The sequence below is a fragment of the Delphinapterus leucas genome, chromosome 6, assembly GCF_059928025.1.
Source record: "Delphinapterus leucas isolate spDelLeu-1000000601 "Yukka" chromosome 6, BTC_Dleu_Yukka2, whole genome shotgun sequence".
NCBI classification, from domain to species: domain Eukaryota; kingdom Metazoa; phylum Chordata; class Mammalia; order Artiodactyla; family Monodontidae; genus Delphinapterus; species Delphinapterus leucas.
Genome location: NC_143134.1, coordinates 120,392,785 through 120,681,142, shown reverse-complemented (window position 1 = coordinate 120,681,142; position 288,358 = coordinate 120,392,785). Strand labels below are relative to the sequence as shown.

Genomic DNA, 288,358 nt, shown 5'->3' with positions numbered 1-288,358 from the left:
ACCAACTGCTGCTCCTGAGTAGACTCCAGAGTCTCTGGGCTTCCTCAGCCTGGGAGATGGGGGTGCAGAGGAGCATCGGCTTCCCTCTCGCAGTGGGGCTGGTCACTACCCTGACCCTGCCAGCTTAGATCTCGGGGGACATCACCCTGCAGGGCACCTACTGTGCGCCAGCACCCAGGGATGCAAATGGCGACAAAACCACTGGGTCCTGCCTTTGGAGTGTGGCAGTTCTAATAGATTATCCATGTCGCAAGTGTCAAGCTGCCTGTGCAGCCCACAGAGGTTTACTAAGCACCTACTATGTGTTAGACACTGTCAGGCGGAGTCAGGGAGGCGGTGGAGTCTGGGGAAGTGTGAGCATTTATGTGTACGTATGTTCGTGTGTGTGTGTCTGGGCACACATGTACATGAGCCCGTGTGTAGGTCCAGTGTAAGTGTGCCAGCCTGGCCATGTTGCCAAAAAACACTGGACAGACTAAAATAACTGCAGAGGCGGGCTTCCCTGGTGGCGCAGTGGTTGAGAGTCCGCCTGCCGATGCAGGGGACGCGGGTTCGTGCCCCCGTCCGGGAAGATCCCACATGCCGCGGAGCGGCTGGACCCGTGAGCCATGGCCTCTGAGCCTGCGCGTCCGGAGCCTGTGCTCCGCAACGGGAGAGGCCACAGCAGTGAGAGGCCAGCGTACCGCAAAAAAAAAAAACAACAAAAAAAACTGCAGAGGCAAATCCTAGTTATCAGGATAGGAGACAAGGAAAGGTCAAACCATGAGCACCAAGAAAAATAAGACCCAGGCTCGTGAGGACCCAGACCCCGACTCCCTCCTGCCTGAGTCCCAGTTTCCTCACCCCTCGGGCGGGGATAATGATAGCACCTACTTCCTGGGGTTTGGGGAGGATTCACGGAGAAACGCACGTAAAAATCCTCCAACACTGGCAGTAGTAAGTGCCTGATCAGTGTTGGTTCTGGGTGAGGGACCCCCTCCTTCCAGCGATGAGGGGGGTCCAGAGCCCTTTGGGAGCCTGTGGCCCAGCAGAGGGCACTGCTCTGTGTCAGAAGAAAATGGGGTTCGTCAAGTCTGGGAAATACATGGGGATACAAGCCCCAGCTCTCCTCCCGTGGATCCCTTCTCACAAATCCGCCCTTGGGAGGTTGCTTCTCCACCTGCATCCCACCCAGCTCTCAGCATGGGGGTGGGAGGCCGGAGATCTGGGGAGTTGAGGAAGGAGTCGCAACCACCCCTGCAGGATCTGGATCCTGCCCACCCCCAGGTGTGTGAGCAGCTAAGGGGGCTGGGGGATGGGGGGAAGGTGCGCCCCAGCGGGGGGCCGGGGGAGGGACACACTGCCAACGGGGAGGAAGCAGCCCTCCCACCTCCTGCAGACCCCTCCCACCCCAACTCCTCACCTAGAGGAAAACATTTTTCTTTCTTGCCAGGCAGGTGATCTGGGTGCAGCAAAGGCAGCCTTCCTCTCAGACGTGTGCTGATCGCAAAAACAGTTCACCCAGTTATAGAAATACCTGTCCTCTCCCTCTCGCTCCTCCTGGGGAGCTGACAGAGAGGGAGTGGCCTTCTGAGCATCCCAGCCCCACTCAGGTCCCCATCATGTGCCAACTTGCCAAGTCCCCAGCAGTCGATCGCCTGCATGGGCAGGCTGAAAGCAAGAGGCCCTGTAACCAAAGGCAGCTGGAAATCCTGAAAGACAACCCACAGTGAGAGAGAGAAACAAATAAACAGAAAGGCATTCCCTCCGACTCCCTCTTTCCTGGTCACACACACACTGACACGAGCCGTGTTGCAGGCAACAATTCCCTTGTTAAATTGTCCACCGCGTGGAGGCCGCCTTGGCATGCAAATTTCTCTGCCATCAACCCCTGAATTCTAAGAGCCCTGCGACCTTGGCCCCTGGTCTGGGTCCTGCCAAACGGGGCCGCAGGGGCGCTGCTCCTAACCAGCCATGTCTGGGCGGGCTTTCAGGCACTGATGCTGGGAGACAGCATCTCTCTTTCTTAAACCTCTTGGTCAGTCTTTTCTGCCCAAAGGAGGGCGTCAGGATGGGGGCTCTCTAGACAGCTGTGGGTACCCTTGCTCTTCAAGTTTGACTCTCCATCTTGGGAACCCGCTTCGATTTCTCACTTAACGGCACTTGGCCTAATGGATGGAGACAGCTGGCAGCTGACACTGCTCCCTCCCTCCATTGACTTTGCCGGCTGTCACCCGTGACCTCTAGGATGGCCACGCTTAACCCTTGCTGCCCCCATTCCCAGAGAGGTTCCTCAGCTCCGCAGGGCCGTCATGAGGCTTTGTCTTCACGCGGGGATGCTCCTCAGATCCTCTGCATCCTGGTCCCACCCCACTCATTTTCCACCATCGGTCGGGAAGTGCAGAGCGCGCAGGGCTGGGAAGGTTAGCCACCTGCTCTCCTGACCCACCATCCATCTGATGGTCGGAAGGACATGGCTTCTAACATCCCAACCCATGGAGGATGCCCAGAAGTTTTTTTTTCTTTTTAATCTGGGAAAACAAAAGCTCTGTATCAGATTTCCTTTCATCTTGACCCTGCTAATTCCCAAAACCGAATTTGCTGACAGGGCAGTCCTGTGGCTTGTCAAGACTCACCCCTTTCCTGGCCACTGCCCTGCGTCTCAGCAGGGACCCTTCTGCAGAGTTCTGACCACCAAGCAACTTTGGCTGCTGTGGAAGTGTCTACGGGGGCCTACAAGGTCCTGAGCCAGGCGTCCGTGGGGTGGGTGCTGAGCAAGCAGTGGTGCACCCCCATCGCCACACCAGGCACAGTGCAGACCCCGTGTGAGGGGCTTTGGCTGCATTTGCAGAAAGTGGTACTCACGAGCAGGGTTTGGAGATAATAATGGTACCCACCTCACAGGGCTATTGTGAGGATTTCAGCGTGAAGCCACAGGGGGAGCACTTTTCCACCTGCTGGATGGGAGGCTGCCGGATTCATAAATTGTTGGATAAAGCCTATTAGATCTTCAAATAAGAATTTTTTTAAAAAAATAATGAAATCATGGTTGTGGGGAGCTCAGAGGGGTGTGGTGAACCCCGAGTGTGACCAGGCTGCCAGGAATCAGTTGACACTTGACCCTAGAGGCCCTCCCTTCCCCTAGAGCAGCCCTTTGATCCTCCAGGGACAGGAGGCACTCGCCCTGCCTCAGAGGGGAGATGCCACCTTTGGCTTTGAACTCATGAGACAGCTAAGCTAGGGGGACGCCAGAAGCCAGAGGGAGTATAATTTCAAGTCAAATTGGGTGATGTACTCCCATGCCCCAATCCAGCTGAGTTCATCCTCTGAGGCCAGCTTAAATCACGGTCTACAGCAAAGCTGGAGGCACGACCCCCTGTCTTCCAAGCTCCTCCCCTTTACCCCCCAGGCCCACTGTTGGTCCTTAGGTTAACAGCCACTGCTGCTGGCCAGAGTCGGGAGCCTGCTGGGGTTTCTTAAAGAAATCTCCAGTGACTGATAACAGACCATGTGCCAGACCCTGCGGGAGGTGCTCTTATCTGCCTCCACCTTCCATATGGGGAAATTGAGACTCAGAGAGGTAAACATCTTGCTCCAATGGTGCACTGGGACTCAAACCCAGACCCGCCTGACCCCACAGTCAGTGCCCTTGACTGGGCACTGGGGAGATTCTCTCTGCAGTTCTGTCCCCCAGGAACTTTTGGGGACCCTGACTGAGCCCCGGGTCCCCCTCTCTAGGCCTCAGGATCTTCACTGTCAAGTGACGGGGGTTGAGCTGGTGATGCCCTAGGGTCCTTCCAGCCCTAACATTTTCAGATGAACCGCCAGCCTCCCTACTCAGGAGTCTGAGCTCTCCCACTACAAATGTTTCCCTGAACGATCAACAGAGTGACAAGTCCCTAAGGAGAGGGGAGACATACGTCAGGAGCGGGCTTGTTAGAAGCCTGACTTAACACGCCTCGTGCACGCACAGGTGAGACCCAAGCATGGCCACGGGGGATGCAGAGGTGGCGGCAGGTAAAGGGGCCTGAGATGACTCCAGAAATGCCTTTATAGCACACGGCGTGGAGGCCTGCTTTTGCAGCTAAAGGGCCAACACGTGCTCGGCAACTACTGTGTACCTGCGGGGTACACAGACCCTCTTAGCATGAGGCATCCCCACGCAGGGCCTGCTTCTGTTCAACTGGGTGCCGATTGTTGAAATATTGAAATGTTTCGTGCATTTACCAGTCCTGAGCCCTGGAGGAACTCCCACCACCCGCTTCCCGGCCCACCCAGGACCCTTCCTTGGAACCCTCTAGACACCCTCCCCCCCCACACACAACGCAGCAGCTACCTGCATTCCTGCGCGCACCTGGCACCTGCATTGATTGGCTCACAGGTGGTCTATTATTCTCATGATCACTGCTGATCACACACGTCCCCACATACACACAGAGCCCAGAGTTTGGGGTGCCGTGGTTCTCCCCAGTCCCCCAGGGTCCTTTAGGGGTGGCAGCCCTCAGGGTCCAGCTCATTGGATTGGCCACTTTGGGGTCTCCCCACAGCGGGGCAGGAAGGTGATTTCTGGTCCCATGGATGCCTTGGAGCGCAGCACCCACCCACAGAGTTGCGGTGGCCTCTCAGAGCCTGTGTTCTCCTGTCACCAAAAACTTCTCCCCAGCCAAGCCCACCCACCACTCCGCATTTTAGAACCAGAGCAAACACGGGCTTCTGCTTATAGAGGAAGGAGTGTCCCTCTGGCTGCCCTGTGTGCTCTCTCTCAGGTAGACTCCAGGATGGAGAAGTGTAGGGGGGCAGAGAGAAGGGGCCAATTCCAGTGGGCAATGTTGACCATCTGGAGGGCTGTGTTGAGCGAGATCCCAGGGCATCAGGACACAGTGGTGTGACTGATCAGTTATGGCTGCCTGGTGATGGTTTTGTCATGTCTGTCTGGGAGAGGGGTCAGGCAGGGCGGACCTCACGCAGTTCTCCTTTTTCATCCCCTGAGTGTGGGGATGAGCCTTTGTCCCCCCACCATGGAGAGCTCAGAACTGTACCAGACACAAATAGATGCTTGGGAAATGCTTCTAATTGAGGGCGATTTTAAACATGAACCGAGCAAATTGCATTTATTGAACACGTATTAGGTGCAATTGGACGATAAAGTAGGGAAAGGAACTAGTGGTGATGCTCTGGGAAATTTGGGGGTCAGTTTATTTACCCATCCAGCCATCCATCCATTCACTCCACAGTTGTTTGTTGAGTGCCTACTGTATGCTGAGCTCTGTATGGGGGCTGGAGATACAGACCAGCATCTGCTCTAGGAAACTTCCAGCCAGGTATGGGGAGAGACAAGTTGAGGACAGGTTGTGTATGAGGTGCCACGGGCAGCAGGGTGGGTAGATACAACTCTGTTGCTCTCATCCCTGGCCGAGTCGCCCTCCAGGGACGAGCCAGGGTTATTTATATCCTGCTGAGTCAGGGGGCTCTTGAGTTTCAGCATCACGAGATGTTAGATGTTCTTGACTCCAGACTTCCCTCTCCCTCCCTCCTCTTTCCCCCCTGCCCTTCCTCAAGAAGACTCTACCTACCTGGGGCTGTCCAGAAGGAAGCAGGTGCTGATGGGAAGAGGTCTTAAAGGGATAAGACCTTGGGAGCGAACAAGCTTAAGTCCCCATTCTGCCATCCATTATCTTCCTTGTGAGAAACATCACCTCTCTGAGTCCCCTCATCTCTGAACAGGAGAAAAGTATAGCAACTAGGCAGCATTAAAAGGGCTGTTATGCCAAGGGCTGACCCCTAGCAGGTGTTAAGAAGTGATGGCTGTTCATCCAAGTACCCTCTGAGGCTGTTCCATGTGTCTTGTCTGGGGAATGACCTTGGACGTGTTGGGAGGCGGATACAGGACGATGATGGGGCATCCAGGGCCCCGCAGCTCCCGCTAGAGCCTTCGCTTCCACTCCTAGGGAGCCTTCCCACACTGTATAGTTACTGGTCCCCCTCCCCCCACACCCCCACTGGACTACAAGCTGCACTTGGGAATGCTTTCCCGGCCCAGTGCGTAGCGCAGAGTAGGTGCTCAATAAACGTTTGCTGCCTCAATAAATGAGTAGCAAGTGAGAAGTGTGATGACTCCTGTGCACGCGGGTGAAGCTGAGTAATTCGTCGATTGATAGGATCAGTATAGTTGCTAATTGGAATATTTAAAATGAAATTTCCTTCTAGTTCTTGCTAGCGCACACACTTGCTTCCTCTCCCTCCCTCTCTCTCCTCTCCCGCACCCCCAGCCCATCTTTCTCCCTGCCACTTTCTCTCTCTCTCCCCCAAATAGAATTGCCTCAACTGTCAGCTCTCGCCATGTATACTTGGAGGCGATCACAACTCTGAAAGGTCTTCTCAGCATTCTGAGAAGAGGTGGAGAGGTCTATGTGTGTATTACTTGGCATCACTACTAATCAAAACAGTGCATCTCCCACCCTGTCTGGAATTCCCACGGCAGATCAAGGGGCGCCAAGAACTCCTGCCACGGAGAAGAGGAAATGCGGCCACACTTGGCCCATGTCGGGTAGTCTCCCCCCCCCCCCACGCCCCGCCCCATCCCCGCCCCACTGGCCTGGGTTTTCTTCATCCTGTGTCCCCGGCCGTCCTCGTCCTCGTGATTTCCTGTGCACGAGAGGAGGAGGAAGAAAGAAAAGCAATCAGAGACCGAGGGCCAGCTGGTGCACGGCAGGAGGGATTGACACCACCAAGCCGACCCTGCTGGCTCCATGAGCACCCAAGAGATATGACCCTCCACTTGACCTCAGCGAACTTATGTTTTAGTTGGGGAGGTGAAAAAGAACAGTTTGAGGATGCCTCCGATCAGTCAGTGCTTAAGATCTCCCAAGACCTTCAGAAGACAGTTTAATTCCCGACACCTATCGGTCACCCCCATGCCCCTTTCTTCCCCCGTTTACTCCACACCTGGCTACACTCAGCTTCTCATTGTCTAGAAGGTAAGGCTTAAAAACGACACTTAGAGGTTAGCCCGGCTCACCTCCACCATCCCCTCCTTGCCTCAGTCAGGGAGAGCCAGGCTGTTTCCCCGACATACCTGAGATGTTCCCTGCCCAGGTCTGTCTTCCATTGGGAACAAAATAGTAGGCACTTAAATGGGTTTGAGCCCAAGCCTGGGCCCTCTGCCTTCCTAGGTGTCCAGCAAGTCCCACGTGGCTTCAGGGCCTGGCACCGAGGCTCGGCCTTTGGCCTGGAAACTAATGTCAGCTCCTGACCTGGAGGTCCCTGGACTGCTCCTCTGGGGAGATGGCAGTGTGGCGATGACACTAAGACACTGCAGGTGACTGGCTTGGAATCTCAGCCCCTCCCCTCAGTAGATGCGTGATTTTGGACCTCAGTCTCCTTATCTGCACAATGGGAATAGGAATAGCCCCTCCCACACAGGAATTAGAAAGATTAGAAGTGATCACGCGCAAAGCACACCTTAAAACCACACGCATTGTGAGCGCTCAGCAAACACTGACCATGAGTATTATGGTCACGATCTGACTTAACGTCGGAGCTGTTCGGACATACGGCCCACGTCCTGGACTAGGCTGTGAAGCGCTTGAAGACAGAGACCACTCATCTGAGTCCTTTATTCCGTCCCCTACCTCCCCACCCTCACAGCCCCACCAGCTTTGTCAAGGGAGGGAGGAGGGAGTGGTAATAGAAAGAAAAAGTGATGCTATTACCAGCTCCCATCGCCAAGCAGCTGGTTGGTGCCAGGGGCTGTGCTTTATAACCATCACCCTGATACCCACTGCCTTGTGCTGTAACCGTCTGTTCCTCCTTGTTTACAAAGGAGAAAACCGAGGTTCAGAGTAGTTAAGTCACTGGCCCAAGGTCACCCAGCTTGTGGGAAGTGGACTCCAGGACAACTGATTCCGAAGCCAGGGCTAGAGGCCACAGTGCACAGTGTGACTGGAGAGGAGCGCTCACGTGTATACACACCAAGCCAAACACTACGGAGGTCCCCAGCGTGTCTTTCTCGTTAGAGACTTTAAAAAAATGTTTTTATTAAAAAAAATTTTTTTTTAATTTGATTGAGGTGTAGCTGATGTACAATGCTGTGTTAATTTCTGCTGTACAGCCATGTGATTCCGTTACACATATGTGTACGTTCTTTTTCATACTCTTTTCCATGATGGTTTATGACAGGATATTGAATGTAGTTTCCTGTGCTCTACAATAGGATCATCTTGTTTATCCATCCTGTACGTAATAGTTGGCATCTGTTAATCCCGCACTCCCAATCCTTCCCTCCCCTACCCCCGCCCCTTGGCAACCACAAGTCTGTCCTCTATGGTAAGAGACTTTTTAAACCAAGTTTTAGCAGGAGCTAAGGGTGGCGGAGGAGCAGTCTGGGGACGGCTGTCCTGTTGAGAAAGAGGAGTCGATGTTTGGCTTGTTGGACCAATCCCATTCTACTCACTGCTTGTATGCCATTTTCACACAGGGTGGGAAAAATAACCATCTCATCCCCGCCTCCTGTCCCAGAAGGGGTGGCTTGTAAACATATGGAGAGTGGGGAAGATAAAGCCCTGAGAGCCTTGACTCAAACTGTCATTCGTGCGCCAGTTTTCCATGAGGACTGAAATGAAGATCCGCGGTGAAACACACAGAGAGAAATGAAATTTGGATAAAGGGAAAAACAACCCAGAGCGGCTTCTGCTCCCGGTAATGCCTGCTCCCTGGGTATAAGGCTGCATTCCATGGCAACAGCATTCGCACTTCACTGAAAGAAAAGCTCCTACCAGCTGGACCCATTATTAAAGTGGGGCCCCAGGATTAACATATTTGTGTGATGACAAAGCGAACCAGCTGAACAGCTTCAGGAGACGCTGGAGCCCCAGGGACAGGAGAGTGGGCAGCCTTGCTTGGCCAGATCCCAGAGCCTCTCTGGCCATTCCACCCAACGCTCCTGAGGGCCCCTGGGCTACGATGCAGAACAGTGGGGGCCTTTTAGACCTAAAAGCAAGTCGAGCCTAGTGGTTATGGATGGGGCAGTGGGGACAAAAAGAACTGAGTTTGAATCCCAGCTCATCTAAGACCTTGCTGTTTGACCTGGAATGAGCCCATTCCCTTCTCTGTGATTCAATTTTCACATCTACAAAATGGGTGTAACAACACATCCCACCAAGGATTCTGTACTGATCCAATGAGGAAACACATGCAAAGCACTTAGCAAGCCACCAATAAAAACCTACTTTCTAGTGAATTCTTCTAGAGAACTACAGTTAACTTTTCAGGAATGGACCTGTTGGGGAGAGCGAGGATTCTTTAAACATTTGATGCTTTGTGAAAAAATTTTGCACGAGCCAGTTGCTTAATAAATTCATAAAGCCACGTCTCTATGTGTGTGTGTGTGATGTGCGTGTCTGTGTGAGTGTGTGTGATGTGTGTGTCTGCGTGAGTGTGTGTGTGTGTGTGTGTGGCAGTCATCATGTGGATGAAGGAGAGCAAGCCTGAGCCAGACTGATGGGGTTTGAATCCTGCCTCATTTACTGAGTGACCTTGGACGAGTCGCGTCACCTCTGATCTCAGTTTTCTCTCCTCTCTAGAACGGCGATCACACACCTACATCGTAGAGTTGTTTAAAATGACACAGGCACACGGGAATTCCCTGGCGGTCCCGTGGTTAGGACCCCACGCTCTCACTGCCGAGGGCCCGGGTTCAATCCCTGGTCGGAGAACAAAAATCCTGCAAGCCGCGTGGCCAAAAAAATAATAATAATTATTATAAAATAAATAGATAAAATGACACGGGCACGTGAAGGACCTAATTAACATCGGTCAGCCTCTTGAAGAACAAAAAAAACGGCTACGGCTAAGTGCAAAGTTGGATCATAGAAGAGGAAAAAGACATTAGTGGAAAAACAGGTGAAATCCAAAGTCTGACACTCAGTTAACAATGCTGGGCCAGGAGCTTCCCTGGTGGTGCAGTGGTTAAGGACCCGCCTGCCAGCGCAGGGGACACGGGTTTGAGCCCTGGTCCGGAAAGATCCCACATGCCGCAGAGCAACTAAGCCCGTGTGCCACAACTACTGAACCCACATGCCACAACTACTGAAGCCAATGCGCCTAGAGCCCATGCTCTGCAACAAGATAAGCCACTGCAATGAGAAGCGTGCGCACCACAATGAAGAGTAGCCCCTGCTCGCCACAACTAGAGAAAGCCTGCGTGCAGCAACCAAGACCCAACGCAGCCAAAAATAAATTAATTAAATTTTTAAAAATATATTAAAAAAATAGTGCTGTGCCAATGTTAATTTCTTAGTATTGATAAATGTATCTTGGTTATATGAGCTGATAACATGATGGGAAACTAGGTGGAGGGCATAGAGAACGCTCTGTACTATCTTTGCAACTTTTCTGTAAATCTAAATATTTTCCTCAAAAAATATTATATATATATATATATATTTTTTTCTTTTTTTAAGGGCAGAGGAACTGGTCTAAAGGGACCGAAAGATTAGACAGAACAACTTGATGTGGTGTGGATCCTTGGACTGGATCCTGGGTCAAGGGAAAAAATAAAATTGCTGAAAATAACAGTATTGGGAAAATTAGCAAAATGTGCACCTGGGCTGTATATAGGGAAGGAGTATTCTATCAATATTAAACTCCTGAATCTGATCACCATCCTGAGGCTGTATAAAGAGAGTGTCCCTCAGAAGGAAGATGGGTGGTTGCCCGGGACGGGGGAAGAGGGTTGAGAGCAATTGCTTATTGGTTATAGAGTTTTATCTTGGAAGGATGGAAATGTTCTAGAACTAGGTAGAGGCGGTGGTTTCTCAGCATTGGTAATGTACTAAATGCCACCGAATTGTTCTCTTTAAAATGGTTAATTTTACGTTATATGAATTTGACCTCCATAAATTTTAAAATATGTAAAAAAAAAAAAAAAAGAAAGAAAGAAAGAGAAATGTCCCTGTTCTTAGGATACACAAGCTTCACACAGTTGCTGGTGAAGGGGTGTGATGTCCGCAACTTCATCTCAAATGATTCAGCAAAGCACCAACAATAGCGGCTATGAGGATCATGTATGTTCACGTGGGGAGAGAGAGAAAGCCATAAAGCACACGTGGCAAAAAGTTAACAGTTGGTGAACTTAGGCAAAGGGTATACAGGGATTAATTTTACTATTCTTGTGTAGGTTTGAAATATTTTCAAATTCAAAAGCAAAATACAGCAACAACCGCATTTAATTATAAAGAACCTAGCACTTGCTACCTATAGGAAGCTCACTCAATAACAGAGTTATTACTACATCTGCACACAGCATTAGAATCTTATCTGAATAGTTATTATTTATTTTCACAGTAACATCTTGAACTCCCCTCTGAGTGGAGATCTGAGCTGCGCCCTGGCAGAGGCAGGGTGAACCTGGCAGTGCCCGCCTCGGTTGCTCGGGGTGAAGGCCACGCCCGGGGACTGTGGCCAGGTGAGAGCAGATTCTGTCTCCCATGCCCAGTTGCTGGCCGGGTACCTGCACACAGGAGATGCCTACCAGAAAGCTTGAGGAGGAATACTACACAAACGAATCAGCAGATCCAGGAGCTTAATATTGTAGGGGCCACAGAGAGGCCCGAGAGCTTAAGTGTTGAGGGGGATTGGGGGCGGTCCTTCGCAGCCATTGGCATTGGAGAAGCAGCCACTCGGGAGAGTTTAATGGCAGCGGAGGCCCTGGGAGACATAGCCGTGGGGTCCCAGATTGGTCACTATTTGGGACAATACCCAACCAACCACAGACCGGGCCCTGGGTAAGTAGGGTAGGGTGGGGCAGGGGAGGGAGGTGGGAATGGGAGTGGGTCACATGCATCACTGCTGCTGGTCCTCTTGCACCCCACCCACACCGGAGTCTCCAAGCCCCCTGTGTGAACCATAGCAATCAGGTTAGGAGCGCATAATCGGATAATTCAATTGCTTTCCAGGGAGAGCTGCTGTTTAATTAAAGAGGACTGAAGACAGACCAGTAGGCTGGGGAAGCCTGGCCTGATCATCTAGAGAGAGTGCAGCCATCTGACAAGGCGCGGAGTGTGCCGCCGACCTGTGCCACCAGAGGCTGCCAGGGGCAGCATGTGGCGCTCCAGGCAAGGGAGGTGTGGAGAGCGCCAGCTTGCCGCCAGAGAAGGGCAGGGGGCAGGGCACATGACAGCAAATCAGAAGGAGATCCCGCTGGGCTAGGTTTCAAACACATTTGCATTTAAACAAACACCATATCCCATAGTCTGCTGGTTTCTAGCTGTGAGACTTCAGGAAGTTCCTTAACCTCTCTGAGCCTCAGTTTCCTGATCAAGGACACAAGGTGAGGAATGTACCCGTGGGGTGAAGTGAGGGATTCTTGTAACATGTGATGCTTTGTAGAAACTTTTTATATTAGCCAATTACTAAACATGACCATGAAGCTGTGTAGGTGCAGGTGTGTGTATGCGTGTGCGTGTGTGTATGTGCAGGTCTGCGTGTGGGGAAGGGGGGCGAGTGCCTGTTCTTTGGGACATACTGATTAAGTTGCTCTTAACTAGCTGTGGGGTAAGGCTGCCGTCATGCTTGCCTCCCAGGTGTGTGAGGGTTAAGTAAAGCCCTCAGAACAGGCCCGGGTGCGTGCCCAGTGCCCAATAAATGTCAATTCTATCGAAAGGGGAAAAAAAAGTGATTAACACGTCTTGGACCTGGAGAAAAAAAATGCCTGCTAAATTCCTGCCATAAATACATTTATTAAGAAATGTAAGCCTAAGAAACCCACCCAAGATGCATAAAGATGCTTAAATGCTCTCCGCCCCTCCCCTTGATCATTTCCAAAGATAGCTGGGGATTTTGCTGATAATGAATTAGGGCCAAGTAACCAGTGATGATGTTATATCATTATCATTCAGAAAGTGTTTATGGAGCACCTGCTGTATGCGGGGTCCATGCTCCACCAGTGAGCACGGTGGGCAGGCTCCCCACGCTGGGGAGTTTTCAGTGGGGTCGAGGCCATGCCTTTGGCCTCAGAAGTAGGGGGCCCTAAGTGGCAGGTGGATGGTCGCTACGCCACAAGGGCAGGAAACAGGCACCAAGTGCCAGGAGTGGTTTGCTCCCACCGGGACAGGCAAAATGACCAGTAAGACTGAGTTCTCACCACTTCCTCCCCCAGTTTCTTGCTGTCCCCCAAGTCTTCCTCAAACAGCAGAGCCGCTGCTCCCCCCGTGACCAGGCCCTGGGTCGGAGCCCTGGCGTCAGGGTTAATATTTTTAATTGGAGGCTTCTCAGGCTGTGGTCCGGTGTCCCCCAGCTGAAGCTGCCATGGAGCGGATGGGCTCCAGAGGAGGCCGCCCCACAGGGCATTTCACTCTGCCCTCCCGTGAATGATTTCCTTTCATTTCCTCTACTGAAGCGGCCCTTTTCATTCCGTCTGTGTCATCTCTCTGCTGCCCTCTGATTAGGGAAAGCTTAGCCTTCTCCCCCAGCGCCAGACCTTGCCCTCCCCTTCCCAGAAACCACCATGGTGCTTAACTACAAAATAAAACTGTAAAAAGGCCCATATTCCCTGCTTCCTGGGCGGGGTAGGGGGCGGGGGACAGCACTTGCTGAGTTGCCCGCATGGGTGGCTGGGGGTGGGGAAAATAATGGTGACAGTCCCTGAATGAGTGAGTGGTAGGAACTCTGTCCTGGTGCGCCCCCCTCCCCAGAGGGGATGAGCTGGGGGAAGAACCTAAGCTTTGGAGAGTCTGGGTAAGGAACAAGACCGCATTGCAGGAGGGGAAGACATAAAGAGTAAGTGCCTGTATATGAAGTATTTTTAAGGGTCATTAATATTAATAGCATCGTTCCAAATAGAATAATGAGCAGGATTCTGATCATTTTTAATGGCAGCTTTGCTCCCATTTTCATACTACATTTTTAATCAACAAGTCTCCCAAGGGGCCACTGGGAATAGTAACTGGAGGTGGCAGCTCCCCTCCCCACAAGGAGCCCCACTCCAGCCTGCAGTCTGGTAATTGCTCCCAGGTCAGACAACCCACGAGGCTGCCACAAAAGACCTGGCAATTGCAGAGATGATGGTCACGTATTCATTCAACAAACATTTTAGGAATACCTACTATGCACCCAGTACTTTAATAGGCTCTGAGGATGCAATGACGATCAGAGCCATCACAGAGCCACATTCCCAGACAGCTGCTCCAGCAATAACCACCGTGTGCAGAAGGGCTTGCCTGGAGATGGCCAGGTGGTATAGGAGGCCACCAGCCAGCCCAAGTGCAGCAGGGTGGCTTCCTGGAGGAAGTGGCATGAAACTGAGCCCTGCCGTGTGGGTAGGAGTCAATAGAGAGGGGAGGGGGATGGACAGGCCTGTGCAAGGGCAGAAAGAGAGAAGCGAACAGGTTTGAGAATTGCAGATCACTGTAGCACAGAGCAGGAGCACATGAGTTGCAATGCCCACCTTCACAGCAGCACAATTTACAACCAGCAAAACGTGGAAGCGACCCAAGTGTCCGTCAATGGATGATGGATAAACAAAAGGGGGTCGATCTCTACCATGGAATATTATTCGGCTGCAAAGATGAATAAAGTACTGATACATAGCACAACACAGATGAACCTCAGAATCGTTATGCTAAGTGCAAGGAGCCACAGAGGCAAAAGGCCACATCCTGTCTGATCCCATTTATATGCAGTGTCCAGAACAGGCAAATCCGCAGAGACAAAGCAGATGGGGGCTGCTGGGGGCTGGGGGAGGAGAAGTTGGGAATGACTGCTAACGGGGACGGGGTTTCACCTGGGGGCGATGAAAACGCTTTGGAACTAGACAGGGGAGATGGTCTCACAACGCCGTGAAGGTGCTGAATGCCGTTGAACTGTTCACTTTAAAATGGTTAATTTATGTTATGTGAATTTCACCTCAGGAAACAAACAAAAGAAGAGGCTAGCAAAGAAAAAGCGTGTGTGAGCAGCCAGGCAAGAAGACACGAGCTGTGCGCTGCCTCCTTCAGGTGGCCCTTGGTCCCCTGCCCCGGCATTTCTAATCATAGCCCCTCCCCATCCCTCTCTAAGAGGGATCTTACTATACAGCACAGAGAACTATATTCAGTATCTTGTAATAACCTATAATTGAAAAGAATCTGAAAAAGAATATATATATATGTATAACTGAATCATTTTGCTGTAACCTGAATCTAACACAACACTGTATAGTCAACTATACTTCAATTAAAAAAGGAAATAAAAGTGCCCGAATCTAATGCATTATCCTTTTTTCCATGATCTCTCTGTCTCACCTTGACATGGTGTTTTGTATTTGCTATTGAAGTCATTCTCAATTTAAAAAATAAATTAAAATTTTAATAGCACAAGAAAAAAAGAGAGAAATGGCTCTAAACCTGGCATGGATACCAGTCAAGTTCTCAGATTTTGCAAGAAATTTTCTAGAAACTATTGTGATGCCTGGCTAGCTACCCCATTATTGAGGATCCAATGAGTTAATGTACAGAAAAGGGCTTCAAAGTGCCTGGCACAGAGCAAGGGTCAAATTTTGCACCAACTAAAAAGGACCGAGCACTTTCTCTAGCTCAGACGGGTGGCCAGACTCTGCCTGTATTATGCTGTTTAACCTCCCACCAGCCCATCAGGCACTATTATTACCCTCCATTTACAGGTAAGGAAATCAATGGCCCAGAGATGTTAAGTCATTTGCCCAAAATCACACAGTGAAGAGGTAGAGAAACCAGACCTGGAATTCAGGCCTGTCCAGCTCCAAAGTCTATGCTCTTAGTCATTATGGTCTGTTGCTTCCTAATTTATAAACTATTTTTAAAAACACGAAGGAATTCACTTGCGGTCCAGCGGTTAGGACTCCACGCTTCCACTGCAGGGGGCATGGGTTCAATCCCTGGTCGGTCAACTAAGATCCCACATGCCGCATGGCGTAGCCAAAACAAAACAAATAAAAAACAACAAACAAACAAACACAATCTCTTCGCTGACCCCGCTCCGCCCCCTTTGCCATGTCTTTGTGACACTTTTCTCCCGGCTTCAAAAGCCTCGACTGTCGTCCTTTTTATCCCCATTGCCTCACCATCCAGAGGACGTGGACGAGAGCAGGACTGGGGTCCCAGTCTCCGAGCTGCGTGTTTATGGCCCGTCTCGGTGTCCCCGTGTGGATGCCTAAGTCCAGCCTTCAGACAGTCGTCTTCCCTTCCGGGCCTCGGGGGGATGTTCTGGCATCCGTGGAAGCAGCCCTGGGGCCAGTACCATGTTAGAGATGACCATCTTTCCCTCTTTATTGATGGCCTGAGGAGGGGGCTATTGGAAACCTAAACCGAGGGCAGTTGATCTCCTAACTTGTGTATCCATTGGCCATCAGGAGCACATGCCCCCAGCAAAAGCACGTTCTCATCCCAGAAGAGCCAGGATTTCAGCTTCCTTTGTGTGCCAGGAACCGGGCACCCACCCAGGAGCTGTTTCTTTCTTTCTTTCTTTTTGTTTTACATCTTTATTGGAGTATAATTGCTTTACAATGGTGTGTTAGTTTCTGCTTTATAACAAATTGAATCAGCTATACGTATACATATGACCCAGGAGCCGTTTCTGCACTGTTCCTCAGGCTGCGTCTTCCCGCGAGGCTGCTGTGAGTGCTCGTGACAACCGGGTACAAATTGGCAGGATTCAGAGCACCAAGGAGTGGACACGCAGTCCCCTCACGCCACAGGCAGGTAACAGAGGCAGACATCGCAATTGTAGAAATAAAAGATGTTGCCCTTCTTTTCCCCTTTGGTAACCGTAAGCTTGTTTTCTATGTCTGTGAGTTTCTGTTCTGTAAAAGAAAGGGGGTGGGGAGGGTTAAATTAGGAGTTGGGGATTAGCAGATACAAACAATTGATACTATATATAAAATAGATAAACAACAAGGTCCTACCGTATAGCACAGGGGACTATATACAATACATTGTAATAGCAAACCTAAAATGGCAAAGAATCTGAAAAAGAATATACATATACATTATATATATAATATATAGATATCGGAATCATTTTGCTATACATCAGAAACTAACACAACATTGTAAACACCTATACTTCAACGGAAAAAAAAAAAAGGATGCTGCCATGTGTGAAAAAGACTTGATTCATTTTACCAGTGACGTCCCCGGGTCCACTAGCCGTTTTCAGCACCTTTTTGCAGCTCATCAGAGGGCAATTGACAGGCTTCGGGCCTCACATCGATCTGAAATATAAATACTAAAAAGAGGAGGGCGAGGTGACATTTTTATTGAGTTGACTGTAAAGGAAGTCAGGGGAACCAAAGGCTGATGGGTAACGAAACGGTACCAAGCTGCCATAAGTTTGAATTCCATAGCAACAGACCGACCTGAAAGCCACCGTCATTACCCAAAGATGAGGAAACCCAGGAGTGAGGTGGGAGAACATTCACAAGTGACATTTGGGGGTTCTTTGGCAAGAACAAGAAGGCAGGCTCCGGTGCTGTGGGAAGTCCACCCACACACGCTTGCAGGGACCTAGGAGGGAGGAAAGAGGCCGCAGGGCCTTTCCTGGGGGGCGAGGCTCCGGGAGAGGGCCCGGAGGACTTGAGCCAACACGGCAGCCACCAAATAGTCAGCAGTCGCAGACAGGGAGCTCAGAAATCAGCCGTCCTTCTTGACAGGCAGGGGCTCAGGGCCCCCAGGCCCCCAGCCCGCCATCATCGTCGGAGAAGAAGGCCCAGCGTAAAGGGGGAAGGAGCAGGGGACGCGGGCGGTGAGCGCAGAAGAATCCCACTAAGGAGTGAGGCTAATCAATGCTGACTGCAACCAGGAAGGTTTAAAAGCCTCTCCACCAAGACTGCTCCCCCATCAGCGGGGAACAAGTGGCAGGAGAGCTGTTTGGACCCTTCTCTGGGAAGGAACACCGTCTCCAGCAGGGAGGAGAGCCTGGGAGCGGGCGAGTCACAGCCTGTGGGGTGGGCTGAGGTGGTGAGCCAGCTGCCCCTGGGGGATCTGGGGACACCAGAGCATCTGTGGGAGCCCGTCCTGGGATCTTCACATCCCAGCGCTGGAAGGGACCTCGGAGATATCCCCAGGGCCCTTCCCTTCCATTTCACAGATGAGGGCACTGAGATCCATGAGGGAAAGGATTTGCCCGAGGTCACGTGGCTATAAGGTTCCAGGCCTCTGCCTCCTGGCACAGGTGACTTCCCCTTCCAGGTCCATTAACATGACCTTCCCTCTCACTTTTCTATATTATCACTAGTGGTGCCTGCAATCTTACAAGCTAGTACTAACTGACGAAAACTACCACTAACTGGGCACTTGCTCTGCCTGGGCAGCGTGCTTATTGTGTTATGTGGATTGTGAGCTGATGTGAAGGCACTGAGGACTGAACCTTCCAAACACGATGGACTTGGTCCCATTATCATCCCTTTCCAGAGAGGTGGAAACAGACCCGGAGGTCTCAGGACTGGCCCAGGGCCTCGCTACCTGGGGGCCATGCTCCATCCCCCAGGACTCCAGAGCCGGGCTTCTTGGGAGTCAACATTCAGTTGAGATGTGACCCAGCAGGAGAGGGGGTGGTCCCTCTCCGATTCTTCCTGTGACCTCAGGGTTCTGCGGGTCGGTTAGTTCAGCCACCCCCCAGTTTAGCTGCCTTTCCTGGTGCTGCTACCAGGGCCGAGCTGGATCAGCAGGCTGGGGGTGAGGACAGCTGATGGAGGCCGGCTTGCCCCTGAGTGGGCTCCTGGAGTTGGCAGAGGAGAGGGGCACTCTCACCAGCCCCCACCATCTCTTTCTGGTCAGAACCGCACCAGGGTCAAGGCCACTAGGAAAGGAGGCAAATAAGATCTGTACCAGAGCTGACACATAGGATGACTGTCCCCGGGCTTTTGTGTCCCATTGGATGAGATGGTCTCCAAAGTTCTCCCAGCTGTGTCATCCTACGTTTCAGCCACAGTTATTGACATCACCGTGAGAACCACGACCATTAACGGAGGGCTCCCTGTGGGCTGGGCACTGGGTGAAGAAGACGGGTATTAGCTCACCGAATGCTCTCTACCTCCCTAAGAGGTAAGTTCCATTATCATTCCCATTTTACACGGTATCAGACAGAGTTAAAGAGGAGCTCAGCGTTCCACACGAGTAAGTGGCAGGACCCAGATCTGTGTGACCCTGGGGACGTGATGATTGATGCGGCCACTCAAGGAATTCTCTGCTCTCAATATCACTAGGCGAGAATAGGTGTGGGTACCAGTGATTCCTCAAAAACTTAAACATGGAATTACCATATGACCCAGCAATTCCACTCCTAGGTGTAGACCCAAAGGAATTGAAAACAGATACAAAAACAAGTACACGTACACAGCAGCACTATTCACAATAACCAAAAGGTGGAAATAGCCCAAACGTCCATCAACGGACAATAAACAGTTAAACAAATGTGATCTATCCAACCAACGGAATATTATTTAGCCATAAAAAGAAACAAGGTACTGGTAACATGCTACAACATGGATGAACTTTGAAAACATATGCTAAGTGAAAAAGGCCAGCCACCAAATGACAAATATTGTATGATTCCACTTTTATGAGATAGCCAGAGGAGACAGGTTCATAGACACAGGACACAGATTGGAAGTTGCCAGGGGCTGGGGGAGGGACTGCGTAATGGGTGAGGGGTTCTACTTTGGGGTGATGGAATTGTTTTAGAACAAGATAGGGTGGTCATTGCATAACATCGTGAATCTACTAAATGCCAGTGAATGAAATTTGAAATGGTTAATTTTATGTTACATGGATTTCGCCGCAATAAAAATAGTTTTGAATAAAGAATAGGTGTGGGTTTTGTTGTGTTGAGTTGCCCCAGTAATGATGAGGGGAGATGGGAAAGTGAAGATTAAAGGTCTAAATGAGAGGCTCGAGGGAGCCGATGGTTGAGAGGTCCTTTGACTTCACCTCTTTTCTGTCCCCTACTTCCTGGATGTGTGTGGCTCAGTGAGGGCCACAGGGCATCTGTATCTGCAATGGGCGGGGAGAGGGCCTGAACCCACAGCCTGAGACTGTTCACACAAGCCAGAGGAACATATCATTACACTAAACAAAATGTGGAGAAGGGGACAACCGGCTCTTCAGGCCTTGGAGAGAACAACACGTGTGTCTTCTCATTACATCATGTGAAACCACGTGCTGCCGGATGCAACTCTATGAGACATCGGGCTGGGGGCGGGGGTCGATCTGGTCTGACCCTATCTCAATCCTGTCTCCAAATCATTTCCCCAGAATCAAAGTGGTTTTACAACTTGTTCTCGAGGAGGAAAAACAAAGCTCTGATTTGTCGTGTTGGCCAATTTCCATCGTGTAAATACTCCCACAGTGGCTGGTTTCACACTGCCAACGTGATGCTGTTGACCATGGGGTCAGGAAGAGATGCTGGGCGGCCATCCTTATGCAGTATTTCCACCACACACACAATAGATGTAAATACGATCGAGGGCACAGGCAATTGAAAACTGTGTTAAAAAATCAGGAAGGGATGAGTTTTGGGTACTTATTACCTTTGCTTTTAATATTATTTATTGAATTATAAGTTTATGTAATTCTTTTTTTTTTTTTTTTTTTTGCGGTACGCGGGCCTCTCACTGTTGTGGCCTCTCCCGTTGCGGAGCACAGGCTCCGGACGCGCAGGCTCAGCGGCCACGGCTCACGGGCCCAGCCGCTCCGCAGCATGTGGGATCTCCCCGGACCGGGGCACGAACCCGTGTGCCCTGCATCGGCAGGCGGACTCTCAAACACAGTGCCACCAGGGAAGCCCTGTAATTCTATTTTTAATAATGGCTGTGTTTAGCAACCAGCTCACAAAATTCCTGAAAATTGAATAATCAGCCCTGGTGATTGACCTGCAACTCCAGTGCAGTGCTGACCCCATCCTTGTCCTCTGACACTCCTCCTCTCCCTGCTTCATGATTTCTTCAATCCTTTTATCATGGAGTAAAATCTTTCCTTTCACAAGAAGAACTCAGGTTTAAGGTTTAGGTTTAGCTCACAGCCCTAGAAGGAAAGCAATGCAGATTATTCTCCCAAAGCAGACTTGATTCATGAGGTTGACAAAGGGTGGATGCTATGGAGTAGCAGAGGGGGTCCTAGTGGTGGGGAGGGAGGGGGCATGGAGTAAAGGTGGGGGGCGCCCAAGCTGCCGACATAAAAATCCTCTTCCTCTGGGTCCATCCATGTTGCTGCAAATGGCATTATTTCATTCTTTTTTATGGCTGAGTAATATTCCATTGTATATATGGACCACATCTTTATCCGTTCCTCTGTTGATGGACGTTTAGGTTGCTTACTGAGTGAGGTAAGTCAGACAGAGAAAGACAAATATCATATGACGTCACTTATATGTGGAATCTAAACAAATGATGCAAATGAACCTATTTACAGAACAGAAACAGTGTCACAGATGTAGAAAACAATCCTATGGTTACCAGGGGAGAAGGAGGGGAGGGATAAATTGGGAGATTGGGATTGACATATATGAACTACTGCTTATAAAATAGATAACTAATAAGAACCTGCTGTATAGCACAGGGAGATCTACTCAATGCTCTGTAATGACCTATATGGGAAAAGGATCTAAAAAAGAGTGGATATATGTATATGTATAAACTGTATAAATAAACAGTTTATAAACCGTATGTATAAACTGTCAGTTTCTGTATAAGTAGAAACTGACACAACATTGTCAATCAACTATACACTCCAACAAAAAAGAAAAGCAGCCTCTTCCTCACAATCCCAGCTCCAATCAGCCATAGCCATGGGACACCTGGAACCAAGATTCCTGCCAACAGACCTCTGATTGCCCTGCTATACTTCCAGCCCAAATTACCAACTGCATCCTTGACCCATGTTTTCTGACTCTGTGTAACAAAACTATTCCATACCTTGGTGGCTTAAACATCATGAACACGGGACTGTAGTCTCTCACAGCTGGGACCTGACTGGGCTCAGCTATGCAGTTCCTGCTTGGGGTCCCAGACAGGGTTGCAGTTAGACAGTGGCTGGAGCTGGAATCTTCCAGAGGCTCGCCCACTCACACGTCTGTCTCAAACAGCTGGGGTAGCTGGGGGACCTGTCCCTCTGCACGCCTGACATTGGCCTCTTCAGCATGGCAGCGTCAGAATCATCCAATTTCTTACAGGGCAGTTCAGGGCAGAGAGAGACAGATATATTACATATATTACATATATTTGCTTGTGCTTGCATATAGAACCCAGAGGATGAATAAGAAGGTCATAAAATGCTTGCCAACAGTGGAGGGGAGGTAGGGGGAGGATGGTGGGGAAGAGCCAGACTGCTCAGTGTACAACTTCTTGCATAGTTTTGATTTGGGGGCCATGTCATTACCTGCTATTGCAAAGATCAGGCAGGAGGGCAGGTGCGTTGTCAGGTTCCTGGGCTGTGAGCAGAGCTCCCCTTCCTTACGCACGTAAGCCCTGGCTACTTCCCTCACCTCTCTAAGCCTCTGCCTTCACCTGAGAACGAGGACAGCCCTCCTCACTTCCAGGGCTGCTGGGAAGGAAGGTTGAGCGTCCAAAGGCATTTTGCACAGAGCCTGGCACAAATGTTCGCGCACTCAGCCTTCTGCTCCTAAATCTCGGCCACTCAGGGCTGGAATCCGGGTTTCTGAAGAGTTTGTGGCCAGCTGGCTAAAGGAAATACAGTGTATGAAATTATCTGTTTTTAATGTTTTTTCATCTTTATTACTGCAATGCTTTATTTTATTTTTTGGCCGTGCCACACAGCATGTGGGATCTTAGTTCCCTGACCAGGGGTTGCACCCGTGCCCCCTGTATTGGAAGCACAGAGCCTTAACCACTGAACTGCCAGGGAAGTCTCTATGGCTTTATTAACCATACCCATCTCTAGCCTGACCTTTTTCTAGCACTTTCCCCATTCATAAGATCTTTCCCAGACTTCTCCTCTGCTCTTGAAGTAACCTAAATATCCCCACTTCTAGGTCGGGAAGCTGAGAAGTTCCCATCTCCTGCTTCCTTTGCTCCACCCCAGCCTTGCCTCACGTGGGAAGCCAGGCCCCAACTTACGCCAGGGTTCAGGAGTGGCCGTCCTACCGGCAGAGTTCTGCTCTGTGCTGAGTCGGCCTGGAGGGAAATGCCGAGAGACCAGGAGGCCTCAGGAAAGGCTGGGCCCAGGGTAGGGCGCCACGGGCAGTGCAGGGGCCGTGGGACTCGTGACTGACCGCAGCAGCGGGCACCCCTGTACCACAGAGCTCCATGCGCTCAGGCTGGATGGGCAGGGCGGTGGGACTTGGAGTCACGGGGCCCTGGGTTGGGTCCCCGTTCTGCCACTTACTAGTGACCTTAGCCAAGTCACTGAAATTGCTTGAACTGTGTTTCACTAGCAAAGCGTGGGTGAGAAAAAACACCTCACAGCCCTTTGGAAAGAACTCCCCGCAGATAATTCATGCAAAGCACTCCGAGTACTGCCTGGCCCGAAACTGGTAAGCGGTTCTTATTTCCTACTCTCTGTCATCCATGTTCTATAAGAAGTGACACAATATACCTACATTTTATTTAAACTGCCTACAAGGGGACCACCAAGCAGATGGTTTAAATTAATATATGAATTAACACATTAACAACTGACATTTAGATTCTCTGTGCCTCGTTCTCTTCATTTATAAAATGGGGATATGACCCACCTCCTAGGTTGGTATGAGGATTCAATGAGATAAGGCGTGTGTGTGTGTGAGGTACATTATGAAACCAGCAAATGTCAGCTGTTAATTATTATTATTATTAGTTAGTGAGGCAGCTAGCCTGACTCCGTTTTTCCAAACGCTGTTTTGGGCCAGGTGGACCACATCAGCCCACGCGTTGGCATCATACAGGCACAGCCATGGGGAGGATGAATCCTGCTTCCTTAGGTGGACACAAAGAAGGAGTGGTGAGACACCTGGATACAATTCCAGTCTTGGTCAGACAGAGTTAAATTTAGACCCAGAGAGATGATGGATCAGTGAGTCTTTTTGTTTGTTTGTTTGCTATAAATTTATTTATTTATCTTTGGCTGCGTTGGGTCTTTGTTGCTGCACACGGGCTTTCTCTAGTTGTGGTGAGCGGGGGCTACTCTTTGTTGCGGTGCGCGGGCTTCTCATTGCGGTGGCTTCTCTTGTCGCGGAGCACGGGCTCTAGGCACGTGGCCTTCAGTAGTTGTGGCACGTGGGCTCAGTAGTTGTGGCTCGCGGGCTCTAGAGCACAGGCTCTGTAGTTGCGGCTCACGGGCTTAGTTGCTCCGCGGCATGTGGGATCTTCCCGGACCAGGGATCGAACCCATGTCCCCTGTATTGGCAGGCGGATTCTTAATCACTGTGCCACCAGGGAAGTCCGATCAGTGAGTTTTTACTGAGGACCATCACGAGATGAATGTCACAGGGGAGCTCGAAAGAAAAGTGGCTTCCCTGCCCCTGGGGTTTCCTCCTTCCCCTACCCCATAGACCCCTTACTCCAAACTCAGCCACCTGTCATTTCTGGTACCTGAGCCACAAGTTCCCACCTCTCTGCCTGTGCTTGGGCTGTTCTCCCCACCTCCGCACTACTCCTGACCCCTGCCCAGAATGCCCTTCCTTCCCTTCCTCCTGATCTGCATATTTAAATTCTATGCAAAATAAAAGACCCAGATCAAAAGGGTGACAGCCACCAAGTCCCATCCCCTGTTGCTGAGGCCTCTGAGGTCCTGCATTAGGTCCAGGACCCACAGCTGGCAGAGGCAATGGAGATGGTTCAACTAGCCGTGGCGGGGCTGGGGTGGGTTCAAGCAATGCCTGGGGCAGAGCCTGATGCAGAGAGAGGTGTTTGCACAGATTTCATAAACTCCCAAGTTGCACTCTTCTCCCAAGTCTTCTTTCAACCCATAACCACTATATTACTCAGGGCTCCTTTTATAAAAAAAAAAAAAACAGCTTTATTGAGATATAATTAACATACTATACAATTCATCCACTTAAATTATACAATTCAATGACTTCTTAGTGTATTCACAAGTTGTTCATCTATCAGCACAGTCAATTGTAGAACATTTTCATTGTCTTAAAAAGAAATCCTTCTCCCCTTAGCTGTCACCATCCCTCCCCAGTCACCTCCCCCAGTCTCCCCGACCCCCAGCCTCCGCCCTAGGTAGCAACTAATCTACTTTCTGTCTCTAGAGATTTGCCTATTCCGGACATTTCCTATAAATGGAATCCTACAATATGTGAGGTTTTTGGCGGCTGGCTTCTTTCACTTAGCATAGTGTTTTCCAGGTCCATCCCTGTGGTGGCATGTATCAGTATTTCGCTCCTTTTCATTGCCTAAAAACATTCTACTGAACAGACATAGAGCACATTCTGTTGATCCACTCAATAGCCTATGGACCTTTGGGTTGTTTCCACCTTTTGACTATTATGAATAATACTGCTGTGAACATGCACGTACATGTTTTTGTGTGGACACGTTTTCATCTCTCTTGGATATATACCTGGGAGGGGGATTGTTAGATCAAATGGTAGCTCTATGTTTCACCTTTTGGGGATCTGCCAGACTGTTTTCCAGAGTGGCCGCACAATTTTATATTCCTGCCGGCCATGTGTGAGTGTTCTGACTTCTCCACATCCTTGTCAACACTTGCTATTTTCTGTCTTTTTGATTCTAGCCATCCTAGTGGGTGTAAAGTATCTCACTGGGGTTCTGATTTGCAATGCCCTGATGACTAATAATGTCAAGCACCTTTTCATGTGCTTCATTAGTCAGGGCTCTCTTGGAGGTAAATGAGAGAAATGTACCCAAAACCATCTTAAGCACAAAGGCATGCATTGCTTTAGGTCGGCAGTCAACAAAAATAGAGGGGTTGGTGGAAGGGTTCCCTAGATCCAGGGACTTGAACGGAATCAAGGATTTCTATTTCTGTCTCTCTGTCTCCCATCTCAACTCTTCTCTGTGGATGAACACCATCCTCTCAGAAAGAGCAGCTATAGGGCAGCCACAGCCTTATAATTCCTTACCAAGGAATTGTAGGAAAATGAGGACTTTCCCCCCTAGATTCAGTATGAAAACTTTCAGGGAAGGACTTCTATTGGTCTGGCTTGAGTCGCATGACCACTCATGGACCAATCATTATAGTTCCCTGAAGGAAAGGGAGTTTTTGACACCAGGGGAATGGGAGGAGGGGTCTCTTTAGTACAACCCCCCACACCTGTGATGGGAGGGGAGGGAAAGGAGGAGAAAATGACCACAAGAGAGAAGCAGTGCTCTCCAGCTTCCCAGAGCAGTCCTGCCTGCCCCAGCCTCCATTCCTTCTCCCAGCACCACTCTGGGGGCAGTTTTCAGGGCCTTATCTCCCATAACAACTCAAACAGAGCCAGGTTCCCTAAACTCCAAGCATTCTGCCACGGTACACGCTCCTTCTCTCAAAGCAAGGCTCACAGGGCTTCCCTGGTGGCGCAGTGGTCGAGAGTCTGCCTGCCGATGCAGGGGACATGGGTTTGTGCCCAAAATCTAAAATTTGAATCATCTAATGTTTAACCTAATAATATGTGCTTTAAATAGAAACTTTATATCACAATGCCAAGTGGGAAATCAGTACAACTGGCTGCAAACATAAGGTAACTATAAAAATAAATACGACGAAAACCCAACCAGGCTGTCAATTTCAGGAGGTACTGTTCCCACCGTAGGCCGGGGAGCCTGGGGACAGGTCTCCGTGTTAAGGAGGGAGATTAGCCGGTATTAGGGAGGCGTGAAAGATTCAGGAGCCCCAGAGTCACAGACTTCCCTTTAAGCAACGTGAAGTTTGAAAAAGAACTGGAAAGAGAGTAATTCTCACTGTGATTTAACATCACTCAACATCATGCTCAATTCCACTGAGGCTCTTCCACTCACCACCGGGGCCGTGCGCCCCCAGATTTCACAAATCCAAATCATCAGGTTTGCTATACCATCCATCCGCCCTTTGCCCTCGATCCCTGGCTGGGGGGCGGGGGTGGGAGTGGGGCAGTGTCTAACTGACTCCAAGGTCTAAGCTAAAGTCTTCTCATAAGTGTTCTAGGAAGGTCAGCGATGCAGGACAGGCTGGACTGTGTTTCCCGTCTCAGAGATTCCATTCAGCCGAGGAACGGAGGTTATTACAGGTCCCCCTCCCCGACAGCTCCCTAGAAAGCTCTGATGCTCCATCAGCCAGGCTGATAAATTGGTAGCGTTAGTATTTTGATAACTTGAAGCCCCAAAGCCACTCGCCGGCAGAGACAACCCCACCCTAGGGCTAAGTTATTAATACAATGACGATGTGATTGGAGAAGCTAGAATGAGCACTCTGTGAGCCTTGCTTTGAGAGAAGGAGCGTGTACGGTGGCAGATCTTCAGCGAGGCAGCGGGGCAGGCTGCCTGTCATTGTTTTCGTTAATTGCGAAGACATCAGCTCTCTGTTGCTGCTTTCTATTTCACATTTCAGGGACAGGGGGGTCTCTGGCAGGGGGTGGAGGAAATCCTCGTGTTCAGAAAGAAACTCACGTCAGCTTTGAGAACAAGAAACAGGGGAGGGGCAACTCTTCATGATCGGCCGGGTTTATTTTGGGGGCTTGTGGAGAGAAGGGTAGACTGTTGAGATCTGCTCTTTGAAACGAAGTTAGCCGATTGCTGAAATCACTAGCAGTAGAATTCTGTCTGAATCGCCGGCTTTGAAGGACTCAGAAATCGCTCCTTTTCCCGCTTTCTTTCCCTGCCAGGACTTGGCGCGCTCTCAAGTCCACCGGCAGGTGAGTTTGGAATTGAGATGGTGCCGAGTGCAAACAGCTATTTTGCTCCCAGGCATCCAAACAGGAAGACCTTCATTCCGACATCGGATGGCACGTGGAGTCACTTTCTGGACGCAGACAGGCTTTTTCCCTCAGGAAACCAAACATTGAGTTTCCTGATATGAGATCTTAGTGGTCAGGGGAGAGGGAATGGGGAGCAAGTAGGGGCAGCCGCCCTAAATAATGGATTTCTAATGGACTTAGAAAAGCTTTGTTGTGTCTCTGGTGGTCTCCTGAAACCATACCATCTGCTGGGGGCTGGCCATGGAAAAGGGAAGAGTGGCGGGACGGCGCGTCTACTAATATAAGAGGAGGGAGATGAGATACAGCCCCCAGTGCCCCAACAGCTGCCACGCTGACCTTGTTTCGACAGAAAGCTGAAATTAACAAGGACTGAAGACTGCTGGGAGTTAAGAGAGACTTGGTAACAGTAAAGAATTAAGCATTGTAAGCCCTGATCAATATTGAGATGACGCCCATAGCAGCTCGTGTCTCTTTTGCCGCTCTCTTGTGATAGGCCCAAATCCTTTACGGAGGATTTCCACTTTTCCCTCCAAATCCCTTTGTGGAGGGGCGGCAGGGGAGGGAGGGGCGAGAGGGGCAAGGTGAGGTCCTTCTCCCCTGTCTTAAGGTTGAGTGAATGGAACCCTGCAGTGCTGCATGTGGACAAGCTACACACATTCTGAGAGGTACTTCTGGGAAGGAGGGGCCCAGGCTCTCTCCTCACCTGGTTCCCTCTGGGTAAACAAATGCCCCGTCAGCACATCAGGGCAGAGCATCCGAGGGCCCTGGAGGAATTACCTAACCTACTTAGTATTTTGGGAACATTATACAGGATAAACCTGAGACCAGAAATGCAAGATGATCTGAATGTGGTACAAATATCTCAGAAAAGACAGGGAAGTTGTTCTCAAATCACTCACCCAAACTTGGGACGCAACCATAAGGCCACCTCCCCGCAGGGCTCAGAACGAACTGCTCCCTTTTCCCACTTAGTCGAATGTTTCGTACCGCCCCCCCATCCCCACACCCGATCAACCTGTTACTAGAGCCGATCAATTTGATAGTTTCCCCAGGCGACGACCTGCTGTCGGGCAGAGAGAACAGGTCATCTGCCTGGTGAGGGACAGACTGAGCTGAGCCCCGCCAGGCACACGACACAGCTCTCTCCACGGAGCCCCGGCCAAGCACCAGACACCGCTGTCCCTTAGCTTCACATGCACAGTGACCCTTGAGATGAGAGTTGTCAACCCAGGTCCCTGGCGAGGAGACTTGGGCTCAAAAGTTGAAGCCTTTGCTCCAAATGGAGGCAGAACTCTCATACGGATCGTGTAAGATTGAGCCGTTCCGTCTTGGCTGGGTGTCACACGTCAGGCCTTGCTTCCCTCTCACCCCAGCGATCCGTTGAGCCTTAAACACAGAGGAGTTTAGGGCTGGTGGAGCCACATTTTCAGCCATCTTTTCTTGTAGCCACCCACCACCCACTCTGGGCCTTCTCAGCTTCTCTAACGCTGGCTGGGATTTCCTTATACTTCTGGTCCTCTTGTTCTCTCTTTTTTTTAAAATAAAATTTTAATTTATTAATTTATTTATTTTGACCGCGTTGGGTCTTCGTTGATGCGCACAGGCTTTCTCTAGTTGCAGCGAGCAGGGGCTATTCTTTGTTGCGGTGCATGACCTTCTCATTGCGGTGGCTTCTCTTGTTGCGGAGCACAGGCTCTAGGCGCACAGGCTTCAGTAGTTGTGGCACATGGGCTCAGTAGTTGTGGCTCGCGGGCTCTAGAGCACAGGCTCAGTAGTTGTGGCACATGCACTTAGTTGCTCTGAGGCATGTGGGATCTTCCTGGACCAGGGCTCGAACCTGTGTGCCCTGCATTGGCAGGCAGATTCTTAACCACTGCACCACCAGGGAAGTGTGTCTCTTGTTCTCTTTTGTTTGTGCTTCCCTTCCCTTCAGGGCCCTTCCCAGACATAGCACATTTGGGTTAATAGATGTTTACTATAGATTTGTATAAATATATTTTGTAATTGTTGCTAAGCTGAATAATATTGGGTTGGCCAAAAGGTTCGTTCAGGTTTTTCCATAAGATGTTATGGAAAAACCTGAATGAACCTTTTGGCCGATGCAATGTATATATTTTTTTCATCTGCAGAGGAACAATTTGCCATACAAAAGAATCCCAGGACTTCCCTGATGGCGCAGTGGTTAAGACTCTTCCTGCCAATGCATGGGACACAGGTTCGAGCCCTGGTCCGGGAAGATCCCACATGCCGCGGAGCAACTTAGCCCGTGCGCCACAACTACTGAGCCCGCGTGCTGCAACTACTGAAGCCCACGCGCCTAGAGCCCGTGTTCCGCAGCAAGAGAAGCCACCGCAATGAGAAGCCCTCGCACCGCAACGAAGAGCAGCCCCTGCTTGCTGCAACTAGAGGAAGCCCGTGCGCATCAACGAAGCCCCAACGCAGCCAAAAATAAAAAATAAATTAAAATAAATAAATTAATTAATTTTAGAAAAGGGTGTGTTGTAGATTAAGAGTCTTAAGAGGCATGTCCACCAAATACATCATGTGGTCCTTATTTGGGTCCTGATTCATATGAACCAACTGTAAAAACACATTTTTTAGACATCAAGGGGAAAAATTGAACAAGGAAACCAAGTATTAGATGGTATGTCATAAGGAATTATCCTTTTTTGAAATATGCTTCATATATTTATGGTTTATTGAAATTAAATTCACATCCAAATTTATTACATTTTATGTTGCATATCGAATTTTACAAATACCTACATGAACATACCTGCACAAGCTATTTTTTAAAAATTAAAAATTTTTTATTTTGTATTGGAGTATAGTTGAATTGTGTTGGATATGATAATGGTATTATGGTTATTTTTCTTTTTAAGTCCTTATTGGTTAGAGGTATATTCTGAAGTCATTACTGATGTTAATGATATGATGTCTGAGATTTGCTTTAAAGTGCCCTCCCCCCCCCCAAAAGAAAAAGCAAAAAGGAGAGGCAAGGAGATGGGAAAAGAATGGTAAAATGGGGACGTCCCGGGTGGTGCTAGTGGTTAAGAATCTGCCTGCCAATGCAGGGAACACGGGTTCAAGACCTGGTCCGGGAAGATCCCACATGCCGCATAGCAACTAAGGCCATGCGCCACAACTACTGAGCCTGGGCTCTAGAGCCCACGAGCCACAACTACTGAGCCTGCGTGCTGCAACTACTGAAGCCCGGGAGCCTAGAGCCCATGCTCCGCAACAAGAGAAGCCACTACAGTGAGAAGCCTGCGCACCGCAACGCAGAGCAGCTCCCACTCGCTGCCACTAGAGAAAGCCCACGCGCAGCAACAAAGACCCAACGCAGCCATAAATAAATAAATAAATTTATTAAAGAAAAAAAGAACGGTAAAATGTTGTAACTGTTGAAACTGAATGATGAGTGCCTGTGGACTCATACTTGTTCTGCATTTCGTGCATGTTTAAATTTCCCATAATAAAAAGTTAAGGTTTGGGGCTTCCCTGGTGGCGCAGTGGTTGAGAGTCCGCCTGCCGATGCAGGGGACACGGGTTCGTGCCCCGGTCCGTCAAGATCCCACATGCCGCGGAGCGGCTGGGCCCGTGAGCCATGGCCGCTGAGCCTGTGCGTCCGGAGCCTGTGCTCCGCAACGGGAGAGGCCACAACAGTGAGAGGCCCGTGTACCGCAAAAAACAAAACAAAACAAAACAAAAAAAGTTAAGGTTTAAAAACACATGCCACACTCAAGTATTTTTAAATGCAGCCTGTACCTGATCGTATGCTGCTTTCATCAGAACCCAAGCCTGTTCACGGCTTTCTGTGTGGTGGGTACATGTGTATATGAATGTTCTCTCTGCTCAGTTGAACTGTAAGATTCTTGAGGACAAAGGCCACTTCTTCCACGTTATCTCATCCCAGCACAGTGGAAGTCAGAATCCAGTAGGTATTTAATACAAGGTCTCGGCTGGTTGACCAGGTGATAGAGAGATTTGTGGAAACTCAGCTAGTGTCCCAAAGACCATGGGTTCCCTGGCAATGTTTCTACTGAAAACAAGCAGGTCCTCGAGCTAAATCATCCTTCTGCTGGCACCACATATACAGGGGGTAGCTATCAGATTCAATTTTAGTGAAATGTTTACCATAATATGTTATGAGACTTTCCTTACGAAATAAATTCAACACAGGATGGAGAAGAACATTACTATGCGCACGGACAAACCAAAGATAAATGACAGAGCACAGCTTTGCTGAAGGTGTGTGGAATTGCTGTTTGTTTCGCTGTTCTTAAACATCTTCAATAATGACCTGGAAAATGGAGTAAACAGCATGCTAATGAAATTTGCAGAAGGTCCTTAATTGAGAGGTGCTACTATCACCCAGAAGGGCAGAGAAGTGATGCAGATGCCTCAAAGGGGGTTAAAGATATCAATGGAAAATAACAAAATAAGATTTGGCTCAGAGGGAGAAAGACAAATTCAATTGTGAGGAAAGTCTAAAACGGGATATTCCCTGGAGAGAAGAACAATGCAGAAATAATGCTGGAAGAGGTTCAGGCAGAGAGCAACCTTAGCTGAAGTGCAAAGTGGGGGAAAATGGTCAAGATTAGGAAGGACATTCCAAAGAAGATATGCATGCTGTTAGTGGGATCCTCATGCCCCCTGCTCCCCCAGAGTTTCATAGACTCCAAAGACTCCATCCTGGGCCACACAGGTCATTCAGACTCCAGAACCTCTGCTTAGGAAAGTGTCCTTACAGGGCAGTAGGGAATTTCCTTTATGAGGTCATCCTGATTCCATGGAAACCAGATATACATTTCCCAGAAGCTTCATCCTCTGGGAGGGCACTGTGGACCAGGAAAGTCTGGCCCCTGGAAGGCCAGTGGAGTAAGGCCAGTCAGGCTGACCCAGCAGACAGCCCTGTGTGGTTTTCTGGATGAAAGAAAAAATTACAGCTTCTGGAAGCTGGAAATGTTTCCCAGAGACCTGGAAATCAAGGAGGTTGATGCACTGCGGAAGGCATCTTACCCAGCTTGGAGATGTTAGTACCATTTCTGCTCAATGGAGATATTAAATTCATTTGCTCAACAAATATTTTGTGGGCATCCACTACAGTGCCGGCATCCAAACGGACATGGGCCCTGTCTTCCCAGAACTTAGACTCTAGTGAACATAATACTGGTGCTTCAGTGACCACCTGCCTCTAAAGGAATCGAGAAGAGGGTGGTGTTGTGATTATATTCTTTTCTAGGAAGATATCCTCCAGATGATTGCACAAATCCTCCCACCCCTCCCCCCTCCAAAAAAAATAGGAAAAAAAAAAAAAACTCCAGGAGATCAGCAGGTGACAAGCAGTGATTAAAGAGTTGGGGAGAGGGACCTGGAAAGATGAAGATGAATAACAAGAACCAGAAGGTAAGATGTAGATCATTGTCAAGTTCTGATACACTGACGCTAGGACAATATTTTTCAAGTGTTGGCTCCCGGGCTGATGGCTGTTTGGGTCTCAAGTCTGCAATTCAATGACAAGGACAATCAGACAATAACTTCAATTTAACTGGTTAATTTTGAGTTAACAGACCTTTGAAATGAGCAGATTAGGTTTCAAGTTCAAGCTTCACCTCTTACTAGCTGTGTGACCTTAGGCAAATCGCCTAACCTCTCTGAAACTCAGTTTTCTACTCTGTAAAGTGGGACTAGCAACAGCACCTACCTGTTGGGAGCTGATGTGAGGCTTAAATGAAACAATTTGTTTAAAGTGCTCAGTGCTGGGCCTGACCCTTGGTAAGAATTCAGTAAATGTAACTCTTACGACCTTGTCACTATGCACAAGACAATTGGCAACACTGGCATTTTATGAGCAGCTTGAGGTAGCATCTTGGCTGGTTGTTTATACTTTGTGTCTGTCTGGGGTCATGACAACACACTCTCATTCTCCCAGGTGTGTAATATTGGTGAGGCATATATATTGGACTATAATATGTTTTTCTGCGTGGCACTTTTTTCCCCCCAGTCTTCCCTTTGGTAAAGTTATTTTCCACACTTTTCATTTATTATTCACCAAACATTTATTGAGCACCTTCTCTGTGCCAGGCTCCAATACAAAGATGAATAAGCCCCATCCTTGTGCCCAGGATGCTCCCAGCGCAGAAGAGACAACGCTACAAACTGCTATGCCTATTTCCTTGCTCCCCAGAGATAGCTCTTTGCCCTTTCTTCTCCCATCTTTGGAATTCGAGCCTCTTCATGCTTTATTGCCACTCTTCTGACTTCCAATCTCAAATGTCATCAAGATTGAAGTGATGGGCTTTGAGTTAGAAAGACCTGGATTTGAAACCCAGCTCTGCCTCTAGTTTGCTGTGTGACCACGGAGAAGTTATGTAACCTTTCTGAGCCTCAGTCTTCTCGGTAGGGAAGTGGGGGTAAGAGCACCCACCTCCTCGGATTACTGTGAGAATTGAATGAGTTAAATCACCTGCCTTGGAAGTCCTTTTCCTGACCAGCGGGAAGTGCTCAGTAAACAGTATTAAACTGTGACTAAGCTAATAGCTCTACTCACCTGACCTTAACCATGACACTGATGTGCTTTATCTTATCCCATAAAGTCCTATAGCTTATTCATTTTAATTTTATATGTATTTACATCCAGAAGGCCAAACTGTCTTGAAAACATTGATCTTGTTACTTTACTGAGATCATCGCTTCCCTGGGCCTCAGTTTCTCCATCTGTAAAATAAGAGGGCTGGACTCTCAATAATCTCTATGGACTCTCTGGTTTCCAAAACTCAGGGTGTCCATGGCTGGGGCGGGACAGGGATGAGGTCCCCACTTCCTGGTTGTCTTTGAAGCATCAAAACGGATGTCAGACAAAACGAGGGGACCAGTGTTGAAAAGTTTAGTGTCATGGGGAGGAGGGAGGAATGATTTAGCTGGGTTGGAGGAGGCATGATTGATGAAATTTAGAAACAGGTGATGTAGACTACCTATCAAGGACAGTGAGAGCTCATCCTTCTTAGAAATGCTCGGCATTCCCCGTTAACAGCACCGATAGTGGGGGACAGCCCTTAGTTTATGGCTGCTGTGTTCCAGGTTAAGAGATACATGATGCAGTGTAAAAAGTATATAGCTACAGCGGTTAGTTTAACGTGTTTTGTATATATGACTTTTATAAATCTATTAAAATTGGCCTTAAATTACAAAAAAAAAAAAAGAAAGAAACTCCCGGCATTTACAACAAGGATGCTTCAGCCATCCTGAAGTAGAGCTCAAGTAGACCTTCTCTGGATGGGTCTGTGGTCTCTAATGGGACCTGAAGTGCTTAAGCCCATGATGGCTAGAGATATGGGGAGTTTGGGGAGGCGCACTTGGAAGCCAGCAGGCAGCGAGGCATGGGTGGGCAGAGAGCAGAGACCCTGGATATGAAAGCCATTTGAGTGCCTCTGGTATCTGCTGTGCTTTCAACACGTGTCCCATTGGGCTGGGCACCCCCTCCTGAGAATCTTTACATAAGTGCTCTCCTGTCCCCATAACTGCCCTATGAAGCAGGAACAACTATCTCAATAGTTCAGATAAAGAGACTGAGGGTCAGGGAGGTTAAATGATTTGCCTGGGATCACACAGTAAGCATGAGGTGGCAGAGGGATTCAAACCCTAAAGCTGGGAGCTCTCCACTGCCTTAGAAAACATAATCTGCACAGAACCAAGTGGGTGTCCCAACCTTAGTCCTCTCTCTGAAGTATTTATTACACTAGTGAATTAGCAATAGCACTTGATGCTCTTATCTCAGTACACTTTCATATCAACCCTGTGCAACGGGAAATCTATCATTTAATTTCCATTTTACAAGTGAGGAATCTGAGTCCACAGTAGCTAAGTAGCAAGGTCACCATATAAGCTAGTGGCAGAGTCAGGTCTAGAACGCTACATTCCTAACTCTAGCCCAACGCTTTCTTTCTTTTTGATTTTTCTTCTTCAATTATATTCTACTGTCATTTATTTTTTAATTGAGGGCTTGTGGTCTGGTGAGAACCACTCCTATTAGGGAGACTAGGTGGGATTTGGGGCAAAGCTTCAAAGGAAAGATGGCCAGGGAGATAAGACAGATGAAAATGATTGAGGAGAGAAAGGCAGATGGTCTGCGGCAAGTCTTGTAACTTCTTAAGATTCAGCCTTCTCTGTAAGATGCATGATAATGACCACCAACCTCTTCCAACTTCTGCAGTCCCCCACCCACACTGCAGCGTTGCTCTTTGTAAGAAGGATGCAGGGAAGCTTCCAGTGAGGGTCCTGGTACATAGCAGGTGCTCTGTAAATGATATCGCTGTCATTATGAAGAAAAGTGGGTTTTGGCTACAGCTCAGTTGCCTCCCAAACTGGGAAGCTGTTTACCACATTAGGGAAGAGGGACAAATTTCAAAGAAGCCTAAAAATCCAGCCCTGCACACTTTTAACACACGTCAGGACACAAATCATTCTGGGCCTTTTTGTCCTTTGCACCTCAGGGACTTCACGCGATGATTAAACAGGCATTTATTGGTCAATCTGTTCTGGCTCTCCTACTCCAGGACCTTCTTGGCAGTGCCCATCCAGACCCCGGTGCAGCAGAAAGCTAGGGGCGGGGTCCCCACTGGGCCCCCTCTCTCTTGCCCATACCTTCCCCCACATCGCTTGCAGTGTGCCCTCCTTGATGAAGCCAGGTATTTGCCAACAGCTTAGGCACACAGGCACACAATCGATATCACAAAAGCTAAATTTGCAGCGATTGACTCCAGACTGTACTGTCACTAAGTGACAATGAAAAATGATCAGCACTTGAATACATTGCACTTTTATCTTTAAATCTTTCTACAGAAGCAGTGTCAATATCAGAGCACTAAATTATCTGTAGATAGCGGAAGAAGCAAGAACATTTTTTCTTTTCTTCATGGAAGACGGATGTAGCTTTTTCGAAGACCTTAAATACTGAAGCAAGGGATTAGCTCTCTAAATGCCCTACAATGACTGGCTGCCTTGTCAGTCCTCCGAGGGCGATTTGAATACCTAACTCCACTCTTCCATCAGTGTTCTTTAAATAACAGTGCTCGGCTCTAAGGACTGGAGGTCTTTTCCAAGCACTAATGAATCCATCAATCAAGGCTTGCTGCATCTTCCTCCTTTGGCCAAGCTCAGTGAGCCAACAGGGGAGATTGAGGCAGAGGGAAGTTTAGAGTCTTGTCTAAAAAAGTCACGTAGGAAACCAGTTTTCCCTCAGAGTCAACCTTCTGGTCCTTAGGAGGAGGACAGGGCTGTAAGATGGAAGTTTCACGAGCAATCAGATTGCTGGGTTATCATCGTCAAATGCTTGCTGGGCCTACCGGGCACTGATAGTCGTTAGAAATGCAGAGAAATCAGCTTTACTCTTTCAAGCTTACAAGGTATTGGGTGGAAGGACATTTGCTTAGCAATAATGACCATGATACATTGAGTGGAGGCAGTAGCACCAGGCACTAAGAACTCTACACGCACCCTATCAGCTGAGTGGGCCTTGCAGTAGTCCTACAAGGTGGGCATCATCTACACCACTTTACAAACAAGGCAACATTGCCAATGACAGATAGCCAGGGCAGGGCAGCAGACCTGGACTTGAGTCTCAGCTCTGTGTGAACTTGGGTAAGCTATGACCCACTTTGGCAGCTTCCTTTTAAATAAAGTGAGGGGAGACAGATTCAATGGCCTCTGAAACACTCCCCAGCCTTTATAATCGTTGGTTCTGTGACTATTCAAATAGATGGGCAGACTGTGTCCATCTGCTTTTGCTGAGTACCTGCTGCCTGCCAGGTCACGTGAACATTAGTTTGCAGAGCTGTCATTGAGCAATACATCTTTTATTCTCTGAGCGGAGAGAGAAGCTATAGACATAGCTATAGTCCTCTCCCATAAAGTTATTGTAAAAAAAAAATTAAATATTAATCAACTCCAGTGTGCCTGGCACTGTACAGGAGGGATGTTGATATAGAACATGCAAAGAAGAAGAAAACAAAGTTTCTGACTTAAAAGACTTTTCAGTTATGCTGGAGAGAGGAGACTGGTGTCCAATAAAATATCCTTCACAATCAAGTATGGGAACAGGGACTGGGGAGGCTCTGTGGGGTAGTAGAGAGCACACCGGAGGTGGAGTCCAAAGCCCTCTGGTCTTAGTTAGTCCATAGGAAGCTGGGGTAAGGTGCCCCAAGTTTGGAGCTGAAGACCCTCATTCAACATGAATCTGGTAAGAATCAGCATGGAACATATAAACTTAGACATTTATGCTCTTGGAGAAATAGTCTGTGAATGCCTTGCTGACTTGGAAACACTCAAATCTAATCAGGATGACTAGGGTATGTCATCAGGACTGACTTAGAAAGTGGTAACCCAATCGATTGTGCTCTAACCTGTCTGGAGAGAAACTATTAAGAGAAAAGTATTGGTCAGCATCAAGCATAAGAGGAGGGGAGTTGAATAGCAGGAACTAGTCAGTCTTTATCTAGTAGGGCCCACGGGAGAGGTATACTGTCTGAGACAGCATTTTCAATGCCTTTTCATTAGCTCCCCTCAGTTCCCTGAAATGCTTGGGGAAAGAGTTTCAAAATCCAGGACAGGTGGGAAATGCTGCACACCACACCCCCTCTGTGAGAGTCTGCATGGACATTAAAGTCCATTGAAGTTCAGAGAAGTTCTTCAGTAAAACAACCAAACAAACAAAAATACAAAACCTTACTTATCTTTGTTTAACCTGGCATTTCCCAAACTCATTTGGAGGTGGGGTGGGGAAAAGAATGTCAGTAAACATGAAACACAGTTTAGAAAAGAATGATCTAAAGATTTAGATGAAAGACATTAACTGGTCTCACAGAAAAGGATGGATTATGAGAAATAGCAGGAAACAGTTTTAGAGAGATGAGATGCCTTGAATGCTAAACTAAAATCTACCACTGCTGAGGAAGACCTCCCAGATACCTTGTATGTGATGAAAAAATCTAGATGCAGAAGAGTGTGTAAAGTATGCTTTCATTATTTTTTAAACAAAAGGATGGAAAAATATACATGAATATATATATATATCATATATATATAAGCTATATATATATATATGATATATATATATATATGATATATATATATACACTTATTTTTTTTGCGGTACGCGGGCCTCTCACTGTTGTGGCCTTTCCCGTTGCGGAGCACAGGCTCCGGACCGCGCAGGCTCAGCGGCCATGGCTCACGGGCCCAGCCGCTCCGCGGCATGTGGGATCTTCCCGGACCGGGGCACGAACCCGTGTCCCCCGCACCGGCAGGCGGACCCCCAACCACTGCGCCACCAGGGAAGCCCTATATACACTTTTACAGGCACAAGACTTCAAAGAAATTAATAACAATGGTTGACTCCAGGAAAAAAAGAGGGCAAAGAGACTTTTCAGTGAATCCTTCCAAATTTTGAACGATGTGAAAGTATTGTCTATTAAAAAGTAAAGTAGGGCTTCCCTGGTGGCGCAGTGGTTGAGAGCCCGCCTGCCGATGCAGGGGACACGGGCTCGTGCCCCAGTCCGGGAAGGTCCCACATGCCGCGGAGCGGCTGGGCCCGTGAGCCATGGCCACTGAGCCTGCGCGTCCGGAGCCTGTGCTCCGCAATGGGAGAGGCCACAACAGTGAGAGGCCCGCGTACCGCCAAAAAAAAAAAAATAGTAAAGCAAAAAATACCCTGAAGTATATAGATCCCATTCAATGTGGATGGACCCAGAAAAGTGACTAAGTCACCGCTCCCCTTAAACACATCCATAGAATAAACTTCAGTGGCTTTCCACATCCCTTGAGGTAAAGTCTCGACCCCCAAGAGGCCCTGGACGCGCGCGTTATCCCTCCTCACGTTCCCAGCCGCCTTCCCCACAGCAGCCATGCTGGTATTCTTGCAGCTTTTCTAACAAGCTGTAGTCTTACTCTCTTCTCACGGTTTTTACACAAGCTAGACTTTCCACTTGGAATATTCTTGTCCCAGTTGTTCATGTAGCAAGCCCGTGCTCGTCATTCAAGTTTCACATTAGGTATATCCGAGCCACCCCATTAGCTACCTCCCATTATGTCCACCGCCTTGCCGCCCACTCCCTGCGTGCCCTATACGGGCCGCTGTCCGTGGTGCTGATAGCACCGTCGGCAACCGGACAGTCTGCCCTCAGGGAGTTCGGATGCTCTAGTGACAGAAACCGAATGTACACAATATAGACCGTTTATTAATTGTGACCCCCTTTCACTCTCATAGTGTCATTTGGATAATAAGTTATAAAGTCACGCCAGCCATGAAGAAAATAAAGCACGCTAAAAAATAATGTATTGTTGCTGTCTTGTGAGTCAAGGCTTTTCATGACTCTTGAGTTGAATGGGTGTGAAAAACAAACAACCAGAAACAGAAAAGCAAAGTAAGGGAACAGGGTTGCACAGGGTTGAAAACCCGCTAGAAACAAAGAGACCTCTATAAGCAGGGGCTTGTCACTCTTGAGAATTACTTCTGCTCTTAGCTTTCATAGGTAATATCTCTTATCTTTAATCTTTCAGCAGTCGCAGAAATGCTGAACTGCAGTGAAATCAAATCTGGACCCGAGCAAAGTGGAAGTGAGATTTCCCATCGTGGGGACCAAGGTGCTTTACAAACACATTTTATGTGTTTATGTGTCTTTCTAATCAACCTACTAGAAGGTGGAGGACACAAAGAGAAAGCTAGGGAACTGGAAGAGTGTACTCTTTGGGTGCCCTATTCCCTGTTCACAAAGTGTCCTAGAGTGGAAGAAGCTTATCTATGAAAATTCTACCACTTTTTAACATTGACATTGCAGACTTGGACAAATGCCTTTTCACAACCAGTTGTGAATCCTCTTATTCTTGTTGATTGCTACTTTCGGAACCCTGACCTGGTTACTTTTTTTTGAATTTTGGGGGTGTAGCCTCACTAGGATGGGAAACATGCACTTTGGAGGGTGGTAACTGGAAGTTTCAGTCGTGATCAATGGAGAGATTTTCCTTGTGTCGCTGAAGGACTTAATCAGGACTGGGATCCAATCCTCCAGGCATGTTATTGTCACAAAGGAGTGTATGCCTTCTTTGTAAATACATGTGGCTCCTGATATGATGCCAGAAGTACATTTTAGGACAGGCTTTTCTCTTCCTCTCTGTGCCCAGAACCTGAAATTGCCAGGCTATATTTGAGAAGTGAGCTCAGATGCAGATTTTTAGACTATGTTTTGTTGTAGACAGATCTCGTCCTAACCACTCTGCATCCACAACTACCTGCAGGAAAATGTAGTTAGAATGTTTGTATCAACCTGGGGTTGGCTAACCAATACCTCTAAAGATCTCATTTGTACCACTGTGATTGGGTGTGGGGTTTTGTTTTTGGGGTTTTGTTTTCTTTATTTGTTTGTTGCCTCTCATGATTATTTATTGAGCATAGTGTATAGCACAGAGGTTTTTGAAACTTTGGCGGGAGCAGAAAAGAACACAAAACTCTTCTTAAAAAACAACTTTCCTGGGGCTTCCCTGGTGGCGCAGTGGTTGAGAGTCCGCCTGCCAGTGCAGGGGACATGGGTTTGTGTCCCTGTCCGGGAAGATCCCACATGCCGCGGAGCGGCTGGGTCCTTGAGCCATGGCCGCTGAGCCTGCGCATCCAGAGCCTGTGCTCCGCAACGGGAGAGGCCACAACGGTGAGAGGCCCGAGTACCGCAAAAGAAAAGAAAAAAAAAAAACTTTCCTGTAAATCTACAGTTATTTCAAAAAAACCCTAAAAATTTGTTTTAAATCTCCAATCTCCCGATCTTAGTGGGGGTCTTGTTGGATCACCAGTGTCTATGCCTTGGGCAAATCTACTCTACTATCTCCCAAAGTCCCCTCCCCTCCCCCCCAGGAGAATTTGCAAGGATTCTCAGGACTGCTGTCTAATGTATCCTTATCTCAAATCTAATCAGGTTGCTTCTCTTTTTAAAACACATCCATAGAATAAAGTTCAAATTCCTCCTTGAAAAAAAAAATTAAAAAAAAAATAGAAAGACAACTACTCAATTCTCAATATAAATGGGATAAAAGTAGAACTCTTTCAGTTGAAGAGGGCCTGAGAATCTACTCTCTGACCATCCCTTTTCTTACCTCTACCCTTGAGGCATGACCTTCATGTTACATCTGAGGAACTCTGGTGCCTTGGGAAACCCAGTTTGAAAACCACTGGTACAGAGGCATAGCACTGCTTCGAGGTTCGAAGACTTGGTTCTATCCTAGTTCTCCCCTTAGCTGTTGGACCTTGAGCAAGTCATTCAATCCCAGTGGGACCAGTTTCTCCATCTATACAGTGAATTTCTTAGCATGGACAATTTCTGAAATCTTCAACTCTCAGCTTTGACACAGTGAAGATTCCATGGCTGTGAAATTCAGGTTCCAAAATTTTATGATTCTCAGATTCTGGAAGTCTGCAGCTTAAGGTTCTCTGAGAGTGACTCTGTACTTTAACAATCATTTCATAGTAACTATCATATTTTTTAAAAAAGAAAGAAAATAGGCTTGGAGAGTTAGCTTTTTTTTTTCTTCCCCTTAAAGAAAGAGTGGTTAGAGAATGTCTTCATGGAGGAAAGCCTTCAGTTATACAAAGGTCTGTGGGAAAAGCATTCCTGGGAGATGGATGAGCATATCTAAAGGTCCTGTGGTGGGGAATGAACTTGGCACATTCAGGGAACAACAAGAAGACCAGCAGGGCTGGAACGGAGTGAGCCTGGGAGAGGGTGGTAAGAGGTAAGGTGGGAAGGTTGGCTGGGGTCCTCTTGGGCAGAGCACTGAGCTTAGATTTCATTCTAAATGCAATGAGGGGTCACAGGAGAGTTACAAGCAGGAGATGACATAACCTGATTTACAGGGTTGTTTTTTTTTGTTTTTGTTTTTTTACAGGTTTTTAAGAGAGTTTTTATTGGAGTACAGTTGATTCACGATGCTGTGTTAGTTTCAGGTGTACAGCAAAATGAATCAGTTATGCATATACATATACCCACTCTCTTTAAGATTCTTTTCCCATATAGGTCACTACAGAGTACTGAGTAGAGTTTCCCGTGCTATACAGTAGGTCCTTATTAGTTATCTCTTTTATATATAGTAGTGTGTATATGTCAATCCCAAAAGATGCTTTTGGCTTCTGTGAGAAGAATGAAACATAGGAAGGCAAAAATGGGAAGCAAAGAGACCAGAGAGGAAGATAAAGCAACATTCCAGATGAGAGATAATTGTGACACGGGAAGCATCAGAGGAGGTGGTGAGAGGTGGTTGGATATGAAATACATTTTGATGGTGGAACAATCAGGACTTGATGACTTGATGACATACCACACATACTAAGATACTGCGGACGTAAGAAACAAAGAGCAAATTCTAATACGAGCCTTAAGGGTCATGAGCGTGTTGCTCAGAATTGTAGATGTTGGTTGGCAATTGGACTGCTTCTCACGTGGACAGCTTCAGGAAGCTGCTCTAGGGTAAAGAGGAGCAGGGATGTATTTATTTAACAATTGTTCAAGGTTCTTCTGAACCGCACAAGCTAGTAAACATATATTAATAGGATATATACAAATGGTATATCCAGCCAAAAGTGGGATTGTGAACAATTTTCTTTTTCATGCACTTCTTTATTTTTGAAGTTGTTTTTAACAGGTAGATATAAATCCCTTTAAGACAAAAAATAAATCTAATCCAGTCCTACTGGAGAGAGATGTAGTTTGATGGATTCAGGGAGATGGTGTGTTTGTTTCTCTTGCCACCTTTGCTGTCTTTCTAATTCCCAGTTCTCAGCTCTTAACTACAGCTTTTGGTAATTTGCCTACCGGTCAACTGACGTGTGTCCCACCTTGTTTGCCCCCCATTTCCTCCCAGCTCTCGCTTGGGTTTGGGCTTCATTTGCTGCTGGGCTGTACTAGAGGGGCCCCTGGCTTTGGCACCCTGAACTACACCTGCTCAGAGCGAGGCACATTCTTCTCAGGCAGTAAATGTGATTTGACTGCCTGATTGATTCATTAGTCTAATGGTAACACATTGCTGGGATGCTAAGTTTGCTATTTCCCCAAAATGTTTTGAGGTTTTCCTCCTGACAGCTGTGCTCATTGCAGTCCTGGTGAAAACAACAAAATGAAAAGGAACCTCATGGGCCACACACTTCTAAACCATGTAGGGAAACATTTGGTTCCTCGTAGCTGTCAACACAGTTATACCCACAGAGAAAGAAAATGAAAGGCGAGGTTGAGACAGCTCAATCTGGTCTGGAGAGTGGGGCTTGGAACTTTCATACCTGGGCAGAAGGATGCCAAGACCTCTCTTGTTGGGCAGGGGCAGGGACAGAGCAGCCGTGAGACACACTGGTGAGAGCAAGTTGCAAAGCTGACAGTGCATGAGTCTTTAGCCAAAGACCTGCCAACCCTACAAAGAGTTCCATGCTAAAACCCCAGGGAGGAGATTAAGGAACTATGAGGTCTCCAAGGCTGGGGATCCCAGGAGGGAGACCCTCCATCCCAGCACAGCTGATAAAGGCTCCTAAGCCACCCTTGCAGTTCTTTTCCTCTCTGGGGACTCACATGAAAGAACAGTACTGAGCAATGCATGATTTTAGAGAGGGCAAAATTAAGTTTTCTGGAGGCTCCTTTGGACTATTGATCCCTCAATGGGAAGAAGGGATGTCCCCTTGGGGGTGGTATCAGAGTCTCAGAGAGACATTTCTCATCTAGTTTCTACCCCCACCTCCCACATATTCTAATTTTGCCACCATGGGGGGGAAGTGGGCTCCACTGCCACCTACAGCTACTATTATTGACGGAAGTGCCTTATTCATTCAGCAACTAGGTGCCACGCACAGGCGCAGCCCTCGGGGAGACTGAGACTAGAAACACACGTTCTGAGCCCCTGTGGTTTAGACTCTGTGACAAAGACCAGGTGACCGTGACAACTGAGGTTTTGTTTTACTAAGTTTTCTCCCTTCTTCTGATATTCCTTTTTTAAAAGGCAGAGGGAAAATAATGCCCACATTGATTGAGTGCCTCCAACGTGCCAGACATCACGCTGCTGTCCATGTGTCTGTCATCTCATGTGATCCTAACAAGAAGGTTAAGGAGTGGGTATTCATCTGTCTGTTTTACAGAGGAAAAAGCGAAGGCTCAGTGAAGGTAATTAACTCACTTAGGTCACACAGCGAGTACATGGCAGAGCACGGCACTAACTCCGGTGTCTCCAATGCCAAAGCACGTGGAATGCAAGGGCTTTGCGATGTATGTGGACCAGCTGGATCCACATTACTTGGGCACTTGTTAGAAAGGCACCTGCTGAATCATGACTTGAGTTTTAGTAAGTATCAAGGTGATTCATTTACACATTAAAAATTGGGAAGCACTGAACCAGGAAACTCACACACAAAAATGATCTCCCCCTCAAACATAGAACACACTTTGGAAATCAGAAAGATTTATCACATTTCCCCCATTCTGTCTTCAACACTTTCTCAAATGCTGCCATACAGCTTTTAAAGAGTATTCCCGGGCTTCCCTGGTGGCGCAGTGGTTGAGAGTCCGCCTGCCGATGCAGGGGACACGGGTTCGTGCCCCGGTCTGGGAAGATCCCACATGCCGCGGAGCGGCTGGGCCCGTGAGCCATGGCCGCTGAGCCTGCGCGTCCGGAGGCTGTGCTCCATAACGGGAGAGGCCGCAACAGTGAGAGGCCCGCGTACCGCAAAAAAAAAAAAATAAATAAATAAATAAAAAAGGGTATTCCCCCTACCCAGAGTGAGAAAACATTGAATTTAAGCGGTAAAAATTGCCAGGTGGAATTTGTGTGCTGCTGCTGATCTCCCCGCCCCCGGCCCCGCCCCCGGCCCCGCCCCCACACACACCTGTGCTATTCAGGATGGATCAGACAGCTCGGGAAGGGGAACTTTTTATTTACAGATCCGAGTGGTTAAGGCTGAATGCCCCAGTTTCTCAAAGGATAGCTAGAGGACACAGACCTTGTTTCAGGAAATAATTGACACCCATTCTAATAGAATTGGTCAAAGTCCGCTTTTCTCTTTCTCACTACTCAGATGAGCTAGTGCAAGCCTGCTGTTTGTAATGTGGGACTAACAACCACTCAGCTCAACTTTGGGGCTTAAAGACCCTAATAATAAACCCAGAAATCGTTGACATGAGGCTACTTACAGGTCTCTAATCCCTATAACCTTACAGGAAGTCAGAGTTGCTGCTGAGCTACACAGCGGCACCTTCGTGCAAATTAGAAAAAGGGGCCCCTCCAGATAGATGCAGCGCCAAACTGTATTGACTTGGTGAGTGGACTGAGGGGTAGATTTCGGCTGCCACTTGCCCCTTTGGCCTGGAACCCTTGTGCAGTGAACACCCTGCACAACCACATATGGTGGCCCCACGGGAAACATTTAATATCAGTTATGAAGTTGGATTGTCAACTCCACCAGGGCGGAGGTGACATCTGTCTTGCTCACTGTATCCAGGCATCTAGTTCAGTGCCTGACTCAAGAGTTGGTGCTTAATTAAATGTATGTTGGACAGATGAATGAATGAAGGAAGGAAGATGGGGTTAATGACTCACCAGGCTCAGATGTGCAAAGTCAGTGGCCTCGGAGAGTATGAACCAAGGGATATTCATGAGATTATCTTTGTCACTTATATCCTTCCATGGCCTTGAAAGCACAAATACTGCATGAGAAGACTCTGTTGCAAGTAGACCTGTGGTACTCTGACTTTGACAAAGGTATAAAGGGGCCCTTTCTGAAACTGTTGCATGAGGACTTTTATTAACAAATACGTATTTCTCGGCCCTTGGGTACTAAGGCATGAAACTAAACGATTCTGATTCTCAGGGTGGTGTGGCCTAAAAATTCTCATGATAATTTTTTTTGGGGGGGGTTGAAAAGAGATCCAAGAATTCAGGAAAGAACCAGAAGAATCAGGTCCCCTAAGATTCTACTTCCCAAGGCTCTTCTCCGTGTCTAAAGAAATCAATTAAAAACAAAGATGCCTTGTATGAAAACCAGGCACTACATGGCTAGTGCATGAGAAAAAGATAGAGTCCCGCCTGCAAACATTTCAGGGTAGCCTCACAGAGTGGGGGGTTGGGGAACAGAGAAGAACATGAATGTGTGTTCTGACCAAGCACATTGCAGATGAGGGCTCAGGATTCCCAAGCCCTCGGGTGCTCCAGATGCTTGGCCAGTGTTTTCCAAAGCATCTTCCATGGAATTCTAACCCTATGGGATGCTTCTTGGAAACAGGTGCAACTGTCAAAAGGAACAACCTTCTCTGGATATTTACAATGAATATTAAACTGTTTAGCATCCCTGCCCACTTCCTTTGTTTAATCTAGCATTTTCCAAACTCACTTGACCCCAGACAACCCACCCTTCCACTATACACACCTTTGGAATATCTGTTAGTAGTCAGCCAGGCCAGTCAGTTGCATAAAACATGGGTTTCAGTTCCGTGGAGAATTTGGGGGCTAAGCTTACTTACCCCTGGGCTCAAGAGGGAGAAGTCCGCTGTTCAAGGGCCTCCAGACTGGTTTTCCATCTCCCTTTCAGGATGTCAGGCCCTGGAAGTCTGGGCTCCAATGTTTTGACAGCACATCTTAAATGTGTTTTGCTTGTGAGGACCCAGCATAATTTGATGGTGATCATAATCACATTTTAAAAGAGAGATAGAGGAAACCAACAAGAGCCACTTGCCATTCTCCCATCCCTGGACTAGAAGTGACCACGTTCTTTAAACTCTTCACCACCAGAGTGTCAGAGCCTGTGCAGCCCGGGGTCTTGCTCAGATCTCAGGAGTAGCCCCGTTAGGAGCCAGACACCTCCTTGTTGATGGAGGGCAGCATTTCCTTCTGCTCCCCAGGTAAGTCCCCATGCCAGGGCTGCCCCCTTTCCTTCGTCTGAGGTGGAACAGAGAGGTGAGGATAGCAGAGGATGGAGACTGGCCCTGGCTGGGCTGCCGGAGCAAGCTGAATTATATTCACATTCCCAGCGAGTGTCAGGAGTGGAATGCAAGAAAGAGCCCCATCCCCCCACCCCATCTCCCCAGTCTCTCTCCAGTCCTCCTCTCCGCCTCCCCACCCGGGTCTATCCCAGGAAGCGTTGTCACTCCCAAGCTGACCCCTCCACCGGGGCCACCAGGCCTGCTGGGAGGATTCCAGGCAGTGACAGCTGCCTGCAGCTCACAGGGCCCTGTCCGCCACCCCGCTTGCTCTCCTGGCAGTGGCCACTGTGATTGCTGGGGAGGGCAGAGGGCTTTGTGACCTAGCCGGACCTCCTACAGATGTAATGTCCTTTACTGAAATCATCTCCCTCCCACCATTTAATGAGGCTGAAATCAGAGAAAACCTGAAACTGACCGAGGGGCTACATTTCCCAGAACCCACCACCTGCCTCCTTTTACAGGGAGCATTCTTCCCATCTCTCTCCTTTAAAAATGTTCTTAAAGTTTATTGAAGATCACTTTAATACATGGACATAGTTTATAAAGTCAAAAAGACCTATAAGGCTTATTTTTTAAACTGGTCCCCCTTGCTGACCCTGATCTTTTCCCCAGAGGCAGCCGCCTTCAACTCTTTTAGCTGTCTCGAGTTTTCAGCTGTAGGCAACTTCTAATTGACTTCCACTAGAGAAAATGAAGATTTAGCTCTCTTACACACGCTCTCTCCCTTTCTCTCTCTCCCTCTCTCACCGCCCCCACCTCTCTCATACTTCCCCTCTACTCATCCTCTCAATCTCATAGATTCTAGTTAAATCAATATTCGGTGCTTGCTATCCTATGCTTTATGTAAATATTGTTGGCCAAGACCACCCAATGTACTACGATTACATTTTTGTACGATTTTGTGTTTCTCAGACTTACTAATTTTTCTGGTCGCTTAGTTTTCTATGTAGCTAACTATATCTCCAAACTCTACATCATAACTATAAAATTCTTGTTGATATAATAAAAACCTCAGGAACCTATAAATTCCATGTTTCGCTTTGAGCCCTACACCCTGGGCCTGATTGCCGTGCTGAGCCTCATGCACACCTGTGAGCCAAGGCACACCTGTGGTCTGGGTCGTCTGGGGTAAGCTTTGCCTTTCTCCTGTGTTACATCTGCTCTTTCCTAGATTCTCTGTTTTCCACTTTCTTGGTTTACGCTTTCTTTTTTTTTTTTTCTGTTTTTTTGTTCTGTACGCGGGCCTCTCACTGCTGTGGCCTCTCCCGTTGCGGAGCACAGGCTCCGGACGCGCAGGCTCAGCGGCCATGGCTCACAGGCCCAGCCGCTCCGCGGCATGTGGGATCTTCCCGGACCGCGGCACGAACCCGTGTGCCCTGCATCGGCAGGCGGTCTCTCAACCACTGCACCACCAGGGAAGCCCTACGCTTTCATTTTGATGGGGCACATCCTCTAGTAGCTTCCTGAGAAAGGGTACATGAGAGGAAAATTTGTTGAGACCTAGTACGTCTGAAATGTATTTTGTCCACATTTAGACTTAATTGATAAAATTATTAATAAATTCTGGGCTGGGAATTTATTTTCCTTCGGGATTACGAAGGTTCTGCACTGTATCTTCTAATTTCCAGTGATGGTGTTAAAAAGTTCAGTGCCTGATCGCTGATCCTTTGAGTACGACATTCTCTCTTTGGAGCTTTTGATATGCTTCTGTGCTAGGCGCTCTGAAGGCTCTTTAAATCTGGAAACGTATAGCTCTGGGAAACTGCTGTGCATAGTTGTTGTTTTTTTTAATAACTTCCTCCCCTCTATTCTCTCTGTTCTTTTAGTCTTATTTTTGGATGTTAAACTTCATGGATTGTGGTAGACAGAATAACCTCCCCCCAACCCAATCCCTGAAACCTGTCAGTGTGTTATCTTATATGGCAAAAGGGACTCTGCCATGATGATTAAGTTAGGGATTTTGAGACAGAGAGAACACCCAGCATTATTCAGTTGGGCCCAGTATAATCATAAGGGTCCCTATAAAAGGGAGGCAGAGGTGGGGGTCAAAGTCAGGAAAGGGAGATGTGGAGATGGAAGCAGAGGTCGGAGTGATGTGCTTTAAAGGTGAAGGAAGGGACCACATCAAGGAATGCAGGGGGCCTCTAGAAGCTGGAAGTGGCAAGGTAATGGATTCTTATCTCAGGTTTCCAAAAAGAACACAGCCCTGCGGGGACCATGATTTTAGCCAGGTGAGAACCATTCAGGACCTATGACCTCCAGAACTGTAAGAGAATAAATAACAACTTTGCAGTTGTTACAGCAGCCGTAGGAAACTCATAAAAAGGACTAAAAAGGACCTACTACGTGCCTGGGCACCACCCAACAGTTGGCATTCTTTAACTTCTTTGCTGGAGCTCTCCTGAGCCTTCAGATCAGGATGGGTCCCACATTGCAAACCCTCCTCTTGTGTTCATCATAATTCTGATTAAATAGTGATGGCTATGATTATTCCTTAAGTGTCTCTCTACCCACTAAGACCATAGGCATCATGAGGGCTGGGACTGTGGGTCCGTTCATTTTATTCACCACTTTGTCCCATAGATCTTAATAAATTTGTTCTGTGTGAATGACTAAATTAATTAAATGAATTCTATTCAGCAGTCCTCAGAGCAACCCCTAAATAGGAGCCATTCTCCATTTCACAGATGAGGAAGCCAAGACCCACGTGAGGCCCCATCCCATCACTTTTCCATGGATTAGGAGGGACAGGGCAGGATTTGAGCCCAGCATTGTCCTTCTGTGCCCAATTGTCCAGCAGTGTAGCCTCTAAGCTAAAGATGTCCCCACACACTGTCCGCCTCTGCCCCTCTGACCGTCCCTACCCCTAGCTGACTTCTGCCCAGCAACCCGACACTCTGGGGGAAGGAGCATCTTAATTAGGCCGCCCTGCAGCTGTTAAGGGAGCTGCCTGGTCCCTGATGGAGGCGGAGGTTTCAATGACGAATCCCGTGCTTAGCTGGGCTGGGGGCGAGGAGCTATAGGATTTGTCAAGTTGCTCTGGGATCCTTGGGAATGGGCAGCGTTCCAGAATCAGAGCGTCATCATCGTTATTATTGTTTTTATCTAATCTGTTCTTGAGAACAACCATTTTGAAACTGGGCAAAAATACAGCCTAATATATTTAAACATATATTTTTATTTTTGTCTAATTTAAAAATAAACGCATTGATGTACATTTTCCAAGTGCCTGCCTGCTGAATTCCTAATGTAATACAACATGACTCAGAGCTAAATTTAAAGAGAGAAGCACATATGTTTAATGCAGGCACCAACTTTCAATCTGAGGAGAAACAGAGTCAAAAGTATTTTTTTTAGCGTGTGAACGGACTGAGTGCACAGTGAATTATCTCCAAGCCATCTGGGAAGTCTGGTGTTTTTCAATGCCTTCACAACTCTAATTTTAAGCCGTTATTTGGCCTTTAAATAACAATATCTTTTCTTTCCATTGGAATTTGCACCAGATTCCGCATTTATTGCGCTATCGACTCCAAAAAGAGACCTATCTTTGAGAGTGAAAAGAGCAAAAGTTATTGAACGTATTACTCTGCAGATTGGCTCTGGGAAAAAAACAGCAGTCTGATAATTTGCAAATGAAGTTTGACATATTCTGGGACGGCATATTGCACTCACCACAAACAGCCTGGTTGTGCCCGGCGGGGAAAGCTTAATTAAAGCCCCCTTAACAGCATGTAACTCGAGGAAAAACACTTAGAGTGCACTGTAAATGACCTTCAAGTTGTTCCATGGGGTTCCCGTTCATGAATGGTCTTGATTTTTACCTAGAAGAAAGACAGTACAATGTGATTATAGACTCTTAGCTCTAAGGGGGTTCTGGTCTACCCTACCAACCAGTGTCGGAATCCCCGGCATAGACTCCAGATAAATGCCCATCTATTTTCTACTTGAATACCTTTAGTCATTGGACTCACTACGTTCCTGATTTTAGGAAGTCCTTTGCAATGTTAGGTTGAGATCTTCCTCCCTACAACTGGTTCTCATTATTGCCACTAGATTACACAGGAGTCTTCCCCATGGTTGACACAAAGGTAAGTTGAGGGTCACCATCACGACCTTCTTCCTGTTCTCATCTTCTCTGCTACAAATGAAGCACATCCAACTCCTTTACGGAAAGAAGATGACCACTTGGGTAGGTTCTCTCCAGTAAGAAATATCGTAATTTTTTAGGAACCTGTCCATAGGGGAGAGGACAAAGGAGACAAAGGAGAAGATGTCTTGAACCTCTGTGAAGCCAGATTTGGCCAATATTTTGTTTATTTCGTTTGAATCCCCAGACTTCTATTCCTTCCACAGCTTCTAGGTATGGTCTGTTCAGAGGTACGGACTTTGCTGAAAACCAGATTCTCATCAGTACAGAGGTTCTCAAAGGGAAAGGCCTGAAGACCACACCACTCAGTCAGAAGACCCCCCAGACCTTCTGCTCCTACTGGTTCCCTCTCACCTTCCACCAGAAAACAACAGGACAACAAACTTGCCAGAGTTAAAGTGAGATGACCGAGATGACTCCAACAAAGACCTGATGGAATACATCAACGTAACATCGATGTGTGGCCCAAGAGCTACTTTGTTCCACGGTAGATGTTTGCATGTGGTTTTGTCTCCTGTGAATTCTCCTTTGCCTTCTCTTCTGCAGGGACGCCCTTCCCACAGGTATCCACCCAGCTCAATCCCTAACCTCACACCGGTTACCACTCAAAGCTTTCTTTATCAGACCAACCTATCAGAATGGCTGCTTCCTCATTTCTCTGTCCATTCATCCTGCTTTATTTTCCCTCTGAACCATTCTCACCACATGACATGTTATAGATATAGCTATTCTTTTTTACCATCTGCTTCCCTTCACTAGAATGTAGGCTCTGCAAGGCAGGGACTTTATCTCACCGTGTACCCTGCTGAATCCCCTGGGCTTATAATATTCGATTAATCAATATTTATTGAATAAATGTTTGAGAATCAAGATGTGGATATCAATCTATGGATATCCGTCCCAGAATATCCTTCAGACAGACTTGAGAATAGCTGGATTAGCTTGAACGTTACATCCTACATGAGCCCTTTCTGCCTCCCAGATAAAGTGACTCTCCCTTCTATAAGTTCTTTTCAAACTCAGTGGTCACCATTCATATGGCCTTGATCTTAATAGCAGTTTGAATTTTAGCTGACTTGCATTCATATCTCTCCTGTTAAGAGCAGTACCCAGAGAGCAATCATTCAGCCAGATGCCAGCAATTGCCCGGAAAACACAAGGTATAAAAACGAATGGCATCCTCCTCCTCCCTCTGTTCTCTTTCATGGAAAGGGTTTGGAGATATTTTGGTTATGGTAGCTATTCATAATGAAAACTTGTCATGTCTAGTACAGTTTGGGGTGCTGGTTAGCAGTTTGGGTGAGGTGTAGTATGATAAATATCTCAAAGACCTTTTACTATGTGCTCAGTTATGTTCACTACAATGTCAGGTATTATTCAGAATTAATTTGAAAAGCCCTTTTAAAACACAACAATAAAAAGACAAATAAAGTTAAAAATGGACGAAGGATTTGAATAGACAGTTCTCCAAAGAAGATATACAAATGGCCAATAAGCATAAGAAAAGATGTTCAACGTCATTAGTCATCAGGGAAACGCAAATCAAAACCACGATGAGATTTCAGTTCACACCTACTAGGGTGGGCATAAGCAAAAAGGCAGACATCGAAAAGTGTTGGTGAGGATGTGGAGAATGTAGAATGGTGCAGACACTACGGAAAACCCTGGCAGTTTCTCAAAAATTGAAAAAGACCCAGCAATTCTACTCCTAGATAAATATCCAAGAGAACTGAAAACATATACCTACACAATAACTTGTACACGTATGTTCACAGAAATATTATTCATAATAGCCAAAAAAAGTGGAAACAACCCAAATGTCCATCAACTGTTTAATGGATAAACAAAAGCTGACATATCCATTCCTTTCTGCCACAAAAGAATGAAGTACTGATAAATGCTACAACATAGGCGAGCCTTGAAAACACTATGAGTGAAAAAGCCAGACACAAAACACCATATATCATACGATTCCATTTCTATGAAATTTGCAGAGTAGGCAAATCCATAGAGGCAGAAAATAATGAGTGGTTTCCAGGGACTAAGGGGAGCAGAAATTGTTCTGGAATTAAATAGTGGTGGTGGTTGTACAACGTTGTGAATATGCTAAAAAAAAAAAACCTTTTAAAAGTGAATTTTAAGGTATGTGAATTCTACCTCAACGAAGCTGTTATTTTTTAAAAAGTTCTTTGCCTTTCAGTAACTGAACACTTAATAAAAGTGATTACTATAGTTAGCTCTTACATATTTTCAATTATGGAAAGAAAACACAAAAACCCACCCAAAAATCAAGTAGTTGAATAGAGTCAAATACCACGTAAACAGCCTTCAACTCAGCGCAGATAACACAAGCGGTCACATTTTGGGTGGAGAGAAAATGGAAGTCTCTTTCTTGGGGAAATTATACAGGAGGAATAAAATGATTATTGGCCATACCATGCTTTCTTCTTCCTTTCCAGCAACGACCGTCACAGTGGACAGTGTGCTAGAAGCCACTTAGACCACTGATGTCTACCAGGCTGTCAACAGAACCAACAAATCCTTAAAAAAAAAAAAAAAAGACCTAGAATCTGAAAAACTCAAGGCATGTTCAATACCCACGTGATATCCCTAAGAAAACAAACTTTTCATTGTGGAAAAATATCAAACAATATAATGAAACCCACAAACGCATCACCACCTTCAACAATTATCCGCTGACAGTCAATCTTCTCTCACCCTTTCCCTCACTTACCTCTGTCCCCCCATATTATTGAGAAGCAAAGCTCGTATATTATATCGTCTTATCCAGAAGTATCTCAGTGTGTCCCTCTAAAAGATGACCCTTAAAAAAACCCCACAAAATCTGTTCAAATTTCCCTTACTGCCTTACAAACTTTTAAAGAAACAGTTCGCATAATGTCCTTTTTAATTGTTATCTCCATTCTCCATGGATACATGAAAACATGAATAGCAATGACTACTATTTACAGCAACAGCTACTTTGTGCCCGACAGTTTCCTGGGGGCTTTCCACATATTAACCAACATAATTCTTGCATCAGTCACACGGAACACCGCCCGTGTCCCATCCCCCAGCTCAGGGAGATTAATTAACCTGACCAAGGGTCAAGCTGGCTGACCCAACCTCTGTTTCCCACTCATGATTCTCCCTGGCCTGCCTTTATTCTAGGGCTGTGCTGTTCAATAGTATAGCCACTAGCTACGTGCAAAGAATTTCAAAGATTTAGTAGGCAAAAAAGTAGGTAAACGATCTCATTAGTAACGTTTATATTAAGATGATCGTATTTTGGATATATTGGGTTAAGTAAAATCTATTGTTGAAATTTCACCTGGTTTGTCCTTAGTTTTTTCAATCGTGGTGAAATACACATAACATAAAGCTGACCATCTGACCATTTTTAAGTGTACAGTTCAGTAGCGTTAAGTACATTCACATTGTTGTGCAATGAATCTCCAGGACCCTTTCCATCTTGCAAAACTGAAACTTGGTCCCCATCAAACAACAACCCCCCATTTTCCTCTATCCCCAGCCCGGGGCAACCACTATTCTACTTTCTGTCTCTATGAATTCAATTATTTTAGGTACGTCATATGAGAGAAATCATACAGTATTTATCTTTTTGTGATTGGCTTATTTCACTATCATAATGTCTTCAGGGTTCATCTATGTTGTGACATGTGTCAGAATTTCCTTCTTTTTAAAGGCTGAATAATAGTCCATTGTATGTACATACCATGTTTTGCTTATCCATTCGTCTATTGGTGGACATTTGGGTTATTTCCACCATTTGGCTATTGTGAATAGTGCTGCTATGAACATGGGTGTACAAATATCAAGACCCTATTTTTGATTCTTTCGAATGTATACTCAGAGTGGAACTGCTAGATAATATAGCAGTTCTATTTTTAATTTTTTGAGGAACCTTCGTACTGTTTTCCATACTGCACCACTTTACCTTCCCACCAACAGCATACAAGTGTTCCAGTTTCTCCAAATCCTTGGCAAAATTTATTTTCTTTCATTCTTTTTTAAAATAGTAGCCATCCGAGTAGGTGTGAGGCTCTCTACCTTTTTTTACTATGACTAGTAGAAAATATGTGGCTCACATTATGTGTCTATTGGACAGCAGTGCTGGAAAAGAAAGATAAAACTTGATTTTCCAGCCTCCTTTGCAGGTAAAGGTAGCCATGTGGCATCATTCTGGCCAACGAGGTGTGAGCGCAAGTCTGCTGCTGCCACTTCTGCTCCTTCCTCCTTCTTCCTGCCTGTAATGCAGAGCTGGGACCCAGTTGTCTTGCAACCAAGAAGTGACAGAAACGAGGCTGAGGGTGCTGGGGCAGAGAGATGAAAGGGTGTGGGTCCTTGATGAGTCACTACATCAGCCCATATGTACCTCTAGACCACTTACCACGTGAGACAAATAAGCCCTCCTCCCTTTAAACTACCTTTAGCTTTTTCTGTGATTGTTAGCTGCAGCCAAACACTTCTCTCATGGGATCACTCCTAAGTGGTGCAGCTGGGACCTGAACATGTGTCTGTCTGTCCTCCCAGACCTGTGCTCCCTCTACCTCTGCCCCCTGTCCACTGCCTTCTAAGGATGGACTGGTGGTACCAAGGAGGTGGAAACTGGCCTCCTGGTTCTCCTTTACACCTCTTATCCCCAAACAGGGAAAGTAACTTGCAGCCAAATGGTGAACAGACATCAACTGCAAGGAATGGGTTCACTTTACACACAAAAATTTACAAGTTAGGATGTCCACTGCTGTATTGTTTAAGGCAGAAAAGCCTAGATGGTCAACAATAGGGGATTCAAGAAATTCTGTAAACCATCGAATGGAATCCTTGCAATAATTAAGATGTTTTCGAAGACTATTTTATGATAGGGAAAGGTATTTAGGCTCCATTACAAAAAGTGGAGGTCAGAAAATAGTAAGCTTCCAATTTTGTAAAATAATGTGTAAGTGTGAATAGCCAGTATGTCGAGAGGTGGAACTATGCATAACTTTATCTTCTTATGTAGGCTTTGTCTACACCTCCCAAGATTTCAAAAGTAAGCGTGTATTTGTAATTAGGAAAAATAGAGCAACACATTAAAAAAAAATAAGACTTCATCGCCAAGGTGAATGGATCGTTTCTTTGTCGGGAATCTGATATGCCTTCTTTGTGTTGTCTTTCCTGAGGCTTACCAAGAGCTGGAGGAGGGGACATGGAGCTGGAAGGGCATGTGACGGGGAGGAGGGGTGCTGAATGAGAGCTTCTGAGACAAAGATCCTCGCGCTGCTGCGGCTGTCCCACGTCTTGGCTTTCCCTGGGAGCCCACAAGCTCGGCATCTGCCCCCAGGCTCTGGGTGAGGGTTCCAGGGTTGGTAGCTCCTGATGCTGGCCGTCCATGGTTCCTCTTAATTAAAATGCACCATCCACATAACACAGTAATGGAATTAGAAGGCAATTCCTCCCTCAAATGGGCTGCGGCCAAGCCTGCGCAAACAACTTGTGTTCTGTTCCACTTTGATTCAGCCTAATGTGTTGGTAAAAGGGTCCATTCCCGAGATGTTTCGTACTGAATTACGTATGAACATGGCAGAAAGCGGAGGTCCCTAACAACACGCCCGTTGTTGATTAAGTGAGCATCCGAATGGGCAATCAATAATTCACTAAAATATTTAAAATACCTCCTGGCTTCCTGAGATGGGAAGAGTATGGCTCGCATGTGGTCCTTTGTTGTCTGCTCTGCAGGTGCAGGTCCCGCTGGCTTCCTAGTCTCTCTGCCTCTAGGCTTGACCACTTCTGCAGCTAGAGAATGGACTTTCAAACACAGATCTAATCTCCACACATCACACCTCCACTTAGAACTGTCTATCGGACTCTCTTACCTCTACCCCTCCCCCACCCCAACTGCACCTGGGTAGCCCCTAGTCACCTCGGCAGGCTTCGCCCAGGCCTCCCCTCTGCAGGAGGACGCTCTGACCACCCTCTCTAAGGCCTCCAAAATTCTCCATTCAGCTCTCTTACCCCACACGTGAACCTCACTGCTTTTCATGTCCCGTTTGTGACTGTCTCCCCTGCTAGGCTGTGAGCCAACGCCATGAGGACAGGAATGTGCTCTATTTGGATCCTTATTTAATGCTTTCACTCAGTGGAGGTCTCCAGGTAAATGAATGCGTTGGGAGTGCAGGAACCCTGGTGCGGTGCTTGTGATTGGCATTAAAGGCAAATGATTCTCTCCCTTTCCTCTCTCTTGAATTAATAAAAAGTTCCTCTAATCTCACACGCCTGATGGTTAGCTCTGGGGGCCATCCCACTTCCTTATTCTCTAGATGCAAGAACTAAGGTTCAGAAGGGTTAACTGAGAGACCCCAGTGGGGCGGAGCCTGGGCTGATTTCCTGACCTCCAGGAATCCTCTTTGTCCTTGGGATCACCTTGGTCACCATCATCACTGTGGTCCTCATCATCACTGTGTCAAAATCATGAGGAAGCAGGAAAAAAGAGGGAAACAGGAGTGGGGGTAGGTTCAGAAGAGACCAAAAGAGGATTCTTTACCAAACTTGCTTAAATTAATTATGGTAAACCTGGTCCTAAGCAATTTAAAAATGACTGATGCCCTGAGCCTTAAACAGATGAATGGGGAAGAACACGTTATCTACTTCAAGATATTTTCAGTGATATTTACCAGGCTAGGCTGGGCCTGGTTTCACCATTGGCTCCCCAGGTGTTTAGCAAAATGTCGAGCATGTCCGTTATCTGTATTTGTTGAACGACTAACTTGAATGCCTACCGTGTCCCCAGAACCGTGTGCTGCCTCAGTGTAATCCTCAGGGCCGCCCCCAAGGTCTTAGGCCTTGTGCCACATTGACTACGACAGGCGGCTCAGGTCCGCTGTGGCTTATCCAAGGAAAAGTTGGTTTTAAATCTATCTGGTGACATTCTGCCCAACCGTCCAATGCAGTGTTCTGGGTCTAGTGAATCCTTAATCATTATTAATTGATGAGGTGCTTTCTCAGTCTGAATGCTTAACACATGCTCTCCGAATATGATGGGAGGTGCAGCATATTTTAATTAAATCCAACTTTAATTTAATTTAACAACTTTAATCCTGACTGCTCATTCTAATACACCTGAGCTGCTAGCACCAAGCTAATGGCTTGTTCGTTCCGGAAGGTATTCGTAGCAGGGTGCTGCCTTTTACCCAAACATAAGATCATAATAATTAAAAGTCTGATATGTCTCAAAATGAACTCCTTGGAAGTAATTTTTATCCCACGAACACACACGGATGCAAGCATATATGTGCCAACATTCTCAAGAATTTTCAACACCTTAGAGAAACTCTGTCCATTCCTTTCCGTAAGGAGAAGTTTTTTGTTGACTGTGATGAAAGACTCCTTACTAGGTTCAGGGGAAATGTATATTTCCCCTGATCAATTTCTGAGTTTCCCAGAAGAGCAGAGCCCAAGAGAAACCCTGAAAACTAATGACGGTGGGAGCAGAGCGTATTTGTACTTTATTGCGCCAATCAGAGTCTAAACCACTGAATCAGAGAATGAGACAAAGGAAAATCTAATTGTCTGTATGTGTGTGTGTGGGGGTGGGTGGCAGGAGGAAGGCTGAGCAGGAAGGAGAGGTGGTATCTGAGTACACAAAGAGATGAAATAATTTGGAGAGAGGATCTAAGAAGCAAATATAACATATTGGGTTAACTCACTGCTTTCACAGAGCGAACATCTATCGTGCCCAAGGCATTGGAGACCTGATGGTTACAAGTTAGCTGCCAGCCATCCTCCCATGGTGTCTGCCTTAGAGCATGATTCTGACCAGAGGTTCATGCTTGGGCTTTAGTGGGGGCTGTGAACCCCCTGAAATTGTATGCAAAACTTCGTGTTTATAGATACACGTGGGTGTGGGCAGAAATAGACTGGTACAGTTCCCACCCCCCCACCCCGGGGACAAAATATACAGCAGGAATCACATTCTCTAAGCCTTCAGGTGAGTAAAAACATGATAGTGGAGTTAGCCTTCTCTACTCTTCCCCTAGAAAGAATGAATGAACTGAAGCCACAACCAAAACAAGCCAACAGACACGGATACTTTACTTTTGAAAAGTTAAAAAATATTTTCTACAGAAATCGTAAAAAAATAAAAACAACCCCCCTGCACTACAAAGGAGATAAGAAAAGGCCATTAAAAATAGTGAATTATAGGGCTTCCCTGGTGGTGCAGAAGTTGAGAGTCTGCCTGCCGATGCAGGGGACACAGGTTCGAGCCCCGGTCCGGGAACATCCCACATGCCGCGGAGCGGCTGGGCCCGTGAGCCATGGCCGCTGAGCCTGCGCGTCTGGAGTCTGTGCTCTGCAACGGGAGAAGCCCCAACAGTGAAAGGCCCACGTACCACAAAAAAAAAAAAAAAAAAGTGAATTATAGGACACAATTTCCTGACAAGCTCTTGGCAACTGGGTCATGTCATTAGAGATAATTTGAATAGATCTCTTGCTAATCCTTTCTTGATTCTGTGCAAAGAATCTTCAAGTGGGGGATGGGAGCACACGTCACAGCCCCATCAGAAACTTTCTCAGCACATCCTCCTAACAGCTATGATCTTCTGAGTGATTATTATATGCCAAACAATATTTCAAAAGCTTTGCCTGCAAGGTGTTATAAACCCCACAGCTACTTTATAAGAAAAGGTATTATTACTGGACCTATTTTACAGATGGGAAAACTGAGGCTCAGTGAGGCTCAGTGACTTGTTTAAAATTCCACACCTAGAAGTTTCCTGCTATCTCTACCCTTTCTCCTTAGGAAACATTGTAAATGGCCACACTAGAAAAGTGAGGTATATGTCAGAAAATGAAAGCAACTCTATAAACCCAAGACAATAAAACACCTTTCTTTCTTATGGGACTACTAATTCATTTTAATGGTATTTAAATTTAAATACTCATGGAGAGCAACATCAGAGCCCAGTTTTTGAGCAGAATTTATCTTTAGTGTTCCAGAACTAGAGAATTTTAATTGTGGGGGTGTGAGGGGAGTGAGGTTGGAGAAGAGTGGCGGAATGATTAAGGAAGTGGGCTTGAGATAAACTACAGAATTTTAAAATCCTGGTCCGCACAGCCTGGTAGAACTGAAGGCTTTTCTTGCCACCTAGATCGTGTTTACACCTTCCATGCCCCTTATCGATGGCCATTGAAAACAAAATATTTTGAAAGAATTTCAGACTTACAATTGCAAGAATAGTACAAATAATTTCTGTATACTCATCCAGTTTCCACAACTGTTAGTATTTTACCACATTTGCTTTATCCTTCTCTCTCTAAATAAACATATCCATACTATTTTCTTTTTTATGCAGACATAACAATGCTCCTTTATGCCCTTCAGGGTATATTTCCCCCAAAACAAGGATATCCTCTTCCATAACCACAATACGATGAACAAAATCATGACATCATCACCTATAAAATACTATGAACTAATTTACAAAACTTATTCAGATTTCACCAATTGTCAGCAAAAGAAAATCCCAGATCATGTGATGCATTTTTTTTTTTTTTTTTTTTTTTTTTTGTGGTACGTGGGCCTCTCACCGTTGTGGCCTCTCCCGTTGCAGAGCACAGGCTCTGGACGTGCAGGCTCAGTGGCCTAGCCGCTCCACGGCATGTGGGATCTTCACGGACCGGGGCACGAACCCGCATCCCCTGCATCAGCAGGCAGACTCTCAACCACTGCGCCACCAGGGAAGCCCCATGGGATGCCTTCTTTAGTCTCCTTTAATTTGGGGCTGCTCCTCCATCCTTCTTGGTCTTTCGTGACACAAGTGTTTTGTGAGAAAGTATAGGTCAATAGTTATTTTGTCTAACGTCTTTGAGTTTGTCAGATGTCAGTTTTTTTGGTTTTTTTTTTTAGAGACAAGCACATATTTATTTGACGGGTTTTAGAGGTGTTAACTCAGAGAGCTGACCATGCCAATTCATTATTCTGGAGAATATCTAACGGATTACACTCTTGGTTTCTCAAGGAAACATGGAAGCCATTCACTCGGTTGTTAAGCTCTTTCACTCACCTGTGATTTTTTTTTTAACAACTTTATTGGAGTATAATTGCTTTACAATGTTGTGTTGGTTTCTGCTTTATAACAAAGTGAATCAGCTATACGTATACATATATCCTCATATCTCCTCTCTCTTGCGTCTCCCTCCCACCCTCCCTATCCCACACCTCTAGGTGGTCACAAAGCGCTGAGCTGACCTCCCTGTGCTATGCAGCTGTTTCCCACTAGCTATCTATTTTACGTTTGGTAGTGTATATATGTCAATGCTACTCTCTCACTTCGTCCCAGCTTACCCTTCCCCCTCCCCGTGTCCTCAAGTCCATTCTCTACATCTGCGTCTCTATTCTTGCCCTGCCCCTAGGTTCATCAGAACCATTTTTTTTTATGTTCCATATATATGTGTTGGCATACGGTATTTGTTTTTCTCTTTCAGATGTCAGTTATTTTGTCCAATGTCTTTGAGTTTGTCAGATGTCCTGATCAGACTCAGGTTTTGCATTTTTGGCAGGAATATCACAGAAGTCATGTTGTGCTCTCCTCAGTGGATCATATCAGGGGGTGGTTTGTCCTACACTGGTGACGTTGACCTTGATCTCTTGTAAGGGTAGTGTCAGCCAGGTTTCTCCACTATGAAGTCACTATTACCTATTACCTTTACATTACTGAATTAAATTCCTTCATGGTAAAATATACATAACATAAATTACCATTTTAAGTGTTCAATTCTGTAGCATTAAGTGCATTCACAGTGCTGTGCTACCGTCACCACCGTCCATGGAACTTTTTCGTCTGCCCCAATTGAAACTCTGTTCCCTTTAAACACTGATTCCCCATCCCCACTCACATGGCGCCTGGCACCCACCATTCTACTCTCTGTTTCTATGAATTTGACTCTTCTAGGTACCTCATATAAGTGAAATCATACAGTATTTATCCTTTTCTGTCTGACTTATTTCACTTAGTATAATGTCTTTAAGGTTCACACATGTTGTAGCACGTGTCAGAATTTCCTTCCTTGTTTTTTAAAAATATTTATTTATTTGGCTGTGCTGGATCTTCGCTGCGGCATGTGGGATCTTTAGTTGTGGCATGCGGGATCTAGTTCCCTGACCAGGGATCAAACCCTGGTGCCCGGCATTGGGAGTGCCGACGGAGTCAACCCCTGGACCAACAGGGAAGTCCCAGAATTTCCTTCCTTTTTAAGGGTGAATAAATATTCCCTTGTATGTATATGTTGCATGTTGTTTATGAATTCATCCCACGATGGACATTTGGGTTGCTTCCACATTTTGGCTCTTGTAGATAATGCTGCTATGAACGTGGGTATACAAATATCTGTTCCAGACCCTGCTTTTCCTTCTTTTAAGTATGCAACTGGAACTGAAATTGCTGGATCATTATTTTTCCCTTCTTAATTAGCAAATTTCTTGTGGAATGATACGCTGAGACTATGTAACTATGCTATTACTCCTCACACTTTCACCTGCTAGCATCCTTCAATTCCTATCTGAATCAGTTATTAATCTAATGGTTGCCAAATGGTAATTTTCTTTCCACCGTTTCTTCTACATTTATTAGTTGGCATTCTACTGTAGGGAAAAAATTTCCCTTCTCCCCTATTGATTTACGAATTTGGAAGCATTTTTTTCAACCCTTTACACCACGGACACCTTAACGCTCTGAGCAATTTTTTCCATGGGACTCCGAAGTGTGCAAGTTTGGGGAAGTGAGGGAACTTTCTGTATTTCCTTGTCACCATTAGGAAAGCCGAGCGTGCAGCTCGACTGCCCCAGATCCAGGTGATCACTTTCCTGCCCACGCATGTTTAAAGTGGAAACCCTCTCTGGGACAGGGCTCTGAGGAATCACCTGGGCCGCCCCGCCCCGCGAGAACTACATTTCCCAGAGCCCTTCGAGGGTTTGCGTCATCAGCGAGCGCGGCTTTTTGCTCGCTGGTTTTGGAGGGCCCGCTGTGGCGGCGGCAACATGGCGGACGTGTTAAGTGTCGGCGTGAACCTGGAAGCCTTTGCCCAGGCCATCAGTGCCATCCAGGCGCTGCGCTCCAGCGTGAGCAGGGTGTTCGACTGCCTGAAGGATGGCATGCGCAACAAGGAGACGCTGGAGGGCCGGGAGAAGGCCTTCATTGCGCACTTCCAGGACAACTTGCATTCGGTCAACCGGGACCTCAAGTAGGTACCGGCTGAAGGGGCCGGGGGCCTCCCACCCTGTCCCGACCCCGCACGAGTCTTCTCAGTCAGGGGCTGTTGTCCATTTTCCTTGCTCTCTTGCTCCCCCTCCCTCCTCTCCAAGCCTCTACCTGCCCCTCAGGGCCACCTCATCCTCCACCCCCGCTTTCTCGTCTCCCTTCTCTTGGCCTCCAGGTCCTGGCTGTCTCCCTCCGCCCTGGACCTCCTCAGTGGTCCTTCCGTTTCTCACTGGGGGACGTGCTCTCCCCAGGAACTTCCACTCCCCATCTCAGCTCCGCGGGGTTCTCACCTGTGGGCCCGCTGGGCCCCACCACGTCTGATAAAATAGTACCAAACAGGACCTGATCAGCGGTGCCCCAAAGCCAAGTGCGCTCCATCTGATTGGCCCCAGGTTTTCGTCCGTGAACCTGGAACTCATCAGCTCCACTCTAACCCACCCCCAAGCACGACGAAATAGGCTTTGTTCTTTCTTCCCCTACCCCTTCCGAAACCACCTGATCAGTACTTTCGCTTCCACTCTCCCCGTTGCTCTTAAGTTTCTGTCTCTAGAGAGACCTAATCTCGGCCTTAACCAGCTTAATCACTTCTGCTTACACCTCCCCCCGCCCCCTACAAATATTAATTTGTGGCCTTTTAGGATTAAGGATTGTATATTTCTTTCTTACAAGTCACCTTCTTCTACTTTGTAAGTGAAATTAAGTGAGAGGATGTTTGTAAAATGCCTGGCACATAGTAGGCACTTTGTAAGTGGTTAGGTCCTGGACTTGCCTTCCCCTGCTTATGAGAGTCAGTCCTTTCCAGGAGGGTTAGAATTGCAGGATTTTTTGCCTTTTACCTCTCAGAACTGACCTTAGCAGGGGAAGGCATTGGGTGAGCTAGTCATCCTATAATTTCTGGAGTGGCTGGGTTTTTTTGTTTTGTTTTTTTCCCGTGTCAACTTGGTCTCCTTAGTAACCAGATGGAAGGAGGAGGTAGGATGGAAGAGGAGGTGGTGACCAAATGATGGGAGCCTCTTTTTATTTATTTATTTATTTTCCTCTAAGTAGTTGCCATTCTTGTTTTGGGGGAAAGCCAGGAAGTCACACACCCCTCCTCAACTCCCACACCCACTTGCTGTTCTCTGGTGCAGTGCCCGTTAATACTTTCCCTGCTTGAGGGGATGCGCTGGTGGTTCTTTCCTCTTGTCCGTCTCCTCTTCGATTGGCTTCCCTTGGTAATATACAGGATGTTGTAACCCTTCACCATTGTAGAAAGCTTAAGAATGTTGACATCACCCCTTTGCCTTCTTAAATCTTTAGACAGCAGTACCAAGAAGAAGGTGGCTGAAGATTCCAGAATGAACGTGGCATGAGAAGCTGTTCCTACAAAGCCTTTGATGACACTTGGAGACTGGCCCCTCAGACTGGCGTGCTTCTGGAATGTGCCTTTTTTTTTTTTTTTTTTTTTTTTTGCGGTACGCGGGCCTCTCACCGCTGTGGCCCCTCCCGTTGCGGAGCACGGGCTCTGGATGCGCAGGCTCAGCGGCCGTGGCTCACGGGCCCAGCCGCTCCGCGGCATGTGGGGTCCTCCCGGACCGGGGCACGAACCCGTGTCCCCTGCATGGGCAGGCGGACTCTCAACCACTGCGCCACCAAGGAAGCCCTGGAATGTGCTTTTGCTGTTGGCTCCCTTTCCCAAGCTGCTCTAGAGGTTTTTTTTTTGGCTAGACTGAAGCGTGTTTCTTTGACACAGCCCCTCGGTGGTGTCTTCCCATTCCGTTTGTTTATTTTATCTCTTCTTTGTTTGTTTTTTTTTTTTGTGGTACGCGGGCCTCTCACCGTTGTGGCCTCTCCCATTGCGGAGCACAGGGTCCGGACGTGCAGGCTCAGCGGCCATGGCTCACGGGCCCAACCGCTCCGCGGCACGTGGGATCTTCCCGGACCGGGGCACGAACCCGCATCCCCTGCTTCGGCAGGCGGACTCTCAACCACTGCGCCACCACGGAAGCCCTCTTCTTTGTTTTGTTAAGTTTTAACATCTGTGAAGCACCACGTACAAATCTATCTCTGTGTGAATGGTAAATAATCATCATTTATTCAGGTACTTGCTGTTCTGCCAAAGGTACTGATCTGTACGTGGGTCTGAAAACTCTTAGTGAGAAGCAGTGTTATATTGCGTTTGAAAATTCCGGAAAGTCTCCTCTCCCCCCACACCCCCTCAGAGAATGATTCGAGTTGTTCAAGGCTGATTTTAGGAGGCTTACTGATTTCATCGCTCTTAACCCTTGTTCTCCTTTAGCATGGCGCCAGAGAGCTCAGTTGCAAAACAAGATCATCCCCCAGTTAGGGGTTGTCTCAAGTGGCCCTAGTCTTCTTAACCTTTCAGAAAGTATTTCTTCTTAAGGGACCTTTGATGGGCGGTTTGAAGAACAGCCGTTGACCAATGTGGTTGGCTTAGCACTGGAGTTTCAGTGGACTCGGGTTTATTTGCTGTATCTGTTTACTTTTCAGTGAGCTGGAACGGCTGAGCAACTTGGTGGGCAAGCCTTCTGAGAACCATCCTCTCCATAACAGCGGGCTGTTGAGTCTGGATCCCGTGCAGGACAAAACCCCTCTCTACAGTCAGCTCCTTCAGGCATATAAGTGGTCAAACAAGGTAAGGGGGACATGTCAGACATGGAGCTAATATAGGAAAAAACAAGTGAGAGTTTTTCTTTCCTTTTTTGTTCTTGATTCAGCATCGGGTTACAGAGTTGGAAGTTTCAGACTTCCCTTTGAAGTCTTTGAGGATTGTTCAGAGTCAGGTGCGTTTAACCTGGTTGCTGGGTGTAGGAAGCAGCTTTTATGAACGCCATGAAATCACATGCAGAATTTTGTGTGTGTGTGTGTGTGTGTTTTTCTGGGGAGGATTTCCTAGCTTTCATCAGATTCTCAGAGGGGTCCCTGACCCCCAGAAGGTGAAGGACTGCTGGTCTCAGTGTGTAGCCACTCACATGGTTTATGTTGCTTGGCCTGTCCTCCCCATTGTTGATGGAAGAACATCACTAGAGTTTGGTAGATTACTGTCTCTCTCTCCCCGCCCCCCGCACCGTGCCACGCGGCCTGCAAGATCTTAGTTCCCCAACTAGGGATCGAACCCAAGCGCGGAGTCTTAACCGCCGGACCACCAGAGAAGTCCCCATCTCTCTTTTTTCTTCTTCATCTTTTTTTTTTTAATTGAAGTATAGTTGATTTACAATATCGTGTTAGTTTCAGGTGTACAGCACAGCGATTAGTGATACGTGTGTGTGTGTGTGTGTGTGTGTGTATTCGGATTCTCTCCCTTATATGTTATTACAAACTATTGAGTATAGTTCCCTGTGCTGTAAAATAGATAACAGCAGTAGGTCCTTGCTGGTTATTTATTTTATACATAGTAGTGTGTATACTATGTATAAAATAAATAACCTCCTAATGCTCTCTTTTCTCTAATTATTCTACACCCGTCTGAGGGAGATTGTTCTAAACGCTCTCCCTAGAATTTGCTATTCATGGTTTCCTGCAGTAGGCAGGCCCGTGGCGTAGACCTTAGGACGGCTGTAAAGGAAAAGTAAGCTGCAGTGTAAAAATAACAGGAGCAATTAGGCTCAGAAGCCTGGAAACAGTTAGTCTGTTTACTAACAAGTTCCTCTTGTTTGGGCGCTGTGGGTTATTGTGTTGTGTTTGGTTTTGTTGCTGCTGAGAGAAAGCTAGAATATATGGAACATTTGGGGAAGCTTTTCTCGTTAGACTGCTACCTCCCTGGAGATAATAGTTCTTACAGTTACTGATTGTGAACTGCTCTGCCCCCTCCAGTTATCCGTCATCCTTTTCCTCTTTCCTGTGGTTCTTTTCCCTCTCAGGTCTTAAGTGACAGGTGAGCCTTGACTGTGTTTCCAGTGTGTAGAGTTTTTCCTTTGAATTTGTCTGGAAGAGTATTTAACATTCTTCGGTTTGCAGTGGAACCCTGGTGGCTGAATCTGAGACTCAGGGAGAAATGATTTATTTTGGGGCACTTCAAGAAGGGGCTTGAACCTGGGATGCGTGCATTTAACCTATAAGGCTTGTCCTCCAAGCTCTGGGCTGCTGTTGACAGAGACCCACTTCAGTCTCGAGTTTCAGGGTGCCCAGGCGGTATGGGGATCTGTCACTCTCCCGCCCTATCTACGCCTGCTTCCCAGTGTTGGCCTGATATCTCCCAGTGGTGGAAAAGACGCACTGGCAGCTGTAGGTTTGCGTGGTCCTTCTACCAGGTGATCTCCAGGTGTCCACACCAGACCCTAAAAACGGATTCTGGCCCTGTTTGCTAGGTGGCCCCTACCTACCCAGACAGCTCATTGAGTTCAGGGGGTGGGATTCTCTGCCTGCCCCGTGCAGATCAGCTAAAGCACAGGAATTGGGGCTGCTTGGAATTAGATAGAGGCAGGAGAGGACGCAGGGCAGACAAGAAATTAGAGATGTCTGTTGCAGTTGCCAGGGCCAGACATGAGACTGTTCTGGCCCTCCACAGATAGCCCTGCCCTCTCAGGGTTTTCTGTTTGAGCATCCTTATTTCCCCAGGGGCATGCTTGGACATCTTAATGTGAGTTTACCTGGTGATTGGGTGGGATCTGATCTGTAGGTGACTTATTTCTGGCTGGACTCCTGGTAGAAAGTCTTGCTTTTTGGTGTTTGGACGTGGAAGCTGTGTTCATGTATCATGTGGGTAATGTTCTTGGAATAGGCTTGAGGGACGGACACTTCATTGGTGGGAAGATTTAGGCTGATCTCGAAACCATGAGTGCGTGGGACTCAGTGGAAGCTACTGGTTTTAACTTGAAGTGATGACTCTTAACTTTTGAATGAAGGTAGTTTTAATTGTTTGCTGAATTTATTAGAGTATAAAAATAGAAGACCCTGTCCCTGCCCCCCACCCTTGCCCTCAGGTGGAAAAGAGGATGTGTTAAGGAAAAGAAATATTATGTATGTGGAAATTCTTGTCCTGGAGATGCTACAGCTTAAAACTAGATGTAGAAATGTATCACAGGTTTTAGGTCCCATATGAGCAGTGTGAGTGGTGTAGGGGTTCAGTCATGTCCTGGCCTGGTGCGTGCCTCTAAAGTAACTGCTGCTCTACCAGCTTCCGAGTGCCCCAGCAGAGAGGGGATTTTGGAGTCTTAAAACATTAATTGGCAAAATAAAGAGAATGTTTAAGAGATGTTTAGCTTACCCCCTTATTTTATAGCCAAGCAGACCAAGGCCAAGTGAACCAACCTGCTCATGGTTTCATAGCTAGACTAGAATTTGCCTTTCCTGATGTAGGTCAGTGTTCTTTCCTCTAAAACTTGATGCTTTAATCAGGTTTGGCTTAAGGTTTTGACTATAGCAAACATTTTTCCCCCTTTAACCTTCATCACAGGAGCAATTCATATGTTATATTTTATTCATAAACTGGTATCACATTTTACTCATTTTTAGTGGTTTACTGAAGGATGGAGGTGGCAAATACATGGGACATGGTCCTGAAACTGTCACTCTTGTCCAGGGCAGACATCACTAACCACCCTCTGTATTCTTTCCTGCTAAGGCCACCTCTGGGCTCCCAACTCTGTTCTGGGGCTAGGCAGCCCCTGCCAATTCTTCCAAGGTGGGCTACAGGGGCAACGTTTTTTATTTCTGTTATGGTAGATAATGTCCTATTTGACTATTGCTTATTTATACCTTACCTTACTCTGGAAGGGATTTAAGATCTATTATACAAATACTGTACTTCAGACCTTGAAAGGAAAGAGGAAAACAAGGGTAAGGATGCCTTATGTACATTTCTTTAATAAACTCAAGAAGTAGCCCCAAGAAATAAGCCAGTATTCTTATTTCCAGCTGGGGATATGGAAGCAGCAATGATATGTGTTTATCATGCCTCTCTTACAAATGAAAAGAGCTTTTTAATTGCAAAAGCTTTCATCATTCTTCATTTTACCCTCGACGAGTTTAAACCGGAAAGTGCATTAATATGTTAGGTGAAGTTCAGGGTAACTTGCCAATGTCAGCTTTCTGCTCTGTTGGCTAAGAATTGAAGGAAGTGTGGGAAAGGCTTTGGTACCACCCATTATGTGATGGACTTTCTATTTTATGTGCCATTGGCCATAGAGAAGTCTCATTCATGCTTACTGACTAATTATTTTCTTTAGGGGATTTTGTAATTTTTGTAAAGTCAGTCAGAATATTAATTACATGGTAGTTGGCATAATTGTTAGGATAACACATTTAAAAATTAACCTAAAAAATAAAAATTAATCTAATCTAATGAAATGATGTCAAATTGCTGGGAGCAGCACTTTTCCCGTGCTGAATTGGGGAAAGAATTTAGCTTTCAACTCTTGTGCACCTATAGATTATTGCTCTGTAGAGAGATGACAAGCTCTCGACGACGGCAAAAAATAATTGGCGTCAACGCGGTCCTTGCTGTAAGATAGTGAATGTGAACATAATGAGGAAAGAAAATCACTTAAATGCCCCCCAAAACCTTAATCATCATGACCTGGGGTCAGGCGCTGTTCTGGACTGTTCTTATTACGTTCAGATATGCTGAGAGCTAGGCTGAACTATCGTCAAGGCCCCTGTCCGAAGGTTTCCAGTGTCCTGTCTCCAGGCTTTGATTTCCGGCTTTGACTTTCTGCGTTTGTTTATGGCAGGAGGCTGCTTGTGTATTTGCCTGAAAAGGGGGCGAAGACTTCAGCCTTTTCCTCGTGATGTCTCAAGCAGCAAAGACCCCAGAAGTGTCACTTTCTCCCCGGGTTGGGAAATGGGCCCTGAGGAAGGGGCTGGCGCTGCCTTTTCTTTGTTTTTGCGTGCTTAATTTTTCACTTTTATTAGAGAAAGAGCAAATTTCAATTCCAAGGGTATTCAGTTGGAAAGCCTGAAGACATTTGCTCCACTCTACCGTCCCGAGCTGTTCTTATCAGAATCTAGTTACTCGGTGGCTTTAAGTTGCTATAACGTTCATGTCCCTCACATCCAGCCTTGAAGGTGCTCTTGACGTTTTGGCATCGTGGAGCTAACGGGTAGGATTGGTTAAAACTGCAACACGGAGCCTTTTCCCTTAGGGGCCCCGTCCTCTTTTAGGTCCCTGCGGAGAGAGACTGTGTCCCTCTCGTTCCCAGGGGGGAGTCCCCAGCGCCTAGCAGGGCTCCTGGTACTCAGTGCACATCAGTTAAAATTCACTGAATGAATGAAAGAATAAGTAAAAAGGGTTTTCTGTTGAATTTTTAATTTACAGCCCCTTTTGTGGTTTGCTTGCTTGTATTTTTGATGAAGTGCTATCAGGACATTCCATTTTGGGCCATTACTGAGAAATTTAGTTGTGCTACTTGTAGATGAGAGAAAATTCTCAGGGCCTGTGCTGGAGGCCAGGGCCAGCTTCCAGAAGGGTGATTTGGAAGGAAAGGTGCGGTCAGTTGGTGAACTGATGATAAGCTCTTTGAGAGCTGAGGTTGGAAGTTGCGTCTATGTTGCCTGTCATCTGGTGTTCCCTTCCTGAGAGGGCCGGGTTGGCAGCCAGTGCTCAGGAGGGGCAGGGCTTGGTAGAAGTCGTCCGGAGCTGACCGAGTCACAGCCTAATTTGAGCGACAGCACCTGAGGTCAGGTGTGCTGCGGCAGCTGTCGTTTTGGCGGAAATGCGAAAACTGGGAAGAGGCGAGACAACCCCATCAGCCTCTTAGGGATTATCCCACTTGGTGTGTTATCAATAACTAATTTCTGTTCCTAGTGTTTTCCTTATCACCAGACCCACCCCCGACTCACTCAGGGAATATGGATTCATTCAGAACATAATGAGGAAAGAAAATCACTTAAATGCCCCCCAAAGCCTTAATCATCGTGGCTTTGGACCACGCACTGTTTTATTATTAGCAGAGGTGCAGGTACCATTCTTAGAGGTGTTCTTACACCTAAATCTAACCTTCCTGGCTCCCTGTCACTCAGCATGAACTTACCAGCAGAGTGAGTTTGACTGCAGTAGTGACTGCCCTGGTTGGCCTTGAACCCTGCACCCTTTTCCTCCCTCCCCACCCAAAGCCCTGATACTGTGTGAGCCATTATGAAAAGAACAAAGAGTAGCACAACCAGACAGGAAAAAGAACCAAACAAAACCAATCTCCGGGGTTTCTAGATACTGTTGGATTCAGAAGTAAAGGAAGGTACAGTCAGAAATGTCAAGCCTTAACTGTAAGTTCTGGAGTTAGGCTGCCTGAGATATGATCCAGCTCTGCACTTATGCTGTGCCTTGAACACGTGAAAAACTTGTTTAAAGCATTCGTTTCCTCGTCTGTAAAATGGGGGTAATACAAGTATGTGTATCATAGTGTTATAGGGAATATTAAATGAAATAATGCGTATGAAGTGCCTTAGAACAACTCACATGTCATAAGTGTGTATTAAATGGTAGTTATAATTCCCGGCACACTAAGCGTATGTGTGTGTTTGTCTATGGAGTGGCAGTATTGCTCAGTGGTTAAGAGCATAGGCTTCAGTGCTAGACCACTTTGGTTCACATCCCAGCTCTGCTACCTGACAACGATGAAGCTTCCCTGTCTGTGCCTCAGTTTTCTATTCTTTAAAATGGGGACGATAGTTGTACCCACCACAGAAAGATACGTTGAGACTAAATGAGGTAATATAAGTATAGCACTTACCTGGCACAGAGTAAATACTCTCTAGGGGCTGGTATTGTTATCTTAACAAAGTGACGAGGACAGACTCCCAGGCAGTGCGGGCCTGTCTTCCAGTGACTTCTGCTGTATCACACAGCCTCCCAAGCTTGACTTTAGTATATTCTTCTGAAGTTCTACAAATCAGATTCTTTTAGGTAATCAGCACCCTTTCCCCCTGAGGAAGCCTGGGCATAGATATCAACAATTCACACATTAGTATGAATTAGTGGGAGGGGGCTCTTTCCTCATAAAACCTGGAGGTTTGGGAGTTTGGTGAGGAAGATAGCTAACCTTTTGGTAACCTTTTGATACAGAGCCAGGGGTTTGGATGGGATGTGGGACTTGAGGGATGTTGAAGACAGGGTGAGGGGCCTGGGAAGAAATGAGGAATGAGGGGATGGCAGAGAAGTTGGTGAGAGGGGCTGTGTCTTGCCCAGGGCAGACCATCTGTGCAAGCTGAGGAGGAATCCTCTCACACTGTGCAAGCTCAGCGTTCCCACTGGCCTGTAGTCCTCTTACCTGGTGGGGAAAACATCATAGGCTAGTCTGGGGTTTCTAGTGTTGTTTCTTTAGGAAAATGTTCGCACACACAGGCCCGTGTAAAAATAAACACTTGGATTGTATCCATTTTTGTAAATTGGATGCTCATTACAGGCAGGGCTCTGGAGTCGGACTCTGTTGGGTTTGACTCCCTGGCTTTGTGAGTTGGGGTGAGTTCCATACCCTCCCTCTGTCTCAGCCTCTTCATAAGTCAAAAGTAGATAATAACACTTCTGCCTTATAGGGCTGTTGTGAGGGCTGATAGTGGAATACCCCCGAGGTACCCAGAGCAGTGCCCAGTGTGTAGTGAGCACGCAGTGGTGTTAGTGCTTCTTCTTACTCCTTTTAATACTATTGGTCAAGCTTTATCGAGGCAGCGGTAGTCATGAGCGCACGGGACAGAGGTCTCGAGAGGCTGGGATTTGGTTTTGGCTGTCTGCTATCCGGCTGTGTGCCCTTGTGCCCGTGGCTTTGTTCCTCTGGGTTCTAGCTTCCTTGTCGGTAGAATGAAGAGCTGGACTGAAGATCTCTCGAGTCCCTTTTGGCTGTCACTTGGGAAGGAGCAGTGGAATCACTTATGCATTTGCATTGTTTTGGAAATGAAAGTGTAACCTGGGGAGCAGAGGAGAGTAATTCTTGTCCAGTAACGTTTCTTAAGCACAACTGTTGTGTACGCTACAGAGCATCTCAGCACAGACCAGGATAGAGCAGCAGCCCTAGAGGCCCTTAGGGGAAGATTACCTTTCAGAGGTTCTCTAGACAGCAGTAGCCTCCCGTAACACACCGAGTGTAAGCCGTCATGAAAATCACCTGATGCCCCCATAGTTCTAAGTGGGTTCCACCCCAGGGCTTTGGCCTAATTCCATATCTTTATGTTCTACTTATTAGTTGTGGTTTCTGAAAACTGTCACTTTGTTGTGGCCTGGGATCAGATATGTGATTCCCTCCTTCTTTTTCTCTAAAGGAGCAGGAACTCTGTTGAGAAGCTACCCTGGGCAGGCTGCAGAGGCTGCTGGCTGTGTGTCACACGTGCCCTGCAGGAGTCACTCTGTCCGGGGCTGGGGGTGAGGGTAGCTCAGCCTGAGTCCCTCTTTGGCTGTTTTATAGTAGCCTTTTCTGGGCTGATTGGGTTTGTGCGGTTTGCCCAAAGCTTTGTGTACATTGTAACCAGAGCCTGAAAAGGGCACTTTCTCTCCTCTTCCAGGAACGTTTAGTAGACAGGAAATTGTCCCATATCATTTTTGTTCCTGGTGAGTTGCACATTGACGGTGGGGAAGGACGTGTACCATTACAAGTGCAGAAAGAATATGATGTTACGCCTCCCCTTTAGCGCTTCTCTCCTGTGGTCCGCGCCTGCTCTGGGCCAGCCCATATGTTTTGCCGCTTCACTTGCCAGCCGTACACGGATGACACCGCACTCCAGCCAGCCTAGAAGCTCGCCTGAGATCCTGACCCGTGTCAGAGTGCCCGCTGGACATCTGCACTTGGGACTCACAGGCTTCTCGGGTAGAAGGAGCCCAGAACGGAAACCCTGCCCCCGCCCCCAGACCTGCTCCTCCTGGTGGGGTGCCTGGACCCTCACACCTGCTGACCAAGATCTACTGATGCCACCTCTCCAAAACCGCTTAGTCTTTCCTCCTGACCTTGACTGCCGCTGTCTGAGCCCAGGCCCCCCTTATTGCTTGGGGCAATGCTACTGCCTCCCCTCTGGCTTCCTGCCCCTTCCCACCCACTGCAGCCATTTTCCGCTCGGCAGTTCCCAGGGACCTGGACAAAGGAGACACCTGATAGGTTGCTCCTCAGTGGTTTCTTCCATCTCCCTTAGGATCAATTCCAGCTCCCGGCTGGCATTGGGAGGCGTTTTAGTTATCGCACCCAGGGGCCTGAGTCCAGAAGCAGACAGACCTTTGGCCAGACTTCTTAGCCTCAGTTTCCTCATCTGCAAAATGGCACGAACAGTCCTGCGTCTTAGGGAGGCTGTGAGGATTACGTGGACACGGCCTTGAGCATGCAGTGCAGAGCCTGGCAGGTGACCTGTTTACCATTAGCAGTCCAGGTGCAGGGCCTCATGGCCTGGCACCGGCTCCCTTCTCTAGCCCCCACCCTTCCTTCCTTTCTTCCTTTCTTTCTGGGGGAAAAAACCCCTAAACTTTTTATTGTGGAAAGTTTCAAATTCCACAAAAGTAAGAGAATTATCTAATGAGCCATTGTCTACTCAGCTTCAACAATTAAGAATATTTTGCCACTCTTATTTCATTGATTTCCACATCCCCCTACTCTCTTTTCTGGGGGTCAGGGGTGAGGACTGGAGTATTTGAAAGCAATGCCCGACATCATGTCATTTCATCGGGAATCCTTCAGCGTTCAGCTTCCTTTCTTCCCACTTTCCCTGCTCTTATTTTTGCCACTTCTTGTCTGCAAAATGCATTGCGGTTCCCCAGAATCTTCTGATCTCAGGGTCTTTGCACACGCTCTTCTTCCTTCTCCCTCCTTTCTTTGGAAAAGTCTTAGTCATTTGGGTCTTAGACTTCCTCTGGGAAGTCTTCTGAGATGTACCCAGATTAGGTGCCCCTGCGTTTACACCTGTGACAGCTTTTATCCTCCTCTGCTTGTTCGTTATCCCCACAAGGGTAAGCCCTGTCCTGTGTTAGGACTTAGACTTTGGGTGTTATCTAACACCTTTGAGCCTCAGCCTGCTGGACTAGAAAATGGACATAATACCAATCTCATCGGATTGGTCTGAATGTCTAATTAGAAACTGTATATAAGGTTTCTGGTTCAGGGTAGGATGTATAGTGGCCTTTAGGAAATCGTTGTTACTGCAGGTAGCTATTTCTAAGTAAATTGAAGCCTCTAAATCTCTTCCTCTTCCCTTTTCAGACGACCAGTTTGAGCTTTCTCCCTTCTGAGTCCGCTGCTATTTACTTGCCCTTGACTTTTTGCAGCTTTGTGCTGTTATTGGGTGTGGGGGCACTGAAAGGGAGGAGGTGTGGAAGGGAGCGCCTAGAGGCTTTATCCCTTCTCTGGCGGCCACGCCCTAATCTTAAGGACCTCTGGGCTGGGCTCAGGAGTTCCGCCCCTGGGTCCTGTGCCTGTGCCGTCAGCATTCCCCTTCTTTTGCAGCAGTCACCTGTTTGTTTGGGAGGCTCCAGCAGCCTCTCCGGAGCTGGTTGCCGCGCTCCCTGGGCCGGCGCCCTGCTCGGCCTGCTGCTTTTCCTCGCTGACTTGACCAAGTGACTGAAACTCCCAAGACCCTCGCTCTCCCCGGGGACAGTATAATCATCTAGTAGGTTCTGGCAAGTCAGTAGCTTGTTGCACCGTCAAACTTGCCTCAACCCTGTGGATTGGAGGCGCTTTCTGAAATCTCTAGTTTTGTTTGTGGCTGCTCCGCTAGACGCAGCCCGGTTCCTCTGGGAGGAGCCCAGAGATTAAAGCGCTGCTGCAGAGAAGCCTCCAGAATGACCAGGCAGAGCTGATCTGGTCTGTGTTTGCCCCACAGGCTTTCAGCAGCTGCCCTGATCGCACTGCCGCAGCTGCTCGTCCTCCAGGTCCGTCCCCTCTCCTCGAGCGTTGGGGCTCTGGTGTCACTTTGAAGGCCTCCCGTCGGGGACACAGTAGACACTCGTAATTGAGCCCCCCCCAGCCTCCCCATATTTCCAAACAGACTCCAGGCACTGTGCCTCCTCTGGCCAAGTGTTAGATCTCAAGGGGACCTCCACGATCAGGTGGGGCAGCGCCCCTTCTTTTATAGAGAGAGTGACTTGTCCAAGGGCCACACGGCCAGCCCTTTAACTGGGACCCGCAGTGTTCGGTAGCCTGAAAAGGGAATGCCATCCGGATGTCCAGGCAAGCAGAGAGGTTTCTTCCGCTGTTGAAGCCCATTAAAATATTGCCATTTACCTGTGGTTTTGTGTCTGCTGATCCCCCTGTCAGTGAAGCAGGAGCAGTGGTCAGTCCACATGCTGTATCAGAGGGAACCACGGCGGTGGGTGTGACCCATTGACAGCTGCAGACCAAGACTGCGCGGGGCCCAGCCCAGGCATGGATGTGGCTCAGGGCAATTGCCTCCACCTCCGTGAGCAGAGCAGCCCCAGCCCCGCAGATTCGGAGAGGCAGGTGACCTCATCTGCTTCAAGCTCCGACGTGGCAAGTGTGAATGAGGAGTGGGGTCTTAGCAGCTAACTGGCGTGCCATGAAAAGAAAGGCACTGCCTTGGAGCCTCTTATCCCCGTCCTGGCATGGGTGGGGGCCCCAGGGATGACTGTGTAAAGATAAGCCCCCTGCCCACTTCTTTCCCCTTTTTAACAGGAGTTGTACTTAGTCCTCCAGTGGGTTCATGGAATGCCAGTTGCTCTTATTTTTTCCCCGTTTGGATGTTTCTGTGTGTTTTAGGGTTGGAGGGTTACATCGTACCATCATGATTTTCAGTCAGTAGGCTTCTCGAATTATCGATCACTTATTAGTAGTTGCCGCCACTGAGCATTTGGGCTCGGCGCTCTTCCGATGACCGTGCGCAGTGGATTTGGAAGCGAGAGAGTCTGCAGGTCTTGAGCGTGTGCGTGCATTCGTGCGTGAGAGAGTGGGTGCACTTGGTGTAAAACGCTCAATCATGTTAGTTTCCAAACTGCTTTTGAGTAGTGTGCTGTTTGCTAGGAAGTATCTAATCCGCCTATTGAACACGTGTTTATCGGGCATCTACTATGTTTCAGGCACTGTTCTAGACTCAGTGAAGGAACCTGATCAGCTCCCATCTTCCTGGAACTCAGCATATATCCAGCTCTCGAACTGGATCAGCATGCCCAAAGCACATGACTTTAACAGTAATTCCTGACTCCACTATTGGTCTTTTTCCCCCCTTAATCAGTGGCCTTTCTATGCCTCAGTTTACCTGTCTTTACTGTCAGAAAGGAGCATAACTGATAGGGTGCTGGGTGACTTAATTGACACCTGTAACTTATCTAGAACAGGGCCTGAACATAAAGGAAATTTTGTCTTGCACTCCGGACATCTTAAATATCATCCTGTTTTTATAGTTTGGTGCATTTTAATTCTGTCTTGTGCTTAACGCAGATGCAAATTTATTGCTGTAATGTACACTTTTCTGGTTTGTTTGCCCTTGGCATGTCACCAGTTTGCCCATATTCTGCTGTAGCCTAAGGTTGCGCTTGTTTTTCTTTTCTTTTTTAATAAATTTATTTATTTTTAATTTTTATTTATTTTTGGCTGTGTTGGGTCTTCGTTGCTGCTCACAGACTTTCTCTAGTTGCGGCGAGCGGGGGCTACTCTTCATCACGGTGCACAGGCTTCTCGTTGCGGTGTCTTCTCTTGTGGAGCACGGGCTCTAGGCGCACGGGCTTCAGTAGTTGTGGCTCGCGGGCTCTAGAGTGCAAGCTCAGTAGTTGTGGCGCACGGGCTTAGTTGCACCGCCTCATGTGGGGCCTTCCCGGACCTGGGCTCAAACCCGTGTCCCCTGCATTGGCAGGCAGATTCTTAACCGCTGCACCACCAGGGAAGTCCCAGGTTGTGCTTCTTTTAAGGGGTTTTCATTGATTTTAAGAGAACACTAAATATCTATCTTATATTTGTGTCCAAAGGCAAAAAAACCCAATCAATCAGTCAGGGTACTGACTTTCTTGCCACCGTTGACATGAGACCTGACCCAGTTGGACTGTTTCTGTCCTAAAAGAACTCTCCACGTGCTTCTTTTGATATGGATTAGTGACTGCAAAGGGTGCTGCACATTTGTTATTCTCTCTTATTTGTCGATGGGTCTGTTTATTTTCATTTTTATTTTTTTTGGCCTCACCACGGGGCTTGCGGGATTTTAATTCCCCGACCAGGGATTGAACCCGGGGCCTGGCAGTGAAAGCGCCGCGTCCTAACCACTGGACCACCAGGGAATTCCCAGCGAATGGGTCTGTTTAAATTTCATTTAAATACCTGGAGCCCTGAAGGCTGATTTTGCCCGTGGGTGAGATTGGCCCTGTGCACTGACTTCAGTGTCTCACCAGGGGCGAGCTGGGGCCCGCTGCCTGCGCTGTGTCCTCTCCTGGCTGTCCATCCAATCATTTGTCTAGCTCACTATTTAAAATCACACTTGATAATTCAGTATGTTTCCCAGAGAATGAGTTGATTCAAAATCCTACATCATCCGTGGTGTTTGTGATGAGAATTTGAACCACCCGAGTTTCAAGATAAAATAAATTCTCGACCTCTGTTTCTTAGTGAGCAGAAAATGATGAGGCAACCGTTGGAGAGCTTTGTTTAGTGATCACGTGGAATTGTATTTTCTTTCCTGTGAAAATCACTGCGATGGTTTCCGTATGTTATACAGTTCCTCTCCAGATTTTGTCCTCTTCACCTGAAAAATGCTTGTGAAGACACTTATTTTTCTGGGTAGGTGATGCTCTTAGCGCGGGGCCAGCACAGAGGAAGCCCTTGGTGGGTACGCGTTTCCTTTCAGCGCTGCAAGTTCCCGTCCGCCATGCCCTCTCCCCCGTAGCACTTAATTTGAGCCAGTGGAGATGTTGCTGGTTAACTAGATTACCGTCAGCTTGGTTTGGATAGCAAAGGTGCTATCTAAATGCTTTTAAAATGTTCCGAGAAGCCTCAGAGGATTATAGAGGCCAACGCTCTCCTATCCTTGTTTTTCCCAGTCTAAAACAGAGCAGTCCGTGTTCATTTTAATTGCTTGGATGAGCTCAAACATTGAGATTTTAATGCATTTTCACAGTAGCTCAGAGAGCGTCACCACATTATCCTGCTGGCAGCTCATTGGAATCCTCGGCCCAAATGCCGTGCTCGGGGGCCTCAGCTTATAGGACCGGAGTGTGGTAATTTCCTAGTAAGATGTCTTGTGGGGAACGCTGCCTTTCCTGTTGAGATGTCCTCCGAATTGTGAAGTGTTGTCCTTCTCAGTCACAAAGTGATGGGCACGTATGGCTCTTGAGGAAGGTTTTCAGAGCTTTTGGCTCGCAGAGGGTGGAGTTGCTTTATTCTGATGAGTCACAAGATGGGAAAGGGCTCTCGTAAGCCTCCAGTTTGTGGTTGATCCTAAAGGCACACTGACGATATCTGCACCCCGGTGGGGTCTGGAGGGCAGTTCCCAACGACTGTACCTCCACCTTCTACTCCCGCTCGTCAGATAAGGCCAGCCTCATAGGGAGGTGGGGCCTTGGGAGCTGATGGCCAGGGGAGTGCTGGAAACGCCGGCTCTGGGGTGGGTTAAGGACAACCAGCAAGATGAATCAGGCAGCATCCCTGCCTCCTGGATTTCACTCCCTCTGCATGTCAGCTGCGCTGGACCCTTACACCTCCAGCACTGGGGTCGAACCATGGTTTCTAGTGCTTGGCGTGCGCTTAGTAAGTGTTTGTTGCTAAATGGATGAGCGAATACTCCCACCCTCCTTCAGGGCGTCTTCTCTCATAGCCAGGACATTTGCAGAAGTCTCCTAACTGGCCTCCCTGTCTCACCACCTCCTATCTCTCCCCACATAGCATCAGTGACCTTTAAATGTGCAAGTTTGATCTCACAAGTCTCCTGCTTAAAATATGGTGATGATTTCTTCTTGCGCTCAGGATGAAGACAGACTCTGTAATGTAGCTGGTAATGGTCTGGCTCACATGGTACCCCAGCTCAGCACTCAGCCTGCATGCCCTCCTGCCCTCATGCTGTTGAAGTGGCCTATTTCAACGGGCCCCACCCCTCTTTTTGTTTGGCTAATGTTCTCTCACTTTATTTTTCCATATTTGTTTATGGTCACATACTTGGGAGAGTCTTTTCCAACTCCCCAAGTCAGGGTGAGGTAACCCCCCGTACTCCTGCAGCCCCCCCCCCTTGCCCACATCGCGGCGTGATTCGCGATAGACTAAGTACCGATAGCTGGGGCAGGGGACAGGGACGCTGCCCGCCTGTTCACCAGGGTATTTCCAATGTCTAGTGAGGCCCAACAGAAGAAGACAAACCAACAAAACACTTTGAGTTAACTAAGTAGCTTCCTTGTCTTTGAAGTCAATATTAAAATTCCAGTGACGTGTTTTTGAGGGGGGAGGTGCGGCTGTAGGGTTCCAGGTCCTACTTTTCTTGATGTTTGGGTAGGAGGTGACTCTTAGCTGCGGTATTTCCTCAGTGCACAGCTGCTGAGATGTCTTTATTTGGTTTGTGCATTCCACTCACGGCCTGACTTACTGAAGGATAATGAATATTAAGGGTTTTTTTTGTCTTTTTTTTGAACTAGTTTGGGGATACAAACAGAAGGCAGATTATCTTATTTTGAGGCAGATATGAAAAGGGCAAAGAAAGGAGACAGTGAACGTTACAGAAGTGTCTTATATTGTATTTCAGCACTTTATTTTTTTGGCTGTGCTGCGCGGCTTGCAGGATCTTAGTTCTCCAACTAGGGATCGAACCCAGGCCCTCGGCAGTGGAAGTGTGGAGTCCTAACCACTGGGCCACCAGGGAAGTCCCTGTTTCAGCACTTTACAGTCTCTAAAGTGTGGAAGCGTTCATCATATCATCCAGCCGGAGAGGCTGTGTAGCGTGGCAATAAAAGCAGGAGCTCTGGAACCAGATTGCCTGCCTGGTTCAAGTTCTGCTTCTTCTCTTTACTACTTGTGACCCTGGGCAACTTACTCCTGTTCTCTGATCTGTAAAATGAGGTTGATGACAGTTACCTCCCTCAGGGCTGTTGTGAAGATCAAAAGCTTAGTATATGCAGGGGCTCAGAAGAGGGCTGGTATGTGTTAGTTACCATCGTTCTTGTCACCATCGCCATCATCATAGTAACTGCGGCTTAGCCTTATTTTACTGAAGGGGGAGCTCAGATTCCTAAAAGTTAGGAGACCTGCCCCAGGCCAGCGGGTTGTCCATGCCCGGGAAGAGGCACGGATCATCTGACTTCAGATCCTTTTATTCTCTAGTGTGCCTTTGCTGTCTCAGTGGAACAGATGCAGGGCAACTGCTTTCCGTTTGGAGGACATGGTGGTGTCTTTATAACGGGGGCGTTGTTAGAAAATGGCTCTTCTTTTACGTAAAATCTTTGGATAGAAACTTCCAAAAGTTTACTGTCTATGAGATCTGTGACCCCAAGCATTTTTATAAGTCACAAAGGTCATTGTCTGTAATCTCATTTTAAATATGTATGTGGGCTGGCAAAGGAGAATTTCTTATGTGAATTGTAATTCCCTAATTTAGCTATCTTATGTCATATTTTCAGGGTTTTGTTGTTGTTATCTTTAAATTTGAGTTGCTAAAGCATAACTTAGCTCCCCACGGCTTCAGGACCGTAGAGATGGTCTCTGGCCTTGGTCATCACAGCAGCGCTCATCCACTCCTGCGGCCTCTGCTGGCATGTGGCCGAGATGCCATGGAGACAAGGTAAGCATCTGATAGGAGGGGACATTGAATTATACATATTCTGTGCCTGTCGGTTGTCCACTCCCTCCCGCCCTGACTGCTGCTTGCCTGTTTTTGTCTGATAAAATATATGTCGTCAAAGAGTAGCTCACGAAAGTTAAGGGTCCTTAATTTGGGGTCTGCGGTCAGACTTCTGTTGGGTCCTGAATGTATGTAGGTCCATTTTTCAGGAGAATAATCCTCAGCTTTCATCAAGATCCTTTCAGGGGTCTGTGGCCCCCACAAGTTCAAGAACCACTGCCACAGAGAGAGGAGTATTGGTTTTTTCTTTTTCTTTTAAGTTTGCATACAAAACATTTTATTAATAAACTATTTACACCCTTCTTACAGTACAACAAATTTTGTAGTGATTTAGCATGTTATACTTTATAAAAGCTTATTATAGAATATTCAGGGACTTTCCTGGCGGCTCATTGGTTAAGAATCCGCCTGCCAATGCAGGGGACACGGGTTCGATCCCAGGTCCGGGAAGATCCCACATGCCGCGGAGCAGCTAAGCCCGTGCGCCACAACTACTGAGCCTGCGCTCCGGAGCCCACGTGCCACAACTACTGAAGTCCGTGCGCCTAGAGCCCGTGCTCCGCAGCAAGAGAAGCCACTGCAGTGAGAAGCCTGCGCACCACAACGAAGAGTAGCGCCCACTCGCCGCAGCTAGAGAAAGCCCGCGTGCAGCAATGAAGACCGAATGCAGCCAAAGATAAATAAATTTATAAAAAAACAAAAAAAGTATAGAATATTCAAGCTAAAACAATATAGTTTAAAAGTCTGCCACATCAAACTTCATTTGCAACCTACTACCAGCGTAAGTATAAGAAGCACAGTCTTGTAACAAACATCAAGAGGTCTAGGAGCATTGTTATTTTTTAATTTATTTTTTTAAAATTTATTTATTTAGGGGCTTCCCTGGTGGCGCAGTGGTTGAGAGTCCGCCTGCCGATGCAGGGGACACGGGTTCGTGCCCCGGTCCGGGAGGATCCCACATGCCGCGGAGCGGCTGGGCCCGTGAGCCACGGCCGCTGAGCCTGCGCGTCCGGAGCCTGTGCTCCGCAACGGGAGAGGCCACAACAGTGAGAGGCCCGCGTACTGCAAAAAACAACAACAACAACAAAAAATTTATTTATTTAGGCTGCGCCAGGTCTTAGTTGTGGCACGAGGGATCTTCGTTGTGGCATGCGGACTCTTAGTTGCAGCATGCATGCAGGATCTGGTTTCCCGACCAGAGGTCGAACCCAGTCCCCCTTCATTGGGAGTGCAGAGTCTCACTCACTGGACCACCGGGGAAATCCCCAGTAGTATTGTTATTTTTATGTCTACAACCTCACCTCCAGCCCTGACTGCGGTGGGCTGGACAGGCCCTCCCGAAGCCGAGCCCTAGAACCTTGGGGGGCAGGGCTGCAGGAGTGTGCTGTGAACCAGGCGCCTTCAGTCTTTTTAGCCTTGGCTCACTTTGTGATTTGAGGACTTCTTCCCCGAGTCCAGGTTCAGCGTCCATCCCTCATGGCTTTGCCCATTCCTTGTCCCTCCTTCCCGTGGTCCCTCTCCTGCTGCCTGTGCTTTCTTTCCTAAAGTATCTTTCAGTGTTGCAGAAAGAGTCTTGTAGCAGTCCTTTGTAGATGAGGGGTGACTGTGTTATCTGGAGCTATTTGTGGGGTGACAGGACACAAAGGCAAAGCTCGTGCATGCCTTCCTCTGAAAGAAAATAGGAGATGTTTGAGACAGTTTGTTTGAAAGTTGAATTTGGAAGCTGAGTAATGGAGTGTGACGGGTGGAGAGTGCAAAGGGTTTCCTGCAGAGAAGCTCAGAAAGGGTGACACTCTGATGAAGGTTCCAGAGAGACGTGGCCATTGAATGGGACTGTGCAGGGGTCCCAGTCGGAGGGCAGCAACAGATGCTGTCCCTGTGTGCTTGTTCTCCCACCAACTGCAAAGAAAGATGTTGATCAGTTGGCTTGATGGGCATAGATGGAGCTGACAGCCGAAAAGATCAATGTGGTGTTTTACAACTTTTCTGTCAACCTTCTCCCTTGTTCCTTTGACCCAGCTTCTTTGGGCTGTGTCTATCTGCCGGTGGCCATGGGTTTGTGTTTCTGCCAGATTGTGTGTCGCTGCTACTTCACCTCGTAGCAGGGACCCACTTACTAATTCTACCACGAATCTCTACACATGGGATCATGTTCATGCAAATCAATTATTCTTTTACAAAGAAATGGAAACAGTTTTCGTCCCTTTGTTAATATTTTTTCTACCTTGAACCTCCTCTCCTCCCCTGACAGTGTAGCTATGTATCTAGATTGATCCCAGGCTCTGTGGTTTGTTCACTGGGTGACCTTGGGCAGGTCCCTTGGTCCTTGAGTCTCAGTTTCCACATCTTTTAAATGGGAATCATAATAGTTCTTAGCTCCTTGGGTTACCAGCATTAAGTAAAGAACTTCGCCCAGGGCTCAATACATGTTAGCTCTCAGGAGTATGCTAATGAAATAGATTAGTATTGATCCTAATATATTGATAATAACCTGACTTCCAAGTGAAGGGGTCCGGTGAGAGAAAGAGAGCGTCCCGGTCACACCTCTTGGCGGACAAGAGATCTGACTTGAGCTGGGCTTCGGGCAAGGCGTATTAATGGCTGCTTCCCCTTGAAATTTGCTTTCCCGAGGATTTATTTCCAACCGTGATGTGTAAATGGCTGTGGGTGTTCGGGCTGTAATGGATCTTGTGTTTAAGGCTTCCACTGTTACAGCTCAGCGGAGCCCTCCCTCTGCCCGCCCATCTGATTGTCACCTTGGCTCCCCTGCTTGGGAGTGTGACTGCCTCTCTTCTGCCCCCGTCACCTGCCAGCTCCAATTTGGGGGCTGTGAAACGCAGCCCTGGTGCTGCTGGCAGGTTGGCCTTAGGAGAAGCCAGACGCTGGAGCTTGCCAGCACAATTTGATTAATTTATTTAATCTAACTATCTTGTATCAACCTGTGAGGATAATTATGCACAAATTACTGTTTAAACTTGAAGCTTGTCTCCCTTGAACCGAGCCCCGTGCTGGTCTGTAAGCTCTTCACTGAAGTCACTCTGAGGGTGATTCTTCCCCCTCCTACCCTCCCTGAGATAGGAGCTTCTCTCCAAAGTGAATACTCTAGTTAGAAGCTTTTAAGAAAGGAAAAACACTTGTTTGGCTTCTGATCCCAGAGGTCTTGTTTGACTTGTGGAGAGCTGTTCTCTCTGATCCTTGCATGGGAGTTACATTTCATTTCTCTCTGATGTAGCGAGGACATCTAGCCACTGCTGTTGCTTCATCCTTTCAGATAAAGCGGGATTTCCAGAATGCGGCTAGAGTTTGTGGGTTTGTTAGTGCTTTTCAGGGTTGGGAAGGTGGTGTGAATTGTGAGGGGTGGCGCCTTCACCAAATAGCTTCCGTTTTATTGACTGTGAGATGCCATTGATTGTAAGACGCACCGAGAAAACACGAGAAAGAGCACTGCCAAAGAGAATTTTCAGGTGTGTCTTGATTTCAGAAGGTTTTAGAATAAATGAAATACGGTATATTGATAATGGGGCTGGTTACAAAATCCTTAGCTTTTGATGCATTTTCACTGAAGTTGTAGAGATGTGGATTTGGAGGGCCCAGACATTTTTGTCAGTGTCCTTTACATGACCTTCCAGTTGCTAAAAAAAAAAAAGTAATGCACTTTGCCTCTCTGTGCAGTAGGAAGAGGGGACCGGAATCCTTATAATGCATATTGTATCATGCTTTTTATGTATGACTTTCGAATGATCTCATATGATCAACATATTTCATTCAGCCTGATATATTAAGATTTTACTTTTAAGCTGGTGGCTAAGTCTCATAAAATTCTTAACGTTAAAAAAAATAGGATTGTCACTTTTCATGTTTTTTCCCTTGAGCACAGAATATTCCATTGTATTTGTTGCCTCACTGGAGGCCATAGTGGTGACAACTTCATCCTTGTTGTCAAGGAGGGGCTGAGAAAGTGGAGGGGGACATCGATTATTCAGCATCTTGAAGAAAGATAAACTTGGTTTTCTGCCTTCAGGGGGCTTATGAGTCCTAAACTCAGGGAGTCTTTTCACTTTGATGAGTAATGTTTAGGACCACCTGCTAGAAAATCCCAGATATATGCAGAATTTTCTAGTCACTGGCTAATTTAATATCTGAGAAATTGAAATTTTGGCTTCCCATTGGCTTTGCCACGTGCTTATATTTATCCTAGAGAAAATGAAGTTTACTGAGGTCCCACCTAAGTTATTCCTGATTATTTCAGGCAGAAGGAAACTGGCTACAAACGCAGGAGAATATTTAAGTGCCCAGCTCTGGGTTCCCTCTTTAAGGCACACCTGGCACTCCTGGAGAAATTGCTCACAGCAGAGCACAGCCCAGAGTCCCATCCATGATCACATTTGGACCTCCCAGAGACTTGCAGATCAGGCCAGTTGAACATGGTGGTCCCTGCTTGCTTGCTGGTGCAAAGGCAGGTGCCTTGCCTGAACCCGGAGATGGCCAAACCCGGGGCTCCTTCCATGATCCCACCCCCTCTCTCTCCCCTTAGAGGTGGATGAGACCCAAACAAGCCCCAGCACTTTAAAGAATCCTGCTTATTGGGGTTGGCTGAGGATTACCTCACGTGACTCAGGCTAATGTTTACTTTTACCTTTTCTAGGCTTATCTGGTTTCAAGGAAAATAAGCAAAAGGGGGGCACTTATTGGGTGTTTTATGGGACCAGCAGGCAGGAAATGGAGCCAGGGCTTCCAGGGGGATGGCACTGAGAACCAGAAAGACATCAGGAACCAGAGCAACGCCTCTGCCTGTCTCGGCGCTCTAGGACTCATGGTCCCTTGTCCCTGGCTCTTTGTGTGTCTCCATCAGGCTTTTCTGTCTGCGGGCGGGTGCACTCGGTCGAGCAAGACAGCTTCATGGCCTTGGTGTTTACATCACCTCAGTTGGTGTGAGCAGTAGGGGCTGGACGAAGAGCCTTGCAGTTCCACTTTCCACGAGGGAATCTGGAGTCAGCTGACTGTTCTGGTCCAATGAATGTGCCCATGGAGTTGGGGCGGACAGGTCTTAGAGGAAGGGGTCATGCTGAGCCAGTCAGAAGCTGCCTCTGCACGTCATGAGTCCTCGGGGACCATGGCTATGCCTTCCTCTCTTACTCTGAAAGCCAGAAAGTTGCTTTTCTGAAATGGCTCATGCCTGCTTGGAAGTTGGTGGTGTTTTCACCCAGCAATTCTCATGTAATCGCTGGGACGGGGGATGGGTCGCCATGTGAGCGTTTACCAGGGCTTCCGCTGATGAGGTTGAGGTCGGCTCCTCCTTTTCGCTGTCATGACGGCCCCAACCAGGAGTCCGTGCAGATGTAGGAAGATTAATCTTTGTTTCTCACAGGAGCAGTGTGCGTTGTAGGACTAATAATGAGCTGTAAAAACGGCCATTATTTGTCCTACTTAATGAAGTTACTTAATGAAGGCATAAAATAAACAATATGCCATAATTATCGTGGTGGAAATGGGAGCAAATGTTATGTCAGTTATGTTTGAGGGTAAAACTGCAAAGCTAGATACGCAGAATATGACACGATGATTGAGCACTTGGGCTCTGTCTGATGCCAGCTTCAAGCCCTGCCTCTCTGCCAAGTCCTTCCTGGGTGTCCTGGGGCTGAGTGACGAGCCCCTCTGCGCTTCCTCGTCTGCGAAGGGGGCCTAACCATAACAGCCTCCCCACTGGGGTGTTGTGTGGCTTCTGTGAATTCAGACGCCTGCAGCACTTACAGTGGTGCCTGACATATAATAAGGGCTCAATAAATAGCTCCTTTTCTTAGCAGGACTACTCGTTACAATTGCGTCGTGATGGAGGCTTGACTAAAATGAGATTTTTGCGCTCTCTGTGGATTAGTGGTCCTGGCTGCTCTGTTGACCCAGTGAACGCGTGGGTAATGAGGAGTCCTCCCTGCATTGGTGTGATATTAGTCCACATGCCTTTCCCTTCCTAGCATTCTGTCTTGGAAGCAGCTTAGCAGTGCTGTGTGTGAGTGGAAGGCATCCTAGCAGCAGGTTTCACTTGTGGTTTGGAGTCTGAGTTGACCCACATCTAAATCCTTGTTGATTTAATCGTCTTTGCTGTCCTGTTTGATCTTGTAAATATTAATTTTGTCTGGTTGTACCTGTGGTTTTCAGTGGTCCCAAGGTTAATTACTGTATTTTGTTTATAAAGTTCTCAGAGAAGGTGAGGCACATTGTGGAGAAAGCTCAGTCCTGGTTTAGGCCCGCAGACTTGCAATCAAACCTGACGAGCATTAGTGAAAAGATAATCTCCAGTTCTTTATAGATTGGGCTCCCAACCTTTCTGCTGGAGTCTTCTGTTTCAGGAAGTATTTGGAGCATAGCTCTTTTGCGCCTTTTCTGCCTTGTAGACGGGAGTGAGGAGTACCTGGTCTCGTCTCCTGAGAATGCTCTGCACAGCCCCAGCATGATCCTTTAGGACGTGTTTCTGGAGGGCCTTGCGTGCTGGACCCTGTGGGGCCCTGGTGAAGACCAGGCCGCCTTCGCAAGCCTTCCGGTGCAGTGAGCGGTGAGCAGAACACATCCGCGGGGTACAGAGCAGAGGGCCATAACCACACCGGGAAGGCTCAGAGGGTCTCTGAGGGTCTTTTGGAGGAGACGACCCTGGTCAGTACACCCTGAAGAAGACTGGGGGCGGGGGGGTGGCGGGCGGTGTTGACCTGCCCCTGAAAGATGTCTGTGCTTTTGACAGGCAGACATGGAGGGTGCAGAAGAAAATGGGAAGAACATTCCAGGTGGAAAGGGCAGTGTGAGCAAATGTTTAAAAAAAAAAAAAAAAATTAAGCTGCTAAAAAACCGGGTTTCTGAACTTGCCAATCTGAAAAAATGAGATTACCATACCACCTTCTTCTTCCCATATCATTTTTACTTTTGATTACTTGATACCTTTTAAATAGATTAACTTTTTTCCTTAATATATTTTCTTTGAAAAGGAAACTTTGTGACTTCTTTAATGATTAATTATGTATGGGTTTTCTAATAGACATTGTAATACAGAGCTACTAATGTGAAAAACAGTGTTCACCTGGGAACAGCCCAGGACTCAGCTGGTAGACACCATCTTACACACTTTGGCGAACTCTATATTCTGCTAATGAGACTCGACTGGTTTGCCTGGAACATAACGCACACGAAGGAGGACAGTAGGAGGAAGCAGAGCAGTAACATCGGGATTGTGGCACCAGAGTTTCAAGCTTGCGTTCTAGAACCTGGCTTTCTGGGTTCATAGCCTGCTTCTGCCATTTCCTGGCTGTGTGACGTCTGCCATGTTGCTTAATGTCTCTGTGCCTCAGTTTTTGCATGTAAATTGGGGTAATACTGTCCTCCTCATTGAGTTATCGTGAGGATTGAGATAATATCTATGGATTACTCCCTGTAGGGTTTGGCATGTAGTAAGCACTCACTAGAGTGTCCGTGTCCGTGTGTATAAGAAGGAAGCATTTTCCTCTAACCAACCTGCCTATTTCCCCCACTTCCCCAGAAGCCCCCGTCTGTATTCAGATCTTTGGTGCTTAGTGTAAAGAAATTAGCACCTCCTGCCCTATTACTTTCTTTTCCTTACTGTGTTTTTCTTTATAGCCTAGCTAACAGGTTTCTGAGCCACCTTTCCATGGAATTATTAAGGGACCGATTCGTAAAGAACGGGATGGAGCAGTAATTTCGCTTGACCTGGAGTGCGGTGTGGAGAATCTCACTGCTCCTAAGTTTGACTGGGTTTTGTTATGGAGAGATTTTTTTTTTTTCTCATTGTGTGTATATTTAAGTCTTACCTTTGAGATGTTACTTACCCGCAGACTTATTAGGCTTTAACCTGAGAGCCATTGTATATTTCAAAAAAAAAAAAAAAAAACACACTCAGTGCATGACTACTAGATAGCCACTGTGTGGAATTAGTCTTTCATTATGAAACCTCAAAAAAGGGACTCTTTGCAGATTAAATGTCAGCCCTTCTCCAAGATGTTTTGGTTTTGCTTGTGAAGCAGAAGTTTGCAGACAAATAGCTGACCCCTTTTAAAGGAAATGTAAAAGAATAAAACTGTCTTAAGGCAACTCTCCTGGAGTCAAGAGATCCGGGTACTCGCCGATGCTGGTTTCCTCCCTCACGGTCCCTTTTCTGTGTGACCACATCCATCTCTGCTTGTGACAGCTTTGCTGTGTGCAGCTCGCGCGTATCTCGGCCAAGCTAATGCTAGGGCTGGATGAAATAAGTCAGAAAGTGAATGGTAGCCCTGTTACTCTCTCCTGTTGCCCTTTTTCCTGGACCACAGTTTGTTTTATGGTTCCTCTTTTGCACAATTGATCATAAGCTGAATGCCCCGTCACGGTTAAGATGGCAAGGGAAGAGGCCTGCTCGGGCGCTTCAGGCTCCTCCATTGCAGTTCGTCTCGCACGTGACATACTCATTTTAGGAATTCAGAAGGCCCAATAGCACTTTCTGTGATGATGGAAACATTCTCTAGGTTACTCCTGTAACTGTTGACATGTAACATGTATTATTGTCATGTAACTTGGAGTGTGGCTAGTGTAAACTGAGGGACTCCGTTTTTAATTTTTTTTAATTAAATTTAAATTAAGTAGCCACATGTGGCCAGTGGCCACTATATGGGATGACACAGATCTAGAGGCTGGAAAGAACTCTGGGCCATATAGACCAGTGCTATAACCCTCCTTTTAATTTAACTGTGCGTATTTCCACAGTCTTGATGTCTGGCTCAGGGATGTGGGCAAGAGATGGCGTAGGTCTTTGAAAAGTATTGTAATGATGGGATGAGAAAGAAAGCGACCCTCAGTTAAAGGGTGTCAGTCTGTGGCTAAGACAAGCCCTCTCTTCTCCCCAACATTGTCAGATTTTAGAACGAAGTACATGTGGCATTTGGGCTAATCCTTCTAGAAATCCATATACCAGCCAGCTGTAATTCTACTCCTTTCTTTCTCACTCAGGAAAGCTTACTGAAGTGCAAATGAGTGGCAGACATGTTAGAGGGACAACCTTGAATCTGATCTGTTTATCAGTAAATAATTGACAGTCTCATGTACTTTAACTGCTACTGGGAACACATTATTTGGGAAACATCTCACAATTGATTATAAAAGCTACTGTCTTGACACTTCAGTTGAAAAGGATAGATTGATTAGAGCATTGGCAGCAGTATGTGTGTGTCGGGTGAGGTATATGTGCATGGGTGTGTGTGTGTGTGTATGTGTATATGTATATGCATGTCTGTGTTGAATCTAGGGTTTCCTTGGACAAGTTATGATTGATAAACGCTGATTGAGGCCATCACTGAGTCTTTTCAGTCATTCATCCAATATGTATTGAATGCCTACTCTATGCTTAGGTGTTGTCAGTACAGTAGTGAAAAAAGTCTTCAGGTCCTTGCCCGTATGGAGCTTTTATTCTCGGTAGGGGTGGGGGGCGTACAAATAAAAAACGTAAATAACATCAGGTAGTAAGAAGTGCTTTAAAGACACACTAAAGCAGGATGAAAGGCTAGGAACAGATGGGGGTGGGGCTCCTTTAGGTGGGGAGCGGGGAGGCCTGTGTGAGAGGCAGGGGCTTCTTGCAGGGAGCTACCGGCAGAGCCTTCCCTACAGAGAAACGGCGAGAAATCCAACCCAAGAGTCCTTTGAAGGCATTCTGCTACAGTTGTTGCTGTTAGTATCTTTTACTGTCAAAGGAAGATACTCCGCATCTGTCATTTATATTGACTTCCTAGTGTCCTCTTCCCCATGAGTATGACACGGCCTGGACCCTGTCTCTTGCAGTGACTTCCCTTCTTGGACATTTGCAGCCTGCGGCCTGCCTTCTTCCTGCCACGGCGATGTCCTGGGTGGTGAGCCATGGTGGCCCCTGCCCTCCTTAGCCTGGCATTCCGACCGCAGCCCACCCTGGCTGCCTCTCCCGTCTGTCGCCCTAAGTGTACCCTGCTGTAGGCAGACTAGTCAGTCTTCTGTCAACTTGGATTCCACATTTCCCTTCTGCTGATACTGTGCCTCTTCCGAAACATCCTTTGCTCCTCACTTTTCCCAGATCCTCCCTATCCCAAAAGGCCCACCTGCCCTCACCTCTTCTGGGGTGCTTTCCCGTGTCACCTGCTTGTGACTGGACCCCTTGTTTCCTGATTCGTAGTTAAGTACCATTTGTGTTACGTCACAAGTAATGCCCCGATGTTTGTTGAATTGGTAATAAATATGATCAGGCCTGTTCCACAGTGTAAGAAACATTTTATTCCTCCCATTTCTTGGGCTCAAGAACACTTTGTGGTGTTAGGTTTAAGAAAAAGGAATAACTTTATTTTAAAACCGTGTAAAACCTGTGTGTACACACACACATCCCAACTCTGGTTTCTTTTGAAGAAATTTTACCTTTTCTTGCTCTCTTTGGATTGCCTCCATTTCTTTCTGGCAGTGTTTTCACTTTTCTACTTTTCCCGCGGACTGCATGTGTGGTTTGGGTAATGTGGGGCTCTGCCTTGTCGACAGTTGGTGGAGCAGAAATTAAGCATTAGCTGCTGAGCGCTCGAATTGCCGTTTCTTTCTCAGCCCTTTCTGATTGTAAGGTCCTGTCCAGGTCTCAGCGTTCTGTTCCAGTTCTCTGCTGCACACTGGACCGGGTCTCACTAACTTGTCACCGAGAAGTGCAGGAGCAGTGAAGCATCGACGCGGGTGATCTTCCAGCCCCTTGCACAATGTCTCCCTTCGTGGGGCTCTAGAATCACCACTTTGCTGCTGTTCTGGCTCCAAAGATGAGCACATGCACACAGAATCTCATCTCAGGGGCTTCCCTGGTGGCGCAGTGGTTGAGAGTCTGCCTGCAGATGCAGGGGACACCGGTTCGTGCCCCGGTCCGGGAAGATCCCGCATGCCGTGGAGCGGCTGGGCTCGTGAGCCATGGCCGCTGAGCCTGTGTGTCCGGAGCCTGTGCTCCGCAACGGGAGAGGCCACAGCAGTGAGAGGCCCGCGTATCGCCAAAAAAAAACAAAGAATCTCATCTCAGGAATACTGAAGTTTCTCCTTGAATTTTCCCACAGCCTGCAGAGCCTGATTTAGGGCCGCATCAGGATTAAGTAGGATTACCAGCATCTTCTTTCCATCTCTCCTGTGTATCTTGTATGAATGTGTCCTAATAACTATTGATATCAAGTTCATGCCTCAAGAAGCCAAGACCGACCTTTAGTGTCCAGCTGAGGTTGCAGTTTTATGATGTGTTTTCCTTGTAAGTAAAATCAATTGAGATAAATCTCGGTAACTTTTTCTGCACAGTGAGATGGTTAGGCCCTGCTGCCATGGTAGGTTCCTCCCTCTACAGGGCACGCTCTTGTGTCCCATGCAAGATTGTTTCACCAAAATTGATTGGTGATCCACTACTCTTAAAGGTTATGCTTAATCACATTTCAAGGAGATTGAAGAAGATACCAAATTGCCCAGGTACCAGAGTTGACCCTGTGCTCTCCTTTGGTGCTGTTTGCTTTTAACAGCACATCTCTGATTAACTAAGCAGTTACACCAATGCTTAAAGGGCAGAAACCCAGTGTGCATTTTTTAGCCTGAAAATTAGTCACAGCTAATTTTCTCTGGTTTAGGAATGGTCTGCGTTGCTTCTGGAAATTGTAACGTGAGTGGTGAGACCCCAGCATGCTGCCAATCCCTGCTCCCCTCCCCCGTAACCAGGGTGTCGGATGAAGGACAGACCGTGGCCACCGAGTGGGCTGGCTTATCCATGTGGTTGAAGGGCCAGGATGACGGGCCCAGAGGGGTTCTGCTGTTGGCCTTTCATGTTAAGCCTGGTACAGTAGAACAGATGGAGGGGAAGGGGCCTCCTTGACAGTTTGCAAGGTGGGGACCTTTAAGTTAGGAGGAATCAAAAGAACAGTTTAGTTATTAATGGCATCTGTGTGACAGCTTGACATTCTGTAGTTGTCCATAGAGACCAAGCTACTTCGGAATGGTGTTCTTGCAAATGTGTCATATTAAAAATTTTTTTCCTAATAAGGAGGACTGTTCTGATTTGAGTAGTTCTGAATAATTTCACATTACTTATTAACCATCAGCAGTAGGAATATTTTTCCTTGCCAAGTGTTTGACTGGAGGGTTAGAAACAAGAGTAATTGAGATTCCTGCATTCAAGAAACATTTTTTTCAATCCTGAGAGAAAAATTTTGGTTGGAAAATCTGTAATGTGACTTAGTCTCTTGAGAGATCATGTTGAGAGTGCAAGATAGGGAAAATTTCGGGGGAGGCAGGAAGTTGTTAATTATTATTTTCAAAGTAATATGTGCTTATTTTTCCAATCTGAAAAACAGAAGCAGAAAGAAGAAAAAAAGTCATCTATAGTCCCTTTACCTAGTTTAGCACCATTAACACTCATATTCTTTCCTTCTAGTCTTCTTTCCTAGGTAACTGTTTTTGTGTTTAGCTTTGTTGTATTCATTCTTCATATACAATCAAAACTACCCCCACCCCGTTTCCCATTATATCCCAAGAATTTTTTTTAATGATACTGTAACATTATTCTGTAGTATTCAAAAAATTTAAAATTTAAAAACTATAATATTCTATTCAGGACATGTACCATAGTTTCCCATACTATTTCCCTATTAGGTTGGACATTTAGTTTACCACTGTTACAAATATTGATGGGATAAACATCTTCATGCACAAAGTTTTATCTTTGCTTAGGAGTACTTTCTAAGACTAGTGCCCCTGAAGTATGATTTATTGGGTCAAAGGGTATGGATTTTTTTACTTTTCAGGATTTGGACAGGCTTTATTATAAAACCATAGGTTATCAGTTGAACTACTGCAGAGGTGCCGAGTGGTCTAAGATATGTGTGTGTGTGTTTCTGTCCTTCACTTCTGAAAATTCCATTTAGCTCTTCTTTGTATCTGCTCTTTCTTTGCTGAGACTTTCTAGTTTTCTATTCATTTCAAGAGTGTTTGCCCTTACGTGTTGGAGCATTTTTATAGTAGCCATTTAATGCCTTTGGCAGAAAATTCCAACATCTCTGTTATCTTGTAGTGGTATGTTTACCTTACCTAGTTGAATTGAAATTTTCCTCATCATTTATATGCCAAGTAATGTTGGATTGTATCCTAGACATTTTCATCATTGCGTTCGGAAACTGCTTAAATTCTGTGGCGAGTATGGATGTTTTTGTTTTAGCAGGCGGTCGACCCTGTTGGGTTTTAGACTGCGGGTTCAGATCAGCCTTCAACGGGCTGTGGTTTCAGTGTTTTGTTTTCAAAGGCTTTTTGTGGCTATTCCAGTCTGTTTCATGTTTATGCCACTCAGCGTTTGTGACTCGGTGATCCTCTATCCCATAGTCGAGTTGTTAAGTAAGAATGTATTTTATGCTCTCCAGGGGCAAACCCATGCTTGTACAGGAGTTCATAAACAACTTTAGGAGTTTGCTTCCCCAGGCACGCCTTTTTCTGCCATCTCTCTTACTTTCTGGTTCTGTGGGCCTCTCCTTTCTGGTCCATGGCTAGAAAGCTGGGGCTTTATTTGCCCTGCCCTGCTGTGTGTTTCTCACTATTGCGTTTGGGACAAAGTAATGGGACGGCAGAGAGAGAATAAAAGGGTGAGGGCATGTTCCTCCACTCCCTTTGGTCTACAGCTCTTCTGATTGGAAAGGAAATGTACCTCCCCTCAAAATTTCAGGCCCTTTTGGTTTCCCATTGCAGCTGCTAATGCTGTTGTCACTGCCGCTGCTACAATTGCTGAGGAGCTGGGACGTGAGAGAATGGAGAGGAGAAAAAACCCAACAGCTGACGGTTTTGCCAACTCTCTCTGAACCAGGTGACCCTTTTCCCACTCTTTGAGCCAGAACTAGAGATGCATACTTCCAGTTTGGGGCAGCATTGAGTTTAGGCTGGGGGATACTAGAGGATAATGGTAGAGATAGATGGTTCGCTCATCCCTGGTTCAGTGGTACTTTGCCTTCTGGTCTTCTTTCTTAATTCATCTGCTACTGTTTACTTCTCAGACTCCTCAGATAACTGCTCCCTACGTGCTGTCCAGGTTTCATAGCTGCAGTCAGTGGAGAGGCAGGGTGGAGAATGCTCACTCTTAACCTGGGTCTGATATGCAGTATGGATTTTTAAAAACACTCTTGGTACATATTACCAACTGGCTTTCCAAAATGACTATACCACTTGACAATCCATGGCAATACCAGTTGGCCCATTTCAGCATGTGAAAGGATGAGTGTTGGAAAAAATTGTCAAAATAAGACAAAAATATTCCCATCTTTACTTAGTTGATAGGTGAACCACAGCAGTTTACTGTGTTTGTTTATTTCCTTAATTAGTAGTGAGATTGAACTTTCACCTCTATATTATTTCCTAGTTGTATTTCTTTTCTTCTCTTTACTTGTCAATTCAGATCATTGCCTATTAATTTGCTAAGTTTAGACATATAAATGTATTTATATCAGGATCAGGTTTGGCTGTAGATGCCATAGTCCTTTCAAAATATTCCAGGGTTGGTAACGGGAGCTCCGTATTGTCAGGGACCAAGGTTCCGTTTATCTTACTGCTTTGCCATGCATAACTTTCATTCCCAAGTTGTCCGGTATGGCTGCTGGAGCTCCAGCCATCATCACGTTCTCATTCCTAGCAGCAACCTGGAAGAAGAAAGAGCGGAGGGCAGTCATCATGAGCTTTTAAGGTTTCGCAGAACCTGCCAGAACATTTTGTTTGTTGGTCGGAACTTAGACACTTGGCTATACCTAGACGCGAGGATTGCTGAGAAATATAGTCTTTTGGCTGGGCAGCAGTGGCTCCTGTTTAAAAACTTGGGCTTCTGTTTCTAAGAAAGTAAAGGAGAATAGATATTGACAAGTAGTTGGAAGTGGCTGCCACAGTATTGCTTTCTGTGGAATTGTAAGATAATATCTGTTTGTTGTAAAACAAACAAGCACAGAGGTCTAAAAAGTAAAAAGTGAAGGGCTAGGGTGGGGTTCCTTCCCGCCCTTTTACCCCTACCACTCAGATGTAACCACTTTTTTTTTTTCCTTTTTTTGATATAACCACCATTAACAGCTTGATGAATAGTTCTCTAGGACCTTTTCCTGTGTGTGTGTGTGTAATTAACAACAACAAAAGTGGATCTTACTAAACATTTCATTTCATTACTAAACCCTTTCATTCAGTAATATATCATATAGATCATATGTATGTACACCATACATATGCTATTCCACTATATGGATATAGCCACTATATTTTACTTTCTCATATTGATAGACAGGTTGCCTAGTTATTTTATACTTAAAAATATGCTGCAGGGAATATTCTTGAATACATATCTTGGCATACTTTGTGCAAATATTTTTCATTGTTTTTCTTTAACATTATTACTATTAAGGTTTTTTGCTTTTGTATATATTCTTCCCAATTTGCTTGCCTTAGATTTTGTTATATATATATATATATATTTCTTTAACCCACAGAAGTTTTAAAGTATTTATTTAGTCAAATCTGTTGGTCTTTTTCTTTTTGTCTCATGTCTCTTTTAAACGAAGAAAGTAGTTGTGAGATGGTCACATCTTGTTTTTCCCATGTTTTTCTGTGACTTGATTTCATACTTTTAACTCTAATCGATCTAAAATTACTTTTGGTGTGTGGCGTGAGATAACACTTTCGATTAAAACCTTTCCCTGTTTTTAATGCATTTCCACTAAATTAAATAAATTTTATTTTTGCCTTGTTAATGGCATGCTCCTTGTTAAATGAAAACTGACCAGAAACGAAACAAATTAAATGAGTGTCTTCATTTTGACTCAGTTCTACAGGTAATTTTCCAACCATGGACTTTGTGGGTAAAGTGTGCACTGTTTTTGATCATTTAAGCAGATACAGGATTGTCCTTCAGATGTGAGGTCAGCAGATCCAACTGCAAAGCAGATAATTAGAAACAACGTTAGCTTGCAAACTAAAAATGTGGTGCATTGGGCAGACAGGCTGCCAATAGACCAGCCACCCTGGGGATGGGGGAAGCCTGCATCATCCTCCTGCCTCTCTCATCGCCCCTGAGGACAGACCTCGTGGGCACCAGCCCCTTCTCCCTCCAGGGTTTCTGATGAAAGACCCCTGAAGAAGCGGCGGCCGTGAGAAATAGGAGTGATAATAAAAAGAGCATTCGTTGTGCACCTGTAAAACTCTCAGACACCGTGCCAGGTGCTTTACGTTATTTCTCAACCTGGAAGCGACTCTGACATATGCATTGTTGTCCCTCTTTCATGGAGGAGAAAACTGAGCCTGGAGAACTAGTGACCTGTGCCAGGCCCGCAGCTGCCGAGCCTGGAGCCAAGCCTCAGGCTCCCCTTTCCTTCTTTCTTCTCCCTCCTTCCCTTGTCCTGCCTCTCTGTCCACCCTTTGTCTTTTTTTTCTTTTTTCCTTTCAGTAAACTCATGAGTCACTTAAAAAATTAATTTTAAATGATGAAAGTTACAGGTTTATTACAGAAATTTGGAAATTATAGCAATTATGAGGAAGAAAATAAGTCCCAGCTGACAACCTGGACCGCAGTGTGTGCAGATGCCATTTCCCGTGATTTTTGTCAATACCGGATATTAACGGAAGAAGAGCTCTGCCAGCTCCCCAGGAGGAAGTGGTATTTGTGTGTCTTCGTTTGCACTTTGCTCATTCATGCTTTGGCCCTTCTTTCGGTTGGATGGTTTCTCATTTATCTTATTGGTATCTGTCCACTGTGCTGTCGAATGTTGGTTCTCTCACACCAAGACTCCTTTTCCTGAATCATAAATTACGGCACTGACCATTAGAATTCCTTTTTAAATCTGTTAACTTAAATTTTAATTGAAGTCATCGTTTACTGTTTTCTGATAGAATATATTTTCATTTGCTCTCCACATTAGGGCAATCAGAAGAGTTTTTTCTTTTTGAAATTATGCCAGATTTTATATGTAAACTATGAAGCTATTCATACTGAAATGCATAAATAATAAGAAAGTGAATACTTGTGTACCTACTCCTAGTTTAAGAAACCAAGCCAGGGGACAGTTCCTGCCCAGGTGCTTGAGCCCCTCCCCCTCCACCTCCCCCAGTGCGCCCCACCATGCAGTGTTCCCGATTTTGAGTTTATTATTTCCTGAAGGCAGACATTTTTACCTACTACCCCGCCCCCCCGCCCCTCTTTTTAAGATGGTAGCTGGGAAAATGGAGCCTTAAAGGTTAAATGAGTTGCCCAGAGTCTGGCAGTAAAAATAACTGCGATGCTAGCACCTAAATCTTGAGCTTCTGGTAGGTTGTTACTTTTCCTTTCTCTTTTGAAACACTGCACTCTCTGCTCATTTTCTGGGGAGTATGATGTCCTCCTCATCTCCTAATTTTAATTGTATAGATTTCTGAAGAGTACATTCAAGTTGTTTGGAGGTAGTGCTTTTATTACCGAGAGTTTATATTTGCCCACTTCAGATGTTACTAGAAAACTTACCTTGCCCCTCACAAAGTAACCTGGTGGCCCCCCTAACTTGTTCCCATATCTAGGCTTGGTCGAGGTAATGTCCACACGATTAATGGGAACACCGTCACCCCTTTTATACAGTCAATGCCATGGTTCCAAGTGAATAAGCATATCTTGGAAGATACTTAGCGAGCCTTTCAAAAATCAAATGCTGGGGATTTTCCACTGGATCTAGTTCAGGTTTTGTTAATTTTTACAACTCACTTCAATATTCGGGTCACAGACGTGGACTGAAAGTGGAGCCCAGTGAAATGAGACCTGTCTTGCAGTACTGCCGGGTGCAGCCGAGTCCACTCCCAGATCTAAGATTCCAGGAGCAGAATTGCTTAGCTCTTATCTTGGCTTTTGCTTCAGTGAGGACTCAGAGCAAAGGCAGATTGTAGCCGCTGGGCTCTGGATACTGGAGGGGCAGGAATCCCAGGGCTCTTCGAAGGCTCTTAAGTGGCTGCTGGGCGCAGCCTGCGCGGCGCAGTCTGGTTACAAGCGCAGTCTCCGGAGTCAGACACATATTTTGGCTTTCCCACTCTTAGCTGTGTGACCTTGGGCAAGTGACTTTACCTCTCTGAGTCCGATTTTCTCAGCTGTGAAATGGGGACAACATTAATACACATACTCTCGGGCATAAGGAGTTTAAACAAGGTATCAAAAGGGTATAGGTGAGTTCGTTTGTGTAATGCTCTCCTCTCAGTGCCAGGCACACAGCACGCACTAAGAATCGTAGCTGCCAGTCGTGAATGCCAGTGTCACCGTCATCGCCGCCTTCAAGCCAGTCTCCCGTTTTGTAGAAGAAGAAATCGAGTCCCAGATCTCATGGGCACTCAGAGGCCGAGGTGAGGCAAGAATCGCAGTCTCTGAACTCCCCGCACAGTGCTCTCTCCACCCTGCCACCCACCTCTCTGCGCCAACATCTGCACCATTTGCTTCTCACCTTCGCTGGCTCTCAGCGGTGGTGTCTTGCCTCCTGTCTTGAGCCGGCAGATCCTAACAACAGATGGTGCTGTTCTGAATTAAAACAATTTAACTCAAGATCCATCAACTGCCAACATCAAACACCCTTAAAAGAAGGAAAGAAACTCATTATCAAGAGTATTCAAGCAAAGTAGGTATTTAATCTATCTTAATCGTTTGCATTCTTGAGAAGAAGAAAGTCAGTGGCAGCTGCCATCATAGGCCAGACCCCATGCATGTGCTTGCACGTAATTGCTTCAGACTGAATTCCCCCCCCAGCCCCCCCCTTTTCTTGCCACACAGTACTAATTTGGACTTAGGTCCTAAGTTTCTAAGCCACACAATATTTAAAAATTTAAAAACATAATTTTTTTTTTTTTTTTTGGTCCACAGCTCCTGTGGCTGCACATTTTTCAGTAGCAGGGGTTCAGCTCACAACTAGAGCTCTGTCGACACACACAGGAGCACTGCAGGCCGGCCAACTCCACGAGGGGAGCCCGCAGCCCCGGGCGGGGAGGGGGCGCGGATGAGCTCTGTGGGCACCGTACAGCCACTCGACGGCACAAGGCTGGATTCTCAGAAGTTAAATGTCCATTCAGTGCCACTCCCTTACGCTTTCCGTACCTTGTCCTTTCCAAAGCTTAGTGTCCATGCAATTGCTCCTCGCCTCTGAATCACCAGGCTGACGGTGAAAGACAAGACGTGAGAACACGGAGAACGCGCACACACGTCTGTGTGCTCAGTCCGACCCACTGGAGCCTGGCTCCCCCATGACTGTGTCTGTGCTGCGCCCTCCGCGTCACCGCACCACGCTCCTCTCCCCTCTGTCGGTGCGTCTCCTCCTCTGCGTCCTCGCCCAAGTCAGGCACTAAGGGATGCTGACGTTGGCGGCCCTCTCTTGACCTGCCTTTTGTTCTTTTTGTGTTTCCCGTCTCTGCCCCTCTTCTTCAGCTCGATTTTGTTCTTTCCCTTTCCTCCTTTTTATCCTTCTTTGCTGCCCATGGTTTGGTCACGTGCGTAATGCGGTCCCTGCCTTGCACTGCTCCACTGATGAATCGTGAGCGGCGCCCCCCGGAGTCATGCTGGAACCTCCGTGGCCCTGGATCCTGGCCGCGGGTGCAGCCTGGCTCTTTGGAGCACGGCTGCAGATCCCTTCCCTCACCCAGTCTCAGCACGAGGCGAAATGACTAAGGTAAGCATCCGTTATCTCTGAAATTAGCAAAAGAAGGGGGAAAATTAAAATGTTGCTGGAGCCTCCCTAGCACATCCTGAAGTGTGTGCTGGTGTGCGAGTGTGGAGTGGAGTGCACGTGCCTGGGACGTGCCAGCGGGAAGAAGTGAAAACCTGCTGAGTAAGTGTAATACTTTGTCACCTCTCATACTCCTTATTGGGGCCTTCGTGTCCTTGATCCAGATTTATCTCAATGGGCTAAAAGGTCTGGGTGTAGTTAAGCCCGCCGATTGTCCCCATCAGGACACGGCTAAAAGTAAACATGCTGCCTTAGTATTTGTTTGCCGCGTCACACTTTTGCCCAGCGTATAGATTTGCAGCCTTATTTATAGCTTTCTCGTGACATTCGCATGGGCAGGCTCCCGTCAGGTGACACCTTCTCTGTGTGTGGAGTCACCTCGGCCCGCTCAGCCCCTTTCCTCGTTGCCCCGCCACTCCATCCCCCGTGTTACATGTATGTGTTTTATAAATGACTGCTCTCAAGTCACCTGCCACGTAGTCTCTCACCTCGTGTAGTTTCACCTGTTCTCCCGCAGGGAAGTAAAGCAAAGAGGTGGCGACACTTGCTCTTCATCGTTTAATAATTCAGTTCCCTGCCTCAGGGAAGAGAGTGAGGCTCCGACGGCTTGAAAGGCCTGGTTTTGGTTAGTGTCGATTGACCCGAGCTGAAATCTCACGAGTAATCAATTTCTGTCTGACAGCATCCTGAAAAGTGACGTGGAATGGTTGATAACGGTGTGGTACTGTGAGTGAGATGTATCATATCAGAAAATGTTTGTGAGGGGGGCGTGTGTGTTGTCTGTTTCCTCTTTATCAAATTGTCCTGCTTTTTTATTGATACTTCTCCCCCCTCTATGGTCTTAGGAAACAGGCAAACAAAAAAATCCAAAACACAGAGCCATGACATTTCAGAGCCAGAAGAGAGGCCATAGGTAATATCTTTTATAAGGGATGGACCTGTGGTCACAGAGGTGAAGGGTGTCCCTTGTGAAACCGCCTCGAGGTGGGACCCAGTGTTGTGTGTCATAGTGTCCCCTGGCCCACACGGGGCGTGATTCTGCTCCGGTGGACACCCGCCCCCTGGCTTCTTTTCCTCATCCTTGGGCAGTGGTGTCCTCGTTCACTCTCCAGGTGGGCTCACTTGAAGGAGCCCCTCCCGAGCTGACACGGGCCCAGCGCGGCCTCTGACATCAGACAGCCTGGGGGGGCGGGGGCGGTTCAGCTCAGTGTGGGCAACCGTGAGGCCCCGCCTCCTTCTCCTCCCTCAGCGTGGCGGCCTGGGGCCCATAGGCGGACTGCACTGTGGCAGCTAGTAATGACAGTGGCCGACGTTTATTGAGCGCTGGCACGTGCCAGGCAGTGGGTGAGGTTTTGTCTTGAATTAACACGTTTAATCCCCACAGCAGCCCTAAGGCATGTGTACAGTTACTATTACCATTCTCATTTCAGGGGGCTGAGAGCTTATCTTCCACGGCGGGGTGGTGGTGAAGTCTGGGCCCAGAGCCGCGCCCTCCGCCGGCCCCTGAGCCCTCCTGCCTCTCAGCAAAGCGCCTGACACATTGCACTCACGCAGTAAATGACAGGTTTGATGATAAAGCATTTGAACATCAAATCTACTAATAGTTCTGTTTGTGTTCTTACTTTTTTTTTGAAGCCTGAGACGTTCTTCTCCCATCTGAAAATCATTAACTCTTTATCCTGTGGGGAGTTATTTTGGTCTATGACATTATTTGCAATTTAGAAGTCCAAGTTGAAAGTAAAAGGACCAAAATACTACCACTTAAATCTGAAGCCCTTGTTAAACCAGGTTGACATTCATGTTCTTGTTCTGGGCCTGCCCTGGACTTGGTGACTCTCCCTGCTTCTGTAGCCTAGTCTTGACCAGCAGTCAGGGTGTCCTTTAGTGAGGAAAGTCCAGGCATGTCACTCCTCTGCTTCAAGCCCTGCAGTGGCTCCCATCTGTCCCAGAGTAAAGGCCACCATGCTTTCGGTGGCCTTCCACACCCCGTGAGATCTGCCCACCACCCTTCCCAGCCCTGCACTTCTCCTCTCTCCTTTGCTGTCTCTGCTCCAGCCAGTAGCCTCCTTCCTGATTCCGAGACATCCGAGGTGCGCTCCCATCTCCACCTCAGGGCCTCTGGGCTGACCGTTCTTCCTCTGAGTAGCCACATGTCTGTATCCTCATCTTCAAATCTTGACTCAGGATTCATCTTCTCAGTAAGCACCGTATTTAACGTTGCAGCACCCTCGCTTCCAGCCTCCCTAGCCTGCACGTGTTAAAACCATAACGCGTTTCATCTTCTAACATACCGTATATTTTACTTTAAAAAGGAAAAGTGCTTATCGTCTGTCTTTCTCTACTAGGACATACTCTTTGTTTATTTCATTGATGTTTGCCAAGGGCTTAGAAGATGCCTGGCACATTTTAGGAAGCAGCCCATAAATATTTGTTGAACGAACGAATGAATGAGTGAAAGAAATGGATGAAAGTGTCGCCTTGGTGAAGCCACTTTCTCTTTGGGCCTTTTTTTGTTTTTTCTTAAATATGTAGCAGCGTGTACTAGATGAAAGGTCGCATCCTCCCGACTATAACTTCTGCGGATTCTTTGCACCTTAGTTGTTGCGTCACTCATCTGTCCTCCCACTACCCAGCTTGTGGCATCCGTGGGGCAGGCGGGATTTAGCTGGTATTGGGGAGACAGATGACACGTCACTGCTGGATCCAGAGATCTGCACGCTGCTCTTACTTCTGGCGCGGGAACGCTCTCTGTTTTGGCCAAAGCTTGTGTGCAAGAAACATGCCTCTTCTGCCTGGGCCCAGCTGCTCGGGGAGAGCCCTGCCTGTTTTGCCTGTTGGCATTTTGTGATGTCCCCGGGAGCCTCTTGGCCAGACCGTCGTCCTTTCCCCTCACCGCCCGGCAGCTCCAGTTCGCTCTCGGCCACCGAAGGCAGCCCGAGCCCATTGTTGCTGTGGATGTGTTTGCATATTGCACAGCCATCTGCTCTCTCTACCATCCAAGCTTCAGATTCTGAAATATGAATTACCATCCGCTCCGTGGATTTCGATGGCTCGCTGTTTGTTTTGTATGCCAGTAACTAGTCTTTCAACTGCTAGAACCACTGTTCTAAGAGCCTACCTTACTCTTATTTTGTGTAGATGCCTGGGGCGATTGATTTGTGGCTGAACAAGCTGGTGCCCAGGTACAGAACTGAACCGTGGGCTTGAAAACCTCACACAGCTCTTACTGTTCATGCTTTCATTCCATAGGCAACACTCAGTCAGAAAGTCATTTCAGAAAGTGATCAGAATATAGCAACCCCATATATAGTGAGCCCGTAAATTAAGATTACACTCATTTCAACTCTGATTATTTGCTCTGTGACTCAAGCTTCCCATTCTCCACGATAAATGGAGTACTACGTGCATACGATGGTCAGGGTGTGCTTCTTGCCTGGTGGCTTCCGTTATTACCGCGCCCTTTGTGGAGGGCTTCCCCTGCTCCCAGCACTGCAATTCAACATTTCACACGCACTTTCGCCTTTCACTTTCACAAGCTCCCCCTTCCCTCTGCTTTTTCACATGCTGTTCCTTCTGCTGGGAATGTCCTGGCCTAGGCTTTCAGCACTGGGCCTTTTTGTTGAGTCATTTGTCACAAAGGTTTGTGAATTTTTAGTTTCGGGGGTTATCTATTTAATGTCTAGCTATACTTAACAGGCTGTAAGCTCCACGAGGCTCAAAGCTGTATCCCTAGCACCTAGCACTGTACCTGGAAATAGAATCAGTAATATTTCTGCGGTGAATGGTGTGTTTTAGTTTTCACAGACAACCCTATGAAATTATGTGCATTGTATGTTTTTGAAATTGGGGTAAAAAGAGGTTAAGTCACTTGCCTAAGATCATTCAGGTCCTAAAGGGCAGAGCCAAGATTCAAACCCAAACTATTGCAACATGTTCATTCTTAATAAGCAGGGGATGTTGGCATTCCCGACATATGAATTACTAATACAGTTAAAACGCAATAACAGATAAACCAAATGACCTGTATTCCGAGTGCATCCAGACGCTTAGGAAAATGAGGTGTTCTTATTTATCAAATGCTATCCAGGGGACTTCCCTGGTGGCACAGTGGATAAGACTCTGTGCTCCCAATGCAGGGGGCCTGGGTTCGATCCCTGGTCAGGGAACTAGATCCCACGTGCATGCCGCAACTAAGAGTTCACGTGCCACAACTAAGGAGCCCGCCTGCTGCAGCTAAGACCCGGTGCACCCAAAAAAAAAAAAAAAAAGCTAGCCAGATATTACTTTTGTTCTCTGGCTTTTTCAGGTGTTTCCAAAATATCTCTTTTTCTACTTTAAGAAACCCAGCACACAAATGTGTTTTCATCCTGTTTATTCTTTTATTTTTCTTTTGAGGAGTTTGCAGGTCCTTCACAGCCATCAGTCAGAATGTCAGCTCCCGCTGGGCTGGACTGGGAAGATGTGTGGCTGGGAGCGTGGGCTGCACGGCCCCTGACCCAGCATCTGTGTCGGAACTTGCGTTATTGCCTCTCCGGCTGGGTCAGGGGATTGTGTGGTAACTGACTGACTGAAGCTTTGGGCTAGTTATTGCCACAGAGAGGTCTTCCGCCCCGCCCCTTCTCAGCCTGCTTCGGGTACCGGCCTGGATGCCTGCTCCTTGAAGGGGCTCCCGGTCATCTGCGTGTCGTAGAGCTTTCCCCTAGCGATGATGGGCCATGGTCTTGACACTTTTCTTAAACTTTTTATTTGGAAAATATTTCCAGCTTTCAGAAAAGTCATAAGGAAGAATAGTGCCTTAAACTCTGTATACTCTTTAACTGGATTCAACCACATTTACTTTATCTTTGTCATTATGCATACTATCATTATTATATTATATTTTTTGCTAAAGCATTGGAGTGTAGATATCCTGTATCCTGACCCTCTACTCCTAAGAACGAAGGGATCTTCATTTACGGCTGCAATTCCTGTCAGACGTATTCTTTTGAAAGACCAGTATTTCATCCTCACCACTCTTACCTCATTCTTTTTTAAACAGCTGCTCCGAGCCTACTCTGTGGAGGTGCCATGCCCAGCTCTCCATAGAGGGAATTTAGGTCATTAATAATAATAATTTAGGTTATTCTAGTCCATGCCACAGCAGGTATCCTGGCGTGTTAGTGTTTGCCCAGATGTCCAGTAAGTTTCTAGAGGAGTCTCTGGCGTAAGGGGAACTGCGTTTACCCTTTTGGTAGACACTGTCCACTTGCCGTTCAGGGTAGTTGTACCGGTTTACGCTCTCCACCAACAGAGACCAAGTGCGTGTTTTCTGCCTTGCACTCGATTTCATCTAGTCTTTAGATCTTTGTTAATGCAATGGGCAAACAAAAGTACATTACCACACTCTTACCTGTGTGTAGCCAGGCGTGGGAGGACGTGTGGAATGAGCAGTGTCAGGACGAGTGCTCCTCGTGTGGAATGAACTTTGGCGAATGGAGCTGGAGAGAGAGGAGGCCCGGGCAGCCATCACGTGCGGTGGCGGGGAGGCCGGAGACCTGCTCACCCACCCACGGGCGCCCGAGGGAGAGAAGCAGCGCAGGTATAGCCTGCAGCTGTCCCGAAAAAGGCTCCCCTCTGGGGTTCTTACCGTCAGGGCGTGCCAGACAGACCGTGCTTGAGTCTCCTCCTCTGTCCAGAGTTTCCTTGGGTACCTCAAGATGCCTTTGCACCTTCAGGTCTTGGCTCAAATGGCACCTTCTCAGAGAGGCCTTCCTTGACCACCCTACTGAGTACTGTACCCCCCCCCCCGCTGCCCCCACCTGCTCCCCCGCTCCTGACGTTGCTCATCCTGCGTGTTTTCCTTATTCCTTTTGTTCGTTCTTTCCCGTACCCCTCTGGAACGTACTCTCCGTGAGGATGGGAGTCTGCTTTGTTCGTTGCTTTATTCCCAGTATTGTACTTAGAGCTGCGCCAGGCGTACTAGATTTGTAATACAGATCTATAACTACCATTCACTATTATTTTTTTTAATCACTCATTATTGAATGAGTGAAACTCTGTTTGACAAGGCAGTATAGCTTAGTCATTAAACTTGCAGGGTTGGGCTCATTTGGACCTGAGATCAGCTGTGTGACTTTGGTCAAGGAGCTTAACTTCCCTAAGCTTCTTCCCTTAAAGGCGAAGTGAGGTTTGTGAGGGCACCTTCTCCTTTATTGGGTCGTAAGTACTAAATGCCTGGCACTCACTAGACACTTAGAGGCTATCGTTATTGTTTCAGAAGTTGTGTAGACTAGGAGTCTTGATTTGTCTTTTCTTTTTCTGTGCTGCTCTTTTGAGGTAAGTGTGCATGTGTGTACACGTGTGTGTGTGCGCGCACGTGCGCGTGCTCTGGCGAATTTATCGTGCTGTGAACGAACTAGGCCACCTTCACATACCTGTGAGCTGAAGTCTCAGCGCAGGCAGTCCCCATTTTTTACTCTCGACAATCGGATGTTTTATAATAAAGACATTGTAAGTCAACTATATTTCAATAAAGAATTTTTAAAAAAAGAATGAAATGAAAAACAAAACAAAACCCTGTATGTAGTGTCCTCCTACCTTGAGCCTCTTTCTCGTTGACCTGTGCTCACAGCCAGACAGGAGAAGGGTGATGGCCACAGACAGTGCCCAGTTAGGAACTCTGCCTGAATCCACTGCATGCAAAGGGAGGAACCATCCCTAAGTTAAACAGTACGTGGGATTGCTGAGGAAACAAGGAGGGTGCTGTTAAATGTCTTCATGATAACGTGTCAGAAACCCAAGCTATCACTTTGAGATTCTGTTCTCCACCACTTGCTCATTTTTAGCCTTCTTTCGGACCTGGGAGTGAGGTATACCTTGGATTCTTCTACAGACGTCTCTAGAGAGCATTTCCCAAGTTGCATCCTTGGACAGAGCACTGTGATGATATCAAAGTGAAGGGCAAGCTTTGTTAGGAAACTGGTTCTTGAAGAAGTGAGAACTGGGGTTTATTTTATTGTCATAATCATAAAAGGTGACTTTAGTGACCTTAAATCCTTGAGTCTGATACACTTTGATGAATTTATAATCTCGATTTGTCCATGAATACTTTAAAACTCACCTTCTCTTTCTTCCTTGAATCTAATAAAGGTAATCCCTTGTTTTTGTTTCAGATCTGTTTATATTTATGAGAGCTAATGATATGTCATGCCTTTGGGAAAGAGGAAAAATTCCTCCTGATTCTTTAGCTGGGAGGGGCAGAGCAGTAAGGCGCATTCTTTATTCCCGTGTGTTTAATAATATTGCCGTGGTACTCACGATTCCACACCTCTTCAGAGGGGCTCTGTGTCAGTGCTGTGTTGCTGCTTCTGAGATTGGCACTGTTATATTATTAATAGTACCGATCACACATGCCTTGCATTTAATATAGAACATAAGAGGCTCACCTAGCATGAATGAGAAATCCCAAATTGAAAGTGTAGATGCTATAAAATTTTTAAAGAAGGGAATGTGTTATGATTGAATTTGTGAAATAAAAATAGTGTATTTTTTATCACCGAGTTATGAATGTCCTTGGATTCTTGAGTGGGGAGAGGGGGGCTGGTAGGGGAAGGAAGGAAGGTGTCTTCCTCTTACATTTAGGCCAAATAGAATCCAGAGACTTGCACAGAGCACCGGGGCTCTAAGTTACACCAACAGAAATGAAGAGAAAATGAAAAGGAGTTTAGGAAGGCAGCCGTTCCATTATTAACTCATCCGGTTATGCCAGCGATGGTGGAGATCTCAGAACAGTTGGAGATTTATGTACACAAATGTATGTGCTGAAATACCACAGTCTGATGACATTCGAGGGAGGGGTAACCTTTGATGATGAATTTTCTTGCCCTTTTTAGGGGAGTGGAAGGGGAGGCGGGTGGTACTTCACAAGACTCTAAATTTACCAAAGTTTTTCAAATTTGAATTTCCTTAGCAAAAATGTCAAATGATTGTAGATCCGAAAATGCCTTTGTTGGCATTTTAATGGTGCTTTTGGAGCGCGGTATGGTGTGCGAGTGGAAGGAAAAGCTGTTTCTTTTCTTGGTGATAATGGTATTGAATCTGAAGTCCTGGACCAAACAGTGTCCCAGGAATCTTCATGATGTATATTATTATTGTATGTGATCTTTTCTTAAACGTGTTAACCTGTGCCCTTTACAGACAGTGCCAGGTCAGAAAATGTCAGGGGAACTTCGGATTGCTTTCACAAGCGTGTAAAGAAAATTATTGTCCTCAAACTCCAGAGGCTCTGACGGGCATTCTTTTTTTTTTTTTTTTTTTTTTTTTTTGTGGTACGCAGGGCTCTCACTGCTATGGCCTCTCCCGTTGCGGAGCACAGGCTCCGGATGCGCAGGCCCAACGGCCACGGCTCACGGGCCCAGCCGCTCCGCGGCACGTGGGATCCTCCCAGACCGGGGCACGAACCCGTGTCCCCTGCATCGGCAGGCAGACTCTCAACCACTGCGCCACCAGGGAAGCCCTGACGGGCATTCTTAATAGAGTGGTGTGTTTAGAGGAACAAACGCCGTGCATGAGACTGCTTTCGGCTGGTGGGGAGTGAACAATATTTGCGTGATAGTTTACTTCTGCACAGGACCAGTTGTGAAGGAGAAAATGTGTGTTTGCTATCTGTCAGGCTGCTGTAGACACCTATTTAATTCGTTGGAAAGGTGAATTCTCAAAGCAGGAAGCCTTCTGAAATGCTTGTTCACACTCAGACAATTTATCACAGACCAGAAGGATGGCTCAGCGTGGGCTGCAGTGTCAGGCGCTGCCCATGAGGAAAGGGGCTTTACTCAGGGCTTCGGGCGGGGGGGGGGGGCAAGATGCCAAGAGGGAGGCTGGGTGGAAAAGAGGGCTTTCCTAGAGCAAGTGGAACCAGGGAAATGGACCCTGGTGATGGGGGTGTTTGCCATTCCTACCGATGGGCTCTGCCTCATGAGCCCTGTCAGCTCCTCAAGGTGTTAAGATCTACAGTTGCTGCCTTGTTCCATACAAAATGTTATTTGCATAGGTGAAAATGATAAAGTGTCTTCTTGTTCATCTTATCATTTGGGTCATTGAAAAAAGAGATTTAAGTGAAAGTGAGAAAAGAAACAGTTCTTAGGCAGAGCCAGAAGCGGTCAGCTCTTTCAGAAAGAAGAAGAGAAATCAAATGTGTGGGCTTGATAGGTGGTTTTGCCAAACCACAGTCCAAAGTTGAACTGAGAGCGCCTCATCATTTCTTTTCAAAAAGTTTACTTTCTTGGTAAACACCGAATGAGAAGCTATAAAAAGGAGCATAAAAACCATGATTTTATTTCATGAGGCAGAGACAGTCTCTCACTCCCTTGCGCGTCTCTAGAATTTTTCCACTGTTTTTCCATCTTTCATGGTGGTTGCCGTTATGTTCTTTCTCTTGATTTGAGGCCAGGGACGGGTCCTCGGGGCTAGCGGGCTGATGGCGGAGCGTCCTCCAGAGCCCAGGCTGCTCTGGCTTGCAGCTAACATCACAGTTATCACCTCGCCCACCACATCTACCTTCTCATGGCAGTGCTCACCAGTGGAAAGAAGCTTTCTGCACCTCATTATTTCTGCAACCTGAGATAATTTGCAAATTAATTGATGTGTGGGAGGGAAGGCATCTGCTGTTACAAAAACCTTTAACTGCTGCAGTAAAACTTGAAATAAAATTAAGTGTTACTATAGTAAACTAATAGTCCCCAGGTGATGATGCACATTTTGTAGTATGCAGGGGCTTACATTTTCAGGACCTGCTTAACTTTGAAGCTCTACTTTCTGTTTTCTATTATAGTTTTTATTTTCATCAAAGGCATACAGAAAGGTGAATAAGTAATCCTACAAGATTTATAACAAAAGCATTCGTCCTTTGACTGTACCACATGCCACTCCCTGGAGGGAACTCCTTTGAACTCTTTTAGTTGTTTCTTTGGATACTTGCCTACAGTCTTTCTTAACAACTTGCTTAGACTGCTATTTTAGATGTCATCTTTTGACTCCACGATGGAAGACAGATTTAACTCTCATATCCCACCTTTTCCCCATCAATTTGCTTTAATTGATACTCAGTTGTTTTTGTTTTTTTTTTTTTTTAATTTTTTTTGCGGTATGTGGGCCTCTCACTGTTGTGGCCTCTCCCGTTGCGGAGCACAGGCTCCGGACGCGCAGGCTCAGCGGCCGTGGCTCACGGGCCCAGCCATTCCGCGGCACGTGGGATCTTCCCGGACCGGGGCACGAACCCGTGTCCCCTGCATCGGCAGGCGGACTCTCAACCACTGCGCCACCAGGGAAGCCCCGATACTCAGTTTTTATACTCTCATGACTATGAGGTGTTGTTCACAGCCAAGCCATATAGTGAAGCACGATTGTTGTGAAGGCTGGGGGTGGATGGCTGTCTCGCCATTCAGAGTGCAGACTTGTCCCCCTGCTTTCAGTTGTCTCTGAGACCCTCTAGGTCAGCCTCTCCTGGCTTCTGATGGGAGTAGGGATCTATGTTTACAAAAGACTTAACCGATACTCCTTGTTTTTATTCCCACCCCACTGGCCTTCCACCATACTGGGTGCCTCCACTTCCTTAGTCTTTGGAAATTCTACAGTCTAGTTCACTTTGCTCTTTATTGACTCATTCTACCCTCCCAGCCTCCCTAACCCTGTTCCCCTCTCCCTCCCACCTCCCGCCAGCCAGGGTAGGTTTCGAGTACTGCTCTCTGCTGAGGTAGTGCTGGCCCATGTGCTTTCTGTATTCTACGGTTTAGTTGACATCTCTTCTGTTATCGTCTCCTCTCCTATTCTCTTTATCCTTGGGACTTAACACCCCCTGTGTATTTGTTTGCTGTAGTTTTTGTGGTTTGGGGAGGGAGTATAGTGAACATGACTGTTCATTCTACCATGTGCAACAAGAAGACCTCTGGCTCCAGTTTTGGATATATTTTGCCTTCTATTACACATAGGTTTCCAACATCTGAGTATTTTAAAAAGCACATTTTGATGTAATGGGCTCATATTTTCCATGAAAGGTCTCTTTTTCATTGCACGACTCTAAGAAATTTGTGCAGACACTTGCACCTGGCTGATTTGCAATAGGGTATTATGTCTCTCGTTCCCTAGTATGCCTTCTAAGAGGATCTGTCTGATGCTAATATTTCATTATGTAGCAGCAAAGAGAGATGATAAAACACTGAATTCTTGAGAAGAAAAGACTGACCTTTTCCCCCTCTTTTACCTACAAGCTGTTTTAAAACCTCTTTCTCAATGGAGCTTTCTTCTTACTTTGGCTATCAGCAGTTAGCTTTTCCGGAGTGATAGTTGAGGGCAAGAGTACGTGGGGGGTGATTGCAGTGTTAAAAGCTGAACTTTTCAAAGAAGCAGTGACTCCATTAAAATTAGAGCCGCTACCCTTGTGCAGGGACAGGGGAAGGCCAGCAGTGCTCTAGTGAGGGGGAGGAAGGATGCTGTCCCCAAGACTAAGCATGGCTCTGGTGCCAGTGCACACAGCCCTGCTTCTTGGAATAATGGTGGAGCACCTGGCCAGGCACTCACCAGGCCTGTGCCATCTTGAACAGATGGACCATCTTATGCACTGAATGTTTATATCCCCCCCCCCCCCACCAAATGTCATATGTTGAAGCCCAAATGTTACCTCATTGTGATTGTATTAGGGGGTGGGGCCTTTAAGGTGATTAAATTAGATGAGGTCATGAGAGTAGGGCCCCCATAATGGGATTAGATATCCTTACTAGAAGAGGCAGAGGGACCAGAGCGCTTTCTCTCTGTGAGCACACAAAGAACAGGTCACGTGAGCACATGGCTAGAAAGAAGGCCCTCACTGAGAACCAGGTCTGCCGGCACCTGGATCTTGGACTTCCCAGCCTCCAGAAGTATGAGAAATAAGTGTCTGTGATTGAGCCTCCCAGTATTTTGTTACGGTAAAGCTAAGCTGATGGAGGCAGACAAGTAAAGCCTTGTACATCTCTTCCTGTCCTTGAAAATGAGGACATAAGCCACCCATTTCAGCATGCTGCCTTTGAGGGATCTTTGCATTTTCTGTAAGGGAAGTCGAGCCCATTTAAATCCACCTTGCTTGACCTCTGTGCCACCTTTAGCGGCAGCTCACACACACACAGCAGCCTGTACACTTTGATCTGCAACTTTTGGACTCCCCCCCCCCTTTTTTGCAAGGGTAATGCAAAATGCAGCTCACAAGCCTGTCTCATACCTTATTAAAACATCATTTCCCCTGCCTTGTTCCCAGATTTCTGTGCTTAATCATAGAAAGGCAGCTTGTTCAAATATACGTTCTTGTTTGGAAAATTCTGTTGGCTTGTCTTCCTCACCCCCCCCCCCGCCCCCCTGCATAGTTTGTAACCCTGCTTCACGGAGGCTGTTCTTATTAAATATCATAACTTGCTCATTGGAAAGTTACTTGTAAACTTAATTAACTCTCTGTCAGTGTTTGAGTTAATTTTCTGCCTTTAATTTCAGCCTCCTTGGTCACGGTTTTCCATACTCTGACCTGCGTCTGTTAAAGACTTGGTAAATAGTGTTGAAATGCCAGTTGGTGATGTATGGACCTCTTTAGCATCTCTTTGATTTATGTGCAGTGCTGTGGAAAAAGGCAAAGAAAGCAAATTATGTGGCAAAAAATGTTGCGAATCTTCACTTTTTTACTCTTAGTTTTAAAAAGTACACTTATCAATCAAATCTGATGGGTTTTCTTTTTTATAAAGATTGAAAATTTAACTATTTGAAGACTCTTGCAGTGCAGGTTTTGTATTTGCTTAATCAAGTGTAGGTTAGAGCTGGAGTAGGGTCTCAGAATTCTAAAAGCTCTTTCAGTCTCTACTGTGCGACCCTATCCTGCTGTCTCCACCAGTCTTCAACAATATATGCACGAAACAGTCAGATTTTTTTTTTAATAGGAGTTGGAAAGATGGAAGCTTCTCAACGCTGAAGCATATTGCATCTGTGTTTAAAACCCTGAATCCACGTGGGGGGCCAACTAGTGTTGTGTCCTTAGATTAACTAATTGTGACTTGTCTGAGGTTTCCCTGTGTAGCGTATTCTTGGTGGGTTCCAGCTAGAGACTGACTTCTTCAATCGGTGAGTCAACAAATGTTTTTGAGATTATACTGTGAATGGATTCAGACTTCAGTGTGTCTGAGAGCTGCCTGGGTTGCTTCCTACAGTGTTCATTCCTGGGCTCCCTGGTAGAAATTCTGATCCAGCAGATTTAAGGTGGGGCCCTGGAATCTGCATTTTTGGTGGGCACTCTATAGGTGATTCTGATGGCAGAGGATCTCGGGCTGTTTTGAAGAATGAGGCTATAGTACCCTTTGATTGTACCACTCCCCTGCCTAATATCCTCAGTGGCACCCCTCCCCCCGACTGTCTACCAAGTAAAGTCCACAGAGGGTGTGAAAAAATCCATACTGCTTGGGAGTATATGGATTTTTAATTTGTGTAGGCAGGGTGTGTGGGTCTGGCTGTGCACCGTTCCTGCGATGCCTCCGTGCCTTTTCTGAGTGTCTTCTTATTTATCCGTTCATCAGGCACTTATTGAGCTACAACTGTGTGGCAGACACTGTTCTGAGTGTCGGAGCTGCAGCGGTGATGAAGAGAGCCAGAGTCTGGGTTTCAGTGGAGCTTTTATTCTAGTGTATGTGTTGGGGGTGGGGTAGAGCGGGGAATGTAAACACTAAACAAAGAAACAAACAATACGTATAAAATACCTGTTTGGGTTTACTGCGGTGATTAAGGTAAAGCACTGTGGTGGGACGGAGAGTGCCCAGAGGCGCCTTTGGATCCGGTGGCCAGAGGAGGCTCTCTGCGAAGGTGAAGTTCAGGTTGAGACCCGCGTGACAAGAATCCGGCCTGCTCGCCACTGCCTGGCCCGGCTTCACAGCTCCGTATCCAGAGCTTTCGGGTCCGACTGTGTTTTGGATTTTGGGTATTTTGGATTATTGAAAGGTAGCGTGGTTCGTATGCTACGAGTGTCTGCAGCGGGGCCTGGGCAGAACCCTGTAATCAAACGTTGTGTAGCAAAACGTTCGACTGTCCACACTACGTGAGGCGAATTAGGGTTTACATAGACTCGCGTCAGTTCATGTCCGTTTCTGCTGCCACAGGAGTTTTGGTGCCTGCATTGATGAGAAAGCTTCTGACTTTCAAAACTTTTGACACGTTTTTATATTGCAAAAAAAAAAAAATTGTGGCTCTGTAATGCCAGCTTCTTGTCCATCCTTTGCTTCTCAGGTGTGAGAAGGCACTAACTGGGCGAAAAGGTGGTGTGTGTGCGAATTTGCCCACTCACATAGCAGCAGGCGGAGGCCTGGAAGAGAACAAGGGCAAGTCAGGAGCAGCTGGTTGCAGGGAGTTGGAAGAGGCGGCGAGTGCCAGCAGTCAGAGCGGCCGTGAGCTGGGCAGCGGTTGGCCGAATGGCACGAGCTTGCTCCCGTTTTCTAAGGGGCCTGCTTGGGGACACATCTGCTCTCTCTGCTTCCCAGGGAGCCTCACAGCAAACCCTTATTAACTGGGTGTGACTGCTCGTTGCACCCTGAAAAGGCTGAGCTGGGCCTTTTCCCCTTGTCTAGAGCAATGCTCCACATAACAATAATAATAACACGAGCCAATGTGTATATAGGACTCATTGTGAACCAGGTGTTATTCTAATTCATTTAATTCAATCAAACTATGCAACCACCCTATGCGGTAGGTACTATTATCTCTATTTTACAGATGAGGAAAGGGGAGGAAGGGGAGGCAGTAGAGCCCCATCGTCCTCCCACTTTGTAGGGACCTTATGCAAGAAGGTGATTCAGAGTCCAGATTCCCACTGTACTCTGTCATTTAGTTCAGATCTCCCCTAGCCGTCCCCTGCTAGTTATGTATTCATATATTCATTTATTTTAAAAAATACTTCGACACAAGGGTTTGTTAAAAAAAAAAAAAGCAAAAAGGAAATGAAAATAAAATTAAACATCCTTACTGAGAACATGCCAAGTTCTGGAGAAGCCGTGGAGTGTAGTGGTTACAGAGCAGGGACTTTGGGGCCAGGCTGTCCAGATTCCAAGCCTGACCCTGCCACTTACCGGGCTCCATGACCTTGGGCAGGCCACTTACCACCTGTGGCTCAATTTCCTCATCTGTAAAATACAGATAATAGTACCTACCGCATAGGGTGGTTGCATAGTTTGATTGAATTAAATGAATTAGAACAACACCTGGTTCACAATGAGTCCTATATACACATTGGCTCGTGTTATTATTATTGTTATGTGGAGCGTTGTTCGGGACGAGGGGACCTAGCAGTGAAGACTGAGGAGCTCTGTGGTGCTCTTAGCTGCTCGTACGGAGCGTGCATTCTAGGCAGATCTTGACCCTCTAAAAGCAGAGAACATTTCTTTTTATATCCATCCGTGTCTAGCCCTGTGCCCTGCACCTGTCAAGCCATCCCATTCCCAGCAAACATTTATGGAACATCATGTAGAGCCCTCTGCTAGGCCTGTGGGGCTTGTCAAATGGTACGAGACAGTCTGGCAAAGACAGATACACAGAAAACCATTCTCTAGTGGCCAGCCCTGTAAAAGGGGCTTCAGAAAGACTTCTGGACTGGCTTGAACTAGCTTCAGCTCTTCTCAGCTGCTACCTGCCAGGTACTTAAGGGGACAGGTGGTGTATTTATTTGAGTATTGTGTAACCAAAGGAAGCATGGGCTGTGGCGCACCAGTTGCCTACTATTTTCCCTTCTCTGGTCCAAAAGGAGGCCTGCTTCTCACCTCTGGATGGATGTGGCTGGTGATAGACGTGTTGTCACTGTTCCTTCTTGGACATTCCCAGCTGCCTTCCGCTGTCCCCATTTTGTATGCGTGACTTGTTCTTTACAGCACAATTTGGGGTTTGCGTAGGGCTGCCAAGCATCATAGAAGTAAGTAACTTGCACATCAGAGCAGCCCTTTTTGTGTCAGGGGCTCAGCTCTCTTATGGTCCTGCCAAACTCTGTGCACTCCCCTCACCCAGATCCACCCAGAAACAGGCCTGTTTTTCTTCACTGGTCCATCTCCTCTAAGGTTTTTTCATCAGAGGCAAGGCCTTCCAGTTATTGGCTTAGTCACCTCTCACACTCAGTCTAATTGTTAATGGCTCAGCAGCCTCAGCTGAGTAATAATAATCATAGTTAACATTTCTTGAGGGTGTATTTTGTGCCAGCCACTTTGCTCAGTGCCTTCGTGTACTTAATTCTCACTAACTCCAAGAAGCTGACTGTGGTTTTGCTCCGTGAAACCCCAGATCGTTTCTAGGGTCATCAGGTGGTATCGAGTAGCAGTATTATCTCCAGTAATAGAAGAGGACTGAGGCTCCGGAAGGTTGAACAACTCACCCAGGCTCACGGGTGGTTAAGTCGAGGCTCATGGTTTATATCCGCATAGTTGACTACATACCTACACTCTTAATTAGATTAAGATCAGTAGAAGTCGTACCTCAGTCCTGTTGATCAGTAGAAATTCCACACTGACCTGTTGTTCATTTTAAACCGAAAACATACCCGTTTTATCCTGTGCAGACATTCACAGTCAGAACTTAAACCAACAAAAAAACCTTCAACAGTCCGGTAAGGAAGGAAACAAGTACAGTCGGCTCTTTGTATCCGTGGGTTCCGCATCCTCGGTTTCAACCAACTGCAGAGCGAAAATATTTGGGAAGGGAATTCCAGAAAGCGCCAAAAAGCAAGAGTTGAATTTGCCACTCACTGGCAACTATGCACGTAGCATCTACATTGTTTTTATTTACGTAGCATTTACATTGTATTAGGTATTATAAGTAATCTAGAGATGGCTTAAAAGTATACGGGAGGATGTGCGTAGGTTATATGCAAACACTGCACCATTTATATAAGGGACTTGAGCATCTACAGAGTTGGGCATCCACGGCAGGTTCTGGAACCAGTCCCCCGTGGATACCTGGGGAAGACTGTACTCTGGGAGTCTGGAGAGAGACTTTGATCTTCCAGTGCTGAATACTTTGTTAGCTGCCTAAGAAATACTCTGTAACTTGCTTGTTTAATGCATCAAGGTTGAGCCAAGTTTCTGGGCATTTAGGTGGTTCGTAGCTTTAAGAACCACTCTCCATGGTGTACTAGAAGGAGCTTCCCAGCTGATCCTCTGGGTCGCCTTTCGTGGCGAGTGCTTACAGCGTTTCCCTAGGCCCCATACAGTTGTCCTGGGTTTTATGGAGAGTTTTACACAGAGTTGGCTGTGAGGCATCACCAGCGTGATGGATCCTTTTCCTCATTTGTACAGGAGAAACCAAGTTGGGGCTCCTTCTCCGCATACCTAACTCATTCAGAACAGCGGGGATGGGGGCGTACTTTTTCCTTTTTTCCATTACACTTACCAGTTTATTATCTGACATGTTTAGGATGACAGTATTTGATTAAAAGGTGATATACTCTTAATCAGCTTTGTGAAAATTCGGTCATTCTCGGCATTGTTGGAAGAGGCGAATTTTGGGGCATAGTCACTTCTGATAATCACAAGACCAACTCTGTCTGTTCCCCGGGCGATGGGCCCTGGGCTTACATCTTCTGCACGTACCATATCACTTAATTTCTATGACTGACCTTCCGTTTCTTTATCTGTAAAAGGAGGCTGCGATACCTCTCTCCATGGGGTTGTTGTGAGATAAGGAGAAGGCACTTTTGAAGTCTGCCTTAGGGAGTGTGCTCAGTCAACAAGAGAACAGCTTTGTCCTTGCGAGAGAAATCTTTTTTTTTTTTTTTTTTCCCCATATTGGGCTGGTGGAGAAACAGGCTCAGAGCGAAGAGGAAACACCCAGAAATGCCCGGAATAACTCGTACTTGAGCTGAGGTTTGAACTCGGGGCTGTCTGACTACAAAGCTCATCCTCCTGGTACCCAGGGGACCACACGGCCTCTGGAGTTGCAGCCTTTGCTGCCAAAGCACAAAGGAAAGCACTTGCCTCCTTGGACTTACTGCCCCCAAGCCACCAGGCCTTATTCCTCCTATTCCCGAAGGGAAAAGGCAGTTGTTAAAAATGATCAATAAGAAAAGTGTCTTCCTGAACGTTTTCTTCTATTTCCTGATTCCTGCTCTCACAGGCCTCTGACCTGCGCTGCTGGCCTTTTGCTTCCACTCCTGTTATTTTCAGCTTGTCTGGCTGACATCATAGTTACGTATCTTTTAAAGTCAGTGATCGTATGGCTGTTTCCCATTCTAATTGCTTCTGAGTTTTCTCTGTGCTGCCTTTCCCTCTTCCCCGCCTCCTTGCTTCATTTCCTGAGTAAGCAAGGGCTGGGGCTGAGGCTGATCAGATCCCTGATTTGGAGCCAGTTGGCTCCCAGCTGACGATGTTTATGATGTTTATGGAAGGAAGAAGAAGAAGCCGATGGGGGCTGCTTTTGATGGTAATGAAAATGATGCTTAAAGCAGAGCTCAGCATTTCAGGACATTAGAAGAAGGGAGAGTTAAACTGTCCGACTAGATCTGAACTGACTGACGATGAGCACATAGGAATCATTTTCACTACCCACAAAAGAAGTGTGTAATAATCGAACCATAATTTTAAATTGGTCAGATCGGTAATTTTTTAAAAATCATGTTTACTGGTTTCTCGACTGAAATCTTTTCAGTGATAAGTCAGCAAATGACTAATGCTTAGAATTCAGTGTCTAGAATTGAGGTATGGAAGTGTCCGGTGGTTGTCATTTTACTCATTTCTCGGTTGAAAAACCTCTGTTTTCTTTGGGAGGAAGAGAAGGAAAGAAGTATCCAGGGACACACCTATTATATGGGAATATTCACTTCTTCCTCCAGGCCTCACCTATGAATGTTTGGGAAGAATAACAAAGTAGTGTGTAGTGTGTGTCGACAAACATCTGTTACTCGCTAGACCTCTAGCATTGCACTAGATTTCAACTAACAACCAAGCATCAGACATCACAGAGAGCCCTTTCCCTTCTTTAACTGCCTTAAGTAGAGACTTCTGGTGACTGATAAAACGTTTGTGTTTCAAAAATATATTTAAATTTCATCAGTGCAAGTTTAGACTGCATTTTCATAGAGAAATACAACATCATAGAATTTCAGTGTTAGAAGGCACCTTAGACATCCTTCTAGCCTTCCATTTTAGACTTTTGATCCAGGCCCTAGGTATGCAATAGAAAACTAGTATTTGGCATTTCTGGTGGAAATGTAAAGCTAATTCTGGGGCGTGTCATTCTTCCCTGCTACTTCTGTCTTTGGTCAGTGATAGAGAAAGGTCAAGGACACATTTTGTTTTTGTTGGATATAGTATAGTATAGTGTGTAAATGGATAATGATTCTGGGGTGGTTCAGGCTTAGTTGGAGACAAGGACATGATGGCCCATCTGGCATGGACTGCTTCCTCTAATACGAATGCAGGTGAGCAGGATTGCCCCCATGTTGTCCCTCTTCAGAGGATGTGTGCTCATTGTCGCCATCGTTTACTAGCCTGTTAGAACGCTCTCATTAGTGCATCGTCAGGTTCTGCCTTGATCCCATTTGCATATCCTGCCTTCACCTTCTTCAGTGGCCCGGTGGTCCCCCAACATGATTTTTATGACCCTGTGCATTGCTCTCCGGGACCACGCAGGGTAAACAGGTTGAAAGCCTGGTATGAAAGGCAGGGTGGTTAACAGGAGATGGGGCAACACCAGTTTTTGTGTACCCTTGTCTGTCTGTTAGGGTCTCTTTTTCGCTTTCTTTTCTCTGCTTTCTCTCTGCCTCTACAAATAGTCCCTACGATGGCTGTTTCCTCCGTTTTTAGCCACATTCACAGTTTGCTTTTCGTTGGGTCTGTTTAGATATATGAGTGATATAACTGTTCCGGCTGATTGACATCCTTGAAGTATGATAACATGCATGCAGCTGTAGTGTAAACAGGGGCAGTTGTGGAGAAAGGCCTGTTAATAAAGGTGTGAGTTTTGGAACACTCCAGAGGAGCAAAATTCTAAACAACTCTAAACACCACAGATATTTAAGAAAGAAAAAGGCTGCTCTCCATGCTCTCTGTTTACTTCTTTGACAGTTTTGAAGTTTGGACATTTGAGGAAACCCAAATGGCGTTTAGCATGGAAATGATGCCACAGTTGAGCAGAAGCACAGCCCTGACTTGGTGTCCTGCTTTCATGGTAATTGAAAGGCCTGAAACCCAGCTTCCCAGTAGAGAACAAATAGGCAAATAAATTGGAGGCTTCCTTATGGTTTATTGATGCTGTTTTGCCCAAGTAAAAAAAAAAAACCATTTACCCATAAAAGCTCAAATCTAAGGTTGTTTTTTCTTTCTTTCTTTTTCATATTGGCTATATGAAAGAAGCAGTAGGAGATAAAATGAGAAAAGAAGCTAATATCATTATCCGATATTTAGATAAAAACCCGCGCAAAACAATTAGATTTATGGTATTTTTCTGTAGTTGTTTTCCTTGGCACAGATAATACCAGGCAACCTTGCTTCTTTCTTTCCTTAGAATTATGTTCCAAAGAAGAAACAGAGCTTTATTGTAATACATGGTTCTTTCTCATTAGCTGGAAACAAAACACATTTTAATAATGAGGGGCAAAGGTTTTTGCTACTCGAAATGGTGACGAAGTGTTCCTAGTTCTGCACAAATATTGGTTTTAGTTGAAAGCTTAATGGTTTAGGAGAAATATGACTGTATGAAAATCTCACCTTAGCCTCCCCCACCCTCCCAGCGCCACATACACACATGCCAGCTTCATGGCGTGTGGCTTGATCCAGGTGTTTGTGGCATGAACTGATCCCGGTGTCAAATGTCCCTAGACTGGGGCCGTGAGCTTGGCGTGCACTCTTGCATCTTGGGAAGATTGTCAGCGCACTTATGCCAACCAGCTCTGGTTGTTATGGTCAGTGATGTGCAGGGGAAGTGGTCCTACGTGGATAGTACCCTTGCCTCTTACTACCATGATGTATGACACAAATTCTCAAAGATGATCCCTCAGTAAAAGCAGATAGTATACATGTGGATTCTCCTGGACAATAAGGTAATTTATGAAAACCCATGAAGCACCAGCACGGTTGCCCCATCAGACGATATCAGGGCTGCTAGGAAGGTCGGACGTGTTACTGCTGAGTCTAGAATTTAAGTTTTCCGACAATATTGAGGTTTCTATGGTTTCTTGGTTTCTTTTCACCAAAGTTTTTCATGCCGGATGATACTAAAACCTTAAAATGATAGCATTTAGAACTTCCCCAAACTCCCCACCTTAGACATGACTGGAGTCAGTAGGAGGGAAAAACGTGGCATCTCAGCGCCTGCAAGAGGTCAGAGCGAACAGAGCAGACAAGAGCCGGGGAACGCCAGTGACGCTCCGCTCCCGCTCCCTTAGCGCTAGTTCCCGCCTGCCCGAGAAGAAGACCTGTGTGTCATTGCCGAAGCAGAGATGACACACGCCAGGTCCTCCGGTTAGAAAGATGCAGCACACTTAAAACCAGAGGAAGAAGATACGTAAGGTGGCCCTTGAATGGCCTTTTTCCCTCTTGTGATATGTGTGACCTCTTTAAGGTCAGAGTCTCCTCTCCCGTAAAGTGGGGGTGGGGTGGGGGGAGGGGAGGCTTCACTAAGACTCCTCTCTGACATGAGAATTCTATGATTTGAAGTAATCCGAGTGCAGTCCCCATGGATGCCTTTTCCTGAACTCAAGCCTGCGGAGAGGTTCAGACATGCCCGCTCTTTTAGCAATTAGAGTAAGAGGGAGAAAGGATTCCTTCAGGGCTCTGTCACAACAGTGAGCACCTGCAAAGCTGTGTGTTTGCTTTTGTAAGAGACCAGCCTTAAGAGGACTGTCTGATGGAGTCGTTCTGTTCTCCAGATTGGCTCCAGTGACAGGCCAGGGCAGTTTCACCAATCTGCCAGTCCACTTACGAGCTGACAAATTCATTAGCATCACCTGTACGTCACGCGCTACCCTGCAGGTTGCAGAGAACGCAGGCTAATCAGTGACAAGGCTGTGTCCTCCAGATGTGTGTCCCTCGTGGCCAGCTTCACTCCTGCACCAAGAAAGAACACCAGGCTGCTCTACCTGCTGCCAAATCCCAGTGACAGAGAGGAGCTCTGCTGGGAGAAGGGAGCTGCCCGAGGGGGACTGGAGGAGGCCCAGGGGCCCGGCTCTAAGCCAGCCAGAATTTATTATGACTTACTTCTAGCTCATTCTTCATCCAAAGGGTTTAGTTACTGGAAGTACCGATGTGTCTTCCTAGTGTTCTTAGAAACGTATATGTAATTCTGTGTAAAGTGATTTTTAGAAATAAAGTGAAATGCCTTAAGGTTCGGAGGAGTCTTGCTGCCGTTGTTGGTGAACTTGCCCCCACCCTTAAAGAAGCCTTTGGTGAGTCTTTGAAAACAACATAATGGTTTTCAGAGTAGGAAGAATCAAACCTTCATTGATCTGGCTTATAAATTTTGAGATTTTTGAATGTCAGTTTTCTTAAAGTGGGATTCAGGCCATATGGCATGGGTAGGATAGTGTTGCTTATGAATAGATGCTGTACCATGGACCCCTGGGAGGTTCCAGGAAACACTATAGCTTTTAAGTACTAGGCCTAATTGAACACCACTGGCTTAATTAGTATATTGAATGTAATCAGTATGATGAACTTCCTTCTATTTTCTTCTCAAACTTCTGTCCATTGCAGAACACGTCCTTTATCTATTTGGAGCAGGTAGAGCATTCAGAACAACATGGAAGACGTGAAACAAGTTGGAGAACTAAGCAGGGGGATCATTGCTCATCTGATTTTCTGAACCCGAGATTTAAGTCAGAAACTTTGCATTTGAGTCCTATTTTTTAAAATAATTTCCTTTCATGTCATCTCCTTCCAGTACATTTTGTTACTTGTGATTTGAAGCTTATTAAAGCTAATTGGATTTGGACTTTTTTAAAAGCAGTAAAGACTTAGGCTATCCAGAGGAAAAGGGTTTGCTGTTGTATGAAATTGTAGGGACATTACTTCAACACTTTGTGGTGAAGTCAAATACCCATGTAACTTCTTTAGGAACCTAGAGGAATCAAACCTTAGAGCTAGGTGGATCCTTGGAGAAAACATAACGCATGTTTTGCAGAGAGGGGAGTGAGATGTGTAAGACCGCACAGCTCTTGTTAGTAGCAGAGTTCAGTAGCACATTTTCAAAGAGAATGCTTGTTATAGAGGCTCTTAGTCTGTACATTAGAGTTTACCAGGACCCTACCTGGTGACATTCAACACTTGTGCATGTTTAATATTACTAAAACAGCATTACTTTAAGAAATATGCAGTAAATCAAGGTTTTCCTAATTCAAAATGGTGTTTCCCTCAGATCATTATGAGTTGTTGAAAATATCTCAGGCATAGAGCTAATTAGTAGACATAATTGATTAGAAAGGGCTTTAGGTTGAGAACTGACAGAAAAATCCGAGGTTAGTCATAGAAAATAGAAGTTTGACATTAATGGATAGCAAAATAGGAACGGAGAGAAATGTTCTCAAAATCCAGAGAGCGTGGAAATAGCTGCTACTGCGGAGCAGCCACTTACCAGGAAATAAAGAGCCCTCACCGCAGCTGACCACATGAACGCTCCCATTCCCCGCAGCTGTGAGATGTGAAAGTTAAAAGAATGGACTGCTTTATTTCTCTCCCTCTTTCATTTTATTCTTGCTGATTAATGGAGAAATGATCTTGGATAGAAAAATCACATTATAACTATGATAAGTTAGTTGCCTTTTGAGATAGAGTTGTTCCCAAGGCACATATGTTTACTGAAATATATATTTTATAGAAAATATTACAGAGCCTGTAACTGAAAACTTATGGCAGTATTTTGGGGAGTGATATGTTCTTAATGTTAATTTGTAGATTAGCTCTGAACTCCCTTCTGCTGTTCTAGAACCATTGTCTGAGTGAACATTTTCCAAGAGTCTTTTCAAATCTAAACTGTGTTTCATGGAATGGAGTATTTAGTGCCTAAATAATGTATAAATCCAGTTGGACAGGAGCTGCCTGTCAGTTTTATTAACTTTGACCTTTTCTCCCATTATAAAGATGGTTCGGTAAATATTTAATGGGCTCCTTATAGACCTTGACAGTCGGAGCTGTGTTCCTGGAAACTGAGAAGCGTATATATGGTGAACAAATGTTGCTTAATCAGTGTGAGTCAGCTTTCAAAGGCAGGTTTCGTTTTGGGGGAAGAAAAGTCCTTCCATCTTCATGTGCTCTTAGGGGTGTGGTGTACATTAAGAGCATCCAAGATGGTAGAAGTTTCAAAGGAACCCTTTGAAAGACAGCAGCTAGCATGCGTTTCTGCTGTTTTGGGTTTGTTTGTTTGGGCAAATGATGCCAGGTGGGCAAAATCACCGTGCTGCTCTGCGTGGTTAGCAGGACTCGTCCACTCAAAAGAGTCAGCAGGGCTGGAGTGGCTGAGCTTGCATGGACCCCAATAAGATACAAAGAAGAAGGAGAGCCAAAAGGAGAGACGATTCCTTGAGTCAGGAGGGGACCCCTGCCAAGCTGTCTTTCCCTTTAATTCCATAAAGCTCCATGCATATTGCACTCATTGCAAATTCTGGTGGGGAGGATCGAAACCCAAGTAGCTGACATTTTGAAACATCGTCTTTCAAACTCGTACTGTCCCTTGCTTCCATCGATTTCCCGTTTAAGAAATCTGTAGCAGAAAAACAAATTTGAGCAAAATTCATTGGTCTGCGATGAGTTGTTAGAGCCAAATTATGCCCCCCCCCCTTTCCGCCCCGAGAAGAGCTCCGTTCTTATTATCAATGTGATGTATCTTTGTCTTGTATTGTGCAGCCATAAGGCTCCCACAGCAAATCGACCAAGTAAATCAAGAGCCTGTTAAAAAGCAATATGGATGCTCCAAACACAGACACTTCAGTGTTACTGGGTCACTGGATATCTTCATTTTTATAGCCACTTTCAAGAAGCAGATCATTTCAGTTGGTTTTGTTTTCTTCCACTCTGTATTTGTGTGCAGCCCAGTGGCTTTAGGTGAGGCCATTTATTTTTCAGAACGTTATTACCCTTTGTATCCAGGGCCCGGCCCCTTTTGTATGGTGGTCACCAGTTTCATTACCATGAGCTGTAATGTAGCTGACTCTGCAAAGGAAATGTATGCCTTGGAAGAGCATTTTGAAAAGAAATTGATTCAGAGCTTCAGAATGAATTACTATTTGTATATTAGTTAATTCTAAATAAACGTTTGAAAGACCTTGCTTAATGTGAGAAGGGAGGAAGAAACATACTGGGTGTTATAAATGGCCTCAGTCTAAATTCTTAGCTTGGCATTTTCACATCTGAATGTTTTATTCACATCTGTTGAAAATTGGGATACCTTTCAAGGATAATTCTATTATAGAGACGAATGACAGCTCTTAAGATCTAAAATACAAAAGTATGGGATTTAAAAAGGAAGATGGGAGTCATGGTCACATGTCAAATTGGATATCAGCTTCATTTGGCAATGAGTGAGGGTGATGGGTTGTATTTTAAATTGAAAGATCCTCATGATCGGAGTTGGGGGCAAGGGAGATTGACTGCATTGGGGCGCAAGGGAACTTTCTGCAGCGATGGAGATTTTCTGTATCTTGATTGGGGTGGCAGTGTCCCAGGTATACGTTGTCAGAACATCACACTGTACACCTAAAACGTGTGCATTTTATTTTATGTAAATTATAACTCAATAAAGAAGATTTTTTTGAAAAGTCCTGTTTGTTTTAGAATTAGGCAGTATTATTTCTCTTTTCCAATAGAGAAATCAAAGTCTAGAAAAGTAAGATGATCTGTCCTAAGTAACCTCGAAGCTCAGCAGTTTGTCGTGAACAAAGCAAAGGATGCTGGCTCTCAGCCCATTTAAAGTCTACTGCTTCCTTACCCCAGTTGTACTGTTCCAGTTGCGTGTACATGGAGTGGAATTAACTTCTCCAACCAGTTCTGTTCAGTGAACCTATATCCATTTGTATACGTTATCGTAAGATACATTCATGAGCTTATTCTTGTGATTGATACTTGTACCTATTAATCACGGGAAACAGCAGCCCAGCCGTAGGTTTGAATCTGTTTATGATAAGCCTGTTGTGCTCCTGGTTTACTGCAGTGGACCATGGGTTATGTGCTTTTTATTATAAGCAAGACATGATGGCAGCAGGAGTTCCCAGAACTAATTTGTCTTTAAGGAAGCCCACTGGCTCCTCTTGTAAAAAATGACATAAGCTTTAAAACCATTTACATAAAGCATATATGAATAGCAGTGAAAAATAAAGTAAAAAATTATCCCAATTCTACTATTTAGAAATACACTGTTAACATTTTAGAGAACATGTTTTTAAGTGTCTCTCTGTTTACAGTGTAACCTGTTTGGTTTTTTTTTTTAATTCAACAAAATGGTGTTTTAAAGTTCTCTACGTATTTTACCCAATTTCCCAGTTCTTGTTGGGCATTTAGATTGTTTCCAGTTCTTTATCATTTTGTAATGCCATGATGAACACCTTATTCATGTTTCTTTTCCTATTTGTCTGATTATCTCCTTATAAATACATTCCTTGAAGCAAAATGTTAGCAGCTGTATTTGAAGTTATTAAAACTGTTCTGAGCCGGTAAGATGTATCAGGTCTTGATAGTGTAACACCCCTTGTCTGGCTTTTACCAAATGTTATTTTTCTTCCCCTTTTGTTTGGATTTTCTCTGCAGTTGCAGTACCACGCAGGTCTGGCATCTGGCCTTTTGAATCAACAGTCGTTGAAACGTTCTGCTAACCAGATGGGAGTATCTGCTAAACGTAGACCAAAGGCTCAACCCACGACTCTTGTCTTACCGCCTCAGTGAGTGATGGGTTTGAAAAACGTACTTTTGTCCTGGGTGAAGTCTGCTTTGTGCTTGTTTTTAGCTAATGGAAACTTGTTTTTTGCAAAGTCATTTCTTTCTTTTAAAAAGGTATCTGTTAAGATTAGAAACCAAACATGTAGGTAATCTATTTTGCCTAGGTCTTAAAAGAAGCAGTTATAATGCACTTCATAGTTTACACGGTTTGTGTGTGACTCTAGGACTTCAGGATCCCTGAGAGCTTATTCTTTGTTTCCTTGTCACATTCCCAGAGTTGGCAGAGCATAAGGGCAGTAGTTCTCCTTATCTTACAAATGACACAGCTGAGGAGCACATTTTGATAAGCTGCAGGCCATCTAGGGAATCTGGTAGGGCTGGGATTAGAATCAGTGCTAGGCCCACTTATTCTTTTTTAAAATAGTAATGTATGTGCTCTTCCTTTTCCCAGTAGGAGAGATAGCAGACACTGTAAAGTGTACAGATCACTGGTTGTTCACATGTGTATACCTCCGTGTAGCTTCACCCAGATCAAGCCACGTGGCCACCACTTCCAGAACCCCCACGAGGGCTCTTCTCGTGTTCCCAGCGCCGCCTCCCTCCCTAAGTTTAACAGCTATTCTGACTTCCTTGAACAATTGATTTTGCCTGTTCTTGAAATTCATATAAATGGAATCACACAATATGTACTCTTTTATATCAACTGTCTTCACCCAACTCAGTATCTGTTAGATTCATCCAGGTTGCTTGCTCTTTTTTGGTGCTGTGTAGTATTCCTTCGAGTATGCCACAATTATTCCACCCATTGGATTGTTCTTTACTAGAAGCCCCAGTAGATGAAGGCCAAGGCTCAGTCAGTGATGTGGAGTCAGAAATTGAAGCACACCAGTCTTTGCCAGTAGCTTTTCTATCCACGTGCACACTCCCCTGAAAGGGGCACTACTCCCCAAAGCTCGACTTGGTCTTTAAACACATTGCCCAGCCCAACCCACCCTCCTGTTGTACCCTCTTTTGCTTACATCCTCAGTTACAAACTACATTTTAAAATTTCCAGTCCAGAGGAGTGTTTGCAGGGGAGATTCGGTTGTTTGCCTTTACACAGGATCTCATTTATTTTCTGTTTGGTTAGCAACTGTTTATTATGCCTGCTCTCTGCCACGCACTGCCCTAGGCTCTGGGGATACAATCATGAGCAAGACAGACGTGGTCCCATCTTCCTGAAGCTTTTGGTTTAACTGGGGGGAAAAGACAAAAAACAAGTACCCCTAAACAAATTAATAAATTAATACAACGATTTCTGGTTATGATTAGTACTTAGGAAGGGAACACATCGGGTGGTAAGGAGGGGAGACTGCTTAAAACGGGTGGTCAGAGAAGGCCTCTCCAAGGAGATGACATGAGGGGGAGACCCGGAGAACGAGGAGGAGAAGGGCCATTCAGGAGCTGGGAGATTGCAGGGGTTGGCTCTGGGGATCTTTGCTCTCACCAGTGGACACCCACAGCCCACCATTCCTATGACTTTCAGGTTTTCTTCACAGTTAACGTTTGCTTCCAGGACGGGATGAACATAACGAGCCAGCCTCCAACCAGTTATTTTTTGTCTGCTGCATGCACAGGTGCCATCCTTTCCAGAGACTACAGGGATCAGTTTCTTTGAGCGATGCAGGATAGAGAGAGTTTTCACCATTTGGCAGGAAGCTTCTTCTGTCTGATGCTTCTCATGTGTTGATTTGGTGGTTCTGCACATCTCAACTTTCGGCTCTCAAAAGTCTAACGGGCCCTTATAACTTGTCATCTTCTCTGCTTGGATTGTCTACTGAGGCAAGATGCTTGGCGAGCAGTGAAAGACTTTCTAATGGTCCCGCAAGACTGGAGCCAAAAGTGTTTGTTGCTAACTCTCTCTTGACAAAAGTCAGTTCTTAGTCCATCTGTTCACCATTTGTTAATTTGCATTGGCTTGAAACCTGTTTACAGGTGACATGCTATTATGAGGACACTTAGAAACTATTTTAAGCACCAAGGCAATCAACAGACTCTGTTCACATGCCAAAAAAAAAAAAAGAAAAGAAAACAACTGGTGTTCACAACTGTCATTGTAAATTTATAATAAATCACTCAAAATACTTAGTTTCAAAGAGAAAAGTGGTTACTGCGTCCTAAGGATACAACGTTGAAATGATTTCCTTTACTTAGTAGACTCTTTCCTGTGAAAATTGACTGCTGCCTTTTCACATCATTGAGCTTTGTGGACTCACATTATCCTGGAATCCCTTTGTAAAGTGACTATCCAGTAGGCAGGATCTACAGCTAAAGGACATTCTGTTCACTTTTATTGAGCACCTACTATGTGCCACTTATAGTGTTAGATGTCCAGAATAGAGACACCAGCAATTCATAGCTGCTGGCCTAATTGGATCATATATATATTTTTTAGACTAAAAAATAGGACACCAGTAATATATACATATTGTACATTTTGAAAAGACCAAAGGTATTAAAAATGGGAAAAAAAATAATACCATCACCCTGAGAAAGTTATTGTTAAAGTTTTGAGGGATATTGTTCTAGATTTTTTTCTATGCATTTGTAATATATAATTTTTAAAAACAAAAAACAACCTTCAAGAAGAATTGTAATATTGTTCTGTATCACATCCCAACGTTTGTTGAATGTAGTTCTTAGATTTTAAGGTAGTATAATTTGACCTGTGGAATACTTAAATTTGCTTGTTAATCAGCCATGTTGTGGTTTTATCTGTAGGACACGACTCATTACAGAATTTTTATTGTAAGTATGATATGACCATAAACTACCTTTGTCATTATGGAAATCCCTTGAACTCCCTTATAAAACAACACCCGAATCCTCCAGGGTTGCTACAGTAGTCATCTATTGCTACGTAAAAAGTTGCCCCCAAACTTAGTGGTTTAATAACAGTAAACATAATCGCCCATATTTTCTGTGGATCCTACCTGGGAATGGCTTGGCTGCATGGTTCTGGCTCAGAGCCTCTCATAACACTGCAGTCAGATGGCAGCCAGGACCACAGTCATCTGCAAGTTGGACCAGGGTTCAAAGGTCACTTCCAAGGTGGCTCACTGACATGGCAGGTAAGTTGGTGCCAGCTGTCGGTGGAAGACCTCAGTTCGTCCCCACGTGGGCCTGTCCACAGGGTGCCTGAGTGTCCTCTGGACTTAGGGGTGACTTCTTCCAGAGCAAGCCATCTAGAAGAAGGCGAGCCAGGCAGAGCCTATCCTTTTTATGGCCTCGCCTCAGAGGTATGTAGCATCAATTCCACCCTGTAGTGTGTTAGAAATGATTCACTACGTCTGACTGACATTCAAGGTCGGGGGCGGGGGGGGTGGGGGGAAGAGCCTCTCCCTTGTGAAGGAAGGAGTGTCAGAATTTGCAGACATGTTTCAGGGAATTCCCTGGCGGTCCAGTAGTTAGGACACGGAGCTTTCACTGCAGGGGCCTGGGTTCAATCCCCGGTCGGGGAAGGAAGACCCTGTAAGCCGCGGGGCGCAGCCAAAAAATTTAGAAAATTTAAAAGTAAAAAAGAATTTTCAGACATATTTTAAAAGCGCCCCAGTTGCCAATGAGGAGAGCCATTACACAGAGGGGAGAGTGGCGGAGCCTGTGAGCCCCATTGACTTACTTATTCAGCAAATATTTACTCGGGGCCTATAGGTGGTTGGTTCTGTGCTCCGTGCTGGGGATTTGGAGATGAATAAGATAGAATTTCGGCTTTCAGGACACTCTGAGTAGAAATAGAGGAACAAACAAGTAGCAGGGAGTCATAGTCGAGTGTGCCAAGTCCTAAGGAAGTGGTCCTAACGTGCCGGAGAAGGCCACAGGCAGGATGCTGAAAGAGATCCACTCAGGGAGGCCCAGCCAAACTTCACCCAATTTCTCCACTGCCAGCTGTGAAGGATGGAGGCTTTCCTTTATGGAGAGCTGGATGCTTTCTTGCATAGGCCTTACAGGATTCTAAGGAAAGGAGGGTTTATTTCTTTTTTTTTCTTTTTTCTGTGTTATATTCTCCAATGACCTTTTTCTTTTCTTTTTTAACATCTTTATTGGAGTATAATTGCTTTACAATGGTGTGGTAGTTTCTGCTGTATAACAAAGTGAATCAGCTATATGCATACGTATATCCCCATATCCCCTCCCTCTTACGTCTCCCTCCCACCCTCCCTATCCCAGCCCTCTAGGTGGTCGCAAAGCATGGAGCTGATCTCCCTGTGCTATGCAGCTGCTTCCCACTAGCTGTCTGTTTTACACGTGGTAGTGTATATATGGCCATGCCACTCTCTCACTTCATCCCAGCTCACCAGGAAAGGGTTTATTTCTAAACAGTGGAGGAGGCCGGTGAAGGACCAGGGGCTGGGCCCCTCGCTCGCCCACCCCTGGAACTCTGTGCGTCTGTTAGTGTGGTGGCAGTTGAGTTTCTGCATTGGCTTGTGTCAGCAGTTGGGTGGCACGGAAGCTACTGCCACAAAACCACCGTCTCTGCCTGAGTGCGCCGAGACCACAGGCGTGGCAAGAACACAGGAGAGTTGTACCACACATTAATGTGTTTGTTTTTTAAATGCGGTTGGCTTTAATAGCAGTAGTCTTTGAAAACTCAGATTCTCCCCTGAGTTCCCAGAGGATTAGTGATTTGTGGGATTAATGATTCATATCTTTCTCCCCCTCCAAAGAAGCTTGTAAGGAGACAAAGATGTTGTTCATGATGAAAGGTCTTTGATCCCGTATTAGCGTTCAGAGGGCACTGGTGAAGCGACCTCACTTCCGTGATTCCCGAGCGTTCATATTAAGTCTTTTGCAGACGGACACTATCGTTTTCATAAAGGAGCTGTGTCCCCTGTTGCAGGGTAAACACTGTCAGCCTTTGACCTTTGTGGGATTGGGATCAGCCTGGGAAGTGGCTGTCGTACTTGATCGGTCTGTGAGTTGCATCCTGAGATCGCTGTGTACTTACTATATGTCAGCTGGAGCCACGTTTACTTGTGCCCTCTTAGATAGCAGCCTCAGCTCTATGCTGTATTGCTTAGTGTGCTTTTGTGGCAACGTGGGATGCTGGTTTTAATCAGTTTGGCCAAGCTGACTGGCCTGTGACTCCTGTTCAGCACCTTGGCCTGAGGAAATGCCGGCTTTCAGTGGCAGCAGGTGAAAGACTTCTGTGTTCTTATTTTCTGCACACACAGATCTCATTTAGGTTTCAGGAGAGAAAACATAAATTGTTTTACAGAAAGGTTAGTTGTAAAAGTATTACCTGCCTCCCCCCCAACCCCCTGCCCCGGAAGTTGTCAGGCCAGGCAGTTTCTTTTGTATCACGTTATGGTTTGTGAAGAGGTCCTGCCTACGAAATTAAGGGCCTTTCGTAGGCTGCCTTCTCGCTAGTCACTGGGGACGCGCCATCCCCGCTCGCGGCCAAGAGCGGCCCTTCTGCTTGTCCACTAGGTCCAGTCCCCTCTCACCTGCTCCGAGCCATTTCTCCGTGGGTCTCCTGTTTCTGTCCTGCTCCATCAGTGTTCCCCTTCTCCTGGCCCACTCCTGGTAGAATGCAGACATGCTTGTTCCAAAACCATCTCCTGGGAGAACACCCGACTCATAATCCCCTCCCCCTTCCAGTTCCCCGCTCCCCTCTCTCCTCTTTACCGCAGACCTCCCTGAAGGAGTTGACTATACGTGTGTCCCGTTTCTCAAGCACCCCAGGCAACAACTGCCCCGATTTCTATCCCCGTTCCCTAAACAGAGTCACGCCGAACGTAATACTTTCCTCCTGGTTTCTTTTGCTCGATGTGGCGTTTTGGAGATTCATTCATGTTGTGTTTGTCAGTGCTTCGTTCCATTTTATCGCTGAAAAGGATTCCTTGGTGTTCTTCCGAGCCTGCCAGCGGCATTTCCTCACCATTCGGCATCTGTTTCAATATTGTCTAATACCTTCGAGAGTGTGGGGAGTCTTCACTTCATGCTCCTGTTCTTGGATGACCTGCCTCAGGTTTGAGTAACAACAACACACAAAAACTGCGTGCAGGGACAAGTGTCGCTGGAGAGAAAGGCCGCCAATTCAGGAGGTAACAGGGATAATGACACCACACGCACACCTAGGGGGTCCCGTGTTTGAACAACAGATTGCCTTCGGTACGGTGGCCACTGATCTGGTTCTGGGAGTTTAACTGAAAGAGGCTCATTTCCTGCCACTGCCTTGCACGCTAATTCCCAAGAAGATCATCGACTTGAAATTACACATGGTGCTTATACAGATGTTTGGATTCTCTCCAAAATGTGTGGTAAATGCAGCTTCTGTTCCCGAAAGGCGGAGGCTTCTGTTGTCTTTTGCTTAACGTGAAACCTACAGGAATCACGGAGAGCAAAGCGGTGACATGAATCCGTCCTTGGCGATAGTGATGAACGAGGGGGCTCCACTTACCGTGGTCATTGATGTTTAAACTGAGAAAGGCAAATATTTGCCAGGATGAAGCGCACTAAACCCAGAGTCTCTTCCTGTAGCTTCCTGGCTGTTACATCATTATCTCTTCTGTTGCTGATTTTCCAGACCTTTTTTTACTAGTTTTTTTCCTCAGCCACACAGAGATGAAACTCCAAGTTTCTGTATTTGCTATGCTCTTACAGAAACCTTGATAGAGATGTCGTTCGATAGTGGCTGTGAACCTGCTTCCTTGCAGGGACCTAATTTTCTTCTTGATTACTTGGGCTTTGTTTTGCCTCCCGAGGATCTTGATATTTTGTTGGGGGCAGAATTTGGTGGTATGTTGATAGGTTTATATTAAATTCTTCAACTTAGATGGTGGTAGGAGCCTTGAACAAGAATGTTTGGCATCTCTTTTTATTAGAGTTTAGTTTGTCTCTGAGCAAAGCGACAGTGAATACACCACGAACGAGAAGCAGACCGGTTCACTGCCGTGAGCTTTAGAAATACACGGCGTCGCTCCCTGAATCCCCTCTTCCGGGGATGCTGATTTCCCGGGCTGACTCTCCGCTTGGGCTGCTGAGCAGAGCCAAGTGTTCCCGAAAGGAAACGGAGAACTTTGCAGCTGTAAGTTTCCTCACATCCCGCAAAAAGTCATCAAAACTTGAGTAGAAATTCACTAAATCCTCCTTTCCCCTACTGGCAAGTATTAAGTAACAATATTCATTAAATACCACTGAGAGGCTGTGTAATAAAGAAATAATCCTAGGCCTTGGTGGCTATAATTCTCCAGAAGAGTGGAAATTGAGAATATAATTAAAGATTAAAACATTGTTTGCATTCTAGAACATGGAAGAATCTTCCTCTCCATTGCGGGACCATATTAATAAGGAAGAGATCAGTTACCAATAACCAACACTACAGAAGCTCATTTATTAACACCAGTTATGTTTAAGCTGTCCGACTCAGTATTTCTTTTGCCTTTTTCCTATGAGACTGGAGCTGTGTCCCGGAATAGTGAGGGATACCAGTCTTATCAAAAAAAAAAATATTTATCCAAATCTATTCAGCGTCCTGAGTTTGGATAGGAGCGTTGATATGGCAGGGGTTACCTGTATATGGCTCTTCAATCCTGTAATTCATTGTATCCCTCCGTTTTGTCAACAAAATAATTTTCAGCCTGTTAGTTTCAACCAGTTTTCCTTGTACAGGTTAAAAGGTTGGTAGGAACTGGTATGCCTAGCTATTTTGAGGTTTTTATCATTGTGGCTGGGAAAAGGGTGAGCACTCTGTAAAATGCTGTCGGACCATCTCGACACTGTGACAGAAAGAAACCCTCGGTGGTCAGATACCTGGTATTCTGAGCTCGTGCAGCCAGCCTGCACCTTTAACCTCAGCGTGGGAACAGGGAAGAGCCCAGGGCCTCACCCAGTTGGATTGTAAAAGTTTAACTGCACAAGCATCATTTCGTTTTCTTCCTCTGCTTTTTTGTTGCTGTTCACATTTGTTTTCCATTTGCCTTGAAATCGAATCAGAAGGCATTTGAGGCCAAGGGTGTGGAATAGTCTTCTTATGTATCCAGGCTCCACTGTTGCCTGTTCCTGGTCTTTAGAGTTTCCATTCAAGGGCCCGGAGAAGACGCAGTCAGTAATAGTTCTTGAAATGTCCTTTTTTATGTTTTTATTGCTTGTGTTATTGGCGGGTGGAGAAGGAAAGTGTCTTTCTCCGTCTGTGGCATTGACTGGGGAAGGGAAAATGTGGTTCAGTGACTGGGCAGATAGAAACCTTCAACTCTGAACTCCTGTACGGCTTTATTTTGGTAACCCTTCCACGGCATTTGCCACTGTCTGCCTTGTGTTTTGTTAAGCCTGGAAACTCCTTGGGGACCAGGGTTCCCTGTGTCCCTTTCCGGCCTGGCCTTGACTCACATACTGACGGCTGAGTGAACCGGCCCTGGAGGCTAGTTCCCCTCTGTGCTGGCCCCCCCGCCCCCCGCCAAGCTGATGAGGTGAGAGTGTCTTTACAGGATGTGCTGGACGTGTGTCTGTACTGCTCACGCCTCTTGATAAGTTGGAAGCGTAAGCAAGCGTTGGGTGTGTAAATGGCTGGGAGCCAGGTGCAGGAATGCCGGCAGGTGAGCATTTGCAGTTGTGGGTCTGGCTCTGCTGAGTGAGGGTGGTAGGACTGGATCTGCAGGCCGGGGCAGCAACAGCAGGGCCATAAAGGCAGACAGAGGCCTTGCAGCGGCGCCACGGGGAGCAGCAGGCCCGGGGCCGTTGAGCAGGGGCTGGTGTGCGGAAGGTGGTGTGTTGGGAAGATTAACCAAGTAGCAGAATGCAGATAAATACGGTGGTCCTTTGTAGCTGTTTAAAAGGTAATTGGCTCACGTTACTTATCTCTTATCCCCTCTATTTGGGCAGGAGAGAAATCTCTGGGAGAAATAAACGAGGAATCCCTCATAAATATTAATGTAAAAGTCTGTCTATGGAGAATAAATATAGGGACATTTTGTTTTAAATGCTCTATGTCGTTGTGCTTCATTAGCATATGTGTTGTAAAAGATCCTCTTCTCCCCTTGAGAGAACCGTATTTGGTTCAACTGGTAGCTGCCTGCTGAAACCCATAACTTGTTGGGATTTGTCATACTTTAGACGGACAGGAGAGCCACTGTGCTCCCCTGCTTCAGCCAGAGGGTTTCCTTGCGTTCACCCGTTCTCAGAAGTGCTGGCCCGTGGCAGGAAGCCAGCAGCAAGTCCTGGATCCCGTCTCATCATCTAGACCCTCCGTCTGGACCTCTGCTTCATGCCGTCTAGTTTGCTACTGTGTGTGCACATGTGCGTGCTTGTGTGCGTGTGCGTGCTCGCACGAGTGTGTTTATGTTTGTAGTGTTCACTCTGCACGCATTTATCAAGCCCTCTTTACAGGCTAGGCGTATGCTTGATCAGGCTGGCAATCTAAAGGTGTAGAAGTACTCCTGTCTGCAAACCAACGGAAAAGAGAATGAGTTCCCTTTGAAGCACGTTGGAGGTGCCCATAAGCCTTGGGGAAACGGTATGATGGACCCGACTTGCTTTAAGATACTCCAGCCTTCCACTTCTCAAAAGTGTTGGGGGATATGATAAAAAGAGTTGCTAATTGTTGAACCTGGATCATGAGAATGTAATACTGTCGATGAGATCATTATACTGTTTAATATTTTTTAAAATTTCACAACAAAATGGTTTTTTTGGAAATATGGGTCTGGAGCTTGGATTGTTGTTGAAGAAGTAGCGTTTCGGCAGTCAGCAGTATAGGCGTGATGGGAGAGGTCTTGGGAGTGGGTAGACTCTGCCAGGGGTGGTGGAGGGAGACCGGAGGAGGGGACGCAGAGGAAGCGCTGGCGAAGGACACTGCTGCCCTGCCCAGCCTTGCCCCGCTGTCAAGTGGCACTTCAGCCCTTTATTGTCTGGTTCTGGTCGTGGCCTCGCTTCTCAGCTGATCTGTCCTATATTTATCTCAGACCCTTTGTGACATGGACTAAAATTTAAGACTCCATGTCTTCCATAGGTACTGCATCAAAGAGAAATTGCATAAGATAGAAAACTGTAATAAAGAAGCTGGCCATTAAGCACCAACTCGAATGTGGCAGCCTGCAAAATCAGTTTAAAAATTATATTTCATTGCATCCTCTAATTGCATTGCTTCTTTACAAGGTGATCTTATCCAGGAAGACAGCTGTCTAGTGTGGTAATTACATCACTCCGGCCATTCCTGGGCAAAGGAAGAAAAGAAATGGGTGGTTGACTAGTACACTCGTCAGACAGAAGCTGGGTCTTTTTTTAAAATCCCTTTTTGCATAACAAAGAGAGCTTCAGGGCTGTTAATATTTCACACTATGCCATTCCCAACCCACGCTGGTCTTAAGTGAAACTCTGTTCTTTTTCATCTTCCTGTTCTTTCTTGGAATGGAAGGTAATTTTGGTGGTCTCTTCATGTGGCTCTCTTTCTTTCTCTGTCTGCCATGTGGGCCATTAGTAACCTGTGGATTGGGGCCCAGAAAGTCCCTATTTAGAGTTATAATAGTCAAGAAGCACCGAGCCAGTATCTCTGTTTATCTGTGCTCAGAACTGTTCTGTAAGCTTTAACAGGTACAGTGACCTCGGTAGTGTGGGAACAGGCCTGAGTTAGGAAATGGCGTTGTCTCTTAGCTTGAGTCTTTTCGGGGAGAATGGGTTTTGATCCGGTGGTGCCGGTCACTCTGACAGTCCTCATTCATGGCAGATACACAGGAATTTTTAATAATAATTTTTAAAAAAACCCTATTTTCAGCCCAGGTTATACTTATTTCTAGCTTCCTCAGACTTGAGGTGTATCACTTCCCCAAGTTTGCTTCGTGTAAAGGAACCGGTCATTGTCATTCTGTTTGGAGGCAGTTTCTCAACCTAGATTAAGCTCTGAGCTCAAGGTCTGCTGGTTCTTAGGATGAGCTCTCAAGGTCAGTCCTCACTCTGGGGACATTTATTTTTGGCTGCATCGGGTCTTCGTTGCTGTGCACGGACTTTCTCTAGTTGCGGTGAGCGGGGGCTACTCTTCGTCGCGGTGTGCAAGCTTCTCATTGCCGTGGCTTCTTGTGGAGCATGGGCTCTAGGCGCGCAGGCTTCAGTAGTTGTGGTGCACGGGTTTAGTTGGTCCACGGCATGTGGGATCTTCCCAGACCAGGGCTCGAATCTGTGTCCCCTGCATTGGCAGGCGGATTCGTAATCCCTACGCCACCAGGGATGTCCCTCTGGGGACATTCTGACAGCTGGGTAGTAGTGGACTAGAACGGGCTCCCAAATAAAGGGACCAACCAGCCGGATGTGGTGGCCCGGCTCTTCTCCAGAGATGAGGGAGCCTTTAGAGCAGTGATTCCCAGCCCCGGCTGCATATTAGAATTAGAATCATATAGGGAGCTTTTTGTGGGGAGGGGCCCAGTCATCCATATTCTTAAACAGCTCCCAGGGTGGTTCCTGTTTGCCCCTGAAATTCAGGACCCCTGCTCCAGGAGGGGTGCAAGGAACACTCCAGGGATGGAGGTATCTGGGAAAACACTTGTCAGGACGTCTATACGATGAGGGGAATCATTGTTGTGGGGAAAATTTGGTAGAGCCTGTTTGCTCAAGGCTACTGATGAGAACCTGCTGGGATTTAAAACTCAGAAAAAGGTGGATCCTAACTTGGTTGCTTCCTCATCAGCCCCCAGATGTATCCGGTGTCGTCAGTACCTTATTTCCCTGACCAGCTTTATTTAGCTTTGTGACTCTTTGGTCCGCAGAATAAGACGGTCTGGTGATACTTTACTTTTTTTCCTTTCAATGTATTTTTATTTTATATTAGTGGTTCATCCTTCTATCTACAACTAAGCATGTTGCGTTGTCATTTTGGATGCTTTTAAATGTATTTATGTAAATCAGAAGTTCACAATTAAGTTCATTGCTGATCTGATGTGTCTTATTTTTCTTTATAGCTTTTTTTAACAGCTTTATTGGGATGTACAAAAAATACAATAAATGGCACATGTATAATGTATATAGTTTTTGACATACCTGTGAAACCATCACCTTACTTGTCATAATCAAGGTAATCAACACGTTCATCACCCCCCAGATTTCCTCATGCCCCTTTGTAAACTTGCTCACCCCATACCTCCGTCCCCGGACAACAACTGAGCTACTTTTAGTTGCTATAGATTAGTTTGCACTTTCTAGAAGTTTATATAAATGGAATCATACAGTATGTATTCTTTTTTTCAATGTGACTTTTTTACTCAGCATAATTATTATGAGATTCATCTGTAGTGTTGCGCGTATCAGATCATTTCTTTTCATTGCTGAGTAGTATTCCGTTGAACAGATATACCACAATTTGTTTATTCATTTATCTGTTGCTGGACACTTTCATCGTTTCCAGTTTTTGACTATTGCAAATAAAACCAGTATAAACGTTCGTGTACAAGTCTCTGTATGGACATATGCTTTCATTTTTGTTGGGTAAACAGGAGTACAATATCTAGGTCATATGGTAGGTGTGTGTTTAACTGTTTAAGAAATTGCTGAACTGTTTTCCAAAGTGATTGTAGCGTTTTACATTCCTTCCAGCAGGGTGTGAGAGTTCCAGTTGCTCCACGGCCTCACTAACACTTGGTGTAGTCAGTGTTTTTAATGTTAGACATTCTAATAGGTATGTAGTGGTATCTCGTTGTGGGTTTTTTTTTTTTTTTTTGCGGTACGCGGGCCTCTCACCGTTGTGGCCTCTCCCGTCGCGGAGCATAGGCCCCGGACGCGCAGGCTCAGCGTCCGTGGCTCACGGGCCCAGCCGCTCCGCGGCATATGGGATCCCCCCGGACCGGGGCACAAACCCGTGTCCCCTGTATCGGCAGGCGGACTGTCAACCACTGTGCCACCAGGGAAGCCCTCATTGTGGTTTTAACATGCATTTCCTCAGTGACTAATGATGTTGAGCATCTTTTGATGTGCTTATTTACCATCTGTATATTTTCTTTGGGTGAAGTGCAAAAATTTGAGAAATGTAGGTTTCCTTTCCTTTATGGCTTTGAAAATGCCTTAATATAGAGCCTGTCATAGATAAATTATTATATATTGGTGAGTATCTGTCAAGTACCTACTGTGTGCTCATCGTTCTAACAGTTGCTGTGAGGAATTCAGAGGAAATGGTCATCGGGGACTGGTGCACCTGGTGATCAAACACTGCAGGTTTTACTTGAGTGTGTCACGGTTTTTCTTCACCATGTCCATCTTCTTTCCTGTACTTGTGTCACGGCTGAGGGTCTGGAGTTGATTGGTGCTGGGGATAGGTTTTTAATTTCATTTGTACTGATTTTTCTGGTAGGGGTACTGGTCTCTGAACCGCTGGAGTCTAGACTCTTGCTATTCTTTATCGGTTTTTAAAAAACTGATTATTTATCTTTGGCTACGTTGGGTCTTCGTCACTGCGTGCGGGCTTTCTCTAGCTGTGGCAAGTGGGGGCTACTTTTCGTTGTGGTGCGTGGGCTTGTCATTGCGGTGGCTTCTCCTGTTGTGGAGCACGGGCTCTAGGTGCACGGGCTCAGTAGTTTTGGCTCGCGGGCTCTAGGGTGCAGGCTCAGTAGTTGTGGCTCACGGGCTCTAGAGCACAGTCTCAGTAGTTGTGGTGCACGGACTCAGTTGCTCCGTGGCATGTGGGCTCTTCCCGGACCAGGGCTCGAACCTGTGTCCCCTGCATTGGCAGGCAGATCCTTAACCACTGCGCCACCAGGGAAGCCCTATTCCTTATCTTTAATTGGTATTTATTTAGTCTGCGCTGCTTTTTATTAATTTTAAATTAAAACCTGATGTCCATAATGCTAGATGCTGGGTATTCAGTGATGAATAAACCTTCTTTTAAAGAACTTAAGAGTGCCCTGGGGAGACAAGTAAAGAGGCCATTAGGGTTCAAAAGAAGGATATGAAATCAACCCAAGGGAACCAGGAAGGCTCCTCGGAGGATGTGGACTCGGAAAAGTTGAAAATCCCCGTAAACGGACTTAAATATAATGTTGGTGGCTCATATTAGAGCAGCCTAAAACAGGCCCACTGCCCATTAACCCCTAAAAGGAAGGGGCAGAGGCAAGACTCTGAGAAGTGGGCACTGCTGAATGGGACTACTCTATCCCACCTCTCACTCTTCTACCTGGCTCTTCTCCCAGAGCCCACTTCCTGGAGTAGTGAAGGGATACTGATCCCTTCAGCTCTCAAGGAGACTTGCTTGGGGCTTTGAGCAGTTCCTTGTGTCACTGTGTCCTGTAGATGTCATCTGTGGGTGCTGTGATGTGAAAAGGCTTGGGAGACTGCGGTGAGAGCGGGCCTGAGACCCAGTGCTCCTGTCTTTGGCTCTTTTTCTGAGGTGGTTGTTCTCCCTTCCCCCTCTCATCTTTGTCCCTGGAAACTTAGTTTTTTGTTTTTTATTTTATTTTTTTTACTGTTTAATAACCACAGCAAGATACTTTGCCAGCCTTGGGATCAAACTTACAGAAGATCCTAGTCTCTAAGCATTGGTAGACACTCATAATAGGACGGAACCACCTTTTGGGATTCCCCTGTGTGCCCTGCTCGCAGACTGACTCCATTATGTATTGTTGAGCAGAACGTCCTCATGCACCCTCCACCTCTCCCACCCTGATGTACTGGGGGCTCAGGCAAAGACATTCCCAGGTAGATCTTTTGAAGGAATGTAACTTTTGGCTCTGGGAACTTTCTTTTTGTACAGCTGCCCCGGTTCTCCACACACAGAGTTAGATTTGCTGGGACTTATGTCTCCAGAGAAGAAACCTAGGGGGTTTTAGCTACAGATTTAATAACTTGTCCCCTCTCCAATCCTAGCTCCACTTATTGCAGCCCCAGAAGTGTTTCCTAGGGTCCTTTTCCTTCCACTTATCTACTCCTACTTTACATCTCAGTGCCCCGAAGAAAATATCCTTGTAAGTCTCTCACAGTCTTAAATAAAATTTCATTTCATTTTTATCATATCACTAAGCCAGTATAAATCCCAAGCACAGTAGCTCTAGAAGGATGTTCTTTTCCTATCTGACATATAACAAAATAGATTTAGATTTTTTTTTCCCGTTGACTTGGGCACCTTGGGAAAAATAAAATAAAATAACTGAAATTAAGTAAATAAAGGGCACCAAATTCCTTTTCCTTCTCTTGGCCAGAACTGCCATATTCTCTTGTCAGTTCAAATAGGCCCCGCCCTCCCACCCCCACCCCTCGGCCCCAAGTGTGGCATGCAGAGAACCTCACTTCACAGATCGGAGGTGGGCTAGGATGGGTTCTTACAAATGAACTTCTCCTCTCCTTTAAAAGATTTTTTTTTTTGCACTTTTTTTTTAACAAAGGGCACTTAAATATTTAAAGTCTCCTAAGACCAATTAATTTAATACAGTTCATCCAACAGACATTTAGACAGCATGTGGCATTGTCCTGCCCATTAAGGAACCTCTGATATTGTTGAGGGACGTGTCTAGAGTGTCATGAAAGCCCAGACCCAGAAGAGCCAGGAGGCAGCTGCTTCCCTCCCGTCATTTCACCGTGCAGGAAACTGAGGGTGCAGGTGGGGAGGCGTTTCTCTCCAAGAAGTCACAGAGGTTCACTAGGAGCAGAGCCAGGACTGGACCCTTGACTGTTCTGCTCCGGCTGGTATCCTCCCGCTTTCTCCTGACTTGGTGGCTGGGGGGGGGGTGGGGGGCAGCGCAGGAGGAAGAGAGAGAGGAAAAAACACCCCGAAACAGGATATTAAAAAATTGCATCTTTTTTTAGGTGATGTTTTTGGATGGTATCATAGAATCATCACCCCCGTTTGCTGTTCTGAGATTCCCCACGTGGGATACTTCACTGATTGCTTATTGCGTCTTGTGTGTGAGCCTAGCAGAGGCCACACAGCCCTTGCTTCTGGTTCTTTGCAAGAAGAAGGGGGCGGTTTCAGCATTTGTGTGTTACGAATTCCAGCTCTCTGCTTCAGTGCTCCTTGTGGCCCTGGAGCTCTGCCCTGTTAGCACTTCTTTTTGGCAGAGAAACAATACTTTATCAGCCAGTAGGGACAGATATTTCTGTTCTACAAATGAGCCCAGATTTATAGACTCTGGGTTCAAAGAAATGAGGTGAGGGATCACCGACCAAAGCCGAATCTACAGGGAGGGAAGAAAGAGCATAGGACTGGTTAGTGATGAAAGCCAAAACAAAAGACACCCGTTTCATTCTTACATTTGTCCTCTGAGACGTACTGCTACTCTCCTTGCCTAAACCTTGTCCAGAGTCTCCCAGCTGGGAGGTGGCGGGACTAGGGTTCAGACCTGGGCACTGGGGCTCCAGAACCCACACATCTGAGCCGTACAAGGTAGCGCTGTGCCTTGCATTCACCTCTGTCATAGGTCAGGTTTTTCGGTAGCAGGTGCTGAGATGGAGTTTGGGGTGCAGTATATTTATTAGGGGTCAAAACCTGTCAGAGGAAGGGGGAAGAAGCATGATTGGACAGGGGAAGACGGTAAACCGTGATACAGCCTGACAAAGCCCAGGAGGTCTCTGGAGCGAGCATGGCCTGTAAGAGCTGTCCTGCGTCGGCCAGCCTTGCTTGGTCACCAGACGCACGTGGCTCCAGGAAGGCCGTGACTGCAGTGGGGTGGCTCTCTGAGGCTGTCCCTGGGTGAGCTGACCGCTGAAGGCCGAGTGCTGACCGCGCTCCCATAGGCAGGCAGCAAGGTCTTCCTGGAAGAGGGACCTGTTGCTGCATGTCCTTGTCTGTCACGCTCTCGGTCAGCCGCACCGTTACTGTACGGCTCAGTATTGGTCTCTGTTGCCGGCAGTTTGGACATTTGTTAGCATCAGTAACTATGTCAACTCTTCTAAGTGCAAGTCCGTGCTGTTGGGCCCATTCCTGCCACTGTGGCCACTTTGTTCATGGGTCCATCATGCTGACAAGGTTGACTGATATTAACTGGTCAGGTCACCTTTTCCCCTTGATTATCCAGTGCTCTTCCGTGGTGGGTGATACAAAGATCTTCTGCCCTTCAGCGCACCTCCATGTGTTCATGCATGTCTGCACCTTAGCCTTTCCTGTCCTGACCTTCCAGTCTTTCCTTCTAGGCCCTTGACAATCTGACAGGACCACTCATCACTGCCCATGAGCCCATGTATCGTCTAACCTGTGCCACTTGTTTTTCCACACAAGGTTGACACCTCGCTGCGAATGCTCTGAGCCTTACCTGTCGGGAGGCCTTTCCCTCACTGCTGGCCTTTACGCTCATCCCAAGTGAGTCTGTAACGTAGCTGCCGTGCACTGTTGGCTTGTACGCACATAACAAGGCGGCCTGTCTGTGAAGCAGGCTTGGGCTTTTTCCTCCTCCTCCAGTCGATCGTATGGGATTCCCTATACAGACAGACACAAGCTGCGGGAGGGATGCTGAGACAGCGTGGTGGTGCCCTAGAGCCCAAGGCCTCTGGTTCTCCTCATGCTCGGTCCAGAGTGTACTGCTTCCATCTCAGAGCTGATTGTGGCTGGGCCTGTGCAACCTGAGGACTTGGTGGGTCTGATAGCACCCGAAGAGGCCCACCAGACATGGTGCTTCTTTTCCTCGTGATAAGAGATGCAAAATGCAATCATTATGTTTTACTTTATATAGGTGTCAAGAGCTGTGAAAGGTCTGAGGCTTTTACCTCCCCACCCCCTGCTTCTTTTTTGCAAGCTAAAATGTTAGCTTATCACAGTCACATAGATGCTGACAGAAGTCCCAGGAAAAGGAGTAGCCAGGCTGTCAGCAGGGTCTCCTTAGTCTCCTGAATCCCTTAAGGGGTGATTCGGGTGGGCCTAGATGGATGCCTGCCCTCACAGTGGGTTACATCACAGGAAGGGACACTGAGCCTGGAAAACCCACCGCATTATCGCAGCCTGTCAGCAAGTTTGCTCTTTATTTGCAGGGAGATGTTACCTTATCCCTCAAGGCTGCTCACTGCAAACACAGCCTCGAGAGATGTCCCAGATAAAGAGTGGTCGGGGCCTTGTATTCTCAGCATACCCAACAGATGTGTAGGGTGTGGGAAATCTGCAGAGGGCTGTCTCTCTACAGTGAGACGCCCTGGCATGCACCTGGCCTCCGGATCCCTAAACATTTTTATGGGTGGAGAAGACATAGCATGTATCTTACCAATGCCTCCAACGACCTGGCCACCTCCTGCTCATCTGGCTTGATCAGTATCATGTCGTTATGTCATGGATCACTGTGACGGTCAGAGGGATGTCTAGACATCCAGGGCTCTTCTACTGTATTATGACAGAGGGCAGATTTGCCCATAGGCAAGACTGTAAATGTGTACTGTCCCCCCCATGGAATATGAACTGTTTCTGATCTTCTTGTTTGATTGGAATAAAAAATGCATTCACTAAACCAATGGCTTTGTATGATCAGAGACTGTATTATCCTGCTCTAGAAAAGATGTTGCATCTGACACAGCGGCTGTGATCAGGGCTACCTTCCTGGTTGAGCTCTCAGTAGTCTGCAGTTTTTCTCCAGGATCTGTCTGGTTTCTGCAGGAGTCAGACTGGCAAATTACACCAGTCCAGATAGGATGGAGACCACTTCCTCTGCATCCTTGAGATCCTTCAAAATGGTGCTGATGTCTGCCATTGCCGTGGGGTGCAGTATTCTCTTTGATCTACTACTGTCTTGCCTGGGAGACAGTGGTGGGGTGGGGCAGGGCAGCATCACACTTCCACTTGGCCTTCTCCACTATGGATGGTCTAACCCCACAGACCAAGGACCTGAAGTGGTGGTTGTGCCGACTGCCAAGTACGTTGGCCTCAAGGGCGCACGCCAGCTGCGCCCGCAGACCCCGTGGGTGGACCCGCCATAAGCCGGGCCTCGGCTAGGGCTTCATCTGCTTCCTGACCCCCATGGGCTCCCACTTTTTTTTTTTCTTTTTTGATTAATTACTTTATTTATTTTGGCTGCGCCGGGTCTTAGTTGCGGCACGTGGTATCTTCGTTGCGGCATGCGGCATCTTTTAGTTGCGGCATGCAGACTCTCAGCTGCGACATGCGTGCAGGATATAGTTCCCGACCAGGGATCGAAACCAGGCCCCCTGCATTGGGAGTGCAGAGTCTTACCCCCTGGACCACCAGGGAAGTCCCCCCCACTCTTAACAGGGAGACCATGAGGAAGGTTTAGGTCTCTGGGAATTAGTGTTAACACAGAGAAGTGGCTTGCTGACACTGACCCTGAATGAGCTGACAGCTGGAGGCTGCCTGCTGACTGCACTCCCCACAGCCAGGCGGCCAGGCCTTCCCAAAGGGCATCTGAGAGGTGTGTCTCCTGTCTGCTGTAATCTTTCTCAGCCATGAGACTATTACTGTGTGGCTAGGATCCAGAATGCCGGTCTTAGTTCCTATCCCCTACCGCCAGTATTAATCTTTTTTGTACAGGCATACCTTGGAGATACGGTGGGTTTGGTTCCAGACCACCCCAGTAAAGCAAATATCACAAAGTAAGTCACACGTATTTTTTAGTTTCCTAATGCATATAAAAGTTATATCTAGGGCTTCCCTGGTGGCGCAGTGGTTGAGAGTCCGCCTGCCGACGCAGGGGACGCGGGTTCGTGCCCCGGTCCGGGAGGATCCCACATGCCGCGGAGCCTGCGCGTCCGGAGCCTGTGCTCCGCAACGGGAGAGGCCGCAACAGTGAGAGGCCCGCGTACCGCACTCACACACACACACACACACACACACACACACACACAATAAAAAGTTATGTCTACACTATAGTGTAGTCTATTAAATGTGCAGTAACACTGTCTAAGAAAACAGTGTACATACCTTAATTTAAAACTACTTTATTGCTAAAAAGTGTTACCCATCATCTGACAATGCAGGGTCGTCCCAGACCTTCAATCTGTGAAAAACGCAGTAAAGCTCAGCGAATCAGAGCGCAGTGAAACGCGGCATTCTCTGCCACCTTTCAACGTGGCACATAGGGCTTGCGAAAGAAGAGTCTGGGCTTTTGTGTTTTTATAATGAATACGAACTGATATTAAACTACTGTGTTATGTACTATGAGCAAACTTACGTGAGGCACGGTGGTAGACTCTAGGAGCACAGAGAACCCTTGTTCTTAGACATTTACAGGCAAGGGGATTTAGAACATAGTGCATATGAAAAATAAACAAGGAAGCATAGGCTGAAAAAATAGCTTCGGGAGTCAGCCTGCTTGGGTTTGAACCCTAGGTCTCCCACTATTCTCTGTGTGTCTCTGGGCTTCTTAATTAACCGCTCTCACCCTTAGTTTTCTCATTGGTTGATGGGGATAATAATAATGGGACAATAGGATAGGACCAGTCACTAGGTGCTAGTTGCTTATTTACTATGCATATTGTTATTTAGATGACAGTAGTACGCACCTAATGAATATTATGGGTCAGGAGTTCTAGTGAGGGGCAGTGAAGAAGGCTTCGTGGAGGAGGTGGGCTCTGAAGAGTTATCCTTTGTAGGAGTATGTGCATTCCTTTTAAGAGATGGCACCAAAAGAGAAACAATATTGATAGATTGGAATTTTGTAGATTTTTATCCTTGTTTACATATAGCCATCTTCCACGGCCGTGTCCTACAAAGTAAAAAGATGCCTGTTAATGGTGATAGAAACAGTAAAAAGGCCTTCCTCTCCTGTTTTTCTCATCAGTTTAAAACTCAGATAAAATTATGTCTCCTGTTGACTTGTATCTTTTCTGTTGAGCACACACACACACACAACACACACACACACACACACACACACACACACACAGAGTATACATGGGAGCACATTGCTTTCTTTCCAGGTAATATCACAGGAATTGGGCAGTAAAGAATAATAAAATATCATAACAGAGGTCACCAAAGGAACTTATAAAAAGCTCTGCTGATAGGCATTTTTAGTAAATGTCCTGATTTAAATTAATCCAAAACACTGAAAAATCTGAGTTCCTTCCTGAACCTTCAAAGAAAAATTAAATTCTGTTTTATGTATTTTGTGTTGTATGTTTTATTGCGTTTTGATTTTGAAAATTATTAATTTATGTTTGTTAAGTGTGTTGCCATAAAACAGGAAGTTAGATTGCTAATACTTTGGCTTTGTGAGAGGACAGATCATTTATAAAGTTCAGTGGAGATTTGCCTGTTACCCTTATTGAGTTTGATTCAGATCTTTGTGGGGTGTGGGCAGGGTTAAGTGTCAAAGGTATTTTTCTTGCTTCCAATAGGGAGTTAGAAAATAGATTGCTTTGGATTTCTGTAGCAACTAATAAAATTAGGTTGTTCCTGTCTGTTTTCTAAGGGGTTCCTGGCTGGCTTAGAGGATGTGGAAGTAACAGCTCTGCTTTAAAATGTAAGTTCTGAATGGTGGTGCCTGGGGGGGGGGGGTAGTTCTCTCTCCACAGGTGCAGACTTAGGTCTCTGATGGCACCTGCAGTTTTTGAAATGCAGCTGTTCTTTTACATAGCAAGCGTCTGTTGTTTTGTGCGTCTGCCCTGAAGATATTTGGGTACAAGTAGCAGTTATGAAAAACTGTCACAAGTTGTCTTGGAAGGGAAAACAGGCTCTCTTCTTTTAGTGCCTCTGTATTACGATTTAAAAGACAGGACTCACTTCTCTCTGCTCGTTAGCATACCTCCACGTTTCTCATTGTTCCCTGCCCCTGTAATGCCAGTGGCGTTGATTAATGAATTGACCACAAGTGTTTATGGATCCCCCGCCCTATGTCTGGTTAGTGCACGGTGTCACATGCCCTTGACTGTGAGGGGCTTGCAATCCGATTGAAGGGTGAGACTATGTTCAGAGACAGGGAATATCAGCCCCTGACGGTTTGTATAGACAGTCCTTCGCGAGATTGTTGTGAGCGGAGGTCATCCGGGAGGTAAGATTTGGCCAGATCTCCTGCTCTAACCGAAGTCCTCTATCTGGTCAGAACCTAGGACCCTGAGGCAGGACTGGCTTTCAGGCTGCAGAGCATGGAATTCAGGGTGAAACAAGAGACCACACCCTCTTAAGTGACCCTTAAACCAATGACCCAGTGGGCTGTATGACCAAGGCATGGATCCAAAAGGACTAGGCTGGAGGTTCTGGACCCTTTTTGGAATAAGAGACACTCCCCACCTTTGGAAAATGTATAGGATGCTCAATAAACATTGGTGGAATTGGTTGCTGTTCTAGGCACTAGGGATCTGGGATACCTAACCAGACAAGATCCCTGGTCTCATGGAAATTATAATCTTGCGAGCAAACAAACAGCGCATGCAATTTCAGGACCCCACGTCAAGAGCCTCAGGATCGGTCAGAAAGAGGCCCGTGGACAAAACAGAAGATGCCCGTCAGAGCAGGAAGCTTCCAGAGGGCCTGACTCCTTGGAGTATCACTGCGTTGTTGGAGATGAGCCATAGGTGTTTATTACAATGTATCTGTAGGCTCACCTGTGGGAAGGAGAGCACCGTTAGGGTCCTGACCCTTTGCAGAGAGGACTGGAGCTGGACTTTGAAGGAAGCAGAGCCTTTCTTAAACAGAGGAGGTGTGAGGAGGAAACGTTAGGTGGACTGGAGGAGGACAGTCTAAGGAAAACCGGAGATGGGAAAAGATCATGAACTGGAATTCCCTGACGGTCCAGCGGTTAAGACTCCACGCTTTCACTGCAGAGGTCACGGGTTCAATCCCCGGGGAACTAAGATCCCACAAGCCATGCAGCACAACCAGAAAAAAAAGATCGTGAACTGCCCGGTTTGTGTGAAAGCAGGGGCATGGGAGGGTGCCGGCTGAAGGTGGGTTTTAGCTAGCAGGTGGTCAATAACAAAGTATTTTGAGCAGGGTGCTCATAATTCAATTACTTTAAAGGTGAATCTATTGCTTCCTAGTGGCAGGTGTTAAAATACTGCCATATCATACTGAAGTAGATTGTAGGTGAATTGATGATGAATTTGTGTTATTCTATTTTAGTTTTTTAAAAAGTGTGGTTATATGGGGGGTGGGTAAATAAAACAGGATGGATAATTGCTAGAGCTGGCTGATGTGAGAGTTTATTATACGGTTCTCTCTACTTTGGGATATGTTCAGACATTTCCACAATAAAAAGTTAAATTAAAAATAACAAAGTTGGTTACACAACATTGTGAATGTGCTCAATGCCACCGAACTGTATACTTGGAAACGGTTAAGACGGTAAAATTTTGTGTTTTGTATTTTACCACATTACCTACAAAGGAGTAACATCAGAGTGTGGCTTGCAGCCACAGAACCCACTGCTGAGGCCTCTTCAGGCATGTTTTTATGGGATGAAAGGTCAAGGGAGATCCTGGGCTCCTGCTTTTGTCCTGAGGGGGAAGTTCCAGGTAAAATATTAGAACCACACCAGTTGCGTCGCTTCATGGTTTTGCTAAGAGGAAGCTCAGTCTTAATTAGTGAAGTCTGAATAATGTAATATTTTTAAAGTGTTATAAATATTCTTTTCTTATAGTCACGTGCTACTTATATAATTGCCATAGCCTTGGTTTCTTCACCCACAAAATAAGGATAACATTTGTTATCATTTATCAAAATAGGGATGATAACGTTTGCAATTGGTATGAAGTTTGAATGAGATAATGAATATGAAGAAACCCAGCACCATTCCCATCTCCCCACACTTCTGCGTATCCTCGTTCAGAGCTAGGTTTGCAAAGTTAATGGCTTCTTTAATGGACAAATCACAGTTGATACATTAATAACTATTCCTGTGTAAACAAGCATATCTAAGTGGCTGACAAAGGATGTTTTCTCAGTATTTACTCTGTCATTCTTTTAAAACAAAGAAATACGAGTAATCACTATGCTAGACAAATTTTTAAAAAGGAGGAAGAGCTCATGATTTTATCCCTTTAATACCACGATTTTATTTTACTTTGTGACTGTTGTATTTACAGAAATAATTTTCCTAGCTCATATTTAAAAAAAACAAATTGTAAACCTATAAGTCAACTCATTCTGTCCATGTTTTAAGAGACACAAACTCTGACCTTTTCCAGTAGTTTTTTGCTGCCCGGGACCTCGGCATATACTCTCATTGCTTAACTGGGAACTCTGAGGCCTCGGGAGGCACAGTAACTTACATACAACTAGGATGGGAGCCAGAGCTAATCCCCTGCGTCCTGATTCCCAGTGGACTGCTTTCCCCACTGCCTCAGTAGAATCCAGATGAATGAGGTTTTCTGGTACTTGTTCCAGTAGGAAGAGGACCAGTTTCACGCATAATTCTTCATGACTGCCCGTAGCATTTTAATTGCTCGCTATTGTGTCAAAATATTGTCCTACTGACAGTTGGGATAATGTAAATAGAAAGCAAGAGGAAATAGAAAATTGAGTAAATTTGCAAGAAGGCAAGAATGCCTTTGAAATACCTAAAAGACTGACTTACTATCATCAGGAAAACATTTTGATCTTGTGTGTTGTCATGTGTGATATTTGGGGAGGTAGTGATTTCTTGAAGATAGAACCTGTTTAGAATGAAGGAAGAGAGCTCCAGCTCCTGCCGGCCCATCTTCCCAGCCATCCCCGCTTCCACACTGAGTGAATTCCTCTGCGGGGCTGGTTTAGGGAAACATCATATCCACGGTTGCTCATTCCCATATCCTTCTGCTCTCTCTCATCTTTATACCTTTGCTTATTCCTTGTTTCAAAAACTTCCTGGATTTTTGGTCTCTGCACCAGGCTTCTTCTCATAAAACTTAATGCAAGAAACAAAAAAGAAGTTAAAACCCACAAAAGATGCACCAGTCAATCAAAGGAAGGGTCTTAACCTACTTGAAGGCTGGTGACCGGGCTTCTCTGGTGACGCAGTGGTTGAGAGTCCGCCTGCCGGTGCAGGGGACGCGGGTTCGTGCCCCGGTCCGGGAAGATCCCACGTGCCGCAGAGCGGCTGGGCCCGTGAGCCATGGCCGCTGAGCCTGCGCGTCCGGAGCCTGTGCTCCGCAACGGGAGAGGCCACAGCAGTGAGAGGCCTGCGTACTGCAAAAAAAAAAAAAAAAAAAGCTGGTGACCAGAGAAAGTATCACACTTTACAGGAATCGTTGCCTCAGATTGTTTTCCACAGCATTCATTCAATGCCAGGAGACCGTGGAGCATACCACAAAATTTGTGTGGAAAGTTTGACCCGAGAATTTTTATATTCAGCCAAGTTTTGTTATATAGAAAAATAGCAGTGTTAGCAGTGTTCTTTTAAAAAAAAAAAAAAGGAGGTAGGGATAAAGCATGAGCTCTAGGAAAGGCCCATGAACCTTTCTTCAAATACGTACTTAATGACAAAAATCCAGTTGAGTCAGGGGATCAACTGTGTCCCTTCATACATTCAGCAAATGTATATCGACTGCCTGTTGTGTACCAAGCCCTGTTCTAGGCACAGGGAATATAGACGTTTACATTCTGGTGAATAATGGCAAAGCCATCTGTCGTTTTGAATAAATAGTCAAGGCCAAATAATTGTCAAGAATAAAAAGAGAAGGTAAATGTTATAAAACATGGGAATGTAGAAACATTCATAGAGCAAATAGAATTGAGTTTGGGTAGGCGTACTTTCTCATCTTATTTGGGAGCCGGAGATATGTCTAAACATCAAGAAATAGAGGTTTAAGTATATGATGTAAAATTAGAAAGAACTTGAAAAAAAAAAAAAAAAGAAAGAAGATGCAGTATAAACCCCCAAGGCAACAAAAGCCAATCCATATAGCAAGAGATAAAAACAACAACAAAGCGTTAATAGCTAAAACCATAAAATAAGATGACCAGTTTTAAACTACACGCCTATACTGTCAATAAATACCAATAGAATAAATACCTATTAAAGTAAAAAGACTCAGATTGTCCCCCAAACCAAAATCCTATGTACAATATTCAAGGAATATTGGACAAAAACAGATCCTGCGTTTCTAACTACGAGAAAACTAAGTTTGTGATAGAAACGCCAGAAAGTTGAGTTCAAGACACATGGCGTGGGACATCCCTGGTGGCGCAGTGGTTAAGAATCCGCCTGCCAATGCAGGGGACACGGGTTCGATTCCTGGTCTGGGAAGATCCCATATGCCGCGGAGCAACTAAGCCCACACACCTAGAGCCCATGCTCCGCAACAAGAGAAGTCACCACAATGAGAAGACCGAGCACCGCAATGAAGAGTAGCCCCCACGCATCGCAACTAGAGAAAGCCCGCGTGCAGCAACGAAGACCCAACGCGGCCAAAAAAGTAATTAAATAAAATAAAAGACACACGGCGTAAATGGCTGTAGAGGGAAACATCGTAACAACAGAGTGTACAGTCCACAGTGAGGCCCTAACAGGTAAACCTGGGGCTAAAGTACTGACCGTATAAAGGCAAGAAGTGCCAGGAGAAACAGAGACTGGGCAGAAGGAGGGGACTGTGACTTGCCTTAGCCCACAACGGATCGGGGATATGGAAAGTAAAACAAGCATGTGCAAGAGTCAGAGATCTCCTTATTCAGTTTTTTAGCTGAGATATCACCTCCTCAGAGAGGCCTTCCCTGACTACAGTCTAAAGTAGCTTCCCCAGTCACTCTCTACCATACTACCTTTTAGTTATCTTTGTAGTACTCATCCCTGTCTGCTGTTCTCTATTGGTTTATTGTCTTGTTTTTTTTTAATTATTTGGCTGAAATCTCTATGCAAGAGGGACCCTGTTTGTCTTGTTTACTGCCGTAGCCCCAGGGCCTAGAACAGAACAGTGCCTGGCAGATAAGTCATTCTTGATTAAACAGATATCTACTAAGTGTCGGTATATGTATGTGTGTATATATGTATATCTGGTTCTAGGTGCTCAGAATATTTCCATGAACAAAACAGAGCCCCTTTCCTCGTGGAGTCTACATTCCTAGCAGAGAGAGTGTGGAAGATAGTAACCATAATAAGTAATGTATAGAATGTTAGAAGAGCTGGGAGAGCTGCCTTAAAGGAATGGTGAGGGGAGACTTCCTTGAGAAGGCGACCTTCGAGCACATGTGACAGGAGGCTTAGCCATGCAGGCCTCTGAGGCAAAAGTTCCAGTCAGAGGACCACAGAAGAATGGGGAGCATTAATATGAGGTTGTGAAGACAAGCGGGGCCCTGAACAGCAAGTGAAGATGCTGGGTCTTATTCGTGAGACTAGAGGTAAAAAACTGGTCTCAGCGTGGTAAGTAAGCTCTTTTCCCCCCGATCAGAATCAGTTGGAGCAACACAAGGAATTTAAACTGAAATGTGACCTTGAGACAAGCTACTGATCATGGACAGTTTTGCCTTGGTGTAACATAAACATTCGTCCTTGTTTCATATAGTGTTCTGAGGGTTACAATATGTGCTGATCTCAGTTATTAAAATGTCCATTTAGAACATTCATTAGCACAGATGAATTCAATTATTTCAAATATAGAAGCAAAATATTGTGCAGAATGAAAATATTCGATATAATTAGGCTATTAATGAAAACACACATACGCCTGCATGACTGAAAATGAAAACTTAACAGTCTCAAAAGGATGGTGCTAAATATTTACATATCTGTCTGAGATGCACATTTTCAGATGCTAAAAATATTTATTGTTAATTACTGGAAGGGAAGTCTAGGTTTAATATAGTAATAAACTTCCATATATTTGTGTCACACCAAAGTCAAAGCCAGTTTTGTAAAGCATTACAGGTAGCCTTTGAAATAAGAACTACTGCTGACATAAAAGGAGACTCTTCCCAGGCAATTAACAGTACCTATTTAGTGAGGGAAAAGTTTTACAGAATGATTAGGAAATGAGAAAGTTGGCAAGTTGGCTTTTATATCTAAATTTTGCATACACGTCTTAAAATTTTCCTTCTAAAGTGTAGCATTCTTGAGGCATTGAGACTGAGTTATATCGAAGTACAGCCACATTTTCTTGGCTAAAGCAAGTCACAGGATCATCCCAGACTTAAGGAGAAGGGACTGCCCAACACAAGGGCATAAGTACCAGGACATGTTCCGTTGGGGGCCATCCATGTAGCCGACTACTCCACGTGGAGGGACATACGAAGTGTAGAGTAAATGCTCTCTGCTACCACTGTTGCTAACGCCACTAGCATACGCCTATCTAAGTGGGATGGGGGGCTTGATCTAAGCGTAGTAAGCTCTTTTCCCCAAGTGCTTTCTTTCCGATGAGAATCCCTTTTCTCACCTTCCCCGCCACTTCAAAATAAAGTCGAAAGAAGACAGATCAGTGGTCAGATTTGGTGGGAAATCTGAGGCCAGTTTTTGTCTGAAAGCGTGCTACTTCCTTGCCTGGCAGTGTATACCCCTGTCCCCGAGCGCCCCTTGCTGCCTTTGGGTGGTAGCATGATGATTCTCGGCCCGCACGGCTGACTGTAGCCCTCCTTCCTCACGCTGTAGCCTTGCTCTGTGGTTGTGTCCATATGGTAAATCGCCTTCCTGCCATTGTGGCTGCAAACCAGCTCGACCAGCCAGGTGGCTGTAAGTCCTGCGAGTCCCCCCCCCCCCCCCCCCCCGGTCCTCCTCTTCGGGACTCGTCATTGCTTCTCCTTGGAGTGGTCGATGAAGGAAGAGCTGTGCCGCTCGCATCAGTTAGGATTATTTCTCACAAAGGGCCACATTTTGAAATAAACGAGCTAGAGAAAAAGGCATTTGGGATCATCTGTGCATTTTCTTATGTGTTTGACTTCTTCATTATCGGAGACGGTATTTTTGTTTCATTTCAACACATGGGCCCAGACTCCATGGAGCTTACGCTTGTCTTATGCCAGTTTTGAGGGAAAATGTCTTTAGCTCTCACCCTGTGCAGAAATCAGAAGCATGTGATGTATTGTAATTTAGCTAAAACAAATAGTGGTTTTTCCCTAGAACTTGCAACGATTGCTGTGAATGAGCAAATGTTTATACAAGGTGTGAAATTAAGTTTCATATAGTCACAAAATGTGAGTCCTCACCAACAGCTCTGAAATCATATTTATATTTTGGGTAACAATTTCAGCGGTGTTCTTTGTCGCAGTTAGGAGCCCTGCTGCTCTGAGAAACGATCCCCTTGTCCAGATTTAGCTCTTGATAAAGAAAGCTAGGCTGGAGCTTCTCTGGATCTGGAGCTTGGAGTCCCACCTTTAGGGCTGCCTTTCTGTGAGCATGAAAACCAGATTCCAAGTGGAGGAGGGGGGGCTAACCCCTAAAATAAACCTGGTTTGCATTCTGAACTTGCCTGCTTTCCTGGAAGGTGTGTTGCAGGTAAAGGGTCTGATCTTGCCAGGGCCGTGTGTGCAGAGCTCTGGGACACCTAAGACCAGGGCTGTCTCGCTGGAGACCAGGGTTACCAGGGGCTGGGGGGGAACTGAGGTGGTGGATGCCCCCTGTGGTTCTCTGCTCCAGGTAGGAGATTGGGGGTAAAGGGTCCCGGGGCTTCACTTATTGAGCGTTATCTCTGCGACCAGACAGCTAGAGCTGAGGGCCAGGGTTGGGGTGGGAGTCCAGCTGGGCTCGTGATAATGGTTAAAAGAAGGCAAATAGGAGGTAGAGATTGGGAAGTTGGAAGAGACGGACAGGAGGCTTCGCAGGGGGCACTTGCTGGGATTTGTGTGTGCATAGCACGCTGAAAAGAACCCGTCCAGTTAAGGGGCTGAGCTGGGCGCTAAGCTGGGTGGGAGCTCAGCTGGAAGAGGCAGTAGAACCTTGGGCAAGTCCCAGCTGCTCCGTCTCTTCAACAATTAAATGGGGATGAAAGAAGGTGTGTGGACTAGCGCAGGGGTCACATGTTAATAGCAATTAGAGCTAATAAACAAATTCAGCAAAGTTGTAGGATACAAGATCAATACACAAAAACCAGTTGTATTTCTGTACACCAGCAGTTAACAACCAGAAAACAAAATAAAGAAAACAATTCCATTTATAATAGAATCAAAAAAAGAAAGAAAGAAAGCTCTGCTGATTTCTGGTGAAAACCTGGGATTTAATCCTTGCTTTTAAAATGTGCAAATTCTGTCAAAAAATTTAGGTGACTGAAGCGCTTCCTCTGGGGTTTTATTTCCTAATCTGCTCCATTGAACTGTTTCTTCCACTAACAAGGAATTAAATTGTGTCTTTGCTGACTGCTGTCTCCTGCAAGAAGTGTCAGAGTTCCCTGAACCAAGAAGGCTCTCCTTAGCAGCAGTGAAGTAATAGTTAAAGCTCAACGTCTCTTGTGCCTTTTTGAAAAAATGGGACTAGGCACGCTAATGTTTCTCTACAGCTTTTCCACCAAACAGTCAAAACCCATTTTAAAGAGAGAGTTTCCAAGAAGAGCAAAATTCACAAAACGATTGAATATTGTGCACTGATTTTTTTTTAAAGAGCTAATTGGGAAGCAGCAGTGTCTCCTGTCAGATTCTTCTTGGTAAGTGAAGAGTGATATATTATTTTGTACCCCTTACCTTTTTGCCCTAAGGTCCCATGTGTTTTATGGAAGACAAAGTGCAGACACGTGAAATAGCTTACTGTGTACAAGAACTGGCGCCTGCCAGTCTGTTTTCGGCTCTCCTGAATGCTAGAATCTCTGAATCGGTGCAGCCTTCTGCTGGTTGGTGACAGTAGCCTGTGTTTGGGGGTCAGGATCAGGTGTGCCCTGAGCGAGAGGAAATTTTTGCCTGGTCCAGCATTTGATATTTAACGAACTAGGTGGCCGGTTCATTTCTAAAGCAGTTTAGTGCTTATAGCTATGGCTCTCGTTAGGCAGCAGCTCGATTTCTCTCCTCTCCCCTCCCCTCTACCCACTTGTTAAGGCTGTTTTATATATCCTCCCCGCAAGAAACAGTGATTTTCTTGTTAGTGATATATTTGTACTTTTGGCAATTTGAAGACCAAAAGTCATTTAAAGAAATAGTTACAGTTTGAATAAATATCGTATATTAACGCGTATAGGTGGAACCTAGAAAAATGGTACAGATGAACCGGTTTGCAGGGCAGAAATTGAGACACAGATGTAGAGAACAAACGTATGGACACCAAGGGGGGAATGCGGCGGGGGGTGGTGGTGGTGGTGGGATGAATTGGGAGACTGGGATTGACATGTATACACTCATGTGTATAAAATTGATGACTGGGACTACCCTGGTGGCGCAGTGGTTAAGAATCCGCCTGCCAATGCAGGGGACACGGGTTCAATCCCTGGTCCGGGAAGATCCCACGTGCCGCGGAGCAGCTAAGCTCGTGCGCCACAACTACCGAGCCTGCGCTCTAGAGCCCGCGAGCCACAACTACTGAGCCTGCGTGCCACAACTACTGAAGCCCGCGTGCCTAGAGCCCGTGCTCCGCACAAGAGGAGCCACCGCAGTGAGAAACCCGCACACCACAACGGAGAGTAGCCCCCCCCACTCACTCCAACTAGAGAAAGCTCGCGTGCAGCAAGGGAGACCCAACCAGCCAAAAATTGAAATAAATGAATTAATTTAAAAAAATAAATAAAATAAAACTGATGGCTAATAAGAACCTGCTGTATAAAAAAATAAATAAAACTCAAAAAAATGTAAAAAAATTTAAAAATTAATAAATGAGCATCTTTCCCTTGGGAAAAAAAAAAGAAAGAGAAATAGTTACAGTTTGAGCTGAGATTCTCAATTGGAGATCCATATAGTTTTACTATGTTTTCAATAAAAAGTTGAAATGTCAGTATGGGCAGACCAAGCAGCCTAAGGAAAAAGAGATCCTATAGAATCCTGTGGGTGAGTGGGTTTTATGATCTATCTATCCATTCATCCATCCGTGTATCTATCTGTTTGTCCATCCATCTGTCTTCCTGGGGTCAGGTGCTACTCTGCAAGGAGGTAGGTAACATGGTCTAGTGCAAAGAACCCTGTCCGAAGGTAAGGAATGTTCTGGGATAAGTGACTCTGCCACTGAGCAGAAGTGTTTCCAGATGTGTACCCTCCAGACTGGTACAGATGTGTACCCTGGTACAGATGTGTACCCTCCAGACTGGTACATTTGTTGGAATTGAAGAAACTACATTGACACGTCAGTATCACGCAAAGTCCATAGTTTACAGAGAGTTTACTCTCGGTGTTGTACATTCTATGGGTTTTGACAAATGTGTAATTACATGTGTCCGCTATCATAGTGTCACACGGAATAGTTTCACTGCCCTAAAAATTGCCTGTCCTCTACCAATTCTTCCCCAATAATTTTGTTAATGTTTTATTTTTTTTTAAGTTTTTTAATGGAGAATTTCGAGCATACACAAACTAGTTCTTTCTCCAGTCTCTCTCTTCTTCCTTTCTTTCCTTTCTCTCTTTCTTCTCTCACAATTTTGTTGCTGTTGTTGAAGAGACCAGGTTATTTGTCCTATAGTTTCCCATGGTCTGGGTTTTGCTGATTGCATCCTCCAGGTTTTCTTGATCATGTTTCTCTGTCCTCTGTATGTACCGTATAGACTGGCAGTTGGATCAAGAAGCTTGGTCAGTCATGTTTGATTTGCTTGTTTTGCCAAGGCTACTTCATCAATGCTATTGTCTTCTGTCAGGAGGCACAAAATGTCTAGCTGTCTCTCCTTTTCGATGATGCCAGCAGCTGTTTATGGTCAGTGTCTAGAGTCGTTAGGGCGCAGAGTGGTAGTATTGGGCTGGCCGAAAAGTTCATTCAGGTTTTTCCATAAGATGTTAGAGAAGAACCCGAACAAACTTTCTGGGCAATGCAGTATATTAATGCTATCATTCCTTTGTTCATCTGCTCGCTGGAATGCTTCTATAAGGACGCACTCCCCTCAATCAACTGCTTGGTTATCCAGTGGTGCAACTTACTTAGGACAGACAGAGTAAATGCTTAATTTCCCTTTATCCATCAGTTTTCAAAGTAGGGTTGATTCTCTAGCATCCATCAATAATAACCAATTCACCGTTTTTTCTAATTATTTTTAAATTAAAGTTTAAAATTTTTGGTCAGGAACACTCATTTTTGAGATGGCTTAGGTCCTTCCTATGGACCTAGAGCAGCCCACGGCTACTGGGGAGCTGAGGGGTGGAGTGGGTTCCAGAACCCCCACTAGAGAGAGTGGGGGGACAGGCCTTCTTCAGGGGCCAGCCAGAAGAGCAGGTTGGTCTGCACCACCGAGAGCCTGTAGCGGGTGGGCTGGATAAATCACGTTGCCCTAATTTTGGTTTTTAAGGAGCTGGAATACTCCTTAGCAATCATCTGGACCAAATTACTTTCTTTGGATCTTTCTCTTCTTTTCAATCGTGTTAAAATTCACATAATCTAAAATTTATCATCCTAACCATTTGTAAGCGCACAGTTCAGTGGTATTAAGTACTGTCACGTTGTTGTGTAGCCATTAGCACCATCCAGCTCCATAACAGACCAACTTACTTTTACACTCAAGGAAAATAAGGCCCTGAGAGACTGTATAAGGCTACAGCAGTCATGGCAAATGGAAACCAAATTTTCGATCTTTCAATACATTTCCGTTTCCAGAAACCAGGCTTTGACCTGACTGCCTTGGGTTCTGGAGCCGTCACTTCCTTATCTGACTTATTCAGTTGCTACTTGACTGCTCTGTGATAGTCACAGGGACCCCAGTCAGAGGACGTGTCACATGTGGAGTGTTCCTGCAGAAGCAACTTTTGAATAGGGTTCCAGAAACCAGGACTGGATGAACGAGCTGCCTAAGGGTTAACCTTCCTAACTCTGGCTTGGCAGGGCTGTAAAGAATTCTGCTCAAGTTCATCCTTGCGACTGACATCAAAGTAGTACAGCTGCTACTAGAGTCCCAATTAGTGCTTTTCCTGTTTAAATGGAGCTCCTGCAAGTAGAATCTTGAAATAACTGTGTTGTGATCAGGGTTTGGGAGAGCAAAACGGGCGGGGGGTGGGGGGGTGGGGGGAGGGAGGCCTCTTTTATAATTACAGCATTCTTACATAACGATCTGTTTTTTAGTCTTTCCTGATTAGATAATAGCATTGTAGATTACATTCAGAACCAGTTTAGTTTATTGCTGTGTTTGTTATTTGGTTGGATAAATTTGGTAGCTATTTCCATAATCACCGTAAACAGTTTATATTTACAGATTTTTAAAAAGCAAGTGATGAGGCAAATTAGTCAAAAGTTCAGCTTATCAAGGAAGAAAAGAGACTTTGAAGATACTTCTTTGCTCACTTCCCCAGATTGCCTTGTTTATCCCAGCAGGATTGGTTTTAATCCATTGGCACGGCCTATCAGTAATGGAAGATTGGATTAGTGATAACGTTTGTTCATTGTTTGGTTTCAGGACTAGCATTCCATTAATCCTATCACTCATCCCAGTAATAAAATAACCTAATCCACCTCCCCCCCACCCATGTCTGTTTCATTTTTCTCTTTTTTTCCTCTTGGCCTTTGATTTCTTTTTAAATTTAAATTAATTTTTATTGGAGTATAGTTGCTTTACAATGTTGTGGTGCAGCAAAGTGAATCAGCTGTGCATATACGTATATCCCCTCCTTTTCGGATTCCCTTCCCATTTAGGCCACCACAGAGCATTAAGTAGTTCCCTGTGCTGTGCAGTGTGCTCTCATTAGTTATCTATTTTATGCATAGTGTCAGTAGGGTGTATATGTCAGTCCCAATGCATCCATCTTTATTAAATTGCTTCTTGAGAAATTCTGTTCATTTTTATTTCTGGCTCCCTAGCATCGCTTTGGATTTGGACTCTGCTTTCCAGAGTATTTACCAAGCCTCGGGGCTTCATGTCTTTTGAGAATCGTTGGCCTTTGATTTTAATATCATAACTTATCACCAGCTGGTTAGGATAATGGAGAAATAACTGAATCTCTTGCATCATAGCATTTTAGAGTAGGGGTGTGGTTGGATTCCTGGGCTTAGTGAGAGACCAGAGGCTGGTCCTTTCTGGGCTCTCTCAATTTAGCCAGGTGAACTTGGGCCCACAAGACTTTGGTTCACCCCAGATTCTTCACTTTTAACTATGAGAAGTTGGACTAATGTAGTTCTAAGGTCTCTTAACTCCTCTCTGTAATATCACTCTGGTCCGTATAGAACCTTCTGTCTCCACCAGTTCCTCTGCCCTCACACCCCTTCCTACACAAGCTGCCGACCTCACACCCCACAGTCCTCCATCACAGACCCTGCTGAGTGGAATAGCTGTTGGCCCTGAGATAGACAGAGATGCTGTCTAGATCCCCTCAGTTCTTAGGCCTTCTCCCTTGGAAGACTGGCAGCTGTCCTGTTATTTGGGTCTGCAAGAGACATCTGGGTGTCCTGCCAATGAACTCCCTCATTTTCCTTTAGTTTTAGTGAATTCCTGTCCCTTGCACCTGAAACCATGAAACTCAGATTGGGACATGAGCCCATGGTCTTTTTTTTTTTTTTTTTGCGGTACACGGGCCACTCACTGTTGCGGCCTCTCCCGCTGCGGAGCATAGGCTCCGGACGCGCAGGCTCAGCGGCCACGGCCCATGGGCCCAGCCGCTCCGCGGCACGTGGGATCCTCCCAGACCAGGGCACAAACCCCTGTCCCCTGCATCGGCAGGCGGACTCCCAACCACTGCGCCACCAGGGAGGCCCCAACCCATGGTCTTTTAACTGAGATCACACACCTGCTCTCAGGACTTAATGAAGCTCATGTTCTTGATGTCTCGTCGCAGAAAGAATTCAGTGAGAGACACAGTGATAGGTAAGAACTGGCTTTATTTAGAGAGAAACACACTCCACAGAGTGTGGGCCATCTCAGAAGAGACGAGAGAGGCCCCAGGGTACCGGGCTTGTCAGTTTTCATAGGGGTGGGTAATTTCATAGGCTAATGAATAGAGGAGTATTCCAGCTGTTTTGGGGAAGGGGCGGGGATTTCCAGGAATTGGGTCACTGCCCACTTTTTGACTTTTATGGTCAAACTCGGAACTGTCATGGCACCTCTGGGTGTGTCATTTAGCGTGCTGACGTGTTACAGGGAGCTATACTGCCGCTCAAGGTCTAGTGGAAGTCTCCTCTGCCATCTTGGACCTAGTTGGTTGTAACCAGTTTATGTCATGTCCTATGGCTGTGTCATTCTTTTAAAGGTTGTACCCTGCCCCCTTCCCTCCTGTTTCACACCCAGTTGATCCCAAAGACATCTGTATCCTCATCATGCCCATGTGTTTCTTGTCTGGGTCATTCCTTATCTTGTCCAGTGTTCCATGTGGATGTTTCTCTTTGCCTCTCTAGACCAGGAACTCTTTGAGGGCAGGGCTTGTATCATGTTCATCTTTGTGCCCCCAGTGCTTTTGACAGTACAGGATGTGGTAAATGTTGGTTAAAAGAGTGAATGACTCTAGACACAGCTACTTTTTAAACTGAAACCAAGAGAGATAATATTTGCTCAGACTTTATGAAGCTTGTTTATTTAGAAGCAGCAACTGGATGAGAACTCAGGACTTTTATCAAACTTGTGCCTCCCTGTAGCCATTGGTTTTAGTTTTAGTCTCCTTTCTTCTCTGTGAGTTCCTTCCTTGGTGTTCTGGTGAGACAGGAAGGGAGCCAGGCACAGCCTTTCAAAGAAGGACACAGCCATAGGGCATGACATAAGCTGGTTAGAACCAACTAGGTCCAAGATGGCAGACGAGTCGACTTCCACTAGACCTTGAGCTCCATTATACGCTCATTAACACATCAGCTAAATGCCACACCCACAGGTGCTGTGACAGTTCTGAGGTTGACCATAAAGGTCAAAAAGTGGGCAGTGACCCAATTCCTGGAAATCTCCGCCCCCTTCCCCCAAATAGTTGGAATAATCCTCCCACTCATTAGCCTGTGAAATTACCCAGCGCATAAAAACTAACCCCCCTAAATGTGGGGGCCTTTCGCCTTCTGAGATGGCTCACACTGTCTGTGGAGTGTGTTCCTCCCAGGGCTGCTCTCACTTTCTGAGACTGACCGCATTCTGTCAATGGAATATGTATCTCTCTAAATAAACCTGCTTTCACTTTACTATGGCTAGCCCTTGAATTCTTTCCTGCACGAAGCCAAGAACCCACGCTTGGCGGTCCTGAGACCTGGGACATGACCATCCGCATGTGTCCCAGTCTTTCCTGCCCTCTTTTCTGGCAACACTAGCATGTAGCTGAACTTGTCTTTGCTTCTGCCCACTGTCTGTTGGAGGAATTAATAAGCAATGGGGTTGGCCAGCAAGCTTAAAGGAAAAGTAACACGGTCTGGACAGCCCACTAACCACATTCCTGTATATACTCTTTGTAATACAGAGGGGTGACTGCTTACAATATTAAAAATTAGGGGAACTTATCATAATAGAGGTGTGATGCTAACCTGCTGTTTATTCGGTGATAAAATGGGAGATACATTCCTTTTTAAAAATATTGGCTCCACGATACTATACAAACTTACTTGAGTATTCAGCAAACCTTTTCCAACTCACATATTAAAGGATAAAAAATAAATAACAGTAACCAAAACAAGTTTTACGAATGACCGCAAAGTAATTAAGTTTCTTTTTACGGCTTTTTACATTGGCTTAAAGGCCAGCATGCAAATAGATGGGAGTTAAACTTAGAACCAAGCGCATCAGGCAGAGAACCGCCTAGGTTCCACTGATGACCCACTCTCACCAAAGTTCTTATGCCTGAATCACGCAGTTCTCCCCGGCACCTTTTGGGTTTGCTGTTCTTAAAAAAGAAAAAAATGTAGACGCCCTTCTGAACTGGTGGAAAATGGAGGAGATACATAGAAAACCAGCACTGAGGAAGTGATCTCAGATGCACTGACTAGCGAAGGGACAAATAGAGGGTGATCATGGGAGCACTGCTGAAGCGGTGAGAAAGTACCCAGTGCAAAAGTAGTGCCCGAGAGATGAACTGGATGAGAATTTATGCTGCTTGAGTTAACCCATTCTCTCCTGTTAACGCATTTTTCTCTCCTGTGCTACACCATTGGGCATGTGGGCACAAGGAGGCCCCAGTGGGCGTACCGGACACCCCAGATCACACAGTCAAGACTCTCAAATTCTGCCATTGACTGGCTCCACATCTCTGGACAGGTCACTTCCCTTTGGGCCTGAGCTTTCTCATTTTTTAAATGAAATAATTAAATTTGGCAATCTCCAAGGCCCCTTCTCACTGTAAAAACCCTATCTACGTGGTTAGATATAATCACACATCCTGACTGACTAGGGTCATTAACAACCTAGCCTAGTAGTAGTACAGGTGGAAGAGAATGGAAATCAGTATATGGACTCAGTATCACGTGGGAGCCCCAGGTTATTCCCGTTTGATCTGTGTAGTCGGCCCTCCGCATGTGCAGATTCAACCAACTGCGGATCGAAAATATTCAGAGGAAAAAAATTCTAGCAAGTTCCCAAAAGCAACAAAGCATTTACATTGTATTTACAACTATTTATTGAATACATAGCATTTACATTGTATTAGGTATTAAGTAATCTAGAGATGGTTTAAAGTATACGGGAGGATGTGAGTAGGCTATATGCAGATACCGCACCATTATATAAATATAAGGGACTTGAGCATCTTCAGATTCTGGTATCTGAGGGGGGGTGTCCTGAACCAATCCCCTGTGGATATCAAGGGACGACTGCATATCAGTGAAGCCTGGTACCTTACTCCACACGTATCAGAAACCCCAGTGTAACTAACTTAAACAGCAGGACATTTTATTTACAAGACAATTTATTATAACAGGAAGTTCAAAGATAGGGAGTGTGCTGTGGTGTACTACATTTAATCAAATCTAAGATGTCACCAGCTGTAAGATGTTACCCTCATTTTACGTTCCACTGAAAAAGAAAAATCTCCGCCAATTAAACTATGACATACTACTGATTGTAAAAGACATCTGGTTTGAGAGATGATTAAATGTGGGGGAGGAATGTATCTTAGAATCCAGTGAAATACAGTCATTTAGTAGCTCGTGGGCATCATCTTTCCAGACTGCTCTTCTCAGCCTGTTGACCTTTGTCCTTTTAGTCTTTCTCCCCTTCACGGTTGCAAGATGGCTGCAGCCCATTTGGTCCTGACAAGGTAAAGGCCAGATGGAAGTGGTTCTGCCTATTTCTGGTGCCTCCTGTTAAGAAAAAGGAAACCTTTCCCAGAAGCCCTGCAGCTGATTTCCCCACGAGTCTCATTGGCCAAAAGGTCGCACATCACTCAAATGCCCCTTGGCATCTAGGTCATTGCCCAGGGACCCAGAATTACCTCAACTGGATTCACCCTCCAGCTGTGGCTCGGGCTGAGGCTGCCTTCCCTGCAGGATGATATCTGACACATTAGGGTTTGGGTTACCAGGAAGAAAGAGGGAATGGACAGATAACTATTGAAGCAAGAAAGTATACTGACAGAGTTGAGGATTTTTCCAGATAGGAATCGGTGACAGGACGATGGTTTGTGATTAATGTCAATTATCTTCTTGTTCTGGGCATTTGGGTGTTTGCAGTTTTTTATTGATATATTAAATTGTTTATAAATTCTGTAATAGTAATGACTTTCTATACATTTCAATATAGAAAAGTACATAATCCGTTTTGGAAAAAAGTTCTCAGGGTTTTTTTCTCTCAGTTTTATTGAGATATAATTGACATACAGCACTGTGTAAGTTTAAGGTGTACAACATAATGATTTGACTTACATACATCATGAAATGATTATCACAATAAGTTTAGTGAACATCCAGCATCTCATATAGATACAAAATGAAAGAAATAGAAAAAAATTTTACTCCTTGTGATGAGAGCTCTTAGGCTTTGCTCTCTTAACAACTTTCCTGTATAACGTACTGCAGTGTTCATTATATTGACCATGTTTACATTTACATTACATCCCTAGTATTTAATGTATTTACTTTACATCCCTAGTATTTATTTATCTTATATAACTGGAAGTTTGTACCTTTTGACCACCATCCAGTTCTCCCTTCCCCCACCCCTGCCTCTGATAATCAGAAATCTGGTCTCTTCTTCTGCAAGTCTGTTTGTTTGTTTTTGAAGTATAATTGACCTACAAGACTGTTAGTTCCTGTTACACAATATCGTGATTTGATGTTTCTGTACATTTCAAAATGATCACCACCGTAAGTCTAGTTACAGTATGTCATCACACAAAGATACGACGTAATTACTGACTGTATTCCCCACACTGCACATTTCGTACCTGTGACTCATTTATTTTGCAGCTGCAAGTTTGTACCCCTTCATCTCCCCACCTCTTTCCTCTCCCCTCACCCTTTCCTCTGGCAACTGACTGTTTGTTTCTGTATCTGTAACTCGTTTCTGTTTTATATTTGTTAATTTGTTTTTTAGATTCTTCATTTAAGTGAAATCGTGTAGTATTTGTCTTTCTCTGTCTGACATTTCTTTTAGCATAGTACCCTCTAGGTCCATCCATGTTGTCACAAATGGCAAGATTTCATTCTTTTTTACGACTGATATTCCTGTGTGTGTGTGTGTGTGTGTGTACACATACATACCATATCCTTTTTATCCATTCATCTATTCATGGGCAGTTAGGTTGCTTCCATATCTTGGCTATTGTTAATAATGCTGGAGCGAACACAGGGGTGCATAAATCTTTTCTAATTAGTGTTTTTTGTTTTCTTTGGCTAAATACCCAGGAGTGGAATTGCTGGATCATATGGTAACTCTATTTTTAGATTTTTGAGGAACCTCTACACTGTTTTCCACAGTGGCTGCACCAATTTACATCCCCACCAACAGTACACGAGGGCTCCCTTTTCTCCACATCCTTGCCAACACCTGTTATTTGTTGTCTTTTTTATAATTATTCTGATAAGTGTGAGGTGGTATCTCATTATGGTTTTGATTTGCATTTCCCTAATGATTAGTGATGTTGAGCATCTTTTCATGTGCCTGTTGGCCATCTGTATGTCTTTGGAAAAAATTCTCAATTTTTTTTAAAGCTGTGAAGTTTGTTTCTAAATGCTTGCTGATTGATTATATTATGACATGATATGACATGCTGTTCTTAAAATTCCTTTACAGGTGGATACTAGATAAATGGTGTTTGAACATTCCTTATCTTCCTTCCTGCATACATTTAGGCTTAATTTTATCATTTTAAATGCTTCAAAACGAAGTATGTGTTCTTAAGGACCCCACTTTTTATTTGGAATAATGCATCTGCTTACTCTTTTCCTGATAAAGACCTAGAAAATTTTAGACACTGTGGCCCACTTGCTACTTGATAACGAGGCTCGTATCCAGCTCAGCCTCTTGGCCTTAACCTTCATGCCCACAGTGCCTCTTTTTTTCCTCAGTGGCTGGGAGGTGACCCATTTCCTCCACCTTTCTCCTGAAAAACTTACCATGATTGCATTATACATTTCCCACTTCTTCCCTTTGTCGGTTGGTGCTTAGTTTGTTCTTGATTTTCTGAACAGGACCAATGGAGCAAGCTCAGTAGGCTGCCCAGCATCCAGACCGTAGCTTTTGTGGTACGACAGTTCTTTCTGTGATGTCACCAGGGGTTTTCTCCACCTGTATCCTCTGGAGCATTGCCCCTAGTTGAGCCTCTCTTCATTCAGCTCAGGGGCTTGGAGAGTTCAGGGGAGAAGGACCGTTAGAATCAAAGGGAACACTCATTCATTCTTTCAGTGGATGTTTGCTGAGCCCCCCGTGTCCGCAAGGCCCAGTGCTGGGTGCTGGGGAGGACTCACCGCACAGGTGACACGTCATGTCACCTTGGACTTTGGTGCCCTCAGGAGGAGGGCCTGGCTTTTGAGGAGCTGATTTTTGCTGGAAGTAACGTTTGTTCTTCGCTGCCTTGCAGATACTTCTGTTCTTTGTCCCTTGACGACATAGACATCCCTGCTTGACTGTCTGTCCCTCTGCTTACAGTACAACATCTCTGAAAATCAGTGTTTGATAGGGGAATAGCCTGCTAAAACTGTCAGTTTTCGGTAAACCTAAAGACACTATTTTGTAGTGAGGACTTGTTCCAATGAGAAATGGAATATGAAATTTGACCTCATTTCCCACGTAAGGAGAAGGGACAGATCATTTTAGTATTCATTCCTCCAAAAGGATCTGAAATAAATATTCGATGGTTCAAACCTCTTACATTTGAAACCTTTAGGTTTGTGATGGAACAAATCCAATTAGAAGATACCTGTACTAGAGCTAAGATGCTTGGGGGGAAGATAGCAATTGCCAATGTAGGATTTTTTTTTTTTTTTTTTTTTTTTTAACTGAGAGTGTAGTGGGCCTTGCAGTAAACTCTCCTCTGTCACTTACCTGCATAGTCTGTGTGTTTATAGCTCCATTATCTGTGTAGGGAGTGGCCCGAGCCAGGGCATGTGTAAATCAGACTTCTGATGGTGATTTAAATCAGACAGTGCTTTTGAAATTTTATTTTAGAGAAAGAGGGCCCTTTGCATAGAGCACGGTGTAGAGATAACCATAGAGAACTGGGAAATTTTCTTCTCATTTCTGGGAAAAGATTGCAATTAGACAGATCATTATGATGGCCAAAATCCAAGAGTGAATGTCTCTTTTCTTCACCTCCACCTTTCCTTCCCCCCAATCTAGTCTGCTAGCGGTATCTCTAAATTACATGTCACATCCCACCCTTCTATCACCACTAATGTGGCCCAGGTCCAAGCTGCTCCCATCTCACACCTGAAGTCCTGCAAACCCCTCTCACTGGTCTCCCTACTTCCATTCTTTCCCCTACACACAGCAGTGTTTTTCCAACATAAATTCAACTTTCTCCCTAATGATTAGACCTTGCAGTGGCTTCCCATCACGTTAAGAACAAATTCCAAACTCCTCCTCCTGGTCTACAAAGGCCTACATAATGTGGCCCCTGCTTAGTTCCATAGCTTCAGCTCTATCCACTTCCCCCTTGACCTCCCCTATGACCTCCCTCCCCACTACACCTACCCCCGTCACCCCGCACCTGCTACAGGCTTTTTCCCTGTTCCTGGAACTCTCCAAGCTAGTTCCTGCCTTGAGCCTCAGCACTGTTCCTTCTGCCTCCTCTGCTCTCCCCTGATCAAGCAGCAGGAAGGTACCCCTCACCAATTAACGTTTCCCCTAAATCCGAAATCACCAATATTTGGCCATATTTTCTTTATCTTCTTTCTTTGCTTTTTGCTTTCTTAAAGTTGTTTCTGCTGTAAGGTTTGAAAGCAAATCTCTGACATCATGTCATTTTACTCCTGAATACTTGTTTCTACAGAATAAGGTCATTCACTTCATAATCACAATGTCATTATCACACTTAAAATTAACAGTAGTACCCTCACATCATGTAATACTCAGCCCATATTCACATTTCCCCAGTTGTCTTGAAAATGTCCTTTTACAGTTGGCTTGCTTTTTTTTTTTTTTTTTTTTTTATGCGGTACGCGGGCCTCTCACTGTTGCGGCCTCTCCCGTTGCGGAGCACAGGCTCCGGACGCGCAGGCTCAGTGGCCATGGCTCACGGGCCCAGCCGCTCCGCGGCATGTGGGATCCTCCCGGACCGGGGCAAGAACCCGTGTCCCCTGCATCGGCAGGCGGACTCTCAACCGCTGCACCACCAGGGAAGCCCAGTTGGCTTGCTTTTCATCAGCATCCAACCAAGGTCCACACGGCACATTTGAGTCTCCTACTCCTCACTTGTCTCTTCTCACCTCCGTTTCTCTTACTGTGCTTTCTGTGATGGCTCTTTGCTCTTACGTTTCTTTTAATTTGGTCTGATTTCTAGAGAGTAGTTCTCACATTTTCCTGAATTTTGTTAGTTCTCATTATATATGTTCTTGTTGTCAGGCCGTCTCACTTCTGAGAACTTCTGTTTCTGATTTGTGCTGTTTTTTCAAACCATCAGTTAGTTGTGTTCTTAATTTCTTTTAGCTTCGTGTGAAATAATTGGTTACAGTTTTTATCTGCTTGTGGTCACTTTTTCATGGTGTGGACTACTGGTCTGTTCAATTGCACCTTCTTTTTTCTTGTATTGAGTGGGGCAGGGTCGCATTTCTGTTGCGTCCCGGGGTGGGAGATGGACTTCCCTGATCTGTGGAGGGAGCGTGGTGGCCTGGATGGCCTCCCCATCTCATAAAGGACCCAGGCATCTGCCTCTCAGAGCTCCATGCCGCGCAGGCCTTCCAGGGTGCTGGGGGCCCGGCCTTTAGGTGCTGTGTTTGCTGCTGGGCACTTGCTCTGGACGGCCCGCCCTCCTACCCTTCAGGGCTTCCTCTCCTGCTTCATGGGATTGCCACTCCCAGCACACGCCTTCAGGAGTGAGGGACCTGCCTTTCTGAGTGGAGTGTTTGCTGGACGGCTCTACAGCCTGGGCTGACCCATCAGCCCTCGTGGAGCCCTCGTGGGCGTCTGCGATCTTCCTCACTCAGACAGTGAGAAGACGCACTCAATTTGCCAGCTGTTCCAGCCCCAGGTTTCAGGGCTCCCGCTCTGTTAGGGCCCCTGTTTTTGGAGGAGATGTCTCCTGGTGGCCTGGGGGGGTGTGGCCCTGGGGCCAATCAATTGTCCCTTTTCCCCTCCCACCGCCCAGCCTCCCAGCTGCTGACCCTGTGCAGTCCTGCCCACCTATATTCTGTGGTTCGTGGGGAATTGTTAAAATCAAGTTTTACTGAAGATTTCATCCACTTCTTACTTGTTGCTCTCTAGTTGCTCTGTCTAGTTTCCAGGAGATTGAGAGAGATTCCAACAATTATGCTGGCCCCATCTGATTAAATGTTGCCTCAGAGGCCTTGCTGACCACCCTCGACGCAGCCACCCTCATACGCTGCCATCTCACCCGCTTTGAGCTCTGTGCACGATGCCCATCGCCACCTGAACAGAAGCTTCTCTTCATTCTCTGGTCGTTTGTCAGGGCTGTCTTACTCCCTCCTGAATCCCCACTGGGCTAGAATGGTGGTGGCCCCATGACAGTAGATGTGAATCAAGGGCACGTAGGGCCCCACCCCTCTGGCCACCCTATAAATTGTGAAACTTTCCCCAAAAGCTCTAACCCTTTTTACTATGATTATATTACACCCTTTTTACTATAATTATATTACCATGAAAAATAAGTAAAAGAAAAATATTTCTCTAAAATGTTTTGAAAGCCGCTTAAACTAAAAAAATCCAAGATATTAAAATAGTAATGTCATATATACTGACTTCAGTATCATCAGACATTGTAAAATCTAGGTTTACCATGTCCCAGCAAAGAGGACTGACATCTCAGTCTCTGTCTTGCTGTTGCGGAGTCCCTCACTGCACCGTGTGTGTGGACACAAACTGTGGCTAAAGACAGAGTAGTAACTGGCGTCTAAGACAGTGCAAACTCTAAATTCACAAAGAGAATGTCTGCATTGGAGAGCCTTCTAATATAGTGGGAAGAAAGACGGCCTTGGAACCAGAAGCAAAGCAAGATCCTTGCCCTACCTCTGCCCTTAGTAATTACGTGACCTTGGGCCTACTGCTTAATGCCACTAGGTTTCCATCCATCAGAAGATAAGGGGGTTGGGTTCCTTTCAGCTCTGATAGATATCTGTTAGCTTAAGACCCATTCCAGCCCCTGAGTATAAGAGTCATGAGACACAAGCGTTTTCTGAGTTGGAGTCTCTGCTATAAATGTAATCTGATAATGAAAGCAGAAGTGATACCTTTAAAAAAAATGCACTTCGGTTTAATTTGACAATTATCCATTTGCAAGTAGCCATTGAGCATTTTTTTTTGTTGATTCACAGCAGTGGTGTCTTGGGGGATACATTTAAGAGAGATTTCTTGGTGAAGTACAGTTCAAAAATAGTACCAGGCATTTCTGAAATTTTTGAATTAACACCCACAAATTGGAATGGCCCAGGGTTTGTATCTTGAGTAAGCTTACGGCATATTGTTTATTCAAGCACAAAGATTCTTGCATGGAGTAGAACGCAATGTGAGAAGTGTTCGATTCATGATACAGTGACAGTGGTCACTGTGCACATGGAGCACGTGTTGTGTACCAGACCCTGTGCCAGGCACTCGTTACATGCAGTGCTACTTAGCCACGCTCTGAGGAAAATACTATTATTGTTCTTGTTTTACAGATGAAGAAACTGGGATGCGAGAAAGTGAAGGAGGGCCACACAGCTAGTGAAGAGTGACAGAGGTCAAGTTCTAGCGAGCATTCAGGTAGTACTTACTGGGTGCTTCTCTCTAGTCTTAGGACTCTGCATTTATTAAGCCATTTAATCCTTCCAAAATCCCTGTGAGGTTGGTACTATTATGTTTCCTTAACACATGAGGAAACTGAGGCACAGAGAGGTTAGGTGACTCAGCCAAGGTCACATAGTTAGTTAGAGTCAGAGCGAGGATTTGAACTAGGGCAGTCAGTATCCAGAGTCCAGGTTCTTGTCCGCCGTTCGATGTTGCCCGGCATCAGTATGGTGACTGACACAAAGACTCCAAATTCTTACTTTCAACCATGTCACTGGAAATGGTACTAGAAGAGCAAAAGAATCCTCAGAAACTGTAAAAGTCGTTCTTCCTTTACGTTAGGGACAACATTGAGTTTTTAGCCCTATTGCAAGTGACTTGAAATTCAGCAAAAAGAAAACTTCCACCTGCCCGGTCCTTAAAATCTTGAGTTTGGGATTAGCAGGAATGCACTCTTAATCTCAGGTGACAGAACCGTATCGCACTTGTAGATACCCGTGGTCACCAAGAATCATTAAAGACTCCTGAATCTCTGATTATCACCCGCTGTCTTGCTGATGCTTGGTTGCTCTGCACTGGAGCGTTAATATTTGAAAGACAGTAATTTAAAAAGAGAATTCCCCCAGTTTTTTGGGGAGGAGGGGTGGTGACATCTAAAATTAGTGACATTTTTTTATGAGAAGTTTGAGAATACGTATCAAAAAATGAGAGTGGCCGAGACGTCATTTAAATGGAATCCTTTATTTTTTGTTGTTTGAACTGTTTCTTAACTTTGGGTTTGTGTTTAAGAAAAAGTGAAGCCCGGCGAATACTTTTTTTTTTTTTTTAATAAATTTATTTATTTATTTACTTTTGGCTGCGTTGAGACTTTGTTGCTTCGCCCAGGCTTTCTCTAGTTGTGGTGAGAAGGGGCTACTCTTCGTTTCGGTGCGCAGGCTTCTCATCTCGCTGGCTTCTCTTGTTGTGGAGCACGGGCTCTAGGTGCACGGGCTTCAGTAGTTGTGGCACGCAGGCTCAGTAGTTGTGGCTCGCAGGCTCTAGAGCGCAGGCTCAGTAGTTGTGGCGCACAGGCTTAGTTGCTCCGCGGCACGTGGGATCTTCCCGGACCAGGGCTCGAACCCATGTCCCCTGCATTGGCAGGCGGATTCTTAACCACTGCACCACCAGGGAAGTCCCGGCGATACTTTTGAACATAAGATAGCCCAAGATTTTGGTGGACACGTAGACCCCATGGAGACAGAGCCAGGCTCTGTGTCTTTGCTGGACTCGGCTCCGGGGCCGCCTGTGAGCCAGAACACTGACCCAGGAACCGTAGATGCCAGAACAGGGCCGAGACCACCAGATCCAGTGTGACGGCCTCGCCCCGTGGTTATTGAGCTGATTGCAAAGTCTTCATTGGTTTTTCAACTTGAAAAGAACAAATTGGAAATAAATAAATTGATCCATTGACCTGTTACAAGAAGGTTCCCACTGTGCTTAGTACCCCCAAATCATTTCAGATAAGGTTGACTAAGCCACACTGTGATAGATTTTCAGGGTAATAAGTGGACCATAAAATGACCATTAACCAACTTGCTTTGTTTATGAGAAGCAGGCTCTTAAAGCCACTGGCCTCGTGCTGGAAGCATATTCCACTGTGGTCTGTTTCATCCCTGTGAAGTCATTGATCAGATGAAAATGACCAGTTAGCAAGTAAGTGTTTCCTGGGCTGCAGGCTTTATGAATAATGTGTTCTTCAGTTAAAAACAGCACTTTAAGCAGTTGTTTAAACCTAACCATTTGGGAATGAGGGAGAGAGCTTCATGAATAATTTATTTGCAAAAGAAAAAATTAAGGGATCTGAATTTTTTCACCTTCCCAAACCTTTTTTACATTAAGTGAAAATACCTATAAATGATATAGATCGAGGTAAATAAAATTCGTAATGCATACATGATATCTCTAAGTTTATATACTTTCACTTTTAAAAAACCTTTCCTGAGAAAGGTCCAGTCACATAAATACAGTGAGTTTAAAATAACTGAGAATGGAATTGCTGGAGGGGTTGAGGTATTTTAGAATGTAACATGGAACGTGCATTAGCGTAGTGCTGTGGGAAAGCTTGAAATATGGTTAATACGTCCTTGTGTCAAAAGGACTCCATCAGAGCAGACCAGTTTGATCGCTTGTGCTTAAACCTTATGCTGTCCACTTTCTAAAACAGACCACCATCTTATAAGAATTGCACATCCTTGGTTCAAGGTTTAAATAAGAGAGATTGGGACAGGGGTTAGGTACCAACATCACAAGACCACGATCTCCCCACCACCACCACCACCAACTCCCCTCTTCTTCCTCTTGTTCTTACATCATTAAAAATCCCCATGGTGGGCTTCCCTGGTGGCGCAGTGGTTGAGAGTCTGCCTGCTGATGCAGGGGACACAGGTTCGTGCCCCGGTCCGGGAAGATCCCACATGCCGCGGAGCAGCTGGGCCCCTGAGCCATGGCCGCTGAGCCTGCGCGTCTGGAGCCTGTGCTCCGCAACGGGAGAGGCCACAGCAGTGAGAGGCCTGTGTACTGCAAAAAAAAAAAAAAAATCCCCATGGTGCTTTATTTGTGGGCCTAACAAGGGGCCAAAGTGATTTGCCTTCAGTGGATGAAATTTTCGTTGACCATCTTGGCATTGAAGGAATTAACAAAGGCGCAGATGAGCCGGGATACTGCCTCACAGTCGTACATCATCACCACCACCGCCACTACCACCACCTCAGGCAGCTGTTGTTTTCTGAGTAATTACCCGGTTTCAGGCACTGTTCTAAGTAGTTCACACCTTATTTAATCCTAACAACCTTCTGAGCTAAATGCAACCACTACCATCATTTTTTAGTTGAGGAAACTGAGGCTGAGAGAGTTTACTTACATGCCCAAGTTCCCCAGAGCCCATGTGTTCACCCCTTTCAGCATCTCTGCTGCTTTCTCCATTGCCTCACAGTCAGACTGGAGGGACTTAATGCCACGTGGGTCACCAGCATCGTATAGGGGCGCACTCACTTAGTCACTGTTCAGTTTCTGGCCCCCATAACAAATTGTTACATAGTCAAGAACCAAGAAGCATGAGCGAGGGCCTCACTGATGTTGCTGTTGTCATTTCCCCAGACTGTCAAAGACCCTCCTGCAGAGCCCATTTTCTTTGGGTTGTCAGGGTAACGCGTTTGGAAACATGCAGCACACACACTCACAACAGCCCGGAGCCAATGCTTACATGACAGGAAAAGAAACCGGAAAAAAACAACTTTAAATATAAAGCACAAGGGCTTGAGTTGATGCCTATAACGTTAATAAAATAAATTTGTTTTCTTGTTAGGAATAAATATGTCTGTGTTTTAAAAAGATAGTCATAAAAGTGAATAAAATTAAATTCAGGCATCCAAAGACATAGGCGTGAGGCCTCTGAAACCTTTGCTAACGAGGAAGAGCCCATTGTCCGGTAGTGGTAGACGAATGAGGCCAGGCTGCAGGGATGGAGCCCTGCCCCTTACAGCTGTTGGTATCAGAAATCCTTTTGCCATGACACAGGAATCATGGTTGTTCCCATCTTCTTTTTCTGCTTGCTGCTTCTGGGCGCTTTAAAAAATGTCATGTTTAAGGTGGCGGCCCTCCCATTTTGAGCCAGTCACACTTGAAAAATATACCCTGAAATTATCTAAACTTAATTTCTGGCCATTTTGTTTCAGAAATACTAACCCCAGGGGGTCCTTGTTCTCTCCACTAAAACTTGATCTATTTGGAAAAATTCCATTTACTCTCTGTAGAAATTGACTGGACATGGCTCCTGTGAATGATACGGTTGTTATTATCCCTGAACACTGTAAAAATGAACTTTGAAACAGTTGGCTGGGACCCAAACAGAAAGTGATGTATGGCTTGAAAATGGTCTCGTTGAACATGATGCTTCAATATTTTACTGGCCAGTGCAGCACAGGTTTTCGAAATATATGTTCAGTTTTTTGAAGTTTTATCTTTAGAGTAGAAACTTCCTCACAAACCAAAATAGATGAATCCAGCGTGTTCGAATCGATGCCGAAGTGTCATCCACATCTGCAGAATGAAAATCATTAGCCCGTTACTTGAAATCCACATAAAATGAAACCATTTTACTCTACTCTTCATCCAGCTTTACCTCTTCGCTGAAGGGAAGAGTGCTGAAAATGCGTGTAACTGGATTTTTTTTTTTTTTCCAAAAGTTTTTCAGAAAATACTAAAGCAGATACTGAGCACGGGGCAGCATCCCGCCTAGATTGAGTTGAGTACGTCCAAGCGTGCATTTAACACAAACTCATTATTTCTCCAAAGTCTGTGCTTGAAAATAGATCGAGGAGATTTCTCCAAACCGTGTGGCATAATTTCAAGTACATTTAAACTATGACCAGAATGCTTTGTTGGAAAAATGAGAGTGGATAAGAATATTGTAAAAACTGCAGTGGAAAAATACAATGACGACTTTTTTACACGTGACTCTAAGACGCTCTTAAATCTGTCTTTTGGAAGAGTTTACTGGTTCATAACATTTATTAGTAGCCACGTATCTAGGACCGGAAGAGATTCAGAAGGTCTGCATTCTAATCCCAGCTTGGTCTACAACCAGCTAGAAGGCTTTACCCAAGCCCGCCAGCCTCTGTGCCCCAGTTTCACTTCCAAAGAGTAAAGAATTTGGACTAGCCATCCTCCCAGTTGCATTCCAGCTCCAGAATTATATGATTCTTTGGGGGGGGCTATTATTATGATTCTTAAATCTGTCAACTCTTGGACTGTATTTCCAAAAATGGCAGATTCACTGAAGTCCTTCTCATGGAGGAAAAAAAGTGCTGGGAGTGACACTGTATGTGCTGTCATCTCAGAGAGTGAGCAAAAAGCCTTTTAGCCTGAGAGCTTTTGGGTCCCAGTGGGCATACGTGGGCTCTGCTAGCTTAGGTCTTTCCCCAGCACGGGATCCCTCAGCTAGTTAATGAAGGTGCGAGTTCTGCCCTGTACCCTGCTGCCTTCATTAGGCCTTGGAATGCAGAGGCCAATGGTCAGTCATCATTTACAGTGGAAATCTGAAAAAAGTCGTGTTTCCCAGAGCGGTCAGCAGGCCCTTAGAACCTTCCTGAAAATGATGAAAAGTTTCTGAGTCGTGCTAATCAAGCTTAAACACTTTACACTGTTTAACAACAAATAATGTGCCCGTTTGGAACTCAACAAAGGAAGCTTTGAATTAGGACTGAAAAATGTCATAGAGCATTGCGGGCAGGGAGGACATACTGTTCTCTGGGTGTGGTGTGTATCACCCAGAGCGACCTCCCAGACGGCTGCCTTTCTTTTCTCCAAAACAAGTCCCCGTTATCTTGATTTCTTGCCCGCTGCAGCATATTGCAGGCCATTTTAACAGGCTTGTGATGGGTTTAAATGTCAAGAGTTTTGCCCAGTGGGCAAAACCCTCACTTATACCAGAGGGTTAAAAGTGTTGAAAAGCAGGAGTTTAACCTCCTTGTTTTCATCCTCCTTTAGATCAGAACAGACCTCTCTGATGGCACATCTCTGCTGTTCTCCTGAACTGTGGCAGGAATAACTCCAGGCATAATTAGGCAGGTGTCAGGTTTAACCCTGAATGCCTCTACAGGCGGTCACTTCCTTGCCTCCTGGCAGCCTCTCTACTCTGCTAGCGATGCTTCCACTTGTAAAGTTGTGCCTGATATTTAACCTCGGTGTTCCCTGCTGGAACTCTCTCATTATTCTCATCGACCGAGAATAATTGATCTGTCTTCACTCAGCAACTTCCATTTGCACGTTTCAGGAGTAGCTGTATCATCTCCTCTCTGTTAGGGACAGACTCTCTCCCCTGGTTGTTAAGTCTTTGTACACCTTGTTTCCAAAAAGGATTACTTGGTGTGTTCATCTTCTAAGCATACCCTCCAATTTGTCATCCCTTTGTTATTATTCACGTTGATACTACACCTTTTTTTACCAAAATGGAATGATTCCCTCTCCTTTTACACGTAATCCTCCGGATTAACACAATTCCAAGCGTTTGATTTGGACACCATTGTGTTGTCGACTCATTCACAGGGTGATTCACTGAGTCCTCCGTGTCGAGGACAACGGAGGGATCCGAGCAGGAGAAACGGACATTGCATCACTATGAGCTGCGTCCCCAATGCACATGCGCACCTGCGCACACACACCCCCCTTCACGGGTCAGAACTGGGTTAAAGCCTTCATAGGGTAGGTGTATATGGTGATATTTGGAGCATTACATGGAGTGATGGATATAACATAACCAAATCTGAGTTACGGCTGCATCTGTTTGTTGTAGCAGATCTTCTGTTTACGAGAGTGGGTGTCTGAAGTTTAAGAATTTAAGGACCTGTATGCTTATGTTCCTGACTTCTATTCCTAAAGTCATTAGCATTCAAGTAAATATTTGATTTTATCTATTTTATTCTCAGATCCTCAGGTGAAAGATGTATTCCTTGTGTGCCCGTTAATTACAGGAGCCCTGGAGCATTCTGCTCAGCCACAGGAAATATTCATATGTGAGCTCTAGTGGGTAGAATCCTTCCTGTAAATTTCCTTGATTACAGAATTGCTGTTTCCTGGGGTTCTTGTTAAGACACTCATCTTTAGTCCTAAGACTTGGTTGCAGGAATCCTTTCTAGTTATACGTTTCTTCAGACATTTCTAGCAATGGGCCCCACTAGACAGTGACAAAGGCAATGTGTTTTATGCCAGGACTGTATACTTGAAATAGTCTTGCTGTTAAAACACTGATGAATTTTACTAAAGTACAATAGATTTCAATTATTCACAAAGGTTAAGGAATGGGGTGTTCTGACTGATTGAATTTTCTATAATAATCACCATATGTACCATTCGAAGATGGATAGTCTTTAGAAACTGTATAGTTGCTTCTTTGTGCATATAGTGGGCTCTCAGGGAGTGTATATTGAACTGACCAGAGCTGGAAGGACCTTTAGAGATCATCTAGTCCAAAGAAGAGGAAACCAAAGCTGGAAGGGCTAGATGATTTGCCCGCTGTGGCCCTGTGAGTGAGCAGGAGAACCAGGATAGAGCCCAGATCTTTCTACACTTAATCCAGGATTCTCTCAGCTACGCACACTGCCCTACACACTTTGGGCTAAGATGGGGTGATGGAGAAAATGGTGGCACCAGTAATTTGCCTCACTTAGTAGAGCTAGAACTTGAACCCATCCAGTGCGACTCGCGATCTTATGATCTGAACTACAGTACTGCCTTTGTTCCCTTTCCATCTGAAAAGAAAGTATCCAAAAATTGTTCTCAGGGAAATATCTTGCTTTAGTAGTAATGTACAGGTCTAAACATATCCAAAATGTTTTCTATATTTAAATGCATGTGAAATGCTTAATAATCCAGGTGGGCAAATACGGAGGCCAAAAGAGCATCACAGTATGAGGCTGTCCTGCTGAAATTCTGCTGCTGTGGGCGTGTTTGGTATGTGAAGGCTGCATCTCCTCTCGTACTTTCTATGGATTCATGTCCATTTACACCGCAGTTGTAAGGACTGGGCCCAGGCTCTGATGAGAAGACAGTGATGATGATGAAACCCAACTTCGCACCTGAGCCTTTGAGCACTGTGACTGCACGTGCTGCCCCTGCCCCTCGCCTGGTTTTGGGCTGCATTGTTGCACATGGTCTTCCTGACACTCACACAGGCTTAGTGCAGCAAACCAAGCTCTCACCACCTAGAGTCCCCAGAGGATCCAGTCTCTCTCCTTGTCTCCCGAAGACTTATCTAAAATGCTTAATTTGACTCTCACCCCATTAATATTTGACGGTAGTGCAGAGAATTCAACACATATTCTAAACATTTTAAAAAATCAGCCTTAATGAAGTATAATTTACACAAAATGCACCCTTTTATGCCGAATGATATTCCATTTTATGTATATACCACAACATGGGGTGATTTTTCAGTGTTAATTCAACTTTGCCTTTCTAGAGGTCACTTGATCATGACGTATTGTCTTTTTTATGTATTGCTGGATTCTGTTTGCTAATATTTTGTTAAGGGATTTTATGTCTTTGTTTATGAGGAATATAGTCTGTAGTTTTCTCTATTTGTAATGTGCTTTTGTCTAGTTTCAGGATGAGGGTATTCTGGCCCCATCGAATCAGTTGAGCATGTTCCTTCTTCCTCTGTTTCCTGAAAGCGTTTCCTTAAGATTGGTATTATTGGTTCCCTAAATTTTTGTTAGAATTAACCAGTGAATCCATGTGGGCCTGGAGTTTTCTGTATGGGGAGACTTTTGATAACAAATTTAATGAATAAAAAAAGATATAGGGCAATTTAGATTTTTATTTCTTCTTATATCAATTGTATAATTTATATCTTTCCAAGACTGTTCATTTCATCTAACTTGTCGAATTTGTTTGCATAAAGTTGTTTGTAATATTCTTTTATTATCCTTTTAATGTCTCTAGAATGAGTGATGTTTTCTTGTTCATTCCTGATATTGGTAAGTTGTGTCTTGTTTCTTTTTCTTTGATCAGTCTAGCTAGAAATTTCTCAATTTTATTTATTTATTTTCCAAATTATCTGCTCTTGATTTCAGTGATTTTTCTCTATTTTTTAATCTGTTTTGTATTTCACTCATTTACAAATATTACTTCCTTCCTTCTTACTTTAGGTTTCATTTGCTTTTCTTTTTCTAAGTTCTTAAAATGAAAGCTTAGATCTTTGATCTTTTAGTCATTTTTCTTTTTTTCTTTAAGGTCTTTTAAACTATAAATTTCCCTCCAAGCCTGGCTTTAGCTGCATCCCACAAATTTCGATATATTTTTATGATCATTCAGTTCAAGATATTTTCTAATTTCCCTTGTGATTTCTTTTTTGTCTCATGAGTTATTTAGAAGTATGTTGTTTAATTTCTACATATCGGGGGGGAGTTTTCCTGATATATTTTTTTAAGTTGATTTTTAACCTCAGTGGTGGTCAGAGAACACATTCTGTAAAATTTTGAGACTTGTTTTAAGACCCAGCTTGTAGTCTGTCTTGATGAATGTTCCATTTGCACTTGCACTTGTGTTCTACTGTTTGGGGACATAGAATATATATGTCATTTGGGTCAAGTTAGTAGAGAGTATTGTTCAAATCTTTATTCTTACCGATTTTTATCTGCTTGTTGTGTTCATTACTGAGAGGCCTGTTATCGACTGTTTTGAGGAACATTTTCTGGATGAAGTCACCCTCCCAAGCTTTTTGTTTGTTTGTTTGTTTTTTCAAATCATCCTTATGACCTTCTTTGTTGTAAATGATGGGCTTTGTTCCTCTGAAGTTTTCCCCTTTCCCTGGGCAGAGGAAAGTTTCCTTGGGATGGGAGTGCTGTGGGAGAGGAACAAGTAGGCAGGACGCAGGGGGGTGAGCAAGAGGGTCAGACTGATTAACTTTATTTCTCCTCTGATGTGCAGTGTAAAAGCTTGTGCCAGGATTTGAAAGACTGCCGGAAGATTTCTCAGCTTACGGCAATACGGTAAATGTTGAGTCGGCTCCGGTTTGGTGAGGCCACCGTAAACCTGTAGGGGGCGCCCTCTGAGAGTTTGTTCAGGGTGCCGTAAGCATCTTTTACCTGCCACCGGTAGAATCCTAGATTTGGCTCCACTGGGAGAAATATATTCTGGTACAAGTTTTAACTCCTTCGAGGGTGGCAAAAGGAATTTTGGAGCCAGTGGCCATGCATGCTGGTGCCCGAGTGGAAGCCATTTTATTTTCTGTTAAGAAGGCCCTGGTCCCGTGCTCACGTAGCAGATTCCCAGACGCGCTTTCTAGTGTAGTCAGCTCCCAGGGTGATGGATCAGCCACAGCCCTTGCCTCGCAGTATTGCTGACCTAAACACCTACCCCCTCCTAGGATGCTTAGCTGTATCTCCTCTTTTCAATAGCTCCAGATGTATGGGTGAAAACTTTCTTTTTTTTAAGGTCTAAAACTGAAGATTCATTAAGAATGGAAAAACCCCGCAATCTACAAAGACAAGCAAAACCTTTTTGAAACAAAGCTGTTTAATTACCTGCCTTATTTGAAGGGCGTTTCTACACTCAGTCATTTTCAACCACCTATAGGATTTTTGCCATAATCTTTGGTCAGCTGTTCTATTATTTGTGTAATATTTTTCTTTAACTAAACTCATTTTTAAAACTTAGCCCCTTTCTAAGAAGTAATATCTATGAGATCACAGGTTTTATTGGCTACTTATATACTTTTCTATATACATTGAAAGTGTTCATCCATAGATCACCTAACACCACCCCACATGCCACTCTGTGAGTTTCATGTCACACTTTGGAAATTGTTGGTCTGGGGCAAATGTGAACTGGACAGTGAACTTAGAGGGAAAAGCAAACTAGCGCTTGGCAGTGGTCTGAGAAGGAATGGTTTGTGCCTGCAGCGTGGAGGGGCATGGCCCCTTTAAGGAGAAAGGGGCGGTGAGAGGAGGAGAAGACTGGGTAACAGTTTCTCAGTGAGGCAGATACTTTCATTATGATCCCATTATTCTGTTTAAATGCCATGAATTTCAAAAGTAGTCACGTCCACAGTTAAAACACTCCAGGAGACACTTGTTAGACGAATGATGTTGAATTGAAGTGCTAAGCAGAGTGTATGTGAAGTTTTACTTCATTACCAATTTAGAATAGTCGTGTCACTACTGTTCTCAATTAGTTGAACTATTTTTGAATTTATTTTTCCGATTTCTTGTTCTAGCGGGAGAATTGCAAGGTTGGTTGGAACGTCGTAGGATTTATTTGAGGGGAACGTTTTAGAGTTCCAGGAGGCGCCTCCAGCAAAGGGACGGTTTCCAGTTTGAGGAGTCTTTTCTAAAGGGCCTGTTTCCAGAGGTGCAGGCAGGTGTGGGAAAACACAGGGACTAGTGCTACTAGTGCTACTGCCCAGGCCAGCCCTTCCCCTGAGGGGTGCGGGGAGAGTGTGGTTACAGGAACCCAGCATGAAAGGGAGCGGGCTGTGAGCTCTGAGGGTCATTTTCGCAGATCTGACAGAGGTGACTGATTTAACAACTACTGTAAATTGGTCTTGCTGGAAAGTTCGATACGGGTGTTTTGTTTGTTTGGGGTTTTTTTCCCTCTCTGTAACATGGAAGGGCTCGCAGAGGAGGTAGATGTTGAGTGAAATCATAATTCTTTCCCAAGCTTAATACATTGTTTCAACATTTTAGGGAAAAGTGGGACCCACGAATATCTGAATAAATTTTTTTAAAATATTTATTTATTTGGTTGTACCAGCTCTTAGTTATGGCAGGCGGGCTCCTTAGTTGCAGCTCGAGGGATCCTTAGTTGCAGCAGGCAGGCTCCTTAGTTGCAGCACATGGGCTCTTTAGTTGTGGCATGCGAACTCTTAGTTGCGGCACGCATGTGGGATCTAGTTCCCTGACGAGGGATCAAAGCCAGACCCCCTGCATTGGAAGTGCAGAGTCTTATCCACTTATCCACTGTAGGGAAGTGCCCCTGAATAAATTTTTAATGCAAGAAGAACAGACGTTGAGAAAAACGTCTACCTTTTAGTTATTAATGTAAAGTAAAATGCAAAACAAGTATTCACCTTTCACCCCTTCCTGTAACCTACCAACTTTGCGCTTTAATTTTCTCCCAACTGGGGAATGGAAGGAAATTTAACTTAGTTGTCCTGTTTTTTTCCTGGAAATAAGCCTGTGATCTTGAAGGAAGATGGCTTGTAACCAAATGAAGTGTGAGCCCCCTGAGGGCGGAGACCACCTGAGCATCACTGTGTCCCTGGGCTCAGTTAGGCACCGGGTGGATATTTACTGAACGACTGGGAAGAGAGAAAATCATGCATTGATTCCATTTTGTCAATACTCTGCTCAAAACTTTCTCAGTTGTCTTATAAAGCCCGGGGAATGACAAAAAGGCAATCTGCTTTTTCCGTGCAGTCCTCACAGACCTATGAAAGCACTGTGATGTGCAGGAAAGCCCTGGAATGGGGATCAGAGACATCAGTTCTGGGCCCGGCTCTGCCATTTAGCTGTGCTGTTACCTCGGGCAGGTCACTTAACCTCCTTTTTTCTGTCATTTATGAAGTAGGAGTTTTGCACTTGCCCTTCTTATTTTACAGAGTTAGTGAGAGATCGAATGAGATAAAGAATACAAAAGTGCTTTGAAAACTGGAAAGCAAGGCCTACTTTCCTGCTCAACCTGACTCTTCTCCAGCAGAAAGCGCAGACTGGACCTGTCCCTCCAGAGAAAGTTTGCTGTGAGCCAGCTAATACAATTTATTTATTTTTAATCCTTAGCACCTAAGATCATTCCCTGAACACAGTAATTACTGACAACTATAGGCACTCAATAAATATTTGTTAATAGATAATAGGGATAGTTTACAAACTGAATTCTTTACCTCTCTAAATCGTGCTAAATCGTGTATAAGAAGAATTCTGCCTCTATGATGGTATTTGCCATGTGTTCCAGTTCATACATACTCAGGGCTTACTGGGCTGCTTGACACCCAATGGAAGAAGGAAGGTTAGTTTCTGTATTTCAGTATATGGCGAGTGTTTGTGCATTTATTTCAACTTATGGAAATGGAGGTAGCTTTTGTTTGCTTGCCCAGGTGGTTCTCCCAGATTTGTTCAGGTAACACATTCACGTAGTTCAAAGTTCATAAGCTACTCAGGAGAGAAGAGGGGAAAGCTCCCCTTCTACTTCTGTGGCCTGGCTACAGTTCCACTCTGAGGAAGCAGGTCTTCCTACTCTTGACAGCCATGTCTGCTTAGGTGTTGAGTTTCCATAAAGAGATTTTGAAGTTTTGAGTGTCTTTTCTTGAAAGAGAATAACAGTAGGTAGCTAGCTAGCTGGGTTGAGGTGGCAAGGGAGGGAGTGTGGTGAGAGACGGTGGAGGAATCTTAGCTTCTCTTTCTGTCTGTCACTCGTCTAGTCTTGCTTTTTTACGTACAGTTAGAGAATAACTAAACGTCTCTGGCCTACGTGATGATACAAATATTTTACAAACCTGAGGAATTTGACCAAAGTGGAGGAAGTGAGCAAGTTTGACCTAGGTTTCCAATCCTGTTTCTTCAGCATATTGAGATTGATAGTTGGAGTTTCAGGCATCTCATTCTCATGAAGTAATTAAACAAACCCCCTTCTGTTTCCACCCACTGGCAAAGTCCTTTTGGTCTCATCATTCTGGACAGGTGTGGAGGAAAATCTTAAATTATTTTCAGATGGTGCAAATTACTCCTTTTTTTGTTTTTTTTGTTATCTGCTGGGCATTACCCTTTCCCCAGAAAGGTGGTTTATTAATATATGATTTCCGAACTTGCAGATTTTGTACGGGTAGAGAAAATGAACAGCATGTATCGTACACACTGTGTGGGGTAAATGCTCTTTAAATCTGGTCTGAGCTGCTAAACGTCTCGCTAACACGGGATCACTGGCTAGAGTCCAGGTTTGTTGGGGTTTTTTTGTTTTTTTTTCTTTTGAGGAGGGGTCAGACTTTAGAGAACTAAGCCATCTGTCCAGCAAGTTATTTTAAGGCTTTAATAACAGATACTCTGCAGTATATTTCAGTGTGTAGGGGAGACAACTAATGTTTTGCAAAACCGATATCTTTAGAAATGTCTTCCACATTCTGTTTTGTTATCATTTTGGTATTGTAATCCTGATTTGATAGCACACATCTTTGTACTAATGTTTTTGCAGAATTAATTAGTTCATTAAAAGCAGCATTTGAAAACTGGCATGTCAATAACGCAATGCACGCCTTCAGAACGCTCTTGCTTCTTAGAAGCATCGAGCTTCTCCTAAAACAGATTCAGGGATCTTGTAGCTGCGTATTAAGCTTTAAGACTTTGAAGACTCTGCTGCCTTCTTTGAGGTGTGTTCTGAGGGGCTCTGTGGTTGCCGTTGTTAGTGACTTTTGATGGCTAATGTAGTGAACACAACAGGTCACATCTTCACCTGCTAAAGAGAACTTTGCATTGTAGTTGTTTCATAACTGCCTAACTGGCGTCTGCATAGCTTACTTTTAATGTCCTGTCTGCTCCTTCGGCAAATATTTAAGGAGTGCCTGGTGGGTACCAGGCATCGTGGCCAGTTGCTGGGATTCAGCCTTGAAGAAGGCGGTCATGCAGTCCCCTGGAGAGACCTGTTGAGGAGATAGACCTTAAGTAATCACTGGGAAAAATTGCTTAATTACAACTGGGACGGGAGACGCAGAGAGAATTAAAAAGTGTAAAAATAGAACTACCATATGACCCAGCGATCCCACTACTGGGCATATACCCTGAGAAAACCATAATTCAAAAAGAGACATGTACCGCAGTGTTCATTGCAGCTCTATCTACAATAGCCAGGACATGGAAGCAACCTAAGTGTCCACCGACAGATGAATGGGTAAAGAAGATGTGGCTCATATATACAATGCAACATTATTCAGCCATGAAAAGAAACAAAATTGAGTTATTTGTAGTGAGGTGGATGGACCGAGAGTCTGTCATACAGAGTGAAGTAAGTCAGAAAGAGAGAAACAAATACCGTATGTAACGCATATATACGGAATCTAAAAAAAAAAAAATGGTTCTAATGAACCTGGGGGCAGGACAGGAATATAGACATAGAGAATAGACTTGAGGGCATGGGGTGGGAGGGGGAAGCTGGGGCAAAGTGAGAGTAGCATCGACATATATACACTACCAAATGTAAAATAGTTGGCTGGTGAGAAGCAGCTGCATGGCACAGGGAGATCAGCTCAGTGCTTTGCGATGACCTAGAGGGGTGGGATAGGGAGGGTGGGAGGGAGGCTCAAGAGGGAGGGGATATGGGGACATGTGTATGCCTATGGCTGATTCACTTTGCTGTACAGCAGAAACTAACACAGTATTGTGAAGCAGTTATACTCCAATAAAGATTTATTTTTTAAAAAGTGCCATAAGAGGTGAGATGAAGGGCGCACTGACTGATGGGGGCGCCGGGGGGAGTGTCAGAGAAGGTTCCCCTGAGGAAGTGTCATTTAAGCTGGAACCCAAAGACTTGAAGCATGCACGGGGCTGACCTGGGCATGGGGGTGGGAGGAGTTACGAGAGGAATCCTCCAGGTGGAGAATGTAGAACGTGCAAGGTAGTGCGAGCCTGCTCTGGACCTGGGGGGAGGAGGCGGGGCCAGGCCAGAGCAGAGCAGCAGCTGGACCTCAGGGCCTCGTTGGCCCTCCGAGGACTTGAGGTTAAGTTCACCACCGAGCTGTGCCTTAAGCAGTGATGCAGAAAGCGGGGAGCTCTCTCTTTTTACAAGCAAGGAGCTTCTGTAAAGCACAGGTGATGTGGCTGTAGAAGGCAGAAAGGGTTACTTACTATCAGGTGACCTCTAAGGTCACGGAAGTAGGTCCTTGACTTTGCTGGAAAGATTAGCAGTGAGAGACAGTAGTTTAAAAACAAACACTAACCTTGGACTCCAACATGGAAGCATGATTTTAAGATGATCAGAACTATGAGATCCATTGTACCCCCTGTACTACCACTTCAGTTATGTTCACTTCTAGGCTGCAAAATATATATATATATATATATATATATATATATATATATATATATCTAAAATGAAGATAGCTTTATTGAAAACTACAGTTTTCCATCCAGAAAGGACTAAAGAAAACCAGATACCTTCATTCTAGAACAGGTCTAGAGCAGTTATTCTGAACTTGGGGTCCATGACTGGACTTTAAGGGACCTATAAACTGCAGAAAATTACATGCAAAATTTTGTGCAGACATATATTTTAGTTTTTAGTGCATTCTGAAAGGGATCTGTGACCCAAGAAAGATTTAAAAACACTGATAAATCGGAAAGCCAATAATAGTCTTTTACATGTTTGCAGAAAGCCTTTAGGTTTCAGAGGAAATATTTGTGTGTGATTTCACAAGGCTGAAGGAAGTAATTGGGTGGAGGGAGATACTGGTCAGTGGGTTGGAAGCAGCCTGGTGGTCCAGCAGTGCATGGGGCTGTCTTATAAGGTGTGCTACAGGGTTGTTTATTTAAGCAGACCATCTCTTGGAGATGCTCTTAAGTCCCTAGATTGACGGGGACATTGAGTAAGAGGACCTCTGAGATCCCGTGTTCTTTAATTCTCTGATTAAGGACATCAGGCCAAGCTACTTGAAGAAAATCAGAAGAGAACAAGGTTTATAGGGCTTCAGAGACGAATGTTAGGATCCTGAGAAAGGCATGGTTGTTTCTGATGCAGCAGAGATGTTGGAATAGTTAAGACTGAAGCTTGGTACTAAGGAAGCCTTTGGAAAGCCTGAGAAGGAGCCGTCAGATGCACTGGGGAAATTGGGTCAGAACCCATTGAGAGTCTGACTGTAACTGAGGAGCAGGACAGGGAGACGGAATTCTCTAATTGCTTAAAAGTTCATTATCTACCTGAAAATATTGAAAGTATGAATCACACCTTGATCTGAACCTGTGATTTCTAGGAGTTTGTGTTTCTAAAAACCTGGTTCTTGGACCAGCCAGCCAGCTGATCAGCTGAGTGCCTCAAGGAGGAGAACCAAGCAGCTCTTCGTTTTCGAAAGGCCTCTGTAATGTAAATAGGAACAGCAATCTTTCCAAGTTATTACCCTGTTAACAGGTTGACAGATATGTGCAAATTGTGACTCACTGCTCAATTTGGCACTAAATTAATGTCGTTCTGCACCGCGTCTGCTCAAGTGTAAACTAGTCACCACTGCCGTGTTAGTGCTTGTTTGCCTATATTCCAAAGGTAAAAATTAAAGTAATTCGATCCTGCCGCAGAGCGGAGTGCAGCATATGGTGGCGTGTGGGAGGGGAGCGCGCTGTTCCTACCTGTCCTGGGCCCGCGCTCTGAGCTCTGCACACGCTGGCGGGGCTGGCGGGGCACACAGAGGAAGCCAGGAGCCCCTCCCATGCCAACCCCCACCCTCTGCAGAAAGAAAATGTCATCTCGGCTCCAGCTTTTTAATTTGCCGTTCCAAGCTTTCCTTATTTCTGTCAAGTCACTAGTGGTGCATTGGCGTTTTGAAGGTTGGGTCTATTTGAAAATGAAATGTTTTGATTTTTTGCTTCTAGGATTCCGACATTGTTTTCCTCAGCGAAAGATGCAGCTGACTTTCTTTCTCTTTTTTAGCAAATACATAATGTCACCTGTAAAAAGGAAATTTGCATCTCCTTTATGTTAGGTGTGGGAATGAAGAACAGTCTCCTTGAAGCGCATTTTTGCTTAATAAAATCTTTGGATTGAGCTTTATCTGAGATCACTGGCTGGGGAGGGAACAAAAAATACCGCCCCCGACCTCTCTACTTTCCCATGTCCGCGTCAGATATTTCTTCTGGGGCTCTTTTCTCCTGCCACTGCCTCCCTTTACAAGTAAAGAGCTCGTATACAGAGGATTCCAGAAATGTCAAGGAACATTTGTTGCCTCTGCCCTTCTAGAACGCTGGACCCTGCTAAAAGCAAGCAAATCGAGTAGTTGGCATAGAGTCCTGGAAATCTACACACTGAACTTGGTTTCTGGAATCATCACCTAACCTACCTATGCCCCTAAATTCCCAGCCTACTAGAGAGACAGGTTTTCTAGAAAGTACTCTGGAACCTTCAAGGTGAAAGGTACAAGGGAGAGCAAATGACGACGTTAACTTTGTGCTCAAGTTCTGCATATTCATTTGCGTTCTGCCGTCCAGAGCTGTAATGGCTATTGATTGAGGGTCCGTTCAGAAGACATTGACTGTCCCCCTCCCCGTTAGCATATACTTAGCAATGGCCTCCACCCACACAGGAGAGTGGATTTCTGCTTCCTGCTGAGTCTGAAGTAACTGGGTTTACATCGCACACATAGAGTTGTTAGCGAAGCAGCCTGTAAATGCAGAAAATGTCTCCAGTGACCTGGTGTGAACTTTTGACATGAATGTTGCCACCTGTCTTCCACCATCTCAAGAAACAGTAGGCAGTTGTGAAAAATGAGTTAATTTCCTCCTTTCCTCATCTTTTCGCCTCTTCTGTAGCGTTTAAGCTTAAAGCTACGGTTGTGTATCGTGAAGCTGTAAATCTAGAAGGGACCGCGGGAGATGATGCGTGATGTCTTAGTCAGTCTGGCTCTTAGCCATCCAGGAAAGATTGTTTTCTAAACCATTTTCAAAATCAACAGAATGGAGCCTTGCCTTTAAGCAGTACCTCTTATAACTCTCTTCTTTCTAAGCTAGTTCGCTTTTTAATGCCACACCCTCACCTTGTGGTCCTTTCTTGAGATGGAAGATGGCTCTTTGGTACTGAGTTTTAAAAGCCATTTGCACACTTGAAGAATACCCGAGTCTCCCCACAGGCATAGCCTCTTTTCTGCAGGAGCAAGTAGCCTTCAGCGCACCTCCACCTCTTCTCACTTGTCTCTGCTCTGGTCTTCCTATCATTGTTACTCACCACTGGGCCTTCTAGAGTTTTCCCCCTTCCTTTTTCAACTTGAAGTTTAAAACTGCATATAACGTTCGTTAGGGAAAACCTGATAGGTTAATCTGCAAGATTACTGACTTCCGTAGCTCATATGTTGATGTTCACCTTTTAACAATTGGCATTGTGTTGTCTGCTGTCTCTCATGAGCCCCAGGTTTCAAACTAAAACCTGTTCATGTTGTGAGTGGAGAGCGGATCTCCCTCTTCCCCCAAGAGAACATAGCTTTTATATGTCCCTGATCTAATGGACATGTAATTTAATTTGTCGTATCCAACAGATACGAAATCCAATGTAAAAATCCTTAACAGATAGTTTTGCATCTCAGCTACTGTATTCTACATCCCCTTTGTGTCCGTGTGATTGGACGGTGAGCACAAATGCTGCTGTGATTTTATTCTCAGAGGATCTGAGCCAGACCCAGCTCTGTTGATGCTGTGGGTTGGTGTTTTCTCAGTGAGCTTCCGCTGGGGTATTGGGGGTGGGAGGGATTCTTCCTGCTAAGAGAGGACAGTTTTGCAGACTATGCCCACGATGCCCATGATATACCAGTAAGAGTATTTATAAATTTTAAGCCCTAAGTTTATGCCATGCTAAGTGCTTAATGTCAGTTATCTCAATGATCATTGAATCGTAATAGGTACAGCTTCCATTTGGACCAGAAGAACAGAAGACTGCCTTTCAGAGGGATGTTTCCAAGAAAAAAATGGAAACTGATATGTCTCATATGTTTGACCGTAGTCAGAGAAGTTTTAGAGTCAGGTAGAGAGTTTAAGGGAAAAAATTGTCATAGGTACACAGAAAAAGAATCAAGTGAAAATCCAGTGAAACAAAAAAACTGTACAAGTAAATAAATATACTCACGAGCCACTGTGCAGCTCAGCTATTAAAAAAATATATATAGCAGGTATTTTAGAATGTAAACAATAAATACGGATTTAAGCAAAAATGGTGAGATCATTTGAATTAGTTGGACTCAAACCAGAAAAACAGGAATGACTTCAGGTATTTAAAACAGAAGGAATTTAATCCAGAGACTTGATTATTGAGGTGATTGAGATGAGAAGCCAAAGAGGAAACAGGAAGGCAAACAGAGGTGAGCAAAACAGGAAGCTGCTTCCATCCCTAGACCAGGAGGACAGAGGGAAGGGGCCCTGTAATTGGAGCCCAGTGGCCAGGAAGGTGGCAGAACTAAATTCTGGTCTATAGAAGAAAGCCACGAGGTCACACCTTAAAATGAAAAACCAAGAACTGGCATTAAAAACACATCATGTGGAAATACAGAGGTAAATACCAACAGAAATCACTAAAAAAATGGATGGTCACTAAATCACTAAAAAGCAAGAGGGAGAACTGGGGAGTAGTATTTTTCCTTAAAAGGCTTATAAATCCCATCTGCCTTCTTAAAAACGTATTTCACTGATGAAAAATTAAATCGAGAAGGAAAGCGTACTGTAGGTTTGTATTTCTGTGACTAGGGCTCCAGCTCTTACACCTGTGTGTCTTTCTCCCTCTCAGGTATGTTGACGACGTGATTAGCCGCATCGACAGGATGTTCCCTGAAATGTCCATCCACTTATCCAGACCCAATGGGACGTCCGCCATGCTTCTCGTAAGTTCTGCCTGACCTGTTTGTAGGGACACGTGCAAGGACATTGGCCTCCAGGTTAACCTGTTTCTGTGTGGTCGGAGCTCTAGAATGGAAATTAAATCCCAGTTTGATGGTGAACAGCGTTATTTCTCTTTACCGGCATTCTGTAGTACGTTCTACATGCTTTTGAATGAAATCGCAGAGCCCATCTAAGAGTTACCCAGACAGGAAATACAGTGTGAGACCCTGTCCCCTGTGAGTCAGTTCATGGTGTTTTGGTGAACCTGTCTTATAGTGTACCAAAGACAATAGGAATGCTCGCCTATTGGATCCTGCTATGGGAAATCATTTATAAAATCCATTCCGTATTTGAAGAAAGTGTCTGAGTGCTTATCACTGACGGTTTCCGATTTTGTTGTTTCTTTTTCTTTTTTTTTTTTCAATATTTATTTATTCATTTGTTTGTTTTTGGCTGTGTCGGGTCTTAGCTGCGGCACGCAGGCTCCTCTCTAGTTGTGGTGCGCAGGCTCAGTAGTTACGGCACGCAGGCTTAGTTACCCTGCGGCATGTGGGATCTTAGTTCCCCGACCAGGGCTCGAACCCACGTCCCTTGCATTGGGAGGTGGATTCTTAACCACTGGGCCACCAGGGAAGTCTGATTTTGTTGTTTCTGATGTGGGTTTGCTCTGAGCAAGTTGGCCTCCTGACCTCATCACTGATGTTTGTATTCACATAAATTCACCAAAGACAGGTGTGTTTGGGAAATACGGTAGAATAGAAATGCTAAATTATAGTAGCAATTAGAAAGGCACAGAGACTGCAGTGATGAGGTGCTTTTCTGGCGCTCTGGGTACTACTACACATGCTTGGAGAGCCCTTCCTCGAGCACAGATTTTGAGGAGCCTCCATGTTTTACAGAAAAGGAGAATTAACTGGTTAAGAGTGATGGTTTTTGATGGACATCAGGAAGGCAAGCTCCAGGACTGAGTGTTTTTTTACGTCTCACTAGCATTGCTGCTCTGGGGCCTGGTGTGAAGTCCCCGGACTTCAGCGTTTTACCATTGTAAACTCTTATAAATAGGTAGTCACCCAGGACGAGTGACTGTTCACTCAGTCCACTCACCTGAAGAGAGCAGGCTTATTGTGTGTGCATGTGTGTTTTTCTCTTAAGAAAGGAAAAGACGTGGGATTGTTAATTGGGCGGGATTTCACCTGTGAGGCAAAATTAGTGACGTTCATCTGGGTAACATGCTACTTTTCTTTAAAATTCTTTCAGTTAAAAAATACAGCGAATGAGATAATACAGTGTTCTTTTGCTAGAAAAAGAAAACAATTTGTATACGTCTAGAAAAACATGCAATATTTTCTGCCCCGGTTAAACGTACAAATTGTCTAAATGTTAAGATCCTCTAGACCCGGCAGCTGAAACATAAATCCCACTTCCAGGATACTTGACAGGGACCGAAGAGTTAATGAAGATAAAAGTGAAAGTGTCCACAGTGAGATAGGTTTGCTCAAATTATTTCTGGGTCATTGAGCCTCCATTTCCTGATGAAGGTATAGGTATTTGGCATTGACAGGAATGAGCAGGGAGAACAGGCTTCTAGGCAAACAGGTCTAAGATACTGGAGTTACTTCCACCTGAGAAAGTGGCTTTTGTTTCACAGCGACCTGTGAGCCGCGTCAGCTTCCTCACTGAGCGTCTGTCTCCATAGACTGTGATGAGAAGTTAGGGGCTCGACCAAGGACAGAACTCGCTTTTATACACACCGTTTTCACTGCCACGAGTGGCTAATTCAGATCACTGTGCATCTGGCCAGCAAGCTGTCATCTTCCTTAGGTGACATGGGAATTCACACAAGGTGGTGTCTGTTTATAGGAAGAGCAGTGGGTGATCTGATTCGGAACTAAATTGCCAGGTGGATAATCATACTTTTAACATCATGGCTTTATTTGGCTTTTACTTTTAAAGACGGTGTTTTATTAGACTGCCGATCCCTAGGCCACTTGCTGTCACCACACACATCTTCTCTGAGGTCGAAGGGAATTTCCACCTGGGCGGAGAGCGGGACCGGCAGCTGCCACCTCCCCTTGTCCCCTCGCTAGTCACCTGTGCCCTGTGACGGGTGGAGACAGTGTGAGACCCGTGCTGTAGGCAGTGGGGCGCCACTGCACGAGGTTCAGGCAAGAGTGAAACTTGTGTTCTGGAGATCCTTCTGAAATGAATTGTGTGAATCTGGGAGGTGGTGCACTCTGAAAGCTTCGGGAGGCAAGTGAGACTGATGGGGGGACCAGCTAGGCTGCTGAAGCAGGACGCGCGTGGGCAGTCTCTGCTGACACCTCCCTCTGCCTGCCTGGCCGAAGCCTAAAGTGCACCCGTGCTTTGTAATAAGGCAGCGTTTCCTCCTGAGTCAGCCAGGCTTCCGTGAGTGTGGGCAACAGAAACCTGCTCTGATGAACTGAAGCAAGAAAAGGGTTGGCTTTTGTCTTTGTTTTGCTTTTTAATGATGCTGGATGCTCACAGACATGAAGATAGAGCTGCCCTGCCAGGAGGGACAGGAGCAGGACAAGGTCCCTTTTTTTTTTTTTTTGCAGTACGCGGGCCTCTCACTGTTGGGGCCTCTCCCGTTGCGGAGCACAGGCTCCGGACGCGCAGGCTCAGCGGCCATGGCTCACGGGCCCAGCCGCTCCGCGGCATGTGGGATCTTCCCGGACCGGGGCACGAACCCGCGTCCCCTGCATCGGCAGGCGGACTCTCAACCACTGCGCCACCAGGGCAGCCCGACAAGGTCCCTTTTGGACTCTGTGGCCCAAGTGATTAGACCTCACCTGCCTTTCGTCCTTTCATCCTGCACCTGTGCTCATATATCCGAGGGGAGACACTCCCACTGGCCTAACCTGAAGTTGTCCCTCCCCCAGGGGGTGGGTCCTGCCTTGGCAGCCCCCGAGAAGAATGTGGAGTGGAGGAGGTCATTCCTCAGGGGAAGAGAGGCAGGGCCGAGCAAGCAGTCCGTATGACAGAGCACATGTCCCCTGCCCCCTGAACCACGCGGAGCCTTGTGCCTTTACCTAGCGCTCATCTCCTTTCCTCCTCGTAGAGGCCCTCAAGGTAGGTAGCGCCGATGGGTTTCATTTCACAAGTGAGGAAACTGAGGTGGTGGAGGTCGTGGTTTCTCCAGGCTCGTGCAGCCAGGACACGGCTTCCAGGCCTCCGGGGTGCTTCTTCCTCCCGTCTCTGATTATACTTCGTAGCGCTGGTGAGTAAGATTTGGGTGATCAGACACCAGGCGGGTAATTTTTTCTTGTTTTTTTTTAATTGTGTAATTGGATGTATACAAAGGAATATATGTAATGTGTATGTCAGTTTAAAAGTGTGGTGATAAACACATGAGCTTACGACCCCATCTCAGAAGCTGAAGATAAGCAGTGTGTGCTTCTCCCCAGTCCTTGCCTCTCCCCCAAGATCACCACCACCCTGATAATCCTCCCCTTCTCTTCGTTTTTTAAGTATGAATTTACCACATGGACATGGATCCCTAAGTAATGTATCGTTGAGTTTTGTTGAATTTTGAACTTTATAAGAACAGTGTCGTATTGTGTGATTGTTTCTAAGATGTAGCCATGTTGGTAGTTGTATCTGATAATTTGATCATCTTCATGGTTATGTAATAGTTCATTCCGTGACGGTACACACTTTATTCTTTCTCCTGTCATTGTGTGTTTGGATTGTTTCCGGTTTTGCTTTTTAAATAATGGTGGCATGGCCATTCTTGCACATACACCAGGATATATTTTTAAGCTTTCGCCCACGCCACGGAGGCAGTGGAGGAAGGGCAGTATTGGGAGCAGTGGGGCAGACAGCTTTTCCTTTCTTTTTTAAAAAAAATAAACTTATTTATTTTATTTTTGGCTGTGTTGGATCTTCATTGCTGCACGCGGGCTTTCTCTAGTTGTGGCGAGCAGGGGCTACTCTTCGTTGTGGTGCGTGGGCTTCTCATTGTGATGGCTTCTCTTGTCGTGGAGCACGGGCTCTAGGCACACGGGCTTCAGTAGTTGTGGCACGGGGGCTCAGTAGTTGTGGCTTGTGGGTTCTGGAGCGCAGGCTCAGTGGTCATGGCGCATGGGCTTAGTTGCTCCGCAGCATGTGGGATCTTCCCAGACAAGGGCTCGAACCCCTGTCCCCTGCATTGGCAGGCGGATTCTTAACTACTGTGCCACCAGGGAAGCCCTGGACAGCTTTTTCCAAGAGTCACTTGAATTGTGAAATGTAGTGGCCTGGTGTCCACACTGGTGTACAGAGGAGGCCAGAAACAGCTCTGGTTAACATGGCCTGGCGTCCACAGTCAGCATGTTCCACTGATTTTGTTGTCACTGTAGATCTCTTCTGGTTTTGGTGTGTGAGCACAGAGGGGGTTTTGGATTTTTTGTGCACACACATGGAAAAATGGCATAAAGTCATTGAACTCCAGAGCATTCTGTGAACAAAGGGCAGGTTTGGTGATCCCATTTTGGTTTCCTCCCTCACCAAGCAATCCCTGCCAGGAAGCAGCAGGGTGCCTTAGATGTACGAAGATCTGTACCTGGGAGCCTCAGCCTGTCACCAATAGCTTCTTCACAATGTAGAGGGGAAAGGAAACAATGAGGACTATATTATCGAATTGGCACCTTCTAAGGCGATTTGGGGTCAATTTTGCTCCTCTAAAAGCTAAACCTGCCTTTCCTTGTTGGCCTGGAGACATCGGGCTTCAGAGCCCATCAGACGTAGGAGCAGTCACCTCCGGCCTGGGCTCTGTGCTTGACCTGGAGGCCCAGGCATTGTATCCGCTTCCTGCTTGTGGACATGCAGGGAGCGCAGGCTCAGGAGGAGGGAAGGGAGGACAGATCGGGGCTGAGTCAGTGTTCGCTGAGTGAATGCACGAATGACGCAGAAAAGCATCTTTCTTTTCTGGATGTCCCGGTTTCTCCCCATGGCTGCAATGGGGACCTGCTACTCAGGCGAGAGGAAACTAGCCTGCTTCCAGAACTCTCAGGGCGGTTATCACCTTAACTCCTCCTGGCACCTTTGTGAGCCTTGGGTCATCGACTGGAGCCTGGACAGGCCAAGTCCTGGCTAATATGAAATCTGAACTTTCAGCCTCTTACGTAATCCTTAACTACACTCCGGCTGGCTCTCTCTGCTCTGGTCGGGGGCTGTTTTGGGGTTGTGTAAGTTAATAACTCACGATAAAGTAAATCCTGTTCCCGTTCTTTGAAGAGATGAGCCCCGTCATCCAAAAGTAAATCTAGCTGTGTTGATATTTAGTTTCAGTTAATCTCCCGCCTTACATCCCATTATGAATTTTCTTCAAACAGTCAAAATATTGTAAGAGCTTAACTGAGTCAGACTAGAACAAGCAGCTGGCTTCTTTCGGCATTTAAAATATTAATCCACAATTTTTTACTGATCCACTAGGTATGAAAATGTAAGAGAAGAAGACAAAGATGAAGCTTCAACCATATTTGAAATGTACCTTAATACGTTATAGATTAATCTTTATTGTTATATGGTTTACAACAGATAAATCTCATTTATCAATCTCTTTAATATACTTTTTACCAACCCTCAGTTTCTTTAACATATTCATGCCTTGTTTTTGAATGACTCATCTGTTTTAAACCGTTTAGACACATTGTCTCATTTCACTCCATCCCAAGCTCTCTGAGGTAGGAAGACAGTTGAACAGCTAAAGTGCTTAACTGTTTGGGGCCTTGATTTCTCTGCTGGGTTCAGTAGTTCTCAAACTTTAGTAGGCCCAAGAATCACCAGTGTAGTTTGTGGAAAATGCATATTCCTGGCAGGCAGCCCAGAAATTCTGATTCAGCAGCTCTGGGGTAGAGCCCCAATGCCACATTTCCCACCCGAGTCTCGAGTCATCTATGGAGCACGTTTCAAAAAGCATAATGTTAAACCATTGTGCCTTTGGAGTTCCAGTGAGGGTGGGCCTTTTTGATACGTCTCAGATCAAGCATCAGGCCCTTTTGTGAGCTAGGTTGCTAAAGCATTCATATATTTATTCAGTAAACACTGAGCACCAGGAGAGGAAGGCATAGTGCTGGACACTGTTCAGCATTGACCACAGTCCGTGTACTCATGGAGCCTGCGTTGCGCTCGTGGACGGGAGACCAGCCAGGTGTTGCATAATATGACGGGGAGGGTGTGGGGGCAGAGCCGGACAGGGGCTGGAGAGAGGAGGGCGTGGTGCGGGGAGCTGGGGCTCAGGGAACCCCTCTGTGAGCAGAGACCTGCGGGAAGTGAGGCGAGCCTGGAGCCGGGCCTATGAGAGGCAGTGCAGCATCAAAGACCTGAGCCCAGGACAGTTTGTGTGCAGATCACACCCAGGAGGCTAGGCTGGCTGGAGTGCAGGGAGTGAGGGAAGAGAGGGAGGAGGTGAGACTTCCGAAACAGAACAGGCAGGGACCAGGCTCTGGGCCTCACAGACTGTGGGTAGGGCTGGGCATTTGATTTTAAATTTTAACTTCAGGTTAAATCGATCATAATCCTTGCTTGATGATCACAATGTCATCATTGATCCAGACATGGCCCTTTCGTATTTATTTATTTAATAATAGAGTGAACATTTGTGAACCTACCCCCCAGCCTGACAGCTAGAACATTATCTGCAACCCTATACCCTGTGAGTGTCCCCGGCCCCTGTCCTGTAGGAACTGTTATCCCCCCCTTTATGGGTCATTCTCTTTCCTTTTTTGAGGGAGGGCTTAACACAAATATATGTATTCCTAAATACATATGTATAGTGTGTTCTTTAATTGTGCCTATTTATCTTAATGATTTTTAAAAGGTATCACATGTTGTCTTCAGGGACTTAATTTTTTCACTCAACATTCTTTTTTTTATTTTTTAACTAAATTTTACTCAAATTGTTGGTTTAGCTACAATAGCTTATTCATTTTGCTGATATGAAATATTCCATTATATGAATATAGCCTAATTTAGTTATCCATTTTTCTATCAGTGGTCATTGATTTGTTTATTTTTTTTATTTTTGTATCATGAACAATCTGCTTTGAACATTCTTTTTTTTTTTTTTTTTGCGGTACACGGGCCTCTCACTGTTGTGGCCTCTCCCATTGCGGAGCACAGGCTCCGGACACGCAGGCTCAGCGGCCACGGCTCACGGGCCCAGCCGCTCTGCGGCATGTGGGATCTTCCCGGACCGGGGCTAACACATATATATGGAACCTACGAAAAAAAATATAAGGTCATGCAGAAACTGTGTCCCCTGCATTGGCAGGCGGACTCTCAACCACTGCGCCACCAGGGAAGCCCTGCTTTGAACATTCTTGTTCGTGTCCCTTTGGACCCATGGGCTAAGGTTTTTCTTAGAGCGACTCCCAGGAGAAGAATGCTTAGTTTAGGGAAGTGGTTCTCGACTAGGGGTGATTCTTTTGCCTCCCAAGGGACATTTGGTGACGTCTAGAAACATTTTAAATTGTCACAACGTGGGGGGAGGGGTATCGCTGGCATCTAGTGGGTAGAGACCAGAGATGCTGCTAAACATCCTGCAATGAGCAGGACAGTCCTCACTTCAAAGGATTGTCCAGCCCCAAATTAAAGCGCCAAACCCTGGTTTAGGGCATGCAAATATTCACCTTCCCATGAAAATGCCAAATGTTTTCCTAAACAGTTGCACTAATTTACACCCCGCTAACAATTCTGAAGTACTAAAACAGGTTTTTCCCAAACATACAAAGACAGAACTAACTTCAGTTGTCCTTCAGAAATTTCTTGAGACCATCCAGTGCTAAAATTCTGTGATGCTACAGCAATGACTTTACGAAGCTGCGCCCATGTTTTAACATAGCCTCTACCCATTTTTTGTCACAGCACAGGACATTATCAGAATTCTTTGTTAAGTGCTTTTTTTGGAAAAATGCCATCTTATAAAATTTGTAATGAAAGTCAGTTTTTATAGTGCCGCTTCACTTTTGACACATAAAAAGTTGGTTTACCAAACCTGGTTCCAAAGGACATTTATTTCCAAAAATCAGACCCATTCTTTACAACAGCAGTTCTCAAATTATGGTTTGGCAACAAGGGATTACAGAGACCCATTCAGGAGGTCCACAGAGTCAAAACTGTTTTCATGGTGATACTCAGACATCGCTTTCCTTTGTCACTTTTGTTCGTTCACAAGTTCATGGTGGAGTTTTCCAGAGGCTACATCGTGAGGGATGACATCATCATGTGGGCACCTGTTGGCTCCTGTAGTCTTGTGTTTTAAACATTTCTGTTTTATTTCTAATATGGTAAATATTGACAAATGTATTCTACAGAAACAAAAGTTGCTTGAGGTCCTCAGTAATTTTCAAGAGTGTAGAAAAGTCCTGAGACCGAAATGTTTGAGAACTGCTGCTTTAAGAAGTATGTTAACTGCTAGGACTATTCAGAACAGTTTATCAAACTAAATTTCAAAAAGTGGTTCTAGAAATGTTTGTTGCAATGGCAATGATATGAATGGAGATTTATTAGTGATTAAAAACTTTGAGGTTTAAAAAAAAGGTCAAGGGCTTCCCTGGTGGCGCAGTGGTTGAGCGTCCGCCAGCCGATGCAGGGGACACGGGTTCCTGCCCCGGTCCGGGAAGATCCCGCATGCCGCAGAGCGGCTGGGCCCGTGAGCCATGGCCACTGAGCCTGTGCGTCCGGAGGCTGTGCTCCGCAACGGGAGAGGCCACAACAGTGAGAGGCCCACAAAAAAAAAAAAGTCAAAAAGTAAAAGTCAAGGGAATATGGGACATTCTACAGGACGACTAACTTAATGTGGGGAAAATGGGGAGGATGGAGTGCTTAAAAGGCTTAACAGCGGTATGTGACGTGTGGACCTTGTCTGGATCCTGATTCAAAAAAACAACTGTAAAAGAATGTTTTCTAAGCAATCCAGAGGAGCTGTACATGGTCTAAATTTCAAAGGATACCAAGGAATTGTTGGTAATTTTGTTAGGATTAGTAACATTCTCATGGTTATAAAACAAAAGATCCATTTTTTAGAGGCACATGCTTCAGTATGTAGAGCTCAAACGACCTGATGTATGAGGTTTGCTTTAAAAATACTTCAACAAAGAAAACGGAGGGATAAATAAAGCAGGTATGGCAAAATTTTGATAATTTTTAAATTTGGGTGGTTATTAAGCAATCTGTCTTCCTTTATGTTTGAAAATGTTCACACTCAGAAATGTTATGAATGGTTATTTAAATTCAGGTCTCTCCACATACCTTCCAAACAATATGGAAAAACAAGAACAAATAAAACTACAAAAGCCATACGTTAGACACAGCTAAGAGACCAAGAACACCCACACTCCGAATTATGTGTGAGTAAAAAACAAACAAATCCTAATGAGCTATCACTTGCACACCCACTGTTAACCTTTGCTGAGGGAAAAATGCATCATACGGAAGAGTACATACTGTATGATTGCATTACATGATGTTTTAGAATGAGCCAAAACTAAGGGGAATAAAAATCAGAACAGCACTTCCCCTGGGAGGGTTAGAGCAGGCGTGGGTTGGGAAGGGCATGAGGAAACATTGTGCCGTGGTGGAAGGGTTCTGCATTTTGACAGAGGTGTGGCTTACATGGTTGTGTGCAGTTGCCAAAATTCCGAGAATGGTACATTCTAAAGACTTATGTACTTTATTGGAGGCAAATTTTACCTCAGAAAACATTTTTTTAACAAACATTAAACTGCTTAATGATATGCTTGCCTTCGTGTTTAGGGATGAAATACACTAATGTCTGCAGCTTTCAAACTCTTCCAAAAAATAAGATGAATGAATGGACAGATAGATGAACGTATATGTGATAAAGCAATAGAACAAAATGATAACAGTTACAGAATCTAGCTCGTGAGAATACAGGTGTTCACCCGACAGTTCTTTCAACTTTTTAGGCGTTTGAAATTTTTCATAATAAAATATTGAAGGAATAAACACTTCAACTAAAGAAATCCCCCCCCCCACACACACCCCACCACCAAGGAAGCAAAAACCACAAAGCAGAAGGAAAGCTATTTAACACAGACAGCACTCCAAACTGATTTTAATACCCTCAAGCATTTGGAGAGGTGAAAAGACAAATCCTTAAGTCAGGAATTCAGAAATTAAAAACAGAAACTGGCAAAAAGATGAAGAAATGAAAAGGATTTACTGTACTCAGGAAAAAATGATAAAATTATCTCAAATTAAGACTAAATTTCAAGATACTCAAGGAAAAATAGATTCAAACGACATTTAATAAAGGGCACTGAAGAAAGGCTAAGAAACAACCAAGAGAGTGAAAATCAGTTGAAGAAAGAAGTAGAAAGGTTCAGAGAGAAAGTGGTTGAAGTGAGGCACAGACAGAGAAGAGACAACACATATATAATTGGAGGCCATGAAGAAGGAGAACAAAATAATGGAACAGAACCAATACGTAAAACTATAATCTAAGAAGAATTCCTACAAATGAAAGGTCTAAATTTGCACACTGAAAGATCTCACTGGGTACTTGGGAAAATTGACCAGCAACAATCACATCTAAGATGTATTCTGATAATGCTCTCTGACTTCAGAGATAAAGATAAAGATCCTCAAGGCTTCCAAGCAAAAAATCAAATAACTTACAAGGCAAAAGAATTAGACTGGCATTGGATGTCTCAAAAACAATATATAAAGCAAGGCAATGATGGAGCAGCATTTTCAAAGAAAGTATGAATCAAAGGTATATATGTCTTTCAAGTATCAGAGAAAAACCGTTTTAAACATGCAAGAATTCTCTACCCATTAGCCCATGTTGAGGAGTCTACTGGAGAATGAGATTCATTCAACAAAGAGAAGAGTGGGGAAACTTCAGCCTAAGGACTCATAGTGAGCATATAGTGTATTTAATTGCTGATCTAAGACTAAAACAAAGGTGATGAGGGTAAAGTAATAATACATAAATGTTATATATTCTAACAGTAAAAATAATCTAAACAAAAAATGGGGGAAGGGATAGGTAAAGATGAAAGTAGAATGAGCTCATTGATTTTTATATATGTAATAGGTAAGATTTAAAGGATTCCATTAAAAATTGACGAACAAAATGCTAAAATGGTATCTAAGAAAATGGGAGTCTAAGGGCATTAAAATGTATAAGTACAAAGGTAAGCGTGAGAACAAAAATATAAACCTTCCTAAATACAATTAATCAATCAACCAGTAAACGAGTGAGCAAGCAAAGAAAACGTCACTTAGAGAAAGAAGCACTGGAAATATGATGCACATAATAACTGTACAATCATGTGACCAAGTTGAGACCACATGTATCAGTCTTATCAATAAATGTGAGCAAATATAATACATTCATTAAAAGGTTTCATTTTAGCTGATATTCAAGTTCATTTGGAAAAGAAGCATGCAGAAAGGATAGGAAACCAAAAAAGAAAAGCTACCAGGGGATCTTGCCCTGTCGGACATTGAAACATACTCTAAAGCCTCTGTAATGAAAACTGTGTGGAAAAAAAACAACAAAACTGTGTGGTGCTGGCTCGTGGGTGGACAGATAGGCTAGTAGAATAAAATAGACTAGAAGTAGACTCAATTACATTTAAAAGTTTACGTGTGACAAAGGTAGGATCTAAAATCAACAGGGCCTCTACCATAAAAAGGAAAAAATTTAGGTGGCAAAAAAACATCACAAAGTCAGAAGGCAGCCTACACGCTGGGAGAAAATGTGTGCAACGTGTATCACAGATACAGGGCTAGTATACCTAAGATCATTTTTTAACTCTTAAAAAGGGTAAAAAGACCAAAAATAGAACAGAAAATGAGGAAAAGAGGCAGACAATTAACCCTCTGAAAAGATATAAAAGTGGTACTTAAACATACGAAAAGATGTTCAACCATACCCATAATTAGAGAAATGCAAATTAAAACTGCACCGAGGTGCCATTTCTCACCTACCAGATTTGCAGAAATTAAAAAGTATAACAACACATTCTGTTGGTGAGCCTGTAAGGAAACAGCCACCATCGTACATTGCTAGTGGGAATGCAAATTGGTGCGACCATTTTGGAGGGACTTGGGCAGCGTCTGGCAAAGCTCTGTATGCATTTACCTTCTGACCCAGCAGTACTACTTCTAGGAATTTATCCTGAAGACACACCTCCAACAGTATGAAAATACATATGCACAAGATTATTAATTACAGCTTGTTTGTAATTGCAGAATACTGGAAATAACCTCAGTGCCTGTGCACAGGGGAGTGATTGAATAAACTATGATACAGCCACACAGTGGAGCCACACCACTGCTTTTCTTCATCTTTAAAAAAGAATGAGAAAGACCTCTATGACTCATTTGAAGTGATTTCTAGGATACATTGTTAAGAGAAAAAAACCAAAGTGTAAGAGTATCCTTAATATGCTTCCTCTTTTGTAAGAAAGGTGATAAAGAATATCTGTTATCTTCTCATTTGTAGAGGAAACACACAGAAAAGATGAAAGCTGAAACAAAGAAATTGGTTAGAGGGAGGTAGGTGGTAATAGGGTAGGGTGGATGTGTATAGGGAGGGGGATGTGTCTCTGACAATATCCTTTTGTTTAGTTTTGATTTTTAGAACCATGGTAATGTTTCATGTAGGCAAAAAATAAATACAGTCGACTAGAGTGGATTTTTTTTTAAAAAAGGAATGCAAACAGAAATAAATAAACCTAACTGTATTTCAAATGAATAATGTAACCACACTTTGGGGAAGGGATGGAGAGCTAACCCTAGTAACCTTTGAACACAGCATTGTGACTCTAGATCCTTGGGCTAAGGATTGTTATACCTGTGAATAAATATTTAACCTCTTGGTAGTTTGCCAGTTTTTCATAGAAGGTATGGGTTAACAGTTCTGAAACCACTTTACGTGTATTCTAGGATTGAGGAAATAAGGAAATAAATTGCAGATAACGGGAACCAGATTTCTCCCTTTTGAAGAGGGACATTACCAAAAAGAAGGAAAAGGCTAGAATAAACCCTTGGTGTTGGAGTGAAACTGGCAGTGTCAGTGTGAGCTAATTGTTTTTGATATGTATATGCAGATAGATATAGAAATAGATACAAGTGTGTATACACATACCCATGTGCACACATGTCCCAACTCCATCTGCTGAGATGGTCTACAAGCAGTGAGACTCCAGGAACAATGGGTGCGTCTCTTGTCCCCATCTTTGTTTTTAAACATCATTCTCACTAACAAGAACTACGCTCCTTGGAGAAGTGGCTGGTTCCAGAACACGGGCAGAGAAAGTATAAGGTGAACCTGGAACATCTTCTCAGGCCAAAGCAAGGGAAGTGCTCACCGAATGATGGGGGTGTGTGCAATGGACACAGAAGCCAGTTTGGCTCCTGTCAGCCAAGCCTGGGACCATTGAGCGCCAAGATAAATGTGATAGTAATGGATTACAGCCCACAGAAACCATCGTAATCCACGTGTCCATACTGATTGAAATAAATAGAAGAAAGAAAGAAATGGGAGGTATCAGTATAACATAAAAATAGCTATGGGAAAACCATTCCTTACAGTAGAATGTGAACTAATAGATGCAGAAAGAATTAGAAAATTTGGCAGCCACCATAGTAATCATTGTTTTACATAAGAATCAAGAATCACCAATGAATGCTAAAATTAATGGGTGCAGGGTTGATGATAGACAGTATGAGTGTGGGTGTGCACACCTGTGTGTGTGTGTGTGTGTGTGTGTGTGTGTGTGTGTAGAGAGGGCAGATGGAAGCACCCAGGCCCAAGGTCATGCAGTGTAATGCTAACATATAGGGCCTGTAAGTCTGAAATCGTTCAAAATTATTTCAAAATAAGAAGTTAACATTTTTAAGCAAGCATATTTAGATTTTTACATTACATGAAATTATGTCTGGTCCAGAATGTGACCGTTGTCCCCACCTCCTCCACTGCCACCACCCCTGTCCACGCCTCCATTACCTCTCACCTGGGTCAGTACAGCAGTCTCCTGACTGGTCTCCCCCCATCCCCTGTCTGCTCTGCACACAGAGCCAGAGAGTCTTTTAAAGGAAAACTCAAGAAGCGTGTCTTCTCTGCTCAGAACCTGCGAAGGCTCCCCATTTCACTCCGGTAGAAGCCCCAGTCCTTCTTGTCTGCCGTGACTCCACCTTCAGTCTCCCATCCCTCCTGGCCCCCCTCCTGCTTTGGGGCCTTTGCCCTTCGACGTCTGCAGGCCTCATTCCTCATATCCTTCGAGGTTTGCTCTTGTATCCCTTCTCCGTAAGACCTCTCCTGACCAGTATGTGTAACTACCCCCTGCCCCGGATCTGCCTGAATGTCCTTTATTTTTTTTAAATAGTACTTTTCACTTTCTAAGATAGTACGTGATTTTCTTGTGTGTTAACATGAGTCTTGCAGCTTGTGGGATCTCAGTTCCATGACCAGGAACTGAACCCAGGCCCTCGGCAGTGAAAGCGCAGAGCCCTAACCACTGGACCGCCAGGGAATTCTCTTTGCTTATTGTCTCTTATCTGTTTCCTCCAGAAAGACTGTAAGCTCCACAAGAGTGAGATCTTGTCTGTTTGTTCATTGATGTGTCCCAAACCCCTAGACCAGTGCCTGGCAACATAGTAGGTGCTCAGTAATTATGTGTTGAATGAATATTCATTCATATTGATGTGTGTATATATAAAGAAACTGAATTAAAAGATTTTTTAAAATACTGAGATGAGCTATTAGGGGATGTGAGCCTGGAGCAGAGACTGTGCAGTCCTGGCTTTGAGGGAAATGGACACGCACCTGTTTGTACCTTCATCTGTAAACAGTCCAGAGGGGCTGTCTTTACCCTCCTGGTAGAGTAGTGGTTACCTCACGGGGGAGGGGAAGAGGAGTTAGTTCTTTAACTTTCTACTTGAAACACTTAAATATTATTTGATTTCTTTTATTGTAACCATGCATTATGCTTAGGATTAAATTTTATAAAACAAAAACTGTCCTCTTAAGTGTAAAATTCACTGGGAACAGAAATACGGGCCTGATCTTACCGATTCCTCAGTAAGTGTCTTTGTTTAGTCAGTGCCGTCTCTGTACCAGACACCAAGCTCAGATCTTTACACACCCCGCCTCACTAGTTCTGCCCGGGACCCCAAGAGGTAGGTGACTTTATCCCGTTTCCAGGTTAATAAGCTGGGACTTGCAGAGGATCAGGGTCACAGCTGAAAGATAACCCCAATAGTAAGTGACAGTTCAGGCCCCAGTCTGTGTGACTCGAGAGCTCAAGCTTTCACGCATTAAAATAAAAAATTACTTGAAGCTGCCCAGATGTCGTTTCATTCATTCCCAGCCCTGAAGCATGTTGTTCCTGCTTCCTCAGGGCGTTCCTTGCCCTTGGAGTATCCAGCCCCTGTGGCACCAGAGATGAACTCGGGACCGAGCAAACCGAGAAGGGGAGACTACACTAGGGACGCAGAGAGGGGGTCACGGGCTCAGTAATTTTTCAGGGCCCACTGGATTCTGAGGTTTCTTAGGCAAAACATTTGCAGCGCTTCCATCTGAACATGTACACCAAAGTCATGCTTGGCTTTATCTTCTGAAGGCTTGTGATTTTAAGTGTGTGTAGATACGGTGTTCCATTCAGACATACAGATGGCATTTTTTGTGGGGTTCCCTCTCCTATTCTGACTTAATTTTCTGAAACTAGCTCTTGTCGTAATCCCAGGGATCTTAAGCTGGCCCGTGAACTCCTAGAAGGTAATGGATGGGCTTCAGGAAATCTCTGAACCCCTGTGTTTGGATACACTTACGTGCCTTTTTCTGAGGGGAGGGTATGTGGCTCCCATTAGAAAGGGTGGTTAATTCTCAGAGAAGGTTAAGGACACTGGTCTTAAACCCTGATGGAGCTCTAAGTCCTTTCTCAGGGAGGCTTTCTGGTTACTTGCTGATTCAGCCTCTAATCTTCATATTCTTGTTTTATATTCAGTATATTTTAACAGCTGTACTTCATTTCCACCTGTATTTCTGGTGGCTTCCAGGTTAAAGCACAGTGCTAGAGACACTGCTCTTAAAGAGAATGGCCATGCGAAGGAGGGTACTGGAGTGGAGCAGCTTACCCCAAATGCTTGTCATTAAAGGTGTTTTTCAGTTTAATGACAACGAAAGCATAAATAATTTTTTTTTTAGTTACATCGTTTTTATATTCTGACAAAAGCATTTTTTTTCTTTTTCTTAGAACTAATTTCAAGGAGTAGTTTATACTTTTCTCCCTCCCCTCCCCTCCCCTCCCCTCCTTCCCCTCCCCTCCCCTCCCCTCCCCCTCCCCTCCCTCCCCTCCCTCCCCTCCCCTCTCTCCCCTCCCTCCCTCCCCTTCCCTCCCCTCCCTCCCCTCCCCTTCCCTTCCCTCCCCTCCCTCCCCTCCCCTTCCCTCCCCTCCCCTCCTCCCCTCTTCGTTTCTCCTCCCTCCCTCCTTCCCTTCCTTCCCCCCCTTTCCTTTTTTACAAATACCATTTACTAGGTATATGTTGTTTCTTTAGTTTATTTACCTAGTGGTTCAAGACAGTTGCTCCCACAGGCAGTGGGACACTTGTTACATGAATGTGTGTTTACGGCTATGTGGTAATTGATAGTGTCCCTCAGATTCCCTAAAAATTTTGAGTCTAACTTAAGGATAACCTAGTTAGGCATCCCAGAACCGCCCCCACCTCCCCCCCGATGCTAATACGCCAATAATTCCTGGGGTCTGTCATTTCTAATGATGCCTTGGAAGCCCATGATTCAGACCTCTAGTTTCCCTCAACACGTCTCAATTGCATTTATCCCCCCAAACTTGGGAAGCACATTCCACCAACTCTACCAGGTATATTTCATTAGGCTAGCATTTATAATAGTGAATTTAAATGTTGGAGAAAGCTATTTGAACTCCAAAGGAGTTTCATTGGATTTTAGCTTTAAATATTATTAATTGATTTATGAAATTAATGTCTGGTGGAAACCTGTGGCACTTGCCTTTTTGAGGCAGAGTAAAACTGTTTTCAGAATTCAGAAAAAGGGGTTGAGTAAATGCACAGTTACCTTAAAAAGTAGTAGTAAAACCACGACTATCTTTTTTTGTGTGTGTGGCTTATTAATTCAGTTTTATTCAATGGCGAAAGTGTTGGGTCTGTTTCCAGGGTACCTGAGTTCCAGGCTTCTTGTCTTATACCTGCTCCCAATTTGGTAGCTCTCTGCTCCATCACTTATCTTCATTTTTGTAGCAGATACAAGAATTGTATTGATCAAACACTGTGTGAAAGATGACCCTGAACTGAAAGCTCCGCAGTGAGCCATCCCCGTACACACAAAATGCCACCAGCACGCTCTTCCCGACGCGCTGCCCATCCCGCCTCCCGCCTCCCGCCTCCCAGTCGGCCCCCCGCCCACCTCCCCGCTCTCACCTCTGTTGCCGGAATTCTTGCTGCAGCCACCTAGCTGATCCCCTGGTCTCCTTGTTTCTGGACGCTCTGCCTCCACTCCATCTTCCATACTTAGTGCTCATTCCAAAGGACAGGTCTCCCCAAGCCGGTCTCCTGCTCCTTTGCTTGCAGGGTAAAGCCCTCCTCCTTAGGGAGGTGTATGTGGGCGGTCTTTATAACCCGCCCTCGGTTTTCCTTTCCAACCTCTTCCCCTCTTACTCTCTCCCACCGCCACCTGGGTACCCTCTCGTGTTTCTCGGTGGAGGCACTACTGGCATTTTGAATGGGACAGTCTCTCCTTGTATGGAGCTGGTGGTGTCTTGCAGAAGGATTAGTATCCCTGACCCCAGAATGCTAAATGCCAGTGGCTCTCCACCCTCAATACCTCCTCGTTTCCAGGGGCTCCTTAGAAACCACAAGATTCCCCAAACACTCCGTGCCCGTTTGCTTCTGTACTTTGTGCCTGCTTTTCCCTCTGTGGTGTCCTTGTCCAGCTCCTGCCCCTTCTGGCAAAACTGCTGCGCCTTCTTTGAGATTGGGGCCTAATGTTACCTTTCAAGAAGCCCACCCTTACTTCTTCAGGCCAAGATAGTTCCATCCATTGTGCTCCTGAAGTCCTGTTTATGCCTGTGTTAAAAAGAGTGCAGCAGTGTCCTGGACTGATCTTAAGTGGATCAGTTTGCTTTAAGATGCATTTAACAGTACCTATAATCATGTACCACTGTGCACAAAACCTTTATGAAGAGCCTAAGGGGAAGTGCGCCACCCAGCCAGGTACCTGTGAGGATCTATGGTGATCCACCCCCGTGCGTAGCACTACATAGCCCTTGGTACTAGACATGGGGGACTTTACAAAGAAGAAGCGTTCTCTTGGTGCTTCATAATTTCCATAGGGCAAAGAGACAATGTAAATTGTTGTTGTTGGGCTTCCCTGGTGGCACAGTGGTTAAGAATCCACCTGCCAATGCAGGGGACACGGGTTCGAGCCCTGGTCTGGGAAGATCCCACATGCCGCGGAGCAACTAAGCCCATGCGCCACAACTACTGAGCCTATGCTCTAGAGCCTGTGAGCCACAACTACTGAGTCCGCGTGCCACAACTACTGAAGCCCCTGCGCGTAGAGCCCATGCTCTGCAACAAGAGAAGCCACTGCAATGAGAAGCCCGCGCACCACAAGAAAGAGTAGACCCCGCTCACCGCAACTAGAGAAAGCCTGCGTGCAGCAGCAAAGACCCAATGCAGCCAAAAATAAATAAATGAATAAAATTATAAATAAATAAATAAATTGTCATTGTTGGTCTTGTTATTAGAAGAACAGTAATACTGATCAGTAGATTCTTTGACTCCCTGGCACTTGTCTCAGAGCTCATATTTGACCAAATGGAGCCATTTCTCTCAATACCCCCTGCAATCAATAATGTGAAGCAAAAATGATGTTACTCTTCCCGAATCATAATCTTTGTTCTGAAGAGTTATTAACACAGGAGTCCACGCTGCTATTTTCTTTAGACAGTCGGGTTGTCCTGCTTCAGATTTATACACAGCAATTGAATCTCATTAGCCCAGATTTACACGGCATAGACCAAGTGTGTAAATAATCGAAACTTTCCAGAGCTGCATTAAATCTTCAACTGATTTTAAAAGCAGTTTATCTTGGTATTTTACTTTGTTCCCTAATCCCAATCTATGCAGTTGATTTTTCCTCCATTTAATCTTTTCATTGTGTCTGTGCATTGAGACGAAACAGTTGCTCGATTCTAATAAAAGTGACATGCGCAATCCATTTCAGTTGGCAATTGAATTAAAAGATGAGCATGAGCTTATACTAATATGGTCTATAGTATTATTAATTATGTAAATTATATTGAATTTTAATTAAAATTAATTTAACTGATTGTGCTGTGTGTAGTCACAGGAGTAGTGATTGACGTCATTCTCATCACCATCATGACCAACCCAGCTCCTAAGCAGACCTGGAGCCAGACGGCTAGGGTCCAGCTCCTTGCTTGGCCGATTCTAGCCATGTGATGTTGGGTCGTCACTGAATGTCTCTGTGCCGTCATTTCCTCCCGTGTAAAATGGAGCTGTCTCATGGGGTTGTTGTGCAGATCACCTGGTTACTTAATCCTTGGAGCCAGGCCAGCCGCTGGTGAGCTCAGATGGCCAGGATGGGGGCAGGGCATGGAGGGGGGTGGATTGCAGTGATTTCTGCTAGACATCTGTTGCAGATCATGAAATTGTATGGGCCTTGTTCATGGCTTAATAACCATGTTGACTGTTGATCGTAAACATTGTGAACATAAGAAAAATTTCTTTGTCTCTGTTCAAAAACCCTTTTGCAATAATGTGGGACCTGTTTCTTAAACATAGATGAGAATTCTCACCGTCCTTTTTCTCCTCGTTCTTGAATTATGTTTTTCAATATGCATAGTTAAAATTTCATAGTGACTGTCTCTGTGTCTGCTTGTAAGGTGACTACTCGGCGATCATGCTTATCTTATAGGGCATCCGTTATTTCTCCATTTTGTTCAACCACAGAGATGTGAGGATTGTCGAACAGAATTTTGAAGTAGGGGCTTTGTTGGGTTTTGCCTTAAAGTTAACATTCGTAATATTCGCTGCTACTCATTCAGGATCTTCCCCCACTCCCCTGGCTGTCCCTTCTCAGTCTTCTCTATAGATTCCACCTCCTCTTCCCAGAATATTGGCGTGTCCCGAGCTCAGTTCTTGAGTCTGGTCCCTTCTCTGTCCATACTCCCTAGGTGATCTCATCCATCCCAGGGTTTTAAATATGTTTTAAATAGTTGCTTCTGAAGCCCAGGTTTACATCCTCACCCGGGTCTCTCCCCAGACTTCAGGCCCAGGTGCCGGTTGACGTTGCCACTTGCGCGTGGGCAGTGGTCCCCGTGTTAGGAAATGACGACTCCATTCGTCCTGTTGCCAGACCAGAAGTCTTGGAGTGGCCTCTGCCTCTCCTTTCTCTCACAGCCAGCCCATTGGTAAATTCTGCGGGTTCTTCCTTAGAAATACATCCAGAATCCTAGTGGAAGAGAATATAAAAAAGAATGTGTGTGTGTGTATAACTGAGTCACTTCGCTGTGCGGTAGAGACCGCACACACTGTAAACCAACTACACGCCAATCAAAAAGAAGGAAAGAAATACATCCAGAATCTACTCACGTCTCACCAGCTCCACCCGACACCCCAGTTCAAGCTGCTGTCCCTTCTCACCTGGCTGATTGCAGCCTCCTGCCACCCTTGCACCTCTGTAGCCTTTCACACACTGTAATCACTTTGCAGCTAGAGCACTACTTCTGAAATGTCACTCTTCTGCGTAGAAGACTCTGCCAGCTTCCCATCGCACCTAGAGGTATCCTTACCACGATCTGTCACCCCATCTCCCACCACTGCCCCCTGGCTCAATCCACTCCGGCCACACTGACCTCCTCACTGCTCCCAGAGCACATCAGGCCTGCTCCGGCCTCGGGGCCTTGGCACCAACTGTGCCCTCTGCCCCTGGCTCTCTCCTTCGCTTCCTAAGAGCTTCTAGGTCTCCCCTGATGGCACTGTTTAAAATAGCACCCTACCCCACCCCTTGCCATTCTGTCCCTTACCCTGCTTTGTTTTTCTTTATAGCATTTTCACCATCTGGCACATTATGTATTGCCTTACTGTCAATCTCCACCCTCCACAAGGCGAGCTCTTTGAAGGCAGGGACTTTGTTTTGTTCACTGCTGTATCCACAGTGCCTAGAACAGTGCCCGGCACATGCTGAGTGCCCCGTAAACATTTATTCAATGAACATATGTGCTGTTTGCAATGTGATCTCCCATCAGCCCTCTGAGGTAGGTAAGGCACAGAGAGAGGCAAGATAAGTTGCCCTAAGCACATAGCAAATAAGTAACAAAGCTGAGGTTTAAACTCTGTCATTTTGCCTCCAAAGTACACGCTCTTTCTGCGTTACTGCGTGCCTTGTCATTTCTGGATGTTCCAAACTACTACCAGATCTCTAAGAATTTTATTGTGCCTTTGAAGACTTACCCTGTTGATTTTGTTCATGGTTGTCATCAAATCGTTTCTGAGTGTCTGGTTTCCACAGGGCTTGTGCCAGTCACGAAACATAAAAGGAGTGTTCGTGCCTGGCCCCTGCCCTTCTACTCTCCTCCTGGAGCAAATCCCCCATGAAAGTGTGCGTTCCCCCAGGAAGATATGTCGTCTGGTTCTTTCGTGGTCCTTGTCAACTCTCCAGGCTTAGAACTGTGCCTGGCACAGAGGAGGTACTCCCTTCGTAGCTATAGAACGAGTGAATGAAGACAAGGGGCACAAGCCAGTGCTGTGAGAGTTCAAGTTCTTGGTTTTTGCTGTTTCATTCAACAGAGACCGACTGAGCATCGCCCGAGTTAGGCGTCTCCCCAGCGTTCAGAGAGCGGCTAGGCTCTGGTGCTTGTTGGGAATGTCAGTTCCGGCCCAGAGCCAATAGGGTGACCCGGGGTGGGGTGTCTGATTCAGATGGAGTTGTGGGGTCCACACCTTGAGAAACCCACTGCTGCCTAGTGAAAATACAGACCACAGGAGAGACTTCCAAACTGGACCATCGAGGAAGGGGTAAGGTTTCGGTAAGCCGACAGGAGGGCCTTCCAAGCAGGGAGAAATAAAAGTGAAAGTTGAGACTTGTCTTTAGATCCTAGACAAGTATGCCCCTGCCACCATGGATATAGTATTTCTAATCATCGCTGCCACTTCACATGCCTGCCGTGTGCTTGGAACTCTGTTTGGGGCTTTAATACACCCCTGTTGATCTGATATTCACACCCACACAAGATGTTATCACCATCGTATAGACAGAACACTGAGGCTCAGAAGGGTAACTAACTCTCTCAAGGTCATGTGAAGTGATGGAGCTGGGATTTGAAGGGTGATCCAGGAAGCACCAAAGTCATGGTCTTTTCTGTCACCCTCTGCACTGTCCACTGACAAGATCTCATGGACTCAGAGGAGCACAGGAATCTCCTAGTACGTGTAGGTAACTGGGGGAAATGTACTGAAATGAGTCAAGTTTTCTTGAAAGCTCCTTAAAAGAACGATGGCTTTGATAACTTTAATCTCGGTAGGAAATGCTTTCCAAATATACTCCTGACTTTCCCAGTTCTGCTTTCTTCTTTCACACAGGCTTTATCAAATGATTGTTTTGTTGATAAATTTAGTGTGCAGTTGGGACTTATATGTAGATTGTACCTACCCTCAAAGGGAGAGTGGGTTTTATAGCTTCCATTCATTCTCATTAAAATCAGAACATTTGCAGCTTCAGTTTTACATCTTGTTCCAGGAATTTTAAGCAGTCTGATTGTATGGAAGTGGGTCGTATTAATTGCAAATGGGCTAGACATCTGCTCACTAACATGGAATGAATCTTTTTAGCTCTATTTTGTTTTTATATATGATCTACCAGAGTGATTAAGTGAGGGCTGTCGGTACTGCTGTTACAAGAGTAGGATTTTCAGAGACTTATAATGTAACCCTAAAAATGAATTTGAGTGAATCTTTGAAAGTTCTTGAACTGGGAGCAGTTTAACATCTTAGGGTTGATACATTTTTATCCACAGTCTGTCAGGGAGCTGTTTTCCATCATCGGGAACTCTGTTGGTCTGGTGCGCAGTGAGCCCAGGTCCTGTGGGTTCCAGGCTCTGGGGTCTGTGCTGCCTTGCTGTTTCTACCTGCGGGGAGGGAGGCAGGCAGGGAGTGAGCTGAGGTGTAGTATCACACTGGAGGAACAGGATCCAGGCTGCTGGGGACTGGTTGAATAGGCAGGGTATTTCTTTCCTGGTAGTAATATAACAGTGTTTCCCAACGTGGACTTCTTGCAACACGAATTCTCAAGGAGGGTGATGTGCACAGTAAGTTTCAGGAGCACTCACTGGTTAAACAAAGCTAGTTAAGCAGGTTCCTTCATTGCAGTCCTTTCCAGAGCCTTTAATGTGCCCTTGTACACTGTGGATCTGCAAGAGGAGGAGGATGTCTACACAGTTTCCCCGACATATTTGGCCACAGACCCCTTCTCATGGAATACAGTTTGGGAAATGTTGTCATGGAGAACATCCCAAGTATTTATTTTAAAATCAGGAACTGGGGAATCTGGTTGAGGCTGTCTTGGTCATGCAGCTGAATGTAGAGTCCCAGGTCCCCAGGGCAGTTGCCTCAGCCATCTTGCCCCTCTGGACCCTCAGGACCTGGCTTTCTTCAGAGTTGCAGTCCCCAGGCTAGTGGCACTACTGGCCCAGTTAGGAAGCAGGAGGGAAGCTGGGGCCTCTGTGCGTCCGTGCATGTCTGTGCTTGACAAAGAGGAAGATGATACATGACTTAGCAGCAGTGATCAGGGAAGGACAAATACAATATGTAAAAGGTGAAAAGAGTTCTGGAGCGAGTGACATTTTTCCTAAAGTAGTTTCCTGAGCCTGATCCAGCCAGCGCCTGCTACCTGGAGGGGTTCAGTCAATATTTGTTGAATGAATAAATTGTTGGTACTCCGAGGCCTTTGCAAAAAAGACGTCTAATGTTGCGACACCGTCATATCCTGCTTCAGTTCAGTTTAGTTGCCAAATGTATACAATCCTTCACGCCTTCTAGGGTCAAAGGTCAAAACACCAGAGCTTTTCTTTCCCTGCACTTAACAGATGTCCCTTTCGTGCAGAAATCTCTGCTGTGTACTGCCTTGCCACAGAGCAAATGTTTCTGGGCGTTATTATTCTAGGGGTGGGAATGGATTTGAACTGATTGATCCAAACCTTTACTCTTTCTGTCTTGGAACCAGCGACAGAAAGCTGACAAATGTTGAGGGGTGATGTCTGCTACCTCCGAACTGAGCAAAGCTAGTCGACTCATGAGGGGCGAAGGCTGCAGTGTGAACCTATGACCCTGACCTCATTAACTTCAGGCACCTGAAGCGCAGCCTCGTGACAGTGCTGTGACGCCCGTCGTACTGCCGAAATCCTCCTCCTGATGCTTAGCGGTGCTGTTTTCTCATTTCATTCCCTCCTTCTGTAGAGCAGGGCTTGGTACCCAAAGGAAGGATCGCTTGCTCACCCTTAATATGGGGAGATTATTTAGAGCACTTAGTTTGTGTTGACTCTTTATTGGCGCACTACTGCAATTAAGTTAGATTAATGAAAGGTAAATTCCAGTCTATACATGAAAAAAAAAATCTCTTGTAAAGATCCTAATTAGTATGTGTGTTTATTTAGCCTCTCATGGTTTAATTGCATCCCATCTTGCTATTTACAAACAGGCATCATTAAAGAATAATGAGTGTGTGAAGAGCATTCATGCTAGCAACAGATGAGGTAACTGGCGTTTGGTGGGGAGAGGGACGGATGGATGGGAAGTCTGCTGGTTTGTATTATTTTCGAATGAAGGAGAGTGCAAGACGATCCTTTGAACCAGTCCACGAGGGGAGGACAGAACAGACATTATGCCAGGCAGCAGCTCGTCCTTTGGCTGCAGAGACTTGGGCTGCTTTTCATTTGCTGCCGCAGTGCAGTCTGGAGAGGTGAACACACGCCCTCACACGACTGTCTCGTGACCTTAGCCGACAGCATTCAGGTTGAAGCTTTCTTTTCAGCCCCATGTTGCAGGACATCTGCGCCTCAGATCCATGAGGATTCCCTGGGATGCTGAAAAGGCCACCCAAAGTGGGCCTTTCCTCATACAGCTCAGCTCCAATCCCTTCAGCAGCCTTTTTTTTTTTTTTTAATATCCAAATATAAAATCAGTTGAGAAATAGGTTCATGATATTTCACTGGCACCCCTAATATTTCATTCCAGTTTTACATAATTTGCAGTCGTTCCTCAAAGTTACAAAGCAGTTTTATCTTTTTAGATGGATGCTTGATTTGTAGTCTATTCTAACCTGGTTTAAGGGTAGGAAAGCTGGGATTCCAGATGGGATAGCAATGAAGCTGAAGGAGGAGAGAACAACCTGGAAGAACCCAGTCATCATAATGTCCTCATCATTTGTTGCATGATTCTCTGATTCTTGGTATAGAGTAAGCAATTCTCTAAAATCACTAAGGAGTGAATGTGGGGGCAAAGGTGGTAAATCTGAGGAGGAAGCGACCTGTAGCCCTGGTTGCCTTTGCTAGTAGGAGTAGGTCTCAGAAATACCTGCCTCAGTTTCCCCTTATGTTATGGTTATCATTGCAAGCAGTTTTGTGACGGTGTTCTATACAAATGCAAATTGCCACTATTCAAACTCTATCAACGCCTTAGATTTCTCTAGGGATTCCTGGGTGAGTTGAAAGTCCAGGGTTTAATTTATTTAAAATCAGGTTATAGGAATTCACAGTTTTCAGTACATTTTATGTTTTTCTTCAAAAGAACCTGCAGTTTAATTTGAAGCTCCCCTAAACAGAAGCCCAAACCATGTAAAGTTTTTCGGTGTTCTAAGACCTGCCTGTATTTAAGGACACAGCTAGCTGCATGATCAAACACAGAAGGACCCAGACAGGCTTGTTTGGTTGTGTCTTTCGTTGCTGTTAACTTGCAAGTGTTCCATTTTCAGCTCACAGAACTGTGGGGCATATTTTCCCATTCATATTAATTGGATTTTAAAGTGACCTTGGCCATGTATTGATTTGAATTAAAATTTTCTACATCAAGGTCAAGTTGGCACATATCCTACAGTCGAAATATTAAAAAGCCAAGTGTTGCCTAACAGGGTATCGACAGAAGTGGAGGTGTAATGGGGTCACATGTGCCAGAGGGCACCGTGGTCCCATTCTAATGCAGGTGGCAAGTGGCAGATCTATGTGGGGATCACCTTCACCTGGACTTGAATCGCCTGTCGATGGGATGGTTCCTGTTTCAGTCCACCTTCTTCCGGGAAGAACACCCCTGAGCTCCTCAGAGCCCAGATAATGCTGCTCAGTTGCGTGGGTTTAGGGTGAGGTTTCAGGTCATCTGAATTCACCCATAGTGCCCTGAAAATGAGGGCCTGATAAGATCATTCATAAACTTGAACTATCTAGCCCAGACCTCAGCCGTGAGTCCCAGTCTCCAAATTGCCCATTTAACATCTGTCCACTGAGACATTTCAGAAGTGTCTTAGACTTCATAAAAGAGAAGTGATTTTCCCTTCCCCCTGTTTTACCCCATTGCTTCCCCATCTTATCTCAGTAAATAGCAAAACCATCTAATTGGTGCTCAAGCCAGAAACCTACAAGCTTCCTTAGTTCCCCCCTTTCTCTCACTTCACAGCCCATCTGTCAGCAAATCCTGTCTTCAATTCCATCTTCGTTCTATCTGAAATCTACTGGCGTCTCACCTCCTCTGCCGCCACAGCCCCAGTCGAAGCTGTCATCGTCCTCTCGTGGTCTCCCTGTTTCTTCTCTTTATCTCTCCACCAAGCAGCCAAGGACATGTTTCTTTAAAGCACACATCAAACCTGTCATTTCTCTGCTGAAAACTCTGCAGCGGCTTCCACTTCACCCCGGATGCAGCTGACCCCTTGTCAGAGCCTCTGCCCTTCACGAGCACCCCGGCCTGCCCTTGGCCGGCGCCTGCCTCTCTCCTGCCCTCCCCACCGGCCTCCTCCTCCTTCCTCGGGTCTTTCCCACCCAGGCCTCTGCCAGGCTCCTCCCATGGCCAGCCGCTGCCCCAGCACCCTGCATGGCCTGGCTTCACCTTACATAATAGCTTTCTACCGCATGTGAACCTACCCCCTCACCCAGCTTTATTGCCTTCCTAGCCGCACACGGATGATATATTTTTGTTTCTCTATTGTCTGCTCACCCCCCACCCCAAGAATGCACCCGTATGAGATGTTCTGTTCACTGCTCCATCTCTAGTCCTCAGGCCGACGCGTGGTACAATAGTGAGTGTCCGAGAAATATTGGAGTGCATTCAATGAACAAACGAATAATTGAATCAGCTGATCTAAATGTCATTTTTTCACACATAGGTATTGCCTAAATAATCTCTCTTTGAGCTCTTCCCTTTTTGTTTATTTCCTTTAAAACTCTTGGCAAATTATACATTTTTATTTATATATTTATTTGTTGCCTGTCTCCTGCACCGGGACTGTTAGCTCTCTGAAGCTCTCTTTCGTTTACCTCTGTGTACCTAATGCCTAGCCTGCACATGACATGCGTTGACAAGTACCTGCTGGGTGGACGGAGGGGGAGGACCGGAAAGCAAGCCATCTGCAGCGCAAGGCAGCTCCAGGCTCCAGTGCATCCGTCTGTCCGTCTGTCTCCCCTCCTCCTTTCCCCAGCACTTCATTCCTCCGCCCTCTCTCGCTACATGGCCTCCCTCTCAGAGGAGTGCTATTTTCGGTTCCCAGTCTTCTCCATGTTCTCCGGGCCAGATTCTGGAAGGAGGCAGTTTACGTGGTCTAGCCAGTATGGGGAGAACCTTCTGTACCAGACCCAGTTCCTACCCCTGGGCCAACTGGTTCCGCCCAGGAGAGAAAATAGCTGCTTTCCGGGCAGCAGGCATGTCCTGCAAGACGGGAACGTTGAATGCGGTGGCTTCCTTGCTGCCGTGTTCAGGGCAGGGGACAAGTAAAGGGTGTGTGTGCTGACGGGGATTCCGCATCACATCCCTTAGTAGAAACTTGACGTTTTCAGCATATTGGAGAAAACAATAGTCAGCTTCTCCTTTTGTCAGCTAACCCGTATCCCACTTCGTTCTCCCAACATCTTTTTGGAATCTTGATGCCCTATTTTTATACAGGCGTCGTATTCTCCTTTTTCCCAGAGGGGTTTATGTTATATATTTGAATGTATGTTTTATAAATGAAAATGAACTAAATTCTGTTTTGACAGTTTGGGGGATTTTTCATGACGCTGCAAGGGAAACCCTATAAGGTAGCCAGAAACCAAGGTCAGGAAGCACAGTTTTTCTCTGTTGTCTTTTTGCTTCTTTACATTGTGTGTGAATTTTGTTGTTGTTGAGGGGAACATGAAGCCAGATGAGAGAGGATGGCTGTGAGGAAGTTGTTATTTATCGTATGAAATGGAAACTTATTTCTTAATCCGTCCTTGTCATGAAAACGAACTTGGAGGGCTTCCCTGGTGGCGCAGTGGTTGAGAGTCCACCTGCCGATGCAGGGGACACGGGTTCGTGCCCCGGTCCGGGAAGATCCCACATGCCGCGGAGCGGCTGGGCCCGTGAGCCATGGCCGCTGAGCCTGCGCGTCCGGAGGCTGTGCTCCGCAACGGGAGAGGCCACAACAGTGAGAGGCCCACATACCACCAAAAAAAAAAAGAAAACGAATTTGGAGAATGAGTAAGACCTCTCTGATGAAACTGCACTCCCACCAGGGCAGTTGTGACTTTTGAAGAGAGGAATGGGTTCAGGAAGATCAGAAGTGCCCAGATTGTTAACACTGATGGCTCCTTAGGAAATGATGCAAATGTACTCATCAAGGGAATAAGCCACCTAAAGAAAAATGAACGTATCTTATTAGGCGGGGTGCTTCGTAACTGTTAAAAAGGATTACCGCAGTGATACAGCATTTGCTACCACGTAGCGAGTGACAGTAGTGACTCCCCTGGACGCTTAATAGCAGTGGATGCCCAGTCCTTATAAAGGGTTCCATCTTAGAGACGAGGAAGCCAGAGCTCACGTGAGTTGGTTTCCCCAGAGCCACGCTGCTTTGTACATGGCAGAGGCAGAATTTGAACTTGGGTCTCTCAGGCTCCAGAGCCCTGGCCCTCGCCCCCTCCCCATGCTGCCTGTGCCCCATGACAAGGGCAAGGAGGGAGTCACCCAGCATGACCACGGGTAGCGATAGCGTACTGGCCATGTTTGAATCACAGTGCTAAGCCCTTCACAAGTCTGGTGTCATTTCCTCCCCACAGCAGCCTTATGCTGGGTCCTACAGGCAAGAGAGCTGGGGCTTAATAGGCCAGGTAACTTGCCGCAAGTCACACAGCCAGGAGGGGGCAGAGCTGAGATCTAAACTCAGGTCTTTGCTTCCCCCAGAGTCCTTACACGTAACTCCCGTGCTTGCTTGCCTTGCTGGCAAGTTGAGCTTCTAACTTGTTGGTAGACAGAACCTGAAGTCAGCTTATCTGCCTTACTTTAGGTCTCTGTCAAAAGGGAAGATATAATTCACATCTTGAGGCTGTAACAACTTCACATCTCAAATCTAGCCCATCCATGGGAGTCGCTTTCCAGTTTGATTTTCTCTTTCTTGTATCACACTACGTTGTATTGCATTTTATCAGCAGAGGCATAACTGAGCCACCCCATTGAGCAAAAAAACAGGTGACCTTCAGCGTAGAGGAATCTCAGTTTTATCTTTGATGCTCCCTCCGCCTGACCTCTTGGTTTCCAAGTCACGCAGCCCATTTTCTTGTTACGACTGGGTTACTGCCCAGCTCCTCGCACCAGTGACCTCCTCTTCCAGCCATGACAGCGAGTTTATCTTCGCTCCCTCAGCTTGGCCAGCGTTTCAGCCTTTCAGGGTTGGTCTGTCTCCGTTTTCTCTTGGCTATTTCCAGTTTTACAGTTTTCCTAGAAAGAAGCAGCAGCCAGTTTCCCTCTGAACCTCTAGGCCCCGGTCCTTGCTGCTGCAGCTTTGAGAGGCCTGCTGTCAGGAGAACAATTCAGCCCAGCACGATTCTGTCAGGGCTGCACATACCTAGCAGCTATGCAGAATTCAGAGCGCTCACTTTAAAAAAAAAAAAACCACTAAAATTAGACAAAGCAAGTGTGTTAGTGGCATCTTACAGAGGAGGTCAAGAGTGTGAGTATAAAGCCATTTGGGAGGGAAGCCAGGAGCCTTGTGAAGCACGGTTTTGAGCCACTTACCAGAGTTCCAGAAAGTATGGCTGGCGGTTTGAGGATTAGATGGTCCAAGGCTCTGTGGTCGCCGTGTCTTGTGATTTAGAGACGTTGCTGCGGGGCCACGGACCAGGCATGAGAAGGGGAAACAGCAAGAGGCAGGCACCTGGCCCTGCGCAAAACAGCAGTGACCTTGCCCTCAAAGCTTTGCTAAACCTCAGCTTCCTTCTATTCAGAATGAGACTGAGACACCTACCTGCCTGGGCTGTACTGCAGGGCTCTTAGGTAGAGGAGGAAACTACAGCCCCGTGGGCACGCCCCAGTCCTTGTCATAGAGCCAAGGGGGTGTCCACGTTATTCGGGGGAAGACCCCCAGGCATCAGGGAAAAGCTTGGGGGAACGTGTTTTCCAGGTCACATCTAAGAACATCTCTTGGAGGAATGTTTCATGGGACATCGTCTGGGGAGTGCTCGTCTATACAACCAACTCCACCTTTCAAAACGTGGGGTAAAACACAGGCGCCCAGCCAAGCATGTTCCGACAGCTCAGTGATGCAGCACTCTTCTCCCCAAAACTTCTCAAGTACACGATGAGCCCCATATGGTAAAGCGCCGTGTACCACCCTCCAGTTAGTTCAGGCATATGTCAGTTGTATCACCTCCTTCAAGGTAGGAGCCATATTTGATACTTCTTAACCTCTCTAGGCTTCAGTTTACCCCTTGGAAAATGGGGCAGTTGGAGAAAATGACTTTTTAAAACTTGCCAGCTCTGAAGTTACATGATTCTCTGAAGTAGTGCCCTTGCCCAGTGCTTCACGCAATACATACGCTTATATATTCAATAAATAAGTGCTTACTGGGATCATTCACTTTATCCTCATCTTTCTTTGTCATTAGTGCAAAGAGGAAGGTTCTTGGTTCTGTACTGAAGAAAAACTGTTCCTGAACCTCCTATAGGTGCCTGTCTGCCCCTCTCTCCCTCCCTCCCCACCCCTTTCTAACTACACTTTGCAAAACATCATTTCAAGTACAGCAGGCCCCTTAAGGACGCCTACACAGTAAACTTTTACCTTGTTTATACCTGGAAAATAACATTTGTGGACACGTGTATATATGGTTGGCTTCTTTTTTTTTTAAAACTGTATCCCTGCCCCAAAAGCAGAGCTCATCCATGTAGCCTTTGTCTGAGTGACAAATATTGTGCTCCCCACTTCACCTCCCACACACGTGCTTTATGCCGGGCCAAGGGGTGCTGTGTCCAGTCCAGGTTCCTCATGCAGATAAGCCTTTGGTCAGCTCGCCTCCGCTGCATCCTAGACACAGCTATTGCTCAGGCTCAGGGTGCCTTCTCCCTGCACAAGCCCAGGGGAGTGAGGTTGCAAGCGATCAGCTTCTCCCACCTTCCAAGCTCACCTGGTCTGCCAGTGTAGATAACGTCTCAACTACCAGATTTGTTACGTTTGCGTTGGATAGCAGTCAGCGGCAGAGCAGAATGAAATATCTTTGCTATTCTCCTCCACTTGCCTCCCACTTTGCGACTTGCCTCGCCATAGTGAACTAGAAATTCTCCCAATGCCATACAGCTTGGTAGGCGACTGCCGTAGAACAGATAGAGAAGACTGCTGACGCAGCCCCCACAAGGGGATGGGCTGTGACAGCATCTCTAAGGGCACTTCCTGAAAGGGTGACGGCCGGCTGGGTGGTCCAGCCCAGCGGCTTCCTTTCCAAGCGCTCCTTGGTTCCCGTTGGGGAAGCACAGTGCACCCCTAGACTCTTCACAACTTGCCATCTGAACACACGGGGACAGACGCAGAGGTAGTGAGTGACCTGCTCAGTGTAGAAGAAGGGTTACCTTGGCAACGGCAAGCCCACTTCATTACCAGATGCATTAGTTTTATTTGTGGGATCCCATAGCAGTTGCCAAACACCGACCTGTGGTCCCGTCTCTGGGCATTTTGCTCCAGCCATGGCCAGGATTGGCTAGTTTGTAGAACGGTGTCTGTTGGCCTGTATATGGTGCACCGCCGTATCAGTCTACCAAAACTCCAAGGTCATTGCAGCCTGCTGCATCCAGATACGTTAGGAACTGGCACAGTCCAGATACATAAGAATCTGAATCATTATAGGGTGATGTGCGAGCTGGGAAGAGCACACGTGAAGCTCCGTCTTGAGGGCAGGGCTCGAAGGGCTCATAGGACCCTCTCCACCGCACCACCTCTGAGGAGAACGAAGGCTGATGGCTGGTGAGTTGTGTGGTGCGCCACGCCCGCGGCCGTGTGTCTCCCATGGATCGTCATCGCATTTCATTCCTCAGCGGGCCCCTCCGCGTCTTGCGGCTGTGTGAGCAGGCACGAGAGGTGGCCCGACTTGCCCTTGGTCACCCTGCCTGTAAGGGACAGGTGTGGCACAGAGTCCCGGTGCGCTTGACCTTCACAGTAAATGGCCTCTTCTGGGAGTCCGCAAGGTCAGCCTACGTGGCAGCTTCGTGCCCTCCCCACGCCGCCTGCACCTCAGCCTCGCAGACTCTCAGCACTCACTCAACAGGAGCACATTTTTGTTCACACTTCAGGGCCTGCACAACTGTCACCCACTCTCTGCAGTGTCCCTTTAGCCCCAGGTGTGACAGCAGGAGGGCAGATCAGCATAGGTGGCAATTTCACTGGGCTGGAGGCAGCAGCCCTTCCGGTTGCAGCTTTGAGGTTAGCTGGCTTCAGAACATTTCGCCTCTGTGAAGTCCAGACAGGGTTTCGGGCTGAGCAGCAATAGCTGCCCCTGGGAACCAGGCCCCGCGCCACAGCCCTCACCAGGCGCCTTGTCTCCTTGACTCCTCGCGGTCATTATCTCCATTAGCTGGAGGAGAGTGATGTTCAGAGAGGGTAAGTAACTGGGCCAAGCTTTCCAGTAGCAGAGCCGAGACCCGATTCCAAATGCACCTGATTCCAAAGCCTCGAAATGTTAAGCTTCAAAATTGTGTATGCAGCTTCATTATGACCGTGTTAAAAATTCAAAAAGCCATAACTCTGTGCATATTCAATCTAGTTGAGTACCAGGGTCCTTTCTGGCTCTATAAAAAATAAGAATTGACAAACTTCATAGACCTTGACGGGTTCAAGAGATAACAAAAGTAAACCAGAGCCAGACTTCATAGCACTGAGTGTCCATAAACTAGCACAGCCCGGGATAGACACAAGCTGGAGGGATGCTCTTGGTGAGTCTCCCTGGCTCATGTACCTTCCCTGATAGCGTGAAGCCACAGCGCACGAGGTGGGGCATGGAGAACCAGCCTATCCCAGGACTCCAGAGCAAACCGGGCAGGAGGGGTGGGGGGAGGTATGACGGGCTGAGGGTGGAGGGCAGAGGTGCGAAGTATGATTGGGGGGGCAGGAGTAGGGGGGGCCGTATGACTGTGGAGTATCTTATTTTTTTATTAGAAAAGAAGTTGAAACGCTTAAACCTCAATACATAAATGAATGTAGGATAAGAAAAAAGGGGGGAAAGGAAAAACTATCCTAATCCAGATTCATAGCATGAAAAACAAAAAATTTAACCTATCAAAAAACGATTTGCCCCTTGCTCTGGTTGCGGTCTTGAAATACCATTTCCCACTGGAAAGAGCCAGAGTTGCTTGAGGAGATGGCTGATTCATGACCTCAGGTGGGAACCGTCCAGGACAGGCCTGGGATATCATATACCAGACAGCAAGGAAACCATCACAGAGACTAGGGTTATGACTAAAGGATTCAGCCTCAAATAGATGCCCACCAGCCACAGACAGAACAGTTCGAGCATCCGTAAGAAGAACAATTGCATCAGACAAAAATATATCAAATATGTTTCACTCTTTGAGTTTATAATAATGTTAAGGGAAAAAAACTAAGCCATCTACATTGGAAGTAAACTAGTGAAACGGTGCTTGTTTGAAAACTGGTATGTGTATAACTGAATCACTTTGCTGTACACCTGAAAGTAACACAACATTGTCAATCAACTATACTCCAATATAAAATTAAAAGTTTAGAAAAAGAAAGCTGGTAAATAAATGGAAAGAATTGAGCATTTATCCTCTCTCACACATATAATACGTTCTACCGCTGGGTAACCAGTTAGTAGATAGGGGAAGTTTTTCTTTGTAAAAGTGATCCAGCTAATAAATGAAGGCTGTTGATCTCATTGGAGTACGACCGTCTGTAACCCCTGGTGAATTTAATGGGTCGTCAGCTGCCAGCATCACAAACTGAGACACCTGACCTCACGTGCCTCCTGTTGGTAGTCTGTGACACCCCTGTGAAGCAGTCTTGCCAAAAAAAAAAAAAAAAAAGTCAAGCCTGAATCTCATCTAATTACCAATTTACAGGAAGTACAGAGTAAGGAGTAACATGTACACTACCGGGACGCCATCTGCAAAATCCAGACTGTGGAAAACTCTATAGAAAAAATGACCCAGTTTCTTCAGCAAATAGAATGGGGAAAGGGGATAGAGAGGGATACCTTTAGTTTAGGAGAGACTTATGAGGTAGGTCAGCCAGTTCCATTGTGTGGACCATACTCAGATCCTGATACAAGCAAATTTTTTTTTTAATGTGGCATTTATGAGACCGTTGGAAATGAACACTGACCGAACTGCAGGTTTGATAACACTGGAGAATTCCTGTTGTTGTTTTAGATGTGGAGTGTGGAGTGGCAGCATGGCTATGTTTTTTTGTTTTCAGAGCCCTTATCTTTTAGAGATACAGACTGAAATATTTACAGATAAAATGATACCATGGCTGTTATTTGTTTCAAAATAATTCAGGAAGGGAAAAGTAGGTGAGGGTGTAGATAAAACAAAGATCTGCCCGAGACTTGTAGCTGTTGACATTGGGATGGGTCCGTGAGGGTTCTTTATACTATTTCATTTACTTCTGTATATGTTTTTTTAAGTCTTCCATAATGAAAGGTTTAAAGAAGGTAATTAAGTCGGTACTTCTGGGAGGGGGTGGATTTTATTTTGTTTTGTTTTGATTTAATAGCACCCACTGCTGATAAGAGTGGAGTGCTGACAATAGTGCTCTTAACCCTTCTGGTAGATTGTATCAAAAGCCTTAAAATATTTGTACTGTTTTGCCCCAGTAATTACAGTTCTACCAATCTGTCCTCAGGAACTAATACCAAATGCAGCAAAAATTTGGTGAACAAAAGGGCACATTGCAGCCTAATATTAATATTAGGGAAAATCTGGAAGCAACTAATGTCCAGCAATAGGTGAATGGTTAAAGAAATTATAGTATAGCCACTCAGTAGAATGCCAGGCCACGTGTAATGCCAGTTTTGAAGACTACACAGCAATATGGAATGATGCTTACCTCATAATTTTAAATAAAATTTTGACTTGAAATTATATGTTTAGTTTCAGTTATAAACATGTGAAAAATTCAAAAACCGTGCATCTTTGATAGTAAAAAGATTAAAAGGAAGTACCCCAGAATGTTAAAGTGGTGATTAGCTTTGGACGGAAAGTCTATAAACAATTATTTTATTCCTTTTTTCTCTAGTTTTAGATTGTTCCATAATAAGCATTTATTAACTATTTTACTATTAGTTAACTTTAAAATACCAAAAATCACTTATAAAAACAAAAAAAATTAAATATAACATTTCTAGTATCTTTAGTGTGGTTTTTTTTTTCCAATTTATTTATTTATTTTTGGCTGTGTTGGGTCTTCGTTTCTGTGCGAGGGCTTTCTCTAGTTGTGGCGAGCGGGGGCCACTGTTAATCGCGGTGCGTGGGCCTCTTACTATCGCGGCCTCTCTTGTTGTGGAGCACAGGCTCCAGACGCGCAGGCTCAGTAGTTGTGGCTCACGGGCCCAGTTGCTCGGCGGCATGTGGGATCTTCCCAGACCAGAGCTCGAACGAACCCGTGTCCCCTACATTGGCAGGCAGATTCTCAACCACTGTGCCACCAGGGAAGCCCTGGTTTGTTTTTTTTTTTAATTTCATTTTAAGAAGCTTGAGAAATTACTAAGGGAATTTATCAGTTAAAGTCAGCTAGATTTTGTTTCTTTTAAGGAAACAATTGCTTAGTTATCTACGCTTTTTAGCAAAGAAAGTTAAAATATGTTAGAAAGTGGTGGCACTGTTGGACGGGGTATGTTGGACCTTCGCTGTAACCCAGCGAGAGGCTATTAATTTCGGTGCTTATGACTGCCAGAACTATAACTGGGTTCCTCTCCCTCCCTTGCTTCCTTCCAAGACTGCATGTAAACTAGAGACAGAGTTTCTGTTACTACCTTGCTGGTTTATTGGCATCCTTAAATAGTGATTTCCAGTTATGCAAGAAATGACCTATTAAATGTTACATGGTATCGCAATATTTAAAAGTACTATCCAGAAATAAGGTGCTTTTAACATTCTCTTAAATGTAAATGAACATGTCATATCTTTTTCTTACCCTGTTTATATTCTGTACTATTTGGGGCATATAGAAATAGAGATCAACTCAGCACTAGATGTTACTGAAGGAGCTAGGTATTAGTAATGTTCACTGACACCCAGGACTGATCAAGAAGAGAAGACCGTTGTTGTTTTGAACAGTAGGTTAAGAACTGCAAGGAATGAGGAAGTAAGGAAAGGATGGTTGAAGGTGGCGTCCTGAGAAATGGCCTGCTGCTTGAGTTGCAGGATTCGGGTTGCTGCTTGGGGCAGAGACTCTTGTCTGAGCCCAGCAGGACTCCTTTTAGCCAATTCTGTGATGTCAGAGCCTCATGGGCCAACCCAGACAGTGGGCCTTGGGTTGGGTCCTTTGCCGAGTCTGCTTTTAGGGTCTCATCTAGGAAATGAAAGAGGAGGCTTGACAAAGTATCAGAAGGGTTTCGTGAGCCCCTAAAAGAAAAGAAGGCGCCGTTTCTATCCTGAAGGCTGAGCCTCTTCAGCAAGCCCAGCAGGTCACTTTTTCCCTGGCATGTGTGAAACTGCACTCTTTTTAGGTTTTTTGTTTGTTTGTTTGTTTTTAATCTATAACATGTGCTTAGGTTCTAAGAGAGTAAAAGCACTTAAATGTATTTACAGGATCATGTTCCTTTTTGGAGATAAAATTCAGCTACGTTTCATTTACCTTCAGAACTGCTCCACTTTTTACCAGCTGTTAAAAATAGATAGTTCAGGGATTTCCCTGGTGGTACACTGGCTAAGACTCCATGCCCCCAGTGCAGGGGACCTGGGTTCGATCCCTGGTCAGGGAACTAGACCCCACATGCCGCAACTAAAAAAGATCCCTCGTGCCGCAACGAAGATCCCACACAGCCAAATAAATATTTTTTTAAAAAATAGATAGTTCAACCAGGGGATATCTGGTGCCTGCCTTTCATCCCTCCATTGTACTCTCTACATAGTCCATGGGTGTACATAGGCTCGTGACATAATATGAAAACAAATGTGCTCTAACTCCTAGAAGGCCAGAATTGTAGGATAGTCTTTGAAGAAGGTAACCTTAAGACAGGAAAAAAAAAAAGGGAAACTTACTTTATCCAGCAGATAGTAAACATTTGGAAATTATCCTGAGAGTTTCTAAGCCAATATTATAAATAAATTTAGGGTAGTTAGATGAATTGGGACCTGCGCCATCTTAAACGCCTTAGGAGGCTGGCACAAGGCGCGACCACCGCGCCTTTCCTCCGAGTGTCCACTGGTGTGTCTCTCAGGAACAGGAGGAGAGGTGATCCTTTCTTCTTCTCATTGTCTTGCCCAATTCATGTGATTTGCATGTTCCAATGTAAGCATTCCTGTTTGTACACGTGTGTTTCGACAGGTGACCTTGGGAAAGGTGTTGAAAGTGATTGTTGTCATGCGGAGCCTGTTCATTGATCGAACGATAGTAAAGGGGTATAATGAAAACGTCTACGCAGAAGATGGCAAGGTAAGCGTTCTGGAGTCTTTGGTTTTTTCCTTTATTTTCTGTATCCCAGAACAAAGGTAATAGAGTCCCAGATGAATGACATTAAACACTAGCAATCATAGCTATATCAGCATGAAGCCGAACACTTTACAAAAAGCATTTCTCTCTCTCCCCTTGCATTTTTCATCAAGCTTCTGCTTTTTCCTTTAAGCCTGTTACCCTTCGTTGAATTTCTAATTTATCACCTTAGACCCCCAGTTGCCTCATTAAATGTGTCTTCTGAGGAAATGGATTTCTTTCTTCCTTTCTTTTCTTTCCCTTCTTTTTTTTTTTTTTTTTTTTTTTTTGCCTAGTCACGCAGCACATCAGTAGCCCAGGGTTCAGCGTTTTGCTTTTCCTGGAACCATGAGGAAAGTTCAAGTTAATGTGACACGCAACCTGATAATGATCATTTTCCTTGAAACTAGCAAGTAGCCCCCACAAGTTGGTTATCCATAGCAGTCCATATTGAGTACTACAATTGAAAAAAGATGAGTTATTTCCATGAGTGATTTGTTTCATGCGAAGTTCACCCACATGAACCCCTAATTTCTCTTGACTGCACACTCTCCATATGGAGATACAGAGAGCACCAGAAGATGCTAATGGGAGTCGACAGCCTTCATTTGTGTTTGTTTCCAGAGCGTAATGAGCCTTCTGCCAGAGATACCCACCCAGATACACCCTGGTCACTTCCTGACACTAAGCCTCCATCTTCACCTCTCCCTGGAGCTTTCCCTTCTCTTCATGAATCCCGTTAAAATTTAAAAGTTTGTTTGTACCAGCACTTACCACCCAACGGCCACGTTATAATGAGGATAGACTGTTCTCCAAAAACAGGGGACAAATGTAGCTTAGCACATAACAGTGTGTTGTATAAAAGGTGTGACCCATAAAGTGGGTCTGTATTTTGGGTTTGTAAAGTGGGTTTGTATTTTGAACAAGTGACCCAGCATTTCGAATTTCCACATTCCACTTGAGTGTTGTCACCATGGGAAGCTACTCTTACTCCCAGGGCCCTGCAGAGTTCTCATAAATCTCCCCATTGAGAGAAAAGCAGTCCTCCAGGGAAGCTTTCCTTTTTCCTTTTGGAAAAACCAAAGTGTCTTTGGAGCAAGTGTGGAGAATAAAATAGATAATTGGGGCAAGTGTGATCTGTTGTGTATGTGACTCAGAAACTCAGATGGCGATTCTAGACGAGAAATTCCAAACTCCTTCACAGCAGCAGAGGCAAGGCTGGGGCGGTGGAGACCCTCGCCAAGAGCCCGAGTCAGTGGTCATCTAGAGACAGGGTTCTTGTTGCCTCTGTTCAAGATTTACGACTTTATAGTCACCCCTGCTTTGAAACACGCCCTTACTCTCCAAGGACTTACAAGTGACTTGGGGATATAAAGAATAAATACATAAAAGCTAGGTACTAATAATGACCGTGCTGTAAGAGATACCAAATTCAGGATGGCAGTGAAGCGCACTCTGCATGGAGATTCTAAGGAGTGGAGGTTTCACCTGTTTTGAAATATCAGTATCAATCTTGAACCTGATATTTATTTAACTGCCCCATACCGAAAGTGTCCGAAATAACACAAGCGGTTTGCCACCTAGTTAACAGTCAATAAATGATTAGTATTATTTTTATTCTGCACTTAAAACAAGGGAATTAGAAAATAGTCTCACGTGTATTCTTCTAGAATTTCTCTCTGATTACTCCTCCTCAGCTGCTATGGGTAGTTCCTTTCCTCCCATCTACCCCCTTGACTCCCAGATTCCTGGGGGTTCTCTTCCCCCTCCTCTCATGCCCCTTGGCCATTCTTATATGTACCCCTGTGGTTGCACGTGTCCCCCGCACAGGGATCACTCCTGATTTGTGTCGAGGTCAGACCTCTCCTCCCCAGATGGACCTCAAGTTCAGCCTGTCCAAAATCAACTTCAGCTTCCCTCAGCTGGTCCTTCTCCAGGGTGACTGTACCACCTCACTGCTCAGGCCTTCCTTCCGCTGTCTCCATATGGAGTCTGTTAGTGGGTCCTGGCGAGTCTCCCTCTTTATCCCTCCAGCTGGGCCCCTCCCATCCACCTTCACTCCTCGCTTCTCCTCTCTCCGCTGAGTCGCTGCACCAACCTCCTCACTTCCAGTCTGCAGTCCTGCTTCCCTCCGCCGTCCCTCCTTCACCTGGCCTCCAGAGCTGTCTTCCTGAAATACACAGCCAAGGGGATGATTTCTTGCTTTCTGCCATGTCCCCGTTGCCCAAAGCAGCAAAGTGGGATATTAGTAGATGTTAGGCACAAAGCAGTCCATGATCAAAAAAGTTTGAGAAACCCTGGGTTAGAGAAAGTTCAGTAGGATTCTTTCTTTACTGTGGAAATTCTTAAGCACTTAGTTTGCCTAAGTGCCTGTGAATCTCCCAAGAGGGGCACATCGTATGCAGTCTTTTCCCAACTAATTTGACCATCCGTCTTTCTTCTTCCTTTATTCTTGGAGCGTATTGTGCCACTAGTGTTTGGCAAAACACACTTCCGAAAACTCTGGCTTGTAGGATAAAATCCAGACCCCTTAGCAAGGCACGGAAATGCCTAGTGGTCTGGCCTCTGCCCGCCTTTGCGACCTCATCTGCCGTCACCCTCTACATACATTTCGTCTTTTACTATCCAGCCTTTTGTGCTACTTGTGGCTCCCAGAACGTGCCAGCTTCTTGCACACGCTTGCACCTGTGCTCTGTGCCCTTGACCTGGGACACTTGCCCCCTCCCGTCCACCTGGCGAGCTTCCTGGCTTTACACTGGCTGAGCGCTCTGTCCCTTCTCATCCGGCCCCCATTTTCCCAGAGGCCTCTTCTGTGAGCATGGGCTCTGGAGATGGCAGGCCTGGGTTTGCCTCTACTCACAGCACAAGTGATCGTCATCCACTCGAACCTCCGTGGCATTTTGAACAGTCTTCCTCTAGTACTAGGATCATTCCGTCCTGATTATTTGTTGCATGTCTGTCTTGCAGTTAATGAATATTCTAGCGTCCTCCATGTTTGGTCTGGTAGGCATTGTGCGAAACAGACCTTGCCTCCAGTGGTTATGGAACCGTAGGTACCACTGTTAGATTCATCTTCCAGGCAAGGAAACTGAGACCCGGCATGGTGAAATGACTTGCCCACAGTCACTCACCGAGCCAGGTCCCAAACCTCCATCTGCCAGGGGCTCCCCGAGGGTCCAGGCTCTGTCCCGAGACTCTCTCCCTCCTGTGGATATACCTCAGTGCCTAAAACACAGTAGAATATTAGTGTGTGGGAGGGGGTAATGCAAAAGCCTCCTGGGGATGTGAAAATGCTTTAGGTGGGATGGAAGAATGGAGAATCAGAAATGAGAGCCGGAAGAAAAAAAGAAATGAGAGATGGGCACTAGACGGAGCAACAGGGAGTGAAGTCGTAAATAAAGAATAAAGGAAGCACGCACGTGCACACGGGTCGTCGTGGCTCCCTAATGAGGGATTAGCGTGGGTTCTCTGTTCACCAGAAGGAAAGTGAGTGTGTGTCTGGGAGCCTGAACTCTGAGTCATATCACAAAGGTGGTACAGGAGACCTCTTGCTTCCTTTCACAGCTGCATACATTGGCCTAGAGATAAGCAGGGACCCTAAAAGCAGGAAGAGCACGATTAGGAGGACTGAGTCCACTTGCTCTTGTTGTTTTTTGTTTTTGTTTTTTTAAATATTTATTTATTTATTTTGTTGCGCTAGGTCTTAGTTGCGGAGCCTGGGCTCCTTAGTTGTGGCATGCGTGTGGGATCTAGTTCCCTAACCAGGGATCGAACCCCGGCCCCCTGCACTTGGAGCTCGGAGTCCCAACCACTGCGCCACCAGGGAAGTCCCCACTTGTTGTTTTAAAGGCACATTTACCGCATTTGTCAGAGAAGCTCGCCCAGAATCTAAGCCCAGCCAATTCGATTCACCCCTTTTTTTCAGAGTACCTTACAAATGATAAAAATAAAGTGCAGCCATTATTAGTGTTCTCTTTTTAGTACTGATACTGGTATATGTGAACTTATACATTTATATACATACAAGCATTAGTGCAATTACCGTGTGGACCCCGTCTGGCACATCCCAAATAAAATGCAGGTTTGGAAGGAGCCTTTGGAGCCTGAGGTGTGGCCTAAGAACACATCGCCTGCGGTTTTGCTGTTCCAAAGGTGCAGCCCTGCATTTGCTGAGCTGGTGCCTAAGCGCTTGCCTGGGGGTGGATCACTGCCCTGATGCACTAGGTGTGGCTTGGAAAGCCTCGCCTCGGCTTAGGGGTCTGAACTGCGAATTCCTCCTGCCTGTGCAGTTGTCTGTGTTCTTCCAAACCGAAAGCAACCAGCTTCTGAAAGGGTTCTTAGCCCTGTTGTTACAAGAGTGGCCCCACGCCACCCCGATTTCCCCCCATTAGAATCCCAGCAAGCCTGTCCCTCACTTTGCGCTAACAGCCACGACCTCTACCCTGATCATCCTGTGTCTTTACCTGTGATGCATATTTTTGATGCCAAGCGCCAGCAGACAGATTCCTCGAACAAAATATAGAAATGCTGTTAGGACTTACCACCCTACTCTTCATTGTCATGAGGGAGGAGCAAAGAGCCATGACTCAGCATGTTGAATACCTGGCCATTGTCCTGACTTTACACCAGTCAGACTTAGCTGAAAAAATATAAGTGTCTCGGTTGAATTTATCTTATTAGGGGATTTAGGTTATGTTAATGCTATAGCTTCATTAATTATCCCATATCAATTTTAAAAAGGCTGCTTTTAGCCTCCTAGCACAAGAGAGGAAAAGAAATGGTGGTATCAAAGGGAACCTTCAAAGACAGCCAGAGCTGCCTCCGGGGTAATTTCTGATCCCCGCATTCTTCCCACTTCAGAGTTGGGTGTGTGTGTGTGTGTGTGTGTGTGTGTGTTTGGGTCGAGGCGGTTGGGGGAAGCTTGAATCTGATTCCTCTAATAAGTGTTGCCGTCAGCCCCGTTTGATATTAGATGCTGGGAACATTTTGATTTGTTATATATGGCCTTTGAAATTGTTCAGACAACCTTCAGAAAAATGGCCTCTTGTTACTTATGGGGAAGGGGAATCCGGTTTAATTCATATGCAGAGGATGCCCTGAAATTGGGCTTTCAGCAGTTTTTTTAGTAACAAGTGCATGTCCTGATTGAAAGTGAAAAGTTGAAGAAGAACAGACCTGTAAAACTTGTTCACTTTTTTATTCTCCAGGGGAGGGTGGGCAGACTTAAGCAGATGACCAAGTAGAAGTTTGTGGTTTTGAAAACTTGGGTGACCATAGAGAAATCCATCACCATGGCTGGTTTATAGCACCCTCCCCCTACTGACACATCACCTGTTGACCTTGCAAGATGAAGCTACTAATAAATAAAAGCTTTAGACGCTGAAGCGCCTGTGAGGCTCGAGTTTTATTTGGAAGTGTTAACTTTAGATAATTTATAGTTTCGTTGTACTATTTTTTGAAATGAAGAATTGCTAACTTTCTGATAAGCTGCCGTAATTCTCACTTGCTGCTGAAGGAGTTCTAGTGGCGACGTTTGTCACGTCGGCACGCCCGAAAGGCTTGTCACCTTGAGTTTGCAAGACTGTCCCACTGCCACTTTGAGCTGTGACAGCTTAGGGGGCACTGGGAGCCAGCATTCCCTCTGAATTCTAGGTACAGGGCCATCTACCTCCCAGGTTAAGAGCTGGGCCTCTGGAGACACACCTGGTTTTGAATTCTCTACCACATGTTAACGATGTGATTTTGGACAAGCTGCTTAACGTCTTTGGGCCTCAGTTTCCTCATCTGTGAATTGGAAATAATTTTATCATTCTCGTGCGATCGCTGGGAGACTTTAGAAAGATGACGCAGGTGCAGTGCAGGCTGAACACGTGGTCATCTGCAGATGGTATCCGCCCTCTCTGGCTGTGCCGGAGATGCTGATGGGCATCATAGTCAGCGTTCCTTTGCCTGCTGATTTTGGGGCATTCGGATTTTTCATTTCGGTGAGTGAATTTGACTGTCACTGTTATCACCAGTTCTTCCTGTGCATCAAGAGGACCTTTGATGTCTGACGTGTAACCTTAGAGCAGATGAATCTGTGCTGAAGCAGTTGGTCATCTGTGGGGTTTGTTTCCATTTTATCTGAAAAGAGACCACATTCCCACCCCTAAAATACTCATTCTAATCCCCAGAGTCCCACAGGCTGCTCCTAAGACTGCAGATTCAGCCCCAGTTACCATAAGGTTGGCTTTTCCATTTTAAGATCTTTCTAATGCTTGCCCAGAGTACTGGGGGAAGCTTAGTTTCTTTTCCCTGACACTATAGTTCAGCATAATTTCTCGTTCATGGGGCTGAAAGTTTGTAGCTTCCAGAATGCTCCTTTTGGAATATTGCAGCCAGCAAAAAATTGGTAGCCGCGCCCTCCTTTGTAGCAAATAAGCTGAAGGTAATAAATACTCACTTGCGTCAGTCCCGGCTCCCTGAAAGGAACTTCTGAACTCTTCCTGGCCCTGACTCCAGAACACCTGCTTAAATGGCTTTCTGTGGCATAAATCTAGCAGAAAATCAAGTACAGGCTGCCTGCTGCGCCTTCACAGCAAAAGGGGAAGCCACTGTCGTCGGCTCCCTTTCTCACCCCTGTGCGCCTGGGAGGCAGGGCGTATCGACTAGCGTCCTTCTATCCCAGGTGGTCAGAACTGGTCCCTAGGGTCCTGAATAATGTATTTCAGCGCCTTCAAAAAGAGCAACACCCTCACTTGGAGTGAGTGCTGTGTGTTTTGAGAAGCCACAGTCAGGCTAGAAAGTCCATCTCTTAACTAAACCTGTGCGTGTTTCTCTCTGGGTGATGTTTTTATTTAAAACATTTTGCAGATACTGAAGGCTTTTTATATGTAATTTTCTCTTTTAAATTAAAACGAACTTTTCACTCTATATGCAGATTCTTCCTTTTCTCTTTTTCCATGGCCCTGCGTTTATGTCAGCCTGTGTATGATGTGAACAGGCAGGAAGGATAAACAGCAGCGCACTTCAGAAGCAGCAGCTGTGGGCTGAAAATGGAGAGAACTATATTGGTCCAGATATTGATGTGACTTTTCCAGTAATTTAGATGTAGAATCTTTGGCATCTCGCTGTCACCTTGGCAGTGATTTGGTAAAACGAAAAGGTACAAAAAGTTGTTCTTATCCCTTCCGCAATGTCTGAATAGTCTTTAAATGCTACATTTGTTAAGCCCTGGGCTAAACCGCGGCACTAAGATCATGATATAAACCTGACTTATCCTCCCAAATATGACCCGCTGCCCAACAGTTTTCTTCAGCCGAATTGATAGTGTAGGGAATTAACTTCCTATGTTTCTTTTGAGGTTTCCTTCCAGGTTATCTGGAGGTAACATGTCACTTTTTCCCCTGCAGATTGCTAACCTGTCAAAATAAAAATCTAATGCCTTAAGATTTTTAAAATTCTTAACTCCATCAGTTGGCCTAAGTGGGGGGGCAGTGACTAAAAATTGATACCATCCTTCTGGAGAGCAGTTTAGCCAGAGTAGGAGAGGAGTCAAGTGGGGGCTTGTGTGGAAATCCAGGAAGGAGATGGTCCAGCAGTGGGGATGGGGGGGAGGCAGACAGATTCAAATAAATGTTCAATCACAGCTCCTCCGCTGTCGTTCCTGGACTTGGATCCGCTAAACTTCTCCTCTCCAGCAGGAGCCCTGCCGCGTCCAGGGGGGCGTCCTCAGCGCCACCCAGATTCCTCCACTTATGAACAGGAAGAAGCCAGGAGAACCGCACGCACGCATGCCTGTTCGCAGCCCAACGTTTCATTGCCGAGGGCGGTTTTCAGAAAGCCCTCAGCACAGAAACAGAACCCTGAACTGTCCCACGTCGGGCGCAGCGCCTCCCTTCCGGTCTTCCTAGAGGAGTCTTCCCATCTGACAGGTCCCCGTGCTTCCAGACGCTTCAGAGTCATCACACAGCACACAGGCTTAAGTAGCCGTGTCTTGGCTTTCCACCTTGACCACTGGCCAACCCCAAAGGCAGGTTTCAAGAGGCCCATTGACCAGGGGTTTCAGTTTGCTCAGCTCTTGAACTCGTATATTAAAGTTGACTTGTTAGCACCCTTGGGGCCTAGCGATGGCCCCTCTTTTAATCTGCACTGTGTTGGGGGTAGTTCTATTTTTGCCGTACTCCGTCTGTTCTAACCTCTTGGAACAGTGAGAAGGCACTGATTTGATTTCTCATACAACCTGTCAAGCCAGAGTGGTTTTGGTTAGGCTGAGCCACGGATTACCCTGTGTAGGACTAAGTGTGGTCAGAGGAGGACTGGACTCTGAACTCTGCCCACATTTCATCTCAGACCTCTGTTTCCTTGACCAAGGGGTCCAGGGCTCCCGACCTGACCAGCCATCACAGTGAACCTGCGGAGCGCTGTGAAAAAAAACGAGCAAATGAACATATTCTCGGGCCCACTCCAGACCTACTAATTCAGACATTCCAGGGGAGGGACCAAGGAATCTGTATATTAAAAAACAAAAGAAATTCCCCCAGGGGCTTCTGATGCCACCCAGGTTTGAGCACCACCAAGTGAGACCATCCGTAAGAAGCTTCTCCAGATTACCATGGGCAATTGAATGGCTCCGAACCATTGTCTCATCATCTGGGAAGGAAGGTTGCTAATGGGACCAGCCACACAGGCTTGTTCTGGGGAGTGAGTGGGAGAGTGCGTGTGGAAGGACCAGTGCGTGCCTGGCGTGGAACAGGTGTTCAACAGCAGGGGGCTGTTTTCCTCCACGCATGCCTGTAACATGCTAGGTCCTGTGCCAGGACAATGTAAACAGGAGAAGTAAAAGCTTCAGTTAATTTTAAGAGCTGTGAAGATTTTTAATTTTTGAAAGGATAAAGAGAAGCAAGACAACAGGTATGGGAATATTTTAGAATAACTGGGAGATGCCTCTCTGACAAGGTGATGTTGGAGCCAAAGGAAGTGAAGGAGGAGCCATGGAAGGGTTTGTGGGAAAAGCAGTCCAGGCGAAGAGCACAGCAGGTGCAAAAGTCCTGAGGCAGGACTGACCTTGGCATGTTGGGTGACACAAGAGAACCGTGGCAGGGGTCAAAGTTAGAGAAGTGAACGAGGGGCTCAGCTCATGGGGCTGCGGACACAGCAGGTGCCTCAGGTTGACTTCTTATACCTCTTCGTATCATCCTCTCAAATCACCACTCGACATTTAGGATCCTTTCAACCCCAAGATTCTGTTTTTCTATAATCATGTTTTTTTTCAAGCTTAATAACAGTAGTTACGATATCATTTCTTGGAGTCCAGAATTCTAAAATTGATGCCGATATTTTCTCTCTCCCCCCGCAGCTCGATATATGGTCCAAATCCAACTATCAAGTATTCCAGAAGGTAAGTTGTACTTTTTGCTTCTTCCTCGGCAGGCGCTAAGGGAAATATGAATACTTCGAGGTGTAAACATTGGTCTTAAATGAGAGGCTTTTTAAAAAGTGAAAAGAGCCAGACACAAAAGGCTGCTCACTGTGTGATTCCATTTATGTGATGTTCTGGAAAAGAAAACATTGGGGGCAGGGATCAAATCCGTGGTTGCCAGGGGTTAGGAGTGAGGGAAGGAGATTGTCCCCAAAGAGCTATAAGGGAACATGTTTGGGTGATGAAAATATTGTGTCTTAATTATGGTGATGACACAACTGTATGTTTCAAAGCTCATGGAACGAACTACGTGCCCACAAAGGGCAAATGTTACTGTATGTAAATGATGCCTTTAAAATTCAGTTTCTCACAGCCCTGTAATCTACACGGGCGCCTTAAGGGTGAGGATGGGCTGAGGAAGGCGGGCTGGCCCTACCCCACCCCCACTGTGTATTACAGTGGCATCTTTTTCAGCTGTTGGGCTTCCCCAAGAAATACTTTCTGGGAAATGTCAGGAAAAAATGAAATGTGACCAGAGAAAGTCCATTTCCCAGCTCCCAGTGGTGGAAGGGTCCCTTCCCTGGCCCAGCTCAATACTTCTGAAGGCTTCTGAAGAGGCTTCTGAAGGCTTCTCCCATGGCCCTCAGGCCAGGTCCCCTGCAGGGCACCAGCCACTTTCTTCTGCGCTCTCCGTCCTCTGTGTCCGCTTCCATCCAGCAGTGCAAATAATAGAGTTGGTTGTAAATCCACTCATTGCCTCCTCACGATCGACAACAATTATTTATTGAGCCCCTTTGCCGTGGGCAGGCACTATGCTAGGTGCTAGGAGTACAGGGGAAACAAGACAAACAAGGAAGCAGAATCAATAAGAGAACTCCAGGTCATTACCAGGGGCTGTGGTCGAGGACAGGAGGGACCTCCTTCGCATCAGGGTGGTCTCAGGAGGCCTTTATGCAGCAAAATTTAAACTGAGTCGGGAAGCAGGAGAAGGAGCCAGCCATGCGAAGGGCCACGGGAAGAGGGTCCCAGACAGTGGAAGCAGCAGCCCTGAAAGCTGCTGTGGAGGAGGGACTTGCACGGTCCAGCACCGCTGGGACCCGTGTGATGGGAGCTGGCAGAGGGCGGCCCGGCAGGTGCCTTTAGGTCCCGGTGCGGAATTTGGATTTTACTGTCAATTCAGTGAGAAGCCAGTGGAGGGATTAGTGTGGAGGAAGGATGTGATTTTGAAAGCTGGGGCCGAGTTATCCCCGCTTGAGTAAGAACTGTGTCCAGGGTGTGCCGGGTAGCTTAGCACAGGGTGGTGGGTTTTTTGCAGTTGAGGTGTAATTCATATAACATAACCATTTTAAAGTGAACAATTCCGTAGCTCTTAGACTTCCACATTGTTGTGCGGCCACCACCTCTATCCAGTTCCAAAACGTCGTCATCACCCAAAGGAAACCCCATCCGCATTAAGCAGTGAGCCTTGGGCTTTGGTATCAAAGGAGCATAACGGACCAGCCCTCTATTGGTGTCTAATGTACCTGAATTCGCGTTGCTCCCTGGACCCCTTTACAGTGAAAGGGGGAAGCAAAGGACAGATGTCCAGGGTTGGGGAGCGGTCTGAGGCGTAACACCACACATTTAGGGAGCCTACGTAAGCATGAAAATGTCATGATCTTATCACAGCTAAATGCAGTGTGCTACCGTGGATTAGATTCTGAACCAGAAAGAACATATTAATGGAAAAACCGGTGAAATCCAAATAAAGTGTGGACTTGAGTCAATAATAAGTAACCAACACTGGTTTCTTAGTTGTGATGAACGTACCCGATAATGAAAGATGCTAACAGTGGGGCAACCGGGTGAGGGGTATATGGGAACTATGTGTACCACGTTTGCAACTTTTCTGTAAATCTGAAACTAATCCGAAACTTAAAATTCATTTCAAAAAGAGAATCATAGTGTTGGCTCTTCTGACAGCCCCAGTCCTTCACCCAGCTGAGCAACCTAGATGCAGAAAGGAAAAAACAGCCTCCCTCCCTGGGCCAGAGCCTAAGGGAAAGAAGTACATAGTCACGGGCTTCACTGGCGGTGCAGTCGTTGGGAGTGTGCCTGCCAGTGCAGGGGACACGGGTTCGAGCCCTAGTCCAGGAAGATCCCACATGCCGCGGAGCAACTAAGCCCGTGCGCCACAACTACTGAGGCTGCACTCTGGAGATTGCACACCACAACTACTGAGCCCACGAGCCACAACTACTGAAGCCTGCGCTCCGCAGCAAGAGAAGCCACCGCAATGAGAAGCCTGCGCACCACAACGGAGAGTAGCCCCCGCTCGCCGCAACTAGAGAAAGCCCACACGCAGCAATGAAGACCCAACGCAGCCCCCACCCAAAAAAAAAGTGCGTAGTCACGTGTGGGCTTTAGGGTAGGCAACGACGTTTTAACCTTGGCCTTCTTATCTAGGTGACCATACCCAAGGCCTTTACCTGTTCAGCTTGCATAAAGCCTCAGCCTTAGTTGCTAACTTTGTCCCTGTTGACAGCTCTTATTTTCCCCCAGCAGCTGTGGCTGAAAAGCGTTCTGAGGAGAAAGAGCACTGCTCGTATCTGCATCTTGTTTCGCTTTCCCAGTGAAGAAGAACATTAACACAGTTTTGGTTTGTTTGTTTGTTTTTTAACCTGGTTTATCTTAGTGTCCTCTGTGGTATTTCAGTGAGTTACTTTCTGGCTCCACTAAAAGCGGGCAATGACTTCGGGGGCCCCGAGCATCGCAGACCCATAACCTGGGATTTTAACAATGTCCAATTTCCATTCAGATACCCTCTATGAGGGAGGGCCTTGCCCAGGCTTGCCTTGGCAAATATAGTTTTTAATGTTCTGTGTAGTATTAAGTATTTTTGAATGCAAGCAGAAAGTTTATTAGGAAGTTGTAAAATGTGTGAAACACAGATTTGGTGAAGCATAGATTTGGAGAGAAAGTGCTATATTTTTATTCTACCACCCCTAAAAATAACCTGCCAAGCACTCTTTATATTTGTTTAAAACTACAAACGCACAGTGCAGCAGTGTTTAAAATTTGATATTGGTTAGTTGGGGAGATTTAGGAGCACCCGCCAGTTCCCTCCTCGTAGTTTATGTAACATGTCTGAAGCAGTAAAAATGGATGAATTGGTAGAGATGGGAATTTTATCTCAACTGGTGAATGGCATGTTATCCGTATTTATGCAGAGCCCTTTCTGAGGTTCCTTTATCATCCCTCCCCTCACCTATTTTTTAACTAAATAGACGACCTCTGAGACTGACCTGTACTAGATTAAAGAACCATAATTTGGAGACAGGAGATAGTGCTTTCTGATGAGAACAAAAGGCACATAATGTTGAGGTTCTTTTCCTTTTTCAGGGGCAGGTAAGAATTAGTGGATTACAGAGTCCGTGCTCGTCCCTACTGAAACATTGTCCATTTGCTGTCAAATTAAGGAATATATTGGGAAATAATGTAGTACAGAATTCAGTTTAATCCTTTATCAGTAAAGCTTTCCAACTAATCATCTTTGCCTCGCAGGGGCTTGGGATCTTGTTCTTGCGGAAGATGTTGGTAAAGAAGATGAGGAATGTGGAACGTGGAATCACGATGGGGGGTGACCTCACTGGGCTTATTTCATTGTGTTAGTTTCAGGCCATGTTGTGGGTCAGAGGGCCGCCCTCCCTATTCCACAGCCAGACTGAAAGCAAAGCTGGCACCGCCGTGTTCCTTGCAGATTCTGAAGGCCTGGTCCAATTGACAGGGTGATGTTTAACATTTCAAACTCAAAATGCCAAAAGAGAAGATTAGGTGGCAACATATCCAAACTCTGCTTTTTAGTATCAGCTTTTGCTTAGAATTCTATTTTCTTCCTGTCCACCCACTTAAATTTGAGGTGTCCTGATTGATGTTGCTTGTAGCATTTCCCAGAAAGACACTGCTTGAGAGCACAGTGGTAAACGTTCCCTTCTGCCCGTCATCAACCTGCTTACACCCATCCAAGTAACCCGGCCGGGGGAGGCTCAGTTGTCAACCTGATCCGGAAAGACTCAACCTGGAACAGGAGTAAAAGTGATTGGGGAAGTACAAGGTCAAGGAGGATCCTTGGTCACCGATAAGAGGTCATTTCTCGGGCAGGAAACAGTTCCCAAGTGTCCTAACCGTGTGGGTAGACGCCGGAACTGTGCCCCAGCCCCAGCTCTGAGGTGGGGACACTAGCAGCCACCGTGGCTCTGTGAGCAGCGTGGGGGCAGCTGTCTCCCCGCATTGCTCTGCTGTAGGTAGGGCCCCAGCGCTTCCTTTCCTTGGCGCTCACTATGCGGTTGCAGTTGTTGTGTGTTGTGTGTGTTTTCCTGCCCACAAGTAGCAGCGGTGGCCGCCCCAGAGAGAGGCCTGATGGGAAGGCGGGAAGCCCCCCCAGGTCTCTCCCTCAAGGTGACAAAGCCGGGGGTGGGAGGGGACACTGCCTCGCAGAGCCAAGCCAAGCTTACACTCGCCTTTTTATTTCTGGAAAATAGCACCAGGCGCTGAGAGGATGGAAACACGCACCTGTCAGATTCTCCTCGGGCTGTGCCTGGCTCCCCAGGTTAAAGACAAGCACACGAGGTCCCGTGGCAGATCCTACCGCGTGAAGCTAAACGCGACCTGCCTTTTGTCTGTGGCGGGGACTGTCAGCAAGCCCTTTCCCTCTTCCTCATTAGCCCCCTTCCCCGGCGGTGGAGGGCTGGGGACAGCTGGCCGTGGAGCCGCGGCTGCCGACAGGCTCCCATCATCTACCACGGTGTCCCGGAGGCTCTCTGCACTCGGTCCTAGGGCAAAGGAGCTTTTTATAGCCAGCAAGCCTCCCGCAGAGCAGATTCAGAGAATGGAACTTCGGAATAGGGGGCACCGCCTGAAAGGGCAGAATCACAAAGAGCCGGGAACGGTTTCAAGCGTGTTCGTATTTTTCTGACATTTAAACTCTGCAGGGGCGCTCACTGTTTTGATCTTTAACCTCCTAACTTCAAAACAGTGGGCATTTTCATCCAGTAACTTAGGAAGAGCCAGAGCAACTCTGCAGCTACTTTTACTGCGTTAAATCTTGGCAGGGAGGCCAAAGAAAGAGCTGGAGTGTGTGTGTGCAGCCCCAGGTGGGCAGGTGGGGACGAGAGAGATGGTGTCGGAGGGACTGGCACCTGCGTCGCAGCTCTTTCACTTAGAGGCAAAGCACAAAAGTCGTAGCCACGGATGTCCGGTTCTTCGTCCACAGTCATTATTCTAGAGGCAGCAGAGGCAAAAGTAACCCTTTCAGTCCCGTGCAGAGCTTAGCCGTGGACAGGTGGTGGATAATGTTCTGAGCAGGCCGCCACTGCTTCTTCATTCCTGTGTTCGTTCATTCGTTCATTTTTTCGCTCCCTCGTTCATGCTTCGATACAAACACTGGCCTCTGTGGGGCAGACTTTATCAAGCGGCCACCCGGTGCTTGTCAATAGACAAGATTGCGTGACTCCTAGAAGGACCAATTCTCTGAAATGTTGGAGACACTGAGTACCTGGCTTAAATTGAGTGCCTGCCCAAATAGTATGCGGCAGACCTAACTTGTTACTCGTTCCTAGCCCCGGGAAGGGGAGCTGTCCCCACGTGGCTGAGTGTCTGTACCTGCTCTAGCATTGCACATCACCAGAGGGACTCAGTCAACAGGCGTTCAGTTCTTCTCAATCTCATGCTCTAGAACATCTCAAATTTCTTCCTGCCAGCTCACTTCCATTTCCTTCCAGAAGCCCCTCTTCTAACAGCACAGATAAGGCCCCGGAGGAGGCTGTGGTTGTGGTGAGAGCCCGAAGGCAGCGGGCCACATCTCTGTCCTTGCCCTTGGCGGTTGCCCTGCCCAGGTGAGGCCGTCGGCAGAGGCCCCCGCGCCTAGAGGGGACCCCTCAACCTGCAAAAGGGGGTCTCATGTTGTAGGAGGGCCCTTTGCTTTCTCTGGATCCCGTTGCTCTCGTGGTCCCCTTTTCTCTCAAATGCTGTCCAACCTCCTCCAAGAGGAGAGCTTGCGTACGATGGACCGTATATGGTGGCCTTGGCGTCCTGTTTCTGTGTGTTCTGTCGCTGCCTCACACGTGTGTCTTGGCAGCCCCAATCAGAAAGCCGAGGGAGCAACTTTGACCGGTGGCAGGGCCGGGGGGCAGCTTCACGAAGGAAGAGAGGTTCCCGTCCGTGGTCTCAGTGGCGGGGCGGGGCGGGGCGGGGCGGGGCGTGCATGGGTGGCAACTCTGCAGGAGCCAAGCATTGGGCTGTGGACAAGCTTTGGGACAGGAGAGGCGACGGACAGTTCCAGGGTTATCCCGGAGGGCAGCCCCTTCCTAACCTGAGAGCCGGACCACACTGACCGGGCTGGGTCCGCAGAAGGAAGAGGGGAGGGGACGTTGTGAAGGGTTAGCCCAGGTCCCTGGGAGCTGAGAAGGGCGGGGAGTCACTCCACTCACGCTGCAGCTCAAGAGCCTTTATCACCACCTTGTCTCCTAAGGGTCGTGTTTGAAGATTCACAAGCTCCGAAACCCGGGGTAGATTTGATCACTTGTTTTCGCCTTCTGATACCCCAGCACCTTCCCACTGCAGGGCTCCCTCTACCGCTGCAGAGGGTGGCGATGACCAAGAGCCTCACGCCCCAGTTTGACGGTGAGAGTGGAGCCGGAACGCCCACTCGCCCGCCGCTGGAAGCGGTCTGTGGTTCTCTGCCATTAGGGAGACGCAGAGCACTTGCCTTCATCTCGCAGCTTCTTTCTTCCTGAGGGGTTGCCCGAGACTCGTGTGCCCCGGGTCAGAACCCAGCAGCCGCTTCTGGGAAGCCCGGCCTCCTGCCCTCCCGGGCCCCTTCCCACCACCCCACAGGCCGCCCGCCGCTGAGGGCACCTTCCTGGCAGCATGTCTGTCTGCCCCCCCGTGAGACCCAGCGCCCTCCCTTCCCCCGTCCTGGCCGGCCTCCTGTCACGTTCCCCCCAGTGAGCGGTCTGGCAGTGGCTGGGAGCTGGGCTGTCCCATGTTCAGACCCCAGCTGACCACTGCTCTCGGTGTGGCCTCACTTGCCTCAGTTCCCTCATCTGTAAACAGAGATCATAAGAGTACCTGCCTCACGGAATTGGCACCCCACGTTAACACCTGGGAGAGGCACAGCTGCCTCTGGAGGATCCGCCCAGCCTGCTCTCAAGGGTCCTGGGAGTTGAGGGGCTTCCCTTTGGGGCATCAGTGACATCTTGGCTGGGACTTTGAAGAGGGTCGGGTTGGAACCCCTCACACCAAACAGAAACTCCTTTATGGAGGCCCTGTTCTGTGCCACAGGCCATGTTCTGCACTTTACAGACGAGATATCATCCTCCTCAGAGCTGGATCTCAAAGCTGTGACAAGGGGCTTGAAGCAGGATGGAGCAGCAGTGTCTGTCTCCCCCTCCCCAGTCCCAACCCAGACAGCCCTGCCCCTGGTCTCATCCCGAGCGGCACTGCCAGGCTCCGGTGGACAGTTTTAAGCCCTTCAGAGCCCATGCAAATGACTCCTTCATCAGCAGAGAAGGAAGTATTGATCCTGTCTAAGTAAATCCCTAGTCCCCCTGGACCGTGATGCTTCCTCCTTGGGCCTCTCAGCCTGCCGAACCCGTGGCACACAAATCCAGGGTACAGATTAGAGACTCCAGCTGCATAATAAAAACTAAAGCCCCATGTTTCCGCTCTCCCGGACTTCTTTCCCAGTTTTAGAAGCCAGTCTCTGCACTGCTCCCCATTGCCCCCAGCACTTTCAGGACTGGCTTCATAGCCTTCAATTTTGAAATAACCATGGTTCCTCTTTTTATGAAATGAGTACTTCTGGGGCTGTTTTAAATATTCTTCATAAAACCAGTGCTCATCCTTGGAGCAGCATTGCCGGCAGGGTTGCCGTCTCTTCAAACATTTAACACACTAGGTTCACATCTTTGACTCCCAGACCCACAAAGAATTTTCTCCTTTGGAGAGATTCCTAGTGTCCCTCTCGTCAGGGGTGGGTCTGTCTTTGGCAAACCCCGGAGTAGAGACCCAAACTCTTGGATTGATCTCCTTGTGTAGCATTAAAGCATATCCAGCAGATGAAAGTTTATTTATATTTCTTTGACTTGCAGGACCAGCATGTGTGCGACTAAGTAACAAATGTCTGGCTTTGCTGCCTGTTAGTTTGCGCTCCAGAGTCTCTTTGAAACCCACCGAGATGGGAAGAGGTTCCCAAGAATAGTGCTGTGCTGATCGTCTCCCTGGTTCTGAGCTCTTGGTAACTGGCCCAGAAATTGAGGACCCCGTGACATCACATCAGGGCAGCAGGTGGAGGGGGGCAGGAACCTGGTGCCCCTGCCCCCTGCTGGGATTAGCGTGTCCTTTTTAAAAGAACAAAGGGCTTTCACTTGACGACGGTTGACCTGAGGGTGGAGCTCGGCACTGAGGTACCCTCGGGGGCGTGCAGGCAGGCCCTGCAGTGGTGTCCACTGAAAACCTAGACCTTGAGGCGCCCAATGATCGCAGCCCCGTGCTCCTTTACCAAGGGCCAGCGGGGGGAGTGATGCGGCCAGGGTCACCCAGATAATTGGTGATGAACCCAGGACTGTACCCCGGCCTCCCGACGGCTCCGGGTCTTCTTTCCCTTTTGTTCACATTAATACAGGCCAGAGAGAAGCTCATCTTCATAGTATGTGGAAGCAGGTATTGACTGGAGGAGAGCCAGATTTGGGTCTCTACCAGACTTCTCTTTTAAATAAGCAACTTCTAAACGCTTGTACTTAACTTTTCCTATTTATTAACCTTGCGGGACATGCTTTTAATAGGCAGAGGCCCCAGCTCTCCTAGCTCAGCCAGGGAGGGCTTGGGCTTCGTGGGCAGGTAAGATAATGTACTCAGTGCCGTTAGTCCGTTGCATTGGGAAGAGCGCCACCTAGCTGCTGGAGCCAGTGTCCGGGCTCAGCTCCCACCCCGCGCTGTGTGGCTGCAGTCCTGCCCCCTGGTGGTGGGAAGTGGGCAGAGACCTGCAGCGGCCCGTTCACCTGTGGTTTCCCAGCACTGCTGACATCAGAATCCCCCGGGGGAACTTTTTAACAGCACAGGTCCTGGCCCCCAGCCTAGACAGCCTTCCAGAAGCTGGGGGGTGGTGCCCGGCAGCCCGCCTCCAGAGTTTGTACGCCTCACCTCTGCTGCACTGCAAGCTCTCCCCTCCAGCCTGGAAGCCCGCACAGAGTCAGGACGATGCCTACAACCTTAGTGGACTCAGGAATCCCCGAGGACAGTCCCTGGGCCACCAAGAAATACAACACATTGTTGCTTTTTAAAAGAGGAAACTGCTGGGGGATGATAATATATTAGGAGAGTTTTGGTCCCACCCCTGCGTCTCACTGGTCCTTTCTGTGTGCCACCGCTCTGTCCCTTGTTCTTCCCTTGTGGATAAGGAACAGAGTCTGTCTGGCCGCCGTAAAACCCAGGCTCTGAGGGGCTGACCTTCACAGCTCAAGGAGGGCCCAGGTGGGAAGAAGAGCGGGCTCTGTGTGCCAAAGCCATCACTACAACAGCGGGATTTCCCCCTTTTCTTAGCACACCCCACCCCCTTGGGCTGTACTTTCGATTTTCCTTGTGTAGTATGCCTGCCCACCTGACTTAACACTGCCGGCTTTCATTTGCCCGTTTCCTCCTGTCATTCTGCAAGGCAGGGAGACTCATTCAGTCTTGAGATCTTCTTGAGGGTCCTGTGTCGGGATTTGTTCAGGGTAGGTGCTGGGTTCAGGGTAGGTGGTTGAGTAAGATGGGCAGAAGCTTTTGGTAGTGAGGCAGAGGGACAGCTGTGTACGTGGTAAGAGCTGAGGTGTAAGCGAACGGACTTGGGACTGAGTCCCACCTCTACCCTAAGAGTCTTGCGGTCCGTTCCCTAGTAGGGAGGAGATGGCCTCATGTGCCACCTTCCCACACACTCCCACAACCTCTGTCCCCCGAAGGCCTAGGGCCCTGCTCTGCTGCTTGGCTTGGGCAGGTCACTTAACCTCCCTGTGACTTTGCTCCCTCACTTGGAGTGGAAGTTGTCTTCCATTTGTAGTGCCATCACAAGGTTGTGGGGATGGTGAGGAAAAGATAGGATGACTCCCATTTGGTGGGTGTTTGCCATTTGTCAAGCACTGTTCAAGCACTTTCCCTGCACTGACCCATTTAATCGTTGTCCAAGGTCACCCGGCTCTTAAGTGACTGCAAATCTGTGCAGTCTGGCCCCAAAGCCCAGGCTCCTCACTGGGCCGCGTGGTGTAGACCAGCCCTCGCTCAGAGCTGGTGCTCAGTAGACGTCGACTTGGAAACCTGCCATTAGTGCAGGCGGTTCCATTAGGGTTCAGCTAAAATAACTCCTGACCTCCGAAGGACCCTCTAGGCGTCAGAAGCTCTTTGCACACAGTATGGTGGAGGAGTTTTGGGGGCGTGTTTTGACTGGAGTCTTCTTCTTCAGTGTGTTGACCGGCAGCTGTTCCAAGGTCTCTTGAAAGATTCCTTTCTCCCTTTCCGAGCTGGGTTCCCCATCAGTTTGGGTGCTGGAAGACCTTCTTTCTCTGCCTCTTTGAGCCTGGAGGAGAGGGAATTTCAGTAAGCCCTGGTTGGTGGAGGAGAAAACTGAAAGTAAGTTTCATAAAGCAAAGTGGGTGTGTTGGCAGCAATAGAAGTGCCACCCTCCTTTAAGTAAATAAATCACCTGCAGTCCAGCCTTGGGACGGGGTTGAGGGGGAGGAGGTGCCCACCCCAGACGAAGCCAGAGCATCTGCAGTTTTTCTTTGCCTTGAGATGAAACGGGACATTTCTTGGCGAAGTCCCCAGTGTCTGCGTACTCCTTGGAGTCGCCCTGTTTTTCTGTGCGCGCCCTCTTCCCGCCCTTGCTGGTTTCAGCACAGTCTCCGCCCCCCGGCCTCTCCCCCCCACCCGACTCCTCTTTGCCGCATCCCCTGTCTCCCTGGCTGATTGTTAACTTTCATGTCTTCTCCTCCCTCTTTCCTTGGGTTCGCCATCTGCTTTGATCTTTTCGGAGCTCTTTTCAAACCAGCACTCACTGGTGGATGAATGGCCTCCCTTTCTCGGGAGCATTAGTGCCCTTCTGTGGCCTCAGCTGCCAGACAGGGAGGCTTTCATCTCCCAGGGGAATCTCATTAGCTCAGCATCACAATGGGACCCGAACCGAGGCCAGACTGGTCCAGAGTCGATTTAAATTAGTTAATAGCAATTTTTTGTTGTTGCCCCAGGCCTGTTTTTTCCCACGTCTTGGATGCTGAGCAAAAAAAAACAACTTTGTTGTTGAAAAGCGGGAAACAAAAAAATATTGAAGGTGGAATGCTTTGACAAAAAGGAAGATCATTGCAGGTGAATTTCTCCAACATCTGACAACCATGTCTTACCTGCTGCTTTGGAGTTCAGCCACGGGAACCTGAAAACCAGTCGGGGAAGTTTGGGAGGGAGGGAGGGAAAACGTAAGAGCAAATTAGCTTTGTTTCCTTCTATTAAAATATTTCTGTAATTGGCCATGGGAAGTTGAAGAAACTAAACGATCATGTCGGCACTAGAAAAAGCTGCCACCATTTGGCAATTAAGAGAACATACTGGGCCTTTTGAAGACAGAGGCTGAACTTGGCCAGGTTGCCCGCCCAGTAATGTACAAACTGATTCCGTGCCCTGCCTGGGAGCCAGATGCCAAAACAGAGTTTTGGTGTGTGACTCCAGCCGTTTCTGGAGAAGGACGTTTTCTAGCTAATTCAGTTTTTTCTGCTCTTGAGAAGCCTGTTACCCAGCAGCCACATTTGCAGGTCTAACCTGCACCTGGCAGTGGGCCTCTGGCTTGCCTTAGACTTTGGGGCTGGGAGGTGGTGGGCAGATGGCACCGGGGCCCCTGGGACGTGCGCCTGTATCAGCAAACCGGAGAGCTGGCCAGGGTGTCTTAGGAGGGAGGCGGTGTAGGCTTGGGCCTGCGGGGTCTGGGCCCACGTACCCATTGCCGCTCGCCAGCTGTGTGGCCCGGGGCATCTTCCCAAGCTCTGTAAGTCCCCATTTCCTCGTCTCTAAAATGGACCCAGGGGAGCACCCGCCTCAGCTACTGTGGGGATTGAATGAGCGGGACACAGACATCATAAGCTCTCATTAATGTGGCTCCCATAGGTTAATAAAATTATCCCGCAGTCCTGAAAGAGCACCTTTCAGAAGGAAGGAAAACCCTACCAATCCACCGCCACCCACTGTGAAAATATTTCATTTTGAAAATACTTCACCACTACCACGCCCATCCCCTCCTTCCACAGCACCATTATGAAATTTGGGTAGTATGGTTCATTGTGACTCATGAAAAAGACAAGCTCTCCTTTGGGTTTGTAGTCCTTTGTGTCGTGCCCCAGAATGAAGTGCCTTTTCCCTGTAGGGCCCAGAATCCTCAGCCCCCTGAGCGGCCCGTGGCCCCTCCGCCGCAGCAGGGGCAGGCCTGGGGTCTGTTGGAAGTGCCCAGTCTCAGCTCCACCCCACACCTACCTGCGTAATTCACAGCTGCTCGGTAGCAGGATCCCCAGGGGATCTGGGTGCCAAGTAACAGTTGCATCTTTCTGCATTTTAGCATCGCTGAGAATAGCTGGAGAGGCCGGCTTGATTTCTGGGCCCCAACCCAGAGATTCCGATTCCAGGTCTACACTGGGGCCCAAGAACTCACATTTCCAGCACGTTCTTAGGCGATGCTGCTGCTACTGGTCCGTGAACCACATTTCACGCGCCCCCAATTCTGGAGGCTTCCTAGGTCGCAGCTTGGACTTGTGTGTGCCGCCACTTACGGGACCCGTGGACCTGGCAAAGGCCATGGCTCATCTTTTAGACGGGAAATGAATAATCCAAGGAGGGTACAGTATTTCGGTCTGAAGAGGAGAGAGAAGGCTACTGTAACAAACAGACCTCATAGTTTTTCTTGTTCAAACAATAAAAGTTTATTTCTTGCTCCCACCATACACCCATCCCGAGCTGTCGGAGGGCTGGGTTCCGCGCAATCACTCTGGGGCCCGACTTCACGGAGGCTCTGCCGCCCTGCAGATGCACCGTCTGAGGGTGTGGCTCCCAGCACTGCAGGGGGAGGGGGGTTTTGGAGGGTCCACATCTGCTCTTCACCATCTCCTGTGGAAGTAGCACACGCCCCTTCCGCTTCCTGATGCTTCGGTCAGAACTAGCCCCGTGGCCCAACTCCAGGAGAGACCAGAAAGTTCCCCCGTGCCAGGAAGGAGGGAAGAACCGGCCAGTGAACCCCAGCAACTCCCAGCAGATGGAAGGTCAAGATTCCCAGCAGAGTAAGGGTAGACCAGGGTCCAGCGTCCTTAGCTCCTGTCTCCCACTCTCCACCCCGCTAAGGCCCTTGTCTCCGTCCCCAAACCTCACATGAGCCAGTCTCCCTGGACGTCTCAGAGACAGAAGGGATCATCCGTTCAGTCAACACACGACTCGAAAACCTCTGTGTCAGGCACTAGGCAGACATGGTGTCTGGCCTCTCAGAGTTCACAGCCAAGTTAGGGAAACTGACACTAAACCCAAACTGCAAAAAAAAAAAAAAAAAAAAATTATACAAGCTCAGTTGTGAGGAATGCTATGAAAGACAAGGTCTGAGTAAAGGGACATGACCCGGTCAGGAAGCACAAGGATCTAGACCAGGCCCAGAAAGAGGAAGAGGAGCCAAGCAGGGGGAGGGGAGGGGAGGGGGGAAGAGGGAGGGGATGGGAGGGGAGAGGAGGAGGGAGGGGAGGGGAGAGGAGGAGGGAGGGGAGGGGAGAGGAGGAGGGAGGAGAGGAGAGGGGAGAGGAGGAGGGAGGGGAGGGAGGGGAGGGGAGGGAGGGGAGGAGGTGGAGCACAGGGAGCTAAAACGTTCTCAGAAGTGGGAGGGGGAAGGGAGAGGAGGCCGGACCAGGTCCTGCATGGCTGCACTTTTGGATTCTACCCTGAGTGCATTCACATGCTCTGAAAGGGTTTTCAGTGGGGAAGTGACATCGTTAGATTTATAGCTTAGTAATAATAATCACTAATATTTATTGAACAGCATGCACACGTTATTTTATTTAATCCTCACAATTATCCCAGGTGATGGGTAATGTTTGTTATTATCACGCTGTTCCAGATGGGAAAACTGCAGCTAAGAAAGATGAAGTAACTTGCCCAAGGTGGCATTGCTGGAAGAGGTAGAGCCAGAGTTTACACCTCCAGAGCCACAAACTTGACCCCTTGCCACAGAACACCCCCTCTGGGTGCCACAGCCAGAGGAAACCAGTTGGGGCTCTCCTGGTCATCCCGACAGGAAGAGGCGGAAGCTTAGACAGAGGACTGGGAAAAAGTAGAGGGACTCCAGATAAATGAGCTATAATGCAAGAGGCTGCTTGAGTACAAGTAGGAGGAAAAGCCCAGGTTTCCAGCTTAGGCTGCTGAGTGGATGGCCGGTCATTGCTGAAAACAAACACAGGAGGAACAGGTCTGAAAGAGCGCCTTAGATGCCCCTGTAATTAACATGATGCCTTGGCTGGCTTAGCACCGTGCAGTTATCAAAACTCAGCCAGGAGAGGTCAAGTCCAGAGGCCAGCTAAGGAAGGGAGGGGTAGATGAGCACAGGTTTGCCCCGCCAGGCACCCAGCGAACAGGAGGATGAGGGGCAGAGATGCTTGGCGCTGTTTGGGTAAAGGCCCTAAAATCCACAGGCCACAGGTGCCAGGCAGGTAGCACGAGGGAAGCGGGCTGGGTGTGAGACTGGGCACACAGAGCGAACTGCAGGTACCTGCCCTGCCCAGAGGCACTGCCCCTCCTTATCTCCCGCTGATGGTGGCCACTTGGATCCGTGGGGGCCAGTGGGCAGGGCCAGGACACAGTCACAGGGCCCATCATATGGTTGGACTGATTTAATCTTCATTAGCAACCCATCAGGCAGGTGCACTGTTACTGCCCCCAGATCTTCCAATGTGTTGAGAAGCCGAGGATCCAAGTTAGGGGACATTTTCTGAATTTTAAACGTTGGTCATCCGTGCTTAAAATTGTAAAAAGAAAAGCAAAGAAAACATGCAAACAAAGCCTCCCAGCCTCAGACGTGGCCTCTGGGCGATCCGTGTGTTTGGGAAATCGGGCCCCAGGCCAGGTGCCCGAGGTGCCAGAATGGACGGATCTAGCCTCGTCCAGGGACTGGAGATGGATCCTCTGCATCTTGGGAAAGGAGCACAGCCGCAGCTGCGGGACAGCGGACACACGGCACACCTGCTCTGCGCACTTGTGTGCAGGGTGGGGCTTCTAAGAGGCTTGTAAAATAAACAGTAGGGGCAGGAGAAGGAATTCTCTGGAAACTTGGCTTCTTCTCTAACGGCACATGTGATTGTAAGGAATGTCTTATCAGCCTATAAATGGCACTTGTGTGGGTTTTTTTTTTTTTTTAGCAAGGCATCTTGATGGGTAAGAACCAGGCTTTAAGCAGGTATCATCGGGGCCCAGTTTGCTTTGCTGCATTTTGTAGCCGTTCATTTCACCCCACCCATCACTACCCGCCATTTTGCCAAGTTATCATTCTACTGTTGTTGTTTTTTTTTAAGCATTGCTCATTTTAGAAAGCTGTCTGTCAAAAACGCTTAAAATAAAAAGTCTTTGCACTTGAAGGAATAAGTGCCATTTATCTTGAAAGTCATTTGGGTAAGAATTTCTCAGCAATGTTGGATATGTGAACCGTTGCTGTATTTGCAAGAAAGCCAGTACAGGTGTTTCTGGTATGTGGCCTTTGATGAGTGGCCATTTTTAAGTTTATTTCTTTATTCAACAAATATGTATTGAGCACCTGCTAGATGCCAGGTGATATTCTAGGCCTTGGGGACACAGCATGAACTGGATGAGCGTGATCCCTGCCTGCACAGAGCTGGTCGTCCAGTGGGGTTCACCAGCCGCCAGGCAGGCCATGAAAGTCCAGAAGGAAAGAGGGCCAGTCCAGGGGCCGGGGAGAGCAGAAGAGAGGGGGCAGGCAGGCCTGAGGCACGGCTGGAGGGTAAGCACTTCACGTGCATGACCAATTTATCCCAGGGGAAATCGCATCTTAGAGGTTCGGTGAACTGGGGAGCCTGCATCCTCACTCTTCAGGGTGTAGCCTCTCTGGCCTTGGGTGTGGACACACAGCTGGACTAATTTCTGGATCATTTGCAGCTCCCCGTGCGGGACCTGGACCAGCCCTGCTGGTTTCCGCCTGGTCAGTTTGCTTACCTGCTGCCAAGGCCCATCAGCACACCGTGTTCACTCTTGTTCACAAAGTTAATCATTTTATCGGGGGGGAGGGGGTTGTTTCGTTTTGCTTTTTGACCACAACATTTGTAATGGCAAGACCCCCTGATGAACTATCAAATTAGGAATAATCCGTTAATTTGGTGATGGATGGCAGGCCTTAGCAATCCATGGTGTCATCATATTTCAGAACTACAGGGGATCTTAGACGAACCCTTTGCTTTTCAGGAGGGACACTGAGACCCAGAGGGACCGAGTAGTTGGATCAGGTCAGCAGACAGCTGGGACTTAAACCTAGTGCACGTTGTTATCTGGTCCCCAGATGCCTCTAGTGAATTTAAAGCAGTCATGCCCTTGGCGCTGCTGGGGGAGTTATGGGTCAGTGGGTATGGCCCAGTAGACCACAGCTTTCAGGGAGCTGGTCAGACAGGGGACCACACTGGGAGTGACACGGTTTTTCAGAAAGGTAACAGCAGGACCTGTGAGGCCTCAGGGAGAGATCATCAGAAATGATCAGGGTCACAGTCACAGAATCTGTATGGCTACAAATTATGAGCCAGAATGGGAATTAAAGGAAGTAGAAAGCCATTACGCCGGCAGGAAAACTGTTCCCGGGTAAAGATGAAGTCGAATATGGACAGTTGGAAACGAGCCTCTGCGTCCAGGCGGTGTTTCATGCAGTGGCGGGGCTTATAAAGCCGGCTGTGATCTGCCATCTCTTTACCTCTCCGCTGACCTCTGGCCACGCCTCTCTCAGGTGCCGCAGCCTGTCTGGAGTTGCTGGAAGTTTCCACACTTCGCTTGCTTCCGGGCCTGACTACCTGTGTCCTGTCTGCTTACAACGCATCTCCCCTCCCTTCCCTGCCCCCAACTTTGCTAACTAATTTTCAACCTTCAGATTTTATTAGATGTCTTTTCCTCCACGAGACGTCATATAAAAAGAGCGCCTTCATCTTGTTTTCTCTGTGCTGGTTCCGAGTAGCTCTAACCCAGGCATTGTCCTTGGTTCCCAGGTGACGGACCATGCCACCACCGCCCTGCTCCACTACCAGCTGCCCCAGATGCCCGACGTCGTGGTCCGATCCTTCATGGTAAGTGGCTTAAGGAGTCAAATCTCCCCCTTGAGCCTTGGCTCCTTAAGTGAGAACAGGCAGCTCGGAAGGTAGCTGGACCGTCTTTAGCTCGCAAGGGCCTCGCAGGGGGGAGACGGTCCAGTTTGGAAATGATACTTCCTTTCAACTGGGAAGAGATCTAGGAGAAACCATGTCCTGCTTAATTAGCTGGTGTTTCCTATCATTGCCGAACACATGGTTTCAGAAGTGACCTTCCAGCACAGTTTCCAACGTTGATTTAATCAGTAGGTATTTATCGAGCTCCTGATCTGTGCTGGGCCCTGTGCTTGGCGCTGAGCAGGTACCGTGACACCGTTCCTCCAAGACCCCTACTCCTTAGCCTTCCAGGTCAGAGCTCAGGATGGGGAGTGACCCAGAAACAGCCATCCCCCCGGTGTGCTGGGGTCGGCTCCCACCAGCTCTCGTTTAATGTTCAGAATTTCTCGAGCTGGTTGTTCGGCCGTCGGTGACTTGACATTGAACCAGAATATTCACGTGCTGGAGATCGGTCCTGCACGTCAGGACTCCCCTCTGCCCCCGGCTCCCACCCCTGGAGCCAATTCATTGATTGATCACATGCCTTCCAGTCCGTCTCAGCAGGGCCAACAACTGGCCCCACCGTATCCTGGCAGACGTGGCCAGCTGTTTCAGCGCCACGCTGACGGGGCTTCGTGCTCTCACGTCGCTAGGCTCCGTCTCTCCCTGCCGCTAACGCTCCCATCTCAACTCCGGCCAGTAAGGCTGCCCCATCTCAACTCCGGCCGGTAGGGCTGCCCGTTAGAGAACATGCTCAGCAAATGGGCCCGTCAGCAGGCGCTGGTCAGTGCTGACAGCCAGGCCGAGTTCTGCTCGTCCGATCCACCTCGTCACGTTTGCTGCCGCAGTTAAGCTTCTAGGAGCCTGTAGTTCATTTCTCAGAAAATACAGCCCGGCTCATTGATGGGCTCACACGCTGGGGAGGCTGAAGAAGCAGACCTGGGGCTCAGCGGAGCCGCCGCACAGAGGCGCTCTCGTGTAGAGAGAACTGTTTCAGTTGGCTATCTCTAGCGGGCACTTCCTTTTTGGATGGATCGAAAGACTTGCTCTTTAACCTGACATGTGGTAATGCCCAGTTCCCCTTTGGTAACTGACTTTGGGGTTTAGGAAGAATAAATAGTTTGACTGAATGATCCACTGACATCCTCATGTTTATTGCCAAAACCTTGAACCCTAGCCTCTGGAAGGGGGACAGGGTGGGTGAGCCACGGTCTGCCACCAGGAAGGCAGCTGTGCTGAAGCAGAAGTGTTTGTATCCGTCCACTCGGCCGACCGCTCCAAAGAGCAGTTTCCTCTTGCCTGATTCAGGAGGATGTTAAATGACAAGATTCGCACACCCCCGTCACAGTGGGAGCTCGCCTCACTCGCTGGCCTGTTGCTGTGGGCTTGGGTTGGTACGGTTGTGAGTCTCCTTGAGTTTGAGAATTGAGTTATGAGAGTCTCATCCTTATGTATGATGCCCGAAGGACCTCTGCACTCTGAACCCCTCCGGTGTGTACTTGCCATTTATTATGTTATTTGGTGGCACCGAGTTGTCCCTGCCCTCCCCCCAGGTGTGTCGGGCCACGCTGTGACAGCGAGTGGTGACCTCTGAAATCAGATCAGAAGGAAGGCACGTTGACCTTAGTGGGGAATTCTCCACTCACCCTCTCTCCGCACGTGTCTGTGGCCACCTCTGGGTGGTGAACAAGGAGAGGATCAATGCTGACGTTCGAGACTCAGAGGAAATGTGGTTATGCCCCCGCCGGGCCGTGAGGCTGTGCTGTGGTTCACGGCTGCTCCTCCGGGAGTGCTGCCTGCCTGAGAGTAGGGATTTCTATTTTAAAATCCCCTTAGTTGGGAGGGGCCCAGGGCACCAGGACTGACCATCAGCAGTGCTGTGACCTTGTGGGTTCTACACAGAGTTTGCTGTAAAATCACAGGGCACCTCTTGGGGGTCACAGCCAACTCAGGCTCTCTATCCTGGTGATGGTTAGGCTTGACAGGAAGGATGACATCCGAAGCACCCGGATCCCATTTCTGTCATTTCTCTCCTCACTTCTCTTTTTAGACCTGGTTAAGAAGTTACATAAAGCTGTTCCAGGCCCCGTGCCAGCGCTGCGGGAAGTTTCTGCAAGATGGCCTTCCCCCGACGTGGAGGGATTTCCGAACCCTCGAAGCCTTCCACGACACCTGCCGGCAGTAACCCTTCCCCAGCCCCGGGCCAGCCCACAGACCCCCATCCAGCACCTTCCCAGACAAGCCCTCAGTCATAGCGATGGCTCAGACGTGTCTTTGCAGCCCGGATAGCAGTACCGCCGCCCGCTCGCTTCCGCAAAACAGCATGTCGTGCGCTAAGGCCGAGCTTCTTGAAGAGCAGACTCCGTCTCTGTTAATGGGACTGCTGTACACCTGAGCTGGCGTGTGGAAGGCAAAGGGACCGTCTTAGGACTCGCTATAAGGAAGTTAGGCAGCATGTTCTCCCGTATATGTTCGCAATACTCGTCCATCGACCCGCCTGGATCCATGTTCTAAGTCGTTTTATAGTTGGAATGAGCCTTTGTGTCGTGCTCAGTTTTTTGTTTTGTTCCATAACTTATAAGCAATAAACCTTTGGTACCCAGGACAAGGCTTTGTCTCCAGTTTCTTAAAGTACCTTTTACATTCAGTTCCGTGAACATGTGAGCAGATCTGGGCCTTTTGAAGGAAAAATAACTTAGTAATGTCTGCGTTTGAAATAATTCTTTTTTTTTTTTTTTTTTTTTTTTTGCGGTACACGGGCCTCTCACTGTTGTGGCCTCTCCCGTTGCGGAGCACAGGCTCCGGACGCGCAGGCTCAGCGGCCGTGGCTCACGGGCCCAGCCACTCCGCGGCATGTGGGATCTTCCCGGACCGGGGCACGAACCCGTGTCCCCTGCGTCGGCAGGCGGACTCTCAACCACTGTGCCACCAGGGAAGCCCTGAAATAATTCTTTTTGAGGACACATTTCCCTGTTTCTTGCTTTCGGGAGAGAGGGAAGTGTTGGCAAATATTCCATTTCAAAGACATTTCAGCGGCTTGAAAAATGGATTGTTCTTTTTGAGGGAAAAAGTGCACAGATGTTTCATTTTACTAAACCATTCACACATACATATACTAAAGGGAAAGGACTCTTCCTGTGTTACCAGCCAGAACATGTGTGAGCGGGCGGGACAGGTGTGCCTGGCTTGTTTGTCCCGTTTTGTCCTAAATATTACCGTGAACAGATTCCAGCCCAGTGTGCTGAGTTTATTCAGGGCCTCGCCCCTGACATTTAAAGCCATAACCTGTTTATATGAAGAAGTGTTAACCTGCTGAAGGTCTTGAGAAGGACAGGGGAGTCCCCAGAGCTTTCCGCAAGCCCAGCCTAGGTGACAAGTAATGTCCCGTTTGTGGTGAACAGTACCGGAGAGATGCTGCCTTCCAAGGTGTCCAGAAGAATGGGTGGCTCCCACCTGGGTTCTGGTACCACCCAGGCCCTCCACACCTACCCCTGCCAGGCTAAAAAGGCCCAGAGGATAAAGGGGGTTTAGTGATGGGGGAAGCAATAGAACAGTGCCACTCCAAGTATGGTCCAGTAGCTGTGGCATCATGGGAGCTTATTAGGAACACAAATCCTCGGGCCCCACCCCGGGCCGGCTGAATCAGTGACTCTGGGGGGTGGCTCTGGCAACCTCGTTGTGAACAAGCCCCGCAGGTGGTTGATACGGGCCCAAGTCTGAGAACCACTGGCCTCTCTAGGAGATGGCGGTGCTTTCAGGGGCCAGTTTGGGGCGGTAGTGTGAGCGAAAGTGTGGTGTAGCGCAGGAACGCTTCCACACAGCGGGTGATTTTAGATTAAATACCAGGGTTTATCACATTTAAGATGCCATCGCTTGTAAGATGCACCCCTATTTCATGATCCCCTAAGAAAAGCGTGCTGCCAATTAAACGATGGCACACGCTTTAATGATAATCCTGTGTGACACATGAATCAGTCACACCAGCCTTTCATCGCCCTGAAATTCCTTTCATGTCTTCCAAGGGGGGTTGCAGTCTCTCCTGCCTCAAGTCTTACTGTCTTAACATATGACAGGCGATCCCTTCCCAGGGCTCCCGGTAACAGAGCGTAACACAGCTGCACTGACTTGCGGGTATCTTTCTTTCTTTGGTCTTGTAAGACACTTGTTTGTTGCAAGAAAATCCCGAATTGAGGACATTGGGTGTATAATAACATTTTGTCGCATGGCATTTAAATGGCAAGTAGGCTGACCCTGTGCAGGACATATGGGTACTCAGAGCTCGTGTGAAGTGACGACAAGGTGAGTTGGCGCATGTGCTGATGGCAGGTGCATCCCGACTGCCAGCTGGCTGACAGTGCACATCAGGGAGGTTCACATATGAGGAAACCAGCCCTCTGATGATTGATGGGATCGTGGTAACAGTACACCGCATTGTAAGAGAGCTATTTGGATTTTTAAGTGTTTGCAGCAAATCTGAGAGCGTCCTCGTTGGTCCCAAAGATCCCTCCACCCCCCGCCGAGCTCTGTTTCCAATGGAGAGAGAGCAGACCTTGAGTTCAGAGCCGTGGGCAGGCAGTGGTTTCTACTTAGACTGAGTGACATTATTCCTATCCTCTCTGCGTCATTTTCAGTGATACCTACTCTCTGTGACCACTGATGCCTGTTCCCCACTTACAGGCATGATAAGAAGCTTCCATGTTAAACTAAGGCACTTAGGCGAAAAAGTGAGACCATTAAAGAAAAATACTGAATAATAGCGCACACCAGAAACTAACACAGCATTGTAAATGAACTATACTTCAATAAAAAATAAAAATAGACAAAGGAGAGCACAGGTAGAGTGTAGCAACAGCAAAAAGTGCGAAGGGCGTGCCTGGGCCAGGGCCTCAACTCTGGCCTCCTACTCCCAGCTGTAGTGCTCAGACAAGTCTTTCGTCCTCTATGAGACCCCGTCCCCTCTCCCGCAAGACGCCCACCTGATGGCCCAGTGATGGCAAGGCAGGAGAGTTGGAGGGGGCGGGGGGCTTGTAGACGAAACGTGATTGGCCATGAGCAGATAATTACTGAGGCTGGACATTGGATAGGTGGGTGATGCGTGCTACTCTTCTATTTTTTTTTTAACTTCCCCTCATTAAAAGGGGAAAAAATATAAGGGTCGGGCTAGTCAACCTTTAGGGCGTTCCCCCCTTTGACCTTCTCCTTCTTCAGTGCCAAGTGGGGGAAGCTGAAAGGGAGGGGGCTGGGCTCTGGAAAGGTGAGAGGGGCCGGAGGGTGAGGGGCTTGTTCACCAGATCCCCGAACACTTGGTGCCTAACAGACACCCATGAGAGAGCCTGGCTTTGTGTGTCAACCGTTCAAATCTAGAGAACATGTTGACCTGATATGGGCAAAAGTAGAGGCTGGAGGTGGGTTGGGATCAGTTTCACGATGTGGATTGGGGGGAAGCTGGGACATAATGCTGCTGTGGGCATAGCCACTGGGTCTGGAACCATCCTCTGGTACCCCTTACAGAAAGGAGCATGGCCATCAACGGGTGTGCCAGCCCCCCATTCCTGAGACTGTGCACGGGTGAGCTCCAGGCCAGAACGACGAGGTATTTTAGGTGACTTAATTACCACCCTGACAGCTCAGCATCTCCTCTGTGCCAGGCGCTTTCCATATGTTGTCTGCTCTACTCCCAGGTGGGTCCGTACTGTTCTCCCTGTTGTGTGCTCGAGGCCTGGAGGGCCTGGGTATCCCACTGCCCGCGTCGTCGAGCTCCATGGCTGCTCGACAGCAAAGCTTCCTCCCCAGAAGCAAAGGGACTAACCAGTCCCTGCTCTGCCGAGTGTGTTGTGTCAAGAATTGCCCGAGAAGCACTCGGCCCGAACTTGGAAACCTCTGTCTTACAGATGCTTCCCTGCCAGGATAAGCAGCGATGCATCTACCCCGTACTTTCTGCCGGCCAGGTTACTGTGAATCAGGAGGGCGCCCGTTAGGAGCTGACAGAACGGAATGAGGAGGGCCGTAAAAGGTTGTCCAGATCTTTTTCCCCGCACTAAATTGGGAATTGGCCTTTTGGTATTGAGTGATGTTTTTACACTTCACACTCCTGACGGAAAGTTGCAGGCACAAAATGATGATCTTTCAGTGTTAATGTGCAAACTCTCCATCGCATTTAGAGTGTCAGAGTGTGGGCCTGATGCTATATCGAGAGCCTTTTAAGGTCACCCGAGCTGGGAGGAGGAGAAGGGATGGCGACTTCAGCCGCCAGGATTCTCACAAGGTCCCGAACCCCCGCCGACTCGACGGGAGGCGTCTTGGGGCCGTCGGGTCTGTAGATAGAGGACAAAATCTGACGACCCACCTTGCTCGTCGGTGCCTCGCAGCGTCTGCATCCCCACTGGCGTGCCGAAGTTGAGCGGCGGGGCTTCCACTGTCCTGCCTTCGACAGGGAAGGGTGGGCCAATTCCGCTCCACCTGCTTCTTGGGGTGCAGCCGGCAGGGCTGGTCCACCGCAAACAGAGCTCATTCAAGGCCACACCATATGTGCCTCAGAGATGAGCCTGTGCAGGGCGTTCGTGGACAAACCTGTCCTCCAGTTGGTCTGCTCGGGGAATAATTAGGCTTCACTTTCTAGGACAGGCAGGTTTTTCTCGCCATCTCTGCCATCCTTCCCCCATTCTCATCCCCACCCCCGCTCCTTGAATTCATGGAAGGAACCTCAAAACATCACTCCCAAGTTGCATTTTAAACTTCTGGTTGGCTGTTCCCCATTATTAGTACTCGAAGAGATAAACAAACCTTCAAGTTCACAGGCACATCCCAGGTAGAGCATCGTCTTGGCAGCTTTTAGATGATTAGTTACTCAAGGACAGCTTCAGCCTGTCTCTGTGCTAATTGAGTTTGAAATTCCAGCTGCACATTGGCTGTCCTCGGGGACAGTGGGAGCGGTGGCTCGGTGCTAACTGAACAGGTGGGTCCTGCCACCAGTGCACTTAATCTGCATCATGGGTCCCCCAGCTTGATAGAGACAAAAGAGTGAAGTGTCCCTCTGGCCAAGAAGGTACGGGGAAGGTAGGGGACGAGGGGGGCGATGAGGGGAGGGTGGAGGACAGTAAGAGGCCATGAGCTTGAGAGCCAGCCTGGGCCGCCAGCAAGCTCCACCAGCCCCCCACCTGTGGGGTGGATCGTTACTTAACGCGTTACTCACCCTTGTCTAATTCTTGGCCGTCGTCTCGATTGCAGCCTCGCTTTCTTAATTCCAGAAGGAATACGTGTGTTCCTTTTATAGAAAATTAGGTAATGTGGACAAGCAAAGAAGATAATACCCATCATTCCCACTAGCAAGAGACAATGACCAGAGCACTTCGGTGTATACCTTTCCAGACCTTCCTGTGGACGTGTTGGTGCGTGCACATTTTTTGTAAAAAGCAGATCGTACTGCGTACTGTTTTGAAACCTGCTTTTTGCCGTTTAGCAAAGGCTAAGTTACTCCAACACAGAGGCCCCAAAACAGTGGCTTAAAGAATATAGACACTTACTTGTCTTCCACTTCAGCGCTCCAGAGGAAGGGAGTGCTTCAGACCCCAGGGCTGCTCTCCTCCACGTGGTCACTCAGGGAGCCTGTCCCTCCATCGTCTCACCCACGTGACCTAGGACGTGGTCTGCGTGGTGGAAGCTGAGTCACGGGCACCTTCTGAGTTTACAAAAAGGGAAAAACGCACAGGTGTTGTAAGACCAGACCCAGCACTGGCATGGATCAGTTCCACTTGATCTTCATTAACAAGAACTTAGTCCCATGGCAGACCTGGCTGCAAGGGCTGCTGGGAGGGTGCAGTCTCCAACTGGGCACCTGTGGGTCCGGCGGAAACCCTTGTCCTGGAAGAGAAGGGAGCAGCCTCCGCCGAACAGCATGCCCTCCTGTGTCAGAAGCGTGAGCAGTGATGCTGCCCTGAGGGTTTTGTGTTCCTTGTTTCATCCATCCTTGGGTTTTGTGTGGCGGTGGCCTTCCACGCTTTGATGACCATAATTTAGGCAATGAATCTCTCCTGGACGTTCAGGTTTTTATTTTGAAATAATTATGGATTCACAGGAAGTTACCAAGGCATGTATAGGGGGGTCCTGTGTACCCTTCACCGGCCTCCCCCAATGTCAGCGTCTTGCACGACTGCAGTATCAATACAACGTTCAAACCACGAAGTTGACATTGGTACGATGCATAGAGCTTGCTTGGATTTCGCCAGCTACACGTGCCCTCATTTATGTGTCTGTGTGATTGTGTGTCTGCGTGTAGCTCCATGCAGTTTTATCATGTGTGTAGCTTCGTGGAACCACCAACCACCATCAAGATATCTAGCCGTACCCTCCCTGCAAGACTCCCTCATGCTACCGTTTTCAAACGACACACGCCTCCTTCCCCGTGCCTAACCCCTGGCCACCCCTTAAGCGGTTCTCTGTCTCCAGAATGATTTTATTTCATGAATGTTATATACATGGAATCCTGCCGTATGTATCCTTTTGAGGTTGGCTTTTTTCACTCAGCATAATTTCCTTGAGGCTCATCCAAGCTGCTGTGTGTATCAGTGATCCATTCCTTTTAGTTGCTGAGTGATATTCCAGTGGTTCCCACACCTTGTTTAACCATTTATCCACTGGAGGACGTTTGGTTGTTTCCAGTTTGTGGCCATTATCAGTAAAGCCGCTATGGACACTCGTGTACAAATTTCTGCATGAAAATAAGTTTTCATTTCTGTGGAATATATATGCCCATGAGTACAATTGCTGGGTCATGTATTAAGTCCATCTTTAGTTTTAAAAGGAAATGCCAAACTATATCATATTACATTCACACAGGCAGTGTATGAGTAATCCGGGTTCTCCACGTCTTTACCAGCATTTGGTAGCGTCACTGTTTCTTATTTTGACCATTCTGATAGGTGTGGAGTGACACCTCGTTGTGTTTTTTACTTGCATTCCTCCAGTAGCTAATGATGTTGAGCAACTTTTCATGTGCTTCTTTACCATCTGGGTATTGTCTTAGGTGAACTGTCTGTGCATGTCTTTTGCACATTTTCTAATTAGATTGTTTTTAAATGCTGAGCTTTGAGAGTTCTTTATATATTCTACATATGAATCCTTGGCAGGCATGTGATTTGCACATATTTTCTCCCAACTGTCACTTGTCTTTTCATCCTCTTAATGGGGTCTTTTGCAAAGCAGATATATTCAGTTTTGATGAGGTCCAATTTATCAGATTTTTTGATCATGGGTTGTGCTTTCGGTGCTGAGTCTAACCTGCTGGGTTTCAGATGGTTGTTTTGCTGTAGTGATCATTGTTGCTCGCCCTTCCCTCCCCCCTCCCCCACCCTTCTCTCTCCCTCCCTCTCTCTCTCTCTCTCTCTCTCTGGAGGTCCCCCCCCCACCCTTCCATCTCTCTCTGTCTCTGCCTCTGTCTCTGTCTCTCCCCCTCTCCCAGCAGGGACCTTAGCTGCCTTCTCGTTCAGCCTGTCTATTAGACAGTCACTCAGGGCATCCAATGCCTGCAACCCTCTTCCTCACTCACCCAGCAGGTCAGTGACAGCGTGAGGACCAGAACGGAACTCCCTCAGTCAACGTGATTTCCGCTTCCCCAAAACTCTTCTCGGGAAAACACTTGAACTGCAGTGTCAAGATGAAATAGATCCCGCCACAGCACAGCATATTAAAAGAAAGCGTTGGGGCTTCCCTGGTGGCGCAGTGGTTGAGAGTCCGCCTGCCGATGCAGGGGACACGGGTTTGTGCCCCGGTCCGGGAGGATCCCACATGCCGCGGAGCGGCTGGGCCCGTGAGCCATGGCTGCTGAGCCTGCGCGTCCGGAGCCTGTGCTCCGCAACGGGAGAGGCCACAAGAGTGAGAGGCCCGCGTACCGCAAAAAAAAGAAAAAAAGAAAGCGTTGGCAGTGACAGACTTGGTTCTACCGCTCGGCCTGGGCCCCAGAGAGCAGTGCTCTGATGCAGCCCCTGTGCCAGGAGTGATCTAATATCAGGGCTTTTCGCCCTCCCTGTCATGGGATGGCAGTCGGGCAGCATCCTGCGGTCAGATGGGCAGCTGGCGGCCGAGTCCCTAACACTTAACCAGGCCTGTGTGAGGTTGCTAGGTGAATATGGGAGAGCTTCCTGGGGGTGACGCCCACCCCCATCACAGCTGCCACCCTCCAGACTGCCGAGCCACCCAGACCGCACACTGATGGCTCTGTTGTGGGAAGGGGATGGAGGGGGCACAGAGATGTGCCGGGTGCAAGAGCTGTCTGCCTCAGCAGATCGCCCCCCCCTTTCCCGTGATGCACTCAGCACCCATCCCTTCCAGGCAGGACCCCACGTGCCCAAGGACGCCCAGAGTTAGGGTTAGGGTCCCTCCCCCACAGGCTCCTGGGGGCCCACACTCAGGACAGGGGTTGTCATCACCCCCGCCTCATGCTTGCTGTCACCTTCCTCTGGGAGGACACCATCCTCAAACATGGCAGGGGGACGGGCACCGGGCTGGGGCATGGAAAGAGACTTCAACGTGGAATCCTTTTCAGGAAGCGCCACATGTTCCCACCTCCTGGCCTCTGGGTTGTTCTCTGCGCAGACATCCTGCCTCCAGAAAGCCCCATGGTTTGCTCTTTTTTTATTTTTCCAGTTATTAATCATATGTGCACCCAACCTACTTCCTCTTCTTAAACACCCAGCCAGACAATTTCCTGGGCCCCTCGCATCTAAGTGGGGCCGTGGAACATGAACAGAAGAGGCAGCTAAAAGGAGACGCGCGTTTCCCATGCTCTCTCTTCCTTTTCTGAGGCACCATGAGCAGTGACACGTGACAACAGTAGGGTTAGATGATGGAAGGATTCTGAATCCCTGAGTCACTGCCTGGAGGCGAGCTGCCCCAGCGAGCCACCCAGCCAGGAGCTTCTGCGGTGGATTTTGTGTGAGAGAAGTAAACTTCTAAAGCTTTTATTGTGTTACATCACTGAGATTTGGGGTGTTCTTTTTATAATAGCCGTTAGCGTCATTTACCCCACACATCAAACAGATACACTGGAAACAAGGCCACAGACAGTAAGTTCTTTTTAGATGGTAGAGGTTACTGTTTCTCCTGTTCCTGCCTGAGCTTGAGTCCGAGTCATCTTTCACTTCAGTTAGAAGGGGGCACACAGAGTGCCGGCTCAGGCTGTTCTCTTGTTCTCCCAGGAGGAGCAACCTTATCAGACAGGCCTTCCTAGCCGTTCACTAAAAGCGTGGGCATTCCATGCCTCCCTGCCCCTTTCCTCTGCTGTTCAGAGTGCCCACCGCACTGGACATTAGTTGTTTATCTTGTCCACGCCCCCTACAAGAGGGTCCGCTCCATGAAGAAGGAACCGTGTCTGTCTAGGGCACTGCCCTGTCCCCTTGCACACAGTAGGTGCTTAAGAAATATTTCCCGAAAGTGGAAAGGAGTAAGAAAGCCAGGCTCAGGTGTCTTCTCTGCTCCTAAGTAGGTGACCGCGGGCCGCCACTCGATCCCTCTGAGTGTGGGTACTTCATCTGTGAATTGGGCCAGTGACTCTGGCCATCCAGTGCGGAAGTCCTGGGAGTGATCACACGAAATATGTATTGTGCACCTACTGTGTGCAGGTGCTAGGCGCCAGGGATGCAGTTCACGTGGCAAACGAGGAAGGGCCCGACAGTGAAGACAGCTTTGTCAGTGACATCCATTGCAGGCACAGTGAGTTTGTTCTGGGGCAGTGGTCACCCAGGTGGGCCTGTTCCATCTTCTGCCATGGCCTTGGTCTCTCTTTGCTAGCTCTGAAGAAAATATTCAGAGCAAGGAATTCAGAGGGTAGGCGGCAACCCCAAGGGAGGGCTTCCCCTCTGTGAAGCAGCCTCAGCTGTGCATCAAGATCATCTTTTAAGTACAAGAGATTTCAAATGCCATTTGGAAAGCGGAAGTGCTCAGAAGAGAACGTCAGGGTCTCGGGACACTGCCCCGTTTCCCGAGCCTATCTGCATTTCTGTGAAACGGGCCGCATCTCCCTGCCTTGATTAGAATCGAGTCCCTTTCTTGCCGTGGCCTTTTGATATTTGACTTTGCACTCGATGCCCCTAAAGCTAATACACACTGGCCTTTCATTTCCAAAGGGTAGTTGGTCATATTAATGATCGCCAAAAGGCCATAGTTAATTTGCTCTCCTACCTGTTCCTTTCCATTAGTTTGCAAACCAGCAAAGTTCAAGAAAACTTCTGAGCATGAAAGAGTAGGGATCTAATTAGGAAGCAGGCAGGTAGTTATAAAACTTTTTAGAACTTAGGGGCCATAGCCGAAGGATGTTTAGGAGATCATACCAGCAGGAGACACTGAATACTGTGTGAGCCAGTCCTAGCCGTGGGCCTGACACACAGGGGCCTGGACAACGTGTAAATGGGTGAATTGTGACACTGTTTAGCCTGTCTTCAGCCTCGGTGAGGGACGCCAGGCCAGGCCATCTGCTCAGGTCGGGGAGTGCCGTACCTGGACTGCAGGGGAAGGGCTGAAGGTGACAAGGGACAAGGGCGGCCCTACAGCTGCCTCCTTTCTCAGGATATACATACCCATGATGTGAGGCAAGTGGGATAAGATGAGTCTAGTTCGGTTGCCCACAGTGAAGGTGTTTCATTGCTGAACCTTGTACCTGGGCCTGAGCATTTCCAGGCTCAGCACCTCACTGCATAGAGGCTGTGGGTTCTCAGGAGCCACAGCCTGATGACTGAGTGCCCCAGGCAGCCAAGTGCATGTCAGGGTTGCTGTCCTACCACGAGCCGCATTTGTGCGTGGGGAGCACGTGAGCACAAGAATCCAGACACCATGGTGGTGTCACCCTTCTTGGGATAAAACAGGAGCTCGCCTTGCCTCTGGGGAACCAACCCCTGACGCCTCCCATCAGTCCATGTGCTTCAATTAGATTGTCTCTCATCAGTCTGCCCTTCCCCACCCCCACTCCAGGGGAAGGAAGTCCTGGCCAATCTTAGTATCAGATTCACCCAACACACACAGTCCTACTGTGATTGGTTCAGGGGTGGGCACGTGCTCTAACCCCACCAAAGACACACAATTATGTCTTGCTGGGGTGCTAAGAGAAAAGTACCACTGGTTTCCATGGAACTTGAACAGAGAGGGTTGAGAAGCTGCTGGAACCAGGAGCTGGAGGGCCCCCTGCAGGAACCTAGCTCACTCCTGTACAGCCTGGGCGGGGGGTGGGGGGGGGGGAAGATCCCTCTTCCTGCAGTGTGTGCGGTCAGTGCCTAACATAGGGCCAGCAGGCAAAGAAGAAGTATTCGAAGGGCCCAGATCCATTGTATAGATCAGGCAACAAAGGGTGAATTTGCAGCTGAAAGGCAGTAAATTGGAGACTGGCACTGTGTGTGCGGCCCTGCTCTAGGTGTCTCTGAGGTATTGCACAAGCCTTTCCTGGTTTGATCTTTGCCCAGAGGCCATTTTTTAATTTGAGATTTTTCTTTTTTTTTTTTTTTGACCCCTGCCCCTGCCATCTGGAGAGGCTAGGAATGAGAAACAGTTTTATTTTCAAACCCAGCTAGTTATGGCTCCTTTATATTTCCTTTAAGTTTAAAAACTGAGAAGTTTCCTTTTAGCGCCTAAGAAGCAAGGCAGCTTCTTTAACAGGGAGCCTGGAAGTATCCTTAAGAGGATGGTTGAGTCCATTGGGCAGGTTTCCCGGCTCGCACTTGATCCACAGGGACAGCGTTGCCCAACTGCCCGCCACTGCCTGACAAGGGTCCCCTTCTCTCCTCACTCCCCTTTCAGCCCTCACCGGTGGCCTCCTTAATCCCCACCTCTAGATAAGAGGTGTGCCAAGAATGTGTGAACTTGTTTAAGAACCAGAATGGGGGCCGCCCTTCTGGTTCCCGTTCATGCTGTGGGAGGGGGAGCCGCCCTCTGGGACCAAGGAGGCTGCTGTGCAGAGCAAGTTAGGACAGATGCACTGCAGGGCTCCATGCCAGCCCTCTGCCACCCCCGGCCCTAGAGGTCGAGAGAGAGAAGTCAACGTCTGTTTCAGCCACAGTTACACGTGTCTTCCATCCCTCACAGCCTAATCCAGTCCTAACACGCCCCCTTACTGGCTTTCTTGGCCTTGACCGCGTGGGAAACATTCTGTTTGTTCGTGGGCATCTTTGGTCAGTGTCTGACTGTTACCCTGATAGATTGTAAGCACGTTAGTAGGTATATATTAGGAACCTAGGATTTTCTTTCTTCATGGCCTTGTTTCATGGTTAACTGTGCAGATCAAGAAGATTAACTGCAGATCTTTCTCATGCCATGAAGCCCGGGGTCCAGACTGAGGACCTTGCCATGCCTTAAGTGGGACTAAAATATCGGGTGCTGAGGGCCAGGTGGAGAGCTGAATACGTGGATATGGTCAGGTAGGCTTTGTTTTCTGTCTGGATAAAGTTTACCTTTTCTGTACTATACAGCATGAATAGCATCATGACTTAAATGTCAGGGTTTACATGACTAATTCTGCGTCCTTTTAACATTCTGTCGCATTACATTTTCCCCCTTCCGGCGGGGGCGGGGGGGGGGCTTATGCTCCGCCTTTGTCGATCTCCCCTTCTCTTGCATTGCACTCAAGGTCAATGTCTTGTTTTGACGCGAGACATCGTTTTGATTCGGGCTGAATGTATTCTGACTTCAGGACATGGCCAGAGTCTGCTGTTTGCCTTCCCCAGTAGCCACACTTCCATTCTTCCCTTCCTAATAAGGCTCCCAATTTGAGCCTGGAATAAAGACTTCATATCCCAGCTCCTTTACAGTTAAATAGCCATTGAGATGTGACTCAGATGATGTCCAGCTGCTGGAGGGGGTTCTTAAGTGGGGGACGAGGGGAGGGAGGCCTTTTCTGCCCCTTCTTTCTTCCTGATGGTGGAAGTGTGGACATGATGGCTGGCCTCAGGCAGCCAAGCTGGACCATGAGGTAGAAGCCACGTGCTGAGGATGCCACAGCAGCAGGATAGAAGGAGCCTGGCTCTCTGGTAACTTTGACATCCACCCCTGCTCTTCTTTTATGTAGGAGAAGAGACTAGAATGTCTTGTTTAAGGCACCCTTGTTCTGGATGTACTTTCACTTACGGCTGAGTTTGATCCTAATGGGCACAAGGACAACTGGTGAAGTTGGGTTTTTAAAACAATCCTCAGTAGGAGCCTGTTTTCCTCTTTCTCTCTCACCTTACTGGGGAGTTTTTGTTTTTGTTTTGGGGGGGTACGCGGGCCTCTCACTGTTGTGGCCCCTCCCATTGCGGAGCACAGGCTCCGGACGCGCAGGCTCAGCGGCCATGGCTCACGGGCCCAGCCGCTCCGCGGCACGTGGGATCTTCCCAGACCTGCGCACGAACCCGCGTCCCCTGCATCGGCAGGTGGACTCTCAACCACTGCGCCACCAAGGAAGCCCGAGAATTTCATTTTTTTAAATAATTTTTGAATTTTATTTATTTTTTTATACGGCAGGTTCTTATTAGTCATCAATTTTCTTTTCTTTTTTAATTTTAGAATTTCATTTATTTTTTTATGCAGGTTCTTATTAGTTATCCTTCTTTTTTGGGGGGTACGCGGGCCTCTCACTGCTGTGGCCTCTCCCGCCGCGGAGCACAGGCTCCGGACGCGCAGGCTCAGCGGCCATGGCTCACGGATCCAGCCGCTCCGCGGCATGCGGGATCTTCCCGGACCGGGGCACGAGCCCGCGTCCCCTGCATCGGCAGGTGGACTCCCAACCACTGCGCCACCAGGGAAGCCCCCATTGCCGTTTTTTGTTCCTGAATGTGGTGTTTGTCACAGCGACACCCACACCCAAGGCCCTGCCAGTGCTGAGAGCTCTCCTTCTCCTGTGGCACGTTGGCTGCCTTTCTCAAGATCGTTAACACCCCTGTTGCCTCTTTGGAGACCCACACGATTTTGGTTTCTGCTGGTGTTTAACACTGCTAAAGGTTATTGAATCCATCTTTAGTTAAGAAAAGCCACTTAATTAGCATGTTTTGGCCTCGTGAAGAGCAAGTGGCTGCACACATGTGCTCTGAGTTGCAGCACCCCCGTGGCGCCCCGTCTCCTCCTCTCCGTGTTGGGCAAATAGAACAGGCTGGGTCTCTCATTCTCTCCTCCCAGGCCCCTGGCCCCTCGTGCATTTTTCGTGTCGACTCACTACTCCTGCAGCTCCCTCTGCCCTGTAAATGGTATCGATCAGCTGATTAAGCCTTCAAGCAACAGCAGACCACTGATTTTCCAACTCCAGGTCCTCGCTTCCCTTCCTCACCTGGTACCGTGTTCCTCGCTTACATTTCGCCACTAGCAGAGGATTTCTCCACATCCTGCCCACCACTAGCCTCTATCTGGCCCTGCCCTTGTTTTGTGGGTGTTTTGGATAATCAAGAAGATGAACTTAAAAGAAACCACGTCCTCGATTTAGATGCCACTCGGGCCCCAGTTCCTTGCCAGATGGGCACCTCCACAGGGCTTCTTAAGGGTGCTGCCTGCATGGTGGCAAGCCACCGCAGAGCAAGGGACAGAGAGAGAGAGCAAGCAGGAACCCGCAGTGCCTCTTATGACCTAGCCTCCCATGCCATCTCCTCCGCTTGTTTTCTCTTTGTTAGAAGCGAGTCACTAAGGGAAGCGGAATTAGGCTCCAGCATCGGAGGACATGCCACACACTCTGTGGACATATTCAAATTATCACACTGTACCCTCTGGACACAAGTCGACATGCAGACATGCTCCCCCCTACACAAAAGTCTCAGCCCGCCACAGCATTGGCTCCCAGTCCTGGTCTCGTCATCCAGGTAGGAGGGAGCTCCTCACGATAGTTCCTTAAGTGCAGCTCCTGGAGTTCACCTCCTTTCCACCTGGAGACCTGCGAGCTAAGAGCCAAGTGATCTGCCCTCCCAGACCCGGGTCAGGCATGGGAGAAAACACCTCCCTCGTCCCTAGCTCCTGGGGCAGCGCTGGGCACCGGGGGTGCCTTCGCTCCCTAGACAGTGAGTGAGTGAGTGAATGAATGAATGAGCGGTCTGGAGCCCCGAGACAAAGTGGCATGGCTGTCCCTGCCTGTCATCCACATCCCAGCCCAGAAGTCACCTCCAAACCTGTCACTCAGCTTACGTGCTTCACTGCCCGTGTGTCAATCCCCAGAATTGCTCTCTGCTCACTTCCTGCTGACTTTCTCTCCCGACTGGCGGGTGCCCCCACCCCAGGGGCAGGGACCTGGATCCTCTTGTTCACTCTGCATCGCCTGCACCTAGAACAGGGCCTGGCAAATAGTAACGCTCAGTAAATGTTTGTGGAGTGAAGGAAGGGAGCAGTCAATACTCAGGTGCTGGGCAGGGCAGCCTGAGATGTGGTCGCAGGTGCTGGAGAAATCAGAGCGGGGATTGCACAGCAGATCACATGGCATCAGCGTCCGTTTTCTGGGGGCTGATGATGGAATATATCCTGTTCTTAGGAGACACAGTCTGACGTATTGAGGGGAGCAGGTTAGAATGTCTTCAGCTTACCTTCGAGTGGCTCAGAAAAATGCATATATGCCACACCCCAACCCACCTCGTGCAGGACCTCACAGCAGTGTCCTGTGTCCCCCTGGAGTGAAAGGCAGGGACTGAGTCCCTGTGTGTCCCAGCACCTCATCCGGAGACTTACTGACTGAATGAGGAAGCCCTGAGTTCGCCTCTCACTCTAGCCTGAGTGTCCACCCTGTAAAATCCCCCATTTGTCCCTTTGCTCCTCTGATGGGTGACTGGTACCAGCTGTGGAGGGATTCAGGCAGGGACAAAGAGTTTGTTCCTAAGCGTGGCCTTGAGTGATGTGGTCAGTGTGGACCCAAGCAGGTGCTGCCCAGCTCCCTGGAGAGGCCCAAGGGGGCCAGCATCTCCGCCTTGAGCTAATTCTCCCCCAGGTGCAGCCGGAGCCGTCGCTGCCTTCCAGCTCCACGGATGGTTCTCTGACCGTCACCGAGCAAAATCCTTCACAACCGATTTCAAGGGGTTAATGGGAGGACTGAGTGGAATTTACTTAAAACCTCAGCCCCACTTAAAATAGCTTTTTAAGGCATTTAGCGGCAAAGTCCTTTGATTTCCCCATCCACATCCTTTCTCGCTGTTATTAAATACCAAGATATTCTAGTCCAAGTTCCGACTCCCCCAAGCCCTGATTCATGCAGTTGTACATGCCGAGGAGTATGAGACATTGTCACCTGCCACCCATGAACTTGGATGGGCGGTGACACAGGCAAGGGTGCCAGCAAGCGGCTGGCATTTGGGCTTAGAACAGCTCGGTCTGCAGACGTGGCCAGCACCCCAAGTTAAAACATCAGAAGCCACACATGTGACCAATGACAGCACCCCCTGTTTAAATCACTTCTTGGATTTTCTTTTTCTTACCTCGATTTACATGCATTTCTAAATTCCGGCTCCTGGGCCTTTAAGAGTCTCAGCCACTTGGAGGGCAGGTGCTCCAAGCCCCTCTCCCAGACAGGACTTTTTGCCTGCTCTTTGGACATTTCACTTTGTTTTGGCCACTGGTTTTTCATTTCCACCCAATTTTGAACTTATCTGCTTGTCTTCCAACCTGATATTTGGATTGGGATAGGCATGATTATGAGGGTGATGGTGATGGTGGTGGTGGTGATGATGTAACAGGACCAATAGGACACTCAGGGAGGCTCGCCGTGTGCCTAGCGTGGTGCAAAGCCCGACTGTGGCTTGGGTTCTGGAAGCAGGATCTGAGATGGATGCAAGATGTTTATTAGCAATCAGCACCTGCGAAGGGGAGAGAGCAGAAGCAGGACTGGGCGGAGGGAGTGGCGGAATGGTGACACTGGCCCTGTGAGGACTCAGCCAGCCTGGGGGGAGCTCAGACGAGCACTGTCTTTCCAAGGGTCCCACGCTGGTCCCAAACAGCCAGACCTATACGCCTGCCTCTCTCAGTCACTGGATGCCGACTGTCCCCAAGAACACAGCCTGGGGTGGAGAGGCAGGTCTCTGCAGCCCAGGCCCCTCTGAAGGAGCTGAGAGCCGGGCCCTTCTGGTGACCACACTGCAGCGGCTGGGCAGCAGGTCCTTCCTGAAGATGACACGGGCAGCGCCTTTCCATGTCCGCCACAGGCCCTTTGTCTGCGTGATCCAACTTCGCCATCAGAACAGAACCCTGAGGTGCTTTTGCAGATGGGGCAGCAGGCTCAGAGAGGTTAAGTCACTTGCCCAAGGTCACACAGCTTGCATGCTGCCGGACGCCTTCCTGGCTGCAGGGCCCAAGTTCATAACCATCATCGCACTGCCTCTTAGGCTGAGTGGTAGGATTTGAAAGATGAAATTGAGGCGACTGGCCCTCCCTCATCCTAAGGAGCAGAAACCATGCTCTGTCTGACCGCCTGGCTCCCTCCTGGGAAAGGGGTTATTGTGTTCTGGGTTTCCCTTTCCACAGGTTGGCCAGCCGGTGATTCCACCTTTCTTCCTGTGCCACGGCTTCATTCGACAGTGAAGCTGGGATCCTGGCTCCTCCCTGCCAGGGTGACTTCTAGGACAGAAGATGGCACATGGGTCTTTATCTTCTCTCTTGGTTCCAGACCTTGAGAAGGAGCGAAAGGCAGTCATTCAGGCCCTCCTTGGTACCAAGATGTGGGGTTTGCTGCGACCACTGGGAAACATGAGGCCAAAACCATGAGAAACGATCCTGAGACGAAACCCCCAGGGCAGCGGGGGCAGGCAGCACATTGACAGGCTCTTCTCCTGCCCCTCCAGATGACCCGCTGCTTATTTCAGCGTGTGTATTGTTCTAGTGATGGAAGGAGGCTGTGTCTGGGGAGAAGGGTGTCACGTAAAACTTGGTCGGACTTGCCCCTCTGGCCTGGGCTGTGGTGAGCCCAGTAGTTGCCTGGGAGCCCAAGTTCACCCATCCTGCTCGGGGTTCTCAGCGTGTGATACTAGAAGGACACCGGCTCTTCCTGTCACCTCCCGCCCCCTCTTCCCCACCTCCCGCCCCACTAACAGCTGGGCCAGGCATGGGCCTGGCTCAACCAGCTGGAGGCTTCAGATTCTGGGAGAACGGAGCGGAGATTCAGGGAGAGTTCAGGGCCCACCCGGTGGCCTTGGTGCCAGCCCGGGTGGCGCAGCAGCAGCCGCCTGCCCAGCTGTGGTTCCGGCCGCGCCGCCAGCCTCGGCTCCTGCCGTTCTCATTGATTCTGGAAGCTTCCGACATCCCTCCATTCCCATGCCTTCCTGTATGAGATGCCAAAGTCCATTTAGGCTCTTGCAACCAGGAGCCCTGCTGTCTGAAAGCAAAAGCGTTGCAGCGTCTGCCAGCACCCCCGGAAGGCACTGGGCGCACGCACCTGGAATCCTCTAAGCTCAGCGGCTCACGGTAGTGAGTTCCCTCTTGAGAGAGGCAAACAAGCACAGTTGGAGGCCTCCTTGACCGGAATGATACCTCGATTTTGTGCAGATTCAACAAACATGTTAGATAAAAGTCAGCTGCCGCTGTTGTTCTGTTGTTACTGTTGGTCGTGGCCATGACAGTAATTTGGGATCAGTTTAAAGCAAAGCACTTGGATTCTTAGCCCAGCCCCATGTTTGGTTTCCAGGCTGAAAATGAAACATCCTTCAGAGGGAAAGAAAAGGGTAGGTCTGTCCTTGGCAAAACCAGCCTCATTTTACGCAGTGAGCTGGGACAGTGCTCCAGTGAGTTCAGGACTGGCTCCACCCCAAACAGCCAGAGGGCCCAGGCTTTTGAGATGTGTGGACGCACCATTTTCTTAAAGGAGAGAAAGTGGGGGCAATAGGAAGCGAAATTCCAGATCTGAGGTCGCAGGTCGAGGGTGCGAAGGAAATGAGACACAGAGTCACCGGGGCCTGACATCTTCCAGTGAGGTGTCATCACCAGAAGCGCCATCCATGGGGAACTAGAAGTGGGGGGCAGGCACCCCAAAGCTGTACCTGTCCTTCCTCCCCAAGCTCAGCTCCAGCCTGGGTCAGGGCAGGATCCCAGGCTCGCCTGCCCACCAGCTTCCCCCTTCCCTCTCTAGGGGAACCTTCCCCCTGCCCACAGTCTCACTGCCCATCAGCAGATAAGGGACTTGCCCCAGGTCACAAGCTATAAGGTAGAGGAGGTAGGGTTTCATCCCAGAGCTGTGTGCACCAAAGCTTTGCCACTTCTGGGGCTCGGGCCCTTCCCTCCGGATGCATGCAGTCCAGTGGGGGTCACAAGGCCCTCAGGAAAGAACAGACAAAGGCTACGGGGAATTGAGAAGAGGGTCCTGGGTATCAAGGAGGGCTTCCTGGGGGTGGTGGCGTTTGAAATGAGCCTGGAAGGACAGGTGGATTTTGAGCAAGAGGCGCTGGGGTTGTGAGCATCTGTGGGAAACCTGCAGGCTGGTCCAGAAAACTGGGACAGGAGCTGCCATCACCGAGAGCCTGGCTCATCCAGCACCTCCTACCAGAGGCCGAGTCCCACAGCTGGAATTCAAAAAGCCCTGCCTTCTCCCTACCCTAGGAGAGAGGTAGGGTAGCAGGGAAGCCCCGTGTCCAGTGCCCCGTAGAGTAGGGAGGCCATCTGAATCAGGGATCCATGGACCCCAGGGGTCTCTCCCAGCTCCAGGGCCCCATGACAGACAAGTTGACTTCATTGGCAAACTTGCACGAGATTGGGGGGAAGGTCTACAGCCTCCATCAAAGGGGGCCAGGACCCAGAAGATTCTACAACGCTGGGATGAGAGAAGGGCCCCAGACACTTTGGAGCATCTCCCACTAAAGAGAAAACACAGCTATTGAGCAGAAAGGTTCACTCTCACACTTTGGAAAGCTGGAGGTCGGGAATTGCGAATCCCTTAGTCACCAAGCACTTTCGCATGGTCTTCAGAAGCTCTGGGAGGGGACACCACCCCCAGCAGCAGGGGCTCTTCAAGCCTGCGTGGGGCTTCTCCCCTCTTTCCAGAGGAGCCTCGGCCGCGATGGACAACAGGCCCTCTCAGGCCTGACACAGCCTTTCTTCCCATAAAATTTCTGGCTGAAAATACCTTTGTCTTTAAGGCCTGCCTCTCCCAGTGGAGCCCGAGTTTCTCACCAGGCTCCCTCTGACAAGTCTGCCAGCTGCGTGGATAGTTTGTATCGATTCTGCTCTGTGCAGGGAGAGGGCGGGGGGCGGGGGGGGGCACCATTCATCTGACCCCAGGCCAGTGGGCCTGCGATGGGGAGGGTCAGTCTGGCAGGACAGGAAATCTTCGGTGACCAAAGGCTGCCCACACCTGCCAGGGGGACAGAACAATCCGAGGGGGAGAAGAGGGCTGCCCGGCCCAGGGGCTTGGGAAGAAGGGTGGTCCAGAGCCCCCAGGGACCGGGTAGAGGACCCACAGCTCACCTCCCCCAGGGGACAAGAACTCTCAATGTCAAAATGTGGACAGAGGACAAAATACCCAAGATGGGCTGAGGCTGTCACACAAGGACTAAAGTATTAAGACTATAGGAGCTCCAGGCGGTTTTTCCTTTAGCCTAAAGTCGCCTCCTCCTCGTCTTCCCGTCCAGCCAGACTTCAGCCTCCTGGGATGCATTGAATTATTGGTCCCGATTCCTCCCCTCCCTACAGCAGTGTGTCCTCACCCCTTGCTGTGGCCTCCCAGTGGGCGAAGTGCACTTCCTCCACCCCTTGACCCTGGGCGTGGCCTTGGGACTGGCTTGGGCCCGTGAAGATAAGCAGATTCACCACAAGCACTGGCTAGCGTTGTGCTTGCACAGCAGGGCTTGCCTCTTGCGCTCGGGTGACGCACCTTGCAAAGAGCTGCCCCAGAATGAACACGGATAGAGCAGACCTGGATCTACCCAGCAGCCAAGCCCAGCCAGATCAACCAGGAGCAGAGTCAGCCAACTGAGCCAGCCCAGATCAGCCGGTCCGGAGCCGCTTCCTCGCTGTGCCACTTACTACCTATCCATCAGCTTGGGCAGGACATCCTGTGCCTCACCTGGAATGTGGGCCTAATAATAGCGTCTCCCAAATTAGTTAAGGGAACACCAGCACCTGCACAAACCCCAAAATGTCAATGATATAACATAATAGAAATTTATTTCTCATTCATAGTTCTAGTTATCTACCACTTTATTTTAAAAAAAAAAAACTACTTTGAAAACTGTGGCTTAAATCTCATGATTTCAGGGGCCAGGGATCCAGCCAAAGCTCGGCTGGGTGAGTTTGTGTTCCGTGTGGCATTGACTGAGATCACTGGTGGCTGAGCTTGTCTGGAGGGTTCAAGGTGGCTTCACTTGCCAGCCATCTGGTGCCTTGGCATAGACGCCAGAAGCCTGGCCTCTACTGGTCCTCTCCCTCTCCCTGTGGTCTCTCCAGCAGAGTAGACCCTCTTCACACAGCAGCTCAGCCCCGAGAGCCTGTGCTCCAAGAAACAGGATTGGAGCCAGAAATAGACATGGTATCATTTCCACTGTATTCTGTTGGTTGAAGCAGTTAGCAGGCCCACTCATTTCAGGGGAGGGAATATAGACCCCTCCTTTCAATGGGAAAAGTTCACAGAATGTGTGACCATCTTTAATCTACTACATTCGTGAAAAGTGCAGTCAGCAGCCAGGAAGAGCTCTGTTCCAAACAGTGACTCAGGGACCCGGACCAGGAGGGTCTCTGCTCCATACAGTGACTCAGGGACCCAGGCTTAAAGGCACTCTGTCATTTTCTACATGTAGCTTCCAAGGTTGCCCTGGTGTCAACGTCCAGCTGGCAGATCCTGGCAAAGAGAAAGCAGGGAGTTGACACAGGAGGATTTTATGAGCCAGCCCTGGAAGTGGCATCTATCACTTCCACGCATGTTCCATGGCCTGAATTCAGCACATGGTTCCACCAAACTGCAAAGGAATCTAGGAAATGTCGTCCAGCTATGTGCCTGGGAGGAAAAGGAGACAGGCTTGGCCAGCCCACTGGTCTCCCTCTCAAGGTTATATGAGGAGTAAATGGCCCAGTACATGGAAAGGGTACCTGGCACACTCTCAACAGCCCTGCACGGCCCTCCTCCATGCCTCTGAATGCATCGCAATATGTGCAGGATTTGCATCGCTGGTCTGCATCACTCTGTGGTTTCCTTGGACATGGTGGTATCTGCCAACCCCCCCAGCATCTTCAAAGGGAAACATATCCCTGTGCGTGGGCAGCTGTAGGTCCCCAGCCATGCTGAGGGGACCAAGAGCGGCTGGGCCCTTACTGGTCACTGGCCCACAACGGGACCTGGTGTAAGAAGATTTGCCTAGATAGGCTGGACCAACCAGAGAGCCGAACTGAGAATGACGCAGGGAGAGAGGGTCATGAGGTGGAGCGAGGGCCTGGAAAGGGCCAGGAGCACGCTGGGACGATGAGGAATCAGAAACTGCGAGAAAGCAAAAACCCAGAGCTACAGAGAAAAGCTCTAGAGAAGACAGTAAAGAAGCAGGTGGGTAGCAGGAGCTCTGATGAGATGCAGGCTGAGAAGCAGAGACCAGGAGACACACCTGAGACATGCTCAGAGCAGCTCAGCGTGAGGACCCGGCTCCCGTCTCTGAGAAGCCGTCTTACATCCTGCCTTACATCCTTACCTCGAGCCCCAAAGGATCCCTTGGTCCTTACTAATGAGGACAGCGAACAGGGTATGGTTGTGGCTGGAGGCAATCATCATTCTGGGTCAGGGGTCAGCAAACTTTCTGTAAAGAGCCTGATCGTAAATATTTACAGCTTTGCTCATCCCTGTTGAAGTTGCCATCATCTTGCAAAAGCAACCATGGACAATATGTGATGTGGCTGTGTGCCAATAAAACTTTATAGACACTGAAATTATACTTCATTACATTGTCACATGTCCAGAAATACTATTTTTCTTTTAATTGTTTTTTTACTACTGTATTGAAAAATGTAAAGCAATTCTTAGCTCACGAGCTATACAAAAACAGGCTTTGGGCTGGATTCAGCCCACGGACCATAGTTTGCTGACCCTGTTCTTGGTTCATAAGGGCCGAGGATGCCATTCTGTTTGGTCACCAACACCTGAAATGCCTTCCTGGGTCTGCGGAGGCCTCCCCCTTCCACTGTCAAAGCTGACCACGGCGGGTGTGCCCCAGACTCAGCCCATCAGTGGCACCCACCCCGACCTTGACCAGAGGCGAGCGGTGAGGACCTTGCGGAATCAGTCCTGGTGACAGGTGATGGCTCCCCGGGCGCAGTGGTAGTCAGAGCACCCACGGCATCTTGTGCCCAGCGGCAGTGCGGCGTCTTCACTAACCCATCCTGTTGGCTTTGGTTCTTCCCTCCTGGCTTCAGGGGCTCTGAGCTGGGTCCTCAGCCTCTTCTGGAGAGTCTGTGAGCCCTGCACCCTTCTAATGAATCCATGTTCTGCTTAAATCAGCTAGAAACTAGTTCTATTGCTTACAAATAAGAACACTGTTAGTTGTTGGAATTTCTCTAGTTGTTTGATTTTCTCTAGTGAATTCCCAGGGCAATAAAACGTGCTATAAAGTTCTTTTTTAATAAGTTTTTTTAAAGTTATTATGTAAATAATACATGATCATTATTTTTAAAGGCAAGAAATAGAAAATATCACAAAGAAGAAATAAAAATTCCTCATAAGCACGACACTCAGAAAGAAGCACAGCTACTGTGGGGATGCAAACCCTTCCAGATATAGATACAGATTTTTTTCTTAACAGATATCAGGTTATACTACTATATGCCATAGTGTAACTGGCTCTTTTACTCACAAGCATCTTGTGAGCGTCTTGAAACATTAATAAGCATACGTTTCTGTCTTTTCAAATACCTAGTGTTCCATCACATGCGTGCCCCCCAGTTCACTCCACCAATCCCCCATTAGTGGACACATAGGTTGTTTTCAGTTTTTCATTACTAGAGACAATGCTTGGATAAGATAATGTGGGCTGAATTATGTCCCCCCCTCCCCAAATTCATGTGTTGAAACCCTAACCCTCAATACCTCAGCACGTGGCTATTTGGAGACAGGGCCTTTAAAGAGGTAATTAGGTAAAATGAGGTCACATGGATGGGCTCAAATTCAATGTAAGTGCTGTCCTCATAAAGAGGAGACTGGGACACAAACAACACAGACTGATGGAGGACCATGTGAGGACACAGCAAGGAAGTGGCCGTCTGCAAGCCAAGGATAGAGGCCTCAGAAGGTACCAATCCTGCCCACACCTTGATCTTGGACTTCTGGCCTCCAGAACTGTGAGAAAATGAGTTTGTGTTATTAAAGCCACCCAGTCTATGGTTCTTTGTTATGGCAGTCCTAGCACAAAAATATAGTATCCTTTAAACCTTTGAGTACGTTTTAATTTTTTCTTAGGCTGGAATCACAAAAACAGGTTTACTAAATCAAAGGGTGTACACTTTTTAAAGACTTTTTATTTTGAAATCGTGATGACTCATAGGAAGTTGCAGAAATAGCAGAGAGAGTCCTGTGTACCCTTCCCCTGAGATTCCCACAATGGTGACATCTTATATAATTACACTACAATATCCAAACCAGGAAATGGGCTTCAGTACAATGCCGTTAAATAGACTACAGGCTTTATTCGGTATAGTGGCAGGTCTTGCATGTCTTTCCATAGATTGATTCCTCAGTATTTACTTTTTATTTTATTGTAAATGTTATTTTCCATTTCATTTCTTTTTTGTTTGTTTCTGGAATAAGGAAAGTGAGTATTCTGACATTGTTTCCAGAATCTTGCTAAATTCACTTATGAATTCTGGTAGTTTGTTGTAAATTCTGTTGGAATTTCAGTGTATACGGTGATATCATCTATAACTAATGACAAGTGTGCACTTTTTTCCTTCACTCCTTATATATTATTTTTTTTTCTTGCTTTACTGCATTGTTAGAATTGCCAGTACAATGTAGAATAAAAGTGACAGTAGTGGGAAACTTTGTTTCACTTCCAGTCTCAGGATTGGGGTTAGGGGAAGTGGAAGTTTCTGTAATCTACCATTAAGTATGCTGTTTGCTGTAGATTTTTAATATATATCATTTATCAAGTTAAGGACGTCCCCTTCTATTTCTAGTTTACTAAGAGCTTTCTTTTCATGGGTGGTATCGAATTCCATCAAATAATTTTTTAGCATCAATGAAGATGATCATGTATTTTTTTCCTTTATTATATTATGATTGATTTTTGAATGTTAAGCCAACCTTGCATTCCTAAAATAAATTCTACTTGGTTTTGATATTGTTTTATTTGATGTGGTAATATTTTGTAAAGCATTTTTGCATCTATTTTCTTGAAAATAATTGATCCATAATATTCCTTCATTGTAATGTCCTTGTCAGGATTTAGTATTAAGGTTATGGAAGCCTCATAAAATGACTTGGAAGTATCCCTTCTTTCTGTACTCCCTGGGAGATTTTGTGTAAAACTGGGGTTATTTCTTCCTTAAATGTTTAGTAGAGGGGGCTTCCCTGGTGGCGCAGTGGTTGAGAGTCCGCCTGCCGATGCAGGGGACGTGGGTTCGTGCCCCGGTCCGGGAAGATCCCGCATGCCGTGGAGCGGCTGGGCCCATGGGCCATGGCTGCTGGGCCTGTGCGTCCGGAGCCTGTGCTCCGCAACGGGAGAGGCCACAACAGTGAGAGGCCCGCGTACCGCAAAAAAAAAAAAAAATGTTTAGTAGAATTCACCAGTGAAGCCATATGGAAATTTCTTTGTCAGAGGGTTTTAATTTTGGATTTAATTTCTTTAATAGATAGGTATTTTTCTTGTGATAGTTTTGA

The 288,358-nt window shown here is 46.8% G+C and overlaps 1 protein-coding gene across 6 annotated transcripts; it reads left to right on the top strand.

Moving 5' to 3' along the window:
- The first annotated feature begins 63,970 nt into the window (after nucleotides 1–63,970).
- Nucleotides 63,971–263,221, top strand: MED27 (mediator complex subunit 27). 6 transcript variants are annotated; one of them, XR_016393674.1, is made up of 10 exons: nucleotides 64,114–64,203; nucleotides 65,520–66,300; nucleotides 66,711–66,855; nucleotides 129,349–129,479; nucleotides 195,553–195,646; nucleotides 233,662–233,769; nucleotides 243,143–243,184; nucleotides 245,140–245,586; nucleotides 260,479–260,556; nucleotides 262,664–262,678. XR_016393674.1 is itself a non-coding variant. In XM_022578365.2 (8 exons), the coding sequence occupies exons 1-8, from the start codon at nucleotides 64,001–64,003 to the stop codon at nucleotides 262,796–262,798; spliced, it is 936 nt and encodes a 311-aa protein (XP_022434073.1). In that variant the 5' UTR covers nucleotides 63,971–64,000; the 3' UTR covers nucleotides 262,799–263,221. The 6 variants fall into 6 exon arrangements, 3 of the variants coding, with proteins under 3 accessions (XP_022434073.1, XP_089770047.1, XP_022434074.1); XR_016393672.1 differs by lacking the exons at nucleotides 65,520–66,300; nucleotides 262,664–262,678 and having other exon boundaries at nucleotides 63,971–64,203; XM_022578365.2 differs by lacking the exons at nucleotides 65,520–66,300; nucleotides 245,140–245,586 and having other exon boundaries at nucleotides 63,971–64,203; nucleotides 262,664–263,221.
- Nucleotides 263,222–288,358: the final 25,137 nt, after the last annotated feature.

Coding starts and splice junctions, on each gene's coding strand:
- MED27 (XM_022578365.2), top strand. CDS start 64,001: ATGGCGGACGTGTTAAGTGTCGGCGTGAACCTGGAAGCCTTTGCCCAG. Junction 66,856..129,348: donor CATATAAGTGGTCAAACAAG/GTAAGGGGGACA, acceptor TTTTCTCTGCAG/TTGCAGTACCACGCAGGTCT. Junction 243,185..260,478: donor ACTATCAAGTATTCCAGAAG/GTAAGTTGTACT, acceptor CTTGGTTCCCAG/GTGACGGACCATGCCACCAC.